At 38.1% G+C, this 264,507-nt stretch overlaps 3 protein-coding genes and 1 long non-coding RNA gene across 4 annotated transcripts; 3 read left to right on the top strand and 1 right to left on the bottom strand.

Annotated features, from left to right (window-relative positions):
- Positions 1–7,291: 7,291 nt before the first annotated feature.
- Positions 7,292–12,069, bottom strand: LOC140233472 (uncharacterized). Its single transcript, XR_011901540.1, has 3 exons — positions 11,850–12,069; positions 9,814–10,032; positions 7,292–8,315 (listed from the first exon to the last, which is right to left on the bottom strand). It is a non-coding gene; the product is annotated as an uncharacterized lncRNA (long non-coding RNA).
- A 21,996-nt stretch (positions 12,070–34,065) lies between these two features.
- On the top strand, positions 34,066–35,727 carry LOC140233290 (uncharacterized). The gene has a single exon (XM_072313399.1). It carries the CDS (start codon positions 34,066–34,068, stop codon positions 35,725–35,727), a length of 1,662 nt encoding a protein of 553 aa, XP_072169500.1.
- Positions 35,728–37,503: 1,776 nt separating this feature from the next.
- Positions 37,504–196,138, top strand: LOC140233497 (WD repeat-containing protein 89-like). Its single transcript, XM_072313614.1, has 14 exons — positions 37,504–37,670; positions 48,836–48,977; positions 68,430–68,530; positions 100,062–100,146; positions 109,237–109,286; positions 120,950–121,052; positions 171,514–171,577; positions 178,827–178,958; positions 182,808–182,894; positions 183,766–183,810; positions 184,850–184,935; positions 185,703–185,808; positions 186,713–186,874; positions 195,828–196,138. The coding sequence occupies exons 2-14, from the start codon at positions 48,874–48,876 to the stop codon at positions 195,900–195,902; spliced, it is 1,200 nt and encodes a 399-aa protein (XP_072169715.1). The 5' UTR covers positions 37,504–37,670; positions 48,836–48,873; the 3' UTR covers positions 195,903–196,138.
- A 15,519-nt stretch (positions 196,139–211,657) lies between these two features.
- On the top strand, positions 211,658–242,740 carry LOC140232960 (serine/threonine-protein kinase H1 homolog). Its single transcript, XM_072313071.1, has 3 exons — positions 211,658–212,728; positions 238,552–238,872; positions 242,184–242,740. Exons 1-3 carry the CDS (start codon positions 211,847–211,849, stop codon positions 242,430–242,432), a joined length of 1,452 nt encoding a protein of 483 aa, XP_072169172.1. The 5' UTR covers positions 211,658–211,846; the 3' UTR covers positions 242,433–242,740.
- The last annotated feature ends 21,767 nt before the right edge of the window (positions 242,741–264,507 follow it).

Raw genomic sequence — 264,507 nt, 5'->3', positions numbered from 1 at the left:
GCTCGAATTGTGTCTTATTTTTGCCAGTGGTGTATTAACATGTCTTTCATCTGTTTTAAGCTGAATAAAAGACCCTTTTAATACTCCTCATAGATATCAGTAATATCTTTTGTTAAAACAGCCCAGCTGCTGATTTATGTAATGTTTAAAGTAACCCTAATAAATGGCATTAATATCTTGTGAGATTCTAACATTTTTGAAGTCAGTGCAGAGGTACTCGAATGTTTCCAGTCGCAAGTGCTATTCTAAAGAGTGTCACAAATGTGTCAGTGACAGTGATTATTTCATGAGTTTTCTCTTTTGCATGGCAGTACCACACAATTTCAATTCTCTGTTGTGTGCTTTTACTGTATGTTTGCAGATGACACAGTGCTGCCACCTGTGATTGATAGTTACCCTTACGACAATTCGAAACTTCGCAAATCGACTCCCCATCACTCAGTGTCACTTGGACCGCCCTCCAGTAGCTTCAGACAACAGTGGTTTCGTAAACTTGGAGCATAACTTCAATCCTCAAGCACTATTTCCATCAGGGCAGGTGTCACTTGTGTTTGCCGTCACTGATCCTTTGGCACTCGAGACCACTTGCACGTTCAGTGGTTTTTGTCGCGACATCAGGTGAAGATGTTAACTCTATGTCCACGCTCATGTTCTTGTATAGGTCTCTTGTGTACATCTTTGCAACAAATCTATGATCTCACTGTCTGGTTAGATTTTTTTTTAAGCATTACGTGTAGACCATAAGGTACAATGTAATACATGAGAAGGGCTGTTGGGGAGGAGAAAGATGAACCCGTTGAAGACAATTATTTGATTTTGTATAAAGAAGACTATTCTGCATCAGCCCCACCGTGAATGCACCAAGTGTTTTGTGATTATAAGGGAAATGGTACGAGACTGATTATATGTGTAATATCAAATCTTATCAGTGAAAGTATAGATTTACATTGATTATTTGGATTGATTAATTTAAAGGTGAATTTTAGAAGTTTATGTAGTAGAGGCAATGCAGATGGCTAGGTAATACAAATACATATTGTCTCAAATATTGCTGCCGTTCTACAGGTGATGCCATCCACCAGTGATCACTGGATGCCCTGGTACAGAGACAGACACCCTGCCAACTGGATCCCCTGGGGCCGTAAGTCATTGATGCCAGGTGCTCCGACAGTCAACCGGGACCCGGGATCTTTCTTCAACACAGGGACAACCATGGTCACACACACGGCAGCACATGGGGTGGGGGTGCAGTCAGTGTACTCCTTGTCCCGTTGACGACAGACTGATTTTGCCACAACACCCATTTCCCATAGGCACCTGTCCCAGTATACTCTGGATCATCCTCAACGGGATAACTATCATCGTGGGTACTGATGAAGGAACAGTTCTCCTCGTGTTTCTGGGGTTTTGTAGCCTTGGAAGAGCAGAAGGTGTCACTGCATGCCCACTGGCAGTACAAGAGTGGCTCTTGTAGTATCGGACCAGTTGAAGATCAGTGTCAAAACCAGTGCGGCTCTGTGATGCATTTTTGATATCTTGTGGCATGTAACGGAAATACATCAGAAACCTGAATTGACCCATCACGAACAGAACTTGCCCCCTATCCGTAAAAAGGTGAATGAAACCCAAACGTATTTTTGAATTGAATAAATGCGGAAATATTGGTGAAACGAAACACATCAGTGAAGTTCAAGGGAACTTTGAAGATGTGTTCGGTAGATACGAATTTTTAAAGTTTCAGCACCACTACTTTAGCAAGCTTGTAGCATACTTTGTTTGCCTTCAAAAATGAAGATTATTCATTTACCTGAATAACAATAATAGTCAAGAGTAACTTAAAAAGCCTTGACAAGATGACACTAATAGAAGGGGGAATTTAACATTTGTGACCCTTTTTTTATCCAATTACACTTTATTAAAAGGAGCTCACAGTTTATGATATCTTATTGGAAAAGGACGAATTTATAGCTATTTATGAATACTGAGAGTCTATAAAACAGCTTTGTCAATTTGATATTTCATTCCATAAAACTGCATGGTTCCGGTGTTTTTTTTTTTTTTTTTATATGTGTGTCTTGAAGTGCACAAACTGACTTATTTCACTAATAATCCAATAGCAAAGCGCATTTGAACTTGTACATGTAGGGAAAAATAATGTGCTATAAAATCAGAGTTCCCAGCCCATCAGGAAAATCAGGCAAAATTATTTTACTTTTTTCCAGTCAGGGAAAAGTCAGGGAATTTGAAAAAAAAAAGTCTCAAATCAGGGAAAGATCTGGTAATTTTGATTGGCCCAAAAGTCGAAAGTAGTCAGACTCTGACTGTCCCCCCCCCCATAATTCCCGAGATGAGAAGATTTTATTGCTTTTTTGAAAGAAAACTGTTCAAATATTTCACCCAAAGTGTGCACCAGATTTCTGAATTTCAGTTCTGAAAATACAAGATCTCTCTCGCATGGGATACACCCCCTCCCACACCCTTCCCTGCGATGGTAGATCTCCTTCCATACACTTTGTATGGGTACACTTGGGGGATTGACAAATTTCAAAATATTTCATCAAAAAGTGTGCATCATATCTGTCACTTCAATTTAAATATATTCAAAAGTTCCCTCGTCATCTTTTATTTTACTTTTCCCCCACTCAGTTCCTGTCCATAGATTTAGACTCGACACACTTTGGGGATTAAAAATTTTGTTTGAAAATCTTCCACTCAAGTATGTATCAGATCGTTTTATTTCAGTTCTAAAAAAATGCAAAGGCTCTGTCGTGTAGGAGGGGGCCACACTTCCATGTATCACTATAGGCCTATACACAGCGATGTCACACACGTGGAACAACAGCTGAGATACCGCGATTTAGTCAGCTTCTGTGAGTATTTTTTTTTTTTAATAGGAATGAAAAATCCCAAAGTTTCACCAAAAGTGTGCACTAGATCGCTGAATTTCAGGTCTGAAAATGCAAAATCTCCCTGGTGTGTGCGTGTGTGTGTGTGTGTTGGGGGGGGGGGGAGAATCGTAAAAACGGATCGACGCTGCTGATGAAGAGGGAGAACACTTGTCTTCCTTCTGACATTATGGAGTGGTGACACAAGATGGGGGAACATTGTATTACGTTCACCTTTGTCAGTGTAACCAGCCAGTATTTGCTGAGGCAGAACAGTACCAGAACATTGTGTATAAACTTGTTCGAGTTCGAGGATTATAAGTTGGTGATGAAATGTAGTTTGGGCATACTGCTCACGCAGGCTATTCCATAACAGAGCTTGATTCAATGTAATCATAGGAAGCATTGCAGCCATCATTATCAAATTTGAGTTGGACTTGTGATATCATGATGTACAATCAAACAATAATGTCTGTGTACAGAATTTTGCTGGGATCCTCATTTATTCTTCATTCAAACTTCCATTCATTAAAAAAAAAAAAAATTGTTCTAGATACCAAGAGACTTAAGTACTCTGGTATCATCTGGTTTTGCCCATCACATCCCCTGAGAAGAAAAGTTCATTACACTCTATGTTCATAGTTCCTTTTGTTTCGCTGATCTCTTCAGTCCATACAGTCCTAACGCGATCTATCATTTTGACCTGGGTCAATAAAAGTGATAGACCACAGTGCAACGCACTTTTATTTCGGTGCCACGCGCGGGGCGCAGAGCAAATTCGTTGTTTTGTCATCTACGCGCATACGTCTAAAGGACCTTAGGACCCTAGATGTGGAATATAAAGCAAATAATCAACTTTTAGTTTCAGGCAATGAGACAAACTATCACTTCCTCGGCGATCTGAATGTGTACGCTATCTTTCCTCACGTACTCAAAATTGTAAGTTATATCACGCGTTAGGACTGTGTGGACTAAGAGATCAGCGAAACAAAATGACTATCATCATAGAGTGTAACGAACTTTTCTTCTCCGGTGATGTGATGGGCAAAAACTACGCTCTATCACGTGATCAGCTCTCGACCAATCCTATAGCAAGATTCTTAGTATGTGGAATTTAATACGTATTAGTTTTACGTTACAGTGCTTTATACTGCAAGTAGTTCACTGCCACAACATAGAAAACATGTGAAACTAGAAATGAGTTGAAATAATCATCGTGGAATTTGAGACTTCATCAGGGAAAAATTAGGGAAACTCAGGGAATTTTGTTGTTGTTTTTTTTTAATGCTGGGAACCCTCTAGATATATGTCATTATTGTCATTATTATTATTCTCATCATTATTTACAGTTGGAATATACAGCTCATTATTCCGTTTAGTAGTACAGTTTTTTTTGTTAACAAAGTACTGTCTATATAAGAATACATATAAACAACGAGAAGAATTTATTCATGTAGTTATATAGTAAACAGGTTATGTTTTTTTAATTATGGATCTGTGTGAGTAAAGAATAGTTTATTGCTTCTCATATGAATTGCATGTTTCGTTTTGTTTTGTTTTTGCAAAATAAACACGTTGATCTAAAAGATACTTTTCACAATGCCCCACACAATATTACTGTATTAAAAGTAAATGGAAACAAATTTAACAAGGATTTCATGAGGTATGATTGCACATTTACTATTGATTGTACCTATTGCTGTGGACAATTTACAGCTTACCTCATTGTCTTTCTATGTTAGATGATTGTTGATAATCACTTCAAGAATTTTTCTGCATAACTGGCAACTGGAATTCTGAAATTAGCAATCCGCATATTAGAATCCAGGAGTACACACCACCGTACTTCTTGGTCTAAATATTATTTATGATGTTTTATCTGCAATTAAATTCAATTTGATGGCTGAAAACCACTGATTAGCTTTCTCTTGCTCATAATTCACGATGTGCCAAAATAGAAATATGAAAATAGAGTAAACATTCCATAAAAGTAAAAAAAAAAATCAAAGACGTCAACTCAGGCAATTGTTTTTACTTCAACAGTGTTCATGGGCAACAACATAATTCATACAGTTTATAGATACATGCTCAGCCTTTTTTCTGCATGCTTGTTTGTCCTTGCTCAGCATACACAAAATCATGTGTTCCATGTTTGATGTCGTTATTATTGTATGTGTGTGTGTTTGTGGGTGTGTGTGTGTGTTTTGTGTGTACTACACGGAATTCTGATTCATCACACACATTCATTGATGCAACTAGACTTTAGTTCCTACATACACAGCTCAATGTACAAATTTGGATTGAACGTGAGTACATGTATGTAATCGCTGTTACAACAATGTAAAACAGAAACTATATAAAAGTCAGCTTTCCTACAAAGGTGATGTCATCGTGACTGTGCGTATTAGTTTTATCAAAATGTACACAGAATGAAACATTCATTCTAAGCGGAAGAAATGAGTAAGCATAGCCAACATTATAAATCATTTGAACGAAATAATTGCGTCGTTTTATTGGAAAAGAGAAACGCTTTCAGTGTTTTTGAAGTGGTAGTTTGGTGTCTATAGTATAGCTATCATTAAATCGCATTAATTAATGCAATTTATTCTTACGTTGTGTATTGGGATCGGCTGAATTCAGAGGTACTTTCAATGGAGTACCGTGGCACGCAGTACATGCGTTTCCAAGTGTCATTTATTGGAAAGGTGTCGTGTGTCACGCCCTCCCTCTTCAAGCTTCAGATTGCGAGTCTCTTTGAATTGTACAATTCTCTCCCTCACATCTTACATCCATGATACACATTGTTTATAACATACTATGAAGGGGTGAATGGGGGTAGAGTCTTGATGTAATCCTATGTGAAGGGTTTTCAGTTGAACATCAATTTTTGTTGCTATAGAAACAAAGGAGGGACTAGTTTGAGAAAGGAGGTAGTATTCTCCGATTTGGATTCAACAACAATTCTAAGTAATCAATGGGAGAAGGGTAGGATGTTTGGGTGCACATCACGAGACCGACACCCACGAGTAATACAGCTCACAAGTCATACAGCCCGTGAGTTACACAACTCACCAGTCATACAGCCCATGAATTCGACGCTAAGGTAACAAGGCCCACGAGACCGACACATTAAGCTGTACATTGTTGTATCTCTCGAACTCATGGGCTGTTTTACCCAGTGTCAAACTCATGGGCTTTATTTGCCTAGTGTCGAACTCGTGGGCTGTATGACTCATGGGTGTCGGTCTAGTGGGATGACCCCGGATGTTTGGGTTTTACTCAAGCTGGTCGTAAAAAAAGATGGGGCTAGGTGTTGTTTGATACAGTGAGGGAACAATGGGATCATTCTAACATTCTGATGGTATACTCAAGGGGTGATGAAGATCGGTGACTCGCTAGAGATGGAGAGTATCGGTAGAGGTCATTGGCCAGCCGGAGGTGAAGTGACATACACAATTATGTATCCGGTCATCATAGTGGAGTAGAAGAGGGTACACTTCGTTTATCATTACACAACACTTAATTGCATGGTGTATTATGGATAGCTATCAAAGATTACTTCTGTTTGAGTGTTGCGTATTGCTGTATTATATATATATATATATATATATATATATATATATATATATAAATGAATAACAGCAATTAGTTTCTAACGGAAACTGATTAGTTAGTTTCCTCCGTTAGTTTCTATGTAGTTTTTATATTGACCTACTGTTATGAATATATATATATATAATGTACAGCGTGTTTGTGTATATATATCTGTATATATACATATATATATATATATATATATGTATATATATATATATATGTATATATATATATATATATGTATATATATATATATATATATGTATATATATATATATATATATATATATATATATATATGTGTGTGTGTATAAAAACATACAATATACACACAAAAGTATCCACTTCACATTACAAAGATTCCACTCGATACGATTCACAATCTCACCCAAAAAGTCGTGAAACATTTTAGGTTTGATATGGAACGTTCTCGTGTTCATAGTCCTGATTGCTGAGTATTGCTGTGTCTAGGGACGTCTGGCGATTTACCAGATGTCTCTCGTATTACAGGAGACATCTACCAGGAATATGCATGTTCCCGAACTCGTCGTAAATACCTGGGGATCGTATTTTCACTGTAGCAGCAAGAAAAAAAAACGGATAATCCTCACTTTCATCAAATTTGCAAGTTCAGTGTATATTATTCTCCCTCAGTTGTAATTATTTGATATACATGTATTTGGGTTTTTTTTTTACATGTATCTTGTAAACGCTATGAACTATTGTAGTGCATCTTGGTCGTTGGTAATAACAATTATAAACACATTTATTCATTGGTTCATTAATATATTATTTGTTTCCACAAATTTTATTCATGACATACATCCACAGATTCAAGAACAGTTCAAAAATACAATCAAAACGAATATTTCACAAATGTATTCTACACGTGTAGTTACAGGACGCACTTGAGTCAGTCTAAATCATGTTCTTTTCATATATGGAATGTCAATGAAATGTATGGAAAGCTACAGAAGAGCAGACGCTTGTTTTGTTGGGATAGGTCCCTGGAAAAGAAATCAATACACACACTTAAAAGCGCACAAGACACGCGCACACACTACACGAACACAAGGGACAAGCGTGCATGCACATACCAATATCAAAGAGAAAATAAATAAAGAGGGGGGGGGGGTTGAGAGAGAAGAGCACCGACGAGCCCGTCATAAGGACACCATTAAGGAAGTAATGCTGGTACTTGCAGGAAACATCGAAAACTAGGAATGGGAGAAGAGACCAAGAATGGACTTGTTTTAGAACCATGTCACCAAAGTACTGGGAAAGTGTTTCATGTTTAAACTTACGTTTTACATCTACGAAATCTGACATGAGAGTTTGTTAAAATTCAGTATTTGCAGTACTTACGTTTGACGAACACGACATGTCGTGGTTACAAGTTTATACTATTATCGTATACAGGTATGTTTATTCATGGGGAATAAGTTGTAAATCAAAAAGACCATGAAGTACTGTTATTTTGACAAACGCAAAGTCGTGTAGTGCGCACTGTGAACTCGGGAGAGAGTCTCTGCACTGGACGGTAACTAATGTAAACATTAGAAATGTAACAATTGATACAAAGTTTGATTAGGATCATGATAAACATCTTAACCAGCGCATAACAAAACGAAGAAACACTGATAATTAAAACATCTTAAATTAAGCTGCGGACATCAATCCAAGCTCATAAATCAGTGAAAAAGAGGATGATTTCGTAAGACCAAGTGAAGAATGGAAACTTCATATACACGTTGGGATAGCGTCTCGGTGCTTGTTACACTGGTCATGTCCCCTGGTGTGGAAGCTCTTGTGGTTATGGCAACATCCCATAAGCTGTAATGTCAGGTAAAGTAGGTTAACAACGTACAGAAAATGAGATCATTCAAGTGAAGATACTATGAACGAAAGTTACTTCATTGGTTAAAAAACAAATGCCAAGACATATTCAGATGTAGACAAGAAAAAAAAAATGTGTATTTAAAGGGATAGTACAGTATTGGTGAAAATGAGAATTGGGCTCTTAACTTTTTGCGAGATACCAAGAAAGCACTTATGAAATAGTACAGAGCATACAATTTTAAGAGGAATTCAAAGTTTATTTGATGAAAATCGGGTGTTGCATGATTGAAACATTCAAAACCAAAGTAAAACAAAGCGGTCGAATCGCTCTGTTTTGGATATCTCAGCAATTTCAAAACCAATTTTCATCAAATAAACGTTGAATTCCTCATGGAATTACATGTTCTTTCATATTTTCATAATAGGTTTCTCTTTATCTCACCAAAAAATGTTAGAAACCTGAAATCAGATCTCAACCAAAACTATACGATCCCTTTAAGGCTTCTCTTTTTTTGGTCAGATTGAGCTCTCAACACAGTTGTTGCAAATCATAATTATTTACACTATTATTATTATTATTGATTAATAATTAATATTATTATTTACACTATTTACACAATTGGCTTGATTGATGAGTGAATGGTATATGGCAGTAGGGAATTTTCACAGATATGCATGCCATTATGTGAAAAACAGACATATCAACAATACCAAGTACATGTCCTGCACTTTCTTTATAACTTTCATAGAAAATTATATCTTTTGTCTATTGACAATGATACTGACGCTCGTGTCGGCTCCGGTAATGAACAGGGGCCGCCACATAAACACAAATTTACTAAATTTACTGATTTTTCAGGAATTGCAACTGACTCTAATTCTAATTAGAATGATCGTATATTCATATATTCACACATCTTTTTAAGCTATGGGAAATTGAAAAACATCATTTTATCAAAATTAAAAATATATAAAATTATTTCACATAATGCTCTGATTTTACCATGATGCTGCAATAATGCACCGGAAACTTTGGCATAAGTAGACTAGATTCTACTTTTATTCTTCAGAAACGCATTGTGCGAGTAGTCACTAATTCCCCTTATTTAATTCTCCTCTATTTTATTTCTTCAACTGAAAATAATGCGTGTTTATGATATTCATATATTTCAGACTTCAATTTTTAGGCAAAAATACACAGTCATGTAATCGTCTTCCAAAAATTGTTTTTTTTTTTTTCAATGCAAACTGCATGCAGTTTATTCTTACCCAACATGTCAATCATCCGATTTTCATCTCAAAAAACCTAGATCATATAGCCCCCCAAATTATTCAAACATCATGGGCCATGCAGATGTCTGTAATTCTATGCCTTTAAATTCAAAACAGTTTGTATGATTTTCCAATAACCGGATGAAACTCATTCCTCTGTCCTAAGTTCATTATAACCATTATAGCATGTATACTCCTCAAATCAAAACATATAGCAGACCTTGTATAACATGAATATCAAAGTAGCACGTCTTCTTGTCGCCGTTGTTGCTGTTGTAGGACTGACATATTACCCTGGTAACTCCCAAAGGAAACGCCCCTCCCTGAAGAGCTGAGGGCTCGCAAACGACACCCGATGGAGGCTCCCAGTTCGTATTCCAGATCGCGATCCCGGTTTGGCTTTCATCAACCAAATACACATCTTCACGGCATTGCAAATCTGCATTTTTTTTTTTTTGACACAGGATCACCAGAAAGAGACATAACGATAAATCAAGATGCCGCTACTCTAACGCATCTTATGATTATCTCTGGTCAAACTAATATTCGAGTTACAGACTTCAGCAATTCTGTGAAACGAATCAAAATAACTTCACATGATTCAAATGTAGGCTGTCGACAGAAGCCTTTGTCCTCTGCGGTGGATTGTGACGCCTTCCTAGTTACGTTTACAATAATTTTTCTTCATTTTTTACTGTTTGGAATATTTAAAGCAAAGCATCTATTTCAGTCCTCTATAGTAGCCCACTCCGAGTATTTAATTTTCAATCTGCATTGAGTGGTAATTATGTGGGTATTGTTCTTATTATCTATCAGGAAAAAAAAATAATGATACCATTATGCTGTGAGACTTGATAACCACTATCCCATTAACAATAGACAACTAAAGCTAATTAGGTTTTTTGTTTTGTTTTGTTTTGGTTTGGTTTTTTTGATGTGGTTGTCAGTGCCCTCAAACAAATTACACAGCGGTTATGTGATATAAACTGTTCAATAAACTTCAAGTGGTTTCATTACTATAGAGTGGAAAAAAAAGAAGAAATTATAAGAATTGCAGTGGAAAAGAAATCACATTTTTTTTTTACTGTTATATAGTACGCCACGACACTTGTATATTGAACCAAAATCAATTAAGCCCGGATTCTTAATTTTTCCTGAGTATGTTATTTCTGATGCAGGGATAAAATAGCATTCGGGTAGCGCTCTTTTTTCTTTCTTTCTTTTCTTTTCTTTTCTTTAATTCTTCGAGACACTTGAATTAAAAATCAGTTCTTTGGGTTAAACATGTAGTTTTCCTCACGCTGAGGGTTTTATTTTGGATTAATTGAAATAGAAGGTTATGCCTTCTTGAATACATTTAAGTGGATGGATGCCTGGAGTCTTCGCATATATAATATTTGATGAGATGCGGAGTTTAAACTTAGAAAAAAAATCTTGAAGTCCTTAAAAAATATCAGAATAACAATATTCTTTAAAAGTGATCGATCGATCGATCGATCGATCGTATTGATACAAGGTATGAGTCGAGACGACAATGTTTCATTTCTTCCTCAAAATAAACGAATACAAATCACAATACACATGAATGTTCAATCGAACATTGTTTCATATACCACCGAACATAGCTGACCGAAAAATATAGGCCCTACATAATATGAATTGTTTACATAAACCAATTACCATTCCTTCCGTTTACCGATGAATTTCCGGGAAATCTGGGAATCGATAAATGCAATGTATCACACTGTCGTTAATATAAACATTGAGATACCATGCATAGTTTGACATAACACCTACAGAGCTAACTCTTCATAGCGCCTCAAAATGTTTCCAAGTACACATGTGCATGTGCAATTATTACAATCATGGTAATCTTGCTGGAAGAATAGCGTTTACACCGAGCACGGTACAAGCAACGGCCGGGTTCTTGCTATCGTGCGTCAAAAGGAACCATGTCTGGTTCTGTTAAAAGAAAATCAGTTGTTCGGAACAAAATCACCCAAAATCTTATTCTTATACCTAAACCAAGAGCAACAAAATCAACAGTAACAGATTAATTTTGTAACAAAATTATTGCCGGGAAATGATTATTGTAACAGAACCCGACATGGTTCCTTTTGGCGCACCATAGTTCCATAGCAAAACCCGGCCCGTCGCGTTATCGTACTCTGTAAAAACGGGCCTTTACTATTATTTGACCTCATCATTTTATTATTTAGGAGTGCTCTATATAGTTAGGTGCAAACGATTTCTTACCCTTTTTTGCAGTCGCTGTCTGCCATAACGTCAGGGCCACCAGAGAACATAGAAGAAGCAATGCACATCGAGCCATTTTATGAAGTATTCGAGCAGCAATTAATTTGTGTTCAGAAAATTTCTCTCCGGAGGAGATAGATAGCGTTGAAGGACAGTTTTATCTCAGGGAAAAGGAATGAAAGTTATGTGTTTTGCACAAACTTCTCCAGAAACGCTCAAAATTTTAACTTTGAATGTCGTGACCCAAAGGCATCGGCGAATATTTTGGTTGCAAGCGCGATATCTGAACTAAGCATCTCAGACGAGAAAATCGTTTTATATAATGCAAGGATAAATGACACGCCCACAAAATCTGTTCGCAAGCGCACCAATCAGAGAGAAGTAAACACCCATGTTACACTTGTCAGCATGTTTGGTCCTGCCTCGGACGAAAGACACAATGTTTCAGGCAGCCGACATGCCCTGTATTCGCAACCTGTTTGTCTCTTTTGATGACAGACAACCAGTCAAAGGAAAACTTGTAAACTTGAATTCACAGTGTAATTCATGGTTCATAGAGCGAAGATTTAAACAAATACCACAATATTTTCGTTCCTCCCGCCCCTTTTCAGAGATGTTACCAAACTAATGAAGCCCTGCCATGGGTCGCACAGAATTGGGTCATTGTCATTGTCAAAGAAAGAAACAATTACATGAACAGAAGGGCACATTTTTGCGCCTACGTAAGTTCTCAAATCCGGGGCAAGGATTATTTGCACTATGATTTATTTTCTTTTATCTGCTGAGGGCTTTTTATAAACCCGTGATGTGATCCCACCTTAACATCCAACTGGACCCCGTTGAAAACCAGCTATTGCTGCTGGATATGGGTATGGGCTATTTCACAATAGTTAATTCCACAATTTGGGAGCAGCAGATGAAAATGTTTTATCATCAAGTGTGGCCAGTATCTTGGAAGTTGGGTGATTCATTGTGATACCTTGTGAAGAGCGGAGGGTGTACCGGGATGGGTGACGGATGGTTATGAGTTCGGTTAAGTAAGGAGGAGCGAGCCCGTAGATACATTTGAAGGTGAGCAGAAGAATATGCAATGCCAATTCTGAAGTGGCATAAACCATGAGTTAAATGAAAGAATACACATACTTGGACTGAAACGAAACAACACCACAAAAAAGGGACAGACACAGTCAAGACTACTTCATTTGTTTCGTTTGTTTGCGCATTACCTTACTTTAACCTGTCTCTCAGGTCAAAATAAGATGAAATTACACTGTACAAAGACTCAAACGAAACAATAATTGCATTACAAAATAGCAAAGAACTTCGTTACATTAAATAATTTCCACTGTAATCTCTAACATATATATATATATATATATGTGTGTGTGTGTGTGTGTGTGTGTGTGTGTGTGTGTGTGTGTGTTGTGTGTGTGTGTTTTAGTTATGGTGTGCTTGGAAATTCATGGAAGGAAAGATGATCCGACTGTTTGCAGTTTTTGAAGTCACAAAAAAGTGGGTTGAGACGCTTTTCAGCGGATATGAACAACTTAAATATTTAGCACAAACCTCCATACATTTTTTTTCTCAACGCTTTTAATCAAAATGAATGTATCACTATAGGTTACACATATAGACCGCTCTGAGTATGGCATGTTTTTGTCATACTGTGCATCCAAGGTTAGCATTAGTTGTCGCATGATTGATTCTTTTCACTGCGAAAAACTGACGCGAATGTTTGAACTATCCGTGGTTGTCCATGCTCCAGATCTTCACATTAAAAAAAAAAAAAAAATTGTTTTAAACGGCCCTGAAAAATAATTTCCCACGAGCATGTATGTCAGAGTTTCCTACCCTGTCTGGGCCTATACCCATTTTGCTTTAGTCTGCATATACCACGTGTGTATATTTCACGTGGCATGTAATGATAGAGATATATTATTGTCATCTTTATACCCCAAGAACTTGACTTTGACTATGTGTAATTCGTATAGATAAGACGCATGAGTCATACATCAAGAAATGATAAACGGCAAAGCTTTGCGGATTCTGATTTCTTCTCACATTATGAAAGCTTGTATAATTTTTGTTTTCTGTCTTACCACTCTTGGAAAAGATTTTGCACGTCACGTCTAAAACACTTTTCACGAATGATGTTCGTTATTCCGAAGATTCGTTTAAATGAAATTAGGTTTGTTACTCAGAGAAAAACATCAAATAGTTTAATCAAGTTCATGTAATTACAAGTGATACGAAAGTTCATGATCATGGTTAGCAGAACTGTGAAGAAGGGAAGAGTTATAGGGGGCTAACCACAATACTCCCCCCCCCCCTTCTTCGCTTGAGCATACTTGCTGAAAGAGAATACACATAAAATCGGGAAAGAGAAAATATTCGATTATTTTACATTACACAACTGCATAGGAGGTTGGCAAAATCTGTAGATTCAGTGCCGATTGATTTGCCATATCGCAAACTTTATTTGATTTATACCTGTTTTTACAACTATTTGTCTTGTGTTAGCTTTTGTCGAGGCATCGTGGCTGAGGAATAAGACCAATTATCATTTTAAGAAACGGGTGAGTGGAAAGAGAGAGAAAGAGTAGAAAAGATATGATATTCATTCAATATATCACAAATTAAACGCTATTTTAGTGATTTTTTATACTGTGTGTTGCGTAATTGTAAATGATTTTCTTTTATCAATGCTTAAGCCTATAGTGTGAACGTTCCAAAACGCAATTTGAAGGTCAAGCACCCCTTCCGGTCCCAACCCCTTCATGCAGACGCACCTGTGTCTTTTGCATTAAGAAAATGAATAGATTATGAACTGTTTCAAGGGTTGTCACGTTTTCAAGCTTTGGTTTGTTTCATTCCCCGAAAACCCATCAAGCATTCTGTAATTAGTTAGAAAATATATATTGCACGCTGATCATGCTGATCAGCTTATGATTAGTAAAATAAAGAATTATGATTTGTATCACAAAGTAAAATAGTACGTTTTCTTCCATTATATTTTTGCACACTTTTTTTCAAAACTGTCATCACGGAAAAGTTGCAGAAACTTATAACTGAAATTAAATGAAAAGTAATATTGTATAGCGTCCTAAAGACTGAAAAATGATATCATTATTTTTTGGAGACGAACAGCTTATAACTTTGCAGTAGATGTTTACAATCAAACACTAGACCTCACCACATATCCCACCTCTCTCCCCTCAGGGGAGTGTATCAAATTGATATATAAGGGCGCTGGGTCATATGAAATTGGGTCATATCCAAGAAAAGAAAAGACGGAAAAAAGGCGCATGCGCATGGCAGAAACAAACTATTTAGGTCTTCGGATCCAGCGATGGCAGCAACAAAATTGTAAAAATTCAAAGCTTTTGAAAAGATTGTCCAATTTGTCTCAACTTCACTGATTTATGTTCTACTAAAATTGGCATGCATATATCAATCCACATTAATTTTATTAAAAAGACTATAGACTTGTGTTTGGGTTTCATTCATCTTTAAATGTTTCTTAATTTTCTCATTCACTAATGAAGATAAAAATCTATCCAAGAGCAGCAGTCGAGCTGGGGGTGGGGAGGGTGTGGGAGGGGGGATATCGAGCTGGGGGTGGGGAGGGTGTGGGAGGGGGATATCGAGCTGGGGTGGGGAGGGTGTGGGAGGGGGGATATCGAGCTGGGGGTGGGGAGGGTGTGGGAGGGGGGATATCCTCCTCCCACACATGCATACTTTGTGCTCATACTTTACGCTCATAGGATATAAAGTATCAAGGGTAAAATTAAGACGATACCTTTTTCATCTTATTCGAATTTGGGGAAAATGAACAGAGAAAAAATAGTTCTTTAAATGTTTTATTCGATTCCCTCATTTATTGATGAAATAACTTGAAAAGGAGGGTGTGATAGAGGGTTATAATGACCCTACCTTAACTTACCAGCCGAGATGTCAATAATGAATAAAATAAAATGTGTTCCTTTGTTGGTCAGTGAATTCCAGGTAAAGCTGTTTATAGAGAATCGATTAATTTCTCACTTGAATGCAAGAAAATCATCAGTTTGTGAACATTTCTGGGTGTGCCGTGCCCCAAATCTAACACAATGCAATAAGTCATGAAGAAAATTTAAAAGCGAATTCATAAAAAAAAAGCAGTTTACAGAAAGTGGGTTAAGACACTTTTCAGCAGATATGGACACCCTGAATATGCACTTCGGGGTAGGAACATCCATCCATTAGTCACTTTATCATGGACCTTTCTCTGTCTCGTCTTGCCTTTTTTTTTCTGGACGGTGTTGATCAAAATGCACGACTTATTAGGTTACAGAGATGTAGGTCACTGTAAATATCATAAGCTTTTGACATACTGCGCATCCAAGGTTAGCGTTAGCGTTAGAGCTGAAGGGAATGTTTGAACAATCCGTTGGTGTTCATGTTCTAATTAAAAACTCCTTAAACGACGACCCTGATGAGGAATGATTTCAAGCAGGTCGGCCTTTCCTGCTCTGTTACCCTGTGTTTGTTTTTTCGTGTTTTTTTTTTCATAAGCATCTCATCATGTGCACATTTTTGACGTGACATCGAAATAATGGTATTGCCATCATTATACTCATTTTTTATTGTTTTTTGTAATGTGTAAACAACGATTCGTTTGATAAATCCATAATGTTAAGTAATAATGGCAAAGCTTCGCGGGTCATAATTCATGCAAGAGCCAATGAGTGTTATTACGTCGTCAGACTTTCTGAAATGATATTCCATGTCATGTTTACAAACTTTGCACTGGCTAAACATTAACAGATTAGTGCAGAAAGTCGGGTTATATCTTATGCACCTTCAGAGAAATGCATATAGTCTTAAATCATACTATAGATTATAAAATGATACGAAAGGAAGCTTTAGACGTGATCTTAGTAAGCGGAACTAGAAAAGGAGATGAAGGCAGGGGTGCGGCCTATTCTACCCCACCCGCGTTTGCATACACACAATTTACTTGAAAGTAATACCGATAGAGATGTATCCAGGACGACGCTTTCCCGAAATAGGATGCCCTTGATTAAAAAGAAAAAAAGGAAAAGAGAACAAAAAACCGTTCATTATCCAACTGCGCCATGTTTAATAAGACGACGGAAGGAACAGGGTGTAAAACAATTCTTTGTGATTATCCCCCTGGAAAGAAGTCTCTTTCGAAATCCCCTATCTTAAGGATCTTTAGATTTACGACGCGGACGTTTCGACGACGATTACGGGGGCCGTTCTCCTCTCTCTCGCATGCGTCGTGTTGCAAAGCTTTAGATTACGCGAAGACGCAGCCCGTAGAAAGTAAAATGGCGCCCCCATACGCTGCAGTAAAGACAATGCTTAAAATTTTATCTAGGTAATGACATCCATCTAAGAATCTAGCCAACCTCAAAAGCAGAATTTCTTTCGGAGTGGTAGAAAAAAAGAAGAAAAAAAATAAAACAGAACAGCTGTTCGCAAAAAATATCCCCCTCTACCATAGTACAAGGCAAACCGGTGAAACGAGCGAACAGATGCCTTTGCAACACTATCAGCAATAATAGATGGACGAACTTACTTGCAAGAGGGCCAAAATCCCGAACACTTGCCTTTCACAAGTAGTTGTATCCACATCTTGCGTTAAATCATTAATTCAATCATTTGAATACTTTTAGGTATATATGTATACACTCACCTTAAGTATAAAACAGTACAGAAATCATATTATCTCAAAAAACATTTCAAATTGGCTTTTTAATTTTGTATGTTTTGGATTTTGTACTATCTGGCTATCTTTTTAATCTTTAGGAGCACGATTTAGATACACAATCGATGGCAGTGATATATGTGCTGTTGAAGTACCGTATCATTATTATTATTATTATTATTATTATTATTATTATTATTATTATTATTATTATTATTATTATTATTATTATTATTATCATAATCATTATCATCATCATAATTATCATTATTAGCACATGCATAAAGCCCTCAATCATTAACACCCCACATATTAAACTCATGAACGAATTCCAAATTATAGTGAAAAGCGTCTTTTAACTATAGGCTATAGTGTTTGATGAAATGAAATGAAATGGATCGCCACCCAAACTCCAAAGAAGATTAGAATTATTTTCAGCAGAGGCACACAACTTGACCTTGCAGTTCCTGGTTGCATTAAGTAAATACTATTACAGACCGCAATTTCCCACCTCTCTCCCCTCAGAGGTGTGTATAGAATTGATAGGGCGCTGGGTCACAAGAAATCGGGTCATTTTCCAAAGGAAAAAAAAAAAAGGAAAGGAAGAAGAAGCGCATGCGCATGACAGCGTTAGTTCTTAAACCCAAATCCATGACTTGCCGTGTGTTATATGAAATATTATTTTTGTTTCAACCTATTAGAAAACAAGGTAGTCCAATGGCTTGCTTAAAAAGAGCCCTGTTTTATCGTTCAAAACGAATAAATAAAGTTGACACTGCAGTATCAAAAAACATAAATAAAAAAGATAAAAATCATATAGGCGGCCTACAATGTATACATCAACTAGCAAGAAATAAAGAAGAAGCAAGGAGTAACTGAACAAGATGATAATGAGTCATAATCATGATTATAACAAAACTTGAATTATGCTCTCATAATATTACATAACTTTTTGCTAGTACACATGACATCTAGAACTGAGGTCGATGAGAATATACGCTTGTTTCAACATTCCGCAATAGACAATAATGGAGGAGTAATAGTGTTTATTGGTTGATAAAATACGATCCCGGGGTCTATTTAGAGGTCAATTTATTATATTTTAAGAAGTTTTACAACATTTCGGTGGAGATAGATATCATATACACTTGAATTTACACCATATATGTACGGCCTATACGGTGAAGGCTATTTCAAATACCGCCATGCAGGAATGTTTCTCGATTGATCGATCGATCGATCGATGGTAATTTTCGAATCGTTGTAGCATATTGGGTCCAGGATGGGGTCACATCGAATGAGGTCACTGTCGGAAAAGAAAAAGAAAGAAAAGGGAATGGAAAAAAAAAAACAATCATGAAGAAACGAAAATGTGCTCCATTGTTGGTCCATGGATCCAGGTTAGCGCTATATAGAAAGCGACAGAGGGTTTTTGATTGCAAGAAGTTCGTCAATGTTTGAACACTCCTTGGTGGGCCGTTCCCCAAATTTAACACAATGCGGTAAATCATAGGGAGAATTGAAAAGCGAATTCATCAAGCGTCGCAGACTAAAAAGATTAAAGACGCTTTCAACATGAAAATGCAATGCAGGGTGGGAACATGACACGTACATATCCAGACGCTTTAGCATTGACATTTCTGTTTTTCTCAGCGGTGTTGATCAAAATGAATGTCTCATTTTGTATGTATAGTTCACACAGTATGTAGAAACTAAATCATGGTAAACATTATCTGCTTTTATCATAATGTGCTTCCAAGATCTGTAGCGTTACTCTTATTTTTTTTTTCATTGCAAGAAACTGAACCGAATGTTTGAACAATTTGTGCTTGACCATGCCCCAGATTTTAACAGAAACTTAATTCTTAAACGACCCTGAAGAATGTAGTATGAAGTAGGTTATCAACAGAGCTTCCTGCTCATTTTTACCCATTTTCATTGTTTTTGACTATCTTTTTGCTCTCTGCAAACATTTCGTGGATGGAGATAGTAGAGATTTTGTATACTGCAGGAATAGCTTGCTTTTTTTTGTTGGTATTGTGACACAGATAACATGATTGTGTATTCATGCACGTTCTCTCATATTGAGGACAGGTAACAAGAAAAGTTCTTTTTCTCTTAGGGCAAAAGTCGACATGTGTTATCTGTCTTTAGACTTTCTCACATGACTTTCACGTCAAGTAAAGCAGAAGTTTTATGGTCAATTACAACATAAAGCCCCGGTCACACAGCACTCCACGTCCAAATCACTTACAAAAAGTTATGAAAATCTGGTGGACGTGGTCGTAAGTGGTAATTTTTTGGTCAATTTTGGTTTGGCCGTGCTTTGTACGAGGTATGGCCGTTGGCGACTGTTCCACTGCTGAAGCACTGACTATACAAGCAGATAGTCTGGTTTCCAGACCCTTTGCCAACTGGACTCCGCGGCGACGAAGTCGCCGCCCCGCGACGAAGTCGCCGCCTTTGCCGAAGGCAAAGGGTCTGGGCACATTCGCTTCAAGTGGGAGGAGCCTAAATTTACCCCCAGTGAGCGAGGGCGATCATTCTGTCATTACGTAATAAGGAAGAGGTCACGTTAGTGACCCCTGCATCCCCACCCAGAGGTCCCAAGGACACTCTCCATATACATTACATGCATGCATTCTGTCCGTGGAGTATTTCCATGCACTGTTTACTGCATGGAAAGGTTTTCTGGTGCGATAATCCTGTTTCTGATAGGGCCTATAGTCACTATATCCACACTATGCACAGAGCTATACACCATGCCCAAGACACATGGCATCCAAAGAGCGAAAAATGAAGTCGAAAAAAGAAAGTGCAGCGGAGTATTGTGCAAAATTTTTTGTAAAAACTTTGTATGTGGAGATGAGTTGTGGGTGGGCGGCCCATGTGATATATAATGCATTATTCTATGTACATGTATTTTTTATGTTCGTGTTTGCTGATGAATACGTTCAGTTGAGACCCTTCTTTCTATAACTTAATAGCAGCTAGTGAATAAAAAAGAAACAGATGATTAGCAACGTGCTCTTCCGATCAGTTCTTGTCTTCATAATATCGTGTCCCTCTCGTGGAAACATTGCGGCAACTGACTAAACTTAAAAATATAACGATATTGTTTACTAGTATTTCTTCATCTCACACCGTATGATAATCACCAAGATAATAACATCGGGATATGTATGAACCCACACAAGAAAAATGAAGTACACTTGCATGTATACTCTCTAAAAAAATTCGAGTGAAAATTTTCACTCTAAAAAGAGTGAATACAAAAAAGAGTGAATTTCGAGTGAAATTGGAGTGAATTTTGAGTGAAAATGCTCATTTTCACTCATTTTGAAGTGACGTCAGGGATCACTCGAAGTGAATTTTGAGTGAAAATGCTCATTTTCACTCATTTTGGAGTGACGTCAGGGATCACTCGAAGATTTTGGAGTGATCCCTGACGTCACTCCAAAATGAGTGAAAATGAACATTTTCACTCAAAATTCACTCCAATTTCACTCGAAATTCACTCTTTTTTGTATTCACTCTTTTAAGAGTGAATATTTTCACTCGATTTTTTTTTAGAGAGTAGGTGAGCTGGGGTATTGTGGCCCCTCAACATAAGATGTCTTCATACACCATCTTCTATCCCTTGAAATAGCCCGCTTGATAGCAGTACAAGGTCACTTCTTACCACTATATGCTCCAACATCCATTCATTTAGCAATTATAGCATCTTTGATAGGGGGACCAGTTTTTAAAAGAACGAGAGCCACATCTATTCATTTCCAATTTATCTTTCATAAAGTCATGTGATGATAAAAACCTTGTCTGAAGTGGTTATGTATAATGAAACAAATAATTAAAAAAATATTTGAAGAGTTTGTTTGCAAAAACCGATACGTCCATTTTTGAAAATTTTGAAGTACGGTATCTGTCATAAAACACAAAATAATACCTTTTAAATGATATATTGGTCACTACACATAAAGGTACATTTTTGAAGTGATGGTCAAAAGAAGCAAAATTTTTCTTATTATTCTATTTTTCTTGACCTGTAATCGCAAATATCTCCATTTGACAAATATGGACTTATCGGTTTTTGCAAACAAACTCTTCATTTCTTTGACAGAAGGCCATTGTTTGAAGCATGATGCGCTTCGGGGCAATTATGCCCCCCCCCCCCTTAAAAAACTTTGTTTTGCTAAGAACATCCATGGGTATATATGCAAGAAAGAATACTAATTATTTAGTTTAAGTCGCAATTAACATGGTTCATCGCTGGCATATCAAGTGGACGTATACAGTGCAATCATAATGAATTATCATTGCAGCTTGGTTTTGGATATTTTCAGCTGAAAGACTTCATTTCCCAAGGTCATCATGCAACAAAATTAACGGCCAAACGTTACAAACAATAATAGACTCTGACTTACAGTTTTTGTATTCACATAATTAAGATATGACAAGCTCTAGCATTTGATATAGATTTGTCCATGTAACTCATATATTTTTTCGGCTTATTGCAGATTTATCACTTGTATATAGGAAAGTATCGGTTTTGTGGAATATTTTGCCTCAATTCAAATTCTCAAAAGATGCTCATGTACTTTTTTTTCATTGTTTTTCATATGCTCAGAGACCCGTCCATATTAGTTAATCATAATAAACTTTCTATAAAAGAAACAGGTGCCAAGTTTATGGCAAATGATATGTTTAGAGACAATTATCACCCCATCGTAAGACTATTAATTGTTTTTTTTTTTGTTATTTCTATATATAAGAAGCAACGCAAGTTGGCTGCTTTTATTACCTCATTCAATGCAAAATGAAAACTGAGTGTAGATAAGTAGAGAACAGAAATAAGTTCGGTACTATATGGCACACCACAACCAATTATTAATTTTGGTCTCCATCCTGTAATTTTTGCTTTTTAATCCCTCGACGACAAACTTCTCCATTTCACCATATGCATGTCTTTAGTTGATATGCTCCTTGGACCTTATAGGATGTAAGCATGTAGGCCATATAGGTGGTATAACCAGGGAGGTGGGAAAACCGAGCACTTGTGTGACCTTTTGTAAATATTGATGTTGTTACATTCCTGATTCCGATAATTGAATGGTGAATGTGGCAAAGAATGGTTCATCTCGATGACGATGTTGGCTATAGAGTATATGGGAAAGGTGGGATACGGAGGAAGAAGAGGAAATATTCGTTTTCTATCAATAATGCAATCCAAAATTCCAATTGTATTCCAGCGCTCTTCCCTTAAATTTCATTGCGTAATATTCTATAAAGTATCTTAACAATAACAACACCGCATTTCGCTGAAAAATAAAACATATTTTATTTTCGGAATTACGAATCCTATTTCATCACCAGATTGACGCGCCTTTGGAATAACGACCCTTCATTCATTTTGGGATAAACGAAACTTTGGAATAAAGAACCCAATTAAGTTTTTTCGGAATAAGAAACATTATTCAATATCATCTGATGATATTGAATAATGTTCGGCATTCCGAAAAACATGATCTGATCAACAAACCTTCTGAAGAATTACGACTCTGCATTCATTTTGGGATTAATCATAACTTTTTGATTCACGAAACTTATTACATTTTAGCACTGACAAACTTTCGGAATAATGAACTTAATCATTCGCATTAGCGAACTTTGTTCTGAACGTAACGAATTATAACAATGAGAAATATACGTATGAAAGCATTGACAGAAATTTAAAGAATATAATATGTCCAATTCAGATACTTTTAGCTTGAATATTTTTTTTTATTTTTCCCGTGCACAGGTCATATTGAATCATAGCTCTTCTCCGAATATTAGCCTGCCTTATGCAATAATAATAGCTTGTCATCAACATAGTTTACGGAGCATGTGGAAGCACTATGCTTTTCAGATGGAGAAATTGTGTGTGTTTTTGTAATGTATCTCATCGTTCTGACTCTTAAGTATGAGTTTAACATTATACGAACAAATACAGCGGAAGGCGTTGTGCATCAATCAATATCGCCACAATCAAGTCTATTATACTTGCAGGGTTTTGTTGTTGTTGTTGTTGTTGTTGTTTTGCTTTTTTAGAGGGCCTCAATTTTTTCATCCACAAAGATGCCTGATTTTGAAACTCACAATTCCGGATACCTGATTTGGGAAACCTCTTTAGAGTTATCATTGATATCATGAGAACAATAATAATTATATCTCTCTAAGATTTATAATGTTTGTTTTTTGTTAAGTGCTGTCTGGGGCAAATTATTTGTATAGGGCCCCATTTTCTCTCTCTCTTCTTTCGTTCTTTAAAACAACAACAACAACAATAATGTCTACATGAATTGTTAAGTTGTTTCTCTCTGAAAAAACCCAAACCATCCCCCCTCCCCCCCCCCCAAAAAGCCGCAAATTAAAATACTTCACTGTTGATGCTGTTCATTTGGATATTTCAGCACCAATTCGCACATTGATGAATGTCGGAAAGATTTGGGACCTCAGATAATGTTCATTTACATTGAGCTGATGATTGCATTCCACGTCTATACCGGCACCTATAAAGGGACTGTACAGTACTGGTTGAGGTGGGCATTCATCTTTTGAACATTCCTAAGTGAGATAATGAAAAGCCTCTTATGAAATATGAAAGAGCATGTAATTTTAAGAAGGATTCAATGTTTATTTGATGAAAATTGGTTTTCAAATGGCTGAGATATCCAAAAAAAAAGTGCTAATAATAAAAGGCGACATGCCACAACTTTATTAGGATCTCTTTGTTTCACCTTGTTTTTGGTTATCTCGGCCATTTCAAAACCGATTGTCATCGAATAAACTTTTGATACCCCTTAGAGCTTAGAAGGTTTCTGAATATCTTGCAAAACGTTAAAAGCTATATCCTCACCACGACCAGAACTGTACACACCCTTTAAGATTAAATCATTGAAGTGAACTCAATATCACATATAGAAAAAAAAAATGTGTATCTGAAATTGCCAGTTTCTATCAAAATATGCATCCATTTTGTATTTTTTCATTTGTCAAAGATCCGTGAATTTTGCTTTATTTGTAGGATTCAGTATAGGCCTACTAGTAGTCAAATTAGACCGGTTTTTACATTCATACTCATAAGACCTACTAAAAAAAAGGTTAAAAAATGTTGCTGGTTTTCCCCAAGTCGAGCCTACAAAAGAAATCCATTAGACAACATAGTGGAAACGAGAAAACGACTCAGATGGTAATTGAGATACTTTGTAAAGGAAGGAAGGGAAATGTGGTTCGCAATTGTTAACTTTACTGATTGTATTGCACTATAGGCCCTACATTCGTTGAAAAAAAAAAAAAACAACCCAGCACAAATGAAGAAACAAACAAAAAAATCTTCCTTGGACACCTATTCCTCATTGAGCTTACAACATAAGTAACAAGGATATGTGATTTTTGATTTCGTCGATAGACACAATGACACAAAATGGTCTGCTTTAATTTTATTGGAAACATAGTTCACTTGACCATTGTGCGCATCTATATAGTAGTAAACAGGAAAAACGTGAGTAACAATCAAAAACATCGAAAACTTTTAGGAATACACATCATGGAGTACACACTGTCTACGATTGCCGATTCTTCCATCCGACCTTACTTTAGATCTTAGAAAAGTCCGAATGTTCGTGTGCAGAGAGGTAGAATATACGCCTCCCTGAATGTATACCATCACCCTCATCCTGCATACTACAGTATACAGCATCCACACCATTGGTACACACACGCCGCAATGCCAACACACAGGTAGTAGGGAGAGTCCTCCCACCACCCGGCTCTGATAACACGCTGAGCAGGATAATTCGAATTTCGCGCTTCAGAGGACGGGAGCGCTGACAGATTTATGGATTCCGCCCAAAATCGGGCGGAATCCATTAACTCCAAGACGAATGCTTCCAGACCCTCTGCGCGAGAAAATCAACTTAAACTATACTAGTTTTCGACGTTGAGGGCGTTAATATCATGGATAGCGAAATAGTATGGGCAGAGGGTCTGGAAGCCAGACTAACAAGCAGATGACCGTGCTCTGCCCGTGACAGACCGCTAAACTTTCGCGTCTTTACCGCGTCTCCCCAAGTTTTAATCACTGCCGGAACACGGATTATCACGTGTGTTTCACGTGTGTTGCACGTCTTTACCACTTGTGCCGCCCGTGATTGTCCGCGGAATAAAATTAATTTTTGAGCAGTTGAAAACTTTTTACCGCGGCCGACGCCGTTCAGATTTTTCCCCGCGTCCTGCCACGTCTATAAATCGACCGTAGCTCTCCTTAAACTCGACCATAATCAACGCGAACAACATCGTCTGCTTCACGGGAGACCACTTTTTGACGTGTTTTGGCCGTTATTAAGCCGTAAAGCGCTGTGTGACCGGGGTTTAATAGTTTGGGAATACCGCATACATCCATGCATTGGTACCTGAAAGGAACGTCTTAAGAGATACCAATACGTGATACTGAAAGAAACGGAGTCATCCCATGAAGAGGGACACAAACAAGTACTGCCACAGAGTTCGACATGGGATAAAGGTCCATGAATCATGCAGCCCACGAGTCATAAAGATTGTTAACTCGACACTATAAGCAAAAAAAAAAAAAAAAAAAAAAAAAGGCCCATGAGTCCGTCACTACAGGCAAACTAGACCAACGTGTTAGGCAAGAAAGGCATCACGGGGCTCAATGTGTCAGTATTGTAGGTCTTTTTTTTGGGGGGGGGGGGGGTTAGTGTCGAACTCGTGAGCATTGTTTGCCTTTTTATAGTGTTGGACTTGTGGGCCTTGTTTGTTTAATGTCAGACTCATGGGCCGTATTAAAGCGATTTGTCCAGTGTCGAGCTCATGGGCTGTATTGAGTCGTGGGCCGCAATGACTCGTAGGTGTCAAACTCGTGACGTTCATCAGAAAGATTGTCTTGGCCATGGCCATGCACAACACTGTGAGGAGGGGAGAGGAGATTTATAAGGGGACTGCAGCCCCCCCCCCCCCCACCCCCTTGCAGCCTTCCTCCACCACCCTCTCTCCATCTGTATAATAATTATTATGTGCGCACCTACACTTGGGCTGAAAATCAATACATTTAACATCGGGAAAATAAGATACTTGGTTATTCATACTATTAAGCTGGTAAGATTGATGGATTCTGCGTACTAAAGGGGCCCTGAAATCCAAATGCATGTCGATTTGTGTTGATTTATGATACCCTCAACATCACTTTTGCGGTGAAATGAATATCTAAAAACATTCCACATATTATTTTTTACGATTTTTCTATACTATTTTTCTTCAGAATACTTGGGAACGCCCACAAAAAATCCTTCCAAACCAATATTCCTCGGATGACCTCATCTGTCAATCATTGCTAAAGTACTGAAATGTTTAACAAAAGACATTGGAATGCACCTTCCCCTCGACTCAGCATAACTTGCATGTTTTTCTTATTTTATGTGACTAACAAAAGACATGGCGAGGGAACATGGACTTTCTGTGATATTAGCTGTGTTCAGACGGAGGCAGTTTTGGTCGGAGTAACTTCGGAGGATAGGTCGGAGTAACTTCGGAGGACAGGTCGGAGTAGTGCCCGTCTGAACAAGGTCGTGGTAACTTCCTCCGATCGGAGGAACTTACCACGACCTCTTCTTCCGACCAAGAAACTCCTGAGTTTTCTCGGGAGTATCTCGCTACCACGACTAGCCGGTGGGAGTAAATTGCCCGTGCGGACAAGCCTCGGAGTATCTATGAACTTACCATAGAGCTTTATTTACGTATACAGCTCTATGGAACTTACATACTTTACGACCTAGGTAAAACTTCCTGGGTCAAATCGCAATGTTGACATTTTGCGCTCGTCGATCGCGACGAAGAAGCTAGCGCTCATGCAGAAATTTCCATCAACAAGAATGGTAGCCTATATCCGATACGCGTCGGGCTGTATCGATACTAGACTCCGTTTACAGTCCGGCCTCCATGACCCCGTTTACAGTGCGAGGCTCGGCCGCGCCCCGCTTCAGTGTAAACGCGCAAAAGGCCAAATGCGAGGCCAAAATTGGCCTCGCATTTGGCCTCGCTCTGGAGGTGGTCTCGGCCGCGGCCGAGCCGCGGCCGAGCCCTGCCTCTTCTTGGTGTAAACGCAAACTGGGCCAAATGCGCGGCCAATTGCGCGGCCAATTTTAGTCTGGCTTCCAAACCCTCTGCCTGTATCTTTCGCTATTCAGGATATTAACCCCCTCAACGTCGAAAACTAGTATAGTTTAAGGTGGTTTTGTCCTGCAAAGGATTCTTTCCTTCGGCAAAGGCCTTTGCCCGAACGGCGACTTCGTCGCCACGTAATTCATTTGGCAAAGGGTCTGAAAACCAGACAATACCAAATTGCGTTTGTTTACAAGCAGAGCGCCACTACGACAAAATATTGAAAGGTTTGAATCAAAAGCGCGGCCGAGCCCAGCAGTGTAAACGGACAAAATTGCGAGGCTCGGCCGCGCAATAGACCCCGTTTACAGTGCGGGGCTGGGCCGAGCCGCGGCCGAGCCGCGGCCGAGCCCAGCCTCAATTGCGAGGCCGGGCCCCGCAATTTTGTCCGTTTACACTGCCGGGCTCGGCCGCGCTTTTGATTCAAACCTTTCAATATTTTGTCGTATAGGTGGCGCTCTGCTTGTAAACAAATGCAATTTGGTATTGTCTGGTTTTCAGACCCTTTGCCAAATGAATTCCGTGGCCGAGCCGCGGCCGAGCCCGGCCTTTTCTTGGTGTAAACACAAACTGGGCCAAATGCGCGGCCAATTGCGCGGCCAGTTTTAGTCTGGCTTCCAAACCCTCTGCCTGTATCTTTCGCTGTTCAGGATATTAACCCCCTCAACGTCGAAAACTAGTATAGTTTAAAGTGGTTTTGTCCTGCAAAGGATTCTTTCCTCCGGCAAAGGCCTTTGCCGAAGGGCGACTTCGTCGCCACGGAATTCATTTGGCAAAGGGTCTGAAAACCAGACAATACCAAATTGCATTTGTTTACAAGCAGAGCGCCACCTATACGACAAAATATTGAAAGGTTTGAATCAAAAGCGCGGCCGAGCCCGGCAGTGTAAACGGACAAAATTGCGGGGCCCGGCCTCGCAATTGAGGCTGGGCTCGGCCGCGGCTCGGCCGCGGCTCGGCCCAGCCCCGCACTGTAAACGGGGTCTATTGCGCGGCCGAGCCTCGCAATTTTGTCCGTTTACACTGCTGGGCTCGGCCGCGCTTTTGATTCAAACCTTTCAATATTTTGTCGTAGTGGCGCTCTGCTTGTAAACAAACGCAATTTGGTATTGTCTGGTTTTCAGACCCTTTGCCAAATGAATTACGTGGCGACGAAGTCGCCGTTCGGGCAAAGGCCTTTGCCGGAGGAAAGAATCCTTTGCAGGACAAAACCACCTTAAACTATACTAGTTTTCGACGTTGAGGGGGTTAATATCCTGAATAGCGAAAGATACAGGCAGAGGGTTTGGAAGCCAGACTAAAATTGGCCGCGCAATTGGCCGCGCATTTGGCCCAGTTTGCGTTTACACCAAGAAGAGGCAGGGCTCGGCCGCGGCTCGGCCGCGGCCGAGACCACCTCCAGAGCGAGGCCAAATGCGAGGCCAATTTTGGCCTCGCATTTGGCCTTTTGCGCGTTTACACTCAAGCGGGGCTGGGCTCGGCCGCGGCTCGGCCGCGGCCGAGCCTCGCACTGTAAACGGGGTCCTAGACTGATCGCTATTTATGGAGACGGACATGCGAGGGCTTCAGCCCGAGCGCCTATCATCACTCGTCTTCGAATCATTATTCCTAATATGCTTATCGTATGCACGACGCGTATTTTTATGCATGATTCATAAGACAGGCCTTATGTGGTCATCGACCTCATCGATTAAACCAATCAAATATCATCTCCCCGCTGCATATTTCTTTCTTTTTTTTTTTTTTTTGACGAATCCATGTTTGTTTGGGTAGGTTTATAAGAACTACTACATGATTTCATGATTACTTTGCCATTTTGATTCTCATTAGTCTCAGTGTCTTGTAAATTTTTCTTTTTAATTTGTACTATTACTTGACAATTTCACTTTATTGGGAATTTGAAAGAATAATTATTTTGGCTATCAACAATCTTCTACCTATACGCTGTTGGAGTTGCCTAATATAGCCTTTACAAGTTATGCATATTCAACATACATACGTACCAGTTTTTCGTATAATATCTACGAAAACTAATGATTTGAAAACGAGTGATGATAGGCGCTCGGGCTGAGGCCCTCGCATGTCCGTCTCCATATAGCGATCAGTCTAGTATCGATACAGCCCGACGCCTATCGGATAGGCTACAAGAATGGTGGAGAATACAAATGCCGCTGGTAATTATGGTCGACGTGCGCGGCGCTACCACTTCCGGAAGTTACACCGACCCTCAGCAGCCTGGCAGCCTCCAAGGTGATCTCCGCGAAGGCCGTAGTAAATATTGGTCGAAGTTTCTTCCCACGACCGTCGTGTGGACACAGGGTCGTAGTAAGATAAGTATAAATTTTAATTTTAATTGCTGCGCCATAAAATTTTACTCCGACGAGAAATCCACGTCTGAACATGGCTATTAATGTGACTAACAAAAGACATGGCAAGGGAACATGCAAGTTATGCTGAACCGAGGGGAAGGTGCATTCCAATGTCTTTTGTTAAACATTTCAGTACTTTAGCAATGATTGAGAGATGAGGTCATCGGAGGAATATCGGTTTGGAAGGATTTTTTTTTTTTTTTTTTTTTTTTGTGCGCGTTCCTAAGTAATCTAAAGAAAAATAGCAGAAAAATCGTTAAAAATGTATGGAATGTTTCTAGATAATATCTATTATTCGTTTCACCGCAAAAGTGATGTTGAGGGTATCATAAATCAACACAAATCAACATGCATTTGGATTTCAGGGCCCCTTTTAAGTGGTGCCATCGCGAACACTATATCAATAAATACTACTGCAGTTCGAAACAGATGACCTCCACGCATACAAAACTAATGTACAAATATCATTTTAATAGGTATGTAAATTCGGTATGCAGTAAGGAGGGATGCTCATGAGAACAATATTCAAGATAAATTTTTTCATTAAAGGGATAGTACAGTATTGGTGGAGATGAGAATTAGGCTTTTAACTTTTTGCGAGATACCAAGAAAACACTTATGAAATAGTGCAGGGCATAGCATTTTAAGAGGAATTCAAAGCTTATATGATGAAAATCGAGTTTAGAATGACTGAAACATCCAAAAACAAAGTAGAACAAAACGATCGTAATAACAGTTGGGTCCCACACTATGTCTTTATTAGAATCGATCTGTTTTGGATATCTCAGCCATTTCAAAACCACTTTTCATCAAATACAATGTAAAGTTGAATTCCTCATGGAATTACGGGTGCACGTCACGAGACCGACACCCACGAGTCATACAGCCCACAAGTTATACAGCTCACAAGTCATACAGCCCACGAGTCATACAGCTCACAAGTCATACAGCCCACCAGTTATACAGCCCACGAGTTCGACACTGAGTGAATAAAGCCCACGAGTTCGACATCAAGTAAAATAAGCCCAGGAGTTATACGGCTCACGAGACCGACACTACGCACAAAAGGCTCACGAGACCGACAGTAAGCAAACAAAGCCCACGAGACCGACACTACACTTAAAAGGTCCACGAGACCGACGCTACGCATACAAGGCTCACGAGACCGACATTACGCAAAAGAGGTTCACGAGACCGACACTAAGCAAAGAAGGCCCACGAGACCGACAGGATGAACAGCGCCACCTATAGACCAATAAATTGTATAGGGTGTCCTGATACTTAGCATAGGAAGATATGAGAGATGGAAAAGAAGAGTTGCCATCTCCGGCAGGGTGTAACCCCATCAGTTGCCCCCACCCCCCCCCCCCCCTGAAATGATCAGGATCTTTAATTGTGTTTGCATGGGTGTGTGTTTGTGAAACAAGATGAACAAAGTACAGCAAAAGTGTACAGTAACAGATCTTTCTACAATAAACCTGCGAGGGTGTTGATTTAGTATCAATAAAAAATAAAAATAACGTAATCGTCTATTAAGGTAGCGTAAGGGATTCGGAAAAAAATTAGATGCATCCATGAAAACAGCTATTGTATTTCACGAAAAATGTACTGTTTGGAGGAGAATAACACAAGCCACAAATTGAGGTGAATCCCTGCGATATAAAACGTTTTAATCAGTAGCATTACATTACAGTTACAGAGAAAATTACAAATAGATCTTACTGCAAAACTTCCATGCAGGAGGGTAGAAAATCTAAAATAGAATAAGTAACTAGTGAATAGGGAAAGAGAAGAGGTAAAAATTATATCCTGTCCATCTTCTAGCTAAAAACTGGGAAAGCCTATTAAAATAGCACGATGGCATTATCAAAACTTTAAAATTAATCCGTACATCGTTCTTGCCCTCTTTTTAATTCATTTGTGGGGGGTTTTTTGTCTTTTTTTTTTTGGGGGGGGGGGATGAAGAATACTAATTCTTCTATTTTTTTTTTTTGGGGGGGGAGGGGGCATGAAGAATACAATTCTATTTTTCTACTTGATAACAATGTCGCTCCCACACTTGCCCCCCCCCCCACCAGAAGTATGTAGAAATACATGTTTGATGTCGTTCATTAAATTTACAAATTACAACCGCCAGTATCTTATTTTCCCGTTCATGGAACACCTGTACAGGTGATTGGCATGTAAATGGCGCTGTTTATCCTGTCGGTCTCGTGGGCCTTCTTTGTCTACTGTCGGTCTCGTGAGCTTTCTTTTTGCTTAGTGTCGGTCTCGTGAGCCTTTTTAGCTTAGTGTTGGTCTCGTGGGCCTTTTCTGTCTACTGTCGGTCTCGTGGGCTTTCTTTGCTTAGTGTCGGTGTCATGAGCCTTTATTGCTAGTGTCGGTCTCGTGGGCTATGTTTGCTTAGTGTTGGTCTCATGAGCCTTTTGTGCGTAGTGTCGAACTCATGAGCTGTATGACTCCTGAGCCGTATAACTCGTGGGCTGTATGACTCATGGACCTATTATTGATGTCGGTCTCGGGGACCGTATGACTCGTGGGTGTCGGTCTCGTGGGATGCCCCCGGAATTACATGCTCTTCCATATTTCATAAGAGGTTTCTCATTATCTCGCACACACACACACAAAAATGTTAAAAACCTGAAATTAATAGGTCTCAACCAAAACTTTACGATCCCTTTAAAATATGAAAAAAGTCAAGAACACTAGAAACTGAAGCCCAATAAATATGTGGATTGAGTGAAAGTAACAATACTTCTTAAGAACGTGTAAGAAAATTAAAATTTATCAATTGTCATGCTCTAGGCCCATTTCCGAAGAGCCATCATAACTCTTGTTTTTCTGATATTACTCCATTTATCAAACCAAACTTGATAATGCATGTATGGAATTACACATTCCTTGATTATTTTTGTCATTTAGCGTTTAGCGGCAACGACTAATACCTTGCACGTTTTCTAGTGCCATGTCAACGCCTATATACATCTTTCAAGCTTGCAGGACTCTACGAGCTTGAAGAAAGAGACTTGAAGAATAGATTAAGAGAAAGAAAAAGGAAACACATTGGTGTATGTGGTTCCAGCCCAGCTGATGATGTAACGTATACATTTTGATCTTGTCTTCATCTTTTGGTTGAAACTTTGAGGTTGACTTTTGACTTTTGGCTTGCCTGGACTTGTTCATCCTTTCATTTTATTGTGGTCCCACACCACACTTTTGTACTGGACAAAAACCAACATGCTGAACTGAACAGAGCTGAACTTCAAGCCCCATCCACTTCTTATTATTACACGTGTAGTCTTACGTTGCTACTACTGTCTTACACAATGTAGTTCCAGCCCAGCTCATATGATGTAACATATGAATTTTATTTTTGCCAACAACGTAGCGTCTCAATATTGCAGTTTCTCAACACTTTGGATTTAAATGATAGCATACCAAAGCGATGATGGGTGCAAGCAAAAATCCTCACCAACTTCTCATTGTGTTCTTTGCTGCTATCTCAATTCTGCACACCCTACAAAGAGAGATGTGCACCACCAAGAAGCAGCTACAAAGTGTAAACTGTTCTGATGAATTTAAGGTCAGTTTTCTTGTCTCAATGTCCAAAAAGCTGAGACATGTCTCGGTAAACACACGATTGCTTGACTTTCGGTCAACATCCCCGGTTCACCTCCATCTGTTGCTCCTGCTTAGTGGTCAAGTAGAATCCAACCCTGGACCTGCTACAAGTGATCCTGAACAGGAGTATCCTTGTGCCGTTTGCGGAGGAAATGTAAATGACAGTGACCCAGCTCTACTGTGTGATGTGTGCAGCTATTGGTGCCACATCTCATGCGTTGGCATTTCGGCACACAGTTACGATCAGCTCTGTACTAAATCCAAAAGTTTTGCCTGGAATTGCTTAAAATGTGGATCGATGAACATTGGATCCAGTTATTCCTTGCAAGGACTTAATTTTACTGATGCAAACAGTTTCTCTCTACTCGAAGACAGCCAGCTTGATTCTTCAGCTTCAACAAGCTTCCCAGTCACTTCTACACCCACCAAAACAACTAACAGGCGCCCGTATGTACCACCACCCAAGCCTCACTTCTCGCCTCCACAATCTTGCCCACCAAGGACTAGACAAAAGAGCAGACGCAAGGCTTTTAAGGTCATGACCTTGAACTGCAATGGTCTGAAAGGGAGTTCCAAGCGCTCAAACTTCAATGCAGCGATCACTCATTCTCCAGACATTATCTTGGGGTGTGAATCCAAGCTGAATGCCGACATCCCTACTTACTCCATTTTTCCAGACAGCTACTTGGTTCTTCGTAAAGACCGAAATCAGTATGGGGGAGGCATTTTTATTGCTGTACGAGATGACATCACAATCAGTGAATGCCCACATCTTACTTCCGACTGCGAACTCCTATGGTGCACTCTTGAGTTAGCAAACACCAAACAGCTCTTCCTTGGTTCTTATTACTGCCCACCAAATGAGCGTCAAGCTAGTCTTACGGGGTTGGAAAACTCTCTTTCTACCTTGATGGGAAACCGGCGGAGTCATCCCAATATCCTCATCGCAGGGGATTTCAATCACCCTGACATCAACTGGGAAAGCCAGACCACAAGCAATCCCACCTCTGCCACAACACACCAAAAATTACTGGACATCCTGCTCACAAACTCCTTATTCCAGTTAGTACGTGATGTTACCCGCCCTTCATCTGGAAATGTTCTTGACTTAATCTGCACGTCAAATCCTAGCTTTGTGACCAATGTAGAGGTTCTACCTGGAATTTCAGATCACCATTTGCTGACATACACCATCAACCTGAGTCCAAACCAACAATCTAAGCCTTCACGGAAAATCCACCAGTTCAATAAAGCTGATGTCGATCAACTCCAGGAAGCTACAAGAGCTTTCTCAGCTGAGTTCTTTCTCTCAGATCCTGGAAAGCGTTCTGTTGAATCTAACTGGATGATGATCTCAAATTTCCTAAACAGGTGTTTGAGTGAACTGATCCCATCAAAGATGAGCAAAGGAAAGAGGCATCTCCCATGGATTACCCAAGACATCAAACAGAAGATGAGAAAACGTGACAGACTGTTTAAGAAAGCTTTCCGGCAAGGTACCACAGCTGCATGGAAAGACTTCAGAAAGTTTCGAAATCAAGTGGCTAAGATTGTCCATGAAGCCCATGACAACTACATAAACAACATCATTGGAGCAAGTCTGCAAGACAATCCCAAAGTCTTCTGGTCCTACATCAGAAAATGCCGCACTGAAGTGATTGGAATACCCTCCCTGCGCACTGCTGCAAAGCTATGTTCCGCAGCTGCAGAAAAGGCAGAAGTGTTGAACAACTTCTTCCACACCACTTTCACCAAGGAAGACATGCAGAATCTACCATCAAAGGACCAGTCTCCCTATTTGCCCATCGGACATCTTCACTTTGATAGGAGAGGAGTCGAAAAACAGTTACAGCAGCTAAACCCTTCCAAAGCCAGCGGACCAGACGAAATTCCACCCAAGCTTCTCAAGCTTATGGCCCACGAAATTGCTCCTGTGCTTCTTGTTTCAACAAAGTTATAACACCGGCACAATACCATCTCAGTGGAAACAGGCCCTTGTCTCCCCGATTCACAAGTCCGGTGAGAAGAATGACCCTTCCAACTACCGTCCCATCTCTCTCACCTGCGTTGCCTGTAAGATTATGGAGCACGTAATTCTTAGCCATGTCTCCAAACATCTGGCATCAAACAAGATTCTCACTGATACCCAACACGGCTTTCGCCAGGGCTTATCAGCTACCACACAGCTATCATCTGCAGTACACGACTGGTCTTCCATCCTCCAGAAACGCAGCCAAGTAGATACCATCTTCTTGGACTTCCAAAAAACATTTGATAGAGTGCCCCACCAACGACTTCGCATCAAGCTCCAATATTATGGCATCTCAGGTGATACACTAAACTGGATAATGGCATTCCTCTCAGACAGAACACAGTGTGTGGTTGTTGATGGTTCTAAGTCATCATGGCAGAACGTCCCATCTGGAGTCCCCCAAGGCTCAGTCATTGGTCCGACTCTCTTCCTCATTTTCATAAATGACATCCAAGAAAACATCAAGTCTTCACTTCGGCTGTTTGCAGATGACTGTGTCATCTACAAAGAAATCTTGTCTGATGATGACCATCACATTCTGCAAAAAGATCTCCTGCAGCTGTCATCCTGGTCTACTACATGGCAAATGAAGTTTAATGTTGAAAAATGTGCTGTCCTCTCCATCACACGTAAACGCACTCCTCACACCTACACGTACCGTCTTGGCAAAGATGTAATACCTAGGGCCAAAGAATACAAATACCTAGGAGTGACAGTGACTACAGACCTGCGATGGAATCAGCATTGCCAGAACATCAGGAATAAGGCAAGTCGCACACTTGGCCTCGTTCGCAGAACTCTGTCACCATGCTCTAAAGAGGTTAAATCCAGAGCCTACACAGCGTTAGTCCGTCCTCAACTGGAGTACGCTTCAGAGGCATGGAACCCTCACACTGTCACAGCCGTTAACTTACTCGAGCAGGTACAAAGATCAGCAGCTCGGTTCGTTTACTGTGACTACAGGAGAACAACATCCTCCTCAACCTTGGTTTCAGGCCTAGGATGGGACAGCCTCCATTCTCGCCGGCTCCTCTCTCAGTGCTCTCTCTTCCATCGATTACATCATCAACTCGTTTGCATGCCTTTTCCTCACGGAATCATACCAGCAACCTACTTCGGAAGACATGACCACCCAGCCAAATATGTCATACCCAAAGCTACAATAGACGCATTCAAATTTGCAACTTTCCTCACAATTCGACTGTGGAATAATTTTGTGGTACTCACTCCAAACCCAGCCACGTTCAGAGAGGTTGCGCTGCCCTTCATCAACAAGATGCAACCTCCTGCTGGGTCCCACATGCTGTAAAAAGGGACCAATGTTTTTACTTGCACAGACACTCTCACTTTTATTGTACATAAGAGAGACACACACAACCTTGTCACTTTGGCACCTCCATTGGCACATGACACGATTTGCATCCCGGTATAGCTTCCTTGGAGCTGCGAATGGGATTACTGCAACAAGTAACAAGTAACAAGTAACAAGTAAGAGGATTATTTACGGAGGAGGAAGATTTAAAATACTGATTGAAAGATAGATCCACGCAAATTCCTCTACAGACTTATATACTATCTCAACGTAAGTGGCGCTAGTGCCAAATTAGGAAGATTGGTTGTGGGAACTATTCGTGGCGCAGACATTGCGTAATGCACGTACCCATACACTCGGCAAGCTCACTCGTTTTAATGAGCTGACTTTATGGGGCTACATTGGTATTTGCCAGGCCGGTAGACTGGGCAAGGCTGGCATTGAGTTTGCGCTGATGCTTGTGAAGCCGTCGAATTCACGTGGGAATGAGATTTCACAGATTAATGCCTGAAAGAAATATCGTTCGATGCCTCAGATGACCGTGCATTGTGGGAATCCGGTAAGTAAGCGCGGAAAATATCTCATATGGTATAGACTAGTGTCCATAGCGAATGTGTTTCCAGGTATTCACCTGAGTATGACAGCGATAAATAGGGTGGAGATGCCCGCATGACCCGAACCTCGTTGCTGGTTGTTTGTAGTATGGTTGCTGCCGTTCGAACGTTCGTTAGCATATTAACGACGTGTATGTTGCGGGAAATAATTGGTTTCCAAATCATTCAAATGGTCCATCCATTGCATGCTGAATTAGTCATGTAAAGTTGTAAATGTGCACCCGTTCCGACAGGGTTCATTAGGACTAGCAGACTGATACGCCCACATATTGATATTCAAGATAGACATTAAAAGGATGCCGCCAGTTCTTTTGGAAGGTAGTGTAAAGTCAGTCTGGTGAAACACATCGTGGTGTAGCGGTATTTTAATTTTTTAAGGGGCATTTTCTAAGCTGACGCTAGGTGCACATTTAGTGCATAATGATAGATCCTATAGCACGACAGTGGCATACAGCGGGTCTGGAAGCATGGCGGTCATGTTCATCTCCGTCTCCGACATAAAAATAGGATATATGCAGGAGCCTAGAACTAGGTGTATTCTATGTTACAAGTTACAGAGCAACCCTCTTCGTGGCATTGGTAAACTAAATTTACATGTACTTCTAACATGTCTAGAGGGATAGCTTGAAGAAATTGCATGTAACCTACATCGTTTAGTCGACATGTGTAAATTAGTGGCACTCAATCGCAGTGGCAGTGTCTACATTTTGAGTGGCTCAGTTGGCAGGTTGGTACGGTAGTGTGTCTGCCTTTAATTGCAATTGGAATGACTCGGGTGTGATTTGATTCTCATTGAGTGTGGTTGAGTGAGTGTCACAGAATTGGTCCAATTTCCCCCTCTTAAATATGGAAATGAAATGGCACAGCCAAAATAACCTCTAAAACAAAGTATTGACAGGTGTTGATTCACTCAAGAAGAAAAAGGAAAAAGCTTTATTAAATGCTTTAGACTTATTGTCTATCAATATCATTCTATCCCTTTCATTCTTACAGCAAACTATAAAAGAAAAGATGGTAAACATGGGTTGTCATTTGCTCAGAGTCTTCAGGCTTTAATGTCTTTATTTGATTGGGATGTGTAATACCTCGTGGTGCTGTGCTGCCCCTACAGCATTGTAACAATGATGGGTCTCCTGTACGCTAGTGCTGGTGCAATCACATTTGTATCTGTAATAGCGAGTCGAGTCCTATTCACGTATGAACGAGTCAATGTCTCGACAGACATCACTGCAATGTCCCCTCAACATCCAGGAACATGGCACAGGTCAACAGTTTCCTTTTTCTCAGAGCTTGTCATAGAATGCCCTCCTGTCTTTACTTCAACCAGTGAGTCATCATCTGTGGGAAAACCCTTCAAATATTGAAATACCAAGTTAATCAATAGCCAGAGCACTGGAGCAATGTTTTTTTTTTTTTTTTGTCCAGCGGAGAGTTACGACTCTTCAAGTTATTCAAAATAAAATTCAAATTGCCTTGGAGTAGGCCCTACAAATGTATTTCATCTCTTGCAATTTGCAAGCAAATAGCAATACCGGTACCGGTAATCATTTATTCTAAGCAATAATCTATACATAAAACATAGTGACTAATACTATCACTGTAGAAAGCATCAACAAACAGAACGCCACAATTACTTGTAAAGAGATTTCACTAACTACTATCTAACAGTGGTATCTGTTGATTATAAAACTAGCTGGGGTGACAGCCACAATCACCATAGTTACAAAGGGGCCATACACTGTAAGGGAGACAGCACCACCATGTTATGTCTCCTACATGGACCGAGATCCAACTGTCGCTTCTCTGCACACTTATCCCCGACATTGGCTTCACTGGGTGCATCCCAAGATTCCTACAACTGTAGTATTTATCATCAATGTACGACGTATGTTAATTTGTTGAGGTCGGACAAATTTTGCTACAACACGCATAATTTTCCATAGACACCTGCCCAAGTATACTTGGGCCTGAGTACACTCGGGACTTGTCCTCCATGGGTTAAACATATGAATTGATATGGTAAAAAAAAACTTCATGCAAATAACCTCGTTAGAGAAGAGCATCAGTTAGTCCACTTGTGACACGTAGTACTAAGGACTTTTCGATTGCGTGGATGTGGCCGCCAGTCTCGTATGAAAGCGGATCGAAATGACGGCAGTCCACATTTCGATTTCAGTGCACTCCGTTCGTGACGTACTGCTATGACGTCATGGCCCCCGTCTCCTCTAGCGGGTTGGCGATTGGTTGCGCCATGCGATGACGTCATCACGTCATAAATCTCGGGTGGACGTGAAATCCCTCGAACACGCATTAGCGATTCTGGCGTTGGACATGCTGGAGAACCTTGAGCATGCGCAGTTCCTTAAAATGAGGTCATTTCCTCGACGGCCACGTCCACGGGGTGAAATTGAAAAGTCCCTATTAATATTGTATATAATACAGCCCCCTCCAGTAGTAGGAGGCAAAAACACATTTCTTTGCCCTAGCCCTGCAAAGTCATGTATGCTACATGGTATAAATGCTTTGAGACCATTTATGGTTGTATTTTAATGAAATGGGAATTATTGTCCATTCTCCATCAACTTACAATGTATGTCGCACAAGCTCATTCTTGTGGATTTGGCATTCAGCATGTTTCAGTCAACATTAAACCCGTTCGCTAGGTATCTGGGGTATCATACATGTACGTACATGGACTCTAGTCCAGTCAGGAGTAGACCTACCCTGCTGTAAGCAGGGGTGGATCCATGAAATCAGTAAAGGGGAGGTGCCTTGACAAAATTAAAGGGTGGCGCATGTCCCCCTATTTTTACCTCCGCCAAGGGAGGAGGTTAAGTTTTTGTTACTGTTGGTTTGTGTGTTTGTCCTTGTGCAAAATAACTCAAAAGGTGTTTGTACAAAAAAAAAAATAAAAAATGTGGGGGCGTGCGCTCGGTGCGCCTCCCTTTGGATCCGTCACTGGTAAGGGCTCAACCTGAATAGTATGCATTCCTATCTCCTTCCATTGAATGCACAGAAAGCTCTTCATTCACATCCATGATATCTTTGTTATCAATATTACTTGTGTCATGAATGCTGTCAATCTGATTTTTTTTTTTTTTTTTTTTTTTTTTACATACCGTGTAACTGTTTTTGGGAGTTCCATTTCAAACCCTTAAACAGACCTCATGTATGGTGAATAAAGAGTTTATTGTCTCCTCTGTATTTCAATTGAGACATCATTGACATACAGATAATAGTTGTTTGATGGCAGTCATAGTAATATTGCAAGGAAAGCGTAGTAAAAAAACAATCAGCAGCCAGCATCTTTATTGTTGCTGTAGCAGATGCAACAAATATATACAAATAATACACAGTTGAGAGTGTGTTTGTGGAAGTGCGGAGTACTTACAATGGTGTAACACGCACAAAGTGCAGCCAAGTGCATGTTGCCTAACATTGTGAATACCCAGGAGTGTGCTGCATGTCAACTAACAGCACGCCTTGTCACAACTAGCTTGCATTGGACTTGTTGGTGATGCTGCAAAAAAGGCCGCCAGGGAATTATTATGTTGATTCTCAAAGTGATATGACCAATCCATGCAGTTGTACATCTATTCAGTAACCTGAGATATCTTTGAATGTGCACAATATTGTAACCTCAGGGTGTGAAATTCTAGTATTAGATCATTGGTTTTAGGTCCTTTGAAAACTAGTCATGAGTATATTTGGGCAGGTGTCTATGGGAAATATGTGTATATATACCAAAATCAATTCGTCCTCAATGGGTTAATAATATTTCAATTCTTATGATAGAACATTCTGTATGTTCCCTTCCATTAGACTTGGGCCTCGTTTCATAAAACTTGTTATCAGTGACAAGTTGTCGTAGTTGTCAATTAATTAATGCTAATTAATGAAAGTATTGTAAGATTGATATTTCTGTTGCCAGTCTTCAACAATCTGCCGCTTGATAAGTCTGTGCTACTCAATTGAATTAGTTTAAATACTCTCAAATGTTTTGGAGTTTATGAATTTCCATTCATTTTGTTTGAGTACTTATTCTAGACAAGCAGTACAAAAGGACTAACATTTGATTCATATCATCTGCAACAGGAGACATGACAAAAATATACTCATGTGTAAAAGACAAAACCATTAAATAAAAGTAATGTAAACATGGCAAAAGATGTGCAATACTTCAAGCTATGTTAGATCATTATAGTCTACACTCAATGTTTCTCCAAACTGTTTACATACACTGTATCTACTCATTGACAAAGAGCCATCTTGCCATATAGCAGGGCTGCACACTGGCGCCGGTCCGACGGTCAAAGACCGGTAAAAGTCACTGTCGGACCGGTAACTTTTCAGGAAATCCACAAGTTACCGGTCCGACATGACCAGTAAAAAAAAAAAAAAAGCATTGGTGGGGTCAGTAGAAAGAAAAAGAGCAGCCCCAATCAGGGAGAAACAGAATGCAAGATATCGCACTGTTCAACAAGTTTTAAGCAAGTTTTCGTTTATGTCTACCGGTGCACTTTGTACAGTAAACATAATAGTTTTGAGCACTAGCAGTCGACCAGTTATTCGCCCTCGCTTGCGCATTTGGCGCTGCTCACGCACTGCCATGCAATGCAATACATGCAATCAGAGCATGTACAGTGTAACATATACATTGTATTTACTGCTTTTCGTTTGCTTGCGATCGGCGGTCATGCCAGACAAGAAGCATTGATAGAAGCGCACGCATTTCTGGGTGATTTTACTCACGATTTTTTAACGCAAGATCGATCCGATACCGGCTTCGCAGCAGCGTGGCAGTTATGTTAGAACTAATTTACTTGTGTCGATTTTTAGAAAAAGTAAAAACACATTTGATATTCAGCGATACAGTAAATGGATCTGATTGCGTTCATTTTCATTTTACACAGTCATTTCACAAATGAATATTTTCATTCGCTCAGAATGGTCTCATAATGAAGATAGGCGCAAAAAGGATCACGAAATCGGCTCTTCCGTGTACTTTTTAAGAACGCATGCACAAAATGTGAGGAGATAATACTAGGGAGGAAAAAAAATCATGAAATCATGGCAGTCCCGCTTACATATTTGAGGTAGAAATCGTCCTAAAAAGGATCATGAATTCGACCGGCCGCGTCGTATCTTTCAAAAGCTTATGTACGAAATGCGAAGAGATTATAGAGGAGAAAAAAAGAATAAAAAATAAAGGACACATTTTGGTGAGTGCATCATAAAAGATTACAGTCGAATAACAATTCATGAAATCAACGCAATCCCGTTGAAATTTGAGGAAATAATAGGCGCAAGAAGGATCTTGAATTCAGTCCTGCATGCCGTGTTGGTTATCAAAAACGCATGCACAAATGCGACGAGATTATCGGGAGAAAAATAAAAAACACATTTTACCCTTCTGGTGCGTGCATCATAAAAAATTACATCTGAAGTAATTCATGAAATCGCCACAATCCCGCTGATATTTGAGGTAGAAATAGGCGCAAAAAGGATCGTGAATTCGGCCGTGTCGTATAATACTTACGAAATGGGAAAAGATTAGCGGAAGAAAAATAAAGGACACATTTTCACCCCTTTTGGCGCTTGCATCATATAGATTACAGCCGAATAGTAATTCATGAAAATTTCGCAATCCCGTTGGAATTTGAGTAAACAATAATAGGCGCAAAAAGAATATCGAATTCGGCCCTGCATGCAATGTATAATTTTGAAAACGCATGCACAAATGGTGAATGTATCACAAAAGATTTCAGCCGAAATAATTAATGACATACTAGTATCGCAATCCCGCTGATATTTGATGTAGAAATAGGCGCTAAAAGGATCGTGAATTCGGCCGTGACGTATAGGCATGTATACGCAATGCGAAGTGATTATTGGGTGAAAAATACAGGACACATTTTCAAACCCTTTTGGCCCGTGCATCATAAAGATTAGAGCCGAATAGTAATTCATAAAATCATCGCAATCCCGTTGAAGTTTGAAGAAACGATAGGCGCAAAAGAATCATGATTTTTGGCCGTGTCGTGTATCTTTTAAGAACGCATTTACGAAATGCGAAGAGTTTATCGGGGAAAAATAAAGGACACATTTTCAACCCCTTTTATGGCGCGTGTATCATAAAAGATTGCATCAGAAGTCATACATGAAATCATCGCAATCCCGCTGATATTTTAGGTAGAAATAGACGCAAAAAGGATCTTGAATTCGGCCGTGTCGTATACCTTTCAAGAACGCATGTACGGAATGCGAAGAGATTATGGGGAGAAAAATAAAGAACGCATTTTCAACCATTCTAGCTGGTGCGTGCATCACAAAAGATTACATCAGAAGTAATTCATGAAATTGCCACAATTCGGCTGATATTTAATGTAGAAATAGGCGATAAAAGGATCGTGAATTCAGCCGTGTCGTATACGCATGTACGAAATGCGAAGTGATTATTGGGAGAAAAATACAGGACACATTTTCAACCCCTTTTGGCCCGTGCGTCATAAAGATTACAGCCGAATGATAATTCATGAAATCATCGCAATCCCGTTGAAGTTTGAGGAAACAATAGGCGCAAAAAGAATCATGATTTTTGGTCGTGTCGTATATCTTTTAAGCACGCATTTACGAAATGCGAAGAGTTTATCCGGGAAAAATAAAGGACACATTTTCAACCCATTTTGGCGCGTTATCATAAAAGATTACAGCCGAAGTTATGCATAAAATCATCGCAATCCCGCTGATATTTTAGGTAGAAATAGGCGCAAAAAGGATCGTGAATTCTGCCGTGTCGTATACCTTTCAAGAACGCATGTACAGAATGCGAAGAGATTATGGGGAGAAAAATAAACAACGCATTTTCAACCATTCTCGCCGGTGCGTGCATCACAAAAAGTTACATCCGAAGTAATTCATGAAATCGCCACAATTCCGCTGATATTTGAGGTAGAAATAGGCGCAAAAAGTATCATGAATTCGGCCATGTGGTGCATCTTTTTAAGAACGCACTTACGAAATTCGAAGAGTTTATCGGGAAAAGTAAAGGACACATTTTCAACCTCTTTTGGCGCTTGCATCATAGAAGATTACAGCCGAAGTAATTTATGAAATCGTCACAGTCCCGCTGATATTTGAGGTAGAAATAGGCGCAAAAAAGTATCATGAATTCGGCCATGTGGTGCATCTTTTTTTAAGAACGCACTTACGAAATTCGAAGAGTTTATCGGGAAAAATAAAGGACACATTTTCAACCTCTTTTGGCGCTTGCATCTTAAAATATTACAGCCGAAGTAATTTATGAAATCGTCACAATCCCGCTAATATTTGAGGTGGGAATGGGCGCAAAAAGGATTGCGAATTCGGCCCTGCATGTCGTGTACCTTTCAAGAACGCATGCACAATGCGAATAGATTATCGGGAGAAAAATAAAGAACCCCTTGAAGCGCGTGCATCAGAAAATATCACAGCTAAAATAATTCATTAAATCGTCGCAATCCAACTGACCACCAAGAGCAGGTTACGCAGCAAGTTCGTGCGCCGATGTTTAGAAAAAGTCACAAACGCATTTGATACAATCTGATTTTGTTCATTATCATTTTACACTGTAATTCACAAACAAACATTCTATTTTTTCCTATCTTTTTTTTTATTTCTTGTGCAATAAATAATGCAAGTTTTAAAAAAAAAAATATTAATCTGTAAAATGTACATGGGTAAGGGGGTACGTCAGTAAAAAACAAGAAAATAAGTTTGCAATTCATTTAATGTTTTTTTAGGTTGTCGTTGTTGACCGGTAAATTTTCTGTTCGGACCGGTAAAAAATGGTAAAACGGGGCATTTACCGGTCCGACAGAGACAGGTTGGACCGGCAGAAAAAATGGGTTAGTGTGCAGCCCTGCATATAGGCCTACTGTACGAGCTGAAATTTTTGCGATAGTTTTATTTTCGTGAAGTTCATGAATTGCCTTTGAACCGCAAAAATAACAACACGCGAGAATAACAATGTGCGAATAACTATAGTTCAGTTAGACCGTCGCAACTGTGAAATTAACAACACGGAAAAATGTCCTCCAAGTAGCAAATCGCGAAAATATCTGTACGCGAAAATTTCAGCTCGTACAGTACTTTATGTATGACAGTAGGCAGGGGGAGGGAGGAGTGTACTCATGAATATGCATGAGTTGTCAACCCAGGGAGAATTCCCTAGAGCTGTATCCTTCGCCCCCCCCCCCCCACCCCCATGAGTGTGGCCTCATATGATTATGCATGGAGCCACAGGTTGTCCACAGCACTGCCAGCATCATAGGGGGTTGCTCTTCTTGATAAATATGCATGATGTGTTAGCTACAACACCAACTCCCCCCCCCCCCCCACTCACACACACACACACACTCATACAGTTTTGCTGCATTTGATCATGCATGAGGATCCACTGTACTCATGAGGTAGATGAGGAAGGGAAAGAGGGGGAGAGAGCGAGAGAGAGAGAATGAGGGAGCGAGTGTGTGATGCGAGGATGTTGTACAGCGTCAGACGTCCTGCACCTCAATTGATGATGCAGGCACCACATGACACGCTCTCACTGCACTCGACTTCAGATGCAGCGGAGGAGAGTTTTGTTTTCCCACTATCGCTGGAGGGTAGCAACAAGTAACTTCCAGTACAATCAGTGAAAGAGAGGGAAAATCTCAGTGGAGCCTGTTTATGTGTGGTTTTACATTTCCAATCAAGAGAAGGATATTTTTTGTGTTTTGTTTGAGGATTTTTGTCTGTCTCCAAAGTTGTAAGTATAAATCTCTGCTTTCACATTAGATATTCCATATTTTGTGTCACACAATTTGAAACTGTTGTTGTGACTAGATTTAAAAGTTCTAAACCCAATCTCTTGAATGTTTGCTTGTTTTGTTTGTTTTTTGTTCTCTCAGCTGAAATGATATGGCAAGACTAAGGCCCCGTTTTATCAAAAGATAAAATCGATTTTAAATTTCCTTACCACACAGTCTGCCATAGACTTACAGTTGAAATCAACTTTATAATTGATTTTAACTCTTCATAAAACAGGGCCTAAATCTAATAATGATGTACATTGCACAGCTTGATGTTACTTCAAAATGTGTAACAGGAAATGTTACTCATTTTTTTCTTCCATTAAAGCCTTTTGTGAATGCCATTGCAATTTCCATTGGAAAATCCATAGTTATGTTGAATTGCTTGAAAATAATTCACTATATATATAGATATCTTTGTTATGCTGTGTTTGCAACTTCACCTATGTGTAGATTATTCATGGAAATGCCAGCACAGCCACTGTGATAGAAATATTTACTCAAATACTTTGTGATAGTAGTACCTCTAGTGAATAGGGCATTTGTCTGATAGGCAAGCCTTTGTGCCATATTGTATTTGAAGGTGTGAATAACTTTCACCATCTAACAGCCTAGCATCTTAGGCTAACTTGCAAATGCACAATGCAGTCAGCTTTAGATCAGAAAAAAAAAATAAGATATCAGATTTATAAGTAAGGACCTCCTGCAGCATGTTTCCCTGAAAACTTGACAAGAAACTACTTTATTTCCTAACTTGACCTTCTGGCTTAGTCATCGTCATAGTCTGGCGATGAGTATCATATTCATGAATCAACCTCTGTGCCATTCAAAAAACAAACAAACAAAATGCATGACAAGTGTCATGTCAGGAAAGAGAAATATCAAAAAGGAAAAAAAAAAGAGGAAGGTACTCCTCATACCTGTGACATTTGTGGTTTTTCATTCATAAGAAGGACAAATGTTTGTAATGCCACCCATCAGATTACTTTTTGTAGAAGATGAGCTGTATACTGGGTAGAGAGAATACTGTAAAAGGCAATAGTGTCAATAATTAGCATGTATGATATTATTACTTTAAATCCTGATTTAATCACTGTTCTTGACATCACCATTTTATTCACATTTACAATTGATGAATTGTTGAACAGAATGGTGTAGATTTTCTGTCCTAATGCTGTAATTTTTTTAAACAATACCCTATCTACTACTGACCCAATCAGTGTGAGTTCTCATCTTTTTACACTGCAGATAATTGGTTTAGCACATTCTGCAGCAACATATTGTTTTTGTCATTTGCTTTGCATTGTGTTTTTCAGCCACTTCATTAATTCTACCCCTGGAAAAATACTTCTTTTATTAAGATAAATCAATTATCATGTATTTGTAGAAAATATGCATTATGTACTGAACTTTTGTGATTGTTCTTAAAAGAAGTGTTTCATGTTGTTGTACCACCAATATTGTTACCCATCAGAAGTTGTGTGGTTTTTTTTTCACTTTGATAGTTGTCATATCAGTACATACACTGCAGTTTGTTCTTTAGCAACATATCTTCATAACGGAAGACTGAGAATCCCCCTCCCTTTTGCATTATAAGAATGTTTAAAGTTTCTAGGAAAACCACTACTGAGTTGTGTGTGTGTTTATTTTAACCTACTGTTTACACCATAGTAGTGAGTCTAAATTTTTGCAAATCAAGACTTCCAGACGATTTCATGAGTGGTTAATTTCATGATCGTGGAGTACTGTACTGAATGGAGAAATGTATATGTGTGTATCACATTCATATCGGGATCAGAATCATTTTCGCTTGTCTTTAGTTTCAGGAATGGCAGCTGACATGCAAAATTTACAAAAATGAAAAACTCGCAAAATATTTGGCATATCATACAGTATTTCTTCTGCAGTGTGGTGATTTCCCTCACTGAGTTTGACATTGGACACACTTGTCTCCCTGTATAACAAACCAGTGACTAAAAAAGAACTACCTGTAGGGTTAAAAGTAAACTTGTAATGAGCAAAACAAGTAACTAATCGGATGGTGCAATATGAAGTAAACCTGTTAAAGACGCTTTGATTTTGCTACAACACGCATTTCCCATAGAAGCTTGCCCGAGTATACTCGGGACTCGTTCTCAACGGGTTAATTGTAGTAATAAGCAGACAGTTTTGAAAAATTAGGGGGGGAAAAAAAAAGAGAAGCTCTTAAAATTGCTAGCTATATTAAAGCTGATCCATATGCAACTGATGCTAATGATAACTTTTTATGCTTGTGACAGGTAGCAGATCCATATTGGCTTGAAGGGCAGGAGGAGCAATGTCGCTTTTTACTCCACTTACAAATCTGAAGCTCGGGAGGAGCACGTCAGTTTCCCCCGACAATCATCAGACGTACATCACTGAGTTGGATGCACAGAAAAGGTAATTATTATTATTCATCCTTCTTCTTCTTCTTCTTCTTCTACTACTACTACTTCTACTTCTACTTCTTTTTCTTCTTCTTCTTCTTCCTCATCTTCTTCTTCTTCTTCTTCTGCTTCCTCTTCTTCTTCTACTACTTCTACTTGTACTTCTTCTACTTCTACTTCTACTTCTCTCTGGATCTTTTTTCATATGGCACATTATGCCTGCATGGTTGATACTTTTTGCTGAATATTGCTTGTGACCAAGGATTGACCCATGAGGGGTCAGCATCTCTTGCCCATTTTCCAGTGTGTATCTTGGGGCACACCACTTCACCACATTTGCACCCATATCTTTGTTTAGGAGTACAGCGGGCTTTTTTTATTATTATTATCATTATTTTTTTTTTTACATGTGGGTTGCGATTCTCTCACATAAGGCCTCCAATTACATCCTATCGGGGGGGGGGGGGGTTGTTTTACAAAGAATTTAAAAGTCAGTCATATTAATTAAGATTGACTTAAAACCATGGTGTGCCACTGGTTTCCCTGTTCAATTTATGTAATGTTTTCAGAATCCACTTCAAATTGTTATCAAAATTTATAGACAAATTCTTTTGTCTCTGATCTTATTTTGTATGTCAACCCAGTGAAAACGAGTCCCAAGAATACTTTGGCAGGTGTCTAGGAAATGCTTGTTATAGCAAAATCAGTCCGTCCTTAACAGGTTGGTGGCTGCATGAAAAAGTCTCCAAAATGTTTGTTTTCATAAAGAAGTTGCACACACACAGAGGATTCCACGATTTTAAGTTGATCATAACATTTAAGATCGATTTACATTTTGTGTGAAAACTCCAACCCCCTGGGGACAGAGTGTTTTGATTTTTACAAGAGGGGACAGCATGATAATACACAGCATGATTTTCAAGAGACCCAGAAAAGCAGGGAATAGAAGAGAATGTGATGTGAGACAACCAATGACAGCGTGGGTTTGCAGAGACAGGTCTGTGAAACATGGTATACCATGCATCATGGTATCGCTTATTTCATGAGATGGGTCTGGCTTGGGCTGGTAATTTCATAGGAGATACAACGGACCAATTATGAAAATTGATTTTTGTTTCTTGGGCCATTCATTATGGTGTGACACAGAGGAGAGTGAGATGGAGAGTGTGTATAAATGCACATCGGTTAAAAGCCACTTGATATAGGCCACATATTTCAGCACTTTTTTTACGATGTGCACCTAAGTTAAAACCACCAGACAAGATTTTATGTTTTTTTTTAATGCATAATTGAACAGGGCAATCTACAAAAGGTGTTAAGGTGTCAAAATGACATGCTAAAATATTTGCAAGACATACTTCAAAATAAGTGGAATGTTCTGAGCATCGTGCCAAAGACTGATGACAAGCTGAAAATAAGATTCTTGCAAGCAAATTATTTATGTCTGCAAACCAACAAATAATCTGAGCTCTGGCTGAAAATTGTACACCTTGGAAAACGGCTCATTCACTGTGTTCAAATTGTTGAGAAATCAGAAACAATGCTTGGGCTCTGATTACCAGAGAGCATCTAGAACCCTTGAGCTTACCTTACCTAGACCCCAGACCATGGCTGCAAAAAGAGTTCTTAATATTTCAAGGTTACTTTAGCAGTGGTAGTCCTCTGTAACAGAACAACAATTAGGACCAGAAGATCAATATACACTCATGAAGCACATCATTTGTATCACGGAGGTGGTCAAACTTTTTTTCATTTTTTGAAAAATTTTCTTTTACAATGGAAAGATGCCCTGAATAACTCTCAAGAAATGAGGATGAATGCCTGATATTCCCTCAGTTCTCACTACTAAATCATCATCTATGGGTTAAGCTTGCACTGGACAAATTCCATCCAAAATTATGAATGTGTGTCATCTTGAAAGAAAAAGGTTTGGTGGGTGGTTTTGGAGGCTTGCAAAATTTAAAGTGGAAGAAGATGTAAAGAAATTGGCACTCCTTGTAAGATCTTTGAGCCATCTCTCAATATGTTATTGTTTATAAACATAGCAGGAATGTGCAATGTATGAATAGTAGTGTGAATTTATGAATTATGAGACAGAAGTGAACAAGCAAAACAAGCAAAGAATAATTAGTGTACAAGGTGTATCAGTGGTGGCTGAGAGAGCCATTTCTTGATTGCCTTCCTGTCATATTAATAGACAACGTGTCAACATCCTGCTGGCCAGAGCATTGTGCATCGACAAGACAGGAGTATAATTAGACAGGAATCTGATTTTGCACTTTCGTTGGGTTGATCAAGCCACTCTGCTCTCGCATATGATCCTGTAGCGGAAGTGGGGGGGGGGGGGGGGTGGTGGAGGCACTTCTATCAACCGATTGCAGAGTCCTGATCGTGCTTTCACGAACCCGCTAATGAATGAATTGGAGGTATTGTATAAATACACAGCCCGTGAAGGGACGGCCTGCCGAACGAGCTGGCGTAAAGTGAAGCCAATCAGTGATAATGTATAACCTGACGCTCACGCGACGGCACTCGGTGCAGACGTTGAATCAATAAACAGTTTTCGGTGTTGCTGCTGCAAGAAAAATTTCAAATTTGGAAGATCAGCAGCCATGCGTGTAGGTTGTGATGAGATGGTGGTGTCATACATACAGTACATCGTGAAAATGTGGCAATAACCCGTCTCTTGCAGCACCCTGCAAAATGATGACAAAACTGTAAACATTGCCTTTTTATTTGACGAGGTTTGTTATTTCAAGCTTAATCTCTTGGCATTGCATAGTGTTAACCATTTACTGTCATAGAGTAATTCAAAAGATCCCATGCAATTTTGTTTTTCTCTCCATAAGTTGTAATCAGCTGTGAGGTTGAAATGAGAATATGCCCATGGATGGAGATTTCTTTATCATCATGTGAGAAACTTCACATAAGCCCAATCTAAAGAAAATCAGGCAGAAAGCTGAAATACTAATAACAGTTGATGGAAAGTACGTGATCTAATATTATCAAATGGGCAATTCATACACATGCCATGGTTTAATTCATTACTATGAATTACCTGTACCGTATGTGCAGTCGTCTTCAAATCTATGATATAGAATGAAATTTAGTGAAATTACAGGTATCTGTATATTTTACTTAAAGATTCTGCCTTTTTCTATATATTTGGAAAATAAGCTATCATTATACTCTGCACAGTTACTAAACTTTGTAAAGAAAAAGAGAAAAATAAATGAGTTAGTTACAATTTATGCATGCAGCAATCTAATTGGGTCCCGGTACATTACTACAAGGAACCTGATTGATTGCTGCCACGGTGGAACATTTGTACATTTGGGTGGGACACATCACATTATTCTTATTGGTAACAGCTAAGTAGCCATTAAAATTTTAGTGTCTATGAATTTGGTGGAATTCTCATAAATATGATCTTTTCTTCCTTTCTGTGGTAGTACAGTGTGCTGGTTCATCAGAGTCAACCCATCTAATTCAGCTGTCTTTATTGAGGTTTTTCGTGTTTGGTTTTTTTTTTTTGTCACCTTGTCTGCTACAACATAGTAGCATATGAATGTGACTTCATAAAAATGGCAAGCAAAATGTCCTAAGGCATTCATGTGCTTCAGTCATGTTCCTCCATATAATATAGTAAGCTCTCAAAGTATTTTCACTATTTTCAACTAACCAGTACTTAGCCAGAGCCTTGATTCAAATATAATTTTTTTTTTTGGACTGTTGTCATTTTTTACATCATTGTTAGTGTGATAAGGGTGCAAGTTTTGTTTTCAAAGATAAGTCATCTTGAATTATAGATATTTTTTTTTAATAAGGTGTACCAGAAATAAATTACCTCATGTAAGAACATATTTGTAAAGTGAAGGCAGCATATTCATGTTGTCATGGGCAGTTACAAGAAACGTCAAGTAGAGAAGTGAAGTTACATTCTATGTCCATACAGTAGTACTTGGGATTACTCACCAGGCTTGGTTTTCATCATGCAAGAGATGTGTGCTGCCGTTTCTTATTTATGAATCTCCCGTGGATTATTCACCGTGACGGTGGTGGCATCACATCGGGTGGCCGCAGCGTGATTGTCGTTCGCGGGGCCAAATTGATGCAAAGTGAAACGGACTGGAAACAAATTAGCTAGTCTCGAGCAGACTTTCCAATGCCCCGCACAGCTTATATCAATAAATGGCAGAAAAAGTGAGAGATTTCGAGACGCCGCACAAAAGCAAATGTGATCAAATTGAAGAGCGCCGCTGAGCATTGATGAAGCCACGGTTGTGTGGGTAGAGGCCCAAGTCAGTTGTGAGGGAGAGTTTTGAGACCTCAGAGTTTAAATGTGAATCCAATTTTGAAACGCTGCGCCCTGTGTTTTTTACTCTTGTCTACTCTACCATGGCTTCATTATCTCTATATCAAATTAACTCTTGACACTGCCAAACAATTAAATACGTATTTGTCCCTCTGTACTTTTCACATTTACTTACCTCAGGTGCAAAGATGCATCATTAAGAATGTGTCTTGCAGCTGGAGTAATTAACTATTCGATACTTTAAAACTATGTATTAAATGTATACACATGTTTCCTTTTTTTTCTTTTTTTCTTTTGATCAGGGTGTTTGTTGATGTCTGCATTCAACATCAATGGCAGAGATATACAAAACTGTTTGAATACCGTATTATGTATGCTCTATCATATATATATTTTTGGATGGTTTAATTTTTGCAGACTTTGCAAGTTGACTTTTATTTGTGTGTCATGGTCAGTATGTTTCTCTAAGGTGGGAAAATTGTTGGCATGTCTTCTTCAAAAGAGGTAATTTACTTTATCTCTCCTTCCTTCATTTCTTGAACACTAACTTAGTGTTGTAAAAGTCACAATTTCTGAAATACAGTGCATATTTAAAAAAAAAGGTAATCCAACTTTGGAGGGCTACTATTTTATAATTGTCAGCTATGGAGAGCGCAATGTTGGTTGTGAGGAAAGGGGAACTCTTCCTCTTTCCATTGATACCTCGTTGATGACTGAGCACATGTACTTTAAAGACAACAATGTCAAATTGCACTTTTTCCAAGTTTGCGTGCTATTGTGAAGGAACAATGCATTCCACCGCGTAGATGAGATTTGTCAATGAAAGTGGCCAGACCATCAGGCTAGTTTTTAATGTTTTATGGTTCATAACCTTCAACATGGCCACGTTGTCGATAACTTGGTCCTTCCCAATAAGGCGAATACTCTCGTCATATTCAAGACATGATGGTTGTCACTGGGAGCTATGTCTTGAATAGACAGAGCTTGGAGGGAAGAGATTCCTGACATGCTCTGCAAAATTTCTCATTTCTCTTTGACCACTGAAGCAAATCGGATGGGGTTTTCTGTAAGATGTGGGCTATGAGTTGTAGTTTCGTACCCTGAAATTGTATTTGAATTGATTCACTATTTTTAAAGTTATCATTGCGGAGGGTCCCGTTGTAATTTTTTTTTTTTTTTTTTTTTTTTTTGGGGGGGGGGACATACGGTATACACAGATGCAATGGATATTTTGAGCTATAGTAGGTACATTGTAAGCACCAACCAGCTGGCTGATCATTGGCACTTTGGTTTGTTACCTTTAAAATCAAGCTGCATTTTTAACAACTTTGAGGATCAACTGCGAATCAGCTTATTTTTAATGTGGAGTGCAAGTGTACACTGTAGGCCTGACAGATCAAATAAAACAGTACAGTCCAGTTTTTATCTCTCAGGGCATTATTTAGCGATGAAACTTTAAATGAGTAAGCCCATGAAGTGTTAAATAGAATGATAAAAGATTGATATTACGGAGAGACTGAATTAAAGGAAGGCAGTAGAAGATGAAGAGAAAGTGTATAGATGGGATAGGAAATCAGAACAGGAGTTTGTGTGTGTGTGTGTGTGTGTGTGTGTGTGTGTGTGTGTATGTGTGAGTGTTTGTGTGTGTGTGTGAGAGAGAGAGAGAGTATGCTGAAAAGAGAATTTGAGACAGAAAGAGAAGAAAGAAAGTGAAGAGAAAGGGAGAGAGAAAGTGAAAAGGAGAACAGGGGAGAGATGAGAGAGGGGTATAAAATCTGGATCATAGTGCTTGCTCTAGTTTCATAGATGATGGAAATTCTTGTTTTGTTTTTTGTTTTGTTTTTTATTACTGGGATATGGAATGACAGATGCACCTACTCAATATTCTAATGGTAGGTGTGAGACAGGAAAAGGAATTTTGGGGGCTGAGAACCAGAAGGGCAGTATCAAAATTTTGGGGATACAGTGCACTCCCGTTATAACGAACACGGTTATAACGAAATTCCGGTTACAACGAAATAAAATTTAGGGCCGCAACATTATCAACTCTATGTATTTTTATTGTTTATTCATTCGGTTATAACGAAATTTCGTTATAACGAAAGAAAACTGCCGGTCCCGAGGACTTCGTTATAACGGGAGTCCACTGTATTGAGTCATTGGTATCACATTGTAAAGCTTGATCTCCTTTACATTAAATGGTGTCAATTGAAGTTATTTTCATTTTCAGTAATATCTTAAAAGTCAAAATTGCAAGGGTCTACCTTACCTGATCTATGCGGAACAGTGCTCATAAATCTGCCCACTTTTGATTAAGTATACTCTTTATTTCATGAAAATTGATTGTTTCCTTTTTATTTATGCTCAAATCTTAGAATGCAATGTATAATACCCTTTTTGTTCTCAACTAGCGATATAGTGTGTTACACCTTACACAAGTCTTCAATAGCTGCAGTGACATGGTCAGAAGTAGCTGGATGACGATCGCGTTCCAAATCTCTAGATTTTTTTGCAAGAGTTCACACCGACAGAAATGCCTGCTTTATTGCCGACCGATAAACCAATCAATGTACAAAATGTATTGTTCTTGCACATCACAGTGGTGTGATGTGTATACAGTGATTTAGGGTTTGCAAGCTGTTGTGATGTGCACTTTGCAAGATGGGATGTAATATCTTGAGATTATTTTGTTTAGAATTCACGCATGGTTACCACGGGGCGAAATAGTCTGCTAATTCAGAAAAAAGTGTGAGATTTGTTGGGATTAGTATCACGATGCTGATCGCGCTTATTGGTGTGATTTTTGTGTCCATACATGCAAAAATCTTGTTCATGTACATGTGAATCCCATTAATATTACCATCTTGACCCTGATGATAGTTTTCCAAGATAGAGTACATTTCCAATCTTTTTGTACAGAGTAGTTTCTATTAAAAGACATTATTCTTGGAAGCATTTGTTTTTTTTTTTTGTTTTTAATTGTCCTGATGGCTACATGTAGGTATGCTTTGAGGGAGAATGAAATCAGAAGAAGCATGTTTTTAAAAATCTGCAATTCCATTACCGGTATCTATGTATCGTGGTAGAATTATATCAAAAGCTGGACTAGCTGATAGACTAAACTGTAGATTTTAATATCATGCAGTCAATAATGTTTGAGTCAGTGTATCGCCTGCCATGTGGCATCTGTAGCACAATTGAAGAATCCTAGCAAGAAAGTGTAGACAGCTTTTTCATCCGTGCCTCCAAATCAGATTTAATGTTACCTGAAGTGAATGCTTCATGATATGCAGGGTTTTGTTTGTTGTTTTCTGTTCATGGATACAAAGAGAGAGCCTCTCTATATGCTTCCTATTCAAGGTTGGAACTTCACATCATTTTCCTTTACAAATCTATACCATTTTTGTTTGTGCCATTAAAAGTTCAGTGTGAACTGGGTACTCTAGTTACAAGCTGTAACAGAGCAGTGCAAGATTTCACCCCCATGGCACTTCACACCATGTCAGTGCACTGAATTCCTGTTATCCTATGCGTTGGTGCCTGCTGGATAAGTGTGAGCCCCTCCAAGATTTAGCATAATTCTTAGTGGGTCATGCTCCCCGAATGAAGAGTCAGCGTCACTGCACCCTGTGTATGCCGGTTCTTACAAGCATTGTGCACGTGTCACTACTGCATTAAACATCGACTTGTCACATAGATAAACTTTACATCACACACAGTCTTTGGGAAGAGGAGAAACCTGTTTTTTGATGATGCTCTGAGCTTCATTTTTCTTTTAGAGTAGAATTAATCCAATTCTGAAGCCCAGTGTATATAGTGTACCATGATTTTAATCTTCAATGCTAGCAAATCAAGGAGGGAGTGGGGATTGTTGTGATGTGACAGTGCTGCTTTGTTCTCATCCTGTGAATTAAAGGATATTAGCAACAGCAAGTTTTTCACATTCTAACTGTTCTCCTTCAATTTTGTCACATGTTGCAATTGACACACATCATTGGCTTTGCGAGTTCATGGTGTTGGGTGTGTTATAGTAAGACGATCCATGGTAGCATTGTAAAGCAGATGTATGTATAATAGCAAAGACAACAACAAAAGTTACTGAATCTGTTCTTTTGTCTATTGTTGGAAGGGAAGATGAGGTGAGATGTGTAGAATCTTAGTGATATATCAACATCTGCATGCATTGTCTCATTTTGAAGTGCTATTGTAATTGCAGTTTGAAGTTTCAGCTCTCATTGCTCGTGTATGCCCTATAGATGCGTTCACAGATATATTTGTTGTTTTTTTACGGGTACATGTAAATGTTTGAATTCGAAACACTGCCGACTTGCTTGGTACTTGATTGTGCCATAAACCAAAACGACAGTCAGAATTGTGCCAGCAGCAACGGCTTACAGGTACTATTTTTGACGATGATTACGCTGCCCTCCGGTGGCGGGGCTTTTGATGTCCACCCGTAAACGCTCCTAATATCTCCATTGCCAGCTCTCATTAAATATTTCAGGGAATTGCCCACGCTAATGGGTGGAATGCACAGTAAGAAGATATTGCTTCCTTAATAGTGTTTTGCAATGGATTGTGCGTGCACACACATAGTTATAATGCAGTTGTACACACACACACACACACACATTATAGAGGAAAAAATGTCCTTTAATCCACTGATCATTGGCACATTTACCTTGACTTGCATTCTTGTTTTTAAATCGCAGCACTGTTGTAAAACCATAAAGGTTAGCACACGTCCTGTGCATGGTGAAGAGAAACTAATTGTTAACATTTAGAACCTTCAAATTTTATGGAAAAGTTCCCAAATGATATGGCAACATTTTTTTTTAAAGTTTGTTGTTGCTATCTACATTAGATATGAAAGAACTGAACCCCAGAGGGGCAGTCTTAATACTGCTACAGTGGAAAACTTTGTGTGTGTTTGTATCAAAGCAATGGAGACTACATGTATGTTTGTACTCTTTTTAAAGGATTGCTAAAATATTTGTGCGTGAACATTTACAGAAATCTCCACACCACAAAATATTTAATGTTTCCAGTCTCTTTAATAATTGCAGACAACTGTCAGCCTAACAGCCCATTGCTACAGGAAGATTGTTGAATAATGAACCAGGACACTTAAAGGGAAGATAAACCCCAAGAACAATGTGTATTGAGTGAAAGCAGCAACATTAGTAGAACACATCAGTGAAAGTTTGAAGAAAATCAGACAATCGATGCAAAAGTTATGAATTTTTAAAGTTTTGATGTTGAAACCGCTGAATGAGGAGACTACTAGAGGTTATGACGTATGAGTGGACTACAATATCAAGAAAATATAAAGAAAATACTACAAAAATCCATTTTTCATGAAAATTACAAATTCCATCAACTTGATATTGACATATAATATGTTAAGGGTAGCAATTATTCCCCCTGCTTTCTGAAAGCGGTTGGTCCACTGCTCTTTCATAATTCTAGAAAAGTGAATTTTTGTTGAATATCCTTTATATTTTCTTTGTATTGTTGTCCACTCATACGTCATATCCTCTAGTAGTCTCCTCATCCAGCGGTTCCAACACCAAAACTTTAAAAATTCATAACTTTTGCATCGATTGTCTGATTTATCTCAAACTTTCACTGATGTGTTCTACGAATGTTGCTGCTTTCACTCAATCCACATTGCTCTTTGGGTTTACCTTCCCTTTAAATTTGTCTTTCTTTATGCATACTCAACCTATCTCTCCAGTGTGTATGATTTGTTGCAACTTGTTATGCAAATGTTTCATGAATAGAATACTATTAGTATGATAATGCAGTATTGTGAAATACATGCAGCCTTTCTAGAGCCTCCCAGCTTACTCAGTGATCATTATGCTGCCATATTTATTGATCTGCACATCGACTGGAACTTGGAATTGGCTGTCTGAGCTAAAACAAAACCCAGCCCCACAGGCAGCAGGAGAGCTTGACACAAACATTAATGGCTGCTGAAAGTTTTATGATCATGTTCTTGATTACATGTCATCATAGATTAGCCAATGGAAGACGTTCTGGTCATGTTTATCAGCTTTTTGTTGCTGGAGGAAGTGTGCACACTGTATATATATCGAGTATTCGATGAAGGAATTCAAACTGTGACTGGTTTAATTTGTCACATGTGCTTGCAGCTTTTAGCTTCATTTCAGTTTGAGCTGTGAGATTATTACAAGTGTCTTTGTTTTGTTCACTGCACAGGAAAAGACAATTGAAATTTTTGTTTTTTTTTTCTTATTACCCTATGTACACATGTACGTATTTTTAGCAAGGATTGTGATAAAAAAGAAATTGGAAAAGGAACATTTTAACCCACTCCCTCGTGATGTTTTTGTTTTTATAAGACATGGATAACAAATGAAATAGATCAAACCAAATTCCACTATTGCCCAATTTGAAAGGTGTTTGGGATTTGATACTCCACATAGATTACTCACAAACCCCATCAGTTTGGATATTCATAAAAAAATCACAGGAAACTTTCAGCCTTGTGAACTTACACGGTTAAAATATGGACACTGCCAAATTCGCACTTGACCTGGACATTCCAGTGGTGGATCCAGAGAGATGCGCACTGGGCGTGCGCCCCCTCTTTATTTTTTGTTAAAACAAAAGAAATAAAATGGGGGGGGGGGGGGTGCGTGTACCCCCTTTAATGCTATAAAGGCACCATCCCTTTACGGAATTCCTTTGTCTGCCCCTGCATTCTATTGATTTTTCTTTGACTCCAACATCTACAATATCATTAGATATTTGGCGAGGACTTGGCACATTGCAGGGCCTTCTCATTTGTAACCATCAAGTAATTTTGGTCTTTTTTCCTTTTTCTTTCATCTGCATTATCCTATCAATTGATTTTAGAATTCATCTGTATACGCTATATATTTAGCAAGTTAAATTTTTCATGAATTGGGACTTCCTAATAATTTTGTGAGTGGTTGCAGTTTTGGAGTACAATACTGAAGGGAGAAATGTATGCGTGCATGTCACATTCATGTCAGAGGATTAGATTAGAGTTAATATTTTTATGTGCTTTTAAATTTGTGAATAGCACCAGACTCCTGAAATTCCCCAAAATAAAAACATTGCAAAAATTTTGACGTATACAGTATGTTTCGATATATCCATGTACATGTATCTGTCCATGCGTTAATTGTACTCATTCATGATGTCATTTGCTCACTCATTCCTATAAATTAGGTTGAAGTGGGAGGTATGGGGCCATTTGCTCTGAGTAGATGTAATGTAGTGTCTGTGGCAATGGAATCAGGCATGCAAGTAGAAGATGAGAGAGCTCAATGGTAATTAGATGCAATCCTGGAGGTTCACTGGGAAAGAACTACAGTGATGCAAAGAAGACTCCACTGACGTAACTCTCTGTGTTTTGTTAGGCTGGCATGCTAGATGGCTTTTCACTGCTGATTGGCGCAGGTGTAGGGAAATTAATTGTCACTACCCACAGATTACTTAATCCCCTAATCCCTATGGCATTGCCATGACCTTCCTGTAGTGCTGAGGTATAAATGTGGCTATACCTGAGTGGGCTTGCTAATCTACGAGCAGGTCACATTTGGATGGATTAGTAAATGCTGATATAAAAGCTTGGCAAGTTTTGTTGGGTGCTGAGGCACATAAAGAGTTAAATATGTTAGAAATGAAGATTCTTTATGTTGAAACAGTGTTCCAGGTAGTGCTTTAGATTAAATCTTGTTAGCTTGATAGTGTTTCAGTACAAAGCTACTAACTAGTATGTTTAATTAAATATCAAATAACATACACCATCAATGCAGTTTTACAATTTTCAGACTAATTCGTTTTTTGTGCGCCTTTTCTATGAAGAGTTCAGCATCCCTGTGTATGATGTATGGATCCTCCAAATAGCACAGACACAATGTGAATACACTTGTACAGACTCATAAGTGTTGTTGGCAAGAGGACAGGGATGCAGTTTTGTATTTAAATAGAAAAGAGGCTTTGTGGTTTCCTGTATAAAAAGGGAAATTAAAGCTACATAGATTTTAAAGTGAAATTTAGAAGATCACAGAGGACAAAGTCTCAGCTATCAGAGCCAGATTGACATTTATTTTGTCCACAATTTGGAAATTCATTTGCACCTGTGATATGAATTAACATTCACTACATGAGAACTGATAAATTGCATTTCATGTGTGTGTGTGTTCTACGTGTATATGAGTTTATGCAGTTCTTTTCTGGATGTATACGTAATATGTGGCTTGTTGCACACAGTGGGGAGCTTAGTGTAGTGAATGAACGGAAATGAATACAATTAGCATTGATTGGATCTATTCTGAGCTGATGCGGATTAGGGGCGGAGGGAAATACGGAGAGCAGGAGAGAAATAATGAGAGATGGATAAACGAGAGAAATCCCCAAACACATTATCCTGATAAGATGATACCACTGGATTCACTAGGTACTAGTTTGATTTAACCAGTTCCCATTTTGAAGGTCCCTAGATAAGTGTGAATGAATTGATTTATTTACCAACTTAGAAATACCAATCATGTATGAATATAGAAAAAAAAAACATACATGAAACAATTTGAGCGTTGCATACAGACATGTGATGTGTTTAAAAAAAAACGGAATAGGAAGTAACAATTAACACAATAAGGCTAGTAACTGTAAGAACTATTTGTAATAACTAAAACACACACACAATAAGACATGCACACACACAAACTGATTTACATCTCAATTATGACACCTATCATGTTCCCATAGTAGCACTTGATTCGCGAAACTTGCGAAAATAAAAACCTTGCGAAATATTTGGCGTATACAGTAGTTTATTTGAATTGAATTTCAATTCAGCTTTACTTCAATAAAAGCAATTCTCTATTTTTCTTGATGGTTAGATAAAGATAGATTTAAAACTCAACACATTGCATGTCTTATTTTTGCAGCATTGCCTGTCATATACGCCATATAGGCTGTCATTGTGCAATCAGCCAGTATAAATTCGCATAAGTGTTGCATCCTATTAGTCTCTGTAAAGCCACATATCCCACAAATGTATTATTGGTTTATACCACTTCACACCCACAGAGTAAGATATATTACACAGGAAATGTGCTCAGCATTTCAAATTTTGGGAAGAAGTAGACAGATGCCTTCGATTTTGCTGTTTTTTTTTTTCCTGGGCCATTCTTTTGACGTTTCTCCTGCCAACAACCTGAAGTGAACTTTCAGCATCGGATGTTGAATAATCTTTGTAAATCTTGATGTTGTCTTAGCATTGGGCCTGAAGTTGCTACAAGATGAAAGCAAAGTGTACTTATCTCTGGAAATGGAGTGAATCAATCTCTCCTGCCACCAGGAGAATTGCAACATTATAGCTTCTTCTTTCTTTTTTTTTCAGTGTGGAAAATGCTGTGCTGTATTGACTTTGATGTTATTCTCTGCTTGAGTATATACGCACTTGAGGGTGTAATTCTGATGCTGCTTTTCTTTAATGTTTAGATTCTCTCGATTATTTTTTATGAGGAACTACTCTTTATCTGTAAGATAACATCATGGTATAGTTTGGCAAGTTTGCCCTTTACACAGTTTACCATAAATTCTTTTTGAACAAGAAATGAAAACAAAACAAGCATAACTAAGTTGCACAAGATTTTTAATGAGAGATAGAAACAAAACAAGTATGCTGAGGAAGTGTGTTCCACATCCAGCAGTATACATGTGAAAATGACATGTAACTCACAAAATTAGGAAATGTTTCAGTGTAAAAGCAAAAGTCATTGAGTTACATACTCATGTATTAGCAAATTAGCAAATACAAACACAAACACATAAATGCATGCACACACGCACAAACACATTTCTGGAATAGGCATCCGAGTAGAATATGTGTCAACATTGTTAAAAAACAAGATCAGACACATGCACACACACATACAAACTCCCATTCATTTGAACATACTACACACACACTCATGCAAAAAAAAAAAAAATGCTATTTACAGAAATGTATGCAACCATGCCAAAAATTTATTCACATATATGGTACAAATGTAAGCACTAGTTTCTCCTTTCTGAGCACTCGAAAAACAAATCCACACCTGCACCCTTCTTCCTCACCTCCCCACTCCCTCCCCACACATACACACACACAATCACACAGTCCCACACATATTCTCAATGCACATTACCAAAGCCTACTCTTTGTAAGCTGTTGTATGCCATAGGCAAGAGGCCCATAATCATAAGGCCAGAAGCCCACATATTGCCAGTTGAGAACCAGAAGGGTGTCATTGCAGTTAACCTCTGGAGTATTGAATTATTGGTATCACATTGTAGAGCTTGATCTCCTCTTCATTGTGGTGTCATTTTAAGTTATTTTCCTTTTTCAGTAAAGTGTTTACAATCAAAACCACAGGAGTGCTCTTTTACTTGATATTTGGAACAGTGCTTATAAAAGTTATATTGAAATCTGGTACCAACTTTTGCTTATGAAATAAACTATGTGTTCATGATTGTTTCATTTTTATTCGTGCTCAAATCTTAGAATGCAATAGTGCCCTTCTGGTTCTCAGTTGACGATATGATAATACCTATATCCACCACAAGAGCATGATTAAAATGTCACCTGCTGGTAGACCATACCTGCCCCAACACCTGTCAGGGTCAACAGAACTAATTTCATGCTGATAAAAGTCTCCCACTAAGAACTAACCCAGTTTGTGATGAATTCTTTGTACATGTATCAAACATAGTGCATATTTGTGTGTTTCTGTTTGTGTCTGTATGTGTTTGTTTTAGTTTCAATTTATGGATATTTTCCAATTTCTTTGTTCTACCTGTTCTGATGGAAATATCTCAATATGCAGAATTTAGTGTGCAAATCTTAGCTGTTGCTATGTTTGGCAGGTATTGGCAAGTTTTCTGGTTGCTATGAAATGATTTGCTGTAAAGTGAAGTTTTTGTTAGTGATAGAAAGAGACATACATTGCAAATTTCATTACCGCATTTTTTTTATCATTCATAACAAAAATTGTAGAGTTTGATCATATTTACGATTGATAATTTCTATGAAGTATTCTAAATGGATATGTGGCTGATTTAACCATTAATTTGTTTTTGATATATAAAGTGTCTTGTTACTGCCTCAACATCAGCTAACTTTAAGTCCCGGTTCCACATAACTTCGTTGGTGAATTTGTGGTGTTGTTTTTTTTTTCAAAATATTCTCGTTTCATTTGTCTTCCGATCTGGTATGCAAGTATACAAGTAGTATGATTATGAGACATGGCTGTGTGTGTGTGTGTGCGTGTGTGTGTGTGTGTGTGTGTGTGCATGTGCTATTTTTTTTTCTTCCCATGTGTATATCATTTTCATGTGCAGGCTTTTTTCTGCATAGAGGTTTAATCTGAGATCCCTGGGAGGCCCATCTAACCAGAAGATACAGATTTGAGTATGTTTCTCCACGTGATAGGAAGAATTATTGTCAAGAAAGTTTTTCTGCTACAAAGAGGAAAAGCAACAAAGTACACGAAGCTTGAAAAAACGTCAGCTTAGATATCCTGGTGCCTTGAGTCGAGAGGACTAAAACACAACGAAAATGAAGAAAAGAAATAGAGATGGGAAAACCCGGAAAAAACACCCCAGCCTGTGATATTTTAAGACTTTCTAGAACAGAAATCTCCCAGAGATATTTGCTTTACAAACAGGAAAAGGGGAGAAAAAAGAACTTACATTATTTTGCTTTCCTTTGGTCTGGCTTCAGAAATCACCCCCCCCCCCCCCCCATCTGAAAAAAGGAGGACAAAAATTGAGAGAGAGTTACCTAGAGAAAATAGTCATCCTCTTCACCCAGTTCTCATGGCAGCTTGTCTCATGTAATATTCATGACTGCCTTCTGAGATGTTTGGCAAAATTTTAGGATGAAAAAAGCAGAATGACGACACTGCATCTGTCATCCGAAACTGTTGCATCAACTTTCTACCTTCTCTTTAAAAATGCCCACAATGATTCAGAATGCAAAAAGACCCCTTTTTTCTTGATTGATTGAATCAGTATAGTAGTATTTACTTCATGTGTTTGCAGAAAAAGAAGATAAAATTTCAAGTGAAAAGCAGCAGGATTAGACCTAGCATCAATTGTGCATGAGAGGTATTTCATGTGTTTGAGGTCACAAGCTTCGGTAGAGAAGCATGTCCCTCATCAAGTGAAATCATAGAACGTGACATGGCAAAAGTATATTGGGCACAATGGTCTTTGTGATATATAACAAAAAACAGTGGAGTGTCATCCAAATTGAAGCATGAAGTTCATACAGTACTTTATATAAATACACTTTTACCTCATATTTTCAAAGCAACTTTCAAACAATGCGTATCTCATACTTGTCCATCACAGTCCACTATTATGGAGGTTGTTTTATGTGTGTGGGGTAATGTGACCCATCAACACAAAATTCTGATTAAGGTGATGACAATTGATTTTCCATGTTTGATGTTTCAAAAGTCTCCAGATTCTAATCTTTCAAAGGATTTTTTTTTTTTTGGTTCCTATTGCTTCCAAAACCTTCAAATGCAGTGAGAAGAGAGGGATCTAGATGAACAGATTTTAGGGAGAATTGGTTGTTGAATTTTGTATACAGTTTATATGCAGCAGCTTGGGTATTCAAACGCAGTATTGGTATAGTAGTGTATATTTGTCCATCTATCTTTCTATCCATCTATTTGTATAGTATACAGTTTGTGTGGATATGAAGTATTTTTGGTATGTATTCCTGCTGAAAAAGGTTTTTGAGTTATTTTTGGAGTTACTTACTTCTTGATGCATCTCCTTAAAAGCAAGGAGGATAACATTCTCACATTTGCCAAGCTGGAGTGTCCATACTACAGTTGAACCTCTCGTATCCGGACAAGTCGGGACTGGAGCTCATCCGGATAAGGGATTTGGCCGGATACGGGAGACTCAATGCTTTATACATACGTACATATACATACACATGTACTGATGTAGCCCATTGTAGTGCCACATGTAGTAATGTGTATACCGCAACCTTTTCATTGTTACACTCAGTAACAGACCTCAAAATAGAGGTTCGTGTTTGCAAGAATGAAATCATTTTCTTTTATAAAATCTTGGGATGGTTTACCTAAATCATTATTAAGAAATGTATCAAGTATATGTAATTCATGTGTGTTTGTGTACAGGAGTTCTCAAGGAGTTGGGAATCCCCCTTTCCTCCCGTAATTCTTTAAAAAAGATAAAAAAATCAAGGCGAGATTGCGTCCGGATAATAGAGAGATCCGGATAAAGGGAGGTCGGATAATAGAGGTTCAACTGTAGGTGTCCTTGCAGAAAATATGTAAAAAGAAATATGCAAACACAATATGCAAAAACATATTTTTGATATGGGTAATTGACATGTATTTCTCCATTGGGAAATAAACACTCTTTTTTTTTTGGGGGGGGGGGGATAAGATAAACAAAATCTTTGGAGACTGCTAGACAGGGTTTTGTTTTAAAAATCAAACATATTAGGATATGATAGGTATGTAAACTTACAAATAAAGGCATGTTAAAAACTTGCTTTTCCCATGGAAATAGTGCAGCATCTTTGTAAAATGATTTGCTTATAGGATATTTATAATTTTTCTTGCATTGTCTGGTATTTTGGCATAAATTAAAGGCTTCTTAGAAGGGCACTGCATGTGATGAGTGGTCTTCCAGAGAGTTCCCGTAATGACGTGTCGTGCCGGCATCGCCATGGTGAAGCTTCATCAGCCGTGATGCATCATTGCATCCTCTTGAGGTGTCCATGATGTGGAGTGAAGCTTGAAGTTTGTTCGCACAACATGGCATGCTGGTTCCGTTTTACCTCGCAGCCTTCCTGTCTGTCCGTTACATTGTAGCAATATTGCCCATTCAGGTGCAAAGTCTCCCCCTGAAAACAACCAACACTTGAATGCTTTGCTGTTTAAAAAGGTCCACAGATGTCTGCTCATGGAATGAGACTGACGACTAGCTATTGTACATAAAACTGTCTTAAAACTCTTTAACCCATTGAGGACGGGCTGATTTTGCTACAACATGCATTTCCCATAGACACTTGCCCGAGTATACTCAGGACCTTCAGTTTCCTTAAACCATAAAAGACAAGATGCCATCCTTTCTTTAACCCTTCGGATATAGACTGATTTTGCTACATCATGCATTTTCCATAGACACCTACCTGAGTCTACTCAGGACTTGTCTTCAACGTTAACTAAAAGGTGCTTGTATGCAGTGGATTTGGGCTTCGTGGAAAAGTTTTCAGATATGTGACATATCCTTTCTATGATTGTTTGTGGTTACGGTATTGCTTTTTGCTACCATGCTTTCTACATTTTCTGCTGTATTTTCATGATTTCTTTCCTGCTATTGAAGTACATAGCTTGTATGTATGTATATCTTTCCTCAAGTAGAAAATATAGAATCTTTCATGTTCCAAGACCTTGTGAGAAGTATTTTTCTTGGTCTGCCCTGATTAATAACAATTAGGCAAGCATCAGAAACGTTTGCCTTGTGGTGAAATGTCTTTCATACTCAATATTACCCATCTGAGGAGTTTAAGACTTGGAGAAAAACTAATTTTTTATTGTGTTTAGAAACATGTTTCATTCAAATTCAGTTATTTTTGTTAGTTTAAAAGCAAGCTGGAGTCATGTTTCTTAATACACATCTCACAAACATTTTTTGATCACGTGCGGTCCATATGCAGGATCTCTAGGGAGTTTGATATGAGACAGAGGAGTTTGTGATCTATCATCTGTGTGGAAAGTCATTTGCATGAGTTATTGATAAGGAAACTTATTTCAATCTTCAAAGACTCTGTTACTGTATATGAGTGTTAAAAATTGGATAAAAACAGTTATTTTGGTCTAAAACCTCTCACTGAGGTTGGGTTGCCTCAGGCAAGCAGGGATCTAGATTTCTAGTCCCAGATCTTCAAGTTGCAAAATTGTCATCGTAAACTCTGCCAGACTCTCTGTTAGTATCCCCACAGGTATATCTGACATTTTACAACTCGTTCTCATTTCCTCCTTCACTTTTCCCTCGACCAGGACTTTCTGAAGTAAAATGGCTACTTTTTTTTTTCTGTCTTCTTATCAGATTTGCAGGATGCGGGGAGCCACTAGCAGCCCTGGCCTGCTCCAACCACTCCATCAAGCTAGTCGGCAAGGAGACCATGACATCAGCTGGAGAACTCAAAGGTTAGTTGACCTATGTTCCTCTGACTAGAGAGCGAAAAATGAGAGAAGGGAAGAAGAAGAAGAAGAAGAAGAAGAAGAACAGATAGAGGGAGAGAGAAAAGAAAACGAGAAAAAGAAAACCTGCTATGATATGTAGCAATGTTTTTTGTCTGTGTGACATTGTTGTCTTAGAATTTTAAAAAAATGAATATGATATAAATTTAGTAACAAAATTTCTTTTTTTTTTTACACAGTCAGGCCTGAATTCAGATAAGTAGTTTGAATTTGTGATATAGATCATGCAAATTTTTTTCTGCATAAATGTTTGTTAGAGACCACACATGCCAACAAGACATCCAATAAAGAATGTGCACTGGCATGCGTGTGTGAAAGGTATGTGATCAATGTGTCTAAAATCCGTCCATAATAGTGTAAATCTGTTGATGGCATCACAAGAAAGCTCTATGTGCTACAAGGGGATGAATACATCACTTGGATAGGTCATGCCATCTGTGTCGGCATGTAGGGATTAATTCAGTATCATTGTAGGCTTTCCGATTTGAACAGTAGTGTAGACACGTGCGCTATTGTTGTATCTGTGAGATCACATTTCTATTCAAATCTATTCATTGTGACCTGATTCAAACCTTGCAGATACATGCATACACCTGTACTTTCACATCCCTTGTAATGGGAGAATGTGTGTGTTCTCACTTTGATGACTGTGAGCGCCACTCAGTAAATTCAGCGCTTGTCCGATACGCTGGTACCATCTTCAGAGCGTTGGAGTCTTAAACCTGTGTGGCCAGACCCTCCCCATCCCCTATTACTTCCCGCCACGAAACACTCTCCTTGTGTGCTGCTTGGTGGCCTCGGCCCGCCTGAAAATGTGATTACACGATTCCCTCGGAAAAGCAATTACACGACAGCCGCACACTTTCAAGATTGATGACTCAAAAATGGGGAGCATTACTTAGCGATTGTTGAATTAGTTCGGCTAGCTTCAGCGTGCGTGAGGAGGAGGATGTTGTTGAGTTGCTTGGAAAGATTAAGCCTTCAGATGCTGGAAATAAGACACTTGCAGTGTGAGATATACACTGTATAGCACCAGAAGATTATTTTGTTTTTAAGATGGCAATTTCAAGAGGAGGACAATGAAGGCCAACCTGTGTGGCTTTTTTCATGATGACTCATTAAACCCCTTTAATACTTAATGCTTGAGATCTCTATTAACATCTTGTGGAGGTTCACAGCCAGTGGTGATGACTGAGTTAATGTAAGAATGTTTACTAAGATGAATCTCACGTTGACACCATTGGGAATCATGTTTGTAAAATGGATTTATTTGCTCTTTTGCAAACCCTCACCGATTATGCAAAGTCCTTGCATACTGTAAAACAGGGAATGTTCGTGTGCATCTTAATTTAGTGAATTTTGTGAGAGCCAAGATTCGCGAAATTAAAATGTACATGAAAGTTCTTGTGTACACTATTCACATTAAATGTTAGAGGCAACTCGCAAAAATTTGATGCCGCGAATAAGGCCATTGGCTCCAATTCACAAAAATTTCATGCTGCGAAAATATTGTGTTTTGCAGTAGTTAAGCATTTGCCATTCGGAAAAGACGAAATGCTCCAGTCAAATTGTCTCTACTATGTCAGAGAGAACTTTTAACTACAAAAAAATAAAAATAAAAAAATGACTCCTTAGCCAAGTTGATTGTGATAGGTAGAGTAAAATCCAACGTATATGATATAAGTACATGAGATAAGGCAATGGTGCAAGTGCCTTACATGTCCCATCAGCTTACAAGTCTTTCAAAATAACATACATTTGTACTAGTGATATCTTGCAGTGGCGTCAAAAAGAACAAAGTACACGTTCATGGTATCTTATCTGCATCAAACTAGAACATGACTGTTGATTTTAAGGGAAAGACATTGCAGTTTCTAAGGTATCAGCCAAACTATAATCATATTTTGTGTACAAACCAATAGGAGAGAAAGGCAGTGATATCACTTATCTAATTTGCATATGTCATTGAGACGTACAGTATATGGAAATTCTTCAAAAAAGTGTGAAAATAAGAAATTCCATAATTTCCTTGCTTCATATGACTATTTTTATGATACATCTGTTCATTTTTTGTGATTTTGCTCTTATAAATACTCACTTTTACATGGGGTGGATTCTCCCTTTAAAGTGCACCACCTTAAATGTCACCTGGTCTACACAGTCTATGAGTGTAAGACTTCTGTTCATCTCCGTCGCTTGTAAGGTCTGTATTTGTACATTGTAGATAGTCCATGATGCCATGGAACGAACATAATAGCAATATCTCGAAGACGAGTCCTCATTTCGGGTTGCAGAATCTCATTTAGGAGCAATTCACTTGCCAACCAACCGTACCCAGCATTTCAAGAGATGAGGGCTGCTATAGTGTATACCCAGAGAGGGAATGTTATTCAAGAATTTGATATGAAAATATCAACCCAATAATGCAAATCTAAGAAACACTGAGTCAATCTCTAGTGCTGCAGTATGAAATTGAAATCTTTTATAGAAAAGTAGATTGGTCTGGCTGTACGATGGAAACTGACAATATTTTCTTTGAGTTTTGGGGGTATGGAAGTATGGTTAACAGTCTTTGACTGAAAATGTAATGTATTCTTGATTATCAAGGTTGGTCTTACTGCACCTTATACTGAATACGGCATTTTCAAACAATCTGCTATCCTACTGATGATCTAACACCGAGATAGACCAATATGAGAAATTAATAGGTTGAATTACATTGCTTTTAGGGTGAGGGGGATGATGTAAAGGTCTGGATATTATTTCAAATGGAACTATTTTTCTATATTTCATTTGACATCTAGAGACATACATAAGTTTCAATGTAGAGGGATTATTTGTTGAAATGCTGTATTGATAAGAGTATCAGAATTGATGATTCCACATAATTTCTTGGTGACTTTTACTTGACAGCATCTCTTTTTGATAAGATTATTATTTTTATCATCTATACTGGTATGTTCAGTTACAACACTTTAGCAACAAATCTGCTTGTAGAGTTATACACTCACCTTATGAAATGGAATGAGTTTACAGGTGTATAGGTCCATGAATATGAGAAATTATCAGACATTTTGGTATCATGAAATGTTATTTTTAATTGTTCGAAAAGTGCTATTTTTAGTGATTAGGATATTGTTTGAGGTAGTAGATGGAGTGTGCTAATACTTTTATTTCTATGTAGATGAACCTTTCTTACATATGAATTTGTGATGCAAGTTTTGTTGTTGTTTTACGTATTTTAGCAGCAAAATCAGAGGATAATTCAAAAGAATTCAGTACGTCTGTATGGCTGTCAGAATTTGATATATTTTCATTCTTTCTACCAAACCTGCCCATGTACTGTAAAACATGATGTATTCGCGGCATGAAAATTTCACGAATTGGCGCTGACAGCCTTTCTCGCAGCAAGAAATGTTCGCGGATTGCCACTGGCATCCAATGCATATTGTGTAGGTAAGAACTTTCGCATCCATTTTAATTTCGCGAATGTCGGCGCTCACGAAATTTGCGAAATTAAAATGCAAGAGAACATTCTTCGTTTTATGGTATTTTTCCAGATGCTGTATGCCCCATATATTCAGCAAGTCTATTATTTATTTATTGTTTATTTTATTATTATTATTATTTTTTTTTTTTTGCAAATCAGGACTTCCCGACGATTTCGCTAGTGGTTTAATTCGGGATTGTGGAGTACAGTACTGAACAGAGAAATGTATGCGTGCAGGTCTTTAGATTTGCGAATAGCACCCGACTCCTGAAATTCGCGAAAAATAAAATCTTGCGAAATATTCGGCATTACAGTATTCATTCAGGAGACAAACATTTTAAGGCAGGATTGTAGTTTGAGTTTAAATCAGTTACTGCACAAAGCTGCCCTACAAATCTGTATAACAGTGATTTGTAGTAGGGGATTAATTTTGTCCCTGATGACAGTGCATAAAAGAGATTTCCTATCTGCTGGATTTCAAACAGGCACATGAGGGGAAGGACTGAAAGCACAACAGATCTTTTTCCTTTTTTTTCGTCACAGTCATAAATAAAGGACAAAACTCCTTTACTCACATAGTGAATGTTGGAATAGAAAGATAGTTTAAAATTCTGGGAAGGGTTTGGACTGCTTTGTGTATTTATGTGTGTGTTTGTGTGTGCATGTATGTGTGTATGTGTCTGTGTGACTGAGTTTTGTGTGAGTCAATAAATTTCAAGTCACCATTAATAAAGGACAGAACTCCTTTACTCACAAAGAAAATGTTGGAATAAAAAGGGTTTGGACTGCTTTGTGTGTTTATGCAGGGAGGTGAGACTCACCTCCCTGGTTTATGTGTGTGTCTGTGTGAGTGTGTGTGTACATTGTATGTGTGTATGTGTCTGTGTGTGAGTTATGTGTGAGTCAATAAATTTCAAGTCACCATGTTGTATTGTTGTTGTTGGAGTTACCCAGAATGCAATGCATACTCACAGGATTGTAAACAGAAGAGCAAAATTGCAATTTTTGCTTTTGTTTTTATGTGTGCCCCAGCAGTGAAACAGCCCATCAATCAGGGTATTTTATAGAGGCGAACAATTTGCAGATTAGGAGCGACATGGATGGGTTTGATTTCCATTATTGTGCCCTAGCCCGGAGTTGCAGTTTGTAAATTGAATGCCGCTTTGATTAGTTAAAAATGTCCTTGAAATTTACTCACATACACCTACCTACTTACTCTAACGAAATATATAATTTACAAAATGGATTCTGTGATTTTATCATAACCTGTAGTGTATAAACAGAAACTTTAGTCTGTTAATTGTCCCAGCCCATTCATCCCACCTCATCGTGTGCAATTAAGTGGCAACAAACTTTCCAGTTTTATTGCCATGAGACTTAGCATGATACATCTGGATGAAAGCCTTTCCTCAGCTAATGTATAGTTTCATGTGAGTTTGATTTACACATTTATACAAATCACATGTATATTGCTTCTGTCGATTTCTACTGACTGTTGAAGTAAATGAATGGAATTACATATTAAGCCCCCCCCCCCCCCCCCGCCCCAATCAATCGACTGGCTAATACCATGATTCTCCATGAAAATTAGAGCTCTGATATACACTGTATGTAAAGTAGACAGAATGTGGGTTTGTAAACAGAAGGTCTGGGGTTCAAATCTACCCTAGTGCTGCAGTCATCCTCGGACGAGATGTCTCCCCAATAATGTCCCTCTTGGCTCAGGTGTGGATGCCTGGCAATGCTGGGGTGATGTTAATTGCAGCAGGTAGCTTCCCCCTGGAAGGACAGACATTGTTTATAACACTGAAGAAGCTGCCCTGGTTCGATATGACCCTTTTATCATTTTGTCAGTAGTAGGCAAAGAGTGCATATTGTATGCACTGTGGGTCATGTTTGTTCTTCATTTTTGAAGGTCACTGCTTAGGATCAACCTATCTAGGTGTATATGTTGTCTAAATTAATTCCATTTGTGCAAGGGATGACTGCTGTTGAATATCAAGTGCTCTAAATGTGGAAACTTTGGCACTGTTGATCTTCGTTGTTGCGTTGAAACAATTTCAGTGAACTTCACGCTTCCTAATAATTTTGAAGATGACAGAATTCTGTGTATATTTGTGCATATTTCAGGATCCACCTCCAATATCTGTAGCCTCTGCACTGCACTGCAGTTTTGAAGAGTTCTTTTGGTTGTATATTACTATTTTTTCTTTTTTTCTTTTTTGTAGATGCAGGATGAGAAATGGTCATATAAATGTTTATTACCCTCAGGTAGTCATATTACTGCTGTAGAGGGTATTTTTCCTACATAACCTGCACATCAGATCGACGATATGCCATCGTGTATGATAGCTTTATGTGCCATGAGTGTATCTGAGCATTACTTTCACTGACCTATTGTGGGATAGGAAAAGGAAGGGTTGCAGCATGGGGGGGGGGGGGTGGAAAGATTTGGGAAAGTAAATAGCTGGGAAACAATGTGTATAGGATAATTTTCCCACTGTGTCCCATATACATATTCTATTAAATATAGAAGGACAGAAAAAAAAACCCAGAAAGATAAATCATGATGGCCCTATTTTCCTATGCATGCTGCTAATTGTACAATGCAAAATTGCATCTGTGTGTGTTGATATTTCAAGAACTTTTGTTGTTATAATATTATATCAAAGCTTTGACAGCCCTCTAGATATAAGACAGTCTGCCAGGTGTATATAGCACATATTGATATAAGTAAGGCACGGGGGGGGGGGGGGGGGGGAACCCTTTTTACAACACTCACAACAATTGGAAGTTTATAGTGATTGCTGATACCATGGCAACAAGGTGATTTCTTCACAGCTGAGCAGTTGCAGGCAGCTGCTACCACGATAAGTGCAAATATTGCTAGGAGTTATATAAAATGGGGTTCAGATGTAGCCTTGGAGGACTTTCTGAGCAGTTGCCCTTATGTCATATTTGATGCATATTTTTGATGTTATTCAATGAATATTTAAGCAGTAAGGATCAAATCGTCGGTTGAGAATGACAAGGGCGTTAAGTTGCCACTAAACCCATAGTGTTCAAGACCACTTAACGCCCTTCTCATTCTCAACAGACGAAATGGTAGTATGCCCCAAAGATAATGTATTTTATAAGTTTACTATTATGTTTGGAATAACATGAAACTAAAGCAAAAGATGAACACTAAATATTTTGATAGTGAGCATTTTGAAAATCATATAAAATAGAATAGACACATACATTCCACATTATGAATGTGACTTGCAACAAACCTGATAACAGCACCTTAATTGGGCTTGACGGTAATGAATCAGTTGAATGTAGTATAAATCTTTGTCATCTGATGGCAAACTGTAGATGCTGAAAATGCTGAAATAGAACTAAAAAGGGAAAACAATGTTTTGATTCTAAAATTGGATGTGGAGCTTGTGTTGCTGCCATTGTGAAGAATGTTGTTAGACAACTGGCACAGTCGATGGGGGAAACTCATTTCAGTGTCTGAACAGGCTTTCATTCTGAACAGCGTACTACACGATGACAGGAGGCCACCAGTATTTGAGGTGGCTACTGAAATATGCACAAATATACGCAGAGTTTTCTCATCTGCAAAATTATGAGGAAATGAAGTTCACTGAAATTGGTTCAATGCAACAATATGAATCCATTGTGCGAAAGTTTCCACACTTAGAGCACTTGATATTCAATAGCAGTCGTCCCTTGCACTGATGGAATTAATTTAGACAACATATACATAATCCTAAGGACATCATAAACAGTGACTTTCTTAAATGAAAAACGAACACAACCCAAAGTACACACTATCCACCTGCTTAATAGGAATATGAATAATGAATGATAATATGGTTATATCTATCTAGTGCAGCTTCTTCAGTAATATTAATACTGCGCTTTCCAGGGGTGCGCTGCGATTACATTTGAAAACATGTAATGACAAACATGGCCTTTTCTTAGTGTGAAATTCCCCTCTTAGTGTGACACGCTGTACTACCAGATTACCATCTGAGAAGTTTATTTTTTTTTGTTGTTGCAAATGTGGAGATGTAAAAGTCATGTAAACAGGCAGGAGAGGGGAACAACCTGCAAGAAACTCTCCTGTGATAAAGACAGTTTAAAGGGGAATGAAACCCAAATAGAGGTCATGTGGATTGAGTGAATGCAGCAGTATTAGTAAAGCACACCAGTGAAATTTTGAGGAAATCGTACTGTGCATTTAAAAGTTCTGAGTTTTTTAAGTTTCGGTGCAGCCATTGCTGCATAAGAAGACTACTACAGTTTGGGATATCACATATGAATAATGGTATAAAGAAAATATAAAGAAAATTCAACTTTTCTAGCATGATAAAAAGCGCTTGACTTACCTATTTTACAAAGCACGGTGAATAATATTACCCTTAATGAATGTCAGTAACAAGTCGGGGGAATATTCATTTTTTTTAATGAAATTTTGTTGAATTTTCTTTATATTTTCTTTATACTGTTCTTCATACATGTACGTGACATCACAAGCTGTAGTACTGTAGGCTTCTCATCCAGTAATGGCTGCACCAAATTTTAGAAATTCATTTCCACTTTCAAGCAGATTGCCTGATTTCCCTCAAACCCACTGATATGTTCTGCTAATATTGCTGCATTCACTCAATCCGCATATATTTTTAGGTTTCATTCTCCTTTAAACCTCTGTAAGAGTAACAGCTCAATTACACTGCCCACAATTCTGCTACTGCTGCAGCAGCAAGGGAAGAGGACTCTTGAATCCGCTGCATGATGATGCATGTACATTAAATATTTTGGCTGATGGGCTTGTTGATTACAATGCAACTATCGTTCGGGGAGCTTCTTGCCTCATCAGACATTAATAGGCTCTTCCTTAATGATTTGTCTTGGAACCTACGGCAACCAAAGTGAGGGCCAACTACTGCCAAATTCTTTCGGTCATTCTGGTTGCATGTAATGAAAATCAAACTTGAAGGCATAATTTACCATTTGCAGATGAAACAAAAATTCAGCTTTAGTGCTTCAAAATAGTTCTAAAATGTGAGTTAGGGATAAAAACAACCATTATGTAAAAAATTGAATTTGAAGTATTACATAAGTGTATTAAGGAACAGTGCAATGGAATTGTGTGTTGACTTCAATTGATTCACTATACCATGATCCCCAATTATGTGGCCAAATGGGTGTATCTTATGTGCAATGTATAATATTACATTTTTTTTTTACTGTTTTTCTTCAAACTGCTTATATGCAATATATAATGTTACATTTTGTTTTACTATTTTTCTTCAGACTGCTTGTATACTTACATATGCCCACAAAAACCTTCCAAACCAAGAATCTGCAAGTGTCATCATCTGTCAATTATGAGTGCTAATTTGATTAACAAAAGACATTGCATGGAAACATGAAGTTGTGCTTAGTCTAGGAGAAGATGCATTCGAATGACTCTTGGTTATACTTCTACAATGACTGACAGATGATGTCACTGGGCATATCCAAGTAATCTCAAGAACAATAGTAGAAACATTAATTTCAAATATATGGGACTTAATTATTTAGATATTCTTTTGCCATCGTGGTATCGTGGTATATTGAATTGGAGCAATTCAAGTCAGTATGCATTAGCATTGCATAGTTTCTTTAATATACTGAAGTCTTTGTAGTCTTTGTAGTCTTTGCACAGGAATGGTGAGATGCCTTTTGGCAGTGGGTGAACCCTTTCTGAGCCAGGAACTTTTGACAGTGTATACAACACTGAATCTGGTACGTCCCTACCTTTTCCTCGGGCCGGCCATCTCTTCAAGCAATGCTTATAATGGCGGCCCTCTGCATAATCGCTTCTTAACTACAATTGTTATTGTAATCCCTGCTGCATAGACATGCATGCTGTATATTATATCATTACTTTCCTTTTGTATCGTTTATGCAAGTCAAACGACTGTGTGTTAAATTTACTTTGTATATTTCCTACATGTTCATGATTATGTAACTTATGTATATTGATTTGCAGAAAATAAAGTATAACAAACACTATGTGGTTTTCTGTGCCAATCTGTACTCAAAGCATACAAAGGGTTAACTCTTTCTGTTCTAGGGACCTTTATCAGTGTGAACACCACTTGGGGTTTTTCTGTACCAGTCCTCACTCAAAGCACACAAACGGTTAATTATCAGGGTCACAGGTAGACAGGCGCAATGTTTCTCCAGGTATCTACTTCAGATGCCGAGTGATTGATATTATTGCAAAAGTAGTTTTCATATGTGAACCTGCATCATCAAGTTATGTACTTGGTTCATGCCAAAAAGTGTGTGTTTGGCCACATCAAATGCTTCGGGACATAAATGCTGTATATTTTAGCCCGTTGAGGATGGGCTGATTTGGCTACTACACACATTTCCAATAGACACCTGCCTGAGTATACTCAGGACTCAATACAATACAATACAATACAATATTGGTATTTATATAGCGCTCTTACAAATAATGCAAATGTATCACAGCGCTTCACAAATCCATCTTACACTTGGGAGGTAGGAGAAAAAGAAAAAAAAAGTCAAGACTCGTCCTCAACGGGTTAAGGGAGACCAAGTGGATCCTTGACTAGAATTGTTAGGGCTTGTTTGCAAGAATCTTCTGACTGATTGAGAGAATTTTTGCTATTGCTAAAATGATTCATTAGCTGACATTGTAGGAATCATCCTCTGATTGAACAGAGGACTGCTGATAATTCTCTCAAAGCAATTAAGCTCATATAGCACAGCCTCCTAAACAAGCCATGCAATTAGGAATAAAGTGTGAACATCAATGTTTTTATAAAACATTTTGTTTTCTCTCTCTCTCTCTACTAAAGTCTCCTTGAATCAGCTCGATGGATGGTCGGCCGTAGATGCCAGCCCAGCAAATTGAGGTGCTGAGCAAAGCTAATAATGCATAACAATCTCTGTTGACCTCACTAAACCATGGCCAAATTGACTTTGCCTCATGGCTAATTGCAGGGAAATGGAGAGCAATCTTGTAGCAGCCATTAGTTTGACTTTTTTTTTTTTACAACCATTTTTAGCTTTCACCGTACTGTACCATAGCCGTAGGCACTTCCATGAATATTTGGTACACTATGGGAAAAAAAAATCTAAAGCAGTCTTTTGGATACCCTCCATGAACCCAATGTAGAGTGAATAATTCAATTTGCTTTCCCCCTCCAGTTTAAGAAAATAAAATCTTTAAAGCCCCATTTCCATTTTATTGAGAAATGTAGTTTGTTTTTTAAGAGTACATACATCATTTCCCCCCTGAATGGTTCATTAAGCATATTTCTTTTTATTGTTGTACAATCCCAGTGGTAGGAAAAAAAAATATGAAAAATGTCACGGAAAGCTGTGAACCATGTTTGTCACCATCATGCATTTATTATGTGGTGCTAACAGTGGCAGGCATATCTGTGTCACAGAAGATAAACTGTTAGTGAGGGATTGCAGTGTTTGGCTGTTTTTCTTCTTCTTCACTTTAACCAATACTCAACAAAATCTTAATATGTCTTTCTGAACAGTTGTAAACCAGGAGTAAGAAGTGTGACAAGGTTCTGTGACTGACAGTAACATATTTTCTTAAATGTCTCAGTTTTGAATGTAGAAAGGAATTTCTTGAAGATTCCCTGTCATTTACAGTAAATGGGAGAGCACACAAAAGATCAATTGTCACATCTACATTTAAGAAGAGATACAACTGGTATACTAAGTGGTATACTCCCTTACATTATGATGGTTACGAATATAGTCATACTAAAATGTGTAAAGCTTGTCTTGTATTTTGTTTGTTTGTAGCTGATAGAACTGTTGCTAAGGGGAAAATCTCATACGGGGACATCATTCTGCAAAATCTATTGGAAAGACTACAGTCATTTGCTCCTGTATAAGCTTTTAATATTTTGTTGCTTGTAAAGGATCTGTTACTCCGGCACTTTGGTAGAGTAAATTACAATCTAAATAAATGATGTGTTCTATATCTAAGTTCCAATGTTTGGAAGAATCATTTACAAATCTAAGTGTTGGTTAGACGCTCATGTTGATATAGGTGAATCTATCCCACAATGCACTGCTTGTTTTGAGCAGCTTTGATTAGTAATAAAATATCTGCTATTTGGCCAAATTATTTGTAAATCCTGCTGACATCCTGCAGACTTTGTGCAACCCTGTCTTGCTAATGCTCTTGTCAAACAATCCTATGATTTAATAGGTGTAATGTCAGAGTATTCTGAGATTGTAATCTTTGAAGCTTTTTAATTCATCAAGTGATTGTTCAAATCAGTGAACAGAGACAAAAGAGGAATCAACTTTTTGCTCTAACAGTTATGAGGGGATTATAGAGAAGAAGGAAAACATGGCCCGACTTGGGTATTATTTACAGTGCCTTTCCAGTACTGTGAAGTAAAAAAAACAAACAAAAACAAATGTGTGGATCATTTTGCTAAGTCTGACTTATGAATATTCCATAAACCAAAATATTTTGTATTGATATATCAATCAAGCAAAAATTAATGTGTATGAGAACTTGATTTGTTTTGTTCCTTCTTCAAACTCATTACCTCCCTCCCCCCCCCCCCCATTGCCATGCTTTTTTTGAACGGTTCCTCTTTTGTTACTGGTACTGCATGATCAATTGTGTCATGTCTTTAAACGATCACATTCTGTTCTTTGGCCATGGTTACTTTGGTAAGCTCCAGTAGTAATTGCAGTTTTTTTTTCTCTCTTTCAATTTTTCCTTAAATTGTTGCTTCTTGGAATACTTCAAAGAACAGCAGATAAAAGAATACAATGATTAAAGAAAAAGCAAAAGAAACTTTTGAAATGAAGGCAAAAAAATATTTGCATACTTGTAGTGTTATGTGATGGAAATGGGATATTGTAAAGTTGAGACCTCTGGCCCAGTTTTTATAGAGGCAGCTGCAAGGGTGCAACCTGTGAGCTACGAGCATTGAAATTGTAGCTGTGGTAACTACAATTATTGCAACTTGCGACAATCACAAACATGTTTCTGACATGCTGAGCCCATTGAGAATGCGTTGAGGACGAGTCCCGAGTATACACAGGCAATTGTCCGTGGAAAATGCGTGTTGTAGCAAAATCAGTCTGTCCTCAATGGGTTAATCTCAGAAAGAGCTAATGGCATGCAAGGTTTTTGACTCGGGGTAAAAAAAAAAAAAACTGTGTCATTGTCATAGACATCCTCAAGTTCTCTTGTTGACCAAGGCATGGGCAGAGAAATATTGCAATGCTGTCACCACCTGTTTGATACACCAAGTAATTGGAGTGAGGAGACAATTTTTGCTGTCCTTTGGGAATTTTACTGCCACAGTTTATCTGCAATGCAGCGATTCATATTTTCCAAGGTGATTCCCCATCAATGCATGTGCTTTGTCTGGTTTTGACTCATCCATTTCCTCTTGCTTGTGTTGACAGTGCTTTCTTTGATTACTCCACTTTTTTCTTTTGTTCTTTACTTTGACGAACACAGCATGCTGCCATGGAATCAATATTGTTCTTTGCCATTAGAATGGCAAAAGTCAAACATCACTTTCGCTCTGCCCGCTGTGAAGCCAGAAAGTGCCGAGATGTGTTTGGACGAGTCTGTTCAAATGAACCTTTGAAATCAATCAGTAGGAAGCTGTCTCAAGGCCTCCCCTGGGGTGGTCACATTGAGAACATGTTTAAGCCTTTGTGTTCTTTGAGGGCCAATTGGCGTAGAAAATCCCATAGCCTTATACACACTGTCCAAAGACTCTGGCATGGAAAGGGTTGATGGAAGGGGAGGGGGAGGGGGTTGGACAGAGGGCAGTCTAGGCAGGTGGAGATGATGGCTCATAAATTATAAAGTTTACCTAGATATTGTGTTCGATGAACAATTTTAGCTGAAGAGGAGGGAATTTGAAGTGCTTTCAAATAATCTAGAGCATGCAAACTCAAATGAGATTTCACAAATTAGTTGATGCACATCTACCCCCTTTCTCTCCCCCACCATATCCTTTTAATTTCAATATTTGCAAGGGATCAGTTCTGCATTTAAGCAAATGCACATCAGCAACAGGCCAGCCACTGTAATGGAAAGTGAGAATAACTTCATGGCTGTTCACAAGGGCATGCAGACTGAATTTACTTTAGTGCTGCCTGATTTTAGTGGATATGAATAATTAAATGTCAAGGGTAAGTTGTCAAATTGACACGTCCTTAATCAGTCTGAAGTGACATTTGCCATTCTGAGAAAATTTGCCCCACACTGCCAGGTCTCGATTCTGCAGAAGGCACAAAAAAAAAAAAAAAATAGTTGTTTTTTTGTAACTGGAATACTAACAAGATATATTTTATATATGTATACATGTAGAACACTCCCTAATTTGAAAATTGATTTTGTTAAGTGACATGCATGTTACACATAAGTATCTCCAGGATTTGTCTTTTGAACTTTCCCCGCAATTGATTGTAAATGTTGGCAGCCCCAAGTACTGCAAAACCAGAACAATTTGCAACATGAAACTTTCTCAAAATTTGGTGCTTGCACTCACTCCATTCATTTGTCATTAATTCCTGCCCTTGTTATTCCAAATGTTGATGTCTCAGATATTGTCCTTTTTTGCCAGAAGTGTGTGATTTAAATGTTGAGTAATAGACTAGTTGTTGTTGGTTTTTTTTTGTATTAGAATTGGTGAAAATTTTGCCAAAGTTGCTCCCAATAACCAATGAGCTTGCCCAAGGCCTTTCTTATGTAGGAACAGATACAGAATATCACTGTTGTGGAGTAAAGCCTACCTCAAGTAAATGAATGTGAATACGTGCAGTATGCAATCAGCAGTAGATATGAAACTGTTGGCATTGCTTCATTAATGCATATCCTTACATTAAGCCTTAAAATTTTGGAAATGCATATTGATGAAGATATTTCTATATCTGAAAGTCAGTTAAGATGTGGGCATGCTTCATTTACATTATGTTTAGGTAGTGTTTAGAGAGTATGGATTAAGTGTAAAGAAAAACATGGTAGCACATTCATAGAACGATTTGTTCTCTTGTAAATCTGAGCTTTCCTTGCTCTTGTTTGATTGGGACATAAGAGTGGCGACAAAGATAAAGACTACATGTCCATCTATATGCCTGCAAGATACCCCTTTCCTACCCCCAAAGCCAGATTCCTGTTGTATCCAGTTGTGTAGTGTGATGTAATAACAGTTTGTGTAAAATTTACAGTGATAAGTTGAATTTCTACCTTTGCCCTTTGAAAATGTAGGGAAGCGTTATGTCTTCAGTTGGACCATCCACTTTATCCCTTCGTCCATCCATCTGTCCACTTGTCCATTTGTCTGTGCACTTGAGATAGGAGCCAATCAAAGAAGACCATCCCACCTGTTTCCGTCAGTCGGAAGTCCCACAGAATCCATCATGTGACATCGGGGGGGGGGGGGGGGGGGGACATTTCATTACGTGTTTTTTCCATGATTTTTCACTGATAAATTTGCTCTCAGCCAATCAGATACAAGGAGTTCAGTAGCTTGAAACAGATGTCAGTGACTGACAAGTTTCATGATGTGCAGTCGGGAAGAGCCCTGCACAGTCCCCAAACAGACTATAGTCATTGCTATGGATAACCTTGAGAGAGGATGTGAGCTGATTATGAATATATATGAATGTGTTTCAAAGCAGCTCTGACTTCTCATCCAAACAGGTGTTGCTGTGTTTTGTCTGATGCTCCAGGAACATGATACAGACTCTTTTGTTTGCCGTGTTTGTTTCCTGTCAACCTTCTGACGAGCCAAGTGATAAAGCTGACTCAATGTCATATTTTCAAGGCTTACCCTTGAGACTGTGTCAAATTGATGTGGCATTCATACATGTCCCTGAATTGACAAAGAGACACATAGGCATGCCCGAAGTATGATGCCTTTTTGTCCTCCCCAGACCACACGGCATCTCTTCAAAAGTTATAGGACTTGAAAGTGAAGAGTTTGTACAAGGTTTTTAAGAAATGAAAACGGGACTCTAAAGACACACTTAATTACATTATTCTGCCAAATAACGTTCCAGAAAAACGGCTAAAAAGCACACTTTCCTGCCCGTTTTATGATCCCAAATTTTAGCATAATGTAGAAGAAGACTTGCTCTTTCAGAAAATATGAAAAAGTCAACATCGACTCTGTTGACCCTTTTCACCTATATTCAGTCCTCACACAAAATCAGTGTGTGCGACTTTTTGTTCGTTTTGTGGTGCACGGTCACAATTGGTACCCAGTTTTTCAGCTATCAGGAAAGAAGAAAAGAAAATTAAGCATCATGTAGGTGATGCCAGAGGGTGCCGATAATGCTGATGATTTGTTGTAATTGTTGTTGATGGATGACTTAATTATAATGTTTAAGAAGGAAAATCTATTGACTTTTAAGCTGAAAAAGAGAGAAAGTACACAGTAGAATGTCAAGTGAAAAAGGAAATAATTCTATCAACATTTTGTGTCCACATTCATTGTTATGTTGATTTTCTCTGTGATGTCATTTATGAAAACAAAGATGTGTCAATCATTGTTGAATAAAAGCATGAAGAACTTGAAAGCACTCTGAGACCCCCACCAAGCAGCTCATTTCCAAATAAAATGCTTAGTAGAATGGCCCTATTTCCCAGTGATAAAGAATCCTATCGTAGTGTCTCCACCTTAGCTTCCTGCTAGTACTCATCAGTGAGTGTATGTGCATCTCAAATATGTACAGCCTGAATTCCCTGGTGTAGGCCTCATTTGTCAATGATAAACAATCCTTCAATAATTAAAAAAGGAAACAATTCTTTGATCCATTTGGCGATCTGGATTACTGCCAAAATTTAATCAAGATCTCTTTGTAGTCATTATCAATTTTTTGTGTAAATTTCATCAAAATCCAATCACAACGTTTAGATATAATTTGTGAACAGACAGACAAAAAAAAGCAACAACCCCAAACTAACACTGGCAAAAACATAGCCTCCTGGTTGAGGTTATTGCACCTGTCAATCAAGCAAACTGAATTTCCAGTTTGATGAGTACTATTAACCCTTCAGGCACTAATGCGTGTACTTTTGTATGCCCTAGATATTATCTCATATATCTCATATAATGTGCGTACATCACTTACAACCTACTCAAACCTTTTAAGCCCTTTTTGGGCCCGTGGTGACGAAAGACAAGTCTTTTGGCAGGAAGTAACATTAGCTGTATAAACTATTTGATGTTTTTTGCTCACTTTTTTAATACCTGCTGTACCTCTATGTGCACTGATGTCAGGATATGACATGAGAGGACAAACAATAGAGCAAAAAAAAAAAGAAGAAGTTGTTTGTTTGCCCTTAATTTTCAAAACCCAAGAGGGTCGATAGGTCGTTTTTTTTTTCTCTCTTTTTTTTTTTAATACCTGGTCCGCCTTTTTTCTTTGGGGTAGTGTCAGCTGTTTGGCGAACTGGATTAGCACACTGCATTAGCACCTCCAGTGCATTTGCAGCATGATTCGTTTCTGGCAATTCTTTGATTTCTAGTTCAACTTTGAACAGAATACGATGCAAATTTAACGCGCTCAACATGCCAAGCAATTCGTTTAAACTAAAGTCTTGCCAGGGCCCGGTGGATGAGGCAGAAACACCAAAGACACTGAAATTTATGTAAAAAATTCAAACTTGAAAGAGTAAAAAAAAAAAACAAAAAAAAAAAACAAAAAAAAAAAACCGACCCGAGATTTCCATGATTTTTTGTCGGTCGCGAAGGGCAAACAAACCATTTTTTTTTTTTTGGGGGGGGGGCCTAGATTGGAAGAGCGTCACTGCAGCCCTTTGTCTCTCCTGTGAGCTCTGCATAGGGAAAATGAATGGCCATGGATAGTCCGACTACTGTTGCTAACAGAAATTTTGCAACACTCTAAATTTTGATGATGATGTGGTATCAAATTTCGTTATGCTTAACGTGTTTGAGACAAGTCCCAAATATACTCGGGCAGGTGTCTATGGGGAGTAGAAGTGGAAATTTTTGCGGTGTTGAATTTTTTGTGCAACCAAAAACAAGTGTGAAAATAAAAGCACGTGAATATTTTTGCTTGCTATATCAACCCAGAAGTTACTGTCTTGATTCCGCGGAATTAAAGATAAGCAAAACTCATCTTATCTGGCCAAGCACGAAAAATTTCTCACATGAAAATATCTGCTTTTACAGTTATGCAGATATGCAGTACATCGGTCATTTGCTGTAATGGTTTATAAACCGCATCCTGAATTTTGATTTAATTTAGCAGGGGAAAAGGCATAGCTAATACAACATTAATTTCAGTACTAGTTTTGTAACAGTCAACCAATAGTACCATGTGGGACTCTTTGTAGGGAATTGTCTTGTGATAAAAGTTGGTCCCCTAATTGAATAGCTGATGAGATAATGTCAACCTGTGTTATGAATGCTCTTGACCAGAGAGAAGGAATCCTTTCGAGTTACAGGGCTGCCAACACTGGAAACTAGTTGAGAGTGAGACTCCCATAGGCCAATGCTATAATTTAGGAGTCAAAACGAGTGAGATCAATAGAAATGCATGCAAATGAAATAAAGTTTTAGATTGAGAAAGGACCAAAATGCGTGAAGAAACTAATCTTACAATGCTGGCACTGTACACATGTCCCTTATCTGGGTGGAAGTTCTCAGCTACAGCATGTAGAAAGACATGGCCAGTGAGGTCAAGAAAGACTTTAACCCATGGAGGACAAGTCCCGAGTATACTTGGGCAAGCGTCGATGGGAAATGCGTGTTGTAGCAAAATCAAACTGTCCTCAGTGGGTTAAAGAACCCAAACTGGTGCAAGTGGGAGCATGTGAAACAATGCTTAACCCACTTACTGTGAGTGTGTGTCTATGAATTTGGGCCTACCCTTCAGGTGGCCGATGCGGTCAAGTTTCAAAGGATGCGGCCTCGCCGGCTGATGAAGTCATCGTGATGCGCAACCACAGAACACGAAAACAAGCCCCGAGGAGGCAAAGTGCTCAAACATCTCTCGCTTGGCAAGGAGATAACAAGAAACACTGCGTGCCCGCATTTTACCCGCTCTAAACGAAATCACTCGACATGACGTTGCAGCAGCATGAGGGTGTACGGGTTGATCTCCACCATGTCTATATCAAGGCCAATATTCTAGCCAGGAGATACAGAGGGATGCAAAGGGTACTAAGTAAAAAAGCCAGGCACCATCTCCCATGCTTGAGGAGGAGAAGCAGCAGCTTGCAGACACTTTGAATTACTCAGGATCAATTATCACAATGAGTTTCTTAAAATGCGTGCAAGCGGGTGCTGTGGTGCCACGGATAGGAAGGATGCAAACGAAAAAGTGTCGTTTAAAAAAAAAGAGTGTCATCTCCATCTGAGTGCCATTAGTCAATGTGACAGTCTGCAGGGCATGCCATAACTTGACCGCCTTTGGTCTGGTGGACATCCCGCTCTTGAAATCCATGATCTATTCTGAGATATCTCAAGTGCCCTTCTGCTGCCATGCATGGCTCTTGTATATCTCTTACAGTCCTTAGCACATTTTTTTTTTTTTTAAACAAGAATCCCAGTCAACCAAATTGTAGGATGGACCTGTTTGTTTTTGATAGCCACTGGTACAGTTTAAAAAGAGAAGGCAGTCATGTATTCTGTGCCAAATCAAACTAGTGTTATTACTGAGTGTTTATTCATTTGTACCCAGTGAGAGTTTATGCATGATTACTGGTAAATAGTTCAATTGTTATATGAAATCAAGATTGTTTATTTGATTAGGATTCATGGAAGGACTAGTACAATTATACAGTTTAATGCACAACAGGTAACATAAAGTTTTGATATGGATTTTCTTTGCGCATTTTGTACAGCATAAAACTAGAGGGAAAAAAGTAGTGCAAACGATACTTTGCTTGTGATATGAAATAGTATTTTGTATCATTGATTCTGCAGAATTGAAAACATACAAAATTAAATTTTACTCTACTGAGCACAAAAAGTTACTCAAGCGGATTTCCACTTTACTGTATGTTATGGCGTGTACCTTCATGATTTAGCCAATGTGAGCTAGCTGCCAACATTTTGCATAGCTGCAAATCCAGCAGATTCCCTTGTATTCCGTAGATGAGAAGCGGTCCCTTTGAGGCTGAATGAACGTCTCATCACGACCCACAAGACTTTTCATTTAACGAGGCAGCATCTCGTGTGGCCAATCGTGATATGAGGTACCCACATCTATGTCAGGATGATATAGCAAGCACGACATGAAGCTCAGGCTAATCACTGGGGTTGTGGTACCTGGAAAGAATTTCCTTGCATTAAGTCTCTCGCTGACGGTAATCCTTCAGGGTCAAACTGAGTTCTGTCGGTAGAAGATAATTGTGAAGATACGCTGAAGGTATAGTCAGTGTTTTGGCGTGTGTTCAGACAGAATTGAAAAATGGTTGTATCAACAGAAGTACCTGGCATGTGTGTGAAGGCACAAATATGGCATCTGATTTATAGTGTCGTACAGAATCTCAGTGTTATGATCAAGCCACAAAATCATGTATCTACAGTGGTACAGCCGTAGATCTTTGAATATGTGTTGTTTTGGTACATGTTCTGCACTTTCTTATCAGTCTCAAAATACTAGCATTGGAATTCACTCTTCCTTGGGCTACCCCCCCCCCCCCCATGTTCTGTCTAACAACAGCACAGAATGTTTCCCTCCTGCCCTACCCTCACTTACCCTCCTGTAGACATCCAGAAAAGGACTTCATACAACGTCTATTTGCCTTGATGCTCATGAATATTCATACTTGTACAGGGCCCCTACTCTCCATGCTAAGTAATTTGGGGATTTATATACTAACTGCAATGACTCGTACATCACAACTCTGCAATAGTCATGCATGTTTGATCAGAAAGAGCAAGACCAACTAACTGGCTAGCATAGGAATGGGAAATGCCATTTGCAATGTGATTGTCGTAGGAAATTGAGCGAGAAATTGTCGTCTGTTCCAGAGTCGTTAGCAGATCATCTTGAAGCTGCATCTGAAATTGAGCAAGAAATTGATGATGTTGCTCTTAAAATATGTGATTAAGTGTAGGGGTATATGGAAAGAAATCAAGCATGGGGATAGGGCAGCATCATGCCGTAGTGAGACCAACTTTAGTGGTTGTTAACGAGGAAATTGTGCAAGCAACCGTCATTGAATCATCGTGGCTTTCGTCTGGTTGTTATTGTTATTGTTTTAAGGGAATTCAACTGAGAAGGTATTATTTCAAAGTAGTGAGTGTTATTGAGGGCAGTCCTCCCATCCCCCTCCTTACAGACGGCTCATCATGGTGGGATGGTAGGATAATTTGTGATGTCCCCATGGGCACCGTGTCCAAGCCTTGTCTGTGAATTAGGGCATCATGGAATGGGGTTCGCAGTGGATTATTATGCGTGAGTGGCGGCAGTGCATTTATTTTTTTCTATTCAGAAAAAGTATGAGAGATATTTTTTTTTTTCCATTTCTGTAAAGCTATTGATGTTGCACAGTGTGGGAAATAAGTAATTCAACATGAAATATGTTCATTTTGCAACATCTGTTTTCCACAGTTTCATTAGTATCAGAGCAGAACTTGCTTAATTTCAACCTTTCCATTTAATGGTTTTGAAAGTATCTCTGTACTCCCCCCTCCCCCCCGAAAAAGAACAATAGAAGAGAGCTTTTCCCAGTTAGTTTCTGATATTTTTGAAAAATAGTACAATTGTTTGATTCCTCACTGGCAAAGATGCAGTGTCAGGCCTTCAACAATATCTTAATATGTTCATAAGAGACTTGCAAGCATGAGAGAATAGAGAGAGAGAAAAAAAAAGTGTTTTTCCCGCAGAAGGGGGGGGGGGGAATTAAATCTTCTTTTGATTTCTACGTATGAGAATTAATGTCCAAACCGATGCAGACTGACGGCAGAATGCCCCACATTTGATTTGTCCAATTTGATGCACTCTAAATATGCTTTCCAGGTTCTGCAGTATTAGAAGAGCACTGGTGGCTATTTGAGGTTTGATCACAAGTCACCTGTTTCCTCCAAACCCTCACTTTCTCCCCCTCTTCCTCTCTAAATTCCCTCTCCTTCACCAGCTCCTTTTCCTCCTCATATTTCTTCTCTTCCTCCTCCCCATTCTCTTCTCTTCATCCTTCTACTACCACTTCCCATAGAAAGCGGCATAATCTGTGGAAGATTCTATGTGATTGAGCATTCCTGGACGCGGATTCCATATCTCAGTATTACAATTTTCAGGCGACAGCACACAAATGACGTGCGGCAGATTTCCCAGCTGCCAGTAAGACCTTCACTTCATGATTGCTCTCTGAATATGTCAAATAACTTTTCTCTCTATCAACTTGAAAGAGAAAGTGCAATATCTGTTGACCGGTAAATCTTTACCAATGCATCAGCAATCCTGTTGGAGAAATTAAACTGCCTTCCTGCCTTTGTGGTTGCTATGTGCTGTGTGCATGCAAGCTGACACCCAAATGAAACATTCATATTGTGGCAAAATTGATGTCCATAGCAATAACTCACTTCTTTTTTCCCCTAGATTGAATTTCCTACCCAATCAAAGATTGTGTTGACATTTCACTTGATGAAATGAACAACTCACTGGTTTGTAATACAGTCATGATGCCACATTTTGTAATTATTATGGAAAAGCCACTCACCTTTGTACGTTTTAGTTGTTCCATGGTATCTACAACAACTGTAAAAATTGTTTGAAATTTTATTGGAAAAGCCTCTTTGTGAAACTGTTTACCTTTGAGGCAGAACTGTTAGAAGGTCGGTATTTCCTGTTTCGTATGCTTGACATTTTGGCAATTTGAAGGGTGTATAGGGATGTACAAAGTGTGATGAATTGATTTCCATTCAGTTTCGTGCCCAGGCATGTAAAAAACATGTTTCTCTTGATTTGTAGACAGGATAGAATACAAGGAAACTGATCAAAGGCAGCAAAACCCAGTGCCGCGGGATATCACACTGGTACAGGATGTATGTCCACAGCACAGCCCGCTGTTTTATTTATGTCGTATGTTTACAGTGGCGGGATTTTAGAAGTGCAAAATCTTTAGGGGGGCTGAATTAGTGTCCCGTCATGCCACCACGCCGACTGGTGTTAGAGCACTTGACGGGATGCGGCCCGGGGAAGCAAATTAGCCAGGGTATGACGCAAGTTATCGAACAAAGTGGAGCTGGATGCTGTGAGGTGACAAGGTGACGAAAGCAAAAGGAGTTCGCCGAGGCTTCGGAAATGGAGAGAAAGAGAGGTGGGAAAGACAGATCTTGGGGGGAAAGGGTCAAGATCAATAAATGGAAAGCAGTCGAGAACTGTAGGCCAGTAGACTGAATGGACATACAGACAAAGAAGAAAACTGAGACTAAGTTACAGATGGAGGGATAGATGGATGGATAGGCAACTCTGTTGTGATACACTGAAGTGTAAGCTCATGAGCAAATAGAATGTGCTTGTGTGCTCTAATTCTGAAGTGCCGCTTGTCGGGAATGAATGCAGCACTTCATTGTGCAGGACAATGTGCGACCAAAAGACCACAGAACATCTCCATCCTAGGAATGAGCGGAGAGCCTTTGTAATTAGAGGGCGATTAAAGACACGCAGGCTTCCGACATACGATCTGCACGAGCCCAGCATGTTGAGCCCGACGTTTGCCGCATTAATGTAACCAGAGAGGAGTTCTCAAGATGAGCTCGTATTATGTGCCATTCCATTTAAAAGCCTCCCATTCCCGGTACCAACTGAACAGCAGTAGATGCCAGTGGTATATCAAAGTAAAGGGTTAGGTCATTTTCATTCCTCCATCTCACCACCACCCCCCCCCCCCCCCTGTTGCGAACATCTTTAACTTATTCAGGAGTTGCTTAGAGAGATGCATGGCAAGCTATGCAGGACTTATTAGAGCATTAAATTAGAGGCATATCATTTGACTGGGACTTCCACCCACCTAACATGCATTGTTCATTGCTCTCGTAAATTACGCCCTTAATTGCCTGCCAGTAAACTGTGCCTTCTTAAATGGAAAATGACAAAATGAGTTTAATGTAGGCCTACATACAATTGTTCTTTTTTTAGTTTCCACTTAAAATTGCGTCGCTAGAAGGTAAATCAAGAACAAAAGGAAATGGGTAAGAAATGGGGATTAGATGACATAAACAGAGACCAAACCAGAGAGATCGAGGGTAAGAGAGGGAAGGAGCAGAAAGAAGAAAGAGGAATGAGAGATAGAGAGATATTAAGAGAAATATAGGTGTAGACCATCAGAAACAAAGTAAGCTGTATCACTTTGTAGGAAATGTATGTAGGCTAAAGAAAAATAACCTGACCTAAATTATTTTACTTGTGGATACACCCACTTCAATTTCATCCGGTATCAAGTTTAATTACAATTATTGTTTGTAATGAAATTTTCTGAAACATATAGGAAACTACTTCAAGAAATTGTATTCACATTAGCATACTCCAACTAATCATTTTTTGTGTATAAATTTTCAGTGAGAGGGCAAAACTAACAAAAATCTTCCAAAAAGATGATTTCAACCACTTAGTGTTGCTTCACCGTCTATGGTACACATGTTGTTTAGTTTCCCATTGCAGTCTTTTCTCTCTTTCTCCTTTTTTGTCCCCGCCGAACGAGTTCGAGCAGGGGACTATGAAACGGGCTCCGTACGTGTGTGTGTCCGTGTGTCCGTCCGTCCGTGTGTCCGTCCGTCCGTGTGTCCGTGTGTCCGTGTGTGCGTCCGTGTGTGATCAAAATGTTCAAAATGCTACTCCTTCGCCATTTCTAACCCGATTTTGATTCTGTTTGCTTTATATGATAGCACTACATGGGAGCTTTGAAACTTCTATATAAAATTTCAGTTGTGACCTTTGACCTTGACCTTTGACCTATATTGTACATTTTGCTTCAAAATGCTACTCCTTCGCCATTTCTAACCCGATTTTGATTCCGTTTGCTTTATATGATGGCACTAGGTGAGGGCTTCAAAACTTCTACACAGAATTTTGACCTTTGACTTCTTTGACCTTGATTTTTGACCTATATTGTACATTGCCTACAAAATGCTACTCCTTCGCCATTTGTAACCCGATTACAATTCCGTTTGCTTTAAGTGATGGCACTAGGTGAGGGCTTCAAAACTTCTACACAGAATTTTGACCTTTGACTTCTTTGACCTTTGACCTTGATTTTTGACCTGTATTGTACATTTTCCTACCAAATGCTACTCCTTCGCCATTTCTAACCCGATTTCGATTCCGTTTGCTTTATGTGATGGCACTAGGTGAGGGCTTCAAAACTTCTACACAGAATTTTGACCTTTGACTTCTTTGACCTTTGACCTTGATTTTTTTTACCTATATTGTACATTGGCTACAAAATGCTACTCCTTCGCCATTTCTAACCCGATTTCGATTCCTTTTGCTTTATGTGATGGCACTAGGTGAGGGCTTCAAAACTTCTACATAGAATTTTGACCTTTGACTTCTTTGACCTTTGACCTTCATCTTTTTACCTATATTGTACATTTTGCTACTAAATGCTACTTCCGGCGGGGACATATATTACGCACCGCGTAATTTCTACTTTTCCTTGTTTTTTTTGAGATGGCTCTTGTTTTTAGAGTATGAGTAAGACTTGTCTTTTGGGGGTTTGTGTGGCAAATTGGATCTTACTGAAATTGGAGCTAATTAAAGAGGCAAGTGGTGCAAGGTGTGTGAGGCAGACTAGAGAGATTGTATCAATATGAATTATTTCTTTATTTACCTTTTCTCACCTCAGAGTTGACATATGATGCTGTATGTAGATTTGGATTTCTTTACCAGGAATTTCACTTATGTAAGACCAGCCAATGATTTTAAAAATAATACAAAAAAAAAAAACAACCTTCTAACATGCTGACAGAGGGAAAAAAATAATGCAATCCTTTTGAATGCAGCATACATCCTCCTGCGTCCTGCCCTTCTCAAGATTGAAAAAGTTTCATTTTTTGAACAGAAGAGTTAAGGGCTTTTATCTTATTCAGGAAAAAAAAAAATGACCATACACTGCTGAGTATTGTAAGTTTTACAGAGTAATGTGGGCCACCATAAGGATGTTGGTAATTCACTGCTTTCAGTTTAATTGAATTAAGCTCGTTTTTAGTTTTTCCCAATTTTTTTTTTTTGCTTTTTAATATCGGCAGCATCTTTGATTTCGTTTGTCCGTGGTTTCTGTCCAATTTTCTCTACTCTTTGACCGGTATCATTAGATACAAGCAGTCATGGAGAGTTAACTCTGTAAGTGGTAGAAGTGAGAAAATGGATTATGTAGGTTAATAGTGTAAGGCAGAGAAAGAGAGAGAGTTAGTAAGGGAGTATGAAAGTAACAGAGATAGACAAAAGATGGTGAGAGGTACATAGCGAGAGAGCAAAGGGATGACAGAGGTAAGGAGGAGGGAGGCCAAAAAATGAATGGAAGAGATATAAGAGAAAGAGAGAGAAAATATATATTTGAAGATTTTGATTACAAAACAAGTTATTTGAGATATTTTGGATTGAAACTACTAAAAAACAAAGAAAATGGTCAAAAAATATGAGATATTTTTAGCCATAACTTCCAGAATATTCCTTCTTATGTGACAAGTGAGGTATGACTGGAAATATTTAAGTGTAGTATCTCTAAAAAGGTTTTGTCTTCCTCTGTCTGATGAGGGACTTTCTACCCGTTGAGGACGAGCTGAGTTTGCTGCAACGTGCATTTCCCATAGACACTCGCCTGAGTTTACTCGGGACTTGTCCTCAAGGGATTAAAATGTTTACAAAATATCGCAAATCCCATTTTGTGATCACACTCTTCATACAAAGGAAAGAAATGTGGGTTAATGGATGTATGGGAAGAAGGGAACGCCGGAGAAATAAAATGAGACAGAAAGAAATAAAAGAGAGAAAAGAACATACTGCAGTATAAGAGTGGGTTGACAGTCAAAGGGGGGAGGGGGAGAAGGGGACAGAGAAAGATAGAGTGTTTTGGAGGAAAGGACTAGAGGATGAACAGTGGGGAGGAAAAATGAGAGAGAGAGAGAGAGAGAGAGAGAGAGAGTGTGTGTGTGTGTGTGTGTGTGTGTGTGTGTGTGTGTGTGAGAGAGAGAGTGAGAGAGGGAGAGAGAGAATGGGAGTGGGTGGCACTAGCTAATGACAACAATATAATGGTAAGACATTTTATGTTGACACCCAATCTAACCTTTCCCACTAATAAAGCTTTCATGTCATGCGCTCATTTCATTTATGAGACTTGTCTTCTGGATGGCACTGTGCCGCTAAATTTTCATCATGGAGTATTAGAAAGTGGGTAGACCAATTACAGCATAAGCCTAATTGCAATCCTTGAAATTGTCAAAATATGTTCAAGTTCTTAAAGAATATACAATGTGCTTGTAATGCTGTTGAAGTAATAATAATCATAAAATCTATGTTGATAGTAACAATGATCCCAATAAAACATTGAGAGTAACAATAATAATGATAATACTAGTAATGATTAATGGTAATGATGATGATATTGATAGTATAAGAATTATAACAGTAATACTAATCATCATGATAACAACTACAGTCCAATCTCTTTTATCCAGCCATATTGGGACCACCCCATCCGGATATGCAATTTGGTCGGATATGGGAGAAGAACAATGTTTATGTACATATGGGTACAAGTAAGCTTCCAACCCAGTGATAGCTACGTAGTGTACATCACAACAGTTATGTACTTTGTGCTCACCTTAGAATCTGAAATGAAATCTTTAAAATCTTAGTCATGAAATTGAAAAAAAAAAATTACTGTAATAATCAAAACATTTTTCTGTAGGGAATATCATGGGTAAATTTCCTTGAGTTTTGTAGAACTTTAAACTGTGTGTGAACTCACTTTGTTTTTCTTCACTGCTTGGAGGCGTCCGGATTATACAGAAGTCTGGATAAGAGAGGGCGGGATAATCAGAGGTTGGACTGTAGAAGTACTCAGGAGAGCATAAATATCCTTCATGCCATGGGCCACTAATACCATGAAACTGTAATGATGATGAGGATCACTTACCCAAAGCTTATCATCTGTTCCTTTGTACCTCAGCAGACCTATCCTGACAATTTCATACTTTTTGAGTAATATTTCTAACAGACAAACAAAACAAAAATAGTGCCTTAAAAACAAGCAAAAGCAAAAAACAAAACATATCCCTTTGGCAGACTTTAAAGTGATAATGATTAAAATCATTACCACTCTGCAAGCAACAGATGCAAATGGCATGAGGAGATATTTTACATTAGAGACATGAAAGCTTGTCAAGGTCTCACAATTCACTAATTGCTGGTTTTCCAGGAATATCATTTATGGCAGAAAGCTTCTGCACCTGCTTTTGAAATCTCTTCTATATTTGAAGGAAAATATAATCAAATTTTGTGTGGTAATAAGTGTGAAATGTCATGATGGGAAACTGTCTTTCTACAGAAGTTTTGGAAAAAAAGAGACCCAACTATGTTTCTATTCACATGGTTAGGCACTTCAGAGAACGAGGCATTAGTTAGTGTGCTTTTAATAGTACTTACGTTTTGCAGTTAATTTTGAATTGTGTTTTTATGGGACCCATAAAACCATTGTAAATGTTTTTTGTACAAACTTTTTAGCTTTCAAGAATCATATGATGTCTTTTGCCTTCTTTGGTATCAGTAAGTCAGCAGTAATGAAGCAGAATGTTATTTTGCCGAAGAGCACTCATGAGGTTTGATTTGGTTTGAAAAAGAAGAATATGGGCAGTGCATAGTTATCTATTGGTGCTTCTTCCAAGCATTCAGCTCCATTTTCGAGAGGGTACAACATTTAAGCCTTGAATTGTCATATAATAAAGATATCATCCAGAGCATTACGGGTGTTTGCAGAGAGTCTTAACTCGTTTTGCTGGTTGAAGTTCACTCTTACGCCCTTCTGCCAGCCTCGCAATGATTCATTTGCTATGGCTAGGACACATAAGTGTTCATAACCCTTGAAAGATATCTATAAAGTAATAGTTTGGAAGGCGACGTTGTGGTGGCAGAGGTGGGTTTCCTCGCCATGGCCAATTTCAAAAGCGTGGAGCCAACTAGAACCCCAAATAGCAAATTCTATAGTTTATGACACAAATTAGAAGAAAACTTGTTAAACTATGTTGCCAAATTGTTTGTGAAAGTATGTTGCGGAATTGTTTTGAAGAACTCCTTTTTCACAAGAGAAAGAAAAAATAGCATTAGTTGATGAAGTTAGAGAATATGGATGATACAGAAATGCACTTATCCGAGACTGACTCATCAGCTAAGCATCAAAAAAGATCCAATCATTACACTCACTCTAATAAAAGATTTCATAGAAGATAAAGTACTCTCCTGATGACTGCCAATTTTGAAAATAAAGTTACTTTACTCATTGTGCCATATGCAGGCCTCTATTAAGCTCCAGTTTTCATCGAAAGTACTTACCAATTTATGCGTACAATAGATGAGAATGTGAATTTGCCGGAGCAAAATGTCCTTGAAGCCACTTAGACTGTAGAGCAGAAATGTTTTTCTGTTCGACTGAAAATATGCTGTACATGTCTTCACTTTAGAGGGCTTCTTGTTGAAGCACTCATGGTGAAGCGAATTGTAATGAAGCTTTTCAAAAAAGCAGAAGCTGTTGTAAGAATAACATAAATTTCACTCTACTGTAATGATAGCCGGTACATGCAGTGTCTACTACCATCTGGAATACCAAGCAGTTGAGCCCCTTTAAGGGCTGTGCAAGACATTCTGATATCTGATCAGGTATACTGTACCCCAGAATTGGCAGAATGAACAGGAAAATGTGTATATGTGTTAAGGACATTAAAGTTATCATTCACTCATTGTGAAGTTTGCAAGATACATCTAATCATTGTTTCGTAATTCTGGTACCTTGTCTAAAGTCAAGACTTTTCCCTGGGTGATCTCCCTACATTTTCAGCAAACATTTTTTAACTTTATTTTTCTTTATAAAAGTTGTGCTGTACCTTTCTTCCTCATTGAGTTGATGTTGGGAAAGAATTGTTTTAATGAATACCACTTTACATAAAAAAAATGAATAACCATTACACGTGATATCATGCAACATGTTAAAACAGATTACCACTCAGTGATAATGTGTGGGTGGTTTGTATGATGACATTGTGTCATTCTGTGATTGGTCATTTTCATAACTTTCAAGGAAAAGAAATTGCATGAAATATTATTTCTTGCTGAAGCTATTCCTAGTAAAAGGAATCATTGAGTGCATCCTGTTGCATTATTAAGTGGTTCTCATTTATGACATGTTTTCTCTGAAACGGTACCAATGTGAAATCTGTAAAACAATTTATTATTAATCCATTGAGTTCATTATCTTATGGTGAAACATATAATATGACACCACACAGTGGTTGCTTGTCATTGTACATATGTATTAGCATTGGTATGGAAATGCTTATTCTCAGTATCAGTGAGTGGAATTTAGTGCAGTGAACTGTCTTTTCTTTCAGTGTTGATTCATAAGGTAATTGATGCAGAGTGTATGGATGTGGTATACTGAACCATAGTTGGCCATGAACAAATAGAGATATTTTTACGGACAAAGTTTATAATGAAAAATATGATTCTGGCTTTATTACAAAGACATAATTACAGGTAATGACTGTGTACAGTCTACAATTTGTGGGGATTTCATTTTCACAGTGTTCACAAGTCTCCCAACATTGACTAATCAGTGAAATGGCACAATATTGTTCCCTACAATGCAAACGCAGTGGACTTCATTTCCAAGGTTGGAAATGACTGACTTTGTTTTTAACCCATTGAGGACAAACTGATTTTGCTATATATATCATGCATTTTCCATAGACACCTGCCTGAAGATTCTCGGGACTCGTCTTTAACGGGTTAAAAAGATAATACCAATTTCTCATTCTGTCATTGTGCTTGTTGCCCTTTGCGAATTCAACTACTCACGAAATTGTCATATAAGTTTCCATTTGTGGAATACCTTTCCAATGAAACATATGCCATAAACAGAACATGAAGCTAGTCTCCTCAGCTGCTCTTGACAGTATCCTCAATCCTTGTAGTGGCAAAAATGAAACAGAGAAAAGAAAACACTCGCAATATTCAGCCAAAGAGTGACTTGATATTTTATGTACAGATTTGATTGAATGAAAGGCAGCTAAAAAATGACGAACATGAAGAAGGTAATTTCTGTAAAAATCACTGTCAAATGAACTAATGCACAGAATCCTTTGAGCATGAGAACACATTTCCCACATCATTTGTTGGTAGAAAAAGTGTTCAAGAAGGGAAAGCCATCGCAAATTGATATTCTGCTGCATCTGGTATTTGAAGAAAATGTAGCAGTTGGGGTGACTGCTTTCATGAAGTGGAGGGATTAATATCAAGAATAGAAGATAACTGACAAGGTTGGAAAGTTTAAAACTTTGCATCCAGTAATGACAATGGTGCAGGGTAATGAAAGCATGGATGTCAGGTAGTGTGAATGTGTCAATCCAAAACAAGTGACATATGAAACTTACACACCAACTTGTGTGATGTTTAGCAACGCTTTTTGTTGATTAGGCATTGTAGGGCCTGATTGAACTACTAGGTACATTGTGATACCCATAGCAATAATTAACCTCAAGTATTTTCTTCCCCAGCCGGCAAGTCAGGAAAAGGGAGAGAGTGATGTTATGGAATAATAGTAAACACATTCAATCTTCTGTCCATACATCATTCTTCATCTAGATTGATATATGTTTCTTTTCAGGTGTATTGCCCATATATATGTGTCAATGAGTGATATACATGTATATTAATGTTTGTATGTTTTTTTTTTTATCTGTTGGCATCTCCTTCTTTCTGGCACAGGTCACAGTGGTCCATTGTCAGGTGTAAAGTTTGCTCACAGGAATCCATTCACAGTCTTCTCTTCCTCCAAAGATGGAACAGTCAGGTGAGTTGCGGTGCAACAAAAGAAAGATAGATAATATAATTATGCATTCAGTGAGGATAGAGTGTGATAAATAAAGATGAGTCATTTTCGTAGAACTGCATGAGGGCGGGAGTATGATAATATCGGCCTCGCGTGTCGGCGGGCGTTGCTGATCAAACCTGTCAAATCCTGACTGGCTGATTTCTTTAAAGGGCCCCTGAAATCCAAATGCATGTTGATTTGTGTTGATTTATGATACCCTCAACATCACATTTGTGGTGAAATGAATAAACATTCCATATATTTTTAACGATATTTTCTTCTATTTTTCTTCAGATTATTTGGAACGCCCGCAAAAAATCCTTCCAAACCAATATTCCTCAGATGACCTCATCTGTCAATCATCGCTAAATTACTGAAATGTTTAACAAAAGACATTGGAATGCACCTTCCCCTCGACTCAGCATAACTTGCATGTTTCTGTGATATTAATGTGACTAACAAAAGACATATCAAGGGAACATTTAATTTATGCTGAGTCGAGGGGAAGGTGCATTCCAATGTCTCTTGTTAAACATTTCAGTACTTAAGCAATGATTGGCAGATGAGGTCATCTGAGGAATATTTGTTTGGAAGGATTTTTTGTGGGCATTCCCAAGTAATCTGAAGACAAATAGAAGAAAAGATTGTTAGAAATATATGGAATGTTTCTAGATATTCGTTTCACCGCAAAAGTGATGTTGAGGGTATCATAAATCAACACAAAGCAACATGCATTTGGATTTCAGGGCCCCTTTAAATCTGTTTGCGGTTTATGCGTGGGTTTGTAGGTGGTTTGCATTTTAATTGGGTGGCTTTACGTAGATCCATTGTCACTGATGGGCTTGTAGATGTACATCACCCACCACAAGTATTTTTTTTTCTCAACAGTTTCCAAGAATTGTTCCCATAGCGTCTTTTACCCTTTCTGTACTTGCTGATGCATGAAATTTGTGCTTCTAAAAGTGCTTTGATTTTGTGTATAACTGTCTTTCATACCTTCCAAACTCTTTTTTTTTTTTTTTTTTTTTGTGAACAGTGCCTTTTACCATAGACTATGAATTTCATACTTGCAAGTGCCGTTTTGACTGGATTAGGTACTTTGCCAAGATTAGGTGCCTTACCAATTTTTGTCCAACATTTTTTCAACTTTTCAAAAAGGATATAACATGGCTTTATATGTATCTTATTATGACCTTAAAGCAACCCAACTGAAACCTTAAAGAGACCCAGAATAGCGTATCTGAGGGTATGCAGTAAAATTCAGAGTTGCCAATTCAGTAATATACAAGATGATTGTTTGTTTGTTTGTTTGTTTGTTTTTGTCTACTTGTTTTCCAGCAGTAGCAAACGTCCCCTAAGATTTTATAAGTCATTTGCATATAATATAAACACATATGCATGCATTTATATGATGAGTATTTTATTCCAAGTGTTGGTTCCAGCACATAAATACTGTAATGAAAGGAAGAGATCAGTAATCCGTAAATGCCTAACAAATTTTAACGGTTGCACCAAATTTTCAGCATGTTATGCATCTTCTAGCTTGTCACCCCGAAGAAGATGTATGATGAATTAAAAGTTTTTAAAAATATGAAAATGCATTTGACACTAATTATGCATCAGTGACCTCTTCCTTTCCATGTATATATTTATGAATGTATGCTTTGAGAGATATTATATAGATGTATGCATTCACACACATACATACATACACCTGAATTCTGAAATACATACAGACATGTAGTGTATTCAATAATCCTAGATTTGTCCTCTTTCTGCCACAATTTATGTTTATTGCGGTTTTGTACCATCTGCAATCATTTGTAATCTTTGTGTGAAAAATGTATGAAAATATGAATTTGGCAAAGACATTTTTTAGCACACCCCAAAAAATAATGAATTTGCTAAACCTGTCATCAAAACAGTTTCATCCTGATCAGGCATGTCATATGAGCCATACCTCTCTACAGATGATTCAAATTTCTTCTTCTTCTTCTTCTTCTTCTTCTTCTTCTTATAAAGCAATCAATTCACTAACTTATATAACAGTGAGTAAAAACTTTTTTTCCCACATTTCCCTGCTTGATGACTCCTGACAAATGAGGCAAATCTTTGACATTTATAATGCAGTCCGTTCAGTGTGACCTATCTCCAATTAGATTTGTATACGTGACTTGCCTTCCAAAGTGCTTTAGGCGTGTTTCAATAGCTCCTAATCCAGGCTAAAACCTATTGAAACTGTTGATTTCTATGCACATTTATTCTCGTTAAGAGGGGATTCTTGAATTTTCTGGGTTTGATTAAAGGTAATTGAAATGATGGATATTTCAGCTTTATTCTAAATTCAGTGGTCATCTTTTGATAATATTTACTTCCACCAATCACAGATCCACAGTAATGAGTGAGAATTGTGACAGGCTAACAATATTGATTGAGGGCAGTCACTGCCCCACAATACGTGACAGTAATTGGTTTTCTGTCTGGACGGTAACGCATGATTATGTACATGCTGCTAATGGAAAATATAGATTTTTTTCCCTGTTTTCAATCTGGCGCTAAAAATTAGTACCTTTGAAGACTAATGGGTTTGTAAATCCCATTTATAGAAAGTGCATATGTGATACATGTAGCAAAAAGCTGGTAACATGATTAATTGACAATCAATCGGGGGTTACATGTTACCTGCTATAAAGATAATAATGATAATAATAATAATAATAATAATAATAATAATAATAATAATAATAATAATAATAATAATAATAATAATAATAATAATAATAATAATAATAATAATAATAATAATAATAATAATAATAATAATTATAATGATGGTAATAATAACAATGATAATAATAATAAAGATGAAGTTGAAGTCAACTTTGTGGTATATTGTAAAGGGAGTAAATGCTGTAGTCCTGAATGGAACAAGATGTGCTTGATTTTCATATGGGGCATGTAGCTATTTCTGTAGATGCCATTACCACATTAATAGAATGAAGCATTTGTCCTTTGAAAAAAATTCAAACTAAACATATGATGATGTTGACTTGGACATATAAATTACTGCATAATTGTTTCATTTGGCTGTTTGATTGTGCAGCAAAAAGGTGGCTTGTAATGCTCAAATGGAAATTTCATCCTGATATTATGTTACTTTGTATGAAAACTGAAAAATCAGAGAAGAAGATTAGTGAAAGTAAGGGGGGGGGGCAATCAGACACACAAACTGGTAGAATTGATAGAGTAAGACAAATTGACAATTCTATGTGATCTAGATGTTGAGCAGCTGTCATTCATTTGATACACAAAATTTCACTCATTTTTATTTTGCTCACACATTTTGGCACAGACAAAACTTATCTGCTGAGGAGGACAATCCAAAATATACTGCTCTTATCATATGCCAAGAACAAATCTGGAAAAAAAGACTGATGTGTACAAATGGAATAGAGAGCTGCTCAACATCTGCCACACACAGAGTTGCCATTTTGTCTTGCTGTCTAAACTAATTAGCAGTTTATAAATATGTGTGTGTGTGTGTGTGTGTGTGTCTATTTTTTTTTTTACTGCAAAATTTTCACTTACCCACTTTTCTGGCTTTTCTGTTTTCATGCAAAGCAACATAATATCTAGATGGAATTCCCCTTTTAAGAAGTGCACATGGTTGCCATAGAGACAACCATGTCATCGTAAACAAGGTGTGCTTGATATGATTTTTTCAATCACATTGCACATTACATGTGCCTTCTCATGATTGAAAAAGATTCCTTGAGCAGATTTGCGATTGCCTCTCTGGAATGCCAAACATATCCGGCGAGGTTATTGCATCGATTTTGGCGGAGGTTGGTTATGAAACTTGTCCACATACCTTGCCAAAAAAACTAACACTAACACACACACATTCTCTCTCTTTCATCTCTCTCTCTCTGTTTAACCTCACATTGATTGTTTTTACGTAATGAAGAATCCAAATATAGGTCCAGACACAATGGGTTGTGAGCGACATTCAATCAAATTTATCCCATTAGTGTCCAGCGTGTGACAGGTAGTCCATCTTATGCTTTCACATTACAGCTGTGTGCTAATTGTTCATGATTGGTCATTAGACCAGTCCTTTTTACTGTTGTCATTCTTTTTTCTAGGTACTCAAATTGATGGGAGCATGGCATATTGGCAAGCCAGTATGCAGGTCATTATCAAATATGACAAATTTGTAGGGCTGACATGGTTCAGAAACCCTTTATTGGCGCATTGTTGTTGTTGTTGTTTTTTTCTCTCTCACAATGTGCAATTATTTAGAAACCTCATTAGAAGTAAACAATGACTAAGAGTCTGTGATATCTTACAAAAGGAACGCTGGAAATATGCCTTTTGGACCTGTAAAGGCATATGTCAAGAATAAAATGAAAAAAAAAAGGTGAACTGACATCCTTCCCTCAACATTATTCCTGACATTAAAGGAACTTGATGAGTACATGCAAAAAAAAAAAAAAAATAATGGTTGAAAGCTTGTTACAAATTTTGCTGAAGAAAAATGGAAAGTATGCCCTTAACTCACATAGTGTACGTGACCAGTAAATGCAAAGCTTCATAAGGAAACATTAAGATAGTAATATAATCCGACACATTATAACCCATGATGGGTGATTGAGAGTGAATAATGAAACAGGTTTTAAGGTCAATAAATGTAAATACTGTGTTCTTTTGGAGGAATACTGAAAATCTGCCCATATGGCCAGTAGAAGCATTGCTTAACCCGTTGAGGACGGACTGATTTTGCTACAACATACACTTCCCATAGACACCTGCCCGAGTATACTCGGGACTCGTCCTCAACGGGTTAAGTGGAGAGAGAAAGAAAAATGGACCTCTCTCTTGAATGTTATGTACACTTTAAGGTAGAATGTAAAAACATTCCATTCTTGCCAAAAAATACCAAATAAAAGCTGCCAAGATATGTTTTAGTATTATCTTGTCATAAATCTCAGACAGAAGTTCATATCTACCACAGATTACTGTTAACATATATCTCTTTGTGAATAGGGCCTATATCTTTTCTACAGGTTTCTTTTTTTTTCACTAGCTCTTTCAATGTATGCCCTTTGTTTGGAAATGTAAAGTTTGAGGTTGTTGTTTGAGTATGTTTTCAGACTGAAAATGAGCAAGAGAAAAAAAAAAGAAAAAAAAAAGTGGGATCCGTTGATAAATTTCAACATGTACAGTATATCAGAATGTATTAGAGAGACAGAGAGAGAGATGGGGAGAGATAAAAGTGGATTAGGGAGACAGAGAGAGAGAGAGAGAGGAAAGGAAAAGAGATGAAAGAAATGTCTTATTTACATGTACAGTATATTTTATATGTGTGTGAGAGAGAGAAAAAAAAGAAGTTAGAGAGATAGATGATAGGTTTCAACGTCTACAGTGTAAGCATGTATGCACCTGACAGGTGTTCATATACATATCTGGGCCTCTATCAGCAAATCTGAATCTCTTGGGGCAGTATAAGGAGCCCTAGTTACACACAGCTATCAAAATTCTATGTACTGACATCAGACAAAAAGGCGTGGATTATCTCACCTCCAAGGTACCAATATTCCATACAGTTGCTCATTTTCCTGTAGGAGGAATTTCCAGGTTAGAAGAGAGTAAAGTGAGAATTAATTAACAATAAAGTCCCTGAAATATGTAAATCGATTAGCGATTATCCAATTTCTGTTTTTGCCGTAAAACTGGAATCATCACCAATTAAATTTGAGGCTTGGTAATGAACTTCAGTTTCATGAATCTCATAAAAGTCCTCTGTTTAAGTTAATACCACAAGATGGTATATTTTTTACCCTTGCCTGTATACTTCACATGTATATATATATATATTTTTTTTTTCATTAAACAGCGAAAGGTTTATGTCATGTTTGTATGTGTATGATTGCCATGTTCTAGCTCCGTACAACTGCTGATGAAAAGGGACCCCATTAATATTTGTGATGTGTCATGCAATTTAAATTGCTTTCTTCAACTTTGTGATTATCATGTTTTGAATCAATCATCAGCAACAACAACAAAAAAAAAAATCTGATTGAAATGCTGGGAGTCAGAATGAAGTGGGAAAATGTTTAAGTATTCCTTCTATTATTTCATCTCTTAATGATTTCTTGTCTTTTGTTTATTGATTTGAGGGGAGAAATGCAGTCGTGACTCGAATGAAGTGTGCGTGAATGCCAGATGTTTGAAGACATTGAGCAAAGTTTCCTTAGATGTAGAGATAGAAAGAGAATAACTTTTTATGATATTTGGTCTGATTTTGGTGCAGCAAGAATGACATTCCATTCAATTTAATTAATTTTTATTTTCCTTTTGTGAAAATTTGTTTTGTTTGCATGCATATGTGCATAAAGGACATCGGTACATACATGGAATATATATAGATACATGACACAGACCTATAAGAGAGATACATAGAAATGCAAGGAATATACAATACAATATCAATAATTGCCTATGTCATTTCTTTCAATCCAGAAATAGGGATGAATGTAGGGACAGATTTGGAATCTTGACTCTCCTTAATGGACGATTCAGATTTCATAGAAATCATTCCTATTAGTCATCCAGATTTGTCTTTGTAAGGGAAGAAAATGGGTAGAGTACCTCCATAATGGATGCAGTAGACAATGATTAACCCTCTACGTGCCACATTATATTACCATTCCTGCTCATAGGTTTGTGTGATGTGACATTTATGTACATTTGTCTCATTGGCATAGAAAGGATGAAAGATCTTTATGGCAGGGAAGAATTAAAGGACAAGTTACATGTGGATTGAGTGAAGGCAACAATGTTAATAGAACACATCAGTGAAAGTTTGGGGAAAATCCGACAATCTGTTCAAAAGTTATGATTTTTTTTTTAATATCTGTGCAATCACTGCTGGGGGAAGACTACTACAGTGTATGATGTCACATGCGTACAACGATATAAGGAAAATAAAAAGAGAATTTCACAAAACTTGACTTTTTGAATAAAGTGCACATTTCCTCTACTTGTTACTAACTTATGTTAGGGGTAATATTATTCCCCCTGACTTCTGAAAGAGAGAAGTCAAGTGTTCTTTTATTATGTGAGAAAAGTGACAATATCTTGAATTTTCTTTATACTTTCTTTATATAGTTGTACTCATATGACATCACAAGCTATAGTAGTCTTCTCATCCAGCCATGACTGAGCAGAAACTTCAAAAATTCATAACTTTTGAACGGATTGTCCGATGTTCCTCAAACTCTCATTGATGTGTTCCACTAATATTGCTGCATTCACTCAACCCTTATGTCTGTGAAGGTGAACTTGTCCTTTAAAGGAGACAGTGCATGGAGCTCAATCTGTGTATATGCTGTCAGTGATTCAGCATTAACTCATTGCAGACTAGTCCTGAGTATACTTGGACAGGTGTCCATCATAGGCACAGAGACTCCAACCCCAAGCACCTTCTGATCTGGAGATTCTCCCACCTGAAACCGGAAACGGGAGACTCCAAGTTGATGTGTGCGAAGCGCAAAGTTCCTAGGATTCTAGATGTTCTCTGGTGCTATCTAAGGCTTATTTTTTCAACATACGATAGAAATAAGTAAGAAATCCTTTCCACCGGGAGACACAGAGCCAGGGCGGGAGAAATCAAATCTCAAACGGGAGAACGGGAGATGCAAAAATGGGCTTTCGGCGGGAGACTCCCGTCGAAAACGGGAGAGTTGGAGTCTCTGTAGGCAACAGTCATGAGTATGCTCGGGCAGTTGTCCATAGGAAATGTTTGTTAAAGCAAAATCAGCTTGTTCTCAGTGGGTTAATGCTTATCTTCAAGTATGTTGGTTAAATCTCAAATCGTTTTGTCATTTTCAAGTTCATATCTTTCTTCTCCTCTTTGTTTTGTTTTTTGTTGGGGGGGGGGGGTAAAGGGGCACCTGTTTCGTCTCATGACTCAAGGATCAGATCGATTTTCTTTTGCTGGTAAATATAGCAAAAGTGGAAAATGCTTTAACCCAGATTTGTCATGACAATTTTTCCTCAGCAGCTGTGTCTCATTTGATAGGCAGGGTTTTCAAATATAGTATGAATATAGTGGAGGCATGCATGGGAACTCTGCTTTGTATCATTTTTGTAAGAAAGGACAAATACCACAGGAGATCTCTTCCTGTTGGGAGCTGTCATTTATAAATCGGTCTTCTACTAAGCATGGGGGGAACATTAAATCACAAAATTTGGGAACATGAAATATGTCTATTCAGGGCTTAAATGCTGTCTGTTTGTTGTTAGGGTTAAACTAAGGTTATATTCTTCCAAATGACCTCATTTTTTCCCATTGCCTTTCATGTAGTGCATTCAGTCTTCATGTACATTTTATCTTTAAATGGCACTCTGAATTGACATCATTGAATACTATTATGGAATGTTGACGATGTAAGTGATGGTGATGTAAGATTGTAAAGAGCCAATTGAGGTGCTTTTGAACACTTCACAAGGCAAGACTGTCATCCTTTATTCAGTGAGACAGAAATAGCTTTCAAGTGTGTCTAACCAGCGGCTTGTTTGGTGGAGGAAGAATTCATAGTGTCCATTAAAAAAAGAAAAAGTAATAGATATCCCAAGACTGTGATCTGGGCCCCGTTGCAAGAAAGTTGCAATTAATTGCAAATAATTGCTAATTTTTAAACAACCATTCTGATTGGTTCAGGGTCTGCCCTATTAAGAAGACATGCATGCAACAATGATTTTGATTGGCCAGTGACAATCAGTTGCAAGTTGCGTTTAAACGCAAAGTTTCTAGCAACGGGGCCCTGATGTTTTTATGTGGGAATGGAAGATCTTTAATGCTATATCTCCGGTAATGACAATAGATGGCATTAACGAATGAAAGAAAAAAATTGTAAAGATACTCCTGGACATTATCATGATTGTGTAGGTTATTTCTATTTCTATTGTGTTTGACATCATGCTTCACTCATGTATTCTTTCTCAGGTGCTGACACTTTTCTTTAACATTGCAGTATGCATTCTTCTTTATTTATTCCTTTTCAGATGTTGGGATACCAGAATGAAAAGAAACAAAGCTCCACAAGTCTTCACAGGTATGCTAATAATCACAGTTTGTTCAGACTTTTTTGTGATGTGATGATATAATTAGTATTTTTCTGTGTGTTTCTTGAATCCTTTCCATGATTGAATTTGCTTTCAGTTTCAATTTTGACAAAAATGGGTAACGCTAATGATACTGTATTTGTTGTTATCAAGTCCTTTGTTGCATTGTCTAACAAAAGAAAAGTGAAATATTGAAAGTGCTTTTCCTCAAAGCATAAATAAAAGCAAGTAAGGTATGTAAGATAGATGAAAGGTAATTTGAAGTGAACTCAGAAATCAGAAGTGAGCAAACACCAAAACCAAAAGTTTGCATGACCTTTGCTTAAGAATCTCAGGTCATTGACTGAAGGAGGTATAAGGTGAGACGAACTCTGGAGTTGTTTGTTGAGAATGTCACTTTGTATGTACATTTCACTAAATGGGTTCATACATGTAAGCTTGGTAAATTCGGGTTCACATGTAGCTGCCCTAACTTAAAGTTACATTCTATAGCTAGCTAATTTTGATGGTAGTGGTGCCCCAAGGGCCTCTAACTTTAAGTTAGGGATGGTGTGAACAGAACCCTTACTTAGGTAACTTCAAGTTAGAGCAATGCTCCTACTAACCAGAGAACATCTTTTGACGAGGACATACACTGAGTGATAAGGGTACTGTGAAGCATCGAAGTTACCAGGGCCCATGTAAATTGCTAAGAATATGCTTGACTCATGTATGAGCCAAACTACTTCTCATAAATGTATGTCAGTGTGCAGATGTGTTGTAAGCATGAAATGGGGGTCAATGTTTGTGGCGTAATGTACTTCTGGATTTTATATTGTAAGTCGTTGTTAGGTTACCACAGCTCTATCATCAATTAATGATGAGCATTGTGTGAATGTAACTTGTAATTAGGACCTTGTTTACCCATTATTGATGATGGTGCGACTGTGTAAACTCTGTTTTTGGCTGAAGTATCTATGGCACAATTGTATCAATTTCATGGTGGGTTTGACAGATTGCAAAATCAATAGGCAGCTGTATTTGGCCCATTCTCAGTAAAAGCGTTCAAATACGGAATTTTGGTGTCGCCGACATTCCATGACAGTTTGCGGTTCCCTGAAACCTATTAGATACTATTTAAATGTTTATAATACATCACGAGGACTTTATTTGTTAAAAATAAACACGATCAAATGCGGTTGTCTGCCTTTTTGTATAAAATTTTGCTGTTAAACTTCGTTAAGACCCCCAAAACGCAGTGTCGCCGGCTATTTCAGAATTATGTTTTATTGCTCCTCTCCGTCCACAAACACACTTTCCAAATATTATTTTCATGGACGATGAGCATATCATGTGTGCTAATCACAATACTCAAAAAGTTCCAAAATTTTTATTGACTTCTTTTTTTATAGCCTTTTGAAACCTGTCGCCAAATTCACCGCCAGATACGTTACCAGTTTCTTTCGTGTTACAGCATTGCGAAAATAACAAGACTATGCAATGACCCTGTGTATATGAAACCCTGAGGATATACTTCATACATTGCAAGTACTTAGATTTTTTGTGCAACAGCTCTTTTTTTAGAATACGGTACAATGTTTCAAATATCGGTTTTCTACACTTTTATTTGGACAGATACGTGACATACTTTTCACGCCACCCACTGCGACAGATATTGCAATGTCAGACAAATTGTATGTTATACATTACTCCTCGGAATGACGCATCGATTCAACATTAAAGTTTAGTACAAGTGAGAAATATTTGGTAGATATCGCTCTCATAATAATATGATCGACCATATACGTTACCACAGATACGTTACCCCAGATACGTGACCGAATTTTGATGATTGGTCTTGTGCTTTCTGGGGATCAAATCTGGTCAAAATTCATCCCTACACATTACATGCTTCGTTTTGTTGGACCTCAGGATTATATTCTTACACCAAAAGGACAGAGAGGTGAAAAGATCAACACTTCCACATGATTTTTCTTGCTGCGTCAGTGTCTCACAATTTAATGCCAAGTTTTCCGACAGATACGTTACCACATAATCAAAATGCTGAAAAGAAATTGTAAATGTTTTTACAAACAAATCGTTGTGTGCTCATAAACTCCAAAGTTCTGTTCTATAAAACCCAGTCACTTTCATATTCTATGCAACAACTTTGAACGTTTATTTTACAGGACGAAGCTAAGATTCAGCATATCAGTTTTTTGCTTTTCAGATTTAACAGATACGTTACGTATAATTCAGGGCACCCACGGTGGCAAATAATGTTATGTAAAACAAAGTGTTCATAAAACAATTCTGCATAGAATGACGCTTCCATAAAAAATTAAAGTTATGTTCAAATGAAGAATATTCAGTAGAAATTGCTTTGTAACTTCACCGACAGATTCATTTACGGTACGCCAGATACGTTACCAACTTTGAAAGAGTAAAAAGTAGTTTATGAAACGCTTCCGAGAAAAGTTTCAGTGTTCTGTTGCATATTTATTCTAGTGTTTTTCAACATATGAAGAACTACTCAAGATTCATTGATAAGTTGAACAATTATTTATTCATTTTCATTAAAAGGGATGAGCCAAATACGTTACCATAGGTCAAACAACTGTTTAGCATATCGAGTTCATAGAGACTGTACCTACTTCCTTCTAAATGCCTGCAAAAATATATTTTTTAAACCTTGTTTGCATTATCCATCAAAACTTAATGAATATTTATAGTCAGATGGATAAATACATTCAGACGTAAGATGAGAATATTCTGTGAATGAAGAAATCAGCTTTCACATTTAGGGGTCTTTTCCACTACATTTGATAGTTTAAATATTACGTACAATGTTTAAAATGGTTAATTTGGGCTTACATCATTCATTTTTACATCAGTTCATGAGGTAAATAATTAAACAGGTGATATTTATTAATTCATACACAACTAAAATTATTACTTATATTTTACCAGATACGTTACCAAAGGTGATTCGATGTTTTTTAATAGTTATTTCCCTAGGAAAGCAATTCATATTTGTTTCCTGTGAAATTCCAAATAGGATCGTTCCCTTTGCATGATTTGTGGGATTCGAAACTTTATTTGTAAGCGAAATTTGCTAAAAATACAAAGTGAATCTTAAGGTTATATTTCATTTCAGCAAAAAGCATATTTCAACCTACCACACAGAAATAATTTCTACCAATTAGCAAGGGATGACAACATCTTTACCTCTTGAAAAACCCCAATATCTTTAGGGGGGACAGATGTCTTTTCCTAAACAGAAATTGGATCAAAACAATAAATTTAATTCAGAGTTAGGAGTCCATTACAACATGTAAATTTGCGGTAACGTATCTGATTGGTGATCAAAAATCATATATGATGCTCTATTTCAATTCATTTTTACTCAATGAATGGCCATCATTTAGAATGTTCCACTTTTTGTTTCGTATTTGACCGGTTTTGAAGTTTCCGAAAACACATCTTTGAATGTATTACTTTGTGGTTGATTTTTCGGTTTTACTCACATGGAATTGAACACTTAATCTGAGAATGGCCCATTTATGCTATGACAATAGGCACATTGTTACCACAATCTACATGTTGTACCTGTTTTGTTATTTCATTGTTTGTATCACAGTGCCTTGTTGCACTTGTTATGTTATTATATCACTGGTGTCACAGTGCCAGGTGTTTAGAAAGGACAAAGTATTCACAAACCTGGATTAAACAATAGACAGGCAGAGCAGTCAAAAGTATTCACACACCTGAATTAAACAATGGACAGGCAGAGCAGTCAAGATTTAAGCTTTCATGCAAACAAATGAAGAGTAGATTTTCAACTTTTCACTGAACACTTTAAATGAGTAGCACTTAGCAAATATTAAGGTGTAAAGAAATTTCTTTTGAAGCAATCATTTGTTTGCTGATTAATGGCTTTACAGTAACCATCTGTTCTACGTTTCTCAAAGTCTAAAGCAATTTTTCATAGGTGAAATCTTCATAGATCTCATTTTCTCCTCTTCTCCACTCTTAGCTCTAAGAAGGCAAGTTTGTTTGTTTGTTTGTTTGTTTGTTTGTTTGTTTCATTTCCATCTGAGAAGATGCCTGGATAGCCCTTATTCAGCTGCTATAGCTGGTCTTCCATGGGGTCCAGTTTGATGTTAGGTGGGACCACTTCACTGGGTTAAACACCCTGCAAGTAGCAAGATCTTGTCCTCTCGTCTTCTCAGGATGGAAAAGTGAGGAGGTTCGATGCCACATTTTGACTTCTACACTTATTAGTCCTAGAAGGCAAGAAGAAGACAAGATCTGAGATTCATATCTGGCCTTCTTGGACTTGAAAAGTAATGAAAAGATGAGAAGGCAAGGAATTACTTTTTCATCTTTATGGCACTTGTGTGCTTCCATACTCTCTCTCCCACTTAATCTGACCTACATGCACTTCCCTTGTTGAGTCCTGAGAGTTGTTTGTAGGCTGGTCCATTAAAGGTGATGAATCCTAGGCCATAAATATTGCCAAAGTCTTGTTTATATTTCTAAAAGTGGCCGGGGGAGGAGACAGAAGATGGAAAAAAAAAAAGAACATGTGGCAAAGAGAGGGGAGGGGGAGACAATTTGAGGGGATAGTGGAGCAAAAAAAAAAAAAAAAAAAAAAAGAAGAAGAAGAAGGAACATGTAAGCCACACAGCTGAGATTTAACAGACTGCATAAACAGATGGTTAAACAATGCAAGCTGCTGCATGTGTAGTCGGTGACGATGATTTGAAAGATGTGGCCTGATGTAGGCATTTACGAGCCAATGGATTGTTTCCAAATAAAACTGTGTATTCCATAAAAATGATGTGTAGGATCCTTCTTCTGTTTTGAATGTCCAGCTAGTGTGTATCCTTTCCAAGAAGTAAAAGAATATTTAAGAGAAATTATTCCCATGTTTACCACATAACCTTTTCGTACTTCTAATTTGTTATAAATAAGTGAACTATAACTGTCCCATTACAATGAACCTTTTCTATCTGTGGGCCAAGTCACGTAGACACTACGTGCAGTACATGCACCCGTTAGGACTTGTTTTCAATACAGCTGAAGAATGTGATCTTTGTAAAAAATTCAACAAGCATTCAAAATTAACACTCAGCAACAGTTGACTTGCAAGAAGCCATTACATCCTAGAATTACGTGATAAAATATCGAGATATAAAACCCATATTTTACTCTCATTAACGTTCTTACCATTTATACTGATTTATTGTTTATTCCTTATCCCTTTGTCAAATCACCACTGTAGGGGCAATGTCTAAATGACTATAAAATGCTTTTAAAACGCATTACTTATGAGGAATTGTTACTGTAAAAGTGGAAAATTTCATAATATGAAAATTTTTCATGCATTTCACATGACACAAAATTAGAATTAAAATAAAAGCACATGAAGTGTTGGCATGTTGTATGTAATGCTATTCTATACTTAAAGTCTGCTGAAATAAAAAACATGAGAAATTTGTCTTTCCTGGCCAAGTGCACAAATTTACTCACATAAAAATGTCCACTCTTAATTGTGTAGTGGATATCTATTGCCTCTATGAGTAATAAGTATGTCTTGTAAGTGGTGGTTTAAAGAGAGGGTATCGGTAGGTGTAATAGAAATGATGTACAACCATGGAGTTTTTGTTTACTATCTTTTAAAGTCATGGGCATCTATTTATGAGTAATAAGTATGTCTTGTAAGGGATGGTTCAAGAAGATGGTATCAGTAGGTGTAATATAGATGATGTTCATCACATGTTTATGCAGATGTCAAAATGATAAGCTATACTTATACATCATGGTTGCTTATTTCGTAAGAGATCATCGTATTTGATCCTCAGCCATAAATTATCAAATCTCAAAATGATACGACTTCGCTGAAGGCAACAGAAGAAGCCTTCATTAAACATGGAAGTTTGAGTTGTGTTTTTATCATTGCATTTCTGTACAAGTAGGCAGATAAATCTGGCGCACTTTTCCGAATGCATTATTCTGACATTGGTATCACACGCAGAAGTTGTTTTTGCTGTCATAAGATGCTAATGGCTTTCCTAAAAGAGCAACGAACTCCCTTTTATATTGAACAACAAAGCATTCTACTTCCTGTTTAACTTCTGCAAGTGAAAGTTTTTTTGTAATTGCTGCTGCCTCTTGACATTGATTGTTATTGATTTTGTTCCTCATTGTCAAAACATTAGTAGAATACTTTGGATTTTCGTTCAGTCAGAGATGTGAGATGTAATATTGAAGAGAAAAGGCTTGGATAGAAAAGAAGTGAGACAAGGAAATAAAAGAGAGAAAAAGTGAGGAAAGAGAGAGAGTAGAAAACAGAAAAGTTGAGAAAGGAAACCTGGAAGGAGTTATACAGAAGACGAGGTGCGGATTTCTCCGAAGGATGGCATTGCCCTGCCAATATCTCATCACAGTGTTGGCTGTGGAGGCCCCTTGACAATAATATTTGCAGCCTAATCTGGCTACGCGCCATTTGCCAACAAGACTGATAGGCCCACAATGGCTGCGGTGGCAACTTTTTGCACAATCCCCTGCCACGAGATCAACTCCGGAGCGAAAGGAGAGGAGAGAGGATGCCGGGCCTGCCAATAAGGGATATGGATGCTTCTCTCGGGTGGTCTGAGTCATTTGCAATTCCTTCACCTGCACTGGAGCTTTTGCGAATCTAAAATTGTTAAAACTTGTGCGTCAGAGTCCAATCCAAATCGCATTGTTAGTAGTTACCTGGGAGAACAAGATTTGACAAGCTCTCTGGTTGTTGATGAAAACTCTGACTTGAGGCAGTACATATCAGATATTTGACAACACAACAAAACTCTCTCAATGCCTGAAACCAAGGAGCATACTCAAACATTTCATTCCAAACCCTTGAGTTGAGAGGTATGAGCCTTAAGTTGCAAAGACATAAGGGGGCATCGGCGTAGCCAGGATTTCATCTTAGGGGGGGGCGGTTAGTCTGCGAGGGAGCGAAGCGACCGAGCCCGAGCGAGCGGAGCGAGCGAGGGGGGGAGGGTGTGGGAGGGGGGTGTCCCCCCTCCCACGGTAAGAACTTTTTTGCATTTGGATGTTGTAAATGGTGCAATTTGATGCCTGTTTTTGCGCGTTTTATCGACGTGAAACAGTCCCACTTGTTTATGGTAGCAGCTTATTTTGATGTAGATTATTATTGAACAATTTGCCTATAAAAGGGTATAATTTAGATACACTTCTTGTATTATTCATTTCACTGAATATCATGAACGCGACTGAACCCGAGCGAGCGGAGCGAGCGAGGGGGGAGGGGAGGGTGTGGGAGGGGGGTGTCCCCCCTCCCACGATAAGAACTTTTTGCATTTTGATGTTGCAAATGGTGCAATTTGATGCATGTTTTTGCGCGTTTTATCGACGTGAAACAGTCCCACTTGTTTAAGATAGCAGTTTATTTTAGTGTAGATTATTATTGAACAATTTGCCTATAAAATGGTATAATTCAAATATTCTTTTCACTGAATATCATGAACGCGACTGAACCCGAGCGAGCGGAGGGAGCGAGGGGGTAGGGGAGGGTGTGGGAGGGGGGTGTCCCCCCTCCCACGATAAGAACTTTTTGCATTTTGATGTTGCAAATGGTGAAATTTGATGCATGTTTTTGCGCGTTTTATCGACGTGAAACAGTCCCACTTGTTTAAGATAGCAGTATATTTTAGTGTAGATTATTATTGAACAATTTGCCTATAAAATGGTATAATTCAAATATTCTTTTCACTGAATATCATGAACGCGACTGAACCCGAGCGAGCGGAGGGAGCGAGGGGGTAGGGGAGGGTGTGGGAGGGGGGTTTCCCCCCTCCCACGGTGAGAACTTTTTACATTTTGATTTTGCAAATGGTGCAATTTGATGCATGTATTTGCGTGTTTTAACGACGTGAAACAGTCCCACTTGTTTAAGATTGCAGTATATTTCAGAGTAGATTATCATTGAACAATTTGCCTATAAAATGGTATAATTCCAATACACTTCTTGTATTAATTATTTTCACTGAATATCATGAACGCGACTGAACCCGAGCGAGCGGAGCGAGCGAGGGGGTAGGGGAGGGTGTGGGAGGGGGGTTTCCCCCCTCCCACGGTGAGAACTTTTTACATTTTGATTTTGCAAATGGTGCAATTTGATGCATGTTTTAACGACATGAAACAGTCCCACTTGTTTAAGATTGCAGTATATTTCATATCATGAACGCGACTGAACCCGAGCGAGCGGAGCGAGCGAGGGGGAGGGGAGGGTGTGGGAGGGGGGTGTCCCCCCTCCCACGATAAGAACTTTTTGCATTTTGATGTTGCAAATGGTGCAATTTGATGCATGTTTTTGCGCGTTTTATTGACGTGAAACAGTCCCTCTTGTTTAAGGTAGCAGTATATTTTAGTGTAGATTATTATTGAACAATTTGCCTATAAAATGGTATAATTCAAATACACTTCTTGTATTAATTCTTTTCACTGAATATCATGAACGCGACTGAACCCGAGCGAGCGGAGCGAGCTGAGCGAGCGAGGGGGTATGGGGAGGGTGTGGGAGGGGGGTTTCCCCCCTCCCACGGTGAGAAGTTTTTACATTTTGGTTTTGCAAATGGTGCAATTTGATGCATGTTTTTGCGTGTTTTAACGACGTGAAACAGTCCCACTTGTTTGGATTGCAGTATATTTTAGTGTAGATTATTATTGAACAATTTGCCTATAAAATGGTATAATTCCAATACACTTCTTGTATTAATTCTTTTCACTGAATATCATGAACGCGACTGAACCCGAGCGAGCGGAGCCAACGAGGGGGGAGGGGAGGGTGTGGGAGGGGGGTGTCCCCCATCCCACGGTAAGAACTTTTTGCATTTTGATTTTGCAAATGGTGCAATTTGATGCATGTTTTTGCGCGTTTTATCGACGTGAAACAGTCCCACTTGTTTAAGGTAGCAGTATATTTTAGTGTAGATTATTATTGAACAATTTGCCTATAAAATGGTATAATTCCAATACACTTCTTGTATTAATTCTTTTCACTGTATATCACGAACTCGACTGAACCCGAGCGAGCGGAGCGAGCGAGGGGGTAGGGGAGGGTGTGGGAGGGGGTGTCCCCCCTCCTACGGTGAGAACTTTTTTCATTTTGATGTTGCAAATGGTGCAATTTGATGCATGTTTTTGCGTGTTTTAACGAGTTGAAACAGTCCCACTTGTTTAAGGTTGCCGTATATTTTATTGTAGATTATTATTGAACAATTTGCCTATAAAACAGTATAATTCAAACACACTAGTCTTCTTGTATTAATTCTTACACTGAATATCATGAACGCTGTCTGTTCAGCAATCAAACAGAAAAAGCATGCACACGAGGGTGTAGATAGGGGCATATCCCCTCCCACACGAAGGTGATTTTGCGTTTTCAGACCTGAAATTCAGCGATCTGGTGCAAATTTTTGGTGCAACACTTTTTCATCGAAGTGTTAAAATCACGGAATTTAGCTCTTATTCCGAATGTGCACCATCTGTGCGTATGTATAAAGTCTAGTGAGGTAGAATTTAGGGGAAGGGGGATTCCCCCTCCCGCTCGCGGAGCTTTTGCGTTTTTAGAATTGAAATAAAGCGATCTTGGTATAGCCACAGTCTACTTCTTTGCATGGCGGGGGGGGGGGGGGGGGGGGGGAACAGGAAGAAGGCGTTGGCGAGTGTTATCTCCACTCTTCCCTTCCGATGGAGCTTGTATCTTTTTAAGGCTGAAATTGAGATATCTCGTATACGCATAATAAGCATATTTGATGGAATCAACATTTGGGTAATCAAAAAAAAAAAAATGATGGGGGGGGGCGGCTGAGGGAGGAAAGGGTCGATTAAAAGGGTAAATTCCCCTTATACATGAGGGAACCTTCAGTTTTCGGAATATTAGTGAAAAGTCTTGTGCACTTAGAATTATTCAGAATTTTTTTTAATCTAAAAAGTGTACTTAGCTAGGGAAAGCGGCAAAGAGGGGGAGGGTTTGGGAGGGGGTATCCCCCTCCCAAGCACGAGAGATTTTGCATATTTTGAATTGAAATTCAACGATCTGGTGCACACTTTGAGTGAAATATTCAAAAAAATATATCTTATTTGATGAAAGGTTGCAAAGGAGACCCGCTTCATGTGCATGCATACAGTATACACGCATTTTTTTTTTTTCCGCCTCCCAACTCCTCGGTCCAAATCTTAGGGGGGGCGACCGCCCCCATCGCCCCCCCCTGGCTACGCCAGTGTAAGGGGGTGTATCTCAAAGAGGAAATGTCTTATTCTACTCCTTCCACGACAGATTTACATCAGTAGTCAACCTGCGCTGACGAAATCAGTACCTGATAAATGATGTCTGAAGTGCTTGTCAAATCTTTTGCATAAGATTTTATTTAGAGCATGTATATGTTATATCTGCAAAAAAAAAGGGGAGGTGTTTTACAGTAAAATACTTTGACAGCTTATGTGGAAGCTGGCTGAATATTAGATAAGATTTCAAACGACTGTGTAAGCAATGCTATCTCGTGCAAAAGAGGACCTCGCTATTCATATGCATTGCAGGTCCAAGCAGTAGCAATGCTGCATGGAATTATATTTCAGGATCAGCTAGGTGAATATCTGTATGATACAGTCATGTGTATCAAATTCTAAATGGTCTTGTGCTTTGGATAATCATGTTTTCAGTCTTGCAAGATATATATATTTGATAATTTTTTTACGGGGATAGTCTATGTTGGTTTAGAAAGACGTTCATTCGGTTGGGCGAAATTCAGTATCTTCCGTGAATGTTTTCTGTGTATGTTTTACATGTGTCATTTTTATATACAGGGAGTATGTATGTATTCTATGCAGCGAGTATTTGTGCCATCTGACTTAAGTGAGGTATAAACTCCCAAATGTTGGAGGAATATAAAGTGACCGATCAATAGTCAATTTAACTGGCATGCATAGATATGAATTGTGAAACTTTTAAAGCCTGGAATAAGACTATCATGACAGTTTGGAAGTGTGGATGATTGCACCAGCACCCTGCATCCTTGAGACTGTTATGAATTAACCATGGTTTGAATGAAGGTGATGCGTGGTCTATATGAGTCATACCACAGAGACCGGTCTGTAGTCTGATACCTGAATGTTTTATTCCTCTCTATGATTTAGAGCAAAGAATCAACTATGCATGGTATTTAAGCCAACATGAAAATTACAGAGAGCAGATGCTGTATTATTTTCTTCCTTTCGACATTTTTCACAAATTAATGACTTTAAATTGTAGTGTCTGTCATCAGCCATCAAAGCTAATGAGACAATGAGTTTGTGTATTTCTTCTGGCTATAATTCAGATATAAAATTACTGGATGCTCTTTTTCTAGCTTTAACAAGTAAAAGATATGGAATTCATACTTTCCTTTGATTAGTTTATACAGGCCAAAGTTTCCTTGTTTCTTTGTTTGTCTTTAAATCAATTATAATTCAATAACATTGAACAGTGTTGTGATATTCACAAGACAATATCAGAAGCTGCTACTGATGGATTACTTATGTGCTGTTGAGAACCGTCAAGGATCACATATTACAACTTTTAATGTTGTAATTCCTTCTCTCTTTTTTTGCCCTGTTTCCACAGGTTATGAGGGGAACTCGTTCACAAGTTTTGACATAAACTGCAGTGACGACATCCTGAGTGCAGGGACAGAGGCTGTGGAAAATGATGCCTATCTCATGTTTTGGTAAGCCATTCATATTACAATTTATCGTAACAACTCTATCAATAGCTCCCTGAAAACCAACACAAACCACCTCTCCCATCTACATTTCAGCAAGTGGTTTTAATACCAATTACAACTTTCAATATTCTACTTCTGTGACTCTGCAACTGCCATCACTGCTACATCTACTTTTTTGCAAATCCACTTAGATTACTTTCATCCCACGATGATGAAATTTCACTTTTGATACCTCTGTTACTACTGTTGCTGTAGTGTCTATCACTTTTCATGCTATTAAACCATGTTTGCTTTTCTGCTATTACTATAAATTCTTCTAGTACTACTGCTATTTGTATAACTTTTACCACAACTGCAATTAATACCATAACTAAAACTACTTCCAACTTCTACCACTACTAATACTACTACTACTAGTGATATTATGCTAGCATTACTACCACCACTACTACTACTTTTACTGGTGATATCATACTAGCATTACTACCATTACTACTACTACTGCACTACTACTGGTACTGCACAAACATGCTAGCCCCCACTTGATTTTTGTTTTCAGGCCGTCGAGAAGTTGTCTGTAAACTGAGGGCTAATATCTTATGCATAGCATGTGCAGTACTTACTGGTAAGCTGTCTGCTTCCTATTAGTGTACACGCAAGATGTCAAAGCGTGTTTAGGTATGTCGATTTAATAAATGCTCCCATGTTCTGAATGCATAATGTCTTTGCATCAAGGATGACCTCTGTTTACACACCATACTCTTCTGTAATTTGGTTGACTCATCTTCAGCATTCTGTAAGGGCTAACTGTTTGCGTGAAACTCATGCAAACCTCAAAGTGGAGATATTGATAGCCCATTATTTTTTTGTTCACCTTATGGCAGCTTATGATGCTGAAAGGCTTGGCACAATGCCCTGAAGAAAAAAAAAAATGTATTGGAGGGAATGCTTGTACCTATTTTTTGTCTTTGTAGCATGTATACATTATCTAATTGATGATGTTGTAGGTGTGATGTTGTTGTGCCTGAAAGAAGGCACTGTCAGCTGAACTTTTCTATGTGAAATATTTAATGGTTTGAATTAGTGGGCAATAGAGGATATTAGCAATGAATTATGTAGCTGGATAATGATCGGATCCACTGTGTAATGTACGTTCCTTGAATTTTTAGTGGTGAATAGGCCACATCATGGAGCTTTTGTCGTTAAGAAATTGCCCCTTTAAGACAGGCCATCATCTTTCATCAGTATAATCAATTCTTTCATTTTATGTTTTAGCTTGGTGTTGTGTATAGTGCTTTGTCTTGTATGAAAAGCCTGTAATTGATTACATCGATAATGATTGATGGGGGGAATTTGCGTGCGTGTGCTGACATTTGGTGAACAGAATACAAACCCTCTTTGAGTGATGCAGAGAAAAGGAACAATGTTGCTGATGAGGTACCATCTAATGCAGTAATGTTTCATTCCATAAGTTAATTGCAGCTGTAATGTGTTTTTGAGGGGGTTATTTTTGCCTTTGAATAGTGCAGTGTGATGCTGAAAAGTGAGGCCTGGCCGGAATAAAGGGAAAAGTGCAAGAGAAGTGTATTGCAAGCCATTAGTGAAACGATCCTTCCAGGCATTGAGTAGTAATGGTGCATTTGCTTCCTGTTTTTGTAAGGCCGTGAATGCAGTGTTTCAAATTGTGCCACTTACTGCAGTCCTGATGTTTGTAGGGTTCTACTCTTCTAATAAACATCACACATAATGCAGTAAAATCCATTTTAACTTCAATTTACAACCCATTTGAGCTGCCTGAAATTGTTCACTCAATTGGTGGAGGAGGATTTAGCAAAATTTTCAAGATAATTTGCACATAAACTTTGCTGCCACATTCTGCGGTGCATTTACCTCATTAGCACAAGAAGAATGCAATTTAAGAATATAAGTGACATTTTCTTTCTCAGTAAAAATCAGATCTTCAGATAAAACAGCCAACTAAGAGGTTTTTCTCAAGAGAGTAATAAACTTGTAAGCAGTAACATTTATTCCATCATGAATGGTTATTTTGGCACCACAGCCAGACCCATAATGCACTAATTCTCTCAAAATAGAAAGAAAGGACTAAAACAAATGAGCAATCCATACATTAAGTTGTTAAGGCTGTTGTTTGTTTGTTTATTTGTTTGTTTTTTGTTTGTTTGTTTTTTCTTTTCTTTTTTGCAACAAAATATAACCTTTCAACCAACTTTCAGTCAAAACATGAGCATACTTTCATGCTGTGTTTTTGGCTTGTGATGTGCTTTCTTCCAGACTTGGTTGGCACACAATCTTGCTACTGTAGGAGGGCTAAAATGTATGGTACCATAGTCGTCATGCCTACTAGTGCATTTCTTAAAAAAAAAAAAAAAACAAAGAAAAAGAAAACCATTATCATGAGAAAGCTGTGGGTGTATGTTTTGACTGAGGTTTATCTCATACACTGGCGCGTTTAGGATAAACTTTTTGTTTAGGTAATGGGTCCTTCTATATCCCAAACTATGCATCAGATATGTAGATAATGTATATTTCCCTGACTCTCAGTTGTTACATTCTAAATAGCTGTGTATGTTAGTCATTTTCATGATGGATTGCACATGTATTGAAGCTCAAGGAAAGACTTCAAAGTGAGGTGATCTGGAAAAAAAAAAAGGAAACATGAATTTCATCCCCAGTGGAAAATGGAGAAAAAAAAAAATGATATCTTACCTGCCTGCTGTCTCAATTTTATTATCTAAATGAGTGTATGTACATGTTGTGATTATCTTTTAGAAACAAGATGAGACAATTGCAACTGATTGATGAATTGCCCTACATTGACAGTGAAAGATGAGACAAATTATAACTTCAGAAAGCTTGGAATCAGGAGAATTCAGAAAAAAAAAACCATCAAAATCAGAAGACTGACAATGTGTTGCAACATAGCCAGGCTTTTATGATAAGGCCAAAAAAAAAAAATTGTTGCATTGGCGTAACATGAGATTTTCAAATAGGGTCGGTCGGGCGGATTTTTTTTTTTTTTTTTTTTTTTTTTGCTACCTGCATTTTACGTGTAAAACTCGTGCTCAGCTCAGTAAACAGTTACAACTGCTGCACCGAATGTGCTGTGTTCATCTATTCTACAAATCATTTATGAGGCCGATATTACTGGAATTATACCCCTTCACAGAATTTAAAGATGTTGAAATCCCTATCCTGCATGTTTTCACTTCATATTTTACTATTTTGACTTAGATAAGATAGATGCAAATTGACCCATATGTACGATCTTTTCATCGCACACGGCGATCTCTATTACAGTCCCACATGTACAGATTCGTGTAAGTTCTCCACACAAGAAACCTATGGCAAAACTGCGCACAATACATCGCAGTCTGAATGCTACGTATACACTGAATAAATCTTGTTAGAGTACGTGTCCGTGTTGGAAACAGATGACGTACTGATAAAGGAAGGCTTATGCGAGGCGCTAGATCTCTCCCTCGTACATCCGATATCCCCAGAGCCGTTTCTACTTCTGGGTTTGTGCGATCGCGATCGCAATCAACAAGATATTTGATATCGATAGCAAAAAAAAATAATAAAAAAACATGGGGTCGGCGGAATTTTTAGGGTCGGGCGGGTTACGCCAATGCAACAATTTTTTTGTTTTGGCCTAATAGGTCATATTAATGTGCAGAAATGTTGTTTAAAGGACAAGTTCACCTTCATAGACATGTGAGTTGAGTGAATACAGCAACAATAGTAGAACACATCAGTGAGAGTTTGAGGAAAATCGGACAATCCGTTCAAAAGTTATGACTTTTTGAAGTTTCTGCTCAGTCACGACTGGATGAGAAGACTTCTGTGGCTTGTGATGTCACATGAGTACAACGATATAAAGAAAGAATAAAGAAAATTCAACATATTTCCATTTTTCTCACATAATGAAAGAACACTCGACTTCTCTCTTTCAGAAGGCAGGGGGAATAATATTACCCTTGCTATACGTCAGTAACAAGTTGAAGAAATGTGCACTTTATTCAAAAAGTAAAGTTTTGTGAACTTCTCTTTTTATTTTCCTTATATCGTTGTACGCATGTGACATCATACATTGTAGTAGTCTTCTCATCCAGCAGTGACTGTGCAGATACTTCAAAAATTCATAACTTTTGAAAGGATTGTCTGATTTTCCTCAAACTTTCACTGATGTGTTCTACTAATATTGCTGCATTCTCTCAATCCTTATGTATATGAAGGTGGACTTGTCCTTTAAGCACACACCACAAGAGCTTATTGCAGTGTTTACATTGTGTGTTTTTGTGGTTCTCCGAAGAGACTTTGGACATACTGGTTCACAGATAGTTTAAAGTTAAGCATAAATCATAATTTTTCATTCTAGCAGTCCATTATCATTCTTTGAAATGACAATTTTTTTTGACTGATGCGGTAACTACTTTCCATACTGCTAACAGCTTACAAGTTTCAGGAAAACAAAGTTTGTTAAGTGCTGAATATGCCATAGTGTAACTGACACGTCCACTCAATTTTTTTAAACCCTTTAAAGAATGTACCGTCCGTCCAACTGGGCATGTCCCCTTGTGTGTTTCTTGGCCTCTATGGTAGGTCTTGTCCCAAGACCTACCAACAATCAATAGATTAGGGAGAACTTGATGCAATTTACCCTTTTTGTGTAGTAGTAGGCCTTCGTGACGTAATGTAGGATAGCCGTTTTACTGTCATGGGTTTGTCTGGCATACATTGTGGCCAGGTTTTGAGGGGAATGAAATGAATGCCTAATGAAACAACGTGTCAGGCGATGGCGTGGTGCATTGGTATGAAAAGGGTTAGATAGGCTCCAAATGTCCATGTGTAATGACATAAGGGATAAGTACTGTGCAAATTCCTCTGCTAGCCATACCATCACAGTCCTTTCCACATATTCCAGGGTGACTATCTTATCATCCAACTCATCTGACATGCCCTCTCAGAAGGCTGGAAAAAGAATCGCCCCCGCGGAGCGATCAACTTTCAAGTAATCCATCAAATTATGGACAATTTGCAGAATTGTAGAGAACAAAGGGGGTGCAGAGTGATATATAAGATTGCAATAGAGAAAATAAAGAGACAGATAAATATGGAAAAGGTGAAAGAGATGTGGTGGGACTAGAGAGAGATTGAATGTGATGAAGGAATATCTTTTCATCCAGAGAGAAGCCAGTGTCGAAAGATCACCTATCTTCTTGGACTGTGAGATTTTATCCTCCCATTGTATATGAAAATTCCCGCATAAGATTAACTGAAAAGGTTAGTCTTTGCCCAAGACAACAGTAACCACTGACAGGTAAAATAGCACAAAAAGGGTATAAACAGATATAGAGGGAATGAAAAGAGCGAGCGAATATAAAAGGACCAGAGCGCAGCTTGAAGGGAAGAGTTCCAAAGCAAGAAATAAGTGTGGAAGGAAAGGAGGAGAAAAAAAACCAAAATGTTGATTGAAACAAAATACTAAAACAAAGTAAAATAGTTATCAGTTTGATGTCAACATTGGTTTCCAACCTGATCTATATTTGTTGACACTTTTTGAACTGCTGTTTCAAATGCCAACAGAAACTTTGCTTGTGAGCTTGTGAGTCAAATTCTTTTTCTCATTTATGAGCTGCATGCATTACAGGAACCTGGCATTGCCTCAGGCTTTAAAATAACCTTCTACATGCTCAACACAAAAAGCTGGTGTATTTTGATAATGATCTTGCATAGGAATGATCCGTCTTATTAGCTAACCAAGCGAACTCTCTCCAGGGTTTGCGAGCAATTATTACATCCTCTCTCCCAAGCTCGTGATGGTAATTTGACAGTCTACTCTTTGGGATCGTCGCCAGTGGCAACGAATGCTGCCTCAGTGCATTAAAGAAGGTGGTGTTGGTAGAGGTGTGAATGATGTTAAGTGGGTGTCTTCCAAGGGCTTGTATTCCTTTGGCTTAAGATGTTGATTCTTTTAATCCTCTTATAGCCCTTGGCAAGGGAATCATGAGTAGTTGCTATAAAAGTTTGACACTGCCATCATATGAGCATTAAGACCAATAAAAATCTACTCAAATAGGATCATGGCAATGTGCAACAATTGAACAAATAAGGTTTTATTGTGGTTCTAGTATTATACTGAAAACTTTGAACTATCCAAGTGATGGACTGTTTTTTTTTTTTGTTTTTTTTTTTGTTAGCAGTAGTGCAACCACCTAGACATCAGTGGAAGACGTTTTTATTCCTTTTACTTCAGAGATTTTCCCTCCGAGGAATACACATAAACACCACCCTTGTATTAATGAAGTAGTTTATACAATATGGAATAATATAAGAATCCCAAATTGAATATATCTGTTTAATGAAATAACTGCTTAGTACTGAAGTTGTGCAAAACAATTGCAAAACTCTGGGCACAATCAATTTCATTAGTTCATTAATGGTGGTAAATATAAGCCATTTATATAGATAATTAATGACAGTGAAGAGGATATGTCCATTTTCTATCACCTTATACATGTATCATATAAAAGAAAAACTGATGTCTTCAAAGCCTTTGAGGAATTCAAATGTTAGCCTAAGATTAGAAATTTTACAGAGATAAATTGTTTTCTCATCAAATTGTTAAACAAATATTTCAATGTTCTGAATTTCAAACAGGATGTAGATGCACTCTTTGAAATGTATACCGATCATATATCATATATCATGTACTCGGCTCCTCCCACAAGCTGATAACATTGATCGGGGGAAAAGCAGCTAATGGATCTGGGAAAGAGAGTGTGTGGGACGTGTGAAGGTCGGTGAAATGCGCAAATTGAAGACTTTATCAGATCATGCACATGGTGTCACTGTTCCGTGCAGTCATGGCTGCACGGGTAAGCGTCAATGGAACGGCAGCATTAAAGGAAAACCCAACATTTCCATTGCTTATTTAATGTTTTAAGAGAATTAGTGAATGTGACTTTGTTTGTCAAAATGCATCCAGGTATTTGCTTTCAATAATATTGCAGTCAATATGAATAACTTCTGTTATGCGTTAAGAGTGAATGACAAACAAAACTTCATGAAATTAAATGTTATGATCTGCTTCTGAAAATATGTGTGTATTTTCTTAGCACTTTCTATTCAGATGATATTGGCTATCACTAACAAAACCTGTTTTAGGTGGAAATTGTGCCTGATTTTCCCCGTGCCATTTGGTTTCACAATCATTTCATTTAATTTCCACCAGTTAAGTATTTATGTGGTGAAATACGATATGGCTGCCTAAGCCTGAATTATTTATGATGTAATGTTGCAAGTACTGCTGTGACTTTAGTTCATATATTTTCATTTGCATAACCCAAATCTGTAAGCTTTTTAGCCATTTATGTTTACTTTCTGTTGATATTGATATTTATGTAATGTACACAAATTAAAGGGCTTGCATAGAACATCTAAGAGATGGTGAGGTGAGTAACGGGTGCCTTTAAACCATCAGTAAATGGATGGGGGAGAGTTTATCATGTTAGCCAGCAAGAGATTGACACGTGGTTCTTGGGTAGCTTGTTCTCTCTGCTGTTCTTATGAAGGCATTGATCTACTGCTCTGCTGCACTTTGCCAGGTTCAACAGCTTTGGAGAGAAAGGTTGAGGGGAGGGGGTGGGTGAGAATTGGGCGGTGGATAGATGATGGGAGATGGGAGGAAAGAGAGAGGAGAATTTGGGAGCGGGGGATGGTTGAAGGAAGGTACAGTAGGGGTAGGGAAGAGATGAGAATTGAGGCAGGGGTGAAAGATGGGGTGAGGTAGGGAAGAAAGGAGAATAGGAGTAGGAGAGGGGAGAATTTGTGCAAGTGCCAGGATGGCTTGTCCAAGAGTATGTGACACGCCCCCCCCCCCCCACCCAAAGTTCCATTCCCATGTTGATGTTCAATTGTTTTCATCACCACAGCAAACAAGCACATCTGCGATTGGTTTAGGTCTCTTTGTCATTATGATTTTAATCATTTTTTTTTTTTGGGGGGGGGGGGAGTTTTCATGTAGTTGTATTTCATGGCCCCAATCCTCTCCATGTTAATTGCAATCAATACCACATAGATTGAACCAGCTGAGTTGAAAACTACAAACATGCCTTACATAGTTGTTACCTCAGGCAAAGTTACATTAAGAGCATACAAAATTGTAGTTGGTGGGGGGGGGGGGGGTAACTGGCCTTAATAATTCAGTATTGAGCCTTCAGAGTTGAATTTTGTAGGGTGATATTCAGCGTGGAATTTGAATTGGACCATCTGTCTCCTGTCTGCCAGTTGGATCAAACTTTGTTTCACAAAAGGTTAAATGAATTGACAAGTTTTCAGTGCTGACATAGTATGGAGCTTCTGGGAAGGATTAGGACTTCAGTGTGATATGGCTCAGACTGTCGCCAAGCGCATGGGACATGCCTTCCAACATAGGAAGAGGAAAATAAACCTTAAATGCGTCAAGAAACTAGGCCATGTTTTGATGATCAATAACAATGCTGATGGCAGAAGAAAATAAATGTGATGAAAAATGATAGTTTTGAGAAAATGCATTTTAATACTATAATAGCATTTCCTAGACAATTGGAACAAATGAGAGGGAATAAACTCAGGAAATAAAATGGAAGAAAAATTTTCAAGTAATCTTATACAGAAGCAGTCCTAAAGGAAGAAGGTTTCTAATGTGCAGATGACAATCTCATTTTTTTTTTTTTGGGGGGGGGGGGGGTGTAGGGAGAGGAGGATAAGCGACCAGAGCCATTGTGGAAAACTGTGTTTAAGAGCGTACTAATGCATCTGCCTTTATTTAGCAGTACATTCTTATCATTAGAATCATAATTGTTATCGCATTTATAATTATCATAATTATTGTTTTTATTGTTACAACAACTTCTGTTAATTACTATCATTATTATCATCATCATTGTACTGTTCATGATAGTTATGGTATAGTTGACTCATAAATAATTTAGAAGTCTTGTATCAGACACAACCTATGTCAGTAGCCCATTGTGTATCAGCTGATTTTGCTGTAAGGTGTATATTTCCCATTGACATCTGCCTGAGTATACTCGGGACTAGTCTTCAACGAGTTAATTGCAGAAGTTCCTGAAATAAGTTGCAGTCCACACATCGTACTTCGTGCTCTGTAACCCTTGATGTGTACGTGTATGGCCTCCTGCCTGTACAATAAGTACTTCAGTTGGCTCAGGGCTTCTACTTGGCATGATTACATGTACATTTCATACAGTATCTAGCGTGGCACGGAATACCTCTGTTGAAAGAATGTATGGATTCAGACTCGTGTTCATGCATGATCAAACCTAATTTTGGAACCACTCTGATGCAACATCTATTTATTCATGGCCACTTTTGAGGCAGAGCCAACTTGTCAGGATCAGCACAGTGTCAAAATCTTAGGTTTTTATTTTCAGTACGCCCCAAGCACAAAAAAACTGATAAATTATTTCATCTTTTCCTCCTCTTTTTCTCAAATTTTGACAAAATGACTGGCATGTTCCTCCTGGAGCCTTCTTATATTGTAATATTGGAGACATTCTTTTTTAATTTTTCACAACAGGAAATTTTATCCAATGTTGGTAGACACTTTCAGTTTGTGCACAAGGTATCTAGGAGGATTTTTACGTATGGACAAGTTCTTTCATGTCATGAAATCTGTCATTACATTACATCCTCACCTTGTCATGATATTGACCATAATGATTATCCAATGTGCTTCCCCTGGTCAAGCACTTACCTGCAGTAATCAGATTATCTGTCGTGTTTTGCAATTTTGTAGCCATTTCATCAATGAAACACACTAAGGTGAGCTTGTCAGCAATGTTTCACTGTGCTATGCTTGGAGGAAGTACTGATATATCAAAAAGTCACATTTGAAGTACATTGTATATGTGCAATGTACAGTACCTACCATTTTGTGTGCATTTGATTTGATTTGATTTGATTTGATTTGATTTGATATGAACACTTTCTGTGTCATCATCGACAAACCCAAAACTCTATGTCATCATGTGATTGCAGGGAATACAATTCTTATCATTCAATACATTTATCTTTTTTTTTTTAGCATAAAACAATAATGCAAAATGAGTTGAAGCAATACATTGAACACTCAGAAGGCATAGAACCTAAGCAAAGGTTGATGTACTAGCAACCCTTGTAGCAAGTGCATTGAGTTTGTAAGTACATTTTGTTTTGATAGGGAAAAAGAGGAGGAGGGAAGAAGGAAGAGAGTTTACTCCTGTTGTCGTGTAGGAATAGGATGAAAGGAGATACTGTACGAGCTGAAATTTTCGCGTACAGATATTTTCGCGAATTGCTACTTGGAGGACATTTTCGCGTGTTGTTAATTTCGCGGTTGCGAGGGTGTAACTGAACTTTTCGCGAATTGCTACTTGGAGGACATTTTCGCGTGTTGTTATTTTCGCGGTTCAAAGGCGATTCGCGAAATTCGCGAAAATAAAACCAGCGCGAAAATTTCAGCTTGTACAGTAGTTTGACTGGATGTATTCAGTCGTCTGTGTTATTTTCATTTTTCTACAAAGCAGCTGTGCTTTAATCTTTGAAGAGGTTTTATATGGACATTCACCACTATTCATATTGCTCACAAGCAATTATGAACTTAAGGTTCATACATTTACAATACAATAATTCGGGAATCTATTATGCAACATTGCCAGGTGAAGAGACCATGAAGGTGACAGTATACTGTGATGAAAAAAGATGAATTAATGGTGATACAATGTGTGATATTAGTTACGTTCAGATGTTTATCCTTAGCCTCGAGGATAGCTAACCTTGCAGATAAGTTCTGTGGGGCGCAAAGTGTCACATGGTCAACTTCATTACAAAATCAGTAATGGCCATTTCATCAATGTAATGATGATTTTATTATGAAGTCGACAGAGCGACACTTCCCCCCCCCCCCCAGAACTTATCCTTGAAGTTAGTTTATCCTCCAGGTTAAGGATCACTGTCTGAACGTAACAAGTGTGGTGTAACTCAAGAAGAGGACACAGATACTTCTGCATGATGTCTGTAGCCTGAGGGTCATTGCTCAGATTGAAGTAAATATTTCAATAATGCTAGAACTTTACTGATTTTATCTCCCCAAAAGGAAGTCCTTTGGAGTAATATTTTATAGTTACACTTGACTATAGTGAGGTCGCTATCTTTTTTCCTCCCTGACATCCTGTTTTTGTCATGATATTCTAACACAGAACTTCATTCTGTGCGTGATAGTCTTTATGCTGTATTGTTGGTATTTGGGTTCAAGGAACAAAGTGTGATTAATCCAAGCTGAACCGGTATTATTTCTCGACTTGTGGCAATGTAGGCTTGATGCATGACATACACAAGTGGAGTGTGTTCAGGCATGGCTCAGGTAACTCTGTCCCCCTAGTACACAGAAGCTGAGAGTGAGGCCCCCATACTCACTCACCGTCTTCCATCCCTGCAGCTCGGCTCTCTAAGTGGAAGTAGTCGTGGTGTGGATTACGGAAGCTTTCTCACGTGGAAGGCGATAAATTGTCATCAGGAGTGTTTCCCACTCCTTTCTACCCCCTCGTCCATGTTCATAGTCCTCGGCCTGCTAGATCTTTCGTGCGACAGACACGTAATTGGCTGACGTGATGCAAGTGCCTGATTACTGTTTGTCCTCCATGGTAGCCTCAGATTGAGTGACAGCGTGATTATTTTGGTCCCTTAGTTTCTAGTCGGTCACGTTGCAAGGTGATACGAGTGACAGTAGTGATGACGATAACGATAATGAAAGTAAACAGTATTTATGAAAAAGAAAAATATTGTAATTCAGTAACAGAAATAAAGAAAACAAGAAGAATAATTAAGTATTAATGATACTGATAATAAAAAAAAATGATAAGAAGTAGGGAGCGAAAAAGAACAGATGTCACCTCATCAATACAGGCTTGCCTCTTCAGTATTACTACCACTCTTTCATCTGGTTAAGAATGAAACTGCAGGTAAAACATGACCCTTGACTACCTTGGTACTGTCTTTATTATCATGCGCAGCATGAAATACATTATAAACAGTGTCTTCTAATTTCAAAGTTAGATAAAAGTACATTATATTTATTTCAACTTCATTATCTCAGACAATACCCATTGCTCCCAGCAACATACAGTAGTTTACTGACTGAATGGGCAGTCTTGTAAACAGAAACAAAAGCTTTTTTTTCTGTTTTCTTTTCAAAAAAGGCTCATGTGCTAAAATAAAACAGAGATGAGTTATCAAACAGAAACGATGACCCCATTTCCACTGTAGATACCTGTAGTTCAAGAAGTGGCCCTTGTAAGTGGTGTGCTAAAATTGGAATTCTACCATAATGGAGCCTTTCAGGGATACCACTTCAAGAGGTACATTGATACCCTGATGCTCCTCTGCTATTTTCTCTACTCCATGGGGGGGGGGGGGGGGGGGGCTGGTATTGGAGGGTGTTAGATGGTAGGGAATAAGGATACATCTATGTTTAAAGGTGATTGATGTCAAAAGGATGAAATTGACCCTGGGAACTAATAGAAGAGACAAGATGGTTGTTGCCTAGCAACCCCATGAAGGATGGCATCTTTTGAATATGACAGGCATACCAGTTCTTCTTCTCTAGCATTTACATGTACATGGCCATAGCAAGAGAGGAGAAAATATTCAAAGTAAGATGGATCTGCGTATGTTCCTTCTCAGTTAACCCGTTGAGGACGAGTCCCGAGTATACTCGGCAGGTGTCTATGGAAAATGCGTGTTGTAATAAAATCAAACCGTCCTCAACGGGTTAATGACAAGAAATTTCTTTGCGGCTTCATCTTCTTCATTAATTTTCAAAAGGATAGATGCAGCCTATCATGATTACATTATCAAATGTCTTACTTGCACTGCTTTAGGGCAATGTTCAGTTGGAAAGCTGTTCTCTTTTTTGTATCCATCTTATGTTTTTGTTTTTGTTTTTTTTTTCTTGGCAATTTACCGGGATCTGCTTTAATCATGGAAGTCATTTGCAGAGGAGGTATTGAAATGTCTGAGTATAGTCTGGGCATTGTGCTAGCTGGCATTTATTGAGATCATGATTCTAAGCCCCCGAGTCTGTTACCGTGTTTTCCTTTCATTTCGCGCTGACGTCATAGTGTGCTGACAGCACAAAATACTTTAATGGTATTATTTGTTCTCCCAGACATGGGGATCTTTGTTGTAACATCATGGCTTGTTGATTAGAAGGAAGATGCTTTAGTGTGTGACGTGGTGGGGGTAGGGGGGGGGGTTGATGGAGGTGTCTGCAAAGTTTATGGGTAGCGTCTCTGATGCTGTGATCCTGGTGATCACGTAGCCCTTTGTCCTTTGGGATGAAGCTATAGACACACAGCCATCAACTGGGAGTGCGTGTGTCTGTGAAATTAGCTCATAGTCCTCTGCTGAACATTGATGGTAAATTTGCTTGACTTTCAGTGTTATCAGGAGATTAGGTCTTTGTGAGGTAAGGTTGGTTCTTGGGATTACAAGGAGAATACTTGTGGGGATGCAATTCTGTTAAATGATTACAACATGCCATCCCATTGTTTAAATCTCCTGAGCTTGAACAGCATGTCACTGTATTGTGAATATTTTTTTTTTAATGATACAGATTGTTTTGCTATCCATTGCAGTATATCAAAATTTTCATTTCATAGTTATTTACTGTATGGGAGCACATTATCAGAGGTAACAATTGACACTGCCTCTCTATGTTTGAGAACACAATGTATGTTACATTTCACTTGATGTTTTACAAGGAAAGAAAATGATATATATGTCTCATGGAGATATTTCTGTTTGTTGAGAGAAACGAACAGTTACAGATTATAGTATCAGTCACCCATATTAAATTTGGTAGTGATCTGAGAATTATTTTGGAATTTATGAAGGATTTTTTATATTTTGACAGGTAGGGTCAGTGAACTTGGGAGTTCAAGCTGCGCATTTTTTGAGGTTTTTAAACGAGCACTGAAGTGCATGCTCTAGTTTCTGCTAGGGCAAGGCACGCCCCGCAGCTGAGGGTTTATGACATAACAAAGGCTTCTATATTGGGAAATTGGGTGATTTTACAGCATGTATATCTATGGGTAGAAATCACTGATCTCTATGGAAGAGCCCAAAGAGCTTTTCCCCAGTGGTGGAAAGGAGAAAAATCTCTTTGGGAAGAGCAAGATCATCATCGGTGGAAAGTAGCTGCTTGGCGGAGGTCTGCGCTCTCAGAGTGCTTTTCAAGTTGAGTATATAATAATACACACCTGTTTGCGTCTCTTTGAAAACTTCCAATACCAGGTGCTAAGTATACGGTTGATTGATGATTCCGCATAATGAAGCTTTCCACGAGCAAAATTAGAGAGAGAGAAAAAAGAGACATTTATTGGGAGAGGGAGAGAAATAAACAAAGAGTCAGAGATGAAAGGGGAAGAGAGAGACAGAGAGAGAGATAGAGACAAAGGAAAGGAAATGAAGAGTTTGTTCGCAAAAACCGATAAGTCCATATTTGCCAAATTGAGATATTTGCGATTAAAGGTCAAGAAAAATAAAGAGAATAATAAGAAAATTGTTGCTTCTTTTGCCCATAACTTCAAAAATGTACCTTTATATGTAGTGGCCAATATATCATTTAAAAGGTATTATTTTGTACTGTATGACAGATACCGTACTTCAAAATCTTCAAAAATGGACTTATCGGTTTTTGCGAACAAACTCTTCAAATAAAGAGATGAGCGACTGAGGTAGAGGGTAAGAGAGAGAGATAGATGAATACAGGAAGAAAAAAGGAAAGATGAAAGGGGGCGTTGATAGAGAGATACACACACAGAATGAGAAGGACAAGAACAAATAGAATAAAGGGGGAGGAAGATGGAAATATAAAGGGAGAATACAAGGTTATCATAGCAGCATAACTTATCTTTTTATCTTTTTTTAAAATCTGTTTATCTTTTGGTGATCTGTGCTGGTGCTTTCAGCGAGAGTGACTTTTTGTCATTTTCTCTTTGAGCGAGGGAAAGACACGTGACTCTCAGATGGTACCTTGTTGCTTTATCTGCCAAATCAGCCAGTAAAAAATCGCAAAACCTGTATGTGCATGTGAATTTGGGATAAAAGAGCAAACCTGCGTGGATGAAGCACCATGATTTAAATCCGTCGATACTGAAGTGTACTCTGTTTTTTTTTTTTATGTAGCAGTGACCTGGCCCTCATTCCTTGGTAAGCCTTAAGGGAGTATCTCACTGAGCAACGAATATTTACAAATGTAGCAAATTTTAGCAAACTTTAGGTTTTGTCAGGGTTCATAAATAGTTGCAATCAAATCCATTAACAGTTGCAATCAAAATTGCAAACAGTTTTCATTGTCGCAAATTTTTTTTTTTTTGCGAAAAGAAAAACAACAGTTTTTCTTTCCGCAAAAAAAAAAAAAAAATGTTGAACGTGTTCAAAATTTCTTTATGACAAATTGTGACATGGACAACTGCGACAATGAAGACTGCTTGCAAGTTTTTTTGCAACTGTTAGCAAACTTGATTGCAACTTTTTACGAACCATGAATGAAACCTAAAATCGCAAACATTCGCCGCTCAATGAGATACCCCTCTTAGAAGTTGCAGAGATGCTGTCGTCAGCACAGAGAACTGCATCAATGTTTAATTTTTAGCCGAGTGCCTAGCTGCTGCATATGTAGGGCACTTGTGGAATGTGCTTGTAATGTAAATTGCAAGTAAATTACCCATCCATTAGCACTTCATCACATACACTGTCAAGTACGGAGTGATGCGGGCATTCACACCGAACACAGATGTCATTCATGACAGCAGTCTGATTCTTAAAGGGTTTGTATAGTTACGGTTGAGATAGGGCTTCAGGTTTCCAAGATTTTTTTGATGATGATTCTTTGAGGCAATGAGAAACCCCTTATGAAATATGTAAGAGCATATAATTCTAAGACTAATTCAAAGTTTTTGTGATGAAAATTGGTTTTGAAATGGCAGAGATATCAAAAACAAAGCAATCCTAATAAAAGGTGGGACCCATCTTTTATTAGGATTGCTTTGTTTTACTCTGTTTTTTAATATCTCAGCCATTTCAGAACTGATTTTCATCAAATAAACTTTTGATACCCGTTAGAATTGCATGCTCTTTGACATCTCATAGAGTGGTTTCTGAATATCTCACAAAACGTTAAAAGCTAAATCCTCACCTCGACCAGAACTGTACACACCCTTTAAAATCCTCAATACTCAGAAAACAATGCATCATCAACTGTGCTGAAATCACTTTCCAATCAAACCTCAAAAAGATCAATAGTCCTTTTTTGATACAGTGAGCTGCAGGCTGGATCAGTTCTTATGCAAAATAATCAGTTTAATGTCAATATTCAGGACAGAGTGTTTGTGCTTATGAAGTTGACATATTTGTATAATTTATTTCAAAATCTGTGCTCTTCATTGCAGATTCCTCACTTTCATATTCCAAGATTCATGCCTACAGATATCATATTCAATGATCTTGTAATTTTTCAAGACTTTTAAAATCTCACATATGACATGCATATATATATATATATTTTTTTTTTTTCACATTAGGTCACTGTCTTAGCATTTGTAGCATTTTGAAGTTTGAGATGAAACTGTTTCCTGGTTGGATTTCCCTGAAATTATACAAAAGGTGTAGTTGTGAGGATAATGCCTGCTTTCATCAAGGAAGTCTTTCCAAGTTCAAAAACAGAGAGAATTGTACGGTAAGAGCGTGGATTATAGACAAATCATTGATGTTCTTTTCTTTTACCCATCATCTATCATTGCCTAAAAGAAGCACACACTTCATATAAAAATCTTACAGTGTAACTGTCAGTGAATGTCCATGGTAAAAATGCAGAAACGTTACCGAGATCACTCAGTGGATAGTGTATCTGCCTTTCAGTCAAATGGCTCATGTTTGGGGGTGGGTTTCAAACCCTATCTATTCATAGATCTATTCATAGATGGATATGTAATGTATACAAGCTGATGAACGTACATTGCGGCATTAATCACATTATGTGAGATAGCTTCAAGGTAGTGTTTGAAGAGAAAAGACAATTTTTATTGCAATGAAATTATGTCTTTAAATAGAAACTCGAATGGCATGGTCTGATGTTCTGATGTTATGACTATCTGCTTTTAGTTTGGAAAGTCAGCCTGCGTGTTCCAGTGAGCTCTGGAATTTTATCACAAGTGTGGTTTGTGGTGCTCATACCATAATCTTACTGTTGGAGTAATGTAAATGCTTTAGAGATTTTTTTTTTTTTTTTTATGTGGGGAAAAGACTGATGTAAGATGCATATTAGATGGGTTCTTTTACTCTCTCCCTCTCTCTCTCTCTCTCTCTCTCTCTCTCAAGTGAACTATGCATCATCAATGAGACATGTCCTCAACAATACATGACTGGTTTGTTTCTCTAGGGTTATCCTAAATACAGGAGGAGCCATGGGGTATGGAAATGAAAGCGCTGAGATCACCCAAACAGAATCTCATCATATGACTAACGCAAAGTGCGGTGAAAGGGGAGTATGGGGAATTGTGCTTATCAACTTCTCCCATAAGCCAGATGTATTTTTCTTTTCTTCTCCGCTTTTCTTCTTCATCATCTTTATGTTTTTCTTTGTTCTATCCCTTTTATCCTATTGTTGATGCATTACTATAGTTTAGTGATAGGACTTTCTATGGGGGAAAAATATTCATCAGTGCATCTTGATGAAAGTTCATTTGGGACTTGTTTTTTTTTCTATGTGTTACTCTAACTCAAGTAGAATTTCATTATGATATTTGAAAATTTGAGATTGCAAATTCTTCAATATCTTGCCAAAAGCAAACCTCAGTTTATTTTGTGTTTGTTTTCACAATTTCAATACAGAAACATGTACACAGATACCTGTAAGATATGAACTAATCACCACAAGCCAAGTGTTCATTTACAGTATGGTGGACATGAATTGCTCTTCAAAAAAAAAAAAGAATGAAACTACTAGTCATAGACTATAATGGGTACATTTGTTTCTGCATACAAAATCTTTCTAGATTCATCTCCATCATTTTCAGTGTTTTGTAGCGATAATACTATCAATCCTACAAATGTTATTCTATTGTCTGTTGCATTTGATGATATGTAGATAGGCAAAGCAGAATAGAGGGAAAAAGAGGAACAAAAAAGAAGAAGCATATGAAAAGTCTTCAGTGTGACAGGCTGACACATTAGATTCAACATCAGTTAAAATCCAGTTGTATACTGTATACGCTATAATTTTCGCATACATACATTTTCGCGAATTGCCGCTGTCACACATTTTCGCGAGTGGTTAAATTCGCGATTGGGGGACCAGAGAAAATATGAAGTGGCAAAGAAAGTGTGAATTTTCAACTTGTTACTAGGCCGCTAGCAAATAAGAATGATACTAGTTATACACTGCATGAAAAAAACTTACCAAACTCTGCAAACTAGTAAGTTAGAATTCAACATTTATGATTTTTGAAGTGGTTAAGTCCATCGCGCTAGATTTCTGACGAGTGGTACGAGGGGTACGAGTAAATTCAGCGGCAACCAGCTGCTGTCCTGGAGCACACGAAGCCCTGGCCCATAAAGTTGTAAAGACGTAGCGGCATGCAAACGCAAGAGCTAGTACTAGTGCATGTAATCAAGGGTGACACGCCGCGCGTTTGTAACGTTGTAGCGCAGTGGATTGGCTCTCAACAGTATTCGTAAGTAGACGTGGACGTGCTATATGTACGTAAACAAGCTTAGCCAGTATCGTCTGTTCGGTAAGCTGTGACATGGTACACTAGTACTGAAATGTTCATATCATCAAGGCAAGGGATTCATTTTGGAAGGTAATATTTTCGCGTGTTGTTAATTTCGCGAATAGCTCCCAACTCGCGAAATTCGCGAAAATAAAACCCCCGCGAAATATATAGCGTATACAGTATATACATTCAATAGCTTTCAGAGATTCTTCCTATCCCATGCCACAGCAATATAACAAACACTTTAAAGTAACCGTAAATGCACCAACTTGTATTCGGACAGATATTCAATGAAATACATTACAAGTAACTCAAAGCAAAAAGAAACCTCCTCCACCCCCTTCCCCCCCCCCCCAATATATACACACATATATATGTGACCCGCGACAACGGTTTCAGGCAAAAGTCGCAAGAGCAAATTCCCTCCTAGGCGGAGTACAAAGATTTTGACCATTATTTTTGTCAATTTCGGTTTTTTGCAGAAATCAAATCTTTGATATGTTTTCTACATCTACACTAAATTTCATAGCATAAGACAAAGTTTTTCCTATCGAAAATGGAATTTTAAGCACCCTATGTTGGATCGCACTTGTCAGTTTCGAGCTTCTTTCGAACGCCGCGCCAATATCCCCAGCGTTGCTACGGCGCAGGGTCTCGCATGCGATTGGCTGGTGCGTCGCATACATTTACATAATTCGGCTTTCGGAGACACCAGTTGCAGCGTTTGGGGAATGCTTTGTCCACGCGTGCACGATTACATGCTCCATTGTTCTTACTATAGTGGTTTATACACTCGCTCTGTAGTGCGTGCTCTTCGTTTGACTTTCTATCCAAACTATTCTACCGCAATGTTCGACAACGGAAGTGAAACAAAAATCATGTAGCATGACATAACCGTGTGAAGAGAAACTAGATATTCTCAAATTTGTCTACTTGTACATGTAGTAAACATTATGACAGCACACTGACTCAATGGAAGGTAGGTAAGAGGAAAGGAGCGGTCACATGTGACTAATTATATTCAAATACTATACACGTCAAGATCGCACCAAACTAACGAGTCGTGTTTGTTTGTTTGTTTGTTTTTATTTAATTAGCACCACCGAACAAAGCAACATATGCATGTCTTGTAAAAGCAAAACAAAAAACAGGAAGCGTGACCCTTGCCAGCACTAGCAATCTTGTCCCTTCAAAAGGGTCGCCAATGATAAAGACAAATCAACCACAATGAAAACGCGATTTGTAAATGTGTGGATTTGCCACCGCTCCTGTTACATGCACACGGTCATGGCGTGTGAATGCCATTGCGTAATGCGTACACCAAATACACATGTACATGTGCACTATACAGCTGTACGTGCAATTATCGTATTCGCCATCTTGAAAGACATACTGTAAACAAACCCGAGCGAATCGCATTGTTTTTCGGCTCCATACGCTGAGCTCCGAGGAAGGTGCCCGGGAAATTTGACTCTCTCAGTGAGCCAATCAGAAGGCGATGTGGTTGCTAGAGGCGGAGCTTAACATCGATTGGCACCATCGTACGGATGGGTGATTCTCCCCTCGCATCGCCGCTCGGACATTGTCTTTGAGAAAGAGGTGAATCTTCAAAGCCTGTTTTCTCGCAATTTTGTAAGGCTAACAACTTAAAAAGTGCATTTTATTTCTCTTTCTATGCCCACTTATGGCGCCGAAGAATACAAGTGTTTTATATCAATCTAAAGCTTAGGAAATGGGCAATGTAATTCAGTGAAAAAATGAATTTTCAAAATTCCCGACTTTTGCCTGAAACCGTTGTCGCCGGTCACATATGTGTTATTTTCTACAAGTGAAGTCTTATCGATATGAATAGAATGCAACTGGTGTAGTAAAGTTAGCCACACCTCTGTCATACTGTATAAAGGCCATGTTATGTACAACACGTAGCGTATAACATAGAGACTGCAATTAATCAAAAAGGGTGCCTGTTGCATGCAGCAGCCAAGGGTTTGGAGATGAATTAGAGATGACTCAGGAACTATTCCTGAAAGGACACGGGGAAATGAATAGACTAGAAGTGATAGTTAGCTTTAAAAAAAAAAAAAAAAAAAATCTATCTCCGGTTCCTCGGTACAATTTTCAAGAGCAAGGACAACGAATGGCGCTAGGGGTCATCAAAAATATGAGTCAAGTCTGATTCATGCTTGTGGTCATGTCAAAAAGTTAGGACACGTGTAGTTTGTATTGGTTTTTCATTGTCATGCTTTGACGTCATCCATCAAACTTAACATCAGCAATGGCGAAGGCAAATTTAAAGTGCTCAGTTAAAACTAGTTCTCTGTATCTTTCTTTCCTCACTCACTCTCCCTCTATCTTCATTCCTCTCCCTTTTTTTTCTTTCTTTCTCTGTCTTCCACTCTTCTATCTTTCTTTCATTCTTTTGCACTTCTATTTTTATGTTCTGCCATATCCCCCTATTTGCAAGTTTAAAGGGGAATGAAACCCATATATACTTGTGGATTGAGTGAATACAGCAATATAATCTAACACATTAGTGAAGTTTGAGGAAAACTGGACAATCTGTTGAAAAGTTATATATTTGTAGTTTTAGTGCAGTCAACACTAGATGAGTAACATTATACAAATAGTGAATGTCACTAGTGCAGTGGTACGAGGTTTCACATGAGGTGAAAAATAGAGGCGCTCTATTCAATAAGGCAAAGCCGAGTTGAATTGTGCACCTCATCTTTCACTAAGTGTGAAATCTTGTTCCATTGCACGAGTAAAGACCATACACTCTTTGTTTTATACATCACCTCCAATGTCAACAGATGAAATCCACACAGATTCTTGAATTAAGTACAAAAATGACAATCATTTTTTTCACCGGTTCTTGAATTCTTGCTACGCAATGGGCATACCAATGTATGCATATCATGCCTTGCTCTTGTCGACGAGTGTTGTACATTACACATTACCCTACTACACATTTGATAGCAGTTTACACGCAAATGATCCATTTAAGTGTACACATAAGACTACTGGCATACACACATGCTGAAATAGATATTACGACACACACACAAACACACACAGAGACTTGCACATTTACCACTACTGTAGTATTCCTAGTATTTATCAGCTGACGAGGGACATCATTAAACCTATTCAAAATGTACAATAAGACTATGAAGATATTACTTCAGGTCTTAGAATTTGTTCTAGCCAAAAAAAAAAAAAGAAAAAGAAAAAAAGAAGAAGTATAAAATCTGAAAGAAAAAATTAATGTACTGCCAATATTTCTGCATTTGCAGAACCCAAGGACCTGATTGGTTAAGGGTTTGATTAGATAATCATCCCAAGAAGAGTAAGTAGAGAAGCTCCAATTTAAAGAATTAAAACAGCCATTTTCACAGTGTAATTTGGTACTTCTCGGGCGTGACAGGTTTTGGAATTGAATCGATTCTGCATCAGCTACTCCCGATTCACGGATGTAAACAGGAGATTTCTGAATTTTGTTTGTGCATGTTTTAAGCGATTCAACGGCGATACGCTGAATACTCTTTGTTATTGTCTACTTGCCAGTTTTAAGAAATCTATCACCTTAACACTAGTCGGAGAAAGAGAAAGAAGATGAATCCCCGAGGACAGTGAGGAAATGAACTCTGGTTCCCAGAAACATTGACTCAGAATCATAAAATCCGTCCATTTTGGCACCCGTCTTGCAGCAAGAGTATTGATTCAGCAGGCAACAGCATTAGTAATTACTTTTACTCCCCTCTCAGGCATACTGGGAAAGAGGCGGTGAAAATATATGGCGTGTGATAGATCCCTAGTTTCATTGCCAAGCAAGAACCCTTCAAAAGTGTGTAATTATGAGTGAAAGGAAGTGCATAATGCAAACTTTTGAATCGACTGAGATTAATTTTAGGTCTCCGCTGCTGGTATTGCAATTGTCAAAGAGGGAATTTTCCTGTGTGTTTATGTGTGTCACAAGATATCGCCATGATGAAAAAAGATGATGGTTTGAGACATGCAACTGAGAAGTTGAAGTTTCGGTACTTGCGGCGACAGTCACAAGAATTGAGGATTGGGCTTATGCGTGATCTGATTTGCCAGCTTGGAGTTGAGGACAGCATCCTAATGAAGTCCTACTGGCAGAGGATGAACTCTTGCCATAATCAGGTTTCTGTCTGGCTTACTATTGAACTTGTCACCAATCTTCCCATTCTTTTTCATTTTCTCAGCTCAGATGAAGTATACCCTCATCAGTATGGGCTTCATTGTCTGTCAGCAAGTCTGAAAATTCTCTCTTTTATTCTTTTTTCTTGTCACAGAGCGTGATGAATCATAATCTTTCCTCATATTTACATAAAACTGTGATTTCGGTGCAGTTCTCTAGAGCTGTGACTGCCTAGCAATATTTCAAAACTGTGACTACATATCATCAGTATTCCTGTCCTTGGATTTGAGCTATTTTACAACCCAGGCTAGATTAATGCTATAAAGATGCAACAGTTTGTGTTTGGATTGGTGCTGCAGTGAAGGATATCAGTGTTTACCATTACACAGATCAGTGGTACAAGATGTGATGCTGTTTAGTTGTTGTGGTTGTTTTTTGTCCTGATCTGGTTTTCTTGTTATCAGGAGAGATAGTGTGAGTGGATGAGTCAGTCAGTGACTTGGGATACGTTCCTGTCTTTCCGCACAAATCTCCCTAGATGAATGACCTGAAAAGCGTAGCTTGTTTTTTCGCTTTTCTGCGTTGATACTCTCTGTCAAACTCGCGGACAGGCAGTTACCAAGCCCGTCGTATATCATGGAGACTTAAGTGTTATGTTGAAATGCTGCAGTGATAAAGCGTGGCTTCCTGCCGTGGCCATTTAATATTCAGAGTTGCGGGGGGGGGGGGGGGGGGGGGGATGGGGGAGGGAGAGGTATTTGGCAACATGGTGCATGGCTTACCTCGGGTTATTCTCAGCAGGGGAGAAGAAACCTTGCTGTAATATGGAGAAAATAGCTAGCAAAATAAGGACCAAGAAGGGATTGCATTTGTGCTTCAATGGCATGACAGATGTGTACAGATTATGAGTGTATATACTTTGTGCACTAAAACCTGACAATCCTCCACCAGCAAGAATATTTGTCAACATAGTTTGCAAATGTCACATGTGATTTCAGCATAGCTCAACATAAATGCATCTCTTTCAATATCTTTATATCTGTACAATAAGTCTGCCTGAAGTCTCTGTAATTCCACAAGATCTTTGCTAGGCCTTATGATGCAGAACACACATGAATTGTGTCAATTCAGTTTGTTAAGTTGTGGACTTTGAACAAGACTGTGGTGTTTCTTATGGACTATTGTAGCTAGCAGCAAATGTGTTTGGTCTTGTTTTTTAAATATTGGTAAGTTTACTTTACCAATATTTCTGTCTATCTTAAGTAATCATCTCCTTGTGAGATATACCAGTAAATTCATACTGAGAGAAAAAATGCTAACACACACACACACACACAAGGATTATGAAGATATGAGGTTTCAGTGTCTCTTTTGTGACATTTTCATGCACTGTAATGCAAAATACATCACTTTGTTCTTGTACTATGATGTAGACTTCAATTAGATTTTCCAGTATGTTTAAAAGGAGGCATAATGTGGCTGCATACAGGCTTTATAACACTCGACCTTTCACAGGGGACCCTCACATAGAGCCTAGCCCTGGCCCCACTGACAAGGCACAAATTGACCTTGACAGGTGTATGGAGTACCTCGCCGACCGGCACCCTGCCTGATGCTTCGTCACCACCACCACCTCGCCGCAGTGATCTCCACTTTATCGATTATGGAGGGATGTTTACAGCATTCACGCTCTCTTCAAAGCCAAGAACTGTTCCAAACCAAACATTTCATCCCCTCAACATAGCCCTACCTCCTCTCCTCTCCTGCTGCCCTCTCATCCTCTTTCCTGAGAATTTTTCCATTTATCATTTTCTGAGGGACTTCTTCAACAATTGGGGATGTGCAAATGTGACACATATCTACTTTGATACTACAAAAGTTCAAAAGTTCAAAAGTACACCAAAAAATGATGACTACTATCAAAACCACTGATCTTCAAAGATATTCCGTTTCAGTCTAGAGGGGGGAATAGATGTAATCTATCCACAGCACCATACCCTTCTATTTCACTTCTTTGTGATTTTCGCCTACTTTGTCATTTAAGGTAATATGAAATGTCTTCAACAACAAAAAAAATCCTGATTTCATGCTGCTTGTTGATGAAGGGGAAATGCTAACACAGTCAATATATCTTTGTACAAAAAGAAAGATCTTGTTTTGTTTTGCTTGTCAATCACAATCATTAAAGTACAGATGTTAGCCTTTTCTATGGTTACAGGTTTTGCCAATTTACAAGTCTGTTTTGAATGTTTTCTTAGCCTTTAATGTCAAGTTTTATCAAGCAAGGAATAGAAAATGAATGATGTGCAATTATACATTTGATTACTAATCATTTACATTTTCTTGCAGTGCTTATTTGTTGAACAAGATCATTTAAATGGCAACATGTACCTAGCATCAGGACATTCAAAACAGTTCAGGCATGAAACTAGGTTTTGACCTTTAAGAATGTCATTTGGTCATAATTTTCTCCACCACAACTGGTTGAGAGAGTAACATGCTCCACATACATTATGAGTTCTATTGTGTTGTGTTATGATGTATATTTGATGTACAAGTAATAGTGATCCATGAAAGAGAAGTCAGAAAATTTCTTGTAGGTACCAACTGAGCAGTCAACTGCTGATTAGAAACATTGATGGCAGCCCTGAGTCCTTGAGGCATGGTATGGATTTCATACTTTGATGTGATTTCATATATCGATGTTAGCATTTCCAGTCTTTGTTCGATATTGCAGATCACTACAAACCCTGCAGCATTATCTGTATTGGCTCTGAGATTTCTTGAGCTGGTGACCTATTTTCATTTCTTTTCCCCCATATCTGTCATGAGCTAAAATCTTTCATATGTACATTTCTCTAAGTTACAGTCTTCAGGAATGCATTGGACAGCACATTGAAAATGAAGGAAATTGGGTCGCCTCAATATTCAGGTATACAGGAAGGAGGCTGATTGCCCAAAAGATTTGATTAAGTGAAGTGTAGTCTTGCTTTCAGGCATGTGTACTTTTGTTGAGTTAAACAGCTTCAGAGCATACAATGAACTCAAAGAATACACAGTGTGCTTGGGGTAAGGTATCTATAAGACTAACACTCAAGTTTGTGTGATTGGTAAAGACCACAGTGATCAATATCATGGTTGAGTTTCTAGGACACACTGAGTGGTAAGGGAAACTTTTAGGCCCATTCACACTTACGGTGAAATGCCGCATTATTTCAAGCGGTGTGAATGTGAATGTGAATGCAAATGCACTGCGAATTACACTTGTGCCAAGGTGTATAGGGTGGTAATTCAACCTTCACACAAAATATGCATGCGATCAAGTGTGAATCGTACCACAAAATACCACCCACTGCACTGCGGTGTATTTCTCACATGGCCTAACACGCTTCCTGTCTCCTCCCCATAGGAGATATGCATAGTGCAATCCTTACCTCAGAGAAGTGTACTTTAAGGCCAGAAATACTGTGGTACCACATTATTATTATTGTTTTTTAATGAAGAGAGTAACAATCGAAATAACAATCTATAACCATGGCATATCACCAATAACCAGTGAATGATATTTAAGACCAGTGGTACATTGTAACTCTGATATGAATGCACCTAATGTCTATATATCTACTGTAGATGTGAAGTAAGCCACCAATTTGTTTTGCTTGTATGTATGCTTTTGTATGTGTGTGTGTGTGTTTATGTACATATTTTCAGATGAACACCTTTTTTTCACTTTTTGGCTCATACTATGGTCGAAGCAGTAGTAGGGGGCACTAAGAAAGCAAACATAACATGTATTTTGTTTTCTTTTGGCAGATATTACCTTTACTTCTCTGAGACACCTTTGAACCATATGACCATTAACATGTTCGTGGTCAGCACATATTCTATATTGCAGTGTGCAATTGAAATATATGAATCTTTGTAAACATTTGTATTATTTATGGAATTGATATCACATCAATTGTAATTTCTTTGAGAAATTTGAAAATATGAAGAAAAACTGACGTGAATTGAATATGCTGCAAAGGGAATGTCTTAATTTACCTTAAGCGATAAAGATGAGATGCTTTGGTCTATTCTTTGCCAAAAATCAAATATTTGGAAGAAGTCTAAGAATGCATTTTGTTCATAACAACCATGCGCAAGATGAGATGACTTCTCAGTCAAATATTTTTCAGTTAGAAATTCCAAGTACTGGCGGGTGCACACTTTGTTGCACTGCGGTGGCCAATAAAGACAAACAATTCTTCCCAATTAGAGCTGACAGTCTTCAAAGGTCTCGTACAGCATCGTCTTTATCTACACCTCTCTCTCAAGCAGTCCTTTTCCACTGACCTTTAGCTGGCTAGGAAGTACGATGACTTCAACAGCAAGAACCTCCCCCCAAAAACACCAAAAAATTACCACTCCAGCATGAGGCCACCTGAGAAATTTGATTTCGTTCCACAGGATTCCTTTTTATTGGTCTGCACAATCTCCGACCCTTGACGGTCTCGTCAAGTTCAGAGGAGCTGGTTTGCGATCGTGTAGTTGGTTTATTTCCTCCACTCGTGACAAATCCAGATGGGGCATTCAGATTCATCTTGTATTTATGTTGTCCCAAAGTTTTATTTGATGCTGTGTATTTTATTTGATGCCGCTCCTTTCATAGGTTCAACATTGATTCTACCTCTGCAGTAATGAATTCTACTCTAAAGTTGATTCCAAATTCCATTGTTCATTGCAAGGACATGCATACTTTGTACATACAGTGTACTCAATCACAGTGTATGTACTTATGTAAAGATTTTTGTCCTCATCTGAAAAAAAAAAGAAAGAAAATCTCCTGCAGGGGAAGCTGTGGTTTCGAGGGCAGTTATAGAGCTGCAATGTTGTCGTGGAGCTGCAATGTTGTCGTGGGACCATAATTTTATTTGTAAAGGCAGGTGAAGACGGAAGTATCATATTTACCAGCAATAAGGCAGAAATAAAACATAAAACTTGGGGTGCAGTCTAGACACACCAGCACAATAAATCATGGTATGTTGATTATTCTTCATAACATTGACACAGCAGTTGCATCATTCAGTTTGCACAGGTCACTTTATAGAATTAACAATAACACAAAAAAAGTTTAATAGAAAACATGCAAAACCAGGCAGAAATGCAAATAGAGTATGTTGTCAAAATTCAGAAAAGTGATGAAAAGGTTTATCTGGAATAAAATCCTTCCACAGTCCAAAATCCAAAGTCAGGATGTGGCCTATATGTAGATGCAACCTATTTTTTCAGGAAATATGGTATTTACTTGAGTGTATGTATGCATTACTGCAAGGATATTTTTGACTATTTTGAAAGGTGGAAGAAAAGAAGAAGAAAAAAGAATGAGATGAAAGATATTAAAATGTGACAAAGAGAGAGAGAAGCAGTAAGACGCACACATACACACAAACACACACATACACATTCCCATTTAATTTTTGTACAACAAGATTCTGTTAGGATACAATCCCGCGGTGTTTTACCCCATGAGTTCCAGAGCTATTGACTCAAGAAATGCGTGAAGAACTTTGTAAAGCTCATATTGATGAGTACCAGGTAAAGCTTTTATAACTGAGTATCAGGAATTTACATAGTTGTTATTTTAGGAAGTAGGGGGGGGGGGGGAGTGGAGGATAATAGACACCCAAGATAGACATTGTAGCATGCTGATAGTGTTCATCAATACCAAAAATATCTTATGATCACTGTTTGTTCATATTCGGTAGTATCCCTGAAGTGTAGGATTATTTTATTATGTAGGAAGATGGGGTAGGGGTACGTAGGGTGCTATCATTCACACGTAGGATATTAAATGAAATGAGTTCTAGTGGCATCTCCTTGCAGTGCTGATATAAGATAAGGGCAAGGAATATATATATATTATATGGGAGAGAACACAAATGCAGACTACTTCTTCAGTGTACTCTGCATCATACCAGAGAAAATTGACTTTGTTATATGCAGTCTTTGTGCTTATGTCTGGTCGTATACCGGCATCATCGCTTTGGAAGTTTGAATCTAATCATTTCAGATTTCCATCAGTTGTCACTGAAATATGTGATGACTTTTCCTTCAAATTCAAATCAAATAAACAGGATGTTGATGATGAATTCCGACAGAAGTCAGAATGTGACAATGCTTAAATGCAGAGCGTGAGCATGTAAGATGACATTGCATGTGCGCACATTGGCATTGAAAAGCAAAAGATAAGGGACAATGTTAATTGTTTATCAGTGGAAAGCTTGGATCATACTAGAGAAAGTTGACTGTTATTGTTGTTGTTTGCAGTCTTTATGCTGATGCCTAGTTTTATACCCGCATCATCACTTTGGAAGTTGGAATCTAATCACCTCTGATCTCCAACAGTCATCATTGTGTGATGCCTTCTCCTTCAAAGTCAAATTAATAGGATGTTGATTATGAATTCTGACAGAAGTCGGAATGTGACAATGATATCCTTATGTGTAGCATGAGCATTTGTAAAGAAAAAGATAAAGGACAAAATGCATATCAGTGGATAGCTTGGAGTTATGGAAATTCAAAAATACCAAATCAGAGATTCAATGTCAAGCATCATGATGACAGTTGGCATTAAAAGAAACATGATGAATTAATGATGATATTTATTGACATTTTGAGTGCAAGACATGCAACCGAGATTAAGCTTATGGACAAGGGAAGCAGGCCAAAGGATGTGCTGATTGGCAGATGTAGCACAGTAGGGGTGGAGGGTGACATTAAGTTACACTGTGAACACAATTGCAGTGATGACTAGATTCAGCTTTAAGCATTTTGACAGTGATCGAGTGAGCTGAGGTGAAAAGCTTCTTTACATCAAAGTTTCTTTACATCACAGCTGCCACCAAACAAAATGTGTGTCACAAAAACCGGGCAAAAATAAAAGGATTTTAGAGGAAGATAAAATGATACCAAATTTGACTGCACACATGGTTAAAGCACTGTGCTATCACGCTGTTTTGCATTATATGTAGTGGTATGTGTATCATGTGTAAATATAATGCATATCACTAGCGGTACGTGTTTGATGGTACTGTATCAAGGGATAGCGCGGTCCCTCATGTTTTAAACATACTGGAAAATGCAAAGCCTTGTGGGATTGACAGTGCAGGCATTAAAAGTCTTTTTAAGTCGTATTTCCATTTATTTCATTTTTTTACAGAGCGTTGCATCTGTGGCTAGCAGAAGAAATTTCCCAGTTTCTAATGTTTGTTTAATGAGGATTTTTTTTTTTTTTTTTTTACTGACAAATGGTCTGTTGACAATGCCACTATGGCTGAAATCTGAAGATAGCATTCTGGGGAAAGAGCAAACTTTTATTGCAAGGTGGTCGCTTGTCTTTCATTCCTGTATTATTATTAGAGGCTTTAATTTTTCAAGCAATGAAAATAAGTGACATATGTATAGCACAAACTGTCAAATGGTATTCATTCAAAAGGTATAAAATGTGAATATGAAGGCTATGGCAAAATCTTTTTATCTGTATGTAAGCCTGATCTATATACATAGAGTCACAATTTATAATGTGACGTGTCTCGACTTCTGACGAGACACCAATGATAGAAAATAACCAGTCATAGCTCGTATGCATCAGACTACTTGACTTAGATACCTAGATCAGTGGAGTGAGTGTAGGGTGTAAGCACCAAATGTTAGAGATTCACAACTTGACCATAAAATCAAAGGAAAGTGGATTAAAGGGAATCCCTCCCCTAAGATTTAAATTTTAGAGGTGTGAGAGCATGTCCTAAGAACTCTAGAGAAAATTCTGTCCCGTCACAAAAAATGCCCAGAACTGTGAAATATTAATTTCAATAAATCAGCACCCACTGGTGCGCGCTGCAGTAGTAGCCAGATGTGAAAATAGTAGCCGCATGTAGACCATGGGTGTGTGCATGTTTCCTTTCGTTGCCTCCGTCTGCACACAGCTATATCGAATACTGTCTATCGGTATCGCCTCATCGAGCCATATGCATCCACATGAGTAGATGCTGCCACGGCTGCCTGGTCAGTGGTGCGGCGCAGCAGCACCAACCTATCAAAGCTGCGTACGTGGACATTTGCATTCATTTGCGTATTTTGAGAGTATCGTAGTACACTGATCATACAGAAAATTATCGAACTATGCAATCGAATGCAGTAGATAAGGCCAGACAACTGCTCTTAGATCAAGGTGCGTGTAATTTTGGGCATTTCAGAGATTGCTCTATGTCTCTTTATATATTGCTATATCTCTGTATGTGAGTAACATTGCACTCTTATATTTCATAGGGATATTACCAGTACAATAACCTACAGTATCAGAAAACTAAATTTGTGTGTGTTGTTACGACCAAAATCACTCTGAGAATGATCGCACAAAAGAAACAATCAACTAATGTTCAGGCAGTTTATTAACAGTGATATTGTTGGTACAGACTCGTAATCGGTTTTCACATCGGTACAATAATGATCACTAAAAAAGTTATAAATCGGTAGTGGAATCACTTACACGTATCAAGTAATCCTTTGGATATGTCCAGATCTGATGTTCGATGCACAGATGAATGATCCGTGACGCACCAATGAATGATTCCTCCGACGTAATTCCAGAAGCACAGATTGCATTAATCCACAGTATAAATCCGGGGTAAAGTCCATGATATATGTCCACAGCGAAACATGCAGAATCCAAATGTTATGACGACCACGTCCAGTTGATGCGTTGAATGATGATTCACTTTATAATGTCCAGCAAGGAATCCAGCCCGTCACAGCTTTGCCGTAATAATGTCCGTTGACACTAAAATATGGAGTCTATCTCCAATGTAGGCAAATTAATTCTCTGCAGGCAAAATGTCTCCCAGGCCTTATCTCCACAAACACATTTTGTATAGCAGGTCAGCAGGTAACACAGGACTGACTATAACAAGTCGCTTCAGAGCCAGAAGTGACGTAACTCTCAGAGCAGTGGTGTTAGGTACTCTGCCTACCTCAGAATTTCTGCGGCTTATATACTATCCATTCACCTCTTTCTAGTACATTCTGTAATTTTCTCCAACCTGGGGCCCACATACCTGAACATACTAGCAAGTCCAAATTCCAGGAATCCTGGATGACTCACTGTCTAACTATGTGCATAACATCATTGCCAAAATTAGCTACCAATCACATTGGGCTACAGGGACAGTGCCTCACTCAGCCAAATATGTAAGCACTTCCTAGAATTTTCTGGAATGGGTTAATTATCATTCTAGATTGAGTGAGCTATAATGTATTTCCTGTCACATGTATACATGTACTGTAGCTACATTAGATACCACGTAGAAAATTCTCCACTGATCTGGTCAGCCTGTATGTACTATATCTATATCATATAGAATGTTCTCCATTAATCTGGTCACCCTGTGTACATACAATGTACACATTAAAACAGCCATGCATACAGCCTTGATACATGTACATAACTACTTGTGTGTACATTTGTGACAGTGTACAGATACACTTTCAGGAATGAGTCTTTAGTTTAGGTTAGTTTTGGAAGCTGGTGGAAAGATTATGTTAGTTTTGGAAGCTGGTGGAAAGATATGGACATTTTCGTAAGTGTTCCATGCCAGTTTATCTCTTTGAGTACCAGGAGTAACATACATGTTGTATGATTGTTCATGCTATGTTGCAGGCTATGTAAGAGTATAATCACAAATGCACTTGACTGATAGATCTGCCAAGATCACCATTTCATGTTGGAATCCATGATGCAACATATGCTCCATGTTATAAAACACACATTGCAAGGGGCTGTATAGTAATCTGAGCCTTTCTACACATTGTACTATAGTATTCCTTGCTCCATATTTGTGATACTGGATACATTTGGCAAAACAACAATACATGTAACTAGCTAGCTACTCAAAACTTGTAGCTTCCTTCCCTTTAGTGTTGGAAAATTAGATGTCTGTAAATTTTGCTGGTGATAGGACACAATAATGTGTAGCACTTGTCTCATTTTTTGCAGTCTAACTGTATTTTAGAGAAGCTGTAAAACCCCACAAAACAGCTGTCCAGGAGTCTAGACAAAAATTTAGAGTGTTATCCAATTGCAAATCTGAACAGCGTACAGCATGATTCAGCATGCACTGCACAACATAGCTAATGCCAAGTGGCGGAAATCCGTCGATCAGAACCCTTCTCTCTCTGTATAACTTACTCCAGATATTTTGACAGAGTGCATTTTTTTTTACCTCATCCCCGTTAACACTAGACATTCAGCCCTCCAGTGAGTCGCCTCTGTGTGATAGTGTAGCTTCAGCCTTTCGTTAGCATGATTAATGGAGAGTTAAAGGCAAGACATGGATCTTTTCAGTATCGCTTTTGCATTTCCTTTCTTCTACAGATTTTGATGTTATAAGATGCATCGAGCATTGACGTTTTACGCAGAGTCATATGTCATAGAGTGAGATTCCTTAAAGGGTGTGTACAGTTCTGGTCGAGGTGAGGATTTAGCTTTTAACATTTTGCGAGATATTCAGAAACCACTCTATGAGATGTCAAAGAGCATGCAGTTCTAAGGGGTATCAAAAGTTTATTCGATGAAAATCGGTTTTGAAATGGCTGAGATGTCCAAAAACAAGGTGAAACAAAGAGATCCTAATAAAGTTGTGGCATGTCGCCTTTTATTATTAGCTCTTTTTTGGACATCTCAGCCATATGAAAACCAATTTTCATCAAATAAACGTTGAATCCTTAATAAAATTACATGCTCTTTCATATTTCATTAGAGGCTTTTCATTATCTCACTTAGGAATGTTCAAAACATGAATCCCCACCTCAACCAGTACTGTACAGTCCCTTTAAAATGTGTCAAAATTTACTGGACACTTTATGTATTGCAACAATTGATCAATATCATACAACCACAGCTAATTCCATGATTGTTGTGTTATGCAGTGATGTGACCCTGGTTCATGAAATGTCCAGATTCTAGATCCTTGTTTCTAGAAATTTTCTTTTCTTTTGCTCACCTAAGGCATGGCTTACAGTCCAGCTGCAAACAAGTTGCACAAACAAGCCATAGACACTGAGTTTGAAAAGATGGTTTTGACTGTTAGTGAGCGTACGAACAGAAAATCTTACATGATTGTCATAGGCAAATATGCCAACAGGATGCATGGAGCATGTTTAGCATTAAGAGTAATCGATGATTTCCAGAATTAGTCCTATGCTAGACAAAATATTTTTGTTTTTAAGTTATTTCATGCATAATCTTCGATGTTTGTTCAGAAGACATGAGCTAGCATTGCTTGAAGCAGTGCTCCAACAGTTAAAATGGATTGGAATGATAACCTCACAGCAATGTTTTTGATTTTTTATCAGCCGTGTACTCTTTTAAACTTGCCATGCTATTTCAGTGGCATCTAGGAAATCCTCCCCTCCCCTCCCACAAAAGAGGGAAAATATGAACTTCATTCAAAATTTGCCAACCCACTCGGGCATAAGAATGCCAAAGTCTGTCACGAGCACCATTATGAATTAGGAGAAGAGGATAGTACCTACTCATCGACAGTAAGTTTCTGGATGACTATGCCACTTGGGAGAGAAAGTAAACCAGCAAATATGTTTTTGCAAATAAAACTCGTAGAGGGTTATAGACCAAGATGGAGAAACAATAGGGTTTTGTGTATTGTCTCAGGACCATATGTTGCATTTACTCTCTACAGTTGTTACTTAAATGTAAAAGCGGAAATTTTCACAGTGTGAAAATTGTTGTTAATTTCTCACAACATGAAACTAGCACAAAAATAAAAGGGCGTAAATATTTTGTGTTACATAATACTATCTTATATATCTGATTACGTGAAATTAGAAACACATGAAAGCCATTTTACCAGCCTGAGCACAACAAATTACTAATTAACATTTTATGAACCCTTCAAGCAACATATTTAGAACATTTACAGTAGTTAAAAGATATCCATCCTCTAGTGTCTTTACTCTTGTTGCTTCTCTGTTACTACAAGTGTGGTTGGGACCACCTGCAGATGACATTAGATTAAATGACAATGGCATTCATGATGTCTCTATTAAGGCCTAGCATTAAGGGACATCCCAGTCCTGTCTCGTACAAGATGATGAGAGTTATATGATGCTTCCATGGAGCTGTTGTCTTGAATGAGTTCTGTCATCCATTCTGAGTCTTCCCCGCAGCCTTCCTCTTGAGGGTTTTTTTTTTTTTTTTTAGTGCTCCTGGTTTATCCATCTTCATCGCCATCATCATCATCATCATCATCAGAATCGGCGTGGGAGGATGCAGTTGAGCACGTCACGCGCGTGTGTGTCTGCGAATCTCCTCGGTTGTTGAAGCAAACCTGCAGACTAACCACATGATGCAGACTTGGGACTGCGATCTGAAATGTTCCCATGGGCTTTCTCTTTGTCGGTGGCTGATCTGATGAGCTTACTGCCTCCTTGGGAAGTTTCGCGCTTCATTAGCGATCAAATAATGACAAGTGCAGTAGTTTTGAAGGTGAATTCTGAATGCCACCACCCCCTTCTTTTTTTTTTCCTCTCTTTTTAGGGTTTTGTTTTTTCTCGTCGTAGGGTTTTTTTCTCCCAGGTATCTTGGGCTGTTTCAACCATACTCGTCTTCATTTAGTATCCTAATCAAGAATGAAATTGAGCATGTAGTAAGTAGTTCTGGCTCCAGTCTTTTTCTGCTAATTAGCCAAAGCAGCATGACATATTGCGCTGTAAATATAAACTGTGCGCTGTAATATTACGCTTCCGTGCTTTTATCACCATCGTATAATGACACCATTTTGCTCTTGGTGCTTTTATGTTTATATTGTTCAACATTTCACGTTTGTATTGTACCATGAAGCTTGTACAAATATATTCTGTGTCTGAATTTGAATGCCCTTCAGATCTCTCTGCCTAGTGTTTGGGGGTTGATTTGCTACTCTTATTTTCATCATCATCAACTTTTTGCCTGAAATGAAATCGAGAGTGTTAAATGGATTATGTCAAAGGGACTATTTTTACATTGATTGATTCTGCAGATGTGTTAAGCATAAAAACAAATGCCGTATGCAGTCAGTCCGCAGCACCCAATAATTCGCTCGTATTTATTCAACTCGTATGCAAGCCCGCTTTAGGCTTGCATACGTAATGAGCTGCGTAAGGGGATTTTGTCCTTGGGCTTTCGGCTACAAAAATACACCTTATGTTCACAAATTTGGTATTAAATTCAAGGAAAATATGTAAACTATCGTCACATGTTACTCAAATTATTGTAAATGAAAAATATCATAGCGTAATTTGAGCTTGAAAAATGATGAAAAAAGTAATTCGTGCAGTACACTTTCAAGACGTCAAAAAAATACCAAATTCACCTTGCGTCTCAATGAAAATGCTTTATTTGGTAGTCCATCTCCTAATCTTTGTATCCATGTAAATATCTTGACAATTTGTTGCTTAATCCGGTCAGGAACCAGTAAAATATACATCGATGTCAGTGCTGATCAGCTTGAAACCGTGCAATCTCAAGAGTAAGCTCTCTCATTGGACAGCGCCTACACTCAGCGCTTGCATTACGTCATTACACTGCTACATAACGGTTTTATGCCACTTGTGGTTTCTTGGCACGCGTGTAGCTCAAGCGCTGAACGCACGCACTGTCCAATGAGAGAGCTCTTTCGCACCACTGTACACTTTGTGCGGAGCATACTTCTGGCTTAGGAGTGAATTTTACAGACATTTCAAAACGGAAAAACTAGTATAAATCATGCTTGCGTCTCCTTGACTCCAATATATGATGAGTATCTAAGTTTCCTCTCTACGAAAAAGCCAAAATCAGAAACAACAGTTTCTTAATCCGGTCAGGAACCAAAAAAGAACTTTAGATGACAAAATCTTCCGTGAAAAGCAGGTAAAATTTACGCAAATTCAACTGATTATATAGTCATGATAAGATCCGATGTTATAGGCAAATTCAGTATCAAAATAAAGATCAAAGTGACTTGTAGCCATGACGAATGTATGTACAAGTCGCTACACTGTGAAAACCATAGCCCTATCAAAGTCTCGCTCGACGAGACACCTTTCGAACGGAAAGATCGTCAACAAGAGTGCTGAATAAATCTTGCCGGATCGGCTCATTAGCATACGTGCTGCGGACTGACTGTATGTATGTACGTTTATGTGTGTATAATGTGCAAATTGTTGATATAATGCGTGAATGTGCATGCAAATATGAATACAAATGAATGTATATATATTTGTTGGTATGCATATAGAATAAAACTTACATCAAAACTTTCATCAAAACTTTGAATTACTACCAAGCTGTCCTTTTTCATTAACATAAGGAGGGCTCAAGTAGAATATAAAAGATGAAATTTCACAGATCTCCAGCTGCACATACATGTACTCATTGTGCAAAAAAAAATGTTTACTGTAAAAGTAGAAATTTTCGCGGTGTTGAAATTTTTGCGCATTTCGCGCAACCTGAAACTAGCGCGAAAATAAAAGCACATGCATATTTTTGCGTGCCATATGTTCCAGTAGTTGAAGTCTTGATTCCGCGGAATTAAAAACAGGCGAAACTCTTCTTTCCCCGCAGAGTGCGAAAAATTAGTCGCGCGAAAATATCCACTTTTACAGTAATGTTCTGGCATGGCTTTAATAGATTCTTACTATGGACAGAATATCTGATCAGGATTTTTTACAGTAATTCAAAAGATGTATGTACTGGGCCCTGTTTTATGAAGAGGTAAAATTGATTGTAAAGTTGATTTCTATCATAAGTCTATGGCAGCCTGTGTGTTAAGGAAATTTAAAATCGATTATATCTTTTGATAAAACAGGGCCCAGCCTGGCTCTGTAGTGTATTCAGATTTTGTGCATGCTTTGTTCACAAAAGATGCCCTTGACAAGAAACATCCCTAAATTTAAATGAATTTCAGAAAGAGTGTTATGTGCATTAAGATAATGGTGATTCTATTTTGTTGAAAATGACTTACGTGTATCACCTGCCCTTCATTCAGACATTTTTTTTTTTTTTTTTGGGGGGGGGGAGGGGATAATGTAATGCAATTTAACAACAAATACAAAAAGGTTCTTACTAAGTGATTAGGATGGTTGCCTTGCTAGCCACAAATTTTTGAAAGTTTTTATTTCTCTTTTTTTTTTGGGGGGGGGGGAGGCATGCAGCCTTGGCTTTAATGGCATAGATGCATCATTCGATTAGATTTGGAAATATGTGGATGCATAGTCCTCCTGAGCATTTTTTTCCTCACAATGTCATTTGGAACTCAGCCAAAAAAAAAAAGAAAGGAAAAGAAAAGAAAACTGAGAGAGAGGAATAATACTGAAGGGCAAGGCAGAAAGCTGTGCCTAGCCAGAAGCTGGTCAGGAGGCCCTCAGAGAGACTTATGTGTTTACTCTGCTCCTCTGATTGTTGTCATGACGATTGATAATCAATACTGACAGCATCCTCCGTCTTGCCCCTCTGTCTTGCCCTCCTCCACGGACCGCCAGTGTCGCTCCTCCCGTTTGCTCCCCTTTCTCCCTTCATCCGATGTCGTCACAGTTGTTTAAGGAGGCAGCCTTCAGAGACCTGTTGTGGCCAGGCTGTGCCTTGCATCCCTGGCCCAGAGGGAGCTACCCTTTCCTGTTTTCACAAGCTTCTCAAAATTTGTCAGTGGGGCGTTTGAGAGTGACATACATTTTGATATGACCGTACATCTTTCCTCTTTTGTTTTCCTTTTTTTTCTGTCATGTGATGGTTTCTAAGCCAGCATCGAATGATTTTTCTATCACACTCTGCCCTGGGATCTTCCATTAACAGCACTGTAGATTCAGGAAGCATGCCGCAGGAACAACAGCATGCATTATTTGTCTTTGTGTAAAGAGTTCGGTCTTACTGCAAAGTTATTAACCTCTTTTTTTTTCACTGCTACACTTTACAGAGCATCTTGTGTTACATTTTGTATGAACTCAGGTTTTCATTAATTAATATTTGACACTCGTAAGATATTATATTTCCCTACCCCCATTTCCTCTGCTTTTATAGTATATTCTGGAATTAACCCGGCCTGTTCTACTTTGTTTCATTTTATTAGAGCAGTGAATTCCCCTGCTGGCTGTTTCTCGGCTCAAATTGTAGGAGATGTGTGGCCTCCGTCATCAGCCCCCGGCCAATGTCGCAACTCGTTCATCTTCAGTTTAAGTGAAAAGCGGAAGACCTGTGCCGAAGATGATACAAGAGGGAATTCAATCCCCAGGCGCACAAAAGAGACACACACACACACAAAAAAAAAAAAATCAGTCTGATTGTTCAAAGATATTGTATCACAAACGGCAGTGGTTAAGTGGCACACTTCTTGTCTGAATTAAGTATGCCTTGTGTGTCTTTGTGTGTGTGTGTGTGTCTGTGTGTGCATATGTGTGCATATGTGTGTGTATGTTTGTTATTGTCATTAGATCACAGTTTAAATGTAAGTAAGGGGGGAAAGTTTTCTCTTTTTTATTGCCAGGATGAGACACATCTTGCTCGTCTCAGTTGGAAAGAGGATCAAATTTTACCTTTCAGCTTAAATTATCTTCTTTACTTCATTGTGTGTTTATTTAGTGTGACCAGTGTTGACAAAATTTTTGCCTTTGCTCAGATTTGTTTACCAGAAGAATGTCTTTATTCAAAACAAAAGCAAACAAAAAAGAGAAAGAAGAAAGCATTGATGTAATGATGCTTATGCAGATACTGTCATCATCAAAGTCAGTAGAGCCATTTCTTTATGTTGTCTTTTATCAATTTGTGGTTGAAGGAAAGAGCTCTCTAAGTTTGGACTTCTAATGAGTTATTTGTCATTGACATATGGCTGTCAGAGATTTTCTTGTATGAGATTCTAAAGAACTATGTGGTGAGAAAAAAAAGTAATAATGGTTTGGAGGCTATACCAAAGGAACATCATTCAGAAAGGAAAAAGATGTTTGTTTGTTTGTTTTTTGAGGTTGAAACAAGGTCGGTCTTTTCAAGCAGCCTTACAGTTATCCATCTTGCAGAAAATAAGAATTCAAGCTGTATCCCTTTAATATAAATTGTTTCCCTCTCTTTTTTCTCCCCTTGGTTTATCTCTCGTTTTAGCTTGTGCTACAGCCACATGAATATAGCAGGATACTTACAGCTTCAAAACACACAAGCTTATCGCCCTAACATTTTCATTACCAGTCCAAGCTATTTTGAATTTCCTAGTTTTGTCACAACCATAGTATTGTATCGTGTCATGTGTTTAAAAAGATTGAGAAAATGAACTTAGATTATAGAAAGCAATGTACCTTGAATGTGTAGAACGTTTTCATAGTCTATATTATCATTTATTCCCAGCCAGCAACAAATTGTAATCTATTAGATATGTGGGGAATTATTTATCTCGAAAGCAACAGGTTCAGCACAAGTAATATTTCATAGGAAAACAATGAAAGTTTTTAGATTCTTGAATTCAGTGTTATTTCAAGGAAGATTAGATTTTGCTGAATTTTATCTTAGTCACAACTTTCAACAGTCTGAAATCAGTCCAGACAAACTTTGGAGTGATATACATAGCTCAACTAGTACTCGGGTATATTACACTGCACATTACTTCCATACACTAATGTTATGTACAAGTTAGCTCTCTTAGTAGACAGCAAATATTCAGAGAGTACTAGTTGTAGTGAGACGTTTTCCCCTCAGTCATTTACTCTGAGTGGGCCCACATGTCTTATGTTTCTTCAATCTACCCCCTCTCTCTCCAGGGGTAAACGTCTTGTGTTCTTTGCAAGCAGGTGTTTCCATGCGGAGAAGAACCAAATGAACTGATAAGAAGAAAAAAGGGGGCCCTCGTTCTAGAGCATTGAGTTGATACTCACAGCCAGCACTGATGTATTTCTTTGCTCTAGTTACATAGTATCTTATATTTCTTGTCAAGATATATATCATAGTCATCTGAGAGAGAGAGAGAGAGAGAATTTGTTTGTGTTTGTGTGTTCCAGCACTAGGTAATGTTTTTGTCTCCATTTCATGGATTTATTTTTTTTTTTTAGGTACAAGTACTTAGTGTGTAACTGTGTGTTTATCTTCTTATGTGTGTGTTTGTGTGTGTTGCAACTTGAGATCTATACCTCAGTCTCTCAAAATATCACTTCTGCAAGCATATATAAATACAGTTTGGATGTCCGTTTATGTTGTAGCATGTGTGGCGACACGTGTTGTCGCCAGTGGGTTTGTAGAGAGAAAACAAAACATTTTCTTTTTCACTCTGTGCTACCGAGTGCTTCTCCCCTGCATTTGTTGAGACTGTTACACAGTCGCCAGCATTTCGTTCATATTTGCCTTAAATATGAATAGACATACTCATGCATGCACACGCTCTCATATCAAGCTTTAAGGTATCATTAAACACACAGGCATGTCAGTAGAGGGAAGTGAATGTTTGCCAGATACCGGTATGTGAATACACGGTGTCAGAATTGCCATTTTTACCTCATGCTGTAGGAGGTTACCTGAAAACTTTAGTATCATCTCTTCATATCGTGACAAAAGAACGCATTTAAGCCTTCCTGATCTGCGAATTACTTTTGCCAATTCTCACGTGCATATAACTATAGAAACCAAAATGGTGGGGGCACTATTTAATTTCAGTGATAAAGAGTCGATAATGCTGTGCCAGTGCACACCGTGAGCTCTATTTGATCATACAGTGATAGCACAGAGTATCATATCTATTCAGTTTTCTTTAGTAATCCCTACATGATTGAAAGAGAGATATCAACTGTAAGCTCTTAAAATGCATTTCAATGTAAAGTGAGAATATTTCAGTCATGATAAAAAAGGGGCATATTAGATACGATTACTGCGTATATATGCACTCTGCCCATGCCTGCTGCTGTACAGTAAATTCCCATTACCAGAAGTGCACAAGTGAACTGCAAAAGTGTCTCTCCACGCGTTCCGCGCAACTGCGTGAGATCACCTCATTCATTTGCACATAGCGTACTCTGATTGTGTACATTTATGTGCAATCCATCTAATTGAGACATGCATGTATACGAAGAATATCTATTATTTGAGTACTCTATTGAACCTCCTTGATCCGATCTAGGAATCCTGATGGTCCCTGCATAACTGTAGTAATGGTTGGAGCAGTGAAATACTGTAAAAGCTGTTATTTTGGCGGACAGATGTTTCTTTGCAAACGAGGAGGTCACAGACATTTTTGTGAGATGTTGTTCTCATGATTTAATGCCATAAAATTGTAAGTTAACTAATGTCTGTCCAGGTACCAATATTTTGTGTGTGTGTGTGTGTGTGTGTTGTTAAAGGGGAAGGCTAGTACCTGATCAGTGGGAATCAGTGCGAATGCTGGGGGATGATTGTTCCAATCCTTGTGGGATTCATTTAAGAGTACATTATATATCTACTGCTGTGTGAAAATCATTTGCTTCAGAACGGTCTCATATTCAAGTAATGTGCAGATTAATGCCCCGTCACTGACCAGGGACGCTTACCTGGAAACATTAAACTGCACATTACTTGAATATGAGACCATTCTGAAGCAAATAGTTTTCACACAACAATAGATATGATAAATGTACTCTTGAATGAATCCCATAAGGATTGGAACAATCATCTCCCAGCATTTCCACTGATTCCCACTGATCAGTTACTAGCCTTCCCCTTTAAATTAAAAAATGATTCACAAAAATTCGTGAAAGTTAAACCTTAGTGAAAATAACAGCTTTTACAATAGTGTTCTTCATACTTCGTAGTGCTTTTGATGCAGTCCACTACAAACCCTATGCCTGAATAGTGAATTTCCCCAGTTAGTAACATAGAATTTGGGGTGTATAGAACTACAACTAGTGTACATGCATCTGATAATTGTAATCTGTGCAGCTGAAGCGTTGTGTTCATTGGGGCAAGGTTCCTATACCCACACTAGTCGTGTTTTATGAATGATGGCAGAGTGACGCAACAATGGCACTAGACACCGCTCAAATCATCCAGCCCATTACAGCAAGGCCGTTCAATGGTACTTCCTGAGGCTGGCGTAATGTGCTGCCATGGTAACCAATCAAGCCCAATCAGTCTCGCCAGTTCAACATTTCATGCGGTGTCAGCCAAAAATAGGGGAAATGGACTTCACTTCAGCACACTCTCTCTCTCCAGTTTAAAGCTCATCAATAAAATCATTACTGTGTATAAAATTGATGCTGGTTATAAAACAGCTATGAGAAGAGAAAGATCAAAAGCATCCTTTCAGTGGCCATTTCCTTAATATGTTTCTTCCATCTTATATATTGCCACAATTTTTTTGCCATACAGGTAATTTCAAATACTTACATCTTACATTGAGGAATAATACCATACAATAAATCACACAACACTTTAGACACCATCATGAGCCATGTGGCATAAGATGTCAATCTATTTCTGATCAAGTGTTACTACTGTAGATGCTAAATATTTTGTAAATTAGAAGTTGAATTTGTGATTTGAAACACAAATTCCATACTGCGTGCATGCACTCCACACACATGTATATAGACGTGCATGACCATGGTGTAGGCAAGGCATCTGTGTGCAGCTGCTGCCAGTCCATGTTGCATGAACATACAACCTTCTCACACCTAATACTCATGTAACTGGAACAGCAATATTTTGGCAGATGGTTGAATTTGTACCTTTTTTTTTTTTTACTCCAAAATTTGCAAAAATTAACCCACACTAGATATTAAGCATTCAGAGTTTCCTGTTTTCGAACCTCTCCAAGTATTGATGAAAAAACTAAAATATAGAAATGAAAGTACCGGTAAGTATTTGGAGCAGGGGTGAGCCCTTCGTGGTGAAAAGTTTATAGAGGTCAAAGAACACAAATGGTCAGCGCACTTGGCATCTTGGAGATTATAAACTAGACATCCAGGACATTGCCTTATCAGATTTGCTGCAGAAAATCCAGCTGTGACCACTGTGCATTATACAAGTACATTGCAGCTGTATGCTAGCTCACACATAGCCCTGTCCAGACATGGAGAAAGCACAGGCTTTGGCACGTTGTATGGTAATCGACACTAAGCCACCCAGGGACTGATGGCAACCGGAAGGTTCCGGTCCCCCAGAGAGTCAGGGGAGGAGGAGGGTTGTGATGAAAGTCAATTTATTACCAGGGCCTCGTGTGATTTTGTCTTGGTACCACTACACTTGTACCGTGTGCCCCAGAAGTTCTGTTCCATGTACAACATTGTCAACATTTTCATGTAAAGGAAGCAGGTTGTAATGTGGACAGATCGTGTAAAGCTACTGTGAAATTCCAGTCTAATACACTTAAAAGTTTTATGCAGCTTTCTGGCTCAAAGGGAAAGCTTACCGCAAGATTTTGATGAGGCGTCTTAGCATGGAGTTTCTGTGCTCCTGCCGTATCAAATTTCAAGCAAAAACTTGGTATTCTATATACACTAGCCTATTGCTTAACAGTTTTATTGATAAGTGCTGTACACAATATATGTAATAATAAGAATACAATGAAATTCTTGATTGCATGGGCATGTATGTGTGTTTTATTTGGGTTTTATCAATGGGATAAGAAGTTTTTAAGTAGTTTGATTGGTCAAACAATGCAATGCAATGCAATGCAGTTTTTGTTATGCTTATTTGATCCTTCAGGGAAAATATCATGGAGATTCAGAGCATACTGTGTATTTAATGAATTGATGAAAGATGCCATTTGTGCAGTGCAATGACACCATTTCATATTACATGACAACCTTTCTTGGAAAAGTGTATTTCATGTAGTACTCTTATGTCACAGTAAAATGTGACGCCATACCACCCTGGAAAATTTAGAAATGACGCACGTTCTTGCCACATGCGAGTGGATGTACATGTATACCTGCCAGAGTGTGTAATGTATATGTGCCACGAGCAAGGTGTTCATTATATCAACAGCAATGTGTGTGTGTGTGTGCATAATGTGCTCACATTACGACGAACCGACCGTGAGCCTTAAAAACAGAGTAGTACTAGTACTGGAGAGAAAGGTGAACATAATGGTGAAGTTCTATTCTGGTTGCATTGAAGCACTCATGTGGGGAATATGTACATGTCAACTGGTACGTGTTTATACATAACCATGTGAATGTTTTGTGTGTATTTCTGTAAATCTGTCTATTTGTCTATACAAACATATACATACATATAGTATACACACATGCATGCATCTGCATGTACAGAATAAATATGTATAAAACTACATCATACACATCAATGTACACAGCCACTAGGCAATTGATCACACTTTTCACTTGCACATATCGTGCAGGTTTCTTTTCTTGCACTTGGAAATTCATGATGAACAAGCAGCATAAAGATATTTAGGAAATGTATGAACTTTGATGTGGACGTCAACACATGAGCAAATTGAGATTTTCTGCAACATGAATGGACCGTGCCATATATCATCTTCCGGATACTCGGATGCAAATATAGGGCATGAAAGTACATCTGCTTTATACCTACATGATGTTACTGTACTGAAATTATGTTCCTTCTTACACACATTTATCATAGTAGAATAACTCAAAGAGATTGGGTCCTTGGAACCCAAGTCCTTAAGGACTTGAATTTTTTTTTTTTCACAAATTGCAAAAAGTTGTAGTTTATCCAAGAAGAGAAAGATCACATGGGCCCCTAATCCTGTTATGTGAAACTCAGGGGCACCAAATATGCCAGTGCCGTATAAATTCCACATTCTCGTTAAATCCTTCCATGGAAAAAAAAACAACAACAACAACAAATCCTCCTCTTCTTTGGTGTCATGTGTTTTCAGTGGTTTTTCTACAACCTCCTTCTCTCCTCCTCTGGCCGTTTTAAACGTTTTTATTCTTTTTTTCCCTTTTTTTTTTTTTGCTGGTGTGGATCAGTGGATCCGAAGCAATTTTTCAGCTCATACAAGGAGCAGAGAGCAGAATCATCTCAGATTTTTTCTCTTGAGATGAGAAGAGCTAGAAAACTTTTTACCGAGAAAGTAACATTATCTGCTCTTAGTTAAAGGAGTAGATGCCACCACCTTGTTGCTATGAAGAGGAGGAACTAAGCTAGTGGGTGTTCCATTCCTAACAAGAAGGGAGGAAGAAGAAAAAAAGATAAATAAATAATTGCTCAGGCCTTTGGGATTGCCTGACCTATATCCCAGCCACTTTGTGTGAAAGGTGAGTAGCTCTCCAGAAAGCCTTGAACCCTCGATGTTTCTCATGGAAGCTAAGAGCACTGAGCTCGACTGAATTTTTCTTTTTTTCCTGTTGGAAAATTGGTCATGCTGATCACGGAATGCTGAATAATAGCAACATAAAAACTCACCCTGTGAGCTGGTTTCCATATCTTTGGTTTATCAACCAAAGGATATTAAAATTTCATGGGTGTATAACCACTCAGCCTCAAAATTCCAATATGTATGGGCAGCGCAGGTGTAATCAGAATTTTATAATGTATTATGGGCTTGTCACTCTGATTTATTATAGAAAATGTATGTATGTACGTGCATGGTTATCTACTCAATGATAGTTCAATTGTCAAAAACTGGCTATGACTAAGATCTTTTTATTCAAACATGATTGTTTGTTTCAGAAAGTTTCCAGAAGTGTTTTGATGATAAGCAGTGCTATCATTCCACTTTCTCAAAGATGTATAGCTACTCATTTCCTATGGCTCCTCATTTTCATAGCTATAGTGTTCCTAACTCATAAGTGAGCTTCTTTTTGGTGAAATTCAATCACACCTCTTTTTATACAGGTGTTTAAAGAAGTTTGAAAAAACAGGTGAACAGGAATGATAGTGTGCATTTTGTTAGTGAAATCTCCATAAGATATGGACACACTGTAATCAGCACTCCTGAATTGTGAAAGTCACTTTAACTCTTTGCTATGTGAAGCTAAAGCTTAGAGTTTTTCACTTTATTCTCATTATTTCTGTGGAGTTTTTAACCCACTGAAGACTAGTCCCAAGTATACTTGGGCAAGTGTCTATGGGAAACATGTGTTATAGCAAAATCAGCTCCTTCTCAACAGGCTAGGGGCTACAGGGGAATTAATGCTGTATGAAGTTAACAGCAAGGGCAACCTTTTTGTGCTCATGTGACACTGTCATAGGGCGGCCTTGTAAACTTTCATAGTATTATCTGGGTGAGATTTCATCTTTTGTTGACTGCTTTGCTTTATTTGACCTCTAAAAAGGACTTATGATTGAAGTAAAATTGGAAGAATCATACAACTGTGTGTGTTTATTCACCTGCCTCAGTTTTTCTCTTCCTCTTTACCCCCTTTTATCTTCCTATCTCTCTTTTTCTCTGTTATGATGTCAGCTTTGTTCAAATGAAATCTTGTGTGATGTGGATTTGTACCAATCTGCCACCCATTGTAAATGATACAGCAATACATGCGACTTTGCCATCTTGCCAAGATGTATCCGTCTGTCTGTCTGTCCGTCCGTCTGTCTGTCTGTCACTCTCTCTGTACATCTTTATCTCTTTCCATCTTGCTGTGCCTTCCTTCTTCATGTCAAATAATGTTAAGATGTGCATCAGTGTGAACATGCATGTCCTTTAATCCCATCCCTTGTACCATCTAAATTGATCTCAAGTCACTTTCTCCGTTCTTGTACCTCTCTACTACCTCTGCAATATTCCATCCCCTCCATCAGTGCTGTTCTCTTCTTGAGACTTCTCCCCATGTGACCTCTGTAGTGATTGCCAAAGTGTCCCGTTTTCTGTCACACTTCTCAAGTTCTGCCTCCTCCAATTTCTTTCTCTTATTAAAATCATTCCCCTCCCACCCCTCCTCAGCATCTGTCTTCCTCGCTCATTCTCTTCCCTCAACTCTCTGCCTATCAAGTTTTTCTCTAGCTCAGGCCTTATCTCCCTCTCCATCTCTTTCTATCCTTCTATCTCTATCTCCATCTCTTCTATCTCCATCTATCAAGTTTCTGTCTTACTCAAGCCTTATCTCTCTATCTCTTATTCTGTCTATATATCTATGTCTATCTTTATCTCTCTATGTATATATATATCTCCCTCTACCACATTTCTCTCTCTCTCTCTCTCTCTCTCGAGCCTTATATCCCTCTCTCTCTTTCTCTATCTATCCATCTATCTTTCTATCAAGTTTATCTCTCTCTCAAGTCTTATCTCCCTCTCTCCATCTTTCTCTCCATCCATCTATCTCTATCTCTAGTCTCTCTCTATCAATCCATCTATCTTTATCTCTATCTCTCTCTCTCTTGCTATCTCTCTTTATCCATCCATCTCTCTATCTATCTCTTTCTGTTTTGTGCTTCAAAATAATGTCTAATAATGTAATATAGATAATTTATCTCACAATTTTAACATTTTTTCTTCATTTGCGTGTCTGTTTTCATTGCTTCTTGTGTATTATTTCTTCTTCATAGTGAATATTCATCTCTTCCCTTCTCCATTCGTACTTTTCTTTACATATATCTATGTACTTTTGTCATCTATCAGTCTTTCCATCTATCAGTTCATTTATCTAACTGGTGATCTATCCATCTATCTATCCATCCATCAATCTATCTATCCATCTATCTATCTATCTGTCTTTCTATCTATCCATCTATCATGTTGTCTTTCTATTTATATTTGTGGGGTGTTGTTTTTCTCTGTCATGACCTGTTCCTGCCAGATCAAATTTTGGTCTCATTTGTCAAATGTGGATTCCAGCACTATGGTTTCCCTAATTCCTTTCCGGCCAGTGGGTCAGGATGGTCTCATGAAATTAGAGAAATGGCTGATGGCATGACAGATTGGTGGGATTGAAATCCACAGGTGGATTGCTGCAAGCATCCTCAAACATAATTCCCTCTCTGGGTTTGATGTTTGATTTCATTTTTCTTTCTGTTTTTCTCTCTTTTTTTTCAGTCCAATTGTAAGTTTTTATTATAGAAGCTTCATCATTAAAGTTTGTGCCATATGCAGTTTAATGAACTTGGATATTTTTTTTTACTCTGAAATAGTAGACTCTATTTTGACCAAGTTTTTTTTTTCAGTCTTTTACCTTTTGCAACAGAAATGGCAAAATATCTAGTTCATCCTAAATGTGTGCATCAGCCATCTCATCTAAGTAATTTGAGCTGAAGATTCTGGTTAATAAAATGAAAATCATAACTGTGATTTGTATTTTTCCTCGAGCTCGTTATCTTTCTCTTGGACACTACCCACAATTGTTGTTTTTTTTTTCTGATTTTCATGAGGGTGGGGGGGGGGGACCTGTCTCCCTAGTCCCACTTATTCAGATTGAGCATTGGTGATGACAGTGTGGCTAATTGTTGTAGCCAAACCACCCTGGCGCATAGGCCCTTTCTCAGTGGTGAAAGAGGAGCTTGGTGTACGGAGCAGGTGCTAGTACAGAGTCCCATTAGACTTTTCTCAACAGACCTTTTGACCTTTTCATCCAATCAGAGAAATTTGTTCGATGGGGAGGAAAGAGAAAGAGAGACGGACAGACAGACAGACTGAGAGTCAGAAGATTGTAGCTTGTCAAAATAAGGCTTGAGACATAATCACAGACAGACATGTTTGGGTCTGTAACTGGTTTCTGATGTATGTTTGTATCACTGTGCAGCCGTCAGTTTCTTAATTTTGCTCTCACTGAATAAACACAAAGTGTGTCTAATAAGAGGGTGAAACCAGAGACTTATGATCAGCTATGAACAAACAAAGAAGGCGTCTCCAAGCTGACATTTTATACGTGGATAAATATTTACCCGTATCACTGTATTTTGACATGACAGCCACAATCAAGAACACATTGTTGGCATTTGTAGCAACTGCAGCACAATCACTCAAGGTCGTAGGTGTTACGAGTTTGAATGCTGTTCCTAACTTGTTCTATCAGTCCGAAATGTATACTCTGCTACTGTGTGTATGCATGTGTGTGTTTTTGCATGTGGGTGTAACATGTTGTCAATATGAAATGTATGCGAAGTCGGTCACATTGGTCTTGCAGAGAGTTTCTGGTAACAGACAAAATGGCGAGCACTATGGAGGTAATAATTTGTATTCCTCTCCAGCAGGTCACTCGTGAACAGAGACTCCGGATGTGAGAATGTGGGTTGAGCGACGTGCTAACTTATAACGCGGCTGTGTGTGGACAGAGATGACATTTATGAGCATTCGGGTGTATGATTTCACACCAATGTGCTCGTATGAATTCTCTATGAACACTTGATATGCCCGTCGTTTTCTCTCGACCATTATATTGTCCTCTTTTATTGAATCATGTTTCCCATTTCTCTCTGTCTATCTCTCCATCCGTTCATCTAACCATTCATATATGTTTCTATCTATCTATCTATCTATCTATCTAACTTTTTCTTTCTTTCGTTGTGCTTTGTCTCATACAGGGATAGGAGAAGTACAAATCTACTGGGAACCTACAAGGAATGCCATTCCGATGACATCACACAGGTAAAATTCTTTAAATAGCCTACATTGTCATCCAAGAAGTGACCAGCCAAAGAAGAATGTTTTCTACACTTAACTTTTGGATTTTCCTTGCAACTACTGTATATTATCTTTGAACAAAACTAACAGCCAGTTAACACATTCCTGATCTTCCTTTAGTTTTCATGCAGTTGGTATTTCATGCTTGACATCATGAGACAAAAATTATGTCTTTCCACTGACTGGCAACATTTCACTGGTAAAGATTTACGTGGATAAAACACAGCATGCAAAACATTGACACATTTTTGTATTTACTCTGTAACACATAGTGCAAAATTTTATGATTTACCCATAGGTTTTTTTTGTGTGTGTGTGTGCTCAGTTTTGTAAAGTAATGCAGGTTTTCTATCTTTTGTCACTACTTCACTGTTTGCATTCATATCACATGGCATCTTGACAATCACACAATGAAGTACTCTAGTGATTAGAATCGTTTAACATTTATGCAGTTTGGTTTTTATCATTTTTTTCTAACAAATAAAAAAAACACTGATATATTTCTGTCATTTACAGATATGATTTGTTTGGAATTCATTTATTGGTCTGTACAAAAGTTTGGAGTCTTTAGTTGATGAGCAGTATTTCAGGCAAGAGCTTGGCATTCAATATGACGGAAAGTTGAGATTGTCGGTAACCAATGCAAATGAACTTTGGTCTGGAGTGAGATTGATAAAGAGTGAATGATTGTAGCTACAATGTTATTGGATTCTCTAAATCTCATATAGTTTGCCTTATTCTTATTTTTCTCTTTTATTCCATGTCTGCCATTGAGTCTGCAGTGTCTACCGTTTTACTTGACCTTTAGACGGTGTTTAGGCTTTGACTTCATTTTATAGTTACTTACCCATGGAGAACGTCAGGAGAATTATTGTGTGATATCAGAGGTCGATACACTTTAATAATAGAAATGTCCACTTGTATCTCAAGTGACCGGTAGACATATTAGCAAAAAGGAAGAAAGCTACTGTAGGAATACAGATCAGAGTGCCTCAGCCCTTATGAAAAGTATATTATTCCCATACATCTTCAGTTCTTTGTTTGAAGGAAAGAGGATCTCGTGCAGAAATACTGTTTGCTTAGAATGTTGTTGTGGATGCAGTTAGCAGTTAATAAAAAGTAGATTTATTTACTTGAGCAATGGAATTCATCAATTTGGCTAGATGACACCATGAATAGGCAATTCTGCCTCTCGGAGAAATTGAAATTGTGTCGCAGGTGACAGAAGCACAAGACTGTGACTTGAGAAAGCAATATATATATGTGAATATATCAGAAGATTGTATTATGCATTCCATCGGCATCGCAAGAAAAGCAATTCAATATGAGTGGAGTCAGGAACATTTGGAGTTTGGCGAGCAGGTTGAACAATTTTTCCTCCGCTAAATGATAGGAAGGGGGAGATCTTGATATGGCAGCGGCAAATAAAATTATGGGAGAATTACCTGCGATCAGATTGAATGCAATCGTCGAGCTCACAAACAAAATGTTCTACACTCGACTGCACATTCTCAAGAAGCCAGGTGCAATAGAGATGGGGCCAATATTACAGGGAGCGTATAAATGAAGAATTGCTTGCACTCGGAGTACTCATAGCTGATTCACTGTTTTTGGCTTTAGTTTGTTCTGTTCCTTACTGAATATGGCATCCTAAAAAGATATTCATTCTAATTATTATGTGACCAGCAATTTCACACGGAGAACCCAAATGGCACTATCTTGTTCTTGTTCTAAGATTTGATCACAATTTTTTTTTCAAGAATTTTCGTGATATGAAAAGTTTATTTTACCTAAAGTGGGTAGATTTATAAGCATTGTTCCAAATATCAGGTGAAATAGTGCCCATGTGATTTTAATTTTTAACATTTTACTGAAAATGAAAAAAAAAATGAAATTAACACCATAATATAGAGGAGATAGACCTCTACAACATGATACCAATAACTCAGTACCCCCCAAAATTGACATACATGTAACACCCTTCTGGTTCTCAGCCAATGATATGTCACTGCTTCTTGGAGATTCTGCTTAGTGAAGACACCCCCCTCCCCCCCCCCCCCCCACACACACACACATACATACATACATACACATGCACACACAAAATAAAAGAAAAAAAACAGTGCAAGGGTGGGACAGACATCAACCTGGACAACCCACTCACTTGCAATGATGTACATGAAGTCTTGAGCAAAGGCTAGCTGTAGACAAGTGGCTGTGAAACACTTCAGTGATCCATTGGTGGTTACTTCCAGTATATTCATTTGTGTTGTCAAGTGAATGAAGCACAATAATGACTGGCGATCACAGTACAAAACACATTAAAGGATAAATTGTAATAGTGACACTGTATGATATATTACATTAATACTATGTATCCACTTACCTGACTGTACATGTATTGCTTTTCTTCTGATTTGCCTAACCAATGGACAGAACAATCCATTTGTCATACAGCAGGTAATGAATATTAATCTTTGTGATATTATGTGTTGTGTTTGATGTTGCCAATGTATTGACGTTGCAAAATTGCTACTGTCTGGCACCTGCATTCCCAAATCAAAAATCTCTTGGAGCTTATCGGAATCCCAATCTGTCGTGACCCTGTCGCTTTGTGATCGTCGCCTGATGCAGCTCTGTTTATCATTTATTGAAATGCAAAAGTGAGAAGGTCATTTCACAAAGGAGAGGAGATAAGAAATTTAATTTTTCGGATGGCAGTACTGGAGGTAGAAGGCAAAGGCTGTCTGCGGATACCATGTGTGTATATAAGCAGTGATGGTAGCAATGATTCCAATATCCGGAATTTAGATGGGATCATGAATCACCTCCCACAAATGTGCTCCCATACATAACGCAGGGGATGTTTTCAATAACTTACAGTTCCAAAGCTGGCATGGTACCAAGGACCTGTATTTTATGACATCTAAAAACAGAAACACGGGAATGAAAAGGGAGTTAAGCCATCTAGTCCTGGGGTTATTTTGCTGCAGAAATATTCATCTTCCCATCACTAAATTATAACTTTACATTTTGCTACACTTCTTTCAGTGGAGAATGATCAGATGGAAATAATTACCCAGTAGAATCATTAAATCTGAGCAAATTAAAAATACAAAAAAAAAAAAAAACTTGACACAAGTCTGCCAAATTGAGACAGAAATGTTAGCTTTTTAACGGATTCATTAACAATTTAAGGATCAGGTGCCGGTTTAATAGCAATTTAAAGACTTGATAATCCTGCAACTGAAATGATTCCGAAAATGGGACTCAAGTAAAAGAAATGTTTCTAATCTACCTTAATATGAAATATCAGCAATATACAATAACAATTTTGATTTGAGAGAAACAGCACCAAACCACAAAGATGTAGCTCTCAGGATTAGATAAGTTATGCAACAGAGCTGGAAGTCCAGAAGGTCATAATGCTTTTATAAGAATTACAATCCCACACACTGATATACTACCAGTATGAAAAAGAATATGAGGGAAGTATAGTTCAAGTGCAAATGTCTCTTCCTGTGAAGCTTGTACATAGACAATGTAAGCGATCATCAAAAAATCAAGATGGAGCTTTCAAACAAAGAGTAGAGAGTTTCTTTTTAAAAATAAGTATCTTCAATTAGATATCACATAGCCAAATAAAATATGTGAACACTGTTCCATGAATAGAATGTTAAATTTATAAACAGCCAAAAAATGATAGACACAGCTTAACCCATTGAGAACAGGCTGATTTTGCTACAACATGCATTTCCCATAGACCCCTGCCCAAGTATACTTGGGACTCGTCCTCAATGGGTTATAGAAAATCCCAACAAATTTCCAATATATCACAATTTCTTGCCAGCAAACCTGTGGCTGATTAATGTTGCGTTCTAAAAACAGGCCGTTCTGATAGTTATGTACACCTCTTGACAAAAATATGGTGGTAAATAAAATGGCCTAATGAAGAGCACTCCCTTTTGAGTTTGTGGTCATAATGTGTGGTAATAACTTATGGCATTTGACATTAATGTTGGAGCATTCAGAAGGATTATTGCTCATAAATTCTAAAACCTATGTAGTTTGAACCATGATCTAACATTTAGCACAGTGGTCAATGCCATTTGAAAGTGTGTCAATTGGTAATCAAATGTCACAAACCATTAAAATGTGCAGGAGTTGGGGTATTTTTAACATGATGACATTTCAAACCTGTTTGAATGTTTTGTAGTGCTGGAATAATTCCAAGCAAAATTTCACTGCTCTGCTACATTGAGGGCATCAATTATGTTCTTTTAGAAATACTTTCTGGATAATATTCTATTCTGTATAAGCATGATTGCCTTTATATATATATATATATATATATAGTGTGATGATGCTGATATTCCTACCGCACGCCTCTGTCATCTTAAGTGAAATTATAGTTGAGACAATGTAGATAACAGAAGATGTCGCATGAAACCGGCAGAGTTGTGAAGCTTTCGACTGTGGTCTTCCTCAGCTTTAATGTCTGTTTGTGAAACGAAATATATGTTTTTGAGCATAACAAATCTGAAGTCGTATACACAATATATTAAATATAAGTTGAGCATGAGTTAATAGTTACATGACATACTTGGCAATATTTTTTGGCACTTTGCAACACATTCAACAATGTATAACTGGAAATGAGTGTATAGTGAGTATATATAGCATACAAACATATCATACAATAAAAATTATCAAACATTTCGTTTCACAAACAGACATTAAAGCTGAGGAAGACCACGGTCGAAAGCTTCACAACTCTGCCGGTTTCATGCGACATCTTCTGTTATCTACATTGTCTCAACTATATATATATATATATATATTGGATTATTAGGTTATATGAATGCTGTTGTATAATGTTGAGTATACAGTTGTTCTGTAACTTGGTTTAACACGAAGCTTTACTTGGAAGATTTGTAGCTGATTTTATGATTATATGTGCCTGTTTCTCTTTGTGAAATCTTTGTTATGCTATGCATGTTTCATTTACTGTTTACTGTCGGAAACAAATTTTTACTTAGAAGATTTGTAGCTGTTTTTATGATTATATGATTTTATGTACTTGTTTCATCTTGTGAAATTTGTATTATGCTGTGGCATGATTTGCATCATTCACCATCTCTATGAATTATTTTCATTTTCTTTGGAGATGATGATTAGTATTGAATTATAGTTTACCCTCAATTGGGTATATATTCTATCCATGTATCAAAGTGATCTTTGCCCCCATGTCCCTGTGTGACAAGTTTCCCTTTTATTATTCCCCATGACTCTCGATTATAGCATAATGACTTTTGATGACCAAAGCATTACAGGGTCACTCATCATCTGGACAACACTCATTTGTTTTCCCAACTAAGAGGAAGAAATTTAATTTTGGAAAAAAAATAATTGTGCTGTATTGTCCATGTTTGAAGTGGTAAAACTGTACAGTATTGTGTTGAAATGCATATGTTAATTGATGTCTTGTTCTGTGTGAAGGTGACACTATATGTGACCGTGCATCACAAAACAAACAAAAAGTCGCACCCCTTGATTTTACGTGAGGACTCAAGAAAGGTGAAATGGGTCAACCAAGTTAATTTGAGTTTTCCGTATTTTCTGAAAGACCTATTCTTCTTCTACATTATTCTTGAGTTTGGGATCATAAAGTGAATGGGAAAGTAGATTTTCAGCAGTTTTCCCTTTTTTGGTAGAGTAGTGTGATCAGGTTTTTCTTAGATGCCCCTTTCCATTTTATGAAATCCTTTGCACACTCTTCACTTTCAACTCTTAATAACTTTTGAAAGGATAATGCTAGCGCTTTGAAAGTTGGCATTTATCATGGGCAGAGTGTGTTGATAGAGCGTGCTTAATTTCAGCTTAATCTGATAATCCCATCATTGTTGTTGCTACAGTGGTTAGTATCATGTTTTTTGTCACATTCATGGCACAGGTACCACGGCTTAGTAAAGATTAAGTGCTTGAATAGACCCTGTACTTCGGAGCCTCTTTTCTCAGTTCAAACTTTTCCAAAGTGTGGGCTTTCTTTCCGATATTTATATAGGTTAGGAGAATCCATTTTAATTGAGTTATACATCATTTGAAAGCTTAGAGTCTGCTCTTTAAGAATCTGCCCTTAACTAAAAATCCATGTCTGGCGACTTTTTGTTGGTTTTGTGGTGCAGGGTCACATATAGCAATTCCCTGATGTTTTTCCAAAAATACTAGACAGTATACTGGTGAGATAGAGGTAGAAGATTGCATGTTCTCCTTTTGACAGCTCTATATGGCATCATTTGTGAGTTCATCATTCCCTAGTATATTCTTCTGCACCATGTTGGGGGTTGTATCTGCATTTGAATACCTCATATGCCACTAAGTTGTATTGAAGAATTAGAAAAAAATGTTATACTGTATTTTGCTTGAATGGGGAAAATTGATAAAATAATGTAAAAGGGGAGAGGAAAAATATATTTTAGTCAAGATATTTGCAGGTATTCTCTCAGTGATTGCTCCATTCTCTTTAAAAAATACCCAGATGCAAAATCCAATTTCTGTTCCTTTCATGCCTCACTAAGTCTCTGCGATCACATTGCTTGTACTGTGAGCAGTTATGGCGCTTAAAGAATGCTAAACATTGTGTGTGCCTGTTCTCATGTGTTCTATGAAATGATGATGTTGATTATACATTCTACACTGCTTTATTGGTACATAGGCACAATACTCATATTTGATATATGATATAAATTCTATACTCATGTATGATGCTATACTTAAGTTTATTCTTTCACATTGTGGTACTGTTCCAAAGTTGCTGGATGAAATGACACTCAGAATTTGATTAACAGGGTACATTCAAAATAATCTTTCAATCAAATGACAAGGGAGTGGAAAAACTTAAACAAATATCACTTTGCAAAGATGCCAAAGATTAAAACGTGTAATAAAATTGAAGCAGTAAAATCCAGAAGAGTTTGCAGCCTAAGGCAGCTGTCATCAAGCATGAAAATTTAACTCTGCTTTACTAAAAACAAAATAAATAAATAAAAAATAAATGAATACAGAATTCAACCATTTCAGATGTGGAAGAAAGGAACAGCATTGAGTCTATTAGTTATACACTGATATTGGTGTGTGTGACAGGGCCCATTCATTGGTAAATTGTAGATTTATTTAATTTTATTGTCTAAAACTTTGATACACATTGTCCTAGGTCAAGTTCCATCCCACCAAATCATCGAGTCTGGCCACGGGGTCTACGGACGGACTGGTGTGCGTCTTCGACACGAGTCAAAACAATGAGGAGGATGCCTTGGTGACAACACTGAACTCAGACTCCTCAGTGGTAAGCAGAAACCAACCTAAGGAGGGCCAACAAATCAGACAATACTCTTTATGAACCACAAACTCTTAAAGGGGATGGCTAGTAACTGATCAGTGGGAATCAGTGGGAATGCTGAGGGATGATTGTTCCAATCCTTAGTGGGATTCATTTAAGAGTACATTATATATCTATTGTTGTGTGAAAATTATTTGCTTCAGAACGGTCTCATATTCAAGTAATGTGCAGGTTAATGCCCCTTCACTGACCAGGCCCGCTAACCTGGAAACATTAAACTGCACATTACTTGAATATGAGACCATTCTGAAGCGAATAATTTTCACACAACAATAGATATATAATGTACTCTTAAATGAATCCCAGAAGGATTGGAACAATCATCCTCCAGCATTCCCACTGATTCCCACTGATCAGTTACTAGCCATCCCCTTTAAGATAATTTGGTTTTTAAGCTCAATGCTCTAGACGGACCAGAGGCATTAACTGAGCATGTTGTTGACTTCTCCACTTATCATTCTCTTGCATATTTAGCTGTTGAAAGTTCGTTTTTTGCTCTTTTTTATTTCTTTGATAATTGATACACATGCTTCAGAATTCATCAGCTCATGCCAAGATACTTCAATCCCATTTCCAGGTTTGCTTTTGAAGCAAAAGATAAGACATGGTCCTGTGAAAACATTTTCCACGCAACTTGATGTGAAAATGTTTAATATTAACCAGCAATGCTGCTTCATGACCTATGAACTTCATAAAGTGAGTGTTTGTGTGATTGTTTGTTAAATACTAGGTCACAGCAATAAAGCACTGAAAATTGAGCCCATTTCTGTGAAAGAGTATGACTTATCCAATAAAACTCTCTCATCATAACCTCCATGACACTCCTACCCTTTCCCCTTCTACGACCACTTCATAACATGGACAACTCTTATAAAAATGTGAATATTGTTTATTTGTTTGGCCATTTGATGTTGCTGGTTTTTTTTTTAATAATGCTGAAAAAATTGATTGTATCAACCCCAGTTCCAGCTTATCTACAGATCAGGTCCTCTTGTTTGTACCCCTCAAAAATGAAAAAGTTAAATGCAGACAGGATATATGACAGAATTGGTTTGGCATGGTATGTGTGTGTTGGGGAAGGGGGAGGGGGAGGTTGTAAGGGGAGGCAGTAGAAGGCAGCATTGTGAAAAGGGAAGAGGAGGGCGGTGGGAAGAGGAGGGGTGTGAAGGGTGGAGGAGGGTGTCTCGGCATTGCTCCGTCAGCCAGTGAACTCCCAGATGTATCCCAACATACTGTCTGCCCTCGTCTCCATCTCCCAGCCAGAGGAGCCATCCACTCCATTTATTGACCTAAAAAAATGTCTTCCTGTTTGCACATCCGCCTCTGTCAGCCATTTCAGAGCACTTAGACATTGCACGGTGGCTGGACGACCATTAAAAGCAAAGAAAAGCAGCTGCAGTATTGATCTACTCTCTTGAATTGGATGATATGGTCTCCTGCAAAACAAACGCTTGATTTGATGTCATTTTGTGTCCCTGTGAAACGATGGAAATGAGTTTAGCTCCGTCGTTATATGTCCATCCCCTATTACTGGTACTTATCTCTAGCAATGCAATGTTTCGCCACACATTTATTGCCACCCAGTTGACCCGTCGAACTTGTTCAGGACAAAGTACTCTATATGGGATGAAGCTTTGTGCTTTGGATGAGAGTTGCAACAGTTCTTGAATTTTTGCTCCACAAGCCAGATGATGTAGGCTGTAAAATGACTTTCTCAGATAAGAGGAGTGGCTGACTGTAGTTTTGCTTTAAATAAGTCTAGTTTGTTGGAGTGAATGTCAAGTTTTACAAAGTCACACAGATAAGCAGTAATGCATGTCTGTGAAAACAGGATAGAGAGGAGGGGAGGCTGCTAGTTATTTATGTGTGTCTCTTGTGGAGGTTGTATGCAGTGTTGCATGGTTGTATAGGCATAGTTCAATTCAATTGGTTTCTGTGAATATATTAATCATAATCCTAACATATCAATTCAATTGATTTCTGTGAATATATTAATCATAATCCTAATATATCAATTCAACATTATTTCAAAATTGTAAGAGTCTGAAAGAAAAGTATGCATCAAAGTAAAATCATGATAAAAAGGAGAAATTGGCAAAAAAAAAAGAGAATCTGCTGGATATTAAGCAGGATCTTGGAAGCAGGAAAAAAAAAAACCCTGAAAGAATTAATTTTAAGAAGGGATCTAAAGCTACAAAGTGTTACGAAATGAAGAGGAGGAGAAAGCTGTTTCCCAATCTCTTTTACAGAAGTGAGCAGTTGTTCCTTTTGAGGGGGAAATTGAGGAAAGAGGGAGGGGGTTGCAATTTTCTGCAATTCTAATTTGTTTCACATTCAAAGCAAGCAGTTAAAGTATAATGTGATATCTGAAGCAGATTTACATTGTAGTTAAAAGCTTGAGCTGTTAAGAGGGGATGTTGTGGTGTTGACAAAGGGATGATGGCTACACAATGTTGCCATGGCGATTCTTCAGGGCTTGATTTCTCATACATCACTCTTGACTTTAGTCGACTCTGTTGATGTATGACCTCTACACATGGAAGAGAGAATTTACAGGTAGTCTGTTGATAGGGAGAGAGTCAGCTGACAAGATGAGTTTTGATGACTCTGGCAAACATCCCTGACAGGTCGACGAGGTACTACACAAATAAGCCGCCAAGAGCGGCTCCCCTTTCGATTGTTTGCCAGCCCATCAAATTTGATCTCTGTATCTATCTCGTTCTCTGAAACATTCCAAAGCAAGATCATCTTTTTTTTTTTTTTTTGCTTTGTCTTTCATCTAAAAGCTTTAGGTTAGATGGTTGCACAGTGAGGTGGGATTGGACAGGTCTAAGTTTGTGTCGAGGACTTAAAGTGAACATGTCCATCAATTTTACACCATCTCCAAATAAGCATGGTGCCCTCTAGTGTTCACCAGAAGGGAAGGTAGACCATGACCCCAGATAAATAGATAGAGCGAATTCTATGGTGTAGGAGGTGGCAGGATAAAAAAAAGAGAACAGTAAAGGAAATACTAAAATTGAATAATGCAGAATAGTGAAATAGGGGAAAAGAAATGAAAGGGGGTAAAGAGAGATTGTTCAGTCAAGATTTACAAGGTATTGATGTAACAAATATACAATGGACATATACTATCACATGTATGGCTATTCACTCATATTTCATGCAGTAAGAGCATTGAGTGTTGAATTTCCATTGATGGGATGGAGAGGTATGGATAGTGTTCATAATATGTATGTTAAAGTATAGAGGGCAGTGTGATTTTTCTTTTTTTTGTATAAATATTTTGTTCAAGTATATTTGTATTCTTTTGCATCATTCCTATACTATTCAAAATAGAATAATTTGTTTAAAAAGTGCTAGTCAGATTCACACTCTTTCCACAGAGAACTTAGGAAAATTTCTGTTTACATGAGGTATATCAACAGCTGATGTTTACAAATTGTCAACAAAGGATAATTCTACACAAGAATTTAAACTCAAATGTGATCATGTCCATAAAGGTCTGGATTGAGTGGAGCAGGGAGGGAAGAATGGCACTTTTTCAAAGGCTTTTGTCTAAAATGATACAGATATTTGGACTTGAAACGAGGTATATAAAGGCTTTTAAGTGATGACTTCATAAAATAGACCCCTGAGTCCTTTGGAGCAAGACACAAAGAATTCAGATTGTATTGGAGAATTTACCTCAGAAATACCTATAAATGTACAAACAATAGTGACCTCGTCTTCTGAGATATGAATCTCTTGAATGTTAAGTATGTCCTGAATGCATGTTTGTCCTCTCTTATGCAGAGTCGCATCGGCTGGTGTGGAACGAACAGCGAATACCTGTACTGTCTGACGCACACAGACACCATCCTCATTTTTGACGCCGTGGAGGTAATTTTGATGAATCATGCCGTTGTCTGACCATGGCGGTTAAAATACTTCATTCACGATCATGTCACTGAAAGCAAACAGCGCTGACTGATCATGACCAATATTTTATCTCGTTTTTGGGCGGTAAATTTGTTTCGGAAGCAATGCAATTAGTGTTTTATGCTCTGTGTAATGGAGGGAATTAGCCAGAGTCAAACTTGATGTTGCACGCACAGTTGATTTGATTAGTTTCAACTAAGGCCATGGCTGGAGGCAAAACCAATAAAGACCAATGAGAAACTTGACTCTCCTAATTGCTGACTGAGCTTTAGGTATTGTGTGACACTTATTTGACCTCCAAATGACGGCTACGTTACTGTAGATTATGACTACACTGTTCAGTGGAACATGAAGAGCGCCTTCACAGTCTGTTTGAATTTCTCCACCAGCAGTATAGGATTGCAGTTGCTAATAAGTTCCAAGGAGCATCCACCATGTTTGTGTCATGAGTTAAGATTGTAAAGGTAGATAGACAGAAAAATATATAGACAGATAGGTAGGTAGATAGATGGATAGGTAGGTAGATAGATAGATAGGTAGGTAGATAGATAGATTAATAGATAGATAAATAGAGAGAAATATGATAGATGGAGAGATGAATAGATAGATAAATAGGTAGATAGATACAGCTAGAGAGAGAGAAAAAAAAAAGATAAACAGATCATTATATGGATATCTTACATGTGGATTGATGGGTTTATATCAAGAATGTTGAATATATGCAAATACATGAACAAATATTGCTATGTTTTGAATTTTTACACCAAAGATTTTGCTTTATGTAATTCATCTGTGTCTAATGGCATTTTATTTTTCAATTTTCCTATTCCAGTCATCAGAAATCACAAGGTTTGGAGCAATAAGGGAGTCATTAAAAGTAAGTACAGATGTAAAGTTTTCTTGAAAAATTTAGATCTTTTACATTAATTATCAATGTTTTTTCTCCTGTCTTTCTGTTTACAAAAATCTCCTTCTATTGATACCTTCCATTGAAGAGTTGGCTTTGCTTTCATGATTTTTGATTGATGCTGTCACAAAATGTATGGCTCCTTATATTACAATACAACACCTATGAGAGATGTAGAGTAACAGGAACAGTTGTTTTCACAACTGCAAGATGCAGAGTAGCTAGTGGAGTACACAAACTCCACTCTCTAACTTGAAATGAGTTACATATTTAAAGTATCCTTTAGGATTACAATGGAAGTAGTGCAAATTGCAAATGTTATCATTTGTTGTTTTCAATCATAAATGAAGTTTTAAAGAAAACGTATATCACTCTTATGCAGGGATTTTTTCATATAGACAGCTGTAATATTCATCATCACCAACGTGGATAGAAAAAATGTTACTGTCCTCACCATTCTCAACTACTACATGTATTGTGTGTTTAGAAGCAGAAAGGCATTAACGTTGTGTGAAGCCAACAGTTGTTTTGTGTTCCTTTAAAGAAAAGAATAGAGAGATAAAATGGGACCCTTTTAAACAACTAATTTGCCCCAGACAGTACTGACATAAAATCAGACCATAATAGATCTTAAGCAAATTAAACATTATTAGATATACAATGTGATGTTCCCACGAAGGAGCTCATAATAAATGTCTCCACGAGAGAGCCCATAATGAACATCTCCACAAAGGAGCTTTAGAATACAAATTTTAATTATTATGATAATATTCAGTAATAAAAGTAGTAGTTATATCTCGAAAAAGAGCTCATAATGAATGAATACTCTAATGAGGGAGACAGTATCTACGCTGATGAATTACCTCACTTCCATCACCCAAACATGAGTAGCTAAACCCACAGCAATAGCTCCCTTTCGCTTCCCACATAATTAATAATTTTCCATGCTCCATATATCACTTGCATTGTGTCTTTACCTATACTCTGTGATGTCTGCACCTATTAACAGGAGGACTGCTGTCAAGTGGACTACCTGGTAGATTGTTTCTACCACTCCTCCCTCAAATCCCTCATCGTCCTCGGAGGAACCAACAGGTGAGTCTCCATTTAACCTCTTCCCTGCTGAATACTGAAATCCTTATAGACATTACGCACAGGCCACCAAGTTCCTGTAAGGAACAGGTTAATAGTGGCAGACAGGCACAGTCTTTGTGGGGCTTAAAACTCAGTGTCTACATGTGAAGTGAGAACTGGGGAGATGGTCATAATTTATGTCATCACGCTTCACTACCTTTGGTGTGCAATTATCACAGTTTACCACCAAATCGTCCTTAAATTTGTTTCTACATTGTCAATCCCGATATTCACCATGATTATTGTCCATTTTCTTTTGAATGTATGAGATTAGTACACATTTGTGTTCATTTGCAGAAGGCAATAGGAATAGTGTAAAAGCTACATAAAATCAAATTTGTTTAACTCTGGTTCTGTGTACATAGTGTGGCTCTCAGTGAGAAGTTAGCTGAATTTCCTCACTGATGACATCCAGGTATCATTGGGGATATTAACCCATTGGGAATGAGCTGATTTTACTATAACATGCATTTCCCATAGACATCTGCCCAAGGATACTAGGAACTAGTCTTCAACAGGATAAGGCACATATGTGCAAATGCACGAAAATGCTGTCGCTGAAAAAAAATGAAATCATTTATGTATTGACAGCTATGATTGTAGAACCCAAAGTGCTAATGCATGTTTGTTATTATTTCATGCAATGTTTTATTTTCCTCCAATACCTGTCACCAAAGCAACCATTGTAGTTGTTTTTCATGTTAATGCAATCTTTGACATTCCTCCAGTGGTGACACACACCTCCTGACGGTGGGGCGGGACAGGTTACACTTTGTGCACCCTCTCAAGGGGATCCACAAGGGGGTAGTCAGGTGTCTTCACTGGGACAACCAGGTAAGTATCAAGCGTTGCAGGTTCTTGTCTCCCATTGAGGACAGACTGTCACTGTACCTCACCATGATAGCAGTTGCCATGGGGACAAGTTGAAACCCCTGAAGCTGATTGGCTATCATCATGGTAATGCCTATGGTTGTAATTTACTGTTGTAGCTAGTTTGTTGATATTAAAAGACCCTGGACTTTCATCTTCCATGCTCTTTTGTTAGAAATAAAGTTGCTATGTGCCTTTCATACTCTCTTACATCAAATAAGTGGATACTTCTCAGTTGGAACCCAAATGTTTGTTTGAAGCCTTTGCAGAAAAATGTCACTAAAGTCGGCCTGTGGCATCTGATTTTACTTGTATCCATTATTGTTTACAGTGTGCTCCTGCTGTTATGAATATGGTTGTAACAAAATTTCCTTACGACAAAGTAGAAGTTCAGGTCCCAAAATCATTAGCTATATATCTTATAAACTTTATTTATCAGGCTTTGATAAAATTTCAATATGATGGAAGAAAACTGCTGGTCCCGAGGATGTCCATGTAACAGGAATCACCTGTAGTTTGGATATGCTACAACAATGTATGTATGTGGTTATGATCTATATGCGGTGAAAGCAGTTGACAGCTTCCTTTAGCCTCACCTCTTAAGTACTAAGAAACGTGATAGTTTTCCTTACCAATCTGTCACAAAAATTTTTTAAATTGATAATTGAGAGTTTATTTTGAAGCAGGACAGTTATTTCAGGATGTTACAGATGTGGTGCACAACACATAAACAGCCTTAGCTTCCCATATATCATATAAAGATACCTGTAGATCATGATATGCAGATGAGAATGTACAACTTGGCAGTCCCTCAAACTGAAATCCACCACAAGCCTTCAAACTAGAACATTTCAACTCTCACCATCAGACAGAGACGTTGATAACGGGAGGGGAGGATGGCGTTGTGTCGTCATGGCAACCAGACAGGAATGGCAATCAGACGTCAACGACCAAGGAGACCACCTCACCGGCGCAGAACAAAAGGATTCGGCAAACGAGGAAAGCTGAGAAGAGGTCGTCCCCGCTCAAGGTGAATATGGATTCTGTGTCTGCTTTCTTGTTCTTATGGTGTTTGTTCTTAGCTCTCCTGGAATTATGGAATTATAACATGGATTCTCATCTAATAAGGACCTCCAGGGCAGGGCAAGACTAGATTTCTATCATCATCAGGAAACCGTTACTACTGATTACCTGGTTACTATGGCAACAAGCAACAATCATTATTTCTGTCAGTGTTAATGTCATCATTGCCATTGTCATTTCTCTCTGCACGGTCATTGTTATTGTTATCATAATCCTTATTGTCATGTCAGAATTATAATTTCATCACGGTTAATTTGCAGTTTGTTTGACATATCATAAACAAACAATACACAGTCACACAAAAAGCAATATTACAATCAATGCAATGAACTCGGCTTGGATTGCTCAATAAAGGCATTGCTTTCCATGAAAGTGCCACTGGAAAGGAAGAGAGGAGAATTGAGTTTTTAATCATGATGTATGTCTCCCTTCAAAATGCTCACAGAACAATGAAAAATTACCTGTTCCTTTTACCATGTGGACCTATCCTTAACATCTCATCAAAATCTATTCATAATTTTGTTGTATTATATTGCTAAGAGATAAATGTGTAATCAGATAGACAAATACTGGCAAAGAAAAAGAGGAACACTTTATAACCTCCTCAGTGGGGAAGATAATCCAGTCGCATGTTGAAAGACCCTCACTGTCTACAGAGTCACAGACAGATAGACACACCCACACACTGCTGCTTCAGGCCTCTTGAAATATGCAACTACTGTATGGAGACAATTTGAACTAAACCATTCTATTTTGCTACCTTTGCCTTTTGATATTCAGTACCGGTAATTTTTTTTTTTTTTTTGTGTGTGTGTGTAGGTCTGTGATTCATGATTATAATTTTGTATTCCTGTTTTCGATTGCTGTGTCTATGTTTGTCTGTCATTGAAGAGCTGTATTTATTCTGACCTATATCTTGACAGAGAATTTTACTTTATATGTACATAAAAAGACCTGTGTCTTTCAGTGTGTCTATACATTCCACTATGCATCATGCAATGAAAACTTACATATGTTTCCATATCATTAAAAGAAAACACAGATCCACTCAAATAATCAAGATTGGCATAATTCATACTCAAAGCAAGACATGAAAATCTAATATGATACAATTCAATAGACATTCATGCTCATGCACACTGAAACACATAAACCATGAACATTTGGACAATGTATTAAAATCTTTACATTTTGCTTCATCTCAATGGAAAAGAGAGAAGAAAAATATATCCTAATTGGTCTCCCAAGACTTTGCCCTGCTCACACTCGTCCACTCTACGAGGATACTGCTTTGCTCCGTAGAGATACGAATGTTGTAGCAACAGTGCCCACAAAGACACTAAAATCTGGATGTTGATTCAAACATTCCGCCCTGCAATGCAACCGGAGGTGTGGCTGACAGCTCACACATTCTCTTGCTTGTCCTCACACCACCTCAAACGATCTGTGAAGGTTTTGTGCGAGCCCCTCTAAATAGTCCTCTCAAACTCCCTAATCCCCCTTGAAGAAGCCAAAATTGCCGACTCATCCTGATGGGCCTTAGAAAGGCTTTTCGTCTTCAAGGTTTTCATCCTCTGCTGTTGTTGTGGATGTTCTTGGTTTTGTACTTATGCCTAGCCATGTTCTTGTTCTTTTTTTCGTTGTGCTTTTGATTTTGTTATCATATCTTTTAAGCAGTTTTGTTTTTGTTTTTATTTTGTGTTCACTTCTCTGTTTTCATTTGTGCTTTGTTTTTAATTGTGCTTTGTGTGCCCCCCCCCCCCTTTTTATCTTAATCTTTTATGTGTGTGTGGGTAGATACATTTTCAAATATGTACCGGTAATCAGAATGGTAATGCTGAGGGAAGAGATTCTTTAAATAAAGATGGCATTGATGGATGTGTCCGCAATACTTTAGCCCACCTACCTTGATTGGACACAACAAAAATTATTGTTGTGTGAAGCAGCTTCTAGGTGCTCCGTACAGTTTACATCTGTCCATTTGTTCAGAAGCGACTGCTGAGATTGTGTAAACATGTAAAGTTGAATAAGTTATGTGCCCTTTTGGGGTCAAAGGTGGCTTATTTCTAGATCACTTGTGGCATCAAGAACTTGTTTCCACTCTGCAATTTGAATTTTTTGCATTATTTGGGTAGAGTGGGAGACACATGTGATTCTACTTGTGCATCATAAGTTTTAAAGTGTGATGAAAAGAATATTATAATCATTTTCTTGTGAAAGAAACATTCAGCTCAAGAGCAAGTACATGATGTTTGAGCACTGCCTTCTAACCCTGATAGTATGTACAGTTTATTGGCTAAAACATTTTAAAACCTTTTCCCCACCTGATCCCAAAAATTCCTCTAAACTTGGCACACTTTACGGAAATGGTTAAACAGATACAGGACACAAACAGTCCACTTGTATTGTCTTCCTAGACCCCAATTTTATTCATCTTGTTTCTACTTATTTTTCAAATTCTAAAAACATCAAACAACCATAGGAAAACACAGATCAAAGTGGCAAATAGGAACACGCAACCAATACCTAAGGGTTAGCTTAAAAAAAAAAGAGAGAGAGGGAGAGATTTTTTTTTTTTTTTTGCTCTTCTCATTAGTTTGTGAGAATTTTGGATTTAAAACATGTAATAAACTGTATGGACTTAGTCATATTAACACTGATGAAGTTAAACTGCAACTCATCAAGTAACAAAATGAACCAAGTATATCTTGAAGGCAATGATAATTCAAGTAAGCTGAAAGTGATTAATGCATTTACACACAGAATGTCTTAAAGACACACACCAATTGATATGCACAATTTCTAATAGCAACAGTGATAATTCACAAGAATGCTAAATCCTGGCCATTGTCCCCTCAAACACCCCTCTCCCATCCCAGTGTTGTTGGACTTAGTTGCCATGTAAACAAGTGACCAGGTCATTACTTGAAAAGAGTGGACAAAAAAGAGATAATGGAAGAATGAAAGACAAGGCCCCTTTTTATCAGTTTGTTTGATTTAGCTTTGTACACTGAAGCTAGAAAGTTGAATGACACTATCCACCAAGAATCAGATTTTTTTCCTATTTCCTTCTTGTTTTTTCTTTTCCCTAAAAGGGGGTCTTTATTCTCTGATTTTGTTTGAATTAGTCAGTAATGGAATGAAAAGAGCTCAATGGAAAATTTCCCCCACTCTGTTTGAAAGAGAGCAGCAGCAGAGCGGATCAAGGCATCCAGGGAGGCTATTAAATGTTTGCATGTAGGATCATGCTCCTTGAAGAGGTAATCTTCCAGCAAAGAGAAAAGAAGGGAGGGGGGATGAGGGAGGGAGTTTAAATCAATTTGACTAAGAGAGACGGATCTGCTTGGGCGTGTTTGATCCTATGGGACATGGGATGTGGACCAGTCGCCTTACCTTTCTTCATTGATTCCAGGAAATATCCAACCTGATACAATTCACAGCTTCCATTTTCACACGCTTCCTTTTTTTTTTTCAGTCAATTAGAGATATTCAACATCTTCAAATTGATGTCAGATTTTTGTATGAAATCATCCTCTGACAAAGTACTAAGAAATTATAGTGGAAAATTGTGGATCAAGGAGTGAAAGTAAAATTATCTCTAATTTTCTGTCTGTTTTCTGACCCTGATTGTTGTTGGCAATCTTAAGTAAGTTTGGAATTGACAGTGTGCAATTGTAATACTAAACAGATATTAGATAGATACTTTTCCAGCATTGAAGAGGCATTAATTTTCAAAAAGAATACAGAGTCTGTTTTCAAAAGGTTCTTTTGAAAATACAAATAAAAAAGAATACAGGGTCTATTTACAGGTTCTTTTGTCCCATTGCAGTTGGAAAAATTGTAGCATGACGTTATGACTTACCTTTCAAAGACATGCCTCAAGACTTCCTTCGAGAAATGAAACAAAAAGTCAAAATTGTAAGATTAGAAGACTGAAATAGAATTTATTAAAATAAAACATGACTTGGAATTGTTGAATTTCTCATTGTTGAGATGCAGTGGTTTTGATAATCTAGCACTTGGCACTTGTTATATTAAGTAGTGAAATATCCATGTTCATCAGCACACTTGTCAAATTCTATAGAATTTGACAATTTGGAACTCCCAACAGAACATTATAGAAATCATGCATTTAGCATGATACTGTTTTTATTTCATTTGTACCTTGTTTGCTTGCCATATGATGATTGATGATGTGAACTTTATGTCACATGCGTGGGCGAGGGAAAGATTTTGACCAGTCCTGGACAAATTGAACTGTTGACAAGCCACTATATGTTGTGATATGAATTGATATTCTTTGAACCCCCCCCCCCCAAAAAAAAAAAAAGTAAAAAAAAGAAAAGAAGAAAAAGAAATAAGAGTCATCGGCTTGGTACATCAAATGGCAAGTACATGGCAAGTGAAAGTGTGGCCCTCAGCTTACCTGACATTTTTTCACTTATGCCATTTGTAAGATTTTTATTTCGGTAAATGAGTAACATTTCTGTCTTGCCATCAGCCAAGCGTACTGTGACCCAGGTGTGAATGCTGAAGTAATATTGGCTACCATCTGAGGGCAGTACATCTTTATATGGCCTCTAGTCATACCATGTTGCCTTGATTTGAAGAGGGCAACACAGTTCTAATTGTGAAGCAAAATAATAATTATGTTACAGTATCCTAAAAAAAAATCATGAATGTCATTCTCATCAAGAGAAGCAAACATCCAAAGTAAGGAGGACAGCTTTCATCATTTTCATCTGCAGTTACTAACAAAGAAATAATAAAATACACAGAAAATGTAACATCCAGCTGTACCAATAACTAGGCAAACATATGTTCACTAATTTGATGCAGAAATATGTAAGATTAATGTTCACTTGACTCCACAATAAGCGTAGAAATATGTAAGATTAATGTTCACTTGACTCCACAATAAGCGTTTTCACATCAGCCCGATGTTTCGAAATAGCGCGCTATTTTCTGACTTGGGAAATTAACCCGATCACGAAATAGCGTGCTGTTTGATAATGTGAATACAAATTAGCGCACTAATTTTATCGCTCTGATCGAGAAAATTTCTCAAGTCCAACTCCAGAAATTTCTGAAATAGCGGGATAATTTGCGAACTAGCGCGCTATTTGATAATGTGAAATCACCTCAAGAAATTAGCGCGATGCATCCCATCATGCCTAGCGTGAAAACAACGTGAAGACCATGGCAGTGAGCAGAAGAAATGAACGGTTCCTTCTCTTCACAAATTCGAAGAATCGTTCACGATTCCTCTCCTTACGGCGTCTTCTCTTTTGCATCATAATATTAAGCAGGGTTTCGTCAACTTCCATGACCGATGAATGAATACAATAAAACACAAAACTGAACAAATCTAGAGCAGGAAATTGGCGAAATTGGAACAGCTAATAAACAAAACTTGTGTAGTGTAATGATCAATCGGTTGAGGCAAACCGCACACAAAAATGGCGATCACGCAGGTAATTTTTTTTGAAAGCGCACGCTCTACTGGTATACCCGACACTGTTTGCGTGTGCTTAGCTGTGGACTTAGCTCGAAAAATTTTCGGCGAATTCTCTTCAGGCTGATGTGAAAAGGAAATGAAATAGAGCGCTAATTTGCGATCGCAAAAAAATATCTCGAGCTTGGATTTTTCTTGGGCTGATGTGAAAACGCCTAATGAGGCAACAAAAAATCCATATTCACATTCATGTCATTTTACGATCAGACTTTCACGTTGCCTGTAAATGCCCCAGCACTTTTCAGTGTAAGGTTTGTGTTGCATTGTGTCCTGCTGTATGTTAAATGTTCTGTTTTTGCAATGCTACAAGCATGCCAGAGTTTTGCATTCCAGCACTGCACATGCAAGAGCTATTTGTGTTATCCGTAGTTGTATTTTGTGAGGTTTCCTCATTCAGAGGTATGAGATCACAGATGTATGAGCACACAGATTGAGCAGAAAACACACAAGGGTTTAACCCTGTGTGTGCTGTGAGTGCCAGTTGGCACAGAACACCCCATAATAGCATTGTACACACTGTCCAAAGTCCCAAGCATAGAAAAGGTTAACTGTGCCTACATTTATTGCTTTATTTGATACGACTGTGACAAAGTCCTGTTTACATCTAAAAGTTATGACTAGTCATAAACGTGGGCAGAATGTAAACTCTACAACTGCTAATTTCAGGAGTTGTTGGCTAGCTATCTGGCTGGTAAAAAAATTCCGTCACAACATTTCGTGAGCCAAGTTTGATCTTTCTCATGATAATCCAGCAGAATATGGTGTTGTTGTTACTTTTTACTTTTATTGCCTTCATTTTAGATGAGAGAATCGACACGTATTCCTCTCCTGACACACAGTAGACTTGTTTTGTTAAATCATTTGTTGTTGTTTTTTTCTGAAGAATTAACTTTAAGGAAGGTGCAGCAGTTATGTTGATTTTTTTTTTAGATAAACAATTTTTATACTTTTGTCTACAACTATTATGAGCAAACAAGATCATAACCAATAGTTTCATAGTCTAACATCATTCATACTCTTCCCTGTGCAAATTTTTATCACCCACCCTGTACTACCACTTTCCATTCTCTTCTCATAATTGTCCCCATCTTTCTCTTTTTTCAGTACTTTTCTTTTTACCCGTCACGCTTCTCCCCCCTTATTGTAAGTTTTTGTTGTGTTTTTACCTTTTTGTTTCTATAATTTTCTCTTACATCATTTTGCATTTGTTTCACTCGTGATACTTTTGACAGTGATGAAAAAATTGCATATTACATAACTGCCTTTATTTTTATATCCATGTGGAAATCATCATCCATAGAGCTTTCTTTCATAAGGGTTACTCACTTTCATGGCTTGGCTTATTTTTTATTCATTTATTTCCTGTTCTCTAGATATCAGTCAGTGGGTGACTGTAAATATTTTCTTCTTTTCTTCCAATCTGTATTCCATGTCAAAATTCTGCTCTTGTCTTTTTTTTTTCTTTTTCTTTTTTCTTTTTTTTTTTTTTTTTGGGGGGGGGGGGAAGGGAGGGGGGAACTTGACAAGCAGCCATCCGAATGTGGAAAACTTGATAACTGACAATATTGTAAGAGCTGAGAGAGGTCGTCATGAGTGTTGGAATGGCAGGATGGGGGAAAAAGGGCAAATGCACAGAAATGTTGACTTGAAGGAGAAGGAAGAAAAGAGATACTCCTATATAGATGCAGAAGTTTGTTTTTCTGATTTGCCTCGAGTCAAGTACCAGCTCGGTTGTCACACCTGTATAAGTGTGCTTGCCACTCCCCCTGATCCCCCTTCGCATGATTTCTCAACTCCCTAGCTGCAAGTCATGCTCTGCAGCGGTTGCCTGGCGACATGAGTGTTTATCTATGTTAATCACTTCTCGACACCTGTGCACATTCTCCTGCCACAAACAAAGTCAAAAAGCAAAGAAGAGGGTGAGGAGGGGTGAAGAGTTAAGTTGTCTGGCAGATATTTTAGGGATTGGATGGTGAATGGTGTTTGGATTTTAAAGGTAAATCCTAGTTGACTGCAGAAACTGTCAATTTTTGCCTCAAGTTTGAAGCCTGTGCATAAAAACTGTGTGAAATAACACTGCACTAGCAAGATCTCAGTTGGGTAGTAATGTGAAATATTACGCCAAAAGTTATGACATAAATATTGCAGTCTCAGAGCATATGCAATTGTGGTTGCCACGTGGTGTTTTAGAATCAATTACATTATATTGACCTACAGCAGTATTAGTTGTGTGAGAGTGAATTGCATGCAGCTTTTTGGCTGCATGCGATTCAATACTACTGCTAGGGCAAGATTCTATCATCAGGTACTAAGAACGTTCTGCTTACCCACACTAAACGGAGAGGGTGTTTCAGGAATAAAAGTCGAATGCATATGATTAAAAGCATGTTACACTTTTGATCTGAATATGCTCCAAAACAACTCTATTATCCTAGCAAAGTCATATCAGCCAGATATGTTTCTTAGTAGACCCTTTTGGTATGTTGCAAGCAAATTCCAAATGAGGGACAATGAACTTTGCACCATTCTGAGAACTCTGTTTTGTCTTTAACCCAAACAAAAATTAACATTTCAGCATACTGCAAATGTGGAAATTTTCATGGTACATTAATTTATGCACATTTTGTGCTACTTTTGGCCAGTGGGAATTTCCAAACCTAGGAAAATATCTTCACAATTTTCTCTGCACATTCTGAATGGGTTAACAAAATTGCGCAGCATACTAGTAATTCAAGAACCTGTGAATATGTATCTGAGCCGCTCAGTGCGAAAAATTAATCACACGAAAATATTGACGTTTAGAGTATCTGAACAACCTTTGCATGTTGTGTGATCCTCTGATGGCTGGTTTAACCTCCTCAGATTCACTGTATCAAACTTCCAGTGCTATTGCATGCTGTGGTCGTGCTGTTGGTATGCATGGGTTAAATGCCAATACGTGTGTTTTATTCATAATATAAAGTGCCTTGTCTTTCTTCAGCATGTGAATGTTGCATACAGACATCACCGTGTTGAAATACACTGATGAACTATGGTAGCATGCCCTGTAACATGGGATGGGTCTCCTTTCTTTTTTTCTTTTTTCTCTTTGTCTATTATGCAAGAGATAGGAAAAAATAGAATAGTTTCCCCCCTTTTTTTTTTAAATAAGACAGTTTGTTAACTGTAGTAGTTAATGTGTAAGATATATTCTGAGGAATATTAAGGGGAAGTTTTTGGAGTGATCATTCTGCTCTTAAAAGAATTTTTGCATTGTTTCTTGCATATTGCATTGTGCCACTGCAAAATGTGTGTTCTGCAATCTTGTTCGTGAAACCTTGCACTGTTTCTTGCTCCTTTATGTTTATTCTCGTTTTCTTTTACTTCTCTGCTTTTGTTTCTCCAGAGCCAACCTGAGAAAATTGCCAAAAGACTTCAGAGGATGAAAATACACCACGGATCAAAACCCTACAAGATGTGATCAATCAGACAATCCTCACAAACTGAACATATTTGAAGCTTAAAACAAACCAAGTCCAAAGCAAAATAAATTGCTATTTGTTGTGTGTGTACATACCTTTGTGTGTTGATAGCATTGTAGGTGTCATGGTATTTGTATTTCACAGTGTATGAGATCAGTGTTGATGTGTACAAAACGTTAATGTCTGTTGCATGGAAGTCAAGTACCACTGTAGAACCACTTATAGGATTTCATGTGGGTAGTTGTGTTACTGCCATGCTCACTCCTGACTGGTCACACCTGTGTGTGTGTGCGTGCTATTTTGTCATTGATCTGTGTGCCCCAGGGATGGTCTCAGTGCTGCTGGAGCTGCTTCCAGGTTTTCTTGAACCCGCGGCCCGAGAAGACGAAACTCGGCATCATGACAGGACAGCCCGTCTAAGGCTCCGGCCACGAGGGTTGGTCGTTCGCAAACCGAACTGAGATTCGAATCAAACGAGGTAGCGTGGAATACCATCAACCAGAACGGCCTGCCCCAGGGACTAAATGCCAACATTCCTCACAAGAATGACATGAACGAAGAGAAAAAGATGATAAGCGATAAGGTTATACTACAAGTGCCAAGGTGAAACACAAGTAGCTTCATACCCCCAGACGGTGGATAGCGGAGTGGGAGCACATACTTCCCATGTGCCGTTTGTACTTTTTGTCAATCATGTAGAGCTGTGACTGTAACAAACAGTTGTTTGTCATTGAGGGTCTTCTGAGAATATCACCGTGTTGTTGTGTGACCTAGAGATAGCCTCTTCACTTTACATAGCAACCACAGAGGTTACCCCAACAGAAATTCATCATGTCTGTTAAAGTCCATGTCATTCTTATGACATGCAAGAAATATCCAAATGTATTTGTGATCACAGGTGAGGATCTTATTATCTCAGAAAAAAAACAAAAAAAGTTTTCAAACTTAATCCTGCAAGATTATAACAGAATCCTATAGGATGGATTATATGTGATATCTTATCAAGAGAAAAGGTTGTAGTCCATGATTGAATATGTATTTTGAGTTCTGAGAATAGATTGGAATATCCAAAAGAGGAGGTTCTTGTGATTTTTGTCCATTTTAACTAAAGCAATACAACGTTTTACAAAAAGTGGTTTGTTGTTCTTGTTTTTTTTTAAGCCAAATTAGAGATGGCAGTGTTGTCAATAATGTTTGATATTGATAATTTCCAACTCCAAAGGAGCAAAATTTAAATGAAGGCATTGATGTTTTTGGCTATTCATTTTCAACGATATTGTGGTATTTGGGCAGAAAAATAATTAGTTGCATTGTATAATTCCTGTAAATGCATCATACCTTCAAAAAAATGTCCATTAACAGCCTGACAGCAAATTATTGTTTGCAGTTTCCAGATTGGAGAGCAAATTTATGATAGCATCATTTTCTTAGACATGTTAAACCTTCTATGTGCTAATGATGAAAGTTGCTTTTCTGTCACTTTCGATTGAAAAATATGTATGATTTACATATATAATTTACATATATGTATAAAATTATATCCATCTAGTATTTTATGGGGCTTTAAAACAAATATTCTTGTAGTTATCTTTGGCTCATGTCACCCTTTTTGAAGAAATAAGAGATTTTGGAAGAGACATCTATGCTTATGGTGTGCAAACCATGCATAGATGGGTACAGTTGGTGGTTTTCTGAGACATTGCAATAGTCTAATCACTTTTAGCTCCTCGTTGATATCATGGTATCCTTCAATATTAGAATATCCAAGACTATTTCAAAATTCACATTATACTGGTCTGGTGAATTTCAAAAAAATATCTTATAGTTCTGCTTCTCTTTTATGCCCCCTGGTTACTTCTATCATTCCATGGTATACTGATTTACGAGAGTGAAAAGTGTTTGTTTAATTTTTTTTGTTTTGTTCTGTTTTTATTTTGTTTTTTCCCCTGTATTTCCTTTGTAACTGGGTAAGACAGACCTCAAAACAATCAAAACGAAGGGCGCCCTCTTGATGTGGAAGTAGTGGAGCCAGGTTTTCTGAAGTGGCTGTGAAATAGACCTTATGCATTGACGTCATCACTCGCTTGACAACCTCTCGCGACGCCATCTTAGAGGGCAAGTGAAGTCCTTGACATCGCAGAGGCGTGCAGCTAGCTATGTGCTTTTCCTAGCGGAGGCGATCGCCTCATTCGCCGCCAGTCCCCAGGCTAGTGGCAGTTTTTTTTTTACCATCAAACAAGTTTGACATGACATGACACATTATGCAGCAATATTTGGGTAATTTTCTCACATTGTGCAATCGAAATGCTCACAGCAACTACAGAATTCCTAGGTTATATCGCAGAAATTTGTATCCATAGCGCAACATCGCCGTTCGCTGAATGTATGTCGCCATTTTGAATTTCATTAGCCAATCACATGCGAGGTACGTGTTTTAGTAAAAAACACGTAGAAATCTACCTCGCATGTGATTGGCTATCGGATTCGTAGGTTGATGAGCTGTTACGACCGCTGGTAGTTGCATCTTTTTTCATGAAAATTGTACCAAAATGTTGGATATATCATTAACCTGGTGAGTGCAATGCATACATCAAATGTCGATTTTGCTTTACAAGCTTGAATTTCCCGATCTAGGGCTGTAGATTACATGCAATAGAAAAGACAGTAAAAGAAACACCGATGTTGTGTGTAAATGCCCATTGCCTCGCGTGTAAAAGCACGCTCTAGCAACGCATCGCTTGCCCTCTGAGGGAGGGCGCCCTTCAGTTAGACCGTGTGACGTCATATGCATAAGGTCTATAGTATCATCATGTAACATGTCAGTTTAAACCCATTGGGGACAAGCTGATTTTTGCTTTAACACACAATTTTCATAGACACTTACCACAGGACTAGTAGTATTCAGTGGGTTAGAGCTGTGGAATTACAATATAGATTGTCAGTGCTGACAGCTCTGCCATTCTTCAGATTTCTTGTAGACACCCATAAACATGGGCATATAGCTTTCTTTCATTGCAGTAAACCTAAGGCAGGGCTGCACACTAACCCATTTTTTCTGCTGGTCCAACCTATCTGTCAGACCAGTGGTTACCCAGTTTTTCCATCTTTTACTGGTCCGACGGTGATTTTACTTGTCAGGGACCGTCGGACCAGTGCCAGTGTGCAGCATTGCCTAAGGTTAAAAAACACACTCATTTTTTGAGAAAGAGAGAGACAAAAATATTCCGCATACATTCTTTTCAAACTGCGATGGTTTTTGGTCCAAATTCAGACATTCCTCTTTGTCTTTAACTTCTTTTTTTTTTATAATTGTGACAAGGAAAAAGCAGAGCTGTGAAGTGCTTTGAGAAAGACTCTATCAGATTTCTATTGATAAGTATGATTCCGTTTATTGTCATACCAACCCAAGGAAACAGAATAACAATAAAATTTAGAAGTCATCACTTAGAATGGTTAGAGTTGTTTATACAGGTGAAGAGCAGACGTATAATTTCATCAAAGTTTTTATTAACTTAAAGAAAGGACCACATATAAACTACAAGCTATTTTCACTTCCCAAAGAAGCATAAATATTTTGGACTGGGCTAGGTCTCATTTTGGAATGCATAACTTCTTGTCCTCTGCTAGCTCTCATTTAATGATTTTGACTGAAAATTTAGGTAAAGGACATACTTGCAGTAAAAAGTTGACTATCTTTATTAAAACAGATTGATAAACTAGTGAGCCCTGTATTTATTTGTTGTCAAAAATGTACCTTAATGTGTTAACTCTTCAATTTGCGCGAATGCATCACTACATAAATGCAAATTTTCATTTTGTACAGATGTGTGTTTAATTCATATATTGAAAGAGAAAATCAGAAATATGCAGATGGAAATACACGTATGTTATATTCAGTATTTCAACCCAAGTGTCAGTGCAGAATGCCACAAAGTATTATGTGTTGCATTTGACATGTCTGCAGCTGTCTTTGGAATGATACTTTTATGTATACTCATGCATGTGCTTTAGGGGAGGGCAGTCCTACGGAAATCTTGATGATCTTGGAGAATAAAATGTCAATAACATTTTCTTTCTTTCTTTTTTTCTTTTCATGAATGGCAAATTCATCCCCAAATTGCTGAAAATAGAATCACATAGACACAAAAGCAACTGATAAATGAAATTTGCGAAAAAGCAGACGAGTACAAAAAGATGTGTGACTATTCTGTCTTCGTGTGATTCTATTCAGACACTATGTTCTTGATACGTGTTTATCAGTTTAAGCAGAATTACTGGAAACCTGTCATGAAAACATAAAAGTGATGTGAAAAAGGCAGTGGCATTCCCCTTATAGTATGAAGTATTAAAGATCTTTTGAAAACAGCTACAAAGTCAAATGGCCACTTCAGAATTTTCTTTAGTTCTCCCATTTTGCAATTGGAGACTATATTTTTATGGACATTCCAAGTATGATGAATTTCTTGATAATTTTCCAAAATGTTTGATATTTTTGTTCCTGATTCTTCAGCTTTTATTTGAGAACTATGTTTTGTGTGCAGTACAGTCTGTGTCAATCAGTCAATACAGTATGCATGATATGTCTTCATCTGAAAATGGTGTGAAAATTTCAGCTTGTAAAATGTTTGCAGTTTGTTATTGTACCTGTTTACAATACTTTCTTTGTCTTGTGTCATTTTCTTCTTCTTTTTAATATTCATCAAAAATTTTTATTTCTAGCATTTCAGCATAGCAAGTAAGCTTTACTACAAATACCAAATATCCGTAAATTACATCTAACTGGTGGAAGCATACCAGTGTGCATAACACAGACATATTCACAAATCATTTAATGTTTATGTCAATGGGGAATGCCTTCTTTTTCAAAGAGGACAAATACTATATGACCCAAAAATATTACAATGGTACTTTCTGCAATTGTAACTGAAAGTAGTGAATCAATCAAAATACAATTTCAGGGTATGAAATTATAACTTCTTACTTACTTCTGTCAGAATGCCCCATTTCATTTGCTTCAGTGGTAACAGAGAAGTGGAGATCTTTGTAAAGCATGTCAGAAGTTCCTTTCCTCTAAGTTTTGTAAAGGGATGTGTTGTCCATTGTGTTCACACCTTACAGATACCAAGTTGTTTATTGTGTTCTCTCACAAAAATATCTTTTTCAGAAGTTACTGCTTGTTTCCTTTCATTTTCAACCAAAGTGATAAGAAATGAATAACTTCAAAATGGATACCGATTTCTGAGTTTTGCAAAAATTATTAAGGTGTGAAAATCATTGATTAAAGAAAGATATTAAATTATTTGCTCATTGAAGACTGAGTTTAGGTCTTCTTCCTTTCTTGCCTCACTCTTTTACTGTTTTCTTTTTATTATGCCTCCGCAACGAAGTGGCCGGAGGCATTATGTTTTCGGGTCGTCCGTCCGTCCTGTTTTGTTTTTGTCGATATCTCAAGAACCGTGTGGTGGTTTTACATCAAACTTGGCATGAGGGTATATCCTTGGGGGATAATACTTTGTGTGGATTTTAGGGTCACAGGGTCAAAGGTCAAAGGTCACAGGTTATTTTGTGAAAAAAAAATTGAAATTTCATGTTTTTCTCCATATCTCGCAAATGGTTCAAGGTATCTTCATGAAACTTAGTATATATGCTTGTACCGATGGGCAGTGATTATCTAGGGAAGTTGGGGGTCATGGGTCAAAGGTCAGGGGGTCAAAGGTCAAGGTCAATTCCTCAAAATATCACTACTTTCCTTATATTTATGCAATGAATGAAGGTTTTTTTTTTTTTAACTTGATGTATACATGTATTACCCAATATATATATATTCTGTGGGAAGTTTCTTGCCAAAAGGTCAATGGTCAAAAGGTCAAAGGTCAAGTGAAAATGCTGAATTGCACTTTTTCCTCCATATCTCAAAAGTAACTCAAGGTATCATCATGAAACTTACATATTTATGCATGTTCAACCTAACAGTGATTCTCTTTGGAACTGTGAGGTCAAAGGTCAATGGCCAGGTTTAGATAATGCTATTTTCCCATTTGATGACTGAAATTATACTTTCTCTCAATACCTTGAAAAATTACTCAATGCATAAACTTATAAAAGGGTCAAAAGTCAAGTAAAAATCATCAGTTCCCCAAATACCTGCACTCTGACATTTTAATCATTCATCCAATTGAACCTAGTTCTAGGAAAGTGAACATTCAGCACATTTGTGTCAAACCTGTCATTTTAATATTTTGCCAATTGTTTGAAACTGTCATCACACATTGTCAAGACATTGTACTATAGACCTATTAGGAGAACCATGCATTATGGCGGAGGCATATCAGTCGCCGTAGCGATATATCTAGTTTTCTTTGTTTTTTCATCAAGATGACCATGATAGCAATATTTACATATTTATACATTTGTGTACTCACATATTGATGTAATGCTATGGACAAAATTTGAATTCATTTGTTGGTTACCCTGTCAGTTGTGAGCAAAATATGTTTAGTCTTATGGATGCCAAGAGCATCCAAGTGCTAAACTTGGGAGAAATGACCCCATGACATGCTTTACAATGATCCACATTTCTCCATGACCACTAAATCAATATGAATTGGGTTTTCTTCAAAATGTAGGTAAAAAGTTATAGTTCTATACCCTGATCTAGTATTTAGATAGTAGAATTACTTTGAAAGTTATCGATATAAAAATTGCGGGTGTATCTTCTTTTTTTTGGGGGGGGGGGGGGCATACTGTACATGAAAATAACATCTATGTTTACTGATTTTGTCTTTCTACAGTAAGTTGAGTTGAAGATATTTGTGTGAAATATTATGTTGACTTTATATTGAAAATAATGTACATATTATCATTTCTGTGAATACATACTTTTCTTACTCAGATATGGGATGATGTATGTGTACAGATTAATTATTTCCAGAAAACTACATCAAATGTACTCTCGATAGGCATAGATAGCACCTGTCTGTATTGTAGGGCAATTACCATATACTCCTCATCTATGGTCTTCATGAATAGATTGGCAAGTGTAGCCTCATGAACTGTGGACAATTTCTGTTTCAAAAAGGAAAAAAAAAAATCAGAACACATGTTGTTTCAGGAAGGGATAATTCATTCGTGAAGTTGATTTTTTTTTTTTTTTTTACTAATCCAATTGTATAGTATTCCCTTTTTCATTTTTTTTCACAGTGACAATTTTAACTTGTCATTTCAAAATTATGACATGAGATGAAAACATCCTCTAATATTTTTAAAGATAATGTTATTTTGACTGCTTTGTTCTCATTTTGCCACAGCGTGAATTGTTTGTGTAGCTATTTTCGTAGTATTTTCTTAATTGGTAGTATGAACAGCTAGTATGAAGCTGAATTAAACAAGACAGGTAGTGACAACTTCTTGTTGAATTTTGAACATTATCAAATAAAAAGTGATTGTCAATCAAGATTCACAGAGTTTCTATAATAATGAATGCAAATTTCAGTAGAATACATTACTTTCAAAATGTCAAGACAGATTAATCATTGAAAATACATTAATATCATATTCAACATGAAAATAAGTACTCATAACCATGACATTTATGCATCACTTTCCAACACTGAACTTTCTCCATTATATTATCTTCTTTTATTCCACTTTCCAGATTACCTGTCACCATCATTTAGGATTATCCACACTTTCCATCAATCAAACAAATAAACAAATAAACCAAAAAAAAAAGTTGGTGTTGATTTTTTACTCTTGTGGCAGCTTGTTGGGATATGATTACAATGAGCAATGTATTATGACTGGTAAGTTTTGTTTTCAAGATTTTTTGTTTAGAATTATCACAATATTTTTTTTTAAGTGATGGTATTGTAGGGATTTACATCTTCAAGTTTTGATGTATTTGGTATATTGTGCATCTGATGCATCACGCGTTACCCCGGGGTACCGTAGTACCCCGGGTAACCGCGTTGTGTAGCGCCACCTCACGTCCACTCGAGGACAGCCAGAGAAAAATGCATGCACTGTGTGTGCGTGTACATAGTCATTCCCATGCCACTGCGCGCGTGCATGGAAGCTGCGATACCACTAGCATGTGCTTTAGTGCAGTGCAGTGCAGTGGCTAGGGCGCGCTAGCTCCAGCACCAAAATAATTTCCTCTTTTTGGCACCCAGGGTACAACCTTTTTAAAAAAATAAATAATTCAACAAAATGGCTGATTTTTGTTTGGTACCCCGGGATACCATTTAGGTCATCATCTGCTTAACGACCATTATGTTTAAGTAGTAAAACTTTGCTGCATTTTATTTTTGTTTTGGGTATGTAGAGGGGAATAATGGGTAATTTCCCCTATTTTTCCTTATTTCTGTGCAGTCTATTTATGACCCATATCATGTAGCATTCCACTATAGGGAGTTAATCTTAATTCATGTGCTTGCATCTTGCTGCTGTACTGATTTTTATTATCACAGTGTGTTCTATAGTCTTCAGCTTGCCACTGGACATTACTTTAACAAGGCCATTCTATCAGCTTATTGCATGTTGGAATCTATTCATGTGCATGTACATTTGGGGGAATAGTTTCATAAAATTGTATTACTTTTCTTTTACAAAAGCTACATTTTGCCTTCATTTTGTGATTTTTACTCTTATTTTTATGATTTGCTATTGTGGATATTGATTGATCTACTTCTGTTGTTGTTTGGGAGCCTGGTGTTTTGTTAGGCTTTTATGGTATCAGATGACATTACAACCTGTATTTCAACAATGTCTATGTATCTCTTGAGACATATACATACATGTACATGTACTACAAATGCAATCATTGTTATATGAGATAAACATGACCTGTATTGTTATACACATACTTTGTTTCCAGCCCCATTTGTCAGAGTTATTTTCAGATCTGCTTCATTATCATATTATCATATCTTATCACATAATTCAGGGCTTGACATTATAGCAGTGGCCCATGGCCACTAAAAATTTGTGTCTGGCCACCAAATTTAACTTTTGGTTTCCCGATCGGGCAACTAAGATTGAGAATAGGAGTTTTACATTTTGCTTTTATTTTTGGTCGTTACACATCTTTTACAGGCCACCAAAATTTTAGATTTAAAGATTTTAGTGGCTCAATGGGACTACAATGTACTACCAGACAAAAAAGTTCGTGTCAAGCCCCTGTATATATTACCTTTATTAGTGATTTTTTTTTTTCCTCTTTTTTGTCCCCGCCGAACGAGTTCGAGCAGGGGACTATGAAACGGGCTCCGTACGTGTGTGTGTCCGTGTGTCTGTCCGTCCGTCCGTCCGTGTGTCCGTCCGTGTGTCCGTCCGTGTGTCCGTGTGTGCGTCCGTGTGTGATCAAAATCTTCAATTTGCTACTTCTCTGTCATTTATGAGCCAATTTTGATTCTGTTTGCTTTATATGATAGCACTACATGGGAGCTTTGAAACTTCTACACAGAATTTCAGTCGTGACCTTTGACCTATATTGTACATTTTGCTACAAAATGCTACTCCTTCGCCATTTCTAACCCGATTTCGATTCCGTTTGCTTTATGTGATGGCACTAGGTGAGGGCTTCAAAACTTCTACACAGAATTTTGACCTTTGACTTCTTTGACCTTGATTTTTTGACCTATAATGTACATTTTGCTACAAAATGCTACTCCTTCGCCATTTCTAACCCGATTTCGATTCCGTTTGCTTTATGTGATGGCACTAGGTGAGGGCTTCAAAACTTCTACACAGAATTTTGACCTTTGACTTCTTTGACCTTTGACCTTGATTTTTGACCTATATTGTACATTTTGCTACGAAATGCTACTCCTTCGCCATTTTTAACCCGATTTCAATTCCGTTTGCTTTATATGATGACACTAGTTGAGGGCTTCAAAACTTCTACACAGAATTTTGACCTTTGACTTCTTTGACCTTTGACCTTGATTTTTGACCTATATTGTGCATTTTGCTACAGAATGCTACTCCTTCGCCATTTCTAACCCGATTTCGATTCCGTTTGCTTTATGTGATAGCACTAGGTGAGGGCTTCAAAACTTCTACACAGAATTTTGACCTTTGTCTTCTTTGACCTTTGACCTTGATTTTTGACCTATATTGTACATTGGCTACAAAATGCTACTCCTTCGCCATTTCTAACCCAATTTCGATTCCATTTGCTTTATGTGATGGCACTAGGTGAGGGCTTCAAAACTTCTACACAGAATTTTGACCTTTGACTTCTTTGACCTTGACCTTGATTTTTTACCTATATTGCACATTTTGTTACAAAATGCTACTTCCGGCGGGGACATATGTTACGCACCGCATAATTTCTACTTTTCCTTGTTTCTGGATACCTGAAAACTCAAACCCATTCTGTGTTCTAGTTGCAAAGGAAAAGACAAATAAATAGGTGAATCAATATTTGTTTTAAAAAAACTTGAAAGTTGAAAAAAAATGATAACACATATTTACAAACAAGGATAAGAGCAAAAATGATTTTATGTCGGTGAGATAAGAGATAGTGTTATCTCCTCTCAAGTCTCCTTTTGACTGACAAAAAAAATTTTCAGTAATTTTTATTCTTTGATATTCGAAAAAAAAAAATATTGACTACATCTTATCAAATCCCACTCCATTTTCAACTTGACTTATACTGTAGTCAGATGAAATAGAAGAGTAGCAGTTCATTAAAGCTGACCCCCCCCCCAAAAAAAAAAAAAAAAAAAATTACAGAAACTTCAACTGTGTCAACTGATATTGCTTGGAATGTCATACAGTAAATGTATATGCTGATCTTTCAACAAGACTTATGGGCTTGCATGCAAATATTCACCTAAATCTTTTATTTGAAGTGAAGTTACAAGATTTTTCTTTCCTTCACATTTAGCTTCACAATGTAGCAATAAGTGAGTGATAATGACTTTGGAATGAGGATAGATGTTAGTGTCATAATCATTGCCCAAAGTATAGACATAAAAGAAATTCCGTCTTGATTGCTTTGTATGAAAACAGAAAAATCAGAGAAGTAAATGAATGACAATTGGGGGGGGGGGGATGGACACAAAAAAAAAAAAAATTAAGTATTGAGAGAGCAAGACACAGTGGCAGCTGCAGTGTATGATGTAGGTGTTTAGCAACTTTGCATTAATCATAGTAGGCCTACACAAAATTTCACAAGACAAGTGTTCATTTCTTTTTCTCAAATATGTGGACACAGAACTTATTTGCTTATTTGTTTTTATTATTCTTACTCATCAAAAAGTTTGAAGACTGACAATGAGTTGACACAAAAGTGGCAAGAAATAATGACATTGAAAGAGTGCATTCACAACAAGATTTCAAAGTTGCAAAGCATGGCATATGAAACAAGTTTAAGAATCGCATCAAAAACACAAAAATTAGCACCTAGGAGAGTTCGGTTACAGTTCGTTATTCCGAAGGTTCTTTAGTCCGAAAGTTCGTTATTCGGAAGGTTCGTTATTCCGAAGATTCATTATTCCGAAAGTTCGTTAATCCGAACATGTGATAAGGTTTGTTATTCCAAAGGTTCATTAATCCAAAAATGAATTTTTATAAGGTTCGTTATTCCGAAGGTTCGTTAATCCGAAAATGGAACAAAGCTCGTTATTCCGAAGGTTCGTTACGGACCCTATTTCATTTTTGGATCAACGAACCTTCGGAATAACGAACCCTATTTCATTTTCGGATTAACGAGCCTTCGGAATAGCGAACCTTATTTCATTTTCGGATTAACGAACCTTCGGAATAATGTACCTTCGGAATAACGCCACAAATATTCGGATTAACGAACCCTTTTTCATTTTCGGATTAACGAACGTCTAGATATAGGGAATTTGTGTGTTTCGGATTAACAAACCTTCGGAATAACGAACAGCACCCGAGAGTTCAGGAGAGAAATAAAGGCATTAAAGAGAGAGAGAGAGATGGGAGAGAGAAAGAAACAAGATATCTAGAACGACAAATATATCTAGAATTGACGATGATATGATGACATGTTTATTACAAATGTATTTTGCGACATGTTTTCTGTTTTGTTTTGTTTTGTTTTTTTCTTTTCTTTTCCATGAATTACCGGCGTTGATTTATTGATGTCATGTCTGTAATCAATAAGCCGTTATCAATATTGCCTCAAGAATGAATTCCTTCAAGCCATGGAATTTTCTTTCAAGTTCATTCATTCAATTCCAAGTCGCCTATTATTTTATCCTCGGGCATAACAAATTCCGAAATGTTTTGCGTGACGTGTGTAATGTTCTCATAGAATCAATAATTAATACGGGACAGACTGATATGAGGCAAAGTAGAAAAACAAAAACAAAACGAAAAACAAAAACAAAAACACGATCTGGGAAGATGTAGGCCAGAGCGGATTTTGTGGACGAGGCACGGGGAGTAGTACGAAGAGGAGGAGGAGACCGATTGATGAGGCGTCGGATAAGTGGTATCATGGATGATGGAGATGATAAGTTATGGTTGAGATGGGGCTTCAAGTTTCCGACTTTTTTGTGAGATAAAGAGATATGTCTGATGAAAATATGAAAAGGCAGACAATTCTAATAAGAGAAATTTGAAATGGCCGAGATATCCAAAACAAAGCAATCTTGATAAAAAGTGGGACCCACATTAAATTGGGATCGCTTTGTTTTACTTTGTTTTTGGATATCTCGGACACTTCAATACTAATTTTTATCAAATAAACTATAAATTCCTTTTAGAATTGTGATGTGCTCTTTAACATTTCATATGTGTTTTTTGATTATCCAGCAAAACGTTGAAAGGGGCCCTGAAATCCAAATGCACGTTGATTTGCGTTGATTTATGATACCCTCAACATCACTTTTGCGTTGAACCGAATATCTAGAAACATTCCATATATTTTTAACGAATTTTTTTCTTCTATTTTCCTTCAGATTACTTGGGAACGCCCACATAAAAAAAAAAATCCTTCCAAACCAATCAATATTAATATTCTTGAGATGACCTCATCTGTCAATCATTGCTGAAGTACTGAAATGTTTAACAAAAGACATTGGAATGCACCTTCCCCTCGATTCAGCATAACTTGCATGTTCCCTCGCCATGTCTTTTGTTAGTCACATTAATATTACAGAAACATGCAAGTTATGCTGGGTCGAGAGGAAGATGCATTCCAATGTTCAAATAAGGTTATTGACCTGAAGAAAGACTAAATCAAAGAAGAAAACCATGGAAGTACGTCAACACGATGAAAGGTAAATTAACAAGAACGTTGGAGAATCTATGTCAAAATCGATCACAGTACTTGTAGCCCCCATGGATTATTGTGATATCATTTTGAGGCGATTTTCCTCAAAAACATCATCCAGCAGAAAGTAAAAGTTGTTGGAGTGACTAGGAAAAGGATCTTTCAATTTATTTCTTCACTGGAGCCGGAAGTGCCGCGCTGATAAGCTGCATCGTTGTCGCGGCGCAAACTTTAATTTTCTTTTGGTGAAAACAAATTCCGAGAACCTTTTCATGCGTTTTCGCTACCACTTGTTAACCCTTCGACAACTATAATGGGCAACATATTCATGGACAACAGCAACGGAATTTTGAGATGGTTGTTCGTAAGTGGTGCCAGCTTGATTACACAATTTATGAAGTCCGCCTCCTGGCTAATTGGAACCTAACGATAATCGGAGGCATTTGTTTTGTTTACTACACACGGGCCAGTTTTGGGGTGATTCTTTTGCACTCCAGTTGTCGTCCCCCACCTTCTAAAAGAGAAGAAAATCCTTATTATGTATGTCAAATGTGAGCCGGTCTCTCTCTGAGCCAGGTTTCAGCCTATAGCGTTGCGATCACAAGCGGGCTTTGTTAAAACTTGTGACGCAGGGCATTTAAAACACCCAAGTGGCATTCACATTTTCATAAAAAACCCATCAGTAAATATAGAAACCTTTCTTTGCCATTCTATCTTCTAACCAACCTCTTTCAAATTTGAATAATAGTCTGCCCGCAAACAATAGATCCGTTACTGCTTACGTAACCGGTATCTACGCGCTTCATGCTGCTTTCCTCTCTTCTCGACTTACTTTTTTTTTACCCTGTGTGGCTGATTGAATGGGGCAAATCAATAGGGCTATTGTATGGCCCTAGCAGTCAACAATAAGCTGAAGGATTTGACGGTATTGTTAAAGATGAAGGAGGCTGCTTTTCTCTGGTCAGTTACGAGCCGCTAAGAGGCAGTACACCTTTTTCCACCTCTTTCGACCATCACATGCCTTTGTCTGCTGAGGTTGTGGGTTACAAGAGGGGCAAGGGAGAGGTGGAGGTGGGGGGGGGGGGGGGTGCTGGAGGAAGAACTGACAAGAGTGGTAAGTGACGAAGAATACAGCCGAGGAGATTTGCAAGCGACCGGACGGGACAGTCAAAAGAAAATCCATCTAAGCATGTCGGGGTGGTGAAGTCTACGAATATAACGGGAGATGATTAATGTTCTTCTACCCAACATCCAGCCCCCCTTCTTTTTCTTTTCCTCCAGACGATATCGATTGATATGCATCTCCGAAACTTACGAGACTGACACAAATAGCGACATTTCTTGACATGTCATTGATTTTACGAATAATAAATTAGAGGTCATTACCGAGCCTTTAAAAATCCGTTCACTCTACTTTTTGTTTTGTTCCATTTTGTTTTAATCAAACTTTTGAAGATACGAAGATTTCTTCTTCTTTTTTTTTTTTACCAATGAACTTGGATTTCACTAGCTGAAATGTTTATTTGAGCATGGATATATTAAGACACCTAACTATTAGTATTAGTATATCTGTAATGATTACCAGTTCTGAGATCCACTTATTTACCATGTGTCGACGAAGTAGGTCATCCGGAATCAATACTCTTTCTGATTTTTCTCCCTTTCCCTTCTCCTCTCCATCTATTAATCTCCCCTCTAGCAAGCACACACAAATGAACACACAGCTGTAATATACGATGATAATACAACCAAAATTAATACAAACGCCGAAGCAGTTAGCGCTCAAGATGAATTAAAAAACAAACGGAAGACAGTTGACGTATATGGCTCATTCATTCATTCCTGAGTTTCCTTTAGCATTCCTTCTTCAACAATATCGTGTACAGTGTACATGTATTTCACATGCATACATGAGTGAGTGTGTGTATGTGTGTGTAAGTGGGTGAAAGTTCACTATATCATACAGATTCTTATCATCTGATAACTGTTTACTAGAGTGACTTGCCATCGTGAATTCTGACGATCAGGAGCGCATAGCTACCTTGAACTTCACATATTTCGCCGGCTTCGAAATCGAAGATGTATATGTTTCGCAAATCCATGGAAATGACGCTGAACTGTGTTACAAAGCAAAATTGGGTTGTCATGGTACGTTGATACTGATACCATCAGAAGCAGATTTGATTTTAATTGCAGATCAACTCTTCGTTCATCAGTTTGGGGTATTTTTCGACCATAAAATTAAAGACACAACATCACACCTTTACCGTGGAAAGATTCTTGGAGGCTGTGTTTACCCTCGCTATTTGCATAAACCTTCGAGCCTTTTCAACAACTTCTGAGATACCAGAGCTCATCTGGCGCTCTCATTGGCTGAAAGCGGTCCGGTGTGCGGCCCAGCACAGGTGCATCTCGCAGGCAGGGTGGTGTGTGATGCTACGGTACACGCGGGTACTGGCTAGCATCGAATCAATCGTGTGGACATCACTGGACGTATACCGCAGTAATGCGACCGATCGAAACTTCTTGGAGGAGAAAAGAGAATCATGTCGATATGAAGGAAGACGAATGATGAATGAACATCGGATGTCGGGACATTTGGATTAAATCTTCATCATGTTTTCATGAAGTGGATATTTTTTGAGTTATGTGTCTTTTACACCGCGGAAAAACTGGAGGAGAAAGGTGCTTGCGATGGGTTGTGGGAGCGGCAAGTTAGCTCCCGACTCCCCGATTGTGGACAAGCACATCGACTGGGTGAAAACGGTGGAGACTGGCGGAGTACCGAACGGGTACAACACATCGGCCAAAGTAAGTCAGTACAACCGCATCAATAATGGAGAAAATAGACCACAGAAGAAGGCCCGGTGGAAGGTCAAGTTCGACCCAAGGGTCAACGCAAAATATGACATTAAGGCCCTTATCGGGACTGGCACGTACAGCCGAGTGGTACGAGTGGAGCACCGCTCCTCCAAGCAGCCCTACGCCATCAAGATGGTGGAGAAGAAGAGGGAGGGCAAGCAATTCTGGGAAGTGGAACTCAATATCTTACGCCGAGTTAGGCACACCAACATCATACAACTCTTGGAAGTGTTCGACGGCAAGGACAGAATCTACATGATCATGGAACTAGCCACGGGTGGCGAGTTGTTCGATAGGATTGTAACGAGAGGGAATTTTACGGAACGAGATGCCACGTACGTTTTGCATATGGTTCTCGATGCTATTCGCTATTTGCACGGACTTGGCATCACGCATCGAGACATAAAACCTGAAAACCTTCTGTATTATCATCCAGGAAATGACTCAAAAATCATGATTACTGACTTTGGACTTGCAAGTTATCGTAGGACAACAGAAGGGCCAGAGAATAACATGATGAGGACAATATGTGGGACACCAGAGTACATTGCTCCTGAAATACTCTTGCGAAAGCCGTACAATCAGTCGGTTGACCTCTGGGCTATTGGTGTCGTGGCTTACATCCTTTTGAGTGGTCGCATGCCGTTTGACGACGACAACAGGACACGGTTATATCGAAAGATACTCAGGGCTAAATATTCCTTCACTGGCGACGTGAGTGAAGCTAATTATGTATTCATCTAATATATCTGACATTCCTTTTTCTAGCTTCCTGCATCACCAAGATGTACATTTATTTACTGTACTGTTTTGTTTTGTTTTGTTTGTTGTTTTGTTTTATTTTATTTTGTTTTGTTTGTTTTGTTTTGTTTTCTATTTTTACATAAGGATGTGCATGGATGCATACATGTACATGTCATTTTACAGTGTAACTGTAGGTTGACTGACTGATACATTTTCATCAAAATATCTGAAACATAATGACAAGGCATATCATATAAGCACAAGGCCATGCATAAATGCTTCAGTCAAAGAATTATAGAGGCTCTCTCAATGATCCCAATCCTAAAAGAATGTCAGGTAAACAACAACAAAAGGACTTGAAGAAAAAGCTTTGTGCCAGGGGAAAAAATGGGGGGGGGGGGGGGGAAGGGGGAGAGAATTGGAAGCATTACCTGGGTATGTGATGAAACCTCCTAGCATGATTTCTGTCAGTTTAAATGCAAATACTCAAGTAGGTGCATGGGGAAATTGTGAAATGTCATTCCACAACATTTTTATAGAATTGGAGAGTTCATCCAGACCTTAAATGAGAAAGTTTGAAACTGTATAAATTTTACTCTTTTTACAGGATTTATTAGCAGCCTCTAATATGGAAATTATATGGAGTGATGTCATGTCCCCCCCCCCATGTCTCACACTGACCTTCACTCATATCTTCTCTAAGTTTCCTGAATAGTACATGTAATGAAAATGAAAATAGATCAGCACATCATTGTTCTGTTTCTATTAGCTCAGCAACAATGACAGTTTTAGAATGAAAGGTTGCACATGCAGTCGCAAAATTATCAAACCAACCTTTTTATTATAGAGTAGATGTATTGTGCACAAACCAATGTGGAATGACACAGTCATATCACCTCAGGCAGTTTTCATTCCGTGGTTGCAACCTATATCAGACAACTCCGGTGAAAATGGGTAAACTTAGGGATTCTATTTCAATATTTTGATTTTTCTGGTTCAAGTTTGATGACACTTTATTGATATCAACTTTGATAATGGAACAGTGAAATGATACTGCACTTTACAGTGCTTCAGTGAATTTATGCCACAGCAGGAAACTATGTGTAAGAAAAAAACAAACCTCCCTGGCTTCAGTACATAAATTGTACATAATTATGCCTGTACATACATGTATATGGATCATAAACCAGACTTCAGTTGGCCCAAAACAGTATTTGCACTATTCAACAGTGAACAAAGACATTTTTATTGTACAAGATCAACATCGGATGATGGCATGGCTGCGGTAATCATCCAGGTTCTATCTTTTTATGACATTCTGAGTCATTCTAGATTTTATGCTGTGTAAACCATGAAGCAATAAAAGCATGAAGGCCATTGGTTAATAGAGGCCAAAGTTCTTTCCCCAGGCAATTGAAGACTTGGTAATCTGTCCTTGATGGCCACCTTTTTCAGTGTAAAACAGATAACCATCACAAAGACAGGTGTTGCTGTGCATTTGTAATGACCTGTTCAACGCATATATCACTTGTCTGAGTTCTGTGAATTCATAGTGGAGTAGAAACTTTATAACAAGTGGGCTATCTACCATGGTAGTCTCTGCTGCTTAATGTACCCAGCAGTATAGCCACAACAGAATTCTCATCAATTTCTAATGGGAAATATTTTAATCTTCCTGATGCATTTCTGTTTTGATATAATGACAACCTGACCATATAGACTGATCTCTTTATTGTCAACCTAATTTAGATGGTGAGACATGTGTCACTTGTGTCTGGCATATGCAATGTAGAAACTGGGAGTTAGTCCGCAATCTTATTTTATCATTAATAACCAGTGCTTCTGGGGTATGCCTACATCATGTCAAGAAACTAACAATCTGTAGATTTAAGCATTAGAATGATATACATTGTATCTGAATTTCATGGAGATTATTCTTTTCTTTTGAGCCAAAATAAGATTTTTTTTAATCTTGTTTGTCCTTGGGGGCCACCATGAGGGCCACATTAATGTTGTTTAGAATACAATGGGTAACATATCTGAATTAAAATACCTTTTCCTTTAATGCCAAAACGAGCTACAATGTAAGCTGTCTGTGACATACAAGCATGTCTCAAATGAAACTGTATAGTTCTGGTGTGAATTAACACAATTTGAATGCTAAGCAAGTGCCTGTACCGGGAAATACCCTAGTATAAATTTGTAACTGGACTGTACCGCGACAAACCACATTGGTACAGTTTGTGATGGGAGATGCATATTCACATTGCCACCCATCCCACTTCAACTGGGGTACAGCTATGCACCAGCGGGACAAGTGAGCAATGTGAATGCAGTACAGGTGCTTACTTGGCACTAAATACCTGTACATGTAGGCCTACTGGAGAGATTCACACCAGAAGCAGGGCCTATACAGTTTCATCTGAGAAATGCTTGCAAATCACACTGGGCAAGAATAATAAATGATGAATGTTGCTGCCTATATCCCCCTCCCTTTGTTGCTGTACAGTTAGGCACTGTTGTCTTTGAGAATTCAAGTACTTGATTAAAAATAAATAGATTTATTAATCTCACATTTTCCTGTCAAGAGATGTTCATTCGGTATAGGCCTACTTACCTCAAATTTGAGTGTGCTACATGTACATGTATGTAGAACAAAAATGTAGCCTGGCCTCGCCTATTTCTTTCAAGAAATATCGTAGACATGCAGCCAAGTCTTGCATTATGCAGATTTGTGTGAACCCTTTTTTGTTCCCCCTTCTCCTCAACTTTGAATGTTTTGTGCATAGCTAGCTAGAAGTATAATCAAGCACCAGGGCTGCATCGAACAGTGAGACATTCTGGTATGTTTTCCCTTTGTTAACTCTCCTTCGTTGTCGGGAGAAATCTTATTTGGAAATAGTTTCACAGAGTCCTATTTTTACCAGAATGGTTCCCCCTTCATCACTCCTACACATGCCCCCAAGGGCATGATTTCTTATTCTACCTGCTGTGTACATCTATTCATGGATTTCATTGCTGGTGCAAACAAAGTGAAATGACCATTAGCAAAATGTGACCGGGACAATTGATCATGTCCAAAGCTCAGTTACTTTCAGACAGTCAGGGGGGAAGTAAGGGTGTTGTGTGTTTGTCCAGGTCGCTCAGGAGGGGGCGGCAAGATCCCAAGGAGGAGAGCAGTTCCTTGGGGCATGGGATCTGCGTGGGGGAACCAAATTCCAGCGGTATTGTCCAATCACCATTCAATTAGGTGGTACATACAACAGTTTTGTATCCGTTGTTGTACGTGTTACATGTAGGCCTATGTATTTATTGGAAGGATTTGGATGAGACAAACAACTTACACAGGCAAAGAAAATATGATTAGAATTTGTGTTGATGACTCTTTCCCGTTGCTGTCATGACTTTGTAAACTGACAAAGATCGAGGAGGTTTGAGAGAGTTCTGTCCCACCTGCCAGGTAAAGTTGAACAGGGCCCCATTTCATAAAAAGTTGATATGATAACAACTCTTGCTGGAATGACAATTGTCATGGTAACCAAAGAATGCAGCTTCCTGATTGGCTGTTGCTATGGGAAGTTGTCATTCCAGCAAGAATTGACATCCTAACATCTATGGGGCCCAGGTCATCTTAAACTGTGCTTTTGTGCTTACATTGAAAAAATGAAAGGCATTAAAGGTTGGAATGGATTTCATGGACATCAGTGGATTGCATTGGCCTGTCATATAACGTTAGTTGTTTAATCATTAATCTATACATGTAAGGCCGGGGGATGCTCAAAATTACTAAACAAAAAAGAAAATCCAGAGCCTACAACTTGTATAATCAGTCTTTTCTAATTATTGATTTCAAAGAATTTCAAAGAAATTACTGCAGTATGTATGATAGTCAAGTATAAGTTGTACTGTTTGTGATAGATGACTTCAGTGCAGGCCATACGAGAAATTCCAATGCCTTGCCTTTGAATGATTGGTCAACCATCAATTTGATCTTTGACCATTAGGGTCACTTCGCTGTAACCTCCAACTATTGGCCTAAACTGTAGCTACTAGGTCATTGCCAAGACCCAGAGAGAAGATGAAAGTGAAAGTAGAAGAGCCAAAAATCCTTTGATTCCCTCAAGGCAAGTGCTAGCAGATTAGAAGAAATACCTTTGGGTCACATGACTGAACAGGAAATGGACATTACTAAAATCAGTTTTGACTGAAGGGCCACTGCTTGTTTCAGAAAAATGACACAAAAATCTGGGGAAAAAATGTGTGTTTATATTTTCATTCAATTTTCAAAATATTTAATATTGCAAGAGCAAGTAAGGTCAAGTTTAGGTAAAGATTGTGGCAATTGCATTCTACCAGGATTATATTTTCAGTGAAGAAGCAGAAGAACAGAGTGAAAGAGAAAGCATATATACACCTGATCAGTGTTCCTGTGAAGTCATATTGGTCAAAACAACTACACTGTTGATTTTTCATGTGCTTTTAGGTGTTACATAATTCTGTAAACTTAATTTTAACTAGTTGAGAGCTGAACCAGCACAGAGACATGCCTCTACACTAAAGTTAAGCCTGAATTCTTTAAACATTGACTACTTTCAAAGTTTTGTAGTATTCAAGATTTCTGTTGATTCTCCTGCTGATGCTGTTGAGGCATGACTAAAGTATAATTTTTGTACCACTCACCAAAAACAGGCATTTGGGCAAGGGTCCTTTACATTTCAAGAGTGACTTTGACCTACAGAGAGATTCAGTTGCCCTAAGGCTGGGTTCACATAGAAGTATACGGTATATGGTATTTGCTATTCTCTATACGTTATACGGGCATGGCGGGTCACATAAGGTAGCACACGTGTATTCTTTTGGCATCTATACGTACAATGTACATGTACCTGAAGTTTATTTCTGTTTAAAAAAAAATAAATAAATAAAAATTCTACATAACTTATTGACATTCGAAAATGAACTTGTTTTGGCCTAACTTACATGTAAAGCAGAGAAATCACCTCTGCAAATTATTGAACTTCTAAATACAATATAACTTTTAATGATTTTTTTTTCAATGGGGTTACTTCAGCCAGTCAATCAAGATGGGGTTATTTGAGCCATATGATTTTACACACTAAAAAACTAAAATTTTGTGTATTTGTTTTTCTTTTTGTGGTGGGATGGGGGTGGTCGTGAGGGAGGGGAATTTGTTAGGAAATACTGTAGTTATGTTTCCAAATATTCATTTTAACATTTTAAACATGTATCAGCCTTATTGATTTTATTAGTTATTCATATTTTTACTTTGATGACGTCATTTTTATGGGGGGGGGGGTAGCTTAATTCTACTACGCCATTCCAGCTCTGTTATAAACAATATTTTCTTGGATTAAATCTATTTCCACATTATTTTCAACTTATTATCAGAATAATTAAGTAATTAATAAAATATTTCAATGAAATGAGTACCAAGAAATCCTATTACTTGTAACTTACCTTATCTAACTAAAGCACACAATCAGAACACCAGATGCCACACCCGAACAGGATGGTATACGCTGCACGAAAATCGAACAAGCACGATTCCCACTATACTATACTATACACAGCTATACGGCATTTTTGAATAGTGCCCTCTTACATTGTATGTGACCCGGTATTAGGAAATCCTATTGTTCGATTCAAGCTATTCGCGTGCACTCGAAAACAGGCACCGTATACCCGAATGGTGTACTCCTACGTGAACCCAGCCTAAAGGCAGGCAGGAATGCCATGGGGTCTGTTACACTCTGCCTGTCAAAAGCAGTTTGATTTTGTAATGATACTCATTTATTCTGTGAGCACACCTTGAGCTGGCAATGTATGCTTTAATATACAAATGATGCACAGGATAGAGTGTTGTATTAGTGAAGGTGCGGCGCGCTCGAGAGTATTGACAATGGTGCGACATGCACGAGGCGCAGCCGAGTGCATGTTTGCAACCGTTGTCAATACTCGAGAGTGCGCCGCACCTTCACTAACGCCACGAAATGATCCTGTGCATCATTTGTTTTATAAAATGGGTCGAAAACTAACAGCATTATTCATGTACCTTTGTGGGTCAATACCAGTCAGCTACATGTAGCACTCGCTCAAAAGTCAAGATGTCCGAAGATGTTCGTCCCAAACATTTACGCACGTCGCACTTGGAAATCCCGCACATAAGTACTGTACGTACGTATAAGAGTATACGTACGCCACGTGTTATGCACAAGAAAGGCCGCCGGCTGTTGTGGCAGTCCGCGGCCTGAACTAGAAGTTGGTTACAGGATTGACGGCGCGTATAGTAGCGCATGACGCACTTGTAACAACTGATTGAGTGCGCACTGCTAGTGTAAACATTGTGACGTACGTCAGGCCAGGGAGGTGGAAGAGAGACTCTTCTTAGTGCATTTACTAAGAAATTAATGCACGCACATGTGACTCATTTCTGCGCTTCCAATTGGCTACATTCTTGAACCCATTTTATAAAGTTCATTATTATGAATTTGAACAGCCAAATAGGAGCTTGAGAACTGTGAAGAATATGAAATAACATGGCAATCATGGTATGCGAAGTTTCAAGTTGTCACTCAGTCTAATTTGAAATATGATACATTAAGTGCGTGCCCCTGTTGTGACATTAACATTACCCCTGTGGTCTGTATTGAGCTTTATTAGACTTCTGATGTCAGTTTGTTTTCTGGATTACTCAAACACATACAGTACCATCCAATGTGTAGGTACTCTTCTCATTAAACATGCATAAATTGTGATTAACATGGTGGTAGAAAAAAAAGTGAATATGATGAAGGATTTGTTTATGTTTTCCCTCAAAGGAAATGAAAATAATCATTCAAAAGCTGTCATTTCTGAGCACATTATCGGCTGGCACTAAATACCAAGCAATGAAAAATAGGACTATGAGAAGTTGACAAGTAATGTATTTATTTAGTCAGATTAAAGTTATTGAATCAAATACTGTTTTGATCTGGTAATGATACAGGTAGGATGATGCATGCAGAGAGCTGTTTTTGTGTGCAGATACAATGTTCAGCAGATGGGCAATTCAAGTTAAGATAAACGATTCTTTCATCAAGTTGTTTTAGTCTGGTCAGGTGATGCTTCAATCTTATATAGAGTCCTGATAGAATGACCCTGTTGTCTAGAACTCCGTGCTTTGTATCTGACTCAATGGGCATAAATCACCATTTGACAGGCATTTAAGGGTCCACTGCAGCCTACCTCTTCCCACCTCTGACATATATGACCTGTGTTTCCATGGTAACCATAAAACAATGGCTGTCCTGCTGAGGTGAAAGTTGGCGCAGTGCCATCGTGTGGAAAGTTGTGAAGGAAAGGGAGCACAAGTAAAATAAGCATCCCATTGTTTGGTGGACCTTTGAGGTCATGTCGCCTGATTGTGATATACAGGTGTCTTACAGATATTTTCAAAGTTCCCTTTCCTACACCAGTCATCATGGCATTTTACATTTTCTTCTGCATGATTTTTATGTCATTGTTTTGCTCTCTTTCTCTGCAGTAAAGGATTTATAATGTGCATTGTTTTTTCGACTTCATGGTTCCCATGTTCCCCCTGCCTGTTTTGAACACTTGTGCTTTGATGGGCTTCATAGCACAATAGCTCTCTTCAGGAAGGTTTCTAAGCAGGAGTTCTCTGAGTTTCAAGATTTGAAGTAGACTACATAGTTCTGTTTGTGTGTGAATATGTGTATTAGTGTGTGTATGTGTGAATTTGAACAGATTATTTTGTATTATTCATCTTGGAAGAATGTGGGATGCCACTGCATTCTATATACAAATTTTCAGTGGTGAATTGTTTAGATGCAGTGTACATTTGTAGCAAAACAAAGGCATTGATATGTATGACAGGTTTATAGATTGCTAGATGGGATAGAAAGAAAATAAAGAAGAAGAAATCCTATTTAGGCCTACTTAACTATTTTATATCATAAAATGGATTTGTCACAGTTGTTGATTACAAACAATAACATACAAACTGATGTTTGTTTGTTTGTTTGTTAAATTGATTTTTACTATTCTGGTTTCATTGTTAAAGCAGAATACTGTAAAACATGATATATTCGCGGCATGAAATTTTCACGAATTGGAGCTGACAGCCTTTTTTGTGGCATGAAATTTTCACGAAGTGCCACTGGCGTTCAATGCATATAGTGTAAACAAGAACTTTCGCGTGCATTTTAATTTCGCGAATCTTGGCGCTCGCGAAATTCGCGAAATAAAGTGCACGCGAAAATTCCTTGTTTTACAGTACATGCATGCAGTATATGGGCCTACCAGATATCCCTGGGCCTACTGACTGTTGTACTCCAAAGCTGTGTGAGAGTCCATGTACAGTACTTGGGTGTTTTCTTCTTGTCTTTTTCTATTTGCCGCAAGGAGAATTCTTTGCTTTTGCTTACTGTATAACCTCGTGAAGAGTTGTGCAGCAGGATGCTTTTTCTGTCTTGGTCTTGACCAGGGTAACTATACTGAACTGAACAAGATGACAGTGATATCTGGAACTATGCGGTGTTGAGATAGAGGGTCAGTCTCAAATTCCCAATGCATCATGGGATGTTACAGTCATGTGGTGGTTTAAAGTAAGTATGGTAGAATTAGATATAGATGGTCCTCCTTTGCTGACCACATATCAGTTGTGGGATGGTCTTTGGTCAAGACACAAAGAAACCCTCTGTGCAAAGAGATTGTGTGCTTAGTTTGTGAACGAGTTAAAACTATCTGCATCCCCTTCTCCAGTAAACCCATCCATTCAGAGTTTGAATGCTCCTATTCTGCACATTTAAATGCCATTCAGAAGATAGCTGTCCAGCACTGAACCTTTTTATCATTGAATATCTCGTTGTACTCCCATCCCTCCAGCTCCCATTGTGCACTTTGTTTGCTCAGAAGAATAAAGATTCTGTGATCCGCTCTGTTTTTCTGGAAGGAACAAAGAGGTGGGGATAATGGGGCCCATAAAAGAGAGCACATAGCGCCCTTCTCAACTCTGGCTGGATGCTTTGTGTAGGGGGTGATTTAGCAGATGAGGGTGTGAGGGCATAATTCTTCCCTTGTTTTTGCCAACTTTGAGACAGGATAAGCCACAAAGAAGAAGGGTTTTAGAAGGAAAAATCATTGTTTGATGACTCGTCAGTCTTTCACTTCCCTTCCAAAGAGGATGAATGCATACCCATGCTGGTTGTTAGCATCTGTATGTTCTTTCAACAACCATGAGTGTAGGGAAATTCAAATATTTGTTACTGGATAAATGGTGTCAAAAAGAACTGGGCCCTTTATGCTTTATTGTAAAGATACGTTGCGTTAAATGTGGCATTTTCCCTTCCATATACTAATTGCATGATGGTCGACATTAACAAACATAGAAATGCTTTGAACATGGGAAGATGAACTAAAAATGTTATCACAATTGTTCATTGCTTTATTTGAGGTGTTTGTTTTGTAATTTATATAAACATCCCAAATGACATTCAATTTTAAAAAGAAATTAGTGTAGAAATTCGGATAGGTGCAATAATTATCTTCGGGGTGTACAGTTTGAAAATCTTGATACACCATTTAAAAAAGTGTTGTTTTTTTTTGAGAAATTAAGAAGTAAACATGTTGGAGCTGTTGGAATAAAGCAAAAGATAGTTGAAAAGAAACTCCCCAGATCTTTTTATTCTCTTACTCAGCATGGAGATTACTGCACCAAAGATGAATATCTCCAGACCCAAATGATTTGATTCCTTTTATCATAATGCAGTGATATTATGAATCTTTCAGTAACTTCAGAACGTTGTAAATGTCTTGCTATGATATATAACAAAACATTTTCCAAGCTTGACTACATGCTACGGAACAGGATTTCGCCAGTAAAGAAGAGTTGTAACTTTAAAGCTGTGGCACAACAAGTACAGTATTATTCTTGATTTCAATTGTTGCTCTTACTGCAAAGTTTATCTTATGAAATCAAATATTATTTTGAAGTCAGAATGTCAGTTATGCCCTAATGTAAGTTTATCACCTCAATTTCACTTGATCTGGAAAACATTGTTTGAGAGAAAAATAGATATGGAATAATGTTAAGTCTTTCAATTGACAGAATAATGCATGGAGCATCAATAAAGGAGATGCACACACATAACCATATTATATTACATCCCCCCCCCCTAACTGGGATATTTATTATTTTACATCAAACATATATTCATCTAAACACATAATACATCATAATATTTAAAACAAAGTATTTTGAAAAAACAGACAATGAAATATCGTGACTCAAATTGTGTTACATTTTGCGAGGAGTTTCTTTGAAGTTTTGATGAGGGAACTAACCCCCCCCCCCCAAAAAAAAAAAAAAAAAAAAAAAGCAAAAACACTCATATCACCAAGCCATCTGCTATTGGCAGAGGTTTGTCCTCTAAGAAAGTTGAAATGATACTGTGATTGTGCAAAAAATAAATATATCCTTTCCTAACATATGGCCCATGGCATCCCAGTGCATACAGCTAGACTCCCTTAGTAAACCATACCTACAACCTGTACCTTCATATTGTTGTATGTAGTGACTAAATAGATTATATTCTATAAAAGAATATATGAAGTTGATCTTGTTTATCATTTGCCGTATGATTCAGTAATGTCTTGAAACTAATGTTGGTACACAGGTCTGTTTAAATGTCCTTGCTTTCACTTTGAAAGCAGCATTAAAGGTAGGGGATACCTTTTACAGAACTCCCAAAATGCAGCAAAACATGAAATATGAACCTCAGGGGACTTGTTTAGGCCACTGCTTAGAAATTTGGAAGTCAACAGTTATCTACAATTTGAATAATGCACAAAACTCAACTACTCAGTAGTTCTGTGTGTCAGCCACACGCAAGCCTTTTTGTTGCAGTCTTCTGTATTTTTTTTTATTTATAAACACAAATCTAAAAGTATAAGAGCTGATGTTGTAATAACATATAGAGTGTGTGGCAAGAATGTATATAGAAATGTTTGTAAGTTTTGATGAACTTTATTCACAAAATATACATGATGGACACACATGCACTGCATGGGTCTGCAAAGGTAGCCTAGTAATGTACTGGAATTTACGGTGAGCCCCGAAAAGAATTCAATTCAAAATCTAACGGTCAATAAAAATGTACTAAATGTTACCTTCCACTTTCAATACTTTATGGGAGTTTCTAAAATGATACTCTCTTCAACATACCACTGTGTTTATACAACTCTTCATTTAAGGCATGCAAATGGGATTCCCTACCTTTAACAAACCTTCCTTTGTGCCTCAGCCCAGGCCAATTCATGAATATTTAATGAGGTCTAAAAGTCTTTAGCCTGTGTTTTCACACAGCTATCAATCACACAGAAATATCTGGCTTTGAAAGTGTTTTTTCTGTACATGTAGGTCTACGTGTTTGTTTGATGGCATGCCACAAACAAGCAATCAATAAAACAAAAACTAATTATATGCATCAATAATTATATACCTGCACGTTACCCTTTCTTCACCAAAACTCAGTTATTTGATTCCGCAAAATTTGAGACAGATCTCTTGGAATGACTGATTTATGTTTCTTCCTTTGTTGAGTTACATCACGGAAATGGCTGAATTAAAAAAAAAAAATCAATGTTGCATAAATTTGTAGAATCCACATTTTTGTTGTGTACACACAAAGCCACAGAAACAGTATTTGCACATTTGGATTGTCCTCTGTTTATTGGTATAGTATTTGAGATAACAATCATTATCATGGTATTTGTTTCTTGAATACAGCCGTATGGAATATTGTATGTAGTTCTGTTGGTGATTTTGTTAAATTAATGACATTATATTCAGACACTATAGGTTGGAAATGAGGTACAGTCTCCATGCAATTTAATTTCAGAGTTGTTGAGGGTCGTTAGCTTGTATATACACGTGTACAAAGTTTCAAGAGAGATTTGACCGAAGACTAGCATCTAGGTGTGTTGGTGTGCCTCATTGCCATCCCATGGGACCGTGATGTCATATCCCATTGTGACATCAGATGCCAGAGGTCGTAGAGGAGTGTTATGCAGCTCATTTAAACTATAACGGTACAAGGGAACAAAGGTGGCGATCAATTCTATTGATTGACTTGGTTGCCTTTGTTGAGGAGACAGAATTGGGGCAATGTTTAGCTTTGTAGATGAATTAGGGACACAAGGGGAAGAGGAAAGGGGAAGGGGATGGCCTTTTGGTGATTTAAAACATCAGTTATATCGATATGGCATGTCTATGTGTACACTCTTGTACATGAGACATACCTAATAATGTATGAAATATTGTGAACATGGAGCAAACATGTAGCCATGGCAACCATATATCTCATTTATTCATGAGAGTTTCATATCCAGATACTATTGTAGAAGAAGAGCATGAAAGAGTTTTGTCACCAACAAGGTCAAACTTAAAGGGGTATCTCACCAGGCTTGAAACTAGTTCGCGACTAGTTCGCGACTCCAGATTTTGCTAGTTGCAGAGACATCTCCGCGACGTCTCCGAGACATCTCCTGAAAATTACAAAGTCTCCGATTAGTCACAAGAAGTTTAAACATGTTAGATTTTTCGCGAAGTCTCCGCGACGTCTCCGAGATGTCTCCATCAGTTGCAGAGACATCGCGGAGACTAATCATATCCGCAACTGCTGAGACGTCTCTGCGGCTCTATTTGATGCTGTTTGACCTACTTTAGAAACCATGTGACCCATCTGCATGCTGACATCCTGCCTAGATCAAGTCAGGTGATTCTGCAACGGCTCCCTTATATTTGAAATTTTTTGACACCTGCCATAACTCGTCTCAGAGACATCTCCTTGGTGAGACCACAAGCCATTTTTATGTTGGAGACATCTCCGCGACTGCTGTGACTGATAAGTTGGAGAAGGAGACGTCTCCGTTGGTGAGATACTAGCTTTCGTATGTAACTTTTCATGTGGTATTGCCAGTGCAGATTCTCTGTTACAACATTCACTTCAGCTGGAGTTTCACCTTTGTGCAGGTCTATTGAAAGGTATTGAGTCTGTGAATTCCAAGACATTATTGAATATCTCATTCAAATGTGCAGTTTAACAGAACACCACTTGATGAAAAAGTCAAAAGCGATGATGATCTGGAGTCTCTATCATTAGAACGTGAATAGGGGTGACATGTTTTTCTTCAGTAGCGGCCTGTTGGTTTTTGAATGTGGCATCTCCCTTCCTGTACAATTCTCTTTCCTGTGGCTCTGTGAGCAGAGATCCAAACATGTTTATTCTATGACTCTATATGACACATTTATAGATTTCTCACAATATCCTGATAGGTACATGAGAAAATTATAAACTATGTTACATAGGCCTAGAAACCATCTCTTTCAACAGAATACCAATCAGAATGCCATACATTTTAATTGAAACAGATGGTGATGACTTACAATGTTTTGTCAGTCCTTTTAGGCTTCTCATATAAATATCTGCATCATACTTGATATGAATATTATTCACATGGTTGTTCTATTACTTTCTTGATATGTGGATGATTTCAAGTTTTTAGTCATCCAAATCAATCCAAGTGCCAGAACTTGCATAGTCATTTAATGAAGCAGAAAGCGTTTTGCATTTCTGCAAGACAGAATCACTTCCTCACACGTTGAAATGGAAAAAGAAACAAAACGTTCCAAAACAACCTGTCAAAAGCTGTTGTGACTATCAAACTCTTCAAGACTGGAAAACAAGTATTTTACATCCACATGTAAACATTTGTCACTCATATGACTTTACCTTTTTTTTTGGGGGGGGGGGTGGGCAAAAGTGACTGTCACCAACCCCTATTGTACAGAAATAAATTACTTTTACAGTCCTTTAGGGAATTCTTCTGTGTGATCTCTGATGACCATTTTTCACTTACAGCATTCAGGTTTCAAGCACGTTAGGAACTACCGGATAAATTCATACCACTGTCCTGTTAGAAAAGGAGTTTGAATCCCTCACCAGGGCTTCCATTATGTTGAGGTAGTTTAAACAAACCTTAGGTTTCTGGTTTTGTCAAAAGAGTAGTGGTTTCGATTGACTTTTGCTGCTGTTTACAGTTTGCCGACAAAGGTCTATATCCAGTCAATTTTCCCTTCTGTGTGGACGTCGACAAATAGAAGATATTTTTCAATTTGCATGTTTTTCCAAACATTTGCGTTCCTACCAGGCAACCTTTCTTGCCTCCTTTATCTCTTACTTCCTACTCAAAACACTTCAAACCTCTTCTCTTCGTCTCCTGCCATTGAAATTTGTCATCCAGGCAGACCCAAGTGAAATACGTCCTGCATCCAACACAGTCGAATTCAATTACCTATCACTCTGTCAGCTTTGTTCAAACCAGAAATTATCCTTCATCCATCTAATATTGAGTTGATTTTTGTTTTCCTGAAATATGAAAATAGTTACTGCAGAGTGAAAATATTCATCAAAGTGTTTCCCTTATGCAACTACATTTTTTCATGAAGCAAATATGCCCCAATATCGGCAGTGGAAGACTGTACTTGTGAAGGGGGCGGCAGATGCCTCCATTAGCATAAGAGTGGGTCTGTTTGCGTTTGCGACAGTGGAGAGAGGTAGGGGCTGTGTGTGAGGAGGGTACCCACCCTTGGAGTTCTTCATCCCCCCTTCCAACAAGCAAACCATTATGTCCGCCAGAGCCAATCCTAAAAGCACACACCAAATTGCAGGCCTGAATGGCAGAAATTCAGTGCACCTGAAATACATGACTCATTGCTGCATTTAAGCACAGGACTTGGTCTTCTTTTTTGGTTCCTTACTGTACAGGTGGAGAAAATGTATTTTACACCATTTGTGAATACATGTTCATCATATTTGATACTTGCTGAAATACATACACGTGTACCATGTGGTAGAGGGGCTCATTAAAATCAGTACTAATAGAAGACAATGGGTAATTATCGGCAAAACATAAAAGAATATGACATTGATATGCCTTGAAATCAAATCTTCAAGAATTTATTGTTTTTGTCCCTTTTTTGTAGATGCATAAGTAGAGAGAGGATGTACAATGACCAACATCCCCAGACAAAATTTTCTTGGAGAATTACAACCGTGTTATTGCCAATATTTTGACATCGGGAGCTTTTACACTTCTAAAGAACTGATTTTTGCATGTAGGCCTATTTATCAATAAGGTTTATGCTAATAGAGCATTTATTTTTTCTTAAAATGCAAACCTGAGTTATATTTCTCCTAAAAATATGGCCAATCATGGACCCAAGAGGCTTTTCACATTGGTTTTGCTGAATTATTTTTGAACGTTTGGAGTCAGAATTTACTTCTTGAGCAACCACGAAAACATGGTTGAAAAAAAAAATGTACATACAACTGTACACCAAATATTTCACGAATTACATTGTAGGACTTGCAAAAGTTTTGTTATTAATATGATTTGAATTGAATTGATTTTCAATTTGTATATCAAATCAAACCACTGGCTGAGATTTGATATGTGATTGAGAACCCCATTGCCAGAATGAGAAATCCTAAGAGATGTTAACTTTGTTACCTCTGCTAATGGGGGGGGGGGGGGGGGGGGGATGGGTTATGTTTTCGTTACTGTTGGTTTGTTTGTTTGTTAGTTAGTTTGTTTGTCCATGTGCAAAATAACTCAAAAAGTAGTCAATAGATTTGGATGAAACTTACAGGAAAGGTTGAGAATGACACTGTGACACACAATGACACAATTTTCTTTCATTGTAGTAAATTATAATCTTATTGTAGTGATAAACAAATTTATTCTTGAAAATGATTCAGACAGAACAAACACTGCAGTTGTTATCTCTAAAAAGTAAGTTTTTATCCTAATACTAGTACATATTTATACTAGGCATTCCCTGGATTTAAATTACTGTGAAAGTCAAAGTTTGTAAGTGATTAAGATTTGTTTGTGTAAACTTGTATGTCATATAACAAGATGCTGGATGGAGAATATAATTCATACATATGTTCATGATGGCATAATGCGTGATGTATTTGTAAAAAAGAAAAGATGAAAACAATTAAAAGCTATCAAAATTCAGCTTGAGAATGAGTTAACTCATTAAATGCACACGTCAGATTGTTGATTAGTGTAGAACAAGTAAAGACAGAGCAGCCCTGAAATTGATGTATGGCTTGATGGTCTTAGTACATGTCATTGTTTGATCCAGTTCATGACATTACATTGTAGTTGTATGCTGTAATAGTGCTTTAGACAGATGGAGCGTGAACCAGAACTTGGACTTACAACTGTCTGGACTTCTAACGTGGTAATGAGTGTTTGTCTTAAGATGGCAATAGACAGGAAAAGATTATGTATGTACATGTAGTATGTAATGATCTGTTTCCTTGCTTTTTTTTTTCTTTTTTTTTTTTTACTTTTCTTCAAGAAAGTATGTGACACACCCAATTTTTTTGTTTTCAATTGAAAGTTTTTTGCTGACTTTTTTGAAAGCCCAGTTTGCCATTAGGCTTTTTTGACGAAAAGATTCTTCATCTACAGCGGGCCACAGCCGGAGGGGGCGTGGAAATTTGCCTTTGTCTTTGTACATCCTCTGTGACAACTGTTTGGGTAAGCATGAACATTTGAGGGTATTCCCAGGCAGTATTCTTCCTCTGTTTGCTGGTTTCCAGGGCCACTGATTCATCACCCATCTCTCTCCCAGTCTAGGGGAATGAACAAGCCCCTTCTCCCGAGTAGGAAAGGCTGTAAAGCGGAGTTTGGAAGGGCTTTTATTCCAGCAGGGAGGTGGAAGTCTCTCTTCCACCTCCCTGATTCAAGTGTAGGGTTAGGCTTGTTGATGTGCTAGTTGGAGTTTTGGAGGATACCTCTCCTGGACACTGTTACATATAAATAGATACAATCTAACATAAGTCAGAAAATCAAACATAAGTCAGGTATCAGTCAAGGAGAATTAAAGGACAAGTTCACCTTCATAAACATAAGGATTGAGAGAATGCAATAATATTAGTAGAACACATCAGTGAAAGTTTGAGGAAAATTGGACAATCGATGCAAAAGTTATGAATTTTTAAATTTTTGTGTTGGAACCGCTGGATGAGGAGACTACTACAGCTTGTGAGTCATATGCGTACAACAGTATAAAGAAAATGTAAAGAAAATTCAACATATTTTCACTTTTTTCGCATAATAAAAGAGCACTTGACTTGCCTCTTTCTAAAGGCAGGGGGAATAATATTACCCATAACATTTGTCGGTAATGAGTCGGGGAATGTGTACTTTTTTCAAAAATTGAAATTTTGTGAAATTCTCTTTATATTTTCCTTATATTGGTGTACGCATGTGACATCTAAGTTATTCACACACTGCAGTAGTCTTCTCATCCAGCGGTGACTAAGCAGAAACTTCAAAAATTCATAACTTTTGAACGGATTGTCCGATTTTCTTCAAACTTTCAATGATGTGTTCTACTAATATTGCTACATTCTCTCAATCCTTATGTTTATGAAGGTGAACTTGTCCTTTAAGTATTCAAAGACAGTTTGATTTTCTGAGTGATGTTTGATCTCAGCCTTTATGCAACAGGGCCATGGTTTACTAAAGTTTATGGTCATGGACATTATTTTCTGTATTTACCACAGTATGTAATGTGTCGTGCAGAATTTTATAATTGCACTTGTAAACGATTCCATATAAAAAGTGAATGTAGGAAAGGTAATAATTTATCACTGTGTAGGATATCTTTAATAAAAATCACTCTTTGTAGCCAGAGCTTGAATTTCAAATATCTAACAAGTTATTATGTACATAGATATATGACATCATGGTAAAACAACACATTACATGTACATTAACTAAAAAATATAGTACAATTCAATATTGAATTGATACACCATATTGTTCATTCGATTTTTAAATGTAGATGGAAAAAAAAAATTTGAGAAACTCTTTCCAAATATTATGGAGTACTTTTTTTTGGATTTACAAACATAAAATGTAAAGATAAAAAATAGGAGGGTTAAAATGAATAACAAGGCAAAATGTGCCAATTACTTGTGATGAAGTAATGAAAAACAGTGTGAGCATACACAGAGGTACAGAAAAAAAATGAAGTTTATTTTGATTATGCTGGGAAGATGTGCCACAGGTGAAGATAACTTTTTGATATTTTTTTATCCCTCCATAAACATCTCTTCACAAAATGTTTATTGAAGTTAGATCAGATCATATTCTCCCTCTGTTGTCAAAGTTTTTTTGAGAGGTGTTATCAAACTGTACACACTTTTTGAGGTTGATTTTGAGATCTCTGCATGTGTTGTAAGATTTTAACAGTTCATTTACAAACCATGATTGGGGTCTCATGAATAATCTATGAGGATTTAATCATAGGTATCTTCTTCTTCTTCTGCAGCAAACTTATTTTGATATGAAATATCACCCCAAAAATTGCCACTTTTATGCCATATTCAATGCGATGATAATTAGAAAAAAAATAATAATAATAAAAAAAATTTTATATATATATATGTATCTTTCACATGTGCTTCCGGCACCCAGCAGCCTACAAGTAGATAGGAAGGAAAAATCTGGGTGATTTTGATACTGATACTGTATTTCAAAATCAGATACGGGTTAGTAGCATGTTTTGAAAGCTTTGTATCCACTTCAGTCCTACCAAAATGGTCTCAAGGAGCACAGTGAAGTATCATTAGTCATAAGAGAAGTTCATTCTTATGTTAATGTTCATCTTTGACAATGACATCTGAATGTTGGTGTTGCCTTCAATAGAATTTCAGTTTCCTGATACTCATTTCATTGAGGTGATGGAAGTATGTGGGAATATGTACATGCACACTACCAAGAGTAGAAGATTGAGGAGATGTAAGAGGATCTCTTCTCCGATACAATCGCAATCCTGCACCCAATGTTCAGAAATCAATGTAGCAGCGATAGGAGCTCCACTCTGACGCACAAGAAATATCATTCATTGTTCACCGGCACTAAAGAAATTACTTCTTTTCTTACCAACTTTTTTTCCCCCTATCCTTTTGGCAGAAGAAAGACTGCTTTTTGGTTGAACCTTGGGGCAGTGCACAACATGCGCCGAATGGCCTTTGTTGAAGCATTACAAGCAGGCGAGGAGGCGCATTGAGAGTCCGCTGTTCAGGGATAACTTCTAAGGCTTACCTCTGCATGCGTCGTACCCCTGAGTATCAGTCCTACTCATGGGTCTCTGCATTCCTTGACTGACCACACAATTATTTAGTCTTCTACAGACATTCTCAACTCCCCCCCCCCCCCACAACTGACCCACCGCAGTGTGAAAGCATGTCCCCTGTTTGATGAATGTTTTCTTAATGATGATGATGATGATGGTAGCACCACTGATATTTTTTTTTCTACTCTCTCTCTCTCTCTTTTCTTTTCTAGTTGACCCCCAAACAGACATATAATTAAAGGAACATCACATGATGTGTGCTGCGAGTGGTTATTAGGAATAATTGAGTTGATGATGATTAATGGTTGGACTGGATCAGGCTTCACTAAATTTTGTTGTCTACTTGATATATGCAATATATTTGCTGTTTATAGTACACGTAGGCTATTCATCTAAGCCTCTGCCATGTAATTTCATTGATCAAGAGAACTAATGAATTGTGAAAGCATGAATGGTCATGATACAAGACTGTTTATCACAGATAGACCAGTAAAAGACAGAAAAGTATACATATTAGGCCTACATCGCTTGTACTTGAGGTGAAAAAAAAAAAAAAGAATTTGCCCTTGAAACAACAGAGTGAAGTGTGAAATTATTATTCATAGGGTCAAGTATTCAGATTGCATTCTATGAACAAAATTATGGAGCTTAGACAAGGCAAAACATTCTAAATGCCCCCCAAAAAGAGAGAAAAGAAATAGAACTGTTGATTACAACTAGACCTTCATGCTCAACTGTGCTGTATGAAGGAGACTCATTCTACCTGTTGTATGTTGTTTTGGTGAAGAGGGTGAATGTTTACCTTGACCAGACAGTGTGACGATGGTCAGTTTCACATTACCACAGGCTAGTATTCTTCACAAGCACTCATGATATCACAAAGGAGTGGTCTTTGGGTGCATATATCAACTCACTTCTGACGTTGATTCTTGTTTCCAAACGACTTTCAGGTAGATTTTGGCAGTTAATAAACGTAGAACTGTTTTGATTATTGGATTAGAACTGCCTTTCTCAACATTGAAAAAAAAAAGAGAGATTGCAAATGCATTTGGGCCAGAAATGTGTTTCTGTGGAGTTTGTTAATTGCAAAATTGTTTTGAAAAGTGCTTATAGTTCAGACACGCCCACGCCAACCACTGCCAATTGCACATCTCTGCTGCTGGGGTCAAACTGTGCAATGGAGCTGGGCAGTGACAAGGTCTCCCTCTCAACTCACAGATGATATGATAAAGGCAGTAACTCCAGAAAGACCATCCAAAAGGCCTTTGCAAACCTGTTTTGAAAATGGGTATTGAAACATGTTTCCAACATGGTAAAGATGATAAATGCATGAAGGATGCCGCTTCGACAGTCCCTTATCCAAGCAACCCACAATGATATTGCTCCTACCCTGTCTTACTCTTGAGTTTATATGTCTCCCTTCTGTAGAAGCTTGGGACTTCCACGGAGAAGACAAGATAATTGCTGGCCTTCTTGGCTGTTTGGGTCCCAGAAGGCAATAAGACCAGATCTCATAGTCATATCATACTGTTTCATCTTCTTGGACACTTGTCTTGAATCTGGCTTTCTCACTTTCTTGAAAGCAAGAAAGCAAGAAGACGAGATCTTACATTTCATCTTCTCACTCTTACGGATCTAAGAAGTCGAGAAGACAAGATCTTGAGTCATGCCTTCTTGCTTTTTTTTTGAAGAACAAGAGGTTGAAAAGACAAAATCTGACTTGGATCTTGCTTTCCCTGACCCCTCCAAAAAAGGTTGAGAAGGCAAAGAATCGTCTCATCTTCTTGGTGGCACTTACAAGGTTCCGTACCCCTTCTTCACCATCTCCCTCTCCCTCCTTCTCCTTCTCTTTCTCTCCTCCATCTCTGTCTGTCACTGTCTGTCTGCTTCTCTCCTTCTCTCTGACACTCTCTCACACTCTTCCTTTCTCTCCCATGTTACTCAAGAGAGCGGTCACACCTCGTGGCAGCCCCACTGGTGTGTTTTTCGCTCCCCTTTACATGGCTTCTATTGTTGTGATAATGTCACAAACACTGGACAGAAACAAGCAGGCCTGCATAACAACCTTTTCCCTCCTATATGTGCTAGTAGGAGAGAACAAATGCCAAATCACAAAACACCGTCCATTGTTGTTGTTGTTCTTGTTAGTATCTGAGTCACAGAATGTTGCAGTTCACTTGATCTGGCTTGGCAAGAGTGGCTAAAGCTTATCCTGGGTTTTGCTACAGGTCACCTATGAAGAGAAATTTGCACAGAAAGTTCACTCTGTGCTCATGCTGGCAGAGATTAAGATGAGTAAAGTCAAACAGGACGTTGAAAAAGTGTTAAAAGAATTGAACAGATGATAAGGGAGTTAGGAAATTCTGAAATTCAACGTGTTCTTTTTATTGGCAAAAAACAGGGATCTGCAAGTTACGGCCATAAATTATAATTAGACAAGGCAGTCACATCAATGTCAAAAAGTCTCATACCCCTGGTTTCAACATTATAGATATTCCATCAACTGCAGCCAAAGTTACTATTACTAAATCATTGCCACCATAGAACATTATTATGAGTTATCGTGAATAGTAGTTCCTCTTTTCCATGTCATTTTGGAACAGGAGATTTATTGAACATTGGTGGGCAAACAAATGGTCGAGATGTGTAGGGCAGTCTCATCCTCACCATGTCTGATTTTATATTACCATCTCCAATATCATTGCTCTAGAAAGAAAATTAAATAATGACAAAAGAGGTGTCATAACTTTCTTCTTTTTTGTCCAGTTCTAATGGAAACCATGTGTTTATGGTTATGTAAGTCAAGCCTACTAAAGTTCTTACACCCTGTATTCTGGTACTTTGAATGCATAAAGACAACATATATGATTAGTTTATTGTTAGTTTTTGGACAATCTCTGTTTCTTGGGGAAGGATCTTCAGATAGGTATATAGTGAAATAAAAGCTACTCTCATAGTATTGTTCTCCCAGACAGTTTATCTCCTGCTTATCTTACTTACATTCAACTACCTTCAGGTTTGATACAAGGTGTTTACTGTAGGACCTATATCCTATAAAGAGCAGCCATGTTGCATAGCGACCACTATTCAAAGTTCCTCAATGACTACGGAATCTTCCTTCACAAGTCTGTGTATTGACCATCCACACACAAGACAAGATAACAGGCGGTTTATCTCCGAGAGATGGTGTATGCCTCCAGCTAAATACACGCATTGGTAAAAAGACCACTTAATTCATTGATTTGAGGATTTGGATGAGAAAAAAAGAAGAAAGATTTGCAGTTTTGTGTTTGGTGGACCATCCTGTGGAAATGAAGTTTCATTGATGGTAGGATTTCTTGTGTCAGGATGAAGCAAAGTGGATATTATGTTGTCATTTCCTAGGATGGATAGGGTTGTAATAATGTGTGAAACAGGGAGACGGACGTTTAAAACTCTTTGGTTTGCTTAATGAGATGCCGCAGAGATGAATGACTGTATTCTCAATTATCCCCAAATTGCCGGATTCCATCTTCTGTTCCTGAAACAATTTTGTGCTTTACTTTGTTTTCTAATATGAAAAGTTTTTACGTAGATTTCAGTGTGATCTTTCTTGAATCCCTGCCAATTTTTCAGAAGATGTAAAGTCTTATCAGTAAATTACGATCAAGCTCTGGTTTCACAGTTTGATGGATTCTATGTGCATTTTTAACTCTCCTTTTTTCTTCCAAACAAGTTTACTATATTTACCTGTAGGATAATCCCCCACACTGTTGTTCCAGTAAGTTTCAGGAAGGTAAGTTGTACATGGATGGAAATGAAGGTCCCACTGTTTTCATAAAGATCCATGATAAAGGTGTACATATCAGTATTCTGGCCAGTGTAATTGAATACAACCTTGTATGAGTTTTTCTTTCTGTAAACAAGGTACCGGTATGAAGAAAAAATAAAAGGCTTAAAATGCCAGAGCTTGGTTTGCACTTGATACATAATTCAATGTGGAGCGGAGGGAAACATCAAAGTTTTGTAGGTTTTTTTTACAGAAATTCGGTGTGAAGGTGATTCCAGAGAGGGAGAGAGAGTGAAGAAAAAACAGGAGTCATTCAAGCTGGGCTTTCTCATTATTTCATTTCAGTTCCTAGCATGTTGCGCACGTACACCAACATCTCCGTTCCAGGAAACAAAAACAATCACTTCAATAGTTGCCTTGAAACAGCACGCCTCGTCAGTGAACCACCTCAGCCATTTTCCTCCAGGATCTTTTTTTTTTTGGGGGGGGGGGGGGGAGGGGGAGGGGAAACGAGGAAAACCCTCTCAGAACTACCATTTTTGATTGCTGTTGACATCAACATCTTGCAAACAGGATGGGTTAGTGTGCACATCACTGTACAGGTTTGCTCATAGATGTGAGTATAGAAGTATTTACAGCATCATTCAAATGCACCCTCATCTTCTCTATAACAATTACCCCTTGAATCAAAATCATTACTCAGAGTCTTAGAACACTGGAGTAGATCCTTCTAAGGATTATGAAAGATGCATGAGAAGAGGACCACTCCCTGAAATGATTGCCCCTTGCTTTGCACTCTGTTCACCTGCTGAAGACTAATCCTGAGTACACTCAGGCAGGTGTCTATGTGAAATTTATGCTATAGCAAAATCAGCCTGTCCTCAATGGGTTAAAATGCCCCAAGATGAGGCAAGTCTTGATTATTCAAAGAGCATATGTCAAGAAATTCAAAAGGGTCCCCTAAAACCCTCTCACTGATGGTTTTGAGATATGTTTGTTGATATTGAATGAGTGTGACTCTACAGAGAAAAGTCTTTTCCTCTGAAGATCTTTTCTTTGGGAACCTCCTCCCACCCTCCCTTCCTGGCATCACACTGCAGTATCGCATTACAACCGCAGTAATGATGGTGTTGTGTTCTGTCAATCATCTCAAGCTCTAGTATGGGGCTACTATCTTGTATACTTTAGCCACTGGTATATGCATTCAAGACAACCAGAAGACAAGACTACTTCCAAAGACTTGGAGATAAGCACTTCCTTTCCCCAAACCAGTTTCTCAAGGGATGTACTGCTGTGCCATTGTAATTGGACTTCAGAAGAGATTAGTAGACGTGCTGAAAATATCTTTGTATGGGGTCACTGCTTTCTTCATCTGATTTCCTCCCGCTGCTTGTTGACAGCTGCATTTATGATGATGGTGCTGAGTACATGTAGCTAAAAGGGAGGAAGCTCAATGTGCCTGAAATTGTTTTTGATCTAAATTTATCCTTTGAAGAATGATGTAATGCTGTCAGGATGTTTGAAGAGCTGGAAGCATTCTGGCGATTGAAGATTCTAATTCAGCAAAGTCCAGCCGCTAGAGAATAAAGGAGTTAGGTAAAATGATAATTCAGTCACTTGCATATTGATGGAGTGTGCGATTGGGAATGACAGGATTTATAGGTGTGTATTGCATGTTTTCTTGAGGAATTAAAGGGCGTATTGGATCCTTGATTCAAGCGTATGCACACTTAAAAAAACTTGCCTTCCCCATGACCTTGTGCTTTAAGGTCTGTAACAAGTTTTTGCCTCTGTGACATGTGATGAATGGGGTTGGGAGATGATATATCTATGTAATATCCCACAATAACTCAGAATAAATTCCTCTATACCATTTATCACAAGTGGGGGCATACTTGAATTTCATGTTGTGTAGAGAGTTGACAGATCTTATCAGGACATGCAGAGCCATTTTAAACTTGAGGGTCATACTTGAGTGTAGGATGTAAATGACTCGGGTATATGGGGTGGTGGGGGAGGGGGGTAGGGGGTTGTGAAACATTTTGTGGTGATAACTTGGCTCCCCGCCCTGCCTCTGTGTGCCCTATGTTGTGGATATGAAACGGACACCCGGATCGCAACCCTTTGCTGATACTAGTCACTGGGGCTGGGGGTCAGGCACGGAGTGAGTGTCGGTCGTTGACTGACAACTCACTGCAGGGGATAAACATGGTATCGTTCATACCACTTAATAACTACTTAAGCATTGTGCTGAAAAAATTGAAAGTGAAAAGATGGATACTCCTTTGAAAAATGTTGACTTCATTTGGTACTTAAAGACTATCAGGGAACAAAACCATGACTTGAAATCGTGTACCAATGACTGTAGGCTCTTTAAGTCAGTGTTTCACTATATTTTTCATGCCCAAGCTGTGTTTGGGACCCTTAGTTTGTTGTCTGTTATGTTGCTCTATCAGTTCTTTGATGACACGAGTATCATTTACGGTGAATGGAGCAGAATTTGAATTAACATACTTCAAGCATTGTTTAACCATACAATAATACAATGTGTGATGTATAAATGTTTCCCTCAATCACTTTTATGTTTATAGTCACAAATGACTTGTGGTTAGTCATCACTTCTTGTATCTGATACATGTTGGCATATATTTTGTCTATTACGTATGGGCTTGAAGAATACAGAGATGGCAAATGTTCATTTGTGACTCATTTGCAAGGTGTACATGGGAGAAATCTTCAATGACTTAAATCAGATGCTATTATCATCTTTCAATATCGCAGCCGTGGAAAGACGTGTCATCAGCGGGCAAGGACTTCATCGACAAGCTGCTGGTCATCAACCCTGCGGAGAGACTGGGTGCTGTCCAGGCCCTGAAACACCCGTGGATAGTGACCAACGCTGCCCAGTCCAGCCTGAAGAACCTGCAGCGCTCCATCAGCCAGAACTGGCTCAAGCACACGTCCACCCGCAGCCGGTCCAGTCGCTCGGCTCGCTCTACCCGGTCCAATCACTCCAACAAGTCTTCCAAGTCACTCAGGTCCAACAAGGGTCAGCGGGTCAAGGCCAAGGATCTGGACAAGCTGGTCAAGGAGATGAGAAAGGTAAGAATTCAAGTCAGAGATAATTATTAAAAGTTGACCCTCTGATTCATGACTTATAGTACCATCATTTGAAAGTATCATTGGCAACCAAAATATGCAGAAATCACCAGTTTCTGAAACAGTATCAATTCAGGATATCTTAAAGAGTAGGAAGACATGAAGAAACAAAAGGTGTGGTCAGTCACTTGTTACTTTGTTACTATTCTTTTGGCATTTTCACAGGATCATACATGAAACATTTAGAAAAAGAGTGGAACTTTCACTTTTCTCGAACTAAAATATCACCCAGATTGAATGTATGCTGTTGTTGCATTTGTACAGAGTCTTATTTTTAAATTTCCTTTAATAATTACGAAAAGGGCAAATTTTCCATGATTATATGTCACAGAAGGCCATGCTTGTTCGTAAATCGATGTGTAACTTTTTTTTTTTTTTTTTTTGCGCACGAAGCCTACCACCTTTAAACAGTGGCTGTCAGTCAGTTGTTTCTGTTTTACCAAATATTTGCCAAGGACTCCCAACATTGGCCAACTTCTCCTGATCCCCTCTGTCTTCAAGTATGTGACCCCTTGTCCAAGTTTCTATTCTGGGCACTCTTTGTCAGTTTAAGGGATTTGACTTTTGACTCTTCCTGGTGTTCCTGGGGAAACAGAAAATAGCAAACCGATGTTTATAGTTTATCAGCTTTTCACTGTGATGAAAGCTGTGTGTATGTGTGCATATGTTTTGGGGGCGAAGTTAGGGGGGAGTTATGGGTATATGTTTGCTAAAAACAATTTCATAGTAAAATGTACCTATGGGAACAAGTTGCTGAGAGAGAGGTGATGAAGTGGAAGTTGATGAAAAGAAGTCTGAACTTTGGAAAAAATGGGGCAGAGAAAAAGTTTAAACTTCAAGAAAAATTGTACACTGTAAGCACGTCGCTGATGTAGTTTTCAGACCAAGGTTATCTCAGCATCTTGGAGATAGATGAAAAGACTCATCACAGTGATGGTAATGTGAACAAATTTACTGTACTTCATGGGGTTCTTAATTTTTGTGAATTTTGTTTTAATCGTAAATTCAACAACACACAAGAATGGTAACTCTGGTATGAATGCTATGTGCTGGTGTACACATACTAGTTAGTCAATAGCATAGGCCTTTCAAATGAAGCACACTAAATTGTATCTTGCTTTCTTTTCATTTTCAAAGGCAAGTCTCCTACAAATGAAGCTCTTTTGAATGAAAATGCAGATAAGATTACAATAAGGTTTTAGTTCCCATGTGGAGCATCTTTGAGAGTTGATGTGTTTTGTGTCTAGTGCTGCATTTATCAACTGTCCCATGTCTGAAATGTGTTTCAATACCCACCATCAAAACGCATGTGCCAATACCTTTCCAATGGCATTTCCTAAGTTTTTGCGTTTATCAGCTTTGTCTAGAATTGATTGGGAGGACTTTATGTCTACTGTGCAGCTCTATATTGTGCAGTTTGATCCCAGGAGTGGGGATGTGTAGTTGGCAGTGGTTAGTGTGGGCAGGTCAAAGTTCTAAACTTGTTTCAAAACGACTTTGCATTTATCAACTTTACAGAAATGAGGGCTAATGTGTTTCTGGCTCAAATGTGTTTGCAATTGCACTTTTTATTGTTGGCATTAAGAAGCACATACCTAACCCCATGATCAAAATAACTTTGCATTTATCAACTGCCCAAAACACATTGAAAGTTGAGAGGAAGCCTTAATTCTGTGCCAGAAGGGAGTTAATAAATGCACCCCTACACAGTTACAGTGAAATGGTGGAATAATGGGGAGGAGGTGCTCTTATCCAGTGTGTGAGTAGTGATGTATTCATAAGTGAGGACTAAAATGGAGTTCTGATTACAAGCAGACAGACTTCATGAAGTTGTTGAATGATAAACAAACACCTATTAAAGTAAATTTTTCCTGCAACTGCCAGAACACTTCATGTGTGCATTAGCCAGCTGATAAGTAGGAAAACAGATGGACTAGAATACACTAATAAGGCCTTTCCCCTGTTTTCCCTTTTGTTCCTAATTCCCTCATTATCCCCATTTTGATGATGACTGGGGTTTATTTTTCCTACAAACCATGGAGAACTAATTCCCTCATCATTCCCATTTTGATGATGACTGGAGTTTATTTTCCTTACAAACCACAGAGAACTTCCTGACTGACCATTGAGGTGTTATTGTTTATGTTAGCCAGAACAAAAGGACAGGAAGGGGTGGGGGTGAAGCGTGGCATGAGTACTAGAGCACTGGAACCCTAAGTTTGTCCTGATCTGATGTCAGTTGTGCCCAGGAATTAAAGGTCAATGCTCTAGGTCAAATAGTAATCCTAGTAGCTTTGGACTATGGAAATTCTGCAGGATATTATTTTTCTCTTTCTGTTTTAGTTTGGTGTGTGTGTGTCTGTGTCTGTGTCTGTGTGAGTGAGAATGAGAGGGGAGAGAGGGAGAGGGGTTGTTGTGTTTTAAAGAAAGAAGAGAGAAAAAAAGATTGGGACGGTACCCTATACAACAAATAATTTGCCCCAGACAATACTAACATAAAACAAACATAATAAGTCTTAAATGTATTAAACAGGAGTATTAGATGTACCATGATGTCTCCACGAGGGAGCTCATACTAAAAAGAAATACAAATATTAAATATTATATTATCAGGGAGAGGGGTAAGAGGGAAAGGGGTTCACAGAGTTGTGTTCCTCAAATCTCTCATTTACAGCTGCACAGGTGTTGTTGGCATCAGTAGATGCATTCACATTTGAACTCCCATGGATTACGGTAAATACTACTGCACCATTCCTATTGGCACAATACCATGGTAATAGATACAGAAGTATTTGTAGTTCGTTTGATACCATTCTCAATTCATAAAATATTATGGTATTTCCCACCCGAAACTTTGGCCACTGAAGGAAAAAGAAAAATATATACTGCGTGCCAGCTCATCACAGCCCCTTGATTGTCACCATTTACCTTACCTACATTCTTCCTATGTCACTTCCCTCCTCTACTCCCCTCTTTCTGGCCTCTTGTTTTTTCACCAAACAACAGTTCTTTCAGGACTACATACACATGGTATTACCACAAATCTCTCATCCTCATACTACCTGCCTATCTTACAATCACATATCTTTCCATATGCTTGTAATAGGTAGGTCTATAGGTTTTGTAAAATTTGTAATATATAGCTAGTGGCTCCACATGAAAAAAAAAAAAAAAAAAAAACTGCTGAGTTTCATCCCTGCTGTATCATAACGTTTTTTTTTAGCGTGATCCTTTTTGCTCTTCTTCACGCCCAGGAGACCAGGTCAGATGAAGTGCGATACAGCAGTGGAGGAAGGCCTGATGCCCAAGAGAGGGCGCCATCCAAGTCAGGCACGTCTCAGCATCCAGCTGGCAAGTCGAGCACCAGTCCTCCGCCTCTCCTGCCCAGCATCCAGGGAGGACCATCCAGGACAATGACCCCCACTGACCACCCACTTACAAGGCCTGGTGTGCTTCCTCCTTTGAACACACAGAGCATGTCTGCATCCACATCACCAAGGTGATTTTATGGAGTAGTGCTATGTGGCCGAATGTACTGCTTCAGACTGTAACTGTGAAGGATGGCCTTTTTTATTCGTTGCCAGACAACATCCAACGTTCTTCCACTTGGCATGCCTTTACACATTTAGTGAAATAATGAAACAATACATGGTGTTAATCTCGTCAAAGTCACTATACATTGTAGTTAACCTGTTGAAGACTAGTCCTGAGAATATTCAGGCAGGTGTCAATGTGAAGTCCATGTTGTAGCAATGTCAGCCCATCCTCAACAGGTTAATGTTTGCTTTTGAAAATGCAGGGATGGTATTATGAAGAAAGTCAAGTACATGGTTGCACTGACAGTGTTGCCTTCAAAACAATCAAATGGTCAGTTTGTCGTAATCATATTACACATCATCACAGCTGTCTTCAAACAAAGAGTTGTCAACATCAATGTTCATTTACACATCTACATGCCATGTCTATCATATTATACAATATGTTGTCTTTCACTAACTGATCTTCTTTGACAAGATGGTAGCTCCAGAGAGATAGAGTGAGAGAGAGGGAGGGAGAGAGAATATAATGATTATATATGTGGATATTCATGTACACATATATATTTGCATCTTGTGAAAGAGAGAGGAGAGAGAGGGGAGATTTGGCATTAAATTGAAAATGAATGTACCTCAAATGATCAATCAGTATTTCATATTTTGTTTCATGGCATAGAATAATCTGTGTAAGATGAAATTTTTAGTAGCATAATGTCTGTAAATATTTGTACATAAGATCATTATAGCTCTTTATAGACTGTACATTTCACAAATTTATTTTTAATGCATACATGTATCCTGTTTTGATTTAGAACAGATGAATCTTGAAATGTTCACTTCCCTGTTACTGTGTATTCTCTCAAGTGTATGTTTAATACTGTGCTGTAATTCCAGGAGAGTTGCTAGAAAACCTCTCTGATTAGAAGGGCAGACTGGTCTTTGACGACTGAATATATAACCACCGACAGCAAATTGCATGCATTTCAGTACAGTATTCTTGGAAGTATGATCTCCGGTGTAACAGATTATATAGAAAAGTTAGGAATGCTGACTGTAGGGTGGCCAATTGTTTACCTTGGCTTAAACAGTGTAGATTATGCAGACAAGACATTGGTTGTATTACGTTATTAACTTCATGATAAGAGGATACATGAGTCCTCAAATTGCATTTTACTGATCAGTCCATTGCAAGGATATGCAAAGGCACCTTGTGTAACACCGTGAAATCTATATTTTTTTTTATTCACAGTGCTGCTCTTGTCACTTTTTATTCATTTTTTTTTTTTTTGGGGGGGGGATTATGAATAAATGTTTGCAGTTCAGCTGTAAAGGAGCCCTTGAAAAAAAAAGTATCTTCTGCAGTGACAATTGCAATACCCATTTTTACATATGAAAATTCTAATATTATTGCCGATGATGTAAATATAGATAATGATTGAAGAAGCTGTTAATTTTGATTAACATATCGTTTTTTTACATGAGATCTACAGCCTTTATACCAACATTAATCAGATCTTATTCTGACAGTAATTTTAACGAAGTGACTGTTCCCTGTCTTCTTACGTTTTAGTCCGAGAAGGATCTAGTACTGAAACAGAAGACTGAGAATGCTCGGAAAGTTAACGTCATGCAGCAAAATCATTATACTGCCCCCAGTGACAAAATCCATACTGCTAAAAGTAATCCTCCATAGTGGCAGTCCTGGTTCTAATAATGTAAATTGGCCTGCTTTGGCTTCCCTTTCACTTGAAGACAGGTTGTTCAAGACTGTCCATGCCCATCAACAAAGGTAATTAATGTTGATAAATGAAGGAAGAATAATTTTAGGAGTCAACATACATGTATTATGACATCGTAGAAATAGTTGTTTTGCCCCACCCCCCCCCCCACACCCACATACACTTAGAATAACTGTAATTATCCATTTTGCTTTATGAGTACTTGGACATTGCGGATGGTATGTCAGCCTTTGTTTTGAGTGTGAAATTATATCTGGACAAACAAGAGAGATAAATCTTTTGTTCTAATACCCAGCAAATGCTTTTATGTCAGGATGTGTTACAGAGATTTGATCAGAACAAGATGTGTTGTTTCATTCATAACATATAGTTGTTGATTGAAAATGTATATAATTGGATAATTTCCTTAGCAGCCCACAGGCTGAATTGTGGACATTCTACATAAATCAGAATTGATACATTGAAATATATACCTATTATATACGAAATAGCAAAAGATACAGAGATGAAAAATAAATAAAAGCAGTCTTACATATTACACGAAAATTGAGCTTTACTGCAAATCAAAAATGAATATCAAATTTCTTTCTTTTCTCTCTTTTCCCCTAGTTAACCTTTGCCATCGCCTTCTTCCATTTCTTCTCCTCCAACCACATCCTATTCCCTGAAACATTCAAATTATATATTTCTGTAATTATACATATTTTACCATCATTTTAATAAAACCACCAATTACACTATTACCGTAACAACAATCAATATTATATTCAACAAAAATATACCATTATTAACACAAAACAGTGGATTCATAACAAAAAATTTTTAAGAAATTGAAACAGTACAAAACTATTTCACATGAATAACACAGAACATACAAAAACATATACGTGCTTATTACACTCAAACTTAAGAGCAGAAATATTTTTTGGGGCGTATAACATCATATTTGAGTTTCTGATTGATTTGCGTGGATGTTAAAGGTACACTTTTCAGACAAATATTGCCCTTGCAACTTAAAATTGTTATTCTTTGAATGATTGGAGTTACACTGGTTGTACCAGTACTCTTCTGATGTCTTCATACACAGTTCTTGTACTATAGACAAAAATGTAATGCTGTTAAGTTTCGAAGTCAGCACATGAATGTTGATATTTTGTGTGTGTGTGTGTGTGCCTGTATTGTACCTCTGTAAATGTAAGTAGATTTCATAGTTTGAACCTGTCTCTGTTATAGAAATGTTATATGTGTATTGTATGAAAATTGTGTACTGGTGAATGTTCAAGTTTGTGTTTTTTTCCAAAGAACAAATTGCCAAACTAACGTATCATTTTCAGTCCTCATTAATTTTTGTTAAATATGGGGTGAATAATTGCTAGATATCTTTGATATAAACCTTCTTTTGTCTATCCGGTAACACTGTTTGAAATATTCAAACCTTGTCCTTTTAAAAATAGTGTGATTAATCCTGTCTCAAAGTGTAATTGCATTTGCAATGTGACATTATGTATTGAGTGTAAGTTGTTCAGCGTAACTTGTGACTGTTAGATATATGTAAATCTAATTAAGATATTAAATCATGATCATGTATGCAATATTTATTGTGTTCATGATTGACAGACTGTAATTGTGACTGTTAGATGGTTTTAAAAATCTGTAATGAATATCAAATTGTACTAGGACAGACTTTCAATACTGTTGCCGGGTGACAAGACCATGTATTACAAATTTTGGTGAAAATAACTTCTTTGGATTAATGGTCAGATAATCAGTTCAGTGATATCTTGTCCAAATCCTTGCTGTCTTTACCCCAAAAGTGAAGCTACCGTGTCATGTCAAAGGAAAGGCTGTCCATGTGATATAGCGCTTCGGTTGCCATGTTTTGGGTTTTGTTTTTTGTTTTTTGCTCTCCTGAACATTTGACATGTTGGTGATATGAGGTCTTGTCACCACAGCAAAGATACATTCAATTAAACAAGCTCTTTATACATTTATTATTTAATCCCTTTTTAGAGTAGTGTGCTTCAGCATAAAGCTGCTTATCAGTTTGGAACCATTTCTTGTTTGGCAATTGACCTATTACTTTTGAGACAGTATTTTATGTAGACAAAATATTTCAATATCTTTTATTCTACCAGTTATTTTATCTATGTTTTGACCCAATAGGTCAAAGAAGTTTGTTTTGCTTTTTTGTGAAGAGACCTAGAAAAAGAGTGTCTCTGTCATCGTTGACAATTCGAGGCTGATGTTTTATATGTTGTTTCTCTCTCTACATTGTATGTGAGAGCATATGAAACACTCTGGTAGAGTCAAGTTTTATAAGCAAAACTAGCAATAGCCTTTGTAATGTTTTAGTGAGAATGAATTTTAAGTACACATGCTACTTGTGTACACTTACATGTGTATTTCTTTCATCTTATTCTTTTGTTTTGTTTCTCATTATCTTAGTCCATCCATGAGGTGAAATGACTTGATTGATATTTGGTATGATATAAAGCTTCTCTGTCTGGTCTCTTTATGCAGGATATAAGATTTGAAGCAGTAAAAGTGTCATTTGTTATCAAATGATTCTTATTTTAGTGATTTTGATTGCATTTTTATCTGCAAGGCAAATACATTCACATGACAGTAGATTGCTTCATATTTATAAAGGCTAGTCAGATATGCCAGGTTTATCTATCTAAAAATTCTAGTGATTCAGTGAATCAGGCTTAATTCAGTCAATGTACAACTGCTGACTCTGTTTGCAATGTAGTAAAGACTGTCAGAGTTATTTTAGTGAAATCACATTTCACTCGAGCTCATATGAAGAATTCAACATTTTCCAGATTCCACTTCTTTGTAGTTGACAAAGGACTCCAGTAACATGACAGACATCTATGAATGCACTGATGAGATATTCTATGTGAAGGATTATTGTCATGCAACCCCCCCCCCCCCAAAAAAAAAAAAAAGAAAAAGAAAATCAAAGAACTATATTTTTTGTAGTTCCATTGATCTGAAACATTACAGGTATATATTTAGCATATAAACATTAAAAAAAAATAAAGAACTGTATTTTTCTTACATATTAATCATGAGCATAAAGTCACAGAGATTGATAGGCTAAGTAATGTGTTGTCATCAGTGTTCACATAATAGCTGAACTTTCCTGTTGCCCTGTGTAGCTGTTTGAAAATTGAACTATCCTGATTTCTTGAACTGTGCTGTGAAAATCACTCCTCTCTCTCTCTCTCTCAGCTTTTCGTAACTATTAGTGTACCCTTGCAGGACGTAAAAGAGTTAACTTCCATTCATAACACTTTTCAAGATGCAGTTATACATGGTCCAATGGAACTTGATATTAAAAAATGGCAAAATCTCTCAAGATCCAGAGTTACATTTGTGTAACAAATGAACAGAGTCAAACAACCACTACAGCTATTGTTAGAGCTAAAATGATGTCTGTGCAGTTTTATGATCAGGGAAGTAAGCTGGTAGTGTGTCTTACATCTAGCCCACCGTACATGTATAAATTTGCATACAAAAATATATGATTTGTGTATGATTTTAGGAGGAAATAATTGCTCAAAGCTGCTCATAGTTGTTAACACTAAAATGAATAATACAGAAAGAGAAAACTGTTATTCTGTAGTATACGTGTAGGTTCATGGACAAGTTTTACATTTGTTATGTGACAAGATCATCTTGTGTAGGGAGTTTTTTTTTGTTTTGTTTTTTCAGGATGGAATCAAAAGAAATCAAGGCAATTTTTATGTGTAAGATGATTTATGTGAGTATTCTCAAGACATGTTAGAGTGTATTGTTGTCACTTTGTAATATTTTTTTTTTCGAAAGTAACTCATGTATTTACCAAAGAAGTGTATGTGTATGTCATGTGCAGAGTATCCAGAAATCCATCTATGTTTTGATACTGTAGAGAACCTGTACTTGGTCTTTAAAAGATTATGTTGTTGTCATTTCATGTTATTAGAAAATTTGCAAGAGATTTGTAACAATGTTTTTGCCAATCGAATAAATGAGAATTCTTATCTACTCTCCAAAAAAAAAAAAAAAAAAAAAATGACTGACTCACTGACCTGGTTCCTTTCTTTGAAGTGTAGAGCTGTGTCTTCCTGATGCTACAGGAGGCGTCTTGAAATCTTCTGTATTTCCTCATGTCTAGAAAATAGAATACAAAACTCTTCTTGATTTATTGGGGAGTAATTTTGCTTGCTGATGATGACCTATACCTGCTTGCCAAGGACAGATAAAATCCAGTGTAACACAGGTGGAAAAATGCAAGGGATATACATCATACTTGTATTTTATTTACCACAAATATTGGGCCAATTACACAGTGCCCTTGCCTTACATGGAGCTCATTCAGACAAGTAGACAAATATCTTTCCTTAGGGTTTGCTACATACAGGATGCTGTATAATCTGTCACTTTATAGAATAAAGTGATTCCTGCACAAAGTCAAATAATAATATACATAGGTGAGCTAAAAATGAAATAAGGAAATGAATAAATAAATATGTGTATATCTCCAGAACTTGTATAGATGATACTCTATGTAGCTGGATGCCATTGACATAACTTGCTCAACAAGAACAACAACAACGAGGTTTCTAGATCCAACACATAATCACATCTTCCTAATACAGAATGCTGTTTATTGAGCAGTTTTGAATACTTATTTAGGAGTTCAGTTAAACTACAAGTTCACCTTCATAGACATGTGGATTGAGTGAATGCAGCAATATTAATAGAATACATCAGCAAGAGTTTGAGGAAAATTGGACAATCCGTATAAAAGTTATTAATTTTTTTAAGTTCCTTCTTAGTCACCGCTGGATGAGAAGACTACCAAAGCTTGTGATGTCACATGTGTACAACGATATAAAGAAAATATAAGGAAAATTCAAGATATTTTCCCTTTTCTCGCATAATAAAAGGACACTTGACTTCCCTCTTTCAGAAGGCAAGGGGAATAATGTTACCCTTAACATACGTCAGTGACAAGTCGAGGAAATGTGCACATTTTTTCAAAAAAGTAACATTTTGTGAAATTCTCGTTATATTTTCCTCATATCATTGTACACATATGACATCATACACTATGGTAGTCTTCTCATCCAGGAGTGTCTATGTAGATACTTTAAAAATTCATAACTTTTGAGCAGATTGTCTGATTTTCACCAAACTTACAATGATGTGTTCTACAATATTGCTGCATTCAAGAAATCCACATGTATATGAAAGTGGACTTGTCCTTTAAGACCAGGAGTCAGAGTGTGTGATATGTGATTGATACTGAAGTAAACATGAAGAGTTCGTTTGCAAGAAGCGATAAGTCCATATTGACCAAATGGAGATATTTGCGATTAAAGGTCAAGAAAAATAAAGAGAATAATAAGAATTTTTTTGCTTCATTTGACCATAACTTCAAAAATGTACCTCTATATGTAGTGACCAATATATCATTTAAAAGGTATTATTTTGTACTTCATGATGGAGACCGTACTTTAAAATCTTCCAAAATGGACTTATCGGTTTTTGCGAACAAACTCTTCACATATTCATTTCACACACACACACACACACACACACACACAAAGTTTTCTCGCATTCTTTCTCCTTGTCTCCATTTGATTGCGTTCTTTATCCTGGAATAGATTTCAGTCCGACATTAACTACCAGTTGCAATTTAACTCTAAAGTAAATTTCAAATACAGTAATACCATCACCAAAGGGGATGCAATTACGGATGTAAAAGCATGATTGGTTAGTTTTCCAACAATAGATGGCAGCATTTAAAAATAAGAATCGGCTCCAGTGATCTCACGAGATGTCGCTCGGCCGCAGCATTGGTGCGGCGCACAGCAAGCACACAAGAATTTCGTGCAGGTTGGTCAAAACAAAGCACATCGCCTTACTAATACCTGGTAATGTTCTCTTCTTCGCTTCTCTATCAATACTATCAGATGATTGCTTCAATAATTGTCTCTTTCCATTGCTGCAGGAATGTGTCTTTGCCGTGATATAATTTTCTCAGGTCTTTTTTGTTTGTTTCTTCTTCTGTTTTTCCGTTTATTTTTATACTGCTACCGCACTTTTCCTGCTTTTTCGACTCCATTCTTCTCACTTTTCGTTAACTCAATATCATCATGCTTCATTTTCTTCTAAATCATATTCTTCTATATTCTTGTTTTCTTCATCTAATCCATTGAAATTTGACGTAAATAAAGTGAATATATACGCGATTGTCGCATGATGATTGTGTTCCAAACATTGTACATGATACATCAATATCAGTTGGAAATACTCTATGACTTTATGGATGCCAGGATTTTAGTGCTTTTATGTACTTGTTGATTTCTGATTCAGTGGAGTCAACTTCTTCCAACTCATACATAATATCATCTTTTAGCTTTCAAATCTGTTTCTTCAGAAACAAGAAACATTTGCAAAAAGTTTCAAAATCTCCTGTCAAGCAGAAAGAAAACCAAAAGACAACAGAAACAACAGCAAAAATGTCTTCATATATTTTGAATTGAATTGAATTGAATTGATTGCTTTATTGTCCACAATGCGAAAGTGGAAATGCGCCTTCCACCAGCGTTACACACAAGAGATACAAACAGATAACAATTGTTCATTGAACACATATGTCACAGATTACAAATAAGATGAAACATAAATGTTTTGCATTACTTGTTGCAGAAAAATAAAATAATAACCATTATATTCATAATACATATTACATATATCTCATTCAATTCATTCATTTAAATAAATTCTACTATTATTATACTTATTATCAAAAATTCAACTTTCAGCAAATCTTTCACTTCTAATCAATTTTTTTCACATATGCCTCAAAGCCATAATACCTACCAAATATAATTTCAATTACTTCAAAACTGAAAAAAAATCTTACATAACTACACCTATAAATCATCATAAATACCAATTTCAATAATTGCTTAAATACTATGGGAATTATTCAATCCACAAAATTATAATAAAATGTCATTTTGAAGATGTCATTTTGCGCCGAAAGTCGGCTGACAAGCAAAAACAAAACAAGAACAAGCGTTTTCAACTGGTCTCAACTGGTCTCAACTGGTCTCAACGGGTCTCAACGGGTTTCAATTGGTCTCAACTGGTTTCAACTGGTTTCAACTGGTTCCAGCTGGTGTCAACTGGTCTCAACTAGTCTTAACTGGTTTCAACTAGTCTCAACTGGTGTCTTCTGGTTTCAACTGGTTTCAACTGGTCTCTACTGGTCTCAACTGGTTTCAACTGGTCTCATCTGGTCTCAACGGGTCTCAATTGTTCTCAACTGGTCTCAACTGGTGTCTTCTGGTTTCAACTGGTTTCAAATGGTCTAAACTGGTTTCAACTAGTCTCAAACTGGTTTTAACTGGTTTCAACTGGTCTCAGCTGTTGTCAACTGGTTTTAACTGGCTTCAACTGGTTTCAACTGGTTTCACCTGGTCTCAACTGGTCTCAACTAGTTTCAACTGGTTTCAACTGATTTCAACTGGTTTCAGCTGGTTTCAACTGGTCTCAACTGGTTTCAAATGGTTTCAAATAGTCTCAACTGGTTTTAACTGGTTGAACTGGTCTCAACTGGTCTTAACTCATTTCAGCTGGTCTTCTTCCCAGTAACAAAATAAGCAATTCTAATTGAAACCAGTTGATACAGTTGAACGAATACTAGTGGATACCAGTTGAACGGATATCAGTTGATACCAGTTGATTCTAGTCATACATTTCAATTTCCATATTGAAACCTGTTGCCTTAAATGGAATCAACTGGTACCAGTACAAGTTGCCAAATGGTTTTTTCGATCTGGGCACCCCCAGGGGGTGGGTGCAGAGCAAGAGTGTCAAAAAGAGGGTTAAAATGTTCCTTCGGGTGGGTTGGAGTAGATACTAGGTACTCCCCAGTAATTCCCAAAGAGAGGAAACGTTTCGTGCCTTTTGTCCAAATATTTTATCCATAGTTTGTACCAGATTGCTGAATTTCAATTCTGGAAATGCAAAATATCTCTCGCGCCCATGGGAAGGGGATACCCCCTGCCACCCCTCCAACGTTCGATCCTTTTCCTCATAGACTTAGTACAGTTTTAGATTAACAGATTTCCAAATGTTTCATCTAAAGTGTGCACCAGGTCTGTCACTCAGTTAAAAAAAAAACACACACACACGCACACCCATAAACATACCCCGGTCGGGAAGACATATCTTTTTTTTTTTCAATCAACCCCAAGGGGGTGGGGTGCAGAGCAAAAGTGTCCCACACCCAGGGGATGGGGTAAGCATTTTCAACTGGTTTCAACTGGTTTCAACTGGTCTCAACTAATTTCAACTGGTTTCAACTGGTCTCAACTGGTTTCAACTTATCTCGACTGGTTTCAACTGGTTTCAACTGGTTTCAACTGATCTCAACTGGTTTCAACTGGTCTCATCTGGTTTTAACTCGTTTCAACTCGTTTCAAGTGATTTCAACTGGTCTCAACTGGTTTCAACTGGTCTTAACTCGTTTCAACTGGTCTTCTTTCCAGTAACAAAATAAGCAATTCTAATTGAAACCAGTTGATACCAGTTGAAGACGTGCTGATACCAGTTGATACCAGTTTATACCAGTTTATACCAGTTGAAGTTGCACTGCTTACCAGGTGAAACCAGTGAAAGTCTACTAGTTGTCAGTTGTGATACCAGTTCGAGTATCACTGTACAAGTTGGTAACAGTTTCTGCCGGTTGAAGTCTTGCTGGTACCAGTTGATACCAGTGCAAGTCTCATTGTGTACCAGTTGATGGCAATTGAAGTCTACTGGTTTATAGTTCATACCAGTTGAAGTTACCAGTTGATACCATTTCAAGTCTCAATGTGTACCACGGTATCAATTGATGCCAATCGCAATGTACTGGTACAAGTTGATGTCATTTGATGTCTTACTGGTACCAGTTTATCCCAGTTGAAGTTGCACTGCTTACCAGTTAAAAACCAGTAGAGGTCTACTGGTTGCCAGCTGATACCAGTTAACGATCGCCACGTCACTGTACAGGCATGCTAACCTGGAAATATCAAACTGCACATTATTTGAATATGAGATCATTCTGAAACAAATAATTATTTTCACACAACAATAGATGTATAATGTACTCTTAAATGAATCCCACAAGGATTGGAACAATCGTCCCCCATCATTCCCACTGATTTCCACTGATCAGTATATAGCCATCCCCTTTAAATGTTGTCGCTTCTCCAACCTTTGTATAAATGTTAAATCTAAAACTCACAATGTTGGATCCACCATTTCTGGAAAGACAGTTCAACATATTGAGTGCCAAATTTGATAAAAGTTTGGGGGAATGACATCTTAAATATTGATTTACCATTGCATTTTTAAAGTGATGGAAACATTAATATCCGGCAATAGCAGAGAGGCATGCAATGAGGGTGTGTAGCGTGGTATTGTGTGTTATTGTCGTTTGTAAATGTTTACATCCGATGCTTCAATATGGTTTGTTCTCTGCCTACGTCATTCTCTCACCGTTACAAGTTATCTGTAAATATTAAAAGCGCTATATTTGTCCCAATATTTTTGCCTGCTCACGCACTCTTTTTATTTCACAATAATGTGTAATCCAAACCCGTCTTGAAATGGTACTGTGAGTGGTGATGATTGTATGCATGTGTATGGTGAGTTCCTGCACGCCTAAGACGAGATCGACGTTACACATCTGAAGCTTTTCAGAGTGAGTCACTAGCTCGGGTCATCGTCTTGAGAGATATTTATTAGCGCTTTCAGACGTACCGACTTAGAGTTTATTCATACCATTCATTTTTCTTTCATTTTTTATGTGCTCTCAATGTAGCCAATGTCAGTGTGTGTGTGTGTGGGGGGGGGGGGTTCTTATCTCCTGATTTTGTGCTTTGTGTACTTGTTTGGCCATTTGTTTCACTGCCAAAGCTATCGTGGTGATGCTGTCAACCCGCTAGACTGGTTTCGGACATTACCATGATTGGATGATGTTTTGTCTTCGAAATGTGTTGGAGCATTTGTTCTCTTGCCCGCTTGCCTTGCGAGCATTACATGGTAGCATCTCAATATCTTTGTTTCTGCTTTCCGTACCTATATTGTGTGCTGGACTCATTCTTGTAATAGTGGTCGGAGCTTAAGCACGCGTTGCGAATACGGTAAGCCCCATCTACTTATACACGACGTACGGAGAGTTTTAATTCCGACGCAATAAAAGTGTTTTTTTTTTTTTTAAGTTGTTGTATGGATATAATAGGATAATCGTACGCAACGGTACTTCTCGAAAGACGTCCTACATATTGAAACGTATCGACATGCGGGCATTCAGACGGGGAAAAAATAATAATTGATTAATCAAACTAATTAATCAATACAGGGAGGTGGGAAGAGCAAACCACCTCCCTGATTAATACAAGATGTATGTTAGTTGAGATGATTGTAATGATGGTGAAATGTTGGTTATGATATAAAGCGATGACAGTAATCATCATCATTGTCAGAATTAATGTATTTGATACAATATAGGTGTCATGTGAAAGAGCCCCAACCAGTGCTTTACGCGGTGATGTGGCGAGTTATGTGATGATGACATTAAAAAAAAACAAAAAGAAAAAATAAAACGGCATTTATTGCGCGAAACATGAGTTTCAGGGTGTAGTGTTGATTGTCCACAGAGTAGTTCTCATGTAATGTCATAATCACATGAGGGTCCAAGCGCAAGCCATGCCAACATTCAGCTGATGAGATCCATTATGGTGTCATTATAAGCTGCATTCCTATCCAAGACTCTGAGCGCGTTTTTTGTTTAGTGATTGCGCGCGCGTTATTATGTTGTCATTATGGGTATGGTCTTTGTGACGCCTATGAAACACGCTTAACACCTTGCGCAACCCGCGGTTGTCTTGCATACCAATGCACGACGTTACGTTTAAAGTGAAAACAAAGTTCTGGTAAGGGCCTGAGAACCCGTCTGGCACCATTTCATATTTGCTTGCAATATATCGAAAGAGTCTACAAAGAAACTTACCTGGCTGACGCGGTTTGCCGGAATGATGAGTCGTTTTGGAGTATTTTGAGAAAAATAATAAAAGTCGGTAGACCGACTTTTATTCCAGAAGGCTCCAGACTAACTCGGTCTCAGGGAAAACTCGACCCTATTTCAGGCAATTTACACACAGCTCGTGATCGCCATGTTCATCAGTACTCTATACTACGGGTACCAAACGAGGCCTTGATGAGCAGACAGGAAAGTGCGTGCTAATCCTGTATAAACAAATGGACAGCGCGCGGTCCTCAAGCCTACTAGATACGCACATCACCTCAGTTGCTGAGACGCGCGGTCTTTGAAGTTTTTGTTGTTGTTTATCAAGCGTCTTTGATTGTTTTTAGAGGTGCTTGAGAGGCGCACACTAATTTTGCATGCGCGCCAAAGAGGTTTTGGATGCGCGCGTCGTAACAACTCGGACCATTACTGCGAGTAGCCAGAGCGCTACAATGTAGTTTATACAGGCCGCTCCCATATGCATAGTACAACGCTGTACAATCCAGAGGGACAACCAATACAACTCATCCCGCCGTCAAGCAAAGCTAGACCGAGTTATCCCCGAGTCCGAGTCTAGCCTGACCCCGTTCTGGTAAGTTCTGAGACTGACTGTTTTTGGTTAATATTTCCCATTTTCGTCGTTACCCATCGAATATCTTGTTATTACAGCGTTATTCCGCACATTTCCTAGGCATACGTTCACATTTTGGAGCAAAATTTGACAACTTTTGCAGGCGTACCAGAACTTTCTTTGGGCTTTAAGAGTGCATGGAATGCATGTATAACAAACTAGAGTATAGTAGTCCTATTACATATCGACCACCCTTATTGAAACCGACCGCGTATAATTCGCGCACTGAACACTTAGTACGCACTTCTCTGCGCGCAAAGCACATAAAAATGGATTGGCTTTGAATGTAGATTAGGATGGTGTGGGAAAACGCGATAATTCACTGTTCATTAATGGTTTTAATCAAGGACAAAATTTCGAATGAATATTTTCACCGAATCGTAATGACAGCACAATGTAATGTCTATGGAAGTTTCTAAAAGGCTTCTAAAAAGCTTCGTACAACACGGTGTTCAATACAACTCGGTTTGCGTGCATTGTCAATGCAAAATCAGCGGTCGATCCTAAAAACGCGATTTACCGCGGGGAGCTGAAACGACGCCACGCAAGTTCGTCGGCGATATTTTTGCACTGAAACTTCGAATCGAAAAGGGAACAACGGCATTTGATAGAGCTGGATTTTCTCAATCACGTAGGTCAAGTTTTTTACGTGAATTTCAGTGTTAAATATTCTTATCAAGCAAATAAACATTAGGCGGTCGATTAGTAGTAGGTCCAACCCTACACGTTTATGGTGCAATGCTAATGCTTCTCCTTTTGCTTGAAAGAACCTAAGAACCTCTACACTCAATTTCACGGCCGTCGTGTGAACACCTGCAAGAAGAACCACTGTCCATCCGTTCCCATCCATTATGTTATCCGTTACGTTCGTCAGAATGTACGTGTAATCGAAACTTAGGCCTATTCCTTATTGTGTTTCTAAATGCGATAAGTAACTTTTTTGCATCTCTGTAATCTGTGTCGACATGAGCATCAACAGTCTTTCCCATATATCAGTATAAAGAGTCAAAAAATCTTGGTCACATTTGCTGAAAACTGTTTTCTCCTCCCAAAAGTTGGTCCGTCGTGAAGTCTTCCTAAAATGTGTGCAAAATGGGGAAACTTTCAGCTCTATAGATATCCTGTTTGCCAACAACAAGGATGTATACCAGCCCGGAGAATTTGTCCGAGGGGAAGTGCAAATTGTTACCAGGGAGCAAAAGGGGGACATTAGAGGTAAGTATTGACAAACGGTATTGGCCATAGATGCTAGCAGATGTAAAGTCTACACCACACTGGGTTGTTGATAGTGCCCCCAACTGTATGTGTCATTTTGTTATGATACAGAAGGCCTACGTTTCCAGTATAACCCAAGTGATAGGTCTACGTTGTCACGCCCACCGCAGTCACGCCCTTAACGTCTTTCATGCACTCTTTTTGCTATACACACACATGCGGGAGAACACAGTACTGATTAAGATCAATCGTTGAATTCGCAGCTGCCGCCGGAAGCTCGGTTCGGTGGTCTAGTGGAGATGACGCCTGTCCGGAGATCAGGAGGTTGTAGGTTCGAATCCTGCTCGAGTATTTATATAGGGCCTACGCCCATGATTTTTAGCATTGCTACTACTAAAACACTGAACAATTCAGTGCTTATTCACTTCGATGTAGGGCAATTTGTCAATCAGTTGCAATGTATCATTTTAAAGTGTATATGCCTCAACCCCATGGGTGCTGGAGGTCTTACCATGTTTGTCCATACCAAAAAAGGGTGCAGAAGTCATTATTTTACACTTGTGAAAGACTACCATGCATCATAAACATACCCGTTTTATGATAGGAACAATGCAGTTGCTACATCACAATCCAATTACATGTAGGCTGTACCGTTTCCTGACCTGGGTTGCAAACGTACCATCTGTAATGAGATAGAACGACCATGGTATGACTGCATGTCAATTATGAAGGGAAGTTGTGATAACTGTAAAGCAAGAAACAGAGGCGGCATGAAAATTTCATAAATTGGGGCTGATGGCCTTCTATTGTGGCATGAATTTTTTTGTGACTCGCCACTGGCATCCAATTCATCACTGTGTAGACAAAAACTTTTGTGTGCATTTTACTTTTTGCTCTTGTGAAAATCACACAATTAAAATGCACCGCAACATTGCTGGTTTTACAGTAGTTGCCATGATGGTGAATACAAGTTTTACTGCATGCAATACAAAGAAGAGCTTCATCAGAGATGTTGCCTGAGACTACTGAGACCATTTCAGTTAGAACCACACACATGTTGTAAGAAGGCAATTGAAGGTCCAGTGTGCTACCAGCTGACCTATACCTGCTTGCCAAGGGCAGATGAAATTCACTGTCACACAGGCGTAAAATGGACGGGCCATTTAAAACAAATTTGCCACAATTACTGTGCCGATTCCCCAGTGCCCCTGCCATTTGTGGAGCCCATTCACATATATATATATATATATATATATATATATATATATATATATATATATCATGTGAATACATATATACATACATACTGTACATAAAATAGACATATATCTTTCCATGGGGTTACCTACATACAGAATGCTGAGTACTCTGTTAAGAGAAGAAAGTGTTTCCTACACAAAGGCAAATAAAATATGCATGCATAGATTGACTAAAAATCAACATTGATTTTTCACTGCGTATAATTTTGATTTTTTTTTTCATAGAGGAAATTTGCAATAACTGGTTTCATTCTAGGGCAAGTTACCACATAATAGAAGTGGATTCGTTGAATGCAAGAGTGTTAGTACATCACAGTCTGCATTAGGTTAAGTGAAATCTGAGGAAAAATCGGACAGTCCGTTTAGAAGTTTTGCCGAAATCCTTGTGTCGTCATTGCTGGATTGACAGACTTCAACAATTCATGATGTCACAATAAAGCAAAGATATAAAGAGAGAGAATTCCAAATGTGTCCCTGTTTTCAATTTACCCATTCCTTCGACTCGTTATACTGGTATCAGATATAAGGTATCCTAACGGCAATATCATTAATAAAGGTTTAGAAATGAAAACATTAAATTCACTTTCTATTTTGTCTTATTATCTTTGCTTTACTGTGACATCACGGATAAATGCTGTCATCTTTCTCTGTGACGATAATACGTAGATTTAACCAAACTTCACAAATTTCAACTTTTGAAGAGATTGTCTGTTTTTTTATTTTTCTCAACTTTCGATGATGCATTATACTACTTAATATTTGTGCATTAACTGCATCCATATACTTTATTTTTGGTGAATTCCCCTCTAAATCTGCACAGAAGCAAAAAAAAAAAAAGAGACACAAAAATGCCAATATGAGGGGGATAAACAATAACTTTAGAGGGATATTTGGTTGAGATGAAGATGCAGCTTTTAACTTTTTGCGAGATTGGCCTACTTAGAAACCACTTTATGAAATGTGAGAGTGCATAAATACAATACTAGAGGAAGTTTATTTTCTTGATGAAAATCGCTTTTGAAAAGACTGAGTATCATCCAAACACAAAGTAATTTAGAGCGATCGTAATAAAAGGTGAGTCTCACATTAATTCATTCTGGATCGATTTATTTTGGATATTTCAGCTGCTTCAAAACTTATTGTCATCAAATAAACTTCCTCTTAAAAACTGATAAAAATTTCTCTTAGAATGACAGTATGTGTTTTTCATATCTCATAAGGGGTTTCTCATTATCTTAAAATAAGTGTTGCTAGTCTGAAGCCCCATTTCAACTAGAACTATAATCATCCCTTTATTCTTCGTCAAGCTGATGCGTTCACAATGAGAAAAAAAGATAAGAAAAGTAGGCAATACTGTCAACGAAAATAGTCGTCCAATGTTAAAGAAGAATTAAGCCCAAATAAGCATGCGAACTGACTGAATGCAGTAATTGCAATAGAACACATTAGTGAAAGTTTGAGGAAAATCTGATAATCTGTTCAGAAGTTATGATTAAAGTTTTGGTTCAGCCATCGCTGGATGAGAAGATCACAGTACATGACGTCGCTTATGGAAAACATTTTTCAAAGACAGTATGTATATATATATATATATATAGATGTGATACCCCAAGAAAATAGACCCCCCCCCCCCATTTTTTTAGAAGTTTTGGACAATTGCACTGATTTAAAAGAAAGAACATACCCTCACAAACTTGATCCATCCACCCCTAAAGCCCAGAGTGGAGTTAACCAAACTGCTTGAAATTCAGAGAAAAATGACATCACTCAGATGGATGTGGTTTTGAGCACACTTTCATCCCTGCATCCATCTTGACTGGACGTGTGTTATCTTTCTCTGCATACAGGTAAGAAACCTTGCTTTTACCCCTTTTCAATTATTCAAAATCATTCCTTCCTATTGGTAAATCTGGTGATTCTATGACATTTAGTGTTTGTAGTTGAATGTAGTAACTGTATTTGTACAAATCTATTGTCACTTACAGCTAGATAGACTGGTATGCTAGTGTTGGTGAATAATAGAAATGGTGTTACTGTTATATTTGTGTAGTGATTTTAATAGTTTCATGATATAAAGAGTTGAAATTAAAACTTAAGCTGATTTAATTCCGGATTAAGTGCTGCTTGTGCAAGTGTGAACAAGCCATAGGCTGTACTGTCCTGTGGAAGAGAAAGAGTAGAACGGTCAGTGTAAACACTCTCCTAGGCGGTGCGCCGTGCAAGAGTCCACTGACCTTATTATGGATACGGCTCTCTTGGGATTGAGTGTTAAGTGACTGGTATATGTTATTATGACTGAAAGCCCAAATGCCTTAACGAGTATGCTTATTGTAAATACATGGATATTTGGCATGATGCTTATGGAATAGTAGTGTAGCATTGTGCAGAATGGAAACAGTGACGGATGATGATAATAGTGTACATTTGTAGATACAGGTAGAATAGAGATAGAGACGGAGGACCGGTGTGAACACAGTTTGGATGACTCACGCCAACCTCCGCACCTTATCGGCCAGAGCTCTGACCACCAGCTCTCTGGACGGTGTGTTTATAGTTGTGGTCAGTGTCTCTCTCACTTTCCCAGCCCCCCAGTTCCTCACTTTTTGGCCAGTCCCTCACTTGGTATAAAGAAATTAAAAAGGAATTATTCAGGGATCGTCCCCAAAGTTTGGTCTTCAGAGCGACTGTAGTAACATTCCCGAAATACTTTCGCTTTTGCCTGACGGCAGGGATCATCTCAGATGTTGTTAAAGTTTATGCTGTAAAAGATGCTATAGAAGCGTTTTGTTTTATATGAGAGGAATAAAATATAGGAACGAGCAGGAAAGAGAGAGAAAACCTGGGTGTTTAGAGAAACAAAGGAAAACTAAAGAAGTTAGATTTGTTTTGCAGTGTACTAAGATGACTAGTTTTCCGGCTTGCTTTCAAAACAATTCTTGCCAAAGAAGTGAATGCATTCCAGGTTTAGGTTTATTTAATCATTTGTGTTTCGGTTTATGGAAACAAACAGAGATTAATCAAATGACATGTAGTTGCGTTTATTTGATTAAATCAATTGTATTTTAAATGACTGGTTAATGTTAAGCCATGAGGTTGTTTTGTTAAAGGAGAATTTTACAGTTAATTATGCTTACTACAAAGGAATATTAAGATTTATTGTTACGAGTTAGTGTCATAATTAACCTTTGATTTTAGAGACTCTTTGAGGTATAAATCAAGCATCATAATATTGAGCAAGGTAAATTATCAATTACACTGAAGAAGAATTAGGTATTCATATCAACAATTTGCATGTGTCATTCACGTTGTGTTGATGAAAAGAAGTATTGATAATTATTTTGATTGCGATTTATATGATCATTATTGAAACTCGGTATGATTTATACAAGAATAAAGAGAAACACTTTCATCCCTGCATCCATCTTGACTGGACGTGTGTTATCTTTCTCTGCATACAGATCAAGAGTGATATTGGAGTGTAAATTCAACCCAGTTACCCGAGACCCGGGTAACATTTTCTGGCGACCCTGCCAGGACAGCAATACTCATGCTGTCTAGCGACACGAACCAGTAACCCCGACACGCTGGAGACGACCCGATGGTCACGTTAAACTGAGAAGGGTGGAAGCCAGAAGCTGAGCAGCAAGGACCGGGATACGAAATTCGTCATTAGTCCACTGACCAGTTGGGAAGAGACTCCAAGGTTAAGTGTAAAGTGAGTCAAGCCCCAGAGCTGAGGAAAATGGCAAGTTTTGAAGAAGTTCAACTCGAGGTCGTCAAGGAGCTGTATCAGCTGGAGGCACCTGCCCTTCTGCAGTTAGCAGGTCAGCTTTCGTTGGCCACGACTGAGGGACAGACCCGTGGTAAAGTTTTACGGCTGATCAGGGACCACGTTGAGGAAATGAGCGATGATGCAGCAGGCATGGTGGTCCTTCAGGGACTGCTCACTGGCCTCAAGGAAAAGGAAAAGGATGAGATGAAGGTTCTAATAGAGGCTCACAAGGTCAGGATGAGCCAGCTGGAGAGTGACTTCCAGGAGAGGTTGCGTCGTTTGGAAGCCCGGGCTGATGAGAACACGCATCGGAAAGATGAACCGCATTCCTTGCCTCCTTCCACCCCACCACCTGCTGCCACCATCCCCGACCACGCAATGCCGACTACGACTCCCTCGACTGTCCCTCCACTTTTCCGGAAGGAACTGCGGATCAGTGGGCAGATCGGGGAACCCAACCAGAAAGACCGTTTAACCTACACCAGCCTCAACCACCAGATCGAGGCTGCCCTCTCAAAGGGCTACAGTGAGAGGGAAGTTATCGAGGCAGTAGTGAGGGCTATCACCCCAGGACTACGCTTAAGGTCCTACCTCGAAAATCACACCCGCCTAACCTTGGTCACTCTGAGGACGGTTTTGAAGGCCCATTTTCAGGAGATGGACGCCACGGAAGTCTACCAAGAGCTGTCGAATATCAGCCAGCTGAAGAACGAAACAGCGCAAGCATTCGTCATGAGGGCACTTGACCTGAAACAAAGGGTTCTCCTCGCATCTGAGGACTCCACCGCTGGGTTGAGGTATGACCCCCACCTCGTCCAGAGCATGTTTGTACATGCAGTGGTCACGGGGTTAACGAACGATAACATCCGACAGGACATTAAGCAGTCCCTCACTCCAGGGGTGTCTGATGAAGAACTTTTGGAGAAACTGACCACGGCTGCAGCACTAGAAGCAAAGCGTCTCCAGAAGGTTGGGGTAAAACCTCAAAGAATCAACACAATCACGACTGAGGAGCCCCCACCCAAAACCCCCAAGGAACGGAAACCAGACCTGCGCGAAGAGATGGCTGCCCAGATTGCAGAATTGAGAGCGAGTATTGAAGCTATTCAGGGGAAAATGTCGACATCTCAGCGCTCCCCACAACAACAACCACAAGGATCCGGACGTCGACCACCTCAGCGACCAAGGGGCTGTCCATCATGCCGCCAAGAAGGGACAGGGGATGATTGTCAGCACTGTTATAAGTGTGGAAGCAGTGAACACTTCGCTCGGGGATGCAGAAAACGACAGGGAAACGACCAGGGGGCACCCAGCGGGGACAGGGTGTAACCCAACCAAGACCAGGATCCCCAACTACGACCAGACCCGGACAACCAAACGTAAACCAGATTTTCCCACAAAGCCCTGGCCATGTCCCCACATCAAAACAAAGGGGACGTGTCGTGAACCTTGTTGGTGATAGGTGTCTAGTTAAATGCTCCTTGAATGGGATTCCGTCTACAGCTCTCTGGGACACGGGAGCCCAGGTCTCGGTGATGCCAGAGAGAATTTATCGAGAGGTGCTTCCACAAGTCAAACTGAGGGAAGTCCAGGAAATACTAGATACTGACCTCCAACTCAAGGCGGCCAACGGCACTTCCTTACCATACAAAGGCTGGATAGAAGTCTGGTTTAGCCTCGACCCTGACACCAACACATCATCAACCATACTCGTACCTTTTCTAGTGACACCGGAGGAGCTGCCTGAGACCATCATTGGGTACAATGTGATCAGTGAGCTGGTCCAAGCAACACCAATTGGAAGCCTTCCTGGCATCACACGACAGCTTGGAAGCTCAATGCAAGTGTCACCTAGAGCAGCTCACCAAGTAATCTCCCTACTGAGGACAGGACCACCAGAAGAGTTGTGCACCGTAAGAACTGGTCGTTCCCCAATCGTCTTGCGCCCGGAGTCCTGGACGAAGGTGACAGTAATGGTGAGACTTGGGAACATGAGGGAAGAGACACTACTGTTCGAGCCAGGAATCAACAGCAACCTGCCCGAAGATATAGAAGTTCCCTCCTGTGTTGTACAAGTCTCCCAAGGTCAGTCTCCTCGTCTAGACATCCCTGTGTACAACTACTCCAAGAACACGATTGTAGTCCCTCGGTATACGCAATTGGGAAGACTACAATCAATGCATTCGATACTCCCTGACTATCCACATGACCCACAACCCACCAACTACCAACCCCAAACCGATGGTTACATCGCCTCAGTGTCAGGTACCGATGAGAAAATGGAAGGACCCTCCTTCAAGCTTGACCACTTGGCAGCAGAGGAGAAGAAGGCTGTGGAAGGACTCC

The sequence above is a fragment of the Diadema setosum genome, chromosome 9 (assembly GCF_964275005.1).
Source record: "Diadema setosum chromosome 9, eeDiaSeto1, whole genome shotgun sequence".
NCBI classification, from domain to species: Eukaryota; Metazoa; Echinodermata; class Echinoidea; order Diadematoida; family Diadematidae; genus Diadema; species Diadema setosum.
Note: the sequence above shows the minus strand (reverse complement) of the source record. Positions and strands in the feature narration are given on the sequence as shown.

What these genes read in the sequence shown, in the direction of transcription:
- LOC140233290 (XM_072313399.1), top strand. Translation starts at nt 34,066, where the DNA reads ATGAACATTGGATCCAGTTATTCCTTGCAAGGACTTAATTTTACTGAT.
- LOC140233497 (XM_072313614.1), top strand. Translation starts at nt 48,874, where the DNA reads ATGTCGCTTTTTACTCCACTTACAAATCTGAAGCTCGGGAGGAGCACG. An exon ending in TCCAAAGATGGAACAGTCAG is followed by an intron (nt 100,147 to 109,236) that starts GTGAGTTGCGGT and finishes ATTCCTTTTCAG; the next exon opens with ATGTTGGGATACCAGAATGA. An exon ending in AGAGGTCGTCCCCGCTCAAG is followed by an intron (nt 186,875 to 195,827) that starts GTGAATATGGAT and finishes TTGTTTCTCCAG; the next exon opens with AGCCAACCTGAGAAAATTGC.
- LOC140232960 (XM_072313071.1), top strand. Translation starts at nt 211,847, where the DNA reads ATGGGTTGTGGGAGCGGCAAGTTAGCTCCCGACTCCCCGATTGTGGAC. An exon ending in AATATTCCTTCACTGGCGAC is followed by an intron (nt 212,729 to 238,551) that starts GTGAGTGAAGCT and finishes TCAATATCGCAG; the next exon opens with CCGTGGAAAGACGTGTCATC. An exon ending in TGGTCAAGGAGATGAGAAAG is followed by an intron (nt 238,873 to 242,183) that starts GTAAGAATTCAA and finishes CTTCACGCCCAG; the next exon opens with GAGACCAGGTCAGATGAAGT.